At 44.5% G+C, this 273,434-nt stretch overlaps 20 protein-coding genes and 2 pseudogenes across 37 annotated transcripts in view; 13 read left to right on the forward strand and 9 right to left on the reverse strand.

Annotated features, from left to right (window-relative positions):
* Positions 1-739: 739 nt before the first annotated feature.
* Positions 740-8,766, forward strand: LOC147199755 (uncharacterized; annotated as a pseudogene). Its single transcript, XR_015101915.1, has 4 exons — positions 740-806; positions 6,558-6,672; positions 6,746-6,855; positions 8,116-8,766. The product of XR_015101915.1 is annotated as an uncharacterized LOC147199755 (transcript).
* A 4,438-nt stretch (positions 8,767-13,204) lies between these two features.
* On the reverse strand, positions 13,205-18,948 carry hoga1 (4-hydroxy-2-oxoglutarate aldolase 1). Its single transcript, XM_086120781.1, has 7 exons — positions 18,711-18,948; positions 18,027-18,155; positions 17,454-17,581; positions 16,598-16,732; positions 14,394-14,490; positions 13,884-14,017; positions 13,205-13,631 (listed from the first exon to the last, which is right to left on the reverse strand). The coding sequence occupies exons 1-7, from the start codon at positions 18,946-18,948 to the stop codon at positions 13,482-13,484; spliced, it is 1,011 nt and encodes a 336-aa protein (XP_085976907.1). The 3' UTR covers positions 13,205-13,481.
* Positions 18,949-20,949: 2,001 nt separating this feature from the next.
* Positions 20,950-23,848, forward strand: LOC147199757 (beta-1,4-galactosyltransferase 3-like). 2 transcript variants are annotated; one of them, XM_086120782.1, is made up of 6 exons: positions 20,950-21,103; positions 21,181-21,422; positions 21,544-21,734; positions 22,280-22,402; positions 23,357-23,461; positions 23,536-23,848. In XM_086120782.1, exons 1-6 carry the CDS (start codon positions 20,950-20,952, stop codon positions 23,702-23,704), a joined length of 984 nt encoding a protein of 327 aa, XP_085976908.1. In that variant the 3' UTR covers positions 23,705-23,848. The 2 variants fall into 2 exon arrangements, with proteins under 2 accessions (XP_085976908.1, XP_085976909.1); XM_086120783.1 differs by lacking the exon at positions 22,280-22,402.
* Positions 23,849-24,282: 434 nt separating this feature from the next.
* On the forward strand, positions 24,283-33,584 carry LOC147199758 (metal transporter CNNM4-like). Of its 2 annotated transcripts, XM_086120778.1 has the most exons (13): positions 24,283-24,824; positions 26,184-26,445; positions 27,190-27,317; positions 27,441-27,542; positions 28,329-28,662; positions 30,192-30,335; positions 30,723-30,863; positions 31,406-31,575; positions 32,098-32,188; positions 32,294-32,415; positions 32,486-32,744; positions 32,941-33,021; positions 33,156-33,584. In XM_086120778.1, the coding sequence occupies exons 1-13, from the start codon at positions 24,384-24,386 to the stop codon at positions 33,467-33,469; spliced, it is 2,589 nt and encodes an 862-aa protein (XP_085976904.1). In that variant the 5' UTR covers positions 24,283-24,383; the 3' UTR covers positions 33,470-33,584. The 2 variants fall into 2 exon arrangements, with proteins under 2 accessions (XP_085976904.1, XP_085976903.1); XM_086120777.1 differs by having other exon boundaries at positions 27,190-27,542.
* Positions 33,585-34,590: 1,006 nt separating this feature from the next.
* Positions 34,591-43,206, reverse strand: LOC147199759 (aspartate aminotransferase, cytoplasmic-like). The gene is made up of 9 exons (XM_086120779.1): positions 42,997-43,206; positions 40,374-40,555; positions 39,174-39,297; positions 38,965-39,077; positions 38,073-38,177; positions 37,834-37,984; positions 37,236-37,401; positions 36,923-37,065; positions 34,591-36,295 (listed from the first exon to the last, which is right to left on the reverse strand). Exons 1-9 carry the CDS (start codon positions 43,103-43,105, stop codon positions 36,156-36,158), a joined length of 1,233 nt encoding a protein of 410 aa, XP_085976905.1. The 5' UTR covers positions 43,106-43,206; the 3' UTR covers positions 34,591-36,155.
* An 8,870-nt stretch (positions 43,207-52,076) lies between these two features.
* LOC147199760 (homeobox protein Nkx-2.5-like) lies at positions 52,077-54,485 on the forward strand. Its single transcript, XM_086120333.1, has 2 exons — positions 52,077-52,422; positions 53,881-54,485. Exons 1-2 carry the CDS (start codon positions 52,077-52,079, stop codon positions 54,483-54,485), a joined length of 951 nt encoding a protein of 316 aa, XP_085976459.1.
* A 6,207-nt stretch (positions 54,486-60,692) lies between these two features.
* On the reverse strand, positions 60,693-67,475 carry LOC147199761 (mitoferrin-2-like). Its single transcript, XM_086121122.1, has 4 exons — positions 67,048-67,475; positions 63,331-63,559; positions 63,188-63,244; positions 60,693-62,390 (listed from the first exon to the last, which is right to left on the reverse strand). The coding sequence occupies exons 1-4, from the start codon at positions 67,381-67,383 to the stop codon at positions 61,837-61,839; spliced, it is 1,176 nt and encodes a 391-aa protein (XP_085977248.1). The 5' UTR covers positions 67,384-67,475; the 3' UTR covers positions 60,693-61,836.
* A 1,087-nt stretch (positions 67,476-68,562) lies between these two features.
* LOC147199762 (ectonucleoside triphosphate diphosphohydrolase 7-like) lies at positions 68,563-75,784 on the forward strand. Its single transcript, XM_086120901.1, has 14 exons — positions 68,563-68,723; positions 69,359-69,442; positions 69,572-69,733; positions 69,896-70,101; positions 70,546-70,696; positions 70,916-71,019; positions 71,462-71,521; positions 71,597-71,745; positions 72,148-72,314; positions 72,638-72,839; positions 73,029-73,148; positions 73,243-73,328; positions 73,731-73,892; positions 74,133-75,784. The coding sequence occupies exons 2-14, from the start codon at positions 69,435-69,437 to the stop codon at positions 74,347-74,349; spliced, it is 1,794 nt and encodes a 597-aa protein (XP_085977027.1). The 5' UTR covers positions 68,563-68,723; positions 69,359-69,434; the 3' UTR covers positions 74,350-75,784.
* Positions 75,785-76,348: 564 nt separating this feature from the next.
* LOC147199763 (uncharacterized) lies at positions 76,349-95,593 on the reverse strand. The gene is made up of 12 exons (XM_086119990.1): positions 95,446-95,593; positions 95,276-95,333; positions 89,558-89,623; positions 89,008-89,078; positions 88,796-88,912; positions 88,347-88,670; positions 87,717-88,017; positions 85,398-85,595; positions 84,455-84,644; positions 83,305-83,378; positions 81,727-81,855; positions 76,349-80,865 (listed from the first exon to the last, which is right to left on the reverse strand). Exons 4-12 carry the CDS (start codon positions 89,014-89,016, stop codon positions 80,762-80,764), a joined length of 1,446 nt encoding a protein of 481 aa, XP_085976116.1. The 5' UTR covers positions 89,017-89,078; positions 89,558-89,623; positions 95,276-95,333; positions 95,446-95,593; the 3' UTR covers positions 76,349-80,761.
* A 1,335-nt stretch (positions 95,594-96,928) lies between these two features.
* Positions 96,929-103,960, reverse strand: atp6v0e2 (ATPase H+ transporting V0 subunit e2). Its single transcript, XM_086119201.1, has 4 exons — positions 103,723-103,960; positions 102,727-102,774; positions 102,383-102,481; positions 96,929-101,628 (listed from the first exon to the last, which is right to left on the reverse strand). Exons 1-3 carry the CDS (start codon positions 103,824-103,826, stop codon positions 102,388-102,390), a joined length of 246 nt encoding a protein of 81 aa, XP_085975327.1. The 5' UTR covers positions 103,827-103,960; the 3' UTR covers positions 96,929-101,628; positions 102,383-102,387.
* Positions 103,961-104,453: 493 nt separating this feature from the next.
* On the forward strand, positions 104,454-112,109 carry parn (poly(A)-specific ribonuclease (deadenylation nuclease)). 4 transcript variants are annotated; one of them, XM_086119196.1, is made up of 25 exons: positions 104,454-104,595; positions 104,792-104,869; positions 104,934-105,013; positions 105,090-105,157; positions 105,851-105,932; positions 106,023-106,083; positions 106,326-106,494; positions 106,575-106,637; positions 106,750-106,788; positions 106,868-106,910; positions 107,262-107,342; positions 107,442-107,498; positions 107,581-107,658; positions 107,756-107,799; positions 107,877-107,919; positions 108,223-108,298; positions 108,380-108,490; positions 108,567-108,636; positions 108,732-108,787; positions 109,243-109,329; positions 109,414-109,669; positions 110,839-110,960; positions 111,104-111,146; positions 111,224-111,387; positions 111,461-112,109. In XM_086119196.1, exons 1-25 carry the CDS (start codon positions 104,577-104,579, stop codon positions 111,505-111,507), a joined length of 2,037 nt encoding a protein of 678 aa, XP_085975322.1. In that variant the 5' UTR covers positions 104,454-104,576; the 3' UTR covers positions 111,508-112,109. The 4 variants fall into 4 exon arrangements, with proteins under 4 accessions (XP_085975322.1, XP_085975324.1, XP_085975323.1 ...); XM_086119198.1 differs by having other exon boundaries at positions 111,107-111,146; XM_086119197.1 differs by having other exon boundaries at positions 107,265-107,342.
* A 192-nt stretch (positions 112,110-112,301) lies between these two features.
* On the reverse strand, positions 112,302-120,249 carry rexo5 (RNA exonuclease 5). Of its 3 annotated transcripts, none has more exons than XM_086119194.1 (18): positions 120,106-120,249; positions 119,395-119,660; positions 119,059-119,185; positions 118,849-118,975; positions 118,341-118,448; positions 118,175-118,260; positions 117,979-118,094; positions 116,763-116,901; positions 116,466-116,663; positions 115,805-115,878; positions 115,614-115,722; positions 115,016-115,111; positions 114,798-114,935; positions 114,602-114,694; positions 113,980-114,277; positions 112,833-113,002; positions 112,600-112,709; positions 112,302-112,521 (listed from the first exon to the last, which is right to left on the reverse strand). In XM_086119194.1, exons 2-18 carry the CDS (start codon positions 119,640-119,642, stop codon positions 112,446-112,448), a joined length of 2,313 nt encoding a protein of 770 aa, XP_085975320.1. In that variant the 5' UTR covers positions 119,643-119,660; positions 120,106-120,249; the 3' UTR covers positions 112,302-112,445. The 3 variants fall into 3 exon arrangements, with proteins under 3 accessions (XP_085975320.1, XP_085975318.1, XP_085975321.1); XM_086119192.1 differs by having other exon boundaries at positions 120,098-120,246; XM_086119195.1 differs by lacking the exons at positions 119,395-119,660; positions 120,106-120,249 and having other exon boundaries at positions 118,849-118,973.
* Positions 120,250-120,525: 276 nt separating this feature from the next.
* Positions 120,526-125,412, forward strand: eri2 (ERI1 exoribonuclease family member 2). The gene is made up of 9 exons (XM_086119200.1): positions 120,526-120,687; positions 121,129-121,193; positions 121,273-121,353; positions 121,440-121,567; positions 121,785-121,947; positions 122,016-122,116; positions 122,819-122,900; positions 122,979-123,067; positions 124,018-125,412. The coding sequence occupies exons 1-9, from the start codon at positions 120,665-120,667 to the stop codon at positions 124,834-124,836; spliced, it is 1,551 nt and encodes a 516-aa protein (XP_085975326.1). The 5' UTR covers positions 120,526-120,664; the 3' UTR covers positions 124,837-125,412.
* Positions 125,413-125,839: 427 nt separating this feature from the next.
* thumpd1 (THUMP domain containing 1) lies at positions 125,840-133,241 on the forward strand. Of its 4 annotated transcripts, none has more exons than XM_086120761.1 (6): positions 125,840-125,932; positions 126,628-126,884; positions 130,747-130,906; positions 131,254-131,339; positions 131,775-131,937; positions 132,328-133,241. In XM_086120761.1, exons 2-6 carry the CDS (start codon positions 126,654-126,656, stop codon positions 133,020-133,022), a joined length of 1,335 nt encoding a protein of 444 aa, XP_085976887.1. In that variant the 5' UTR covers positions 125,840-125,932; positions 126,628-126,653; the 3' UTR covers positions 133,023-133,241. The 4 variants fall into 4 exon arrangements, with proteins under 4 accessions (XP_085976887.1, XP_085976885.1, XP_085976888.1 ...); XM_086120759.1 differs by lacking the exon at positions 125,840-125,932 and adding an exon at positions 125,977-126,135; XM_086120762.1 differs by lacking the exon at positions 125,840-125,932 and adding an exon at positions 125,985-126,135 and having other exon boundaries at positions 126,628-126,863.
* A 5,073-nt stretch (positions 133,242-138,314) lies between these two features.
* LOC147199769 (uncharacterized) lies at positions 138,315-139,226 on the forward strand (annotated as a pseudogene).
* A 5,305-nt stretch (positions 139,227-144,531) lies between these two features.
* LOC147199770 (axin-1-like) lies at positions 144,532-160,441 on the forward strand. Of its 2 annotated transcripts, none has more exons than XM_086120130.1 (13): positions 144,532-144,900; positions 147,112-147,802; positions 150,001-150,194; positions 152,858-153,004; positions 155,206-155,340; positions 155,417-155,513; positions 155,876-156,013; positions 156,101-156,491; positions 156,697-156,874; positions 156,960-157,130; positions 157,413-157,724; positions 157,811-157,960; positions 158,309-160,441. In XM_086120130.1, exons 2-13 carry the CDS (start codon positions 147,182-147,184, stop codon positions 158,433-158,435), a joined length of 2,661 nt encoding a protein of 886 aa, XP_085976256.1. In that variant the 5' UTR covers positions 144,532-144,900; positions 147,112-147,181; the 3' UTR covers positions 158,436-160,441. The 2 variants fall into 2 exon arrangements, with proteins under 2 accessions (XP_085976256.1, XP_085976255.1); XM_086120129.1 differs by having other exon boundaries at positions 144,541-144,900; positions 156,957-157,130.
* A 1,009-nt stretch (positions 160,442-161,450) lies between these two features.
* Positions 161,451-179,663, forward strand: gtf3c1 (general transcription factor IIIC subunit 1). 2 transcript variants are annotated; one of them, XM_086119746.1, is made up of 38 exons: positions 161,451-161,921; positions 162,339-162,512; positions 162,577-162,753; positions 162,864-163,007; positions 163,570-163,666; positions 163,772-163,895; positions 164,185-164,385; positions 164,461-164,576; positions 165,191-165,243; positions 165,318-165,646; positions 166,297-166,418; positions 166,512-166,618; positions 166,709-166,862; positions 166,987-167,090; positions 167,175-167,302; positions 168,441-168,713; positions 168,803-168,948; positions 169,487-169,584; positions 169,655-169,751; positions 170,455-170,638; positions 170,728-170,824; positions 171,949-172,081; positions 172,177-172,258; positions 172,361-172,422; positions 172,730-172,838; positions 173,118-173,260; positions 173,341-173,483; positions 174,620-174,704; positions 174,781-174,893; positions 174,960-175,019; positions 175,088-175,181; positions 175,270-175,442; positions 175,984-176,313; positions 177,228-177,370; positions 177,443-177,804; positions 178,263-178,699; positions 179,004-179,190; positions 179,262-179,663. In XM_086119746.1, the coding sequence occupies exons 1-38, from the start codon at positions 161,701-161,703 to the stop codon at positions 179,451-179,453; spliced, it is 5,994 nt and encodes a 1,997-aa protein (XP_085975872.1). In that variant the 5' UTR covers positions 161,451-161,700; the 3' UTR covers positions 179,454-179,663. The 2 variants fall into 2 exon arrangements, with proteins under 2 accessions (XP_085975872.1, XP_085975873.1); XM_086119747.1 differs by having other exon boundaries at positions 166,297-166,406.
* Positions 179,664-179,829: 166 nt separating this feature from the next.
* Positions 179,830-183,108, reverse strand: ufl1 (UFM1-specific ligase 1). The gene is made up of 2 exons (XM_086119749.1): positions 182,965-183,108; positions 179,830-182,871 (listed from the first exon to the last, which is right to left on the reverse strand). Exon 2 carries the CDS (start codon positions 182,831-182,833, stop codon positions 180,467-180,469), a length of 2,367 nt encoding a protein of 788 aa, XP_085975875.1. The 5' UTR covers positions 182,834-182,871; positions 182,965-183,108; the 3' UTR covers positions 179,830-180,466.
* Positions 183,109-183,966: 858 nt separating this feature from the next.
* On the forward strand, positions 183,967-202,614 carry LOC147199773 (uncharacterized). 3 transcript variants are annotated; one of them, XM_086119434.1, is made up of 20 exons: positions 183,967-185,071; positions 187,230-187,329; positions 187,429-187,468; positions 189,051-189,092; positions 189,261-189,349; positions 189,481-189,577; positions 189,667-189,809; positions 189,902-190,074; positions 190,812-190,915; positions 190,997-191,382; positions 191,456-191,522; positions 192,096-192,156; positions 192,252-192,309; positions 192,687-193,016; positions 193,331-193,426; positions 193,853-195,494; positions 196,412-197,409; positions 197,492-197,562; positions 197,734-197,818; positions 197,907-202,614. In XM_086119434.1, exons 1-20 carry the CDS (start codon positions 184,906-184,908, stop codon positions 198,748-198,750), a joined length of 5,592 nt encoding a protein of 1,863 aa, XP_085975560.1. In that variant the 5' UTR covers positions 183,967-184,905; the 3' UTR covers positions 198,751-202,614. The 3 variants fall into 3 exon arrangements, with proteins under 3 accessions (XP_085975560.1, XP_085975561.1, XP_085975562.1); XM_086119435.1 differs by having other exon boundaries at positions 197,495-197,562; XM_086119436.1 differs by having other exon boundaries at positions 192,696-193,016.
* Positions 202,615-209,155: 6,541 nt separating this feature from the next.
* On the forward strand, positions 209,156-266,645 carry LOC147199774 (voltage-dependent T-type calcium channel subunit alpha-1H-like). Of its 3 annotated transcripts, XM_086119584.1 has the most exons (35): positions 209,156-209,438; positions 212,784-213,064; positions 225,394-225,487; positions 226,328-226,461; positions 226,761-226,858; positions 227,451-227,610; positions 230,664-230,979; positions 231,657-231,749; positions 233,329-233,872; positions 236,940-237,319; positions 239,801-239,952; positions 240,076-240,261; positions 241,391-241,508; positions 242,448-242,603; positions 243,328-243,415; positions 243,500-243,684; positions 244,309-244,593; positions 244,756-244,856; positions 244,956-245,079; positions 245,851-245,919; positions 247,648-247,832; positions 249,407-249,533; positions 250,851-250,976; positions 251,056-251,145; positions 252,204-252,396; positions 253,983-254,134; positions 254,276-254,385; positions 255,200-255,333; positions 255,512-255,582; positions 257,772-257,850; positions 258,017-258,138; positions 259,000-259,269; positions 259,585-259,738; positions 260,073-260,578; positions 261,348-263,415. In XM_086119584.1, the coding sequence occupies exons 1-35, from the start codon at positions 209,418-209,420 to the stop codon at positions 261,867-261,869; spliced, it is 6,426 nt and encodes a 2,141-aa protein (XP_085975710.1). In that variant the 5' UTR covers positions 209,156-209,417; the 3' UTR covers positions 261,870-263,415. The 3 variants fall into 3 exon arrangements, 2 of the variants coding, with proteins under 2 accessions (XP_085975710.1, XP_085975709.1); XR_015101789.1 differs by lacking the exons at positions 209,156-209,438; positions 212,784-213,064 and adding an exon at positions 266,499-266,645 and having other exon boundaries at positions 225,163-225,487; positions 261,348-261,971; XM_086119583.1 differs by lacking the exons at positions 209,156-209,438; positions 212,784-213,064 and having other exon boundaries at positions 225,163-225,487.
* Positions 264,955-268,341, reverse strand: LOC147199775 (synaptogyrin-3-like). The gene is made up of 4 exons (XM_086119585.1): positions 268,037-268,341; positions 267,032-267,266; positions 266,600-266,745; positions 264,955-265,612 (listed from the first exon to the last, which is right to left on the reverse strand). The coding sequence occupies exons 1-4, from the start codon at positions 268,139-268,141 to the stop codon at positions 265,379-265,381; spliced, it is 720 nt and encodes a 239-aa protein (XP_085975711.1). The 5' UTR covers positions 268,142-268,341; the 3' UTR covers positions 264,955-265,378.
* A 5,010-nt stretch (positions 268,342-273,351) lies between these two features.
* The window catches only part of LOC147199776 (protein disulfide-isomerase), a 6,090-nt gene continuing 6,007 nt past the window's right edge, over positions 273,352-273,434 (reverse strand). Inside the window, exon 11 of the mRNA XM_086121151.1 lies at positions 273,352-273,434. This exon is cut by the window's right edge and continues 1,221 nt beyond it. The gene's annotated coding sequence lies outside the window, so the exon portion shown is untranslated.

The following is a 273,434-nucleotide window of genomic DNA, read 5'->3' on the forward strand; positions in this document are numbered from 1 at the left end:
CGGGCGCCGTTACTGTGGCAACATTCGATGGCGCGGAGACACTCCTCCTCCGACTCCGACTCCTCCTCCTCTTCCTCTGCTTCCACTTTTCAGCTGATCACACATCAGCAACAAACAATGGCACTTAACAAACAATAACGTTTAATGTGTCATTCTAGCTCTGGTAGTGACAATGAAACAAAAAAGGGTGTAAAAAAAAAAGGTGTAAAAAAAAAAGTCTTACATCAGTGCCACTGTAGGGTCAGCACCGTTTCATTTAGCCTGCAACCAATGCAAAAAAACCCCCAAAACAATAAAACAACATTATGGATACAGTCAATGCCAGCAAGATCAACTCTGCTGGCCTAAACATGATCAGAAACATTACCGAAATGTACAACATAAATGCAGTTTGTTCCATTAAATTTATTCTGTTTGATTTGGCTGCACTGCTTCCAGTATGTGAATGTGGCTTTATTTATTTATTTAGTCCAAGCAGAATTCTACATGTTACCGCGTCAATCGAAAAGCTTATTTTTCCTGATGGAACATTGAAAATAGGTATCGTGGTGACACAGGTCACTTCGACTGTTAGCAAAGGGACCTTTTATTTAAGCAATCAGATTTTACGTTTGTCCTTTGAGCACTAGATTGGGCTGTCACAATCGGATATTTTTAGAATCAATGATTCCATCGATTAATCCGATACAAATGTGTGTGTGTGTGTGTGTGTGTGTGCGTGCGTGTGTGTACAGGATCCATGACCCTGACACGAGGTTCCTTCACATACTCGAGCGGCGAGGAATACCACGGGGAATGGCAAGAAGGCAAGGAAGGCGAACGTTGGAATGCGTGGCGCAAACGCATCTGTTGCATGATAGCCCAGCTCAACTTCATCATTGTCTTCATCATCACAGTCACACTACACGCATGATGATGAAGACGCTTCATGCGTGTGTAGGTCATGTCCCCACCCTACCCCCATGTGCTGAAGCAAGCGCTTTGTGGCAAGGAGGCCTGGAGGTCGAGCTGAGAGAGTCATGTCATGTCATGTCATGTCATGTATGGTTACAAGAACATACCAGATCACTCAGTCAGCATGTACTATTCCCCCTCCCGTACCCTCCTGTGACTAATGTTTCTGTTTTAAGTCCTGTCTCATGTGACCATATTTTGACGTTAGCTCCTTTTGAAGAAAGAATAGGAAAAATATTTGTTTCCAATGTCGACCATTCCAGCAGCGATTGGTCGTGGTTTGTCACTCAGTGTGAAAGAACAAGTTTCCTTGAAGAAGACGTGAAGGCAATAAGCGAGGAAGATGCACCATCTGCCGCGTGGCGGGACTCGCCATCGCGCCACCTCAGCCCGAATTTCTCCTTGCAGGTTTTTGTTGTTGTTTAAACGCTTTGGGCCAAGGTTCAACACGCCCGCTAAGGCGGCGAAGGGTGAACATATGCTCGCCGCCGCGTCAGCAAGCAAACAGTGGCGACTGCTCTGGCTTCCCTGTCCTCTTTGTTTTCACTACACAACATTCTGTAGACAATAACAACAAAAACGTTGAAGCAGCTGCTTGGCAACCGTTAAGGTATTAAAGTTGAAGTAGTTTGGGTGGTCAAAAAATAAACCCAAAAAAAGGCTGTCCTACAAAAACAAACCCGTATGTTTCAGAGAAAGATGTAATCTTGAAAGCATAAAAAAGTCTTTTTTTTTTTTAGAATGCAGTTCATAGAATATATGCCTCTACATATTTTTTTAAGGATCTCTTTAGTCAGCGTCTCCATGAAATAAGGAAATCGAGGAGTCTTGCCTCATACCACCAAAACATTTCTCCCTCTTTGCGACTGTCGATATGAGATGATAAAATGAATCCCCTACACACAGGACCATATTTACTTCCGTAAACAGCAGGCCACATGACGTTGACGCCTTGCCTTCACATTAGAAGTTACATTTATATTTGCAACGCAAACGACGACATAAAAAGATTGGATTTTGCAAAAAAAAATAGGAATTGGGCATCACACCCTGCAGGGTGAACATAGCCATCATGGCACAGTCGAGAATTAATACATTTTCAAGAAAAAAATATATTTACAATATATTTTATAACAATAAATACCTAGTTTTGGAATTTAAAAAAGTGAAAATATTTGGAGATTAAAGTCAAATCTTTTTAAGTCCCAGTTCGAGAAGAATGGCCTGATATTATGAGAGAGAAAGAAAAGATTTGTGTATATAGTATTTTCCAGAGATACAGTAGTATTATATTTTTGAGGTGAACTGTAGTTATTTTAATAGAATAAAGTTATAATTAGTCCAAGCTATTGACTTGCGACCCCCCCCCCCCCGAAAAAAAAAATGCGGTGTTGAATAATTCAGCGGGTGATCAGGTTACAGGAAGTAGGTCACCAATCATCCATGACAGCCGGAAGCCTTTTTAAACACCCACTCGCACTTTTAGCATCCGCAATTAGCCAGTGACTGCGACCAAAAGGAGCTGAACTGCGGATTACGTCCCGACTGGACGGATCAAGTCCGAGCACAGGACATTATCCGCGGATAATCTGTCACTCAAACCCACACTCCAGCAATCAAAATAAAACACCATTTTTATGACTGTCACAAATTGTGAAGGACACCAAAATCTGTTCCCAACTGACTTAGTGCCACAAACAAAGAAAAACAAAAACACTTAGAACTGAATCTTGTCTAAAATCCTCAGTGGCATCTAACTTCAGAGGTCCCAGTGTGTATTATAAATTCAGGTTGTTTTCAATATATATATTTTTTGTAATCTGTAAACTGAACCGTGCTTGGATCATGTTCGCGCCCCTCAGAACAAAAACTGTCTCGAATTGTCTTCGGTGCAGAGATGCACCCCACTAATGGTCAGTCATTTATTTCGTCAACTAGTAGGCGTCAGTAAACCAGTCATCTTTATTGGTTAGTCAGTCACTCAATTAGTTAGTCAGCGAGACCGTTAAACCGGTCTCCCACTTAGCGATACGCGAACGTCGTGAATGTCGATTTTGCGTCAGGGTCCGCTCAAGGCCGCCAATGGTCGCAAAGACGCTCGCCGGGCATTTGCACACAGTTTTCCCGATCGCAAAGAAGCTTTGAACACTTGCTCGCGACCGCTAAAACTGTTGCCCAACGTGTTTGTGACCGTTGACGACCGTCAACGGACCCTCCGCCAAGCTTCGCCGCTCAGTGGGAGACGGGAGACAGGCTTTCGTCGGCAAGTGAGCCACCCAGTCCGTCGGTCAGTTGGTTGGCTCAAAGCGAGTCTGTGCCAGTGAGTCGGTCCGGATTTAGCTAGCCAGTCGGTCCGGATTTAGCTAGCCAGTAGATCAGTTGGCTCGTCAGTCAGTCCCTTTCTCGGTGAGTCAGTCTTTCAGTACAGTTTGTTAGTGACTGGGTCCGTTTGTCAGTTTGCTAGACTCGTGTTCGGGAATTCACCAAAACGGAGTCCCAATTGGACAGATCACGCTGAACGGCAAAAATCTTGACTCTTTGTCATTTGGTTGTGAAACCACCCCCAGGGTTGGAGCCCCCACTCCACCCAGGAAGTGCCTCCTGGTTTTTCTTAAAGCCGCCATTAGCCTTGAAATACTTAACTGGTGTAGGGTTTGCATACACACGCTAATATGTGTGATGTATACTGTATACATTCACGTGTTTGAGAAGAGCAAAGCCATCCGGACTTAGTTTGTCCAAATCTCTGGTCCAGATCACCCGCTAAGATTAAAGAGTGAAGCGCACTCTTCTGACAGATGGAGCGTTAATTTACTTCGCCATTAGCAAACTGGCTGGCCGCTATAAAGCCGCTGACAACGCCGACAACCCACCCCCACCTTGCTCCCTCCCGACCCCGTCAGCCACCTTTTCCTATCCGCCCCCTAAACGCCACTAAATCACATTCCTCACTTAGAACTCCTGCAAGGAACCCGAAGCCACTTATCGGCCTCGTTTGCTAACGAGAAGTGCTCGCTGCTCTCATGCACCCGCTGGGAATATTCAAATGTGAAATGAGACCTCGGAATATTCACATGATGGAAGGGAGAAAGAAAAAAAGCGCACATGCGCTGGCTTTCTTCTCAAGTCCTTCATCACACGCCATCCAATCCCGCCTTGATCTGAACACCAAAAAATATATATATATTTTTTTAAAACGCATTTGAACCGTGCCTCCTTTTTCCCGGCAAAGCCGCAAACTCATCTTCTTTGATGCCATCCTCCACCCACGTGCAATCACCGAAACGTGAGATTTTCCCAATTCTGCATTAGTATGCTACTACTGGCTGATTAATAAACCAACTGAATGAGTAACACGATGACCGACTACCTGACTGCCCTGCTAATAAATGAACGAACTAACTAAATGACTGACTGACCAACTTATCAACTTACAGGCTGAGTGATTGACTTCTATTACATGACTAAGGACTCATATTTAAACAGACCAACGAACCCACCAACTGACAAGCTGACCAACTAACTTCCAAGCTTCATGACTAACATGACTTCATTTGAGTGACTGATGAACAAACTAATTGGTTGACCAACCAATAGAGGTAACGCTACTAAGCAACTGACTCACAAACACATAGTTTAGCCCATCTGTCAAGTATACAGTTGCGAGAAAAATTCCCTTGTAGGACTTTGTCAAAGTACGAAACCTTGAAATTGCACAAAATGGCTGACTTCCTGTTCAATTTTGGCCAAGGCGGGACCCGGCCAAATATTAGTGTTGCTAGCATGTTGCTAGCTGTAGCCAGCCAACAGGGGGGGGTCGCCAAATATTCCCAGAATTACCTCTGGGGACATGATTATTTGAAGTTTCAAGAATCCGTCCCTAAAACTGAGCACAAAGTCAGCCATTTTGGTTTGAAGCAGACATTTTGCGGTATATTCCTTCGACAAATGCCGAACGTGGAATTCATCCAAAAAAGGACAAATCGGAAACTGATATCCTGGACAGATTGTAATGTGGTACAGACTCTGGTGCTCAAGTTTGAGGATCATTTTCGAGGTCTCCCTGCAAAAGGGAATGCCCTTTCCAACTGCCATTGTCAGGAATCTTCTCAAAAGCTGTACTGGTTGTCGGCTTTGGAGTTTTTTCTTTGGTGTCACTCAGCCGTGACGCGTTAGCCTAGCTGGCGCGCACGCACGCCAGCCGCGACAAAGTGGTTTTGTCAGCGGCGCACCGCGGGGACGTCATCCGGGACAGCTCGGAGACCGCCATGACAGGAAGTGTCACTCTGGCGGGATTTCACCGCTCAAATCCGACAAACAAATAAAAACAAAACAAAATAATATCATGATACAATTCATCTTTGCTCAGGAAGAAGGTGTCGTCGAGTTTATTCGCGTTTATGAAACGCGCTTCTAAAAATAATCTCCAGTGATGTCAGAACGAAAACACCGTCTTGATCATCCACATCACATCGACTTTCATTTCCATTTGTGCACTTATGATTTTCATTTTTCCTTTCGTGACTTTTTTCTTGTGTTTCTTTTCCGCGTTTACAGTCGAGTAGAGTCTGAATGGATTGTTTAGAACAAAAAAATTGAGCTCCCGAAGCCCCATTTTGCCTCGCAACACGGAATTTGGTACACACATCTATCGTGAGTCGACCCACTCAAAAGTGTCAAGTGGCCATGTTTGAAAAGACACGGGAAGTCGGCCGTTTTGGCTAGAAGTGGACATTTTAAGCACATTTTGGCCACTTTTTCAGGATCCTTTAACGACCACCCCCCAAGAGATTTTTGCGATTGCTACTACAAAATTGAGACCACACACTGTGTACAAGACAGATAAACTATGAAACGTGACTTCTTTTGACTTCTGGACATTGTGGGCAGGGGCTACGTCATCGGTGTGAAAATTTTGCCTTGGTTGGATAATTTAAAACTCAGCCTCCGAAGCCAGTTTGACTCTGTAACATGGAAATTTGGTGGACGTGTACAGTCAATACACCCACGCAAAGTCTCAGGAAGCCATGCCATACCGAAAGTCAGCCATTCTGTTTTGAAGCTCCTTTTTCAGCAGTCCTTAGTTTCAAAGTCCAACTCTTCCTAGAAATTTTGTCTGATTGCTCCCACGTAATTGGACTGATAACGCAAAATTGTGAAACATTTGACTTTTGGACTTGGCATGTGGGCGTGAAAGCAACATTCGATGAGGTGAACAGTTCCGTCTGTTTCAGTGTGGGGTTTTTTTTTTGTTTGTTTGTTTGTTTTTTTGGTTTTAGTTAAAGTCACCTAACTACATGAAATTTAGTATAGTGCACCTTTGGGTCATGAGTGGACCCACAAAAAAAAAATGTCTCAAAAAGCCATGCCTGAAAAGACACTGCAAGTCAACCATTTTGATTGGAAGCGGATCTTTTAAAGTCACTTTGGATGTTTTTCAAGAGGTCATTCAGTTTTGAAAGTTTATCTTGTGGTCGAAATTTTTTTTATTAAATGCGGGTTGTTGTTTTTTCTTTTTAATTCGTCCCCGGAAGCCAGTCAATCATGAGCGGACCCACAAACGTTTGCAGGCGAAAACCATCACAGAGCATTTCTTCTCGCAGGTCTGCGTCACGGCCGCGGCTAGCTGACTTTCAGCAACGGAACGTGCTACACGGCCCAGTTTGAGAACGGGCTCTTCAACGGCTGCGGCGTGCTGGTCTTCGCCGACGGTTCCAAGTCCTCCCGCATGTCGTGAGAACTATTTCGGATATCGGTCATTGAACGTCGAATGTTTTCTGGTGCCGTTCAGGTATGAAGGACAGTTCGTGCAGGGCAAGTTTCAGGGTGCCGGCGTCTTTACGCGATTCGACGGGATGACGTTCGAGGGCGACTTTCGGAGCGGATGTGTGAAAGGTTCCGGTAAGATGAGCCTCTTTCACATTACCCCCGCACGCCCCTAATTGTTTTTAAACGCTGCTTTGTGCAAAGGCTAAATAGAATGGTCGCATCAGAAGCATAATACGAGTCTTTTTTTCACACTGGCCATCAAAATCGCACTTTTCCTAGTCCCGTGTGTAAGGTACCATAATGACGGGGTGACGTCGACTGCTGCTCAAAGCCAAAAAGGAACAAGCAGTCAATAGGTGTGGTTTCCTTCTTTTTTTAGGAGTGGCCAAATGTGGAGTCCGAAATGATGTCTCGGGGTTAAATATTAATGTGGTGTTTGGCTAACATTTAACCGAAACGCTTGCGTCGCTGACTCAAGTCCACTTGTTGTGATGTGGCACGCGTGCACTATGGCTGCCGAACAAAAGCATTAAAAAACTCAATCGACAAAAAATGTTTTAAAAATGGGGCGGGGGGGGGGGGGTGACCAGATCTGATCCAGATTGCAATATAAATGTAATGTGAACGTTTAATTGACATGATCAAATAGTGGTCATTTGGCGTGGAGTTTGCATTTTTTATATGAATTGTTATGAAAAATGACAATCCGAAGCCCCTCTCCAGCTTGTTTTACATGCCCCCCCCCCCCCCAATTCAAATACTCTGTAATCGTTAACAGGCTTCTGGAAAGCTTGCTGATGAGCTCATCACTTCAATTAGGTGCGTTTAAAAGAGGATGGGACCCTTGAGGACTGGACTTGGGCAGCCCCGATTTAGAGTTTTTGTTTGTATGCGAAATTTCGTTCTCCTACATCAGAAGAATTTCGGAATCTGGAGTCAATTGGACCTCAAGGCAAATGATTGAGTCTTGGCTCAGGTATTTGAGTGCCATTGTGGTTTGAGCTCCACGGCTGAAAGCTAAAAAATGAATAAATAAATAAATAAATAGCTTGTTAGATACTGCACGTGCCTTTAGGAGGCGGGCCCTGGTGCTTCTGCGCGCAACTGCCTGCGCACGAGTTGTGGTCGACAGCAGCTCCTGCATGAGTGTGCTCAATGTGTGAAGTGTTTTTGTTTTTTTTTTTAACCCGTCCCATGACCTTTGATCAACGTCTGACAAGTGCATCGACTGCTGCTCTCCTTTCCCTCATTTGAGGGCACCCAATAAACAAGTAGAGCCCACTTAGAAATTGTGTTAGCGCAACCGGTGAATATAGCACAAAGGAACACTGTCCCGGCGTGTTGACCGAAAGTGGCCTCAAAGTGGTTTTAAAATATGCGTGTCCCTCACAGGACTGTTGACGTTTGTGGACGGCGGCGGCGTCCATGAGGGCGTCTTTGAGAGCAGCCAGTTGATGAGACGGGGGAACAGTCAGGTGGCGGTCCAGAGGCCTCAGGCAGCCGCCGCCAAGGCACACTGAACTGTGACGCCAGTTTCTGATGTCACTGACGAGGCCACGCCCCTCCTTCTAGTTACACATCCAAAAGACGACTTTTACATTATGATCCTAGTTGGGTTTTTTTTTTTAATGGGTGCTCTTTTTTATTATTTTTCTGACATTTTATATGTTGCAGTGCTTGTTTTCTTCAAACGTAAAAAAACAAATTTCAATGCTGGTGGGGGGGGGGGGGGTTGTGGAGTCATTAACGGTATCATCTGTCCATGTTTCACTGTATTTGTTTTGAATTCATGTCATATTCAGGACACATTTTGAGCTTGAGCATCAACGAAGGTTCACTTACTTTCTGTGCTTAGTTGTGACGCTAACGAAGCGTGCAATGAGTTGCGGCGAAGTCGACGTGCCCGCCGGGATTGGTGCACATTCGGTCGTTGTGCGTGGGTGGACTGCGCGTGCGCGTGGGGTGTTAAACAGCAAATGGAGTCAATTGTCAGTTCTGATTATCTGTGAGCCTGTTTAATTTGGTATGTACTTTGTATTTGTGTGCGCGCCTGTGTGTGTGTGGGGGGGGGGGGGGGGGGGGGGGTCAATCGCACTGTTTTAATTGGCTCTGGGATCAGAGCCCTGCCGACTGTTACTCTTAAACGCCACTCGTGTCGCTCCACTTGTGCGTATCGGCGTCGCGCGCGCGTTTTGTGCGTTACACAACCGCCACTCGTCGAGGGCCACAAGAACCCTTTCAAAGCCACTTCACGGCATCCAAACAAAAGAGAATCAATGGGAGTGGGACATTCCGGATGTTTCTCTTGGAAGGTGGGGGGGGGGGGGGGGGGGGGGTTCTCTCATCAACACCAAAAGAATGCTGGGCTGAGGCCAAATGGGAGGTTAGCTAAAATTATCTTAATGTTGCTTTAAATATAATTACAAAAGGACTTATTTTTAAAAATTAATAAATTTAAAAAACGATATTTATTTCACATAAAAAATATTTGTTAAACGCTCAGCGGTTCCTTTTCGCTTTTAAACTAATTTGAATCTTTCATGGACCTCACATGTTTCCTGGTATGTATTTTGGAGTTTTAGAAATTTCGATTAAAACCCGTCAACGTATTTGCCAAATGCAAAAATATGTCAGACAGCCTTGAGAGTCCAGAGAGTGCAGTGGCGGGGGGGGGGGGGGGGGGGGGGATTAAATCATTTAAATCACTGCCTTCTACCTCTTTACATACTTTGAGCGTTATTACATGAAAAGGACTCAAATGAATAGAATCGACGACGCTGGCTGCCTCTCTCCCGAATGAGAAATGTGAAGAAGCGATTTTAATTGGAAGACACCCAAAGAAAGATGCTGAAATGAGAAACGCTGTGAAAAATCAAAGGGCGAGGCATCTTAAAAAAAAAAAAACACACACACAAACAAAAAGACTTCCTTAGGGCAAAAGTCAAAAGTCTTTGGGATCAAATATTAACTTTGGTCAAGGTTTGACTCGGAGGAATTTGGAGCTTGACAAAAGTCTGCTCGCAGTGTGGATGGAAGAAGACGGCGCTCCGAGGGACATTCCAGGTGCTCTGACTATCCAACGTGAACTCAGGGCGCCTTCTGCATCAATTGCACTTTTTAATCGGATGTCACAAATTCACAGCACAAAATCGCCTTTGATTCGCCTAAAAACTGAAAATGTGATGATTTTACGATCTAACGTTTGTTTTTATGTCAAAACACAGTGTGGAGAAACGAAAACAAAAATAAAGAAAATGCAAGACGGTTAAATTAAATCTTTGTTAAGAAAGAATTCACAGTTTAAAAACCGTTTTGGTTGTTTGTGTCAGTCAGAAGGTCAGAAAGAAAAAACTGTCAACCCCCCCCCAATATTTTTGCACTGAATGTATTTTTCAATAGTTTTTTTTAAGTTGTACGTTTTGTCGAGAAATGCTTTTTGACATTTTTTGGGGTGTGAAATCTGTCAAAGTGTCAAGAGAAATTTTTGTATTTTAAAGTAACTTTTGGTTGTCATCCGAGCAAAAATTTGACTTCCTTTCCTACTTATCATCTTTTTTTTTTTTTTAAAGAAAAACTGCATTTCTGAGGGGAAAAAAATGTTCTACGATAAGTCTGATCGTCCGCACTCGCCTTGCAAGAATGTTGTTTTGCCCCCCCCCCCCCCCCCCCCCCCCGAGACCTCGTATGTACAACAACAAAATTATTTTGGGTTGTTTTTCCAAAAAAGAAAAAGAAACACTCGACAAAGGTGGAAATAAAGTAGGGGATGAGCTGTGGGAAGAGCTACATAAAAACAAAGCATTTCTATTCTTTTGGGTTACTGTGCGACCTCAAACACACACACACACTCGTGAAGAGCACATGGAGCATTTTGAAGTGGGATCAAACTGCCTGGCAGGTCGAGCGAGTTTTTTTTTATTAGCAGCGCACGGCTGTCAACGAACGCTTCCCCTCCACCCAAGTACTCCCCCCCCCGCCACCCTCGGCCAGTGTCACTTAAATAGCTTTAAGGTGTGTTTGGGTTGGACTTTCACCTCCTCCTCCCGCGTTTCCCCGGCAACCGTCCAGATTTGCCTTTCATTTGTATCATCTCCATCCAGAGTGCGGTGCTTTAGCTTGGCCACAGCGCAGCCTGTTGCCATGGCGAACTGTTTAAATATCAGCCGCACATCGGATTCTTATTCATATTGTGCCCTCAACGGATGTGTGCGTGTGCGGGGATGTGCGTGAACGTGTGTGTCGCTGTTTGCAAGATTCAAAATAACTTTCTTTTTTTTTCCCGTGGAGCAGTTTTGCTAATCATTGACTTCATTTGAGGACAATTTTCCAATTCTGAGGTGCATTTTTTTTTTATCGATTTAAGGGGAAGTAAAGTCCTTTTTTTCCCTTTACAGTAATCGATATTGACATTGCATTTGTGGAATATGAATTAAGCAGCAAAATGAATCCTTTAACTTTTTTTTTTAATCCATTTTACGGGGCAGCCATTTTATTTGCGAATGTCACATGACCAAACCCAACGAACAAGTGTGCGATAATTCAGCCCTGCGGCACTACGATCTCATTTTCAGTTGACGGCAGGTTAGCTTAGCGATGAGCATGGCTTCTCCGTCTTTCGTCGTCATTCGTGAGAACGAGGATTGCTGAGCACCTCTGCGATGTGATACTATGGTAGGTGACGCGAGCGTGTTAATCCACTTGAACGCGCGTGCATCCGGCCCAGCGAAGTGTTTTGGGGACCGTCTCGGCTGATCGAAAAATCGTCCTTTTCCATCTCACTCAGTTTTGCTACTTTGTGTGACTTGACGAGGCACAAAGTGCACGATTTGACTCGCAATGTACAACGCGCAAACGCCTTGTCTGTTTTGTTTCTGCGTGCAGCCGTGTCTCAGTTTTTGTGTTTTGTTTGGTTCTGGATCGTGTTCGAGGGAGTATCTGTGTGTGCATATATGTGTGTGTGTGTGTGTGTGTGTGTGTGCATTTGAGCGAGTCCACAAAAGAGACGCTCCCCGAGTCCCAAATGTCTTTTTCTTCTTTTTTCCTTCTTCATTTTGTTAATCCGTCTCCACGGAGAGGACGTGGCTATTTTTATGCTTCTTCCGTAACAACGAGGGAGCGAGTCAAGAGAGGCGGTGCGGAGGAAGCCGTTTTTGTGTCATCTTCTCGGGGGAGCTTCCCAAAAGATTTTTTTTTTTAACCCGTTTGGAGAGGACGTACTCACGTGCATGCTGATAAAACGCAATAAAAATGAAATGTGAAACCAACACACACACACACACATTACAAGGGACTGCGTGTGGTTTTGTGTGTGTCTAATTGGTCTGCGTCCCACCGTGCACGGCGGGACATTGGAGAGTTTGTGCTTGTCAATGTCAATGTGAGCCTACATTGAAGGGGTGGGTGGGAAAAAAAATTATATACAGTATATATATAGATATATGCAGTAGATCTATATATATACATACATATATATAAAACTGCATATGTCTATTTATGTATGCATGACTTTATAGGAATACCGAGTCACATGTTCAATTTGCACTTAAAACAGCGTCGCTTCCCCCATGGGGCTCCTTTAATTTGCCGCTTTTATTTTAATCTACATCTCACTGTCGCGCGCGCTGCAGGCGTGATGATGGAGGTGCATGTGTAAATACGGTAAGAGGAGGATGGCATGGGAAGGGGAGGGATGGGATGGGGCTAGCACCAGGAGCCTCATTTGCATATCCAACATTTGAAAGAAGCCTCACTTTGATGCTCTCATCTTCCAGCTTTGAGGCGCTTCAAGCCTCTGATAACGCATTTTTTGTATGTAAGTGTGTGTGTGTAATATTTTTTAATGGTCTCCATCTTTTTTTTTGACACAGTAAACCAAATAATTTTCCCAAGTCATTTATGTGACGCTGAAGAAATTCCCTCAACTTGTCATAAAGCATTTTTAATATTTAAAAAGTAATCACAGGCGCCACTATATTAACATGATCAAATATGTCGTTCAAAAATGGTCATCGTAATCGTGAGCGGTATTTATTTGCTTTTTTTTAATCTAGTAAATCCACTTTTCAAGATGGCGAGTACGGACGGAACCTTGACGGTGGTAGTACATTTGTATTTGTTTTTTAAACACGAGATGACGCCACTCTTCCTGTAAATTTAATACAATACTCCCAAAATTATTTCATTTTCTGTTATCAATGGAAAATAAAAGAAATTAACTTAAAAAAAATCCACTTTAAAACGTAACTACACAAAAATTGACACGACGCCATGTTTTAATGTTGTTGCCATTCTTCTCCACCGATTGGCTGAGCGCAGTCACATGGTACACTAGACAGTGTGCCTCTTTTCAAAGTCTTGTTAAATTTCTGCCCCCCCCCAAAAAAAAAAACACTTTGACATGATCGCTTTTTAGACCTTTTTTAAAAGTACGACTGATGAAATATTTTGTGTATAAGATGACACGTAATGAGCCATTGTTCGATCAAGATTAATTTGATGTTTTATTCAATTTTTGTTCATGATGAAAATCAATTCTGTGAACAATTTTTTTTTAACTGCATTCTCCAATTTTGGGTTACTCGTTGACCACGCGTGTCGATTTCACCGAACTTTTGGGGTTATTCATTGAACCCAAAAGGCGTTCACTTCCCTTGTGCCATTGCTAAACCTTTTTTGGGGGGGGGGGGGTTCTTTTTGGGTGAGTTGTGTATAATTACCAACGTGCATATGGAATTTAATAAAGGCACATGCACATACATTCAGAGCCATCCATTGGAGGCGAAGTCTCGTCGGAGTTGCTGCGTCTGTTCCTGGTCGAGCGGCCGAAGAGGCGAGCGACAGACGCCGCCATAGAAGCCGAACCAGTCCATGGCCTGTTTGAGTGCGGGCACGCCCAGCTTGCGGGTCACCTGGCAGCACATGTGCGAGCAAGTCAGAAGGGATCGCCATGTATTTCGTTAGCTTGCGCGCCTCACGGATAAGTCATGAATAGCAAGTCACAGTCAAGTCTTTTCATAAGGTTTAGCCAAAGTTGCAAGTCCTAAACTTGCCGAGGCGAGTCACGTCGTTTGACTCGACTCTCCCATTTCTGCCCAGAAACACACGTGTCAATCAATGATTTTTTTTTTTTGCTGACATGTTAGTATGGAGTGCGTCCTTACGGCAGCGTTGGGTTCGATAAGCCGCTGCTGCAGCTCTCTGGCTTGTTCCCAGCGACCTGACGTACACAAATGCGCCAAGTCACACAGCGGCTTGCCCAGAATGTTCGCCAGCGCGCAGACTCCGCCCACCGCACCTGAAATGCAAACCAATCACAACACCTCAAACTTTGGGCATTTTTCTTTTTCCTGCGCTTGCATCTTACTGAATCAACCTTTTTTTCCCCACACAATCTGAAGAAATCTGACTATTGTGACTTAAAATTTCTAATTAATAATTTTGAAAAATAGGACTTCAAACATAGATTGGGGAGAAGAAAAAACAACAACTCTCTTGCCGTTTTAATGAAATGATATGCAAGTGACTTATACTGTATTCGTAAAACGTGGGATTCACTCAGCTCGTTAGCTCAAAAGGCTAACTGGAGGGATGGTCACTATTGACGGGCATTTCCAAGACTCGCCAGGTACAGTCGGCGCTGCTGGCCGCTAGGTAAGCATTTCACGACTTACCAACACAGTAGGCGGCCATAAGGAAGCCGGCCGAGCCCGCCAGAACCTGGAAGTCCCGGTCTTTGGTTTTGTGGACTATCAGGCCCATCGTGGTGATCTGCGCACGAAACACAGCTTGAGGCAACAAAATGGCCGAAACAGGTGCCAATGCGAGTGGACTGTAACCCTAAAACATGAAGGTTCATTCCCCAAATCACGCCTTGGTCTGAAGCAGTGGTTCTACACCTTTTTAGAGGTACCAAACCCAACCAGTTAATATGCAAATTCACTGAACCCTTCATGAGTGAAAAATAAATAACTAAATATTTTTACAAAGTCAAGGTATTAAGAAAACGCATATATTAAAAACAGAAAAAAGTAAATACAATTTCAAGGAATAAGTATACTTTTTTTTTTTAATTGTACGACGTACTATCACGACAGTCACACGTTGACTCCGAAGCGAACAAAATTTCCCACCAGCAAGCAATGCCATGTGACCATTTGCAGCTAGCGATGGCCAAGGGGTGTCATAGCTAATTGACATGTTGACTCGCGTGTGTCTTACCCTCCATGGCAGAGGCTCCGTCGAACCCCTGAGGTTCGATCGGACCCAGGTAAAGAACCACTGGTCTGGAGTGTGTCACGAGTGTGTTTCTTTGAGGTCCCTAATTTGGTCAGCAGAGGGTGCCACAGGTCAAATAAATGTCTTGACAAACGTCTTCCATTGGCTGCCTGGGATCACATGACCACATTCCCCAGCGGTGGGAATCAACGTCAAAGATAGCTCATGAATCATTAATAAGCTGCCTGTATTTCTTTTAATTGTCTTTAGCCCAATAGAACTGAGGCAATCAAAGGACTCCGCAGGGAATAAGCTCCGCCTCCTCTGTGTGTATTTTTAGGTAGCGATTGTCAGTCGGGCGTCAGCTTTGTCAGCTCCTTAAAGGTGATTTTTTTTTTTTTTAAGGACGTGAAACGCAGTTCAAAGCGCACTCACTCTGCGCACCTACGGGGGATGCACAGGAGAGAAACGCCTGCAATCTCATTTCTAACACGAAGTCTCTGTCTAACTAACTCAGACTGGCTGTCTGACTGAATAAAAGACTACAGTAGTTCACCAACAAACTGATTAAGCAACCATCTCAATACCTAACTGTCTGACTGCGAAATTCACTCAGCAAGTAATTGACTGGCTAAATGACGAGCTGCCATGACTTGGTGAATAGCTAATTGCTAACTGACGGACTGCCTGAAGAACCAACTAACAGACTGACCAACTGACTTCACTAAACTCAACTGACTGTGACTGAATGGCAAACAAACCAACTGATTGACCAATCAACTGTTAACTCCCGAGTAAGGTAACCAACTAACTGACGGGCAACAGACCGGTCGACTAGCTTACCAACTTTCTGAATAAATAACTAACTAATTGATCAACTACCTGAGTGGCTAAACAACTCACTGAATAACTGGCTAACTGACCACCAAATTAACCAGGTGGGTGACAGACTCACTTACAGACTGACTGATGGACTGAAAACCTGCTAACTACCCGATTGACTAACCAATTGACTGGCTGGCTAACTGACAAGCTAACCAAGTGACAAATATGAGAAGCTAGCCTCTCAACAGACTTGAGGCAAAAAGTTAGTTGAGTTGTGAGATTTGTCATCGGACTTTTGGACAGTGGGAAAAATTCTTCCGGCAACCCGTCTGGCGACCTCTCACCTTCTGCTCCGCCAGTTCCCGCCTACGAGCGAGACGGTTGCGGCGGCGGCGTGGGCGTGGGGGCGCGGGGTCGAGCGCCGCCGTCTTCCTCCCAAATCGCAAATCCAGTCAGACGCTTCCCACACAGCCGAGCGCGGATGTGGATTTTTTTTTCGCCCCCCCACAACCGCAGCCTCAAATGCGACGCGACGCGTCGGCTGACCTGCCTCCCTGCCGAGTGCACGGTGCTCGCTCGCCACTCTTTTCACGGTCTCGTTTTTGCTATTTTCAACTTTTTACTTCCGAACACTCAGGGCAACAGCCCACCGACGACGAGAGAGCGGAGTCCTTTGAGACGTTCGGAGAGGAAATGCTCTTTCCTCTTGCCTTGACCCAACGACATTTTTCACAAAAGCGTGAGGAAAACTGGCCTTCTCTCTCCCAGCCTCGTGCTCCCTCCTTCACCCTCACAAATACTCGCTGAGACTGCGTAAAAGAGGGCGCCTCCTCACGTCTCCGCCGCTGTCCTTGAGCCCGACGATGTTCGGATGTTGGGACAGACGCACGACGGCGTCCAGCGGCAGCTCCAGGCCCGTGTTCGCCGGGACGCTGTACAAAATCAGCGGAACCTCGCTGCCGTCTGCCACCTGCGTGGTGACACAAGACGGCGACATTCGTCACATTCATTTCTCCCTTTCTGCTCTCATTGTGAAGTTCGCATAATTCAACATTGCAAATCCATTTACAGTTTTCTTTTTGAATACCATCATAATGGCAGAATACCAAAGTAAGTCAGATACACAATTTTATAGATGCATTGAAGATATCGAACAATATATGATGAAATGTGAAATTTGTTACAAGTAGAAAGAACACGGTGTCCGAATTTCACCAGTATGGTATATTTAACAGTTTTAATAATTAAATGATTGATTAAATTGAGAGTATAATAGGAAATTCATACAGAGAGCACGACCTCCCACTGAACGTTCGGGAAGCCCCCCGCGACCCCTCGCTGCCCATCTTTCAAAGCCGTCTTAAAAGTCATTTTGATTCTCTGACTCGGCATGAGACTCGATTTTTAGTTTGACTGTTTTTGTGTTTTCAATTGCCTTTGTTATTAATTTATTGTTTGTTGTTGTTGTACGACTTATTTTTATCGCTCTACAGCACTTTGTCGACTTCTTTAGTGCTCTCAAAATTGAGTTGAGTCCTTTCACACTTTGTTTTGAAGCGCACTGACTCCAAAGGAAAAAAAAGGGGGAAAAAAGTGTCCCCGTGATGGCTCATTACTGGAAAAACAGCTAAGTGGCATTATTGGAAAAATGAAGGGAGCACAGGATGCGTTTTGTGGTTTCCGTGTTTGACCTTAGTGAAGTGCTGGACCAGGGCGTGAGAGTCCATCTTGCCTTTGTAGAAGCACGGCGTCACCACCAGGACAGCGTCGGCGCCGGCCGCCGCCATCTTAGCCGTGAGATCCAATGTGGCTCTTGTGGCTAAACGACAATCACATCACAACACATTTCAAGTCGACAATCATTTTTACTGTCACTTACGCAAAGTGATGCTATGTTGTGGCATCTTGAGACCAAAGAAAGGGGAGGAGCTTCATTTAGACAGGCCATAGCTTTGTCTAATAGAGGGAGAAATGCTTGGGCGCCATCTTGTGGCATTTACAGGCAATTACAAGGTTTTGGGCTTCAATTCAAGTTCTCAAGGGGAAGTCAAGGCAAAATGTCCATTGCAAGAATGTGTTGAATATGCGCCCACTAAACATGGTCTTCTAATTAATATATCTTTTGTGAAATGAAGCAGATTAATCGACCCGTTTCAATCCATTTCACGGGACTGCCACCATGGCTTTTCAGGACAGTAAAGAAATATTAACACTTTGAATACTTCCACCCGCTGACAAAACACACGCATACACTTTTAACGCACATTCGCAGCCGGAACCGGCGATGAGCAGCTTGTCGGCTGGCATCGAGCGTCGCACCCTCTTCACCACCTCCACGCGCTCCTCCTCCGTCAGGTAAGGGTACTCGCCATTGGAACCCTGCACCACCAGACCTGCGCAAACACAACACACAAGGCCAAACAACCGCAGTGTGATTGACAGGTCCCCAAAATCAGACATTTCATCATCATCAGCGACTGCGTGCATCCTTATGTCCACGTTGAAGAGCATTACAATATGGTAATAGTGGGAAAAAGAGAGACAAACTGAAATGCTTTCTAAAATAATATGAAAAAATGGGCGGGGGCTATAAAAGTGAACAAAACGTACAATTACTTTTTACCAAGGACAAAACGAAACCTTTTAATTCAAGTCAATTTAAGAGCAAATTGTGACCGTTTTCAACCTCTGCTTTTGCCGGAAGTGACGCACGCTCAACTTTTGAATTTAGTTTTTGTATTTATCTAATTGCTGTGTGCCCTGCGATTGGCTGGCAACCGATTCAGGGTGTCCCCCGCCTACTGCCCGAAGACGGCTGGGATAGGCTCCAGCACCCCCCGCGACCCTAGTGAGGATCAAGCGGTTCGGAAAATGGATGGATAATTGCTGTATTTGGTAGCGAACGTGTGAACAATTATTGCGATGATGCTTCATCCACTTGTTCTGACCTTTAAATGGAATCTCAGCGTACTTGCGAAGATTGTGCTCCAACTTGTCGTAGTCGACGTCCTCCCGCTCAGTGAAGGGGGTCGCGATGGGAGGGTAGACGCCGCTCAGGTCGAGCCGAACGCCGGCCGAGCTCAGGGCGCGGGCCCCGTCCGAACCGGAGCTGCGGCCGAGGCCGAGGCGTGTTGCTGCTGTTGTCAGCCAGCGGGACGAGATCAACCGAGCTCCGGACCTCAACATACTGTAACGCCGGCAGTACCGCAGTTGCTACCACTCCACTTGTAACTTGTTCTTCTTGTCGTTAGTGTATTTGGACTGTACGTGGTTCTTGTCAGTTAATGTCTGAGCCGTCTGGTTAAATATTGACGACGGTTCGTGCTTTTTGGCTTGTTCGGTGCCTCAAATGTTGACTTGAGCTTGTTCACTTTTTTTTCTTCACAGGTACTGTGGGCTGCCGACACACATGAGAAGCCCGAGTAATCACATGAGCGCCCCCAAGTGGCGTACGCCACACCCACATGCGTGTTTTCCCAAACGCCCACGCGTGAATGAAAATGATTTGAAAAAATAATTGAAATTTAATCAGTATACAGTAATCGTTGAAGTCGAACGTGAAATGATGAAAGGAATGCAACTCTCAAGTGGACTTTACGTAGCTCCTTAAAAAATGAAATCAATCCACTGCACCGGGTGCTCCCCATGTTGTTTGTCTTGACGTTGCTGCCACCTTGTGGTTAACGTTATACCTCGCAACTTTTGCTTGCAGAAGCTCATCAATCCATCAAGTGGAGTTTAACACGGGGGAAAAAATTAGTATGAGGCACTAATTGCATAACTGGGCGGTGTCGTGGCATTACAACACGTGCACAAACCTTAAAACGCATAGCAAGACTTGAGTGACAGCTAAAAGTCATATGTGTAATACAGAGGTGAAATTGAAATAATAACAACAACAACAAAAAGATATCTACGTTGTGTTAAAGATAAATAAGAACAGAATATATAACACAAGCAAAGACGAGGCGATGTTCACCTCTTAGTCAAACAGTTTAAGGACAATGTTCCTCAATGTGCAATGGTAAGGAATGAAGCGATTTCATCATCTACGGTCCACAATATCATCAAAAGGTTCAGAGAATCTGGAAAAATCATTGCATGTAAGCAGCAAGGCCCAAAACCCAACAGTGAATGCCCGTGACATTCGATCTCACAGGCTGCAAAATACACCCGTGACCTGTTGAACAGCTGAAGGTGTACATCGAGCAAGAATTGGACCAGCAAAGGACAACAAGCCCCGGTTTCCTGTATTTATGACAAGTTGCTTCGGGGTACACAAGACCAATTTAAAAAAAAAAAGGTTTGTCATTGTGATACGAGACGGGTGGCAACTGGCATATTGGCAACCATGGGCGGGAAAAGTGGGAACAACTTTTTTTTTTTTTTTGGCACGGCTGGGCTTCTGTAGTTTGCTTGTTCAAATATGCTTTTCAACCCAGTACCGTAGGAACTTTTGTAGCTTGTTAAGAAGGACATATAGTAAATAAAAAGATAGAGAGAATAATCTTTAAAACGTTAAGGGTGCTAGGACTCCCGATGGTTTACTTCCTGGATAGCTCGCAAAAGTCAACGTCGTCATCGTCATCATCATCAGAACCAGGCTGACGTCGCTCGTCCGCCGGCCTGCGCGTTTCACTCGGTAAAGCAAACACTTGTTTCTTCAGCCCTTGATTCGAAATCATGAAATTATTTGACAGTGTGGAAAATGCACATGAATTGATTAGGAGTCAGTTTGGTGCCTACCTTGTCAGGAAATAGCCAAAAATCATTGATTATTGTTTATCCAAAGTAAAGTGGGTATTTTTTGTAAATCTAAGATTTATGTGCTCATTATTTGATTGAATCGGTCAGCACCGATTTGCAAAAACAAACACAGTGATTCGTAGTTGGGTGTTGCCGGAGAATGTTGATGGGCTGCCAATTTAAATAAGTGCTGGATGAACTTTGACCGTCAAACAGCGACGTGACTTGAGATGAGGATCATGCACGCACTGGTGGTCGACTGGGCCACCATTTCGATACATGAACAAACAGCATATACTGTCGTGTAAAAAGTATTTGTGTGCCGGTGCTTGGCCTATGAGCCGACTTGAATGGCAATGGTGTTGGTCACTCTCTAGGTGCACTTGACCTCGGGCTGCCTCCGTCCTCTGATTTTGCCACCTGTGAAGCATCTTTCTTTTAATGGGGTGTTGCCGGCACCTTTGGAGGTCCCGGCGCCTTTGGAGGTCCCGGTTCTCGCTGGTCTTGCTGGCAGCAGCCTTCGCGCTCTCCTACGCCTTCTTTGTGGCACCTTCTGCGCCACAGGCCGAGTGCCCCGTCGTGTCGCCGCTATTGAGTGAGGAAAACATAAATGTGAGCCGTCGTGGACAGCCCCCCAAATTTCCCTTTCTCTTCCTTTCCACGCATGCGCAGTCGGGCCTCAGCCCGCCAATCTCACCTTCCCGCTTTTGACTCTGGAGGAGATCAGAAAAAAAAGGAGCACGTCGGTTTCAGCGGGCGGATTCTACCGTCCGCCGGACTGCCGAGCTCGGCACCGCACCGCCATCGTGGTGCCGTACCGGAAGCGGCTGACACACCTCGGCGCTCTCCTGGACCACTTGCATCCTTTCCTGCAGAGGCAACAGCTCCACTACAGAATCTACCTGGTCGAGCAGGTGAGAAGGAGTCGCGTCGAATAAAAATCAGAATGCATTTTACAAGTGAATGAAACGTCCGTTGTCACGCAGCAACGCTTCCTCGCAAAACATCCGACGCGGCATTTCTTCCGTCTTTCAGTGGGGCAACGGCACCTTCAACAAAGGCAGACTTTATAACGCCGGCGTGCGGGAAGCTCTCCGAGACGCGACGTGGAGCTGCATCATCTTCCACGACGTCGACCTGTTGCCCGAGGACGACGGCAATACCTACGGCTGCCACCAAGACAAGCCCTCACACCTCTCTGTGGCCATCGACAAGTTTGCATACAGGTAGACGGAGCGCTTGAGATGGGAGGCGCACCGAGCGTTTTTAACGTAGCTTGAGGGTGACGAGTGTCACTCGGCTCAACTTTGGAGACGTGAGTTTCGCGGCTCAGGGCGGCCCATTTTAGTTGACCTTTGAACGGAATTATCCACCACGTCACCCTTATTAGTGGGTCAATCTCAACTAGTTTACCATTCGCTGGTTGAGTGCAAGATTTAAAAAAAAAAAATTTGACTTGGTGACACCCTTGGCAATAAAGGTCAGTGCTATACGTAATTGATTGAAATGTCGCAAATGCACTTTATTTTCCCAATTTCATGGGCTGGAACAGGAGCGCGTGTAGCAGCCTGGCCCACCAGAAATCGCCCGACTGTCCAGATTACCCACTCCTAACATTTGACATCCCGTGTCAATATACAAATGACCTAAAAAGAAAAAAAGAAGTATGTACTTGTTTCAAATGAGAATGCTAAACTGGTGTTTGTGTGTGCACGTTGAATTGCATTGCCCTCACATCTTCTGTTGGCTGTGTCACCCCCGCACCCCTCAGGCTTTACTATCCACAAGCTTTTGGTGGTGTTGTTGCAATGACCCCAGACCAGTTCAGGAAGACGAACGGCTACTCGAACCAGTTTTGGGGCTGGGGCCAAGAGGACGATAATTTGTGGCAAAGGTAAAAAAAATAAAATAAAATGCGTGAAGTTGTCACTTCCGAAGTGATCAACTCCTAATCCTCATCTTTGGCTACGCTCACCTTCTCTTCTGTTTGAACGTCTCGCTCCGGAATGTTTCTTGGGTTTCGTCTTCCTCGAGCTGACGTCACTCGTCTCGAGGAGTTTTTCAGTGTGCGCGTCTCCGTAGGCTCATTGAGGATGCTGAATTTACATCCTCGATGGTGGGTGTGGCTAATGGCGGAATGAAAATTCGCAACAAGAGAATATTCGCAAAAAAAACAACAACTGAAGCCAGTGGCTGAAGGCGGGTCGAATTTATTCACACGGGGTGGGAGTAAATTCTCAATCACTTGTACATAAAATAGATGTTGTTGTTTTTTTTTTGCAGTGCTACTGTCTGTTTTGTAAATTGATGTTTGATTTGAATGCTTTTGATTTTAGGTTGGCTTTTTACACCTGCCCAAGAGACCGACAATGAAAATGAGTTGTATTTAGCTCAGTCAGGCACATTTACACTGTAAATTGATGACTTGCGCATTTCCCTCTTTTTTTTTATGAATTTATGAAAATGAAACGACAACATCCATCCCTTTGTCCAAATAACTATCTTGACAATCTCAATGGAATTGAGGGGTTGTAGTAGTTCGCATACAAGCACTGACCGCCAGCTCAAACGAACTCACCCAAAAAAGCAAACACGGAGGCAGCCGGGTACAAAGTCCATCGTCGTCCAAAACTTCCAACATCAATAGTTCTTCTGGAACTCGGCCCAGCAAAAGTATCCAATACGTTTGAGTAGGAAGGGAGTGTGGGGCGCCATCATCATTGTGCATCTGTAACAGGAGTTGAACATTTTCAAACACGCTTCGATCCCCGCATGGTCGCTTGTGCGAAAACGCCGGACGTGTCTTGACGTTCTGCTTTTTCTCTCGATTGTCTGGCGACCCGAGCAGAGTGATTCTATCCGGCATGCAAGCGGTGCGCCCCCCAGAGGCCATCGCTCGCTACAAAATGATCAAGCACGAGAGAGACGCGGGGAACGAACGGAACCCGCGCAAGTAAGTCGAGCAAGGCTCGCTGTGGTGAAACATACCGATCGGCCATTGACCTCCAACTCACTTGAACTTTTTAGCGTCGACCTCCTGAGAAGAACCAAACTGGACTGGAGCTCCGACGGCTTCAATTCGTTGACTTACAAGCTGCTCTCCAAAGAGTTGGAACCTCTCTACACTCACCTCATGGTCGACGTCGGAAAAAAGGCCCCGCCGTGTCTCCGGGGAAACACCACAACGCCTGCCTAGCCTCAATGTGTCACGCGTGGCCGAAAGTTGACAAGCGCATCTCGTTCATGCTTTCTCATGTTTTCTTTCCTGATTGTGCTGGTCCGAAATGCCTTCTACGGTTCGATTTGAACCTTATTAAAAAACAGTGCTGGGATGAATTAACCTACCGTGTATGTTTTTGGAATGAAACCCGAGAAAACGCACGCGGGCACGGGGAAAGCCCGCAAGCCAACCCGCGGGGATCGAACTCCGCACTTCCGCACTGGACGTGCCCACCGGTCGACGACCGCGCAGCCTATACATGATACATATGCACGTTTATATTAAGTGGTGAGATGATGAGAAAATGGTTAAAACACACACACAAAAACAATTTTAGGGTAATTTCAATCAAAATAATTCTGATTCTCAAATAATCGCGAAAAAAGCAACGATCCCAATTACACTGAAAATGTGCTGGGGGGGGGGGGGTGCTGTACTGAAAAACAACTAAACCAAAATACGAAATCTGGAAGAAAAAAAAAATCGCCAAACGATTGTGATCACGTGATCGCCGCCGCAGTGGCTGTGACGTCATGTTCTATAATTAGAAGCAGTGACGTCACGGTGGGCGCCGTCCTTGCGGAAGCCTCTCAAGCACATGGACCGGACCCCGCGGCACCAGAGCTGACCGAGGAGGGAGTCTCCCCACCTCATCATGGCGAGTCTCCCACTCCGCCTCCTCCTCCTCCACCTCGCCCTGCCCGGGCCGGGGCTCGCCCTGCTCGGCTTCCGTCCGGAAGAGACCGGCCCGGAGCTGTCCGTGCAGGACGGGGTACTGAAAGCCACCGAGGGGACGCGCTTCACGCTGCGGGTATACTTCGCCACCCCCCCGCTGCGCAGGCTCAACAGGACGCGGGCGACCAGCGCGGCCCCGTGGATCGCCTTCATCGAGGAGCCCGGAACCGAGCCGCTCCCGCTCCCGCTCCCGCCCCCGCGCCACCGGGCCCGTCCGCGGAACCTGTGCGCGGACAGGAGCGCGCGCACGTCCGACATCGAAGTGCTGGGCTCGTTCAAGTCGGCCTCCAGCCGCAACTCGGTCCTCGTCGAGCTCCTGGCCAAGGAGCTGCGGCGCGGGGAGAGCATCAAGTTCTACTCGGTGCGTATGCAAGCGGTCGTCGCATCCAGGATGGACTCCGGGATGCAGCGCCCTCCATGTGGGACTAGAATTTTACATCGCCGCTAGTGAAATCAGTGCTTTATGTCAAGTTCTTATCAATTCAACACATTTGTTACTCGTACGACGACGAGAGGGCCTACGGTGGACAACTGCGTCATACTAGTCAACTTTTTTTTTTAATCCACAAGCACTACTATTGGCCCACTGTGCTGCACTAGTAACCCTGCTAAACACAACTGTTCGGTACGTGGCACACGCGACTCGCCTCCTTTTCACGGATGTCGAATAAATACTCAAACAGCTTCCCATAAATCATTCCATACCCGTATACTAGAATGATCTGTCCTCAAAACGAATCGTGAGACAAAACTGTGCATTCGTTTTTTTCAACTACCAGTGCCAATTTTGGCTTCCCGGTATCGACAATTAAACCTTACTGATAAATTATCAAGCCGCATTAGGAACGCTGTTAGAACCAACCAATAGATAAGGGTCACGCACTAGTAGCCTCCTTGTCAAGGACATCGATTGACTGCTCACTTGATTGACTTGATATCTGTGACCCGGCCACAACAGCACCCGGCGCGGCTCATTGAGAACAAGGTGCTTTCACCACACAGACTCTAAAAGTCTCCAATAACACCAGAAAAAGTCGCTAGATTGTCACAAGTCACTTTTTTTGGAAAAAAAAAAAAAGTCGCTCGAGAGGGTCTGAATACTCACCAAAATTGGCAGCGCCGACTTCCTGTCATGACATAAAAAATATATATATATAATTAAAAAGGTTTTTTTTCCTAAACACCTCGCGGTCGACTGGTTGGGCACCTCTGTACTGTATTAGAAGGACTACTTTGGCATACTAGTCGGACAACTGCAAGGTACTAGTGAGGCAGAACTACTAGTGAGCATTTCAGTGCAACAGGTTGAGTCAAGGAGGCTACGAGTGCGTAACACAAGTTGACTAGTTGGGCCTTGTTGTGTTACTAGTGCAGCCCAGTGGATTACTAGTAAGGTTACCATTAGTACCTTTGCTTCATCAAATTTCAGTGAAGACGATGACAGATAATTGTGGACAACGAACGACCTTCCCATCTTCAATGTCAGAATGTTTTTTTTTTCTTCCCCTTTTTAAGTATCTGTGGCTGGTATCGACTCTCCTTCACGAGTACCCAAAACCTTGAAATAAGGCCAATATTAGCCCGATACCTGGCATCAATACTCGCCCATCCCCATTTAATTGCATATTGGTAGGTCAAAAGGAGCACACGAGTATCGTCTTAGGGAGGACAAACTGCGTACCCGTGCCGGACATCCCTGATGCGGAATGAATGTCCACAGGTGTGCGCCTTCGACGGGTCCAAGTGGGAGCACTACCGCACTCGGGACTTCTGGGTGGCGGTTGCCGAGCGTGCCGGGGAGGCGCCCGAGCTGTGGATCCAGATCCTGGTGTCGGTGCTTCTGCTGGCGTTGTCGGCGCTCTTCAGCGGCCTCAACCTGAGCCTCCTCGCGCTGGACCCCGTGGAGCTGCAAGTTCTGCAGAACAGCGGCACCGCCCGGGAGCAGCGCTACGCCCGCAAGATCGAGTCAGTGCGGCGCCACGGTAAGTACGGGAAGTCCTTTCCTCTTCGGCTAGGTTTAAGGTTCCAAATTAGCGTTTGAAAGCAGGAGTACGAGTTGGAAGGTTTCAAATGAGGTTTTCAAGACTCGGGTTGGGTTTCATAACTGCGTTTGAAGTCTTGGGGTAGGGTTTCGGATTTGCATTTGAAGCCTGGAATGGGGTTTCAAATTCGGGTTTGAAGTCTTAGGCAGGGTTTTCAATGAGGGGTTCGAGACTCGGGTGGGGTTTCAAGTCAGGGTTTGAAGCCTTAGGTGGGCTTCAATTTAAGAGTTGAAGTCAGGGCTTCGGTTTCAAATTAGGTTTGGAAGGCTTAGGTGGGGGTATGAAATGAGGGTGTCAAGCCTCGTGGCAAGCCGCGGGTACGTTTTGAAAGTAGGGTTGGTAGTCTTAGGTCGGTTTTGAAATTAGGGTTTGAAATCTTGGGCGGGGTTTCAAATTAGGGTTGAACGGCTTGGGTGGCTTTTCAAACCTCGGCGCGGCTTTTAAATGAAAAATTTGACTTTGAACCGGGAGTCGCGCGCAGGGTGAGGCGAGGGTTCCGAGCAAGCTTCGTTTCGGGTGAGGCTCGTCGCACTCGTGCCGGAGCTCAATTTTCGTTGGTAGGCGATACGGTAGCGGGCGCGCCGCGAGTGGCGGGGGGGGGGCTTCCACGGCTCGGTCGTCGTACCGGCGCGGCGAATGGGCGAGGCGGCGAGGAGTCCACTGAGCTGGGAGCTGTTCCCTCAGGCAACTACGTGCTGTGCACGCTGCTGCTGGGCACGGCGCTGATCAACGCCTCGCTGGCCGTGTGGACGTGCCGCATCCTGGGCATGACGTGGCTGTCGACGGCCGCCTGCGCGCTGGGCATCTTCCTGGTGGGCGAGATCCTGCCGCACTCGGCGGCCTCGCGCCACGGCCTGGCCATGGCGGCGCGCAGCATCTGGCTGACGCGCCTGCTCATGCTGCTCTCCTTCCCCGTGTCCTACCCGCTCAGCAAGCTGCTGGATCTCATCCTGCACCAGGAGATCTCCAACTTCTACACCAGGGAGAAGCTGCTGGAGATGCTGCGCGTCTCCGACCCCTACCACGACCTGCTCAAGGTGAGCCCGCCGCCGCCGCCTTACGAGCATCGACTTGTTCGACCCGAACCCTAATTCCAAGCCCAAAACCTGCTGGGGAAGCCCAACTGGAAACCCTCTCACCCCACCTTCAAACCTCCAAATTTGAAGGCCTAACCCTGGTTTAAAAACACCACCGGTAATTTGGAAGCCTTAACCCAGTCCTGAAACCCAAATTTGAATCATCGTCAAACCTCAACATTTGAAACCCTACCCAAGGCTTTAAATCCTAGTCATCCTTCAAACTTCAAAATGTGAAGCCGGTTTGAAACCCTCACTTGACACCCTTGCCCCTGTCTGGAAACCACAGTTTGAAACCCTAACTTTGAAGCCCAAAGCTTTACATTTGTTAACATAATTACAGCTTCCAACCCTACTTTGAAACCCTAACCTTGGCTTCAAACTCAAATTTGAAATCCCAAACCTGGTTTCAAACCTTAATTCAAAACTTTCATTCTGGCTTCAAACACGAATTTAAAACCCCAACCCTCTGGCTGGGAACTCTGAATTGAAACCCCGACCCCTGTGTAAAGGCCTGACTTTCAACCCCGACCCGAATAAAACGCCCCAACCTGATACGATCATCTCGAAACGATCACGTATTCTCGAGTGGAAGCGGCGCAAAACTCTTGCCGATTGACAGCTCGTGTCTGAAAACATCTCGAGGCAGCGCCGCGCGCCGGGGGCAGCAAAAAAACAAGCGAGCGAAGGAACGAGTGCTGATAAAGCCAAATAAAAAGCCCCTTGCTGTCGTTGACCTCGGCGAAGGAGGAGCTGAACATCATCCAGGGGGCGCTGGAGCTTCGCAGCAAGACGGTGGAGGACGTGCTGACGCCGCTGGGCGACTGCTTCATGCTGGCGGCCGAGGCCCTGCTGGACTTCAACACCATGACGGAGATCCTGCAGAGCGGCTACACGCGGATCCCCGTCTACCGCGAGACCCGCGCCGACATCGTGGACGTGCTCTTCGTCAAGGACCTGGCCTTCGTCGACCCCGACGACTGCACGCCGCTGCAGACCGTCACGGGCTTCTACCGACGACCGCTGCACTGCGTCTTCAGCGACACCACGCTGGACGCCATGCTGGAGGACTTCAAGAAAGGTACGGCGCCGCAGGGGAGCGAAGAGCGGGCAAAGCGGCGGGTCGCAAATGAGTCGGGGGTCGAACCGGGGCGATGGCTTTGAATCGGGATGCCAGGCATCGGGGTTTGAAGTTGGGGGTTGAGTCCAGGATGGGTTCTTCAAATTCGGGTCACGGTTTGAGGCCTGGGTTAAGGTCTCCGGTCGGGGCCTCAAACCGGGGTGAGGTTTTCAAATGAAGGCTTGAGGCCTCGCTCGAGGTTTCAAATTGGGGTTTCAAGCCAGCGTTAAGGTTTCCAGTTGGGGTTTGGATCCAGGATGAGGGTTTCAAGACATGTAGGGTTTTAAATGAGGGGTTTCAAACCTTAGTTACGGTTTGATTCCTAGGTTAGGTCTTCAAATGAGGGGTTTAAAAAAGGGTCGGGGTTTCAAATTAGGGCTCCTAACAAGGGTTAGGGATTGAAAACCAGGATTACTTTTTCAAATTGGGGTTTCAAAGACAGGGTTACGGTTTCAAATTAGGGGTTGAGAGAAGGGTAGGGTTTCAAATTCAGGTTGCAAAACAGGAATAGGATTGCTCTTAGCTGTGTCGTAGAGAAGTAGGAAAAAGAAGACGGCGACAACCTTTTGCAGGCCGCCGCAGTCAACGGACCCCCCTGTTGACTGCGGCGGGGAAGTTGCAGAGGCAGTCAAGAGACGACCGACCAGAGGCCTTGCCGCGGCTCCCGCATTTCTTCTTTGTCAGCGTTTATTTTTGATGTTGCCGATGAAGGCACCTCGAGTAAGAGCGCGAAAGCCTTTTTTGGTTTGGCCTTCGGCTCATGATGACTTACGTCTGAGCTTTTTCCCTCCCATTGATTTGCGCTGACCCAACTAGATGAATGCAAGCGTGCGCGTGCGCGTGGCACTCAATGAGAAATTTGAACAGAATCCAGTGAGTCGCACTGAAAGGATTCACTGTTGCTCTGTGTGTGTGCGTGTGTTGGAATGAGGAACATGTGTGTGTATACACACTCACACACACACCTACCAACTTCACTGACAGAGTCCTCTTCACGCTTTTTGGGGGTGTTCTGTCACAAAGAAGACAAACGCATGCGCGTACACGGCATGCACACACACGCACTCCATTGACTGACAAAAGAGGAGAATTAGTTTTGCATGATTGAGTTTTCCATTCAAACACATCCCCCTCTCACTTACACAGAACCAAGAAGAGAGAGACAAAAGAAAGAAGGGAAAGAGGGAAGAAAGGGAAGGCAGGGGGACAAAAGACAAAAAAAGAAAGAAAGGAAGGAAACGGCAGCTTTTTGTTGTCCAAAAAAAAAAACATTGAGACCGCATGCTTTGCTTTTTGTCAAGTGTGGATGCTGTGCGCTTTGCTCTTTATAGTCCAAAAATGGACTGCACGTGCTTGTTGTTGCCAAACGCATTTCTGTCATCAAATTATTATTATTATTATTTTTTTTTTTGTCATCTAACCAAACTGAGAGTGCCTTGCTTGTTGTTGCCCAGCAAAATGAGCGGCGGGAGCATCTTCTTTTTCGCCAGGCAAATCTCACCTGGCCATCGTTCAGCGCGTGAACAACGAGGGTGAAGGCGACCCGTTTTACGAAGTGATGGGCATCGTCACGCTGGAGGACGTCATCGAGGAGATCATCAAGTCCGAAATTCTGGACGAGACCGACCTCTACAGTAGGACCAGGATGTCATCAACATCATCATCAGCAGCAGCATTATTGTGATAAGAGCAAAATGGGGTTTTTATTATTAATATGACACATTCATTTCCAACGAATGTGCATTTGCTACGTTCCACATTTTGATTTTTTTTTTTCTTTACTTGACATATTAACATAATCGTTCCACGTCTCGAATGACTAAAGCCATTCTGACTTGCTGTTGTTCATCTCATTCAGGCCACGCGTCTTCCAATCACGGGCTACGCCTTTGCCGTTTGATGGTTGTTAGCATACCAACAGTTAGCATGTTAGCATCTGCGGAACACTCATTAGAAAGCTCACGGCAATTTGAAAATTTCAAATCTTTCCAATTGTCGCGCTCTACTCGCTGTGACAACAGCCGACAACCGCAGCAAGCGTCGCGTGTCTCACCACGAGAGGAAGCAGCAAGACTTCTCCATCTTCAAAATGGCAGAGCACGAGATGAAGGTCAAAATTTCCCCGCAGCTCCTGCTGGCCACGCATCGCTTTCTGTCCACAGGTATTGGCCAATCACAGCGCAGCTTTGCGTCTCCTGTCAGAACATATCCACCAATCACACATTTATCATGGATGTCAGCCAGGTGCTAATCTAGGCTCCACTACAGCTACAATTCCAACAAAACCTTGTCTACATACTGTACACTCCTTGAAGCCGAATGCAAGCGATTGAGGCTATGCTATGATCGAGCTGAATACTAAGATGAAGGCAAGAGCAAGCTAGGCTAAACCATGTGCAGCTTCCATTAGCATCCTTCAAACAGTTTTCTCCGTGCGCGCCACTAAAGACAAAGGCTAATCCAAGGGCTAAACTCCAAATGAACGAGCATCGGTGTCATTTTTCTGAATACAATCTCAAGACTGGTGAAAATCAAAAGGCTAAACTAAAGGCGATGTTAAAGGCTAAGAGAAAGGCTGGTGTAAGGCAAATCCTAGCTAGCATTACAATTTTCAAAATGATTTCCACGTGCCCTCCCGTTAATTGGATTCAGCCAGCTAAGGCTAAGCTAATATCTCAGTCGCCGAATGTTTTGTGTCAATCAGAGGTGGATCCTTTCAAGCCGCTTTACATCTCTGAGAAGATCCTGCTGAGGCTCATCAAGCATCCCAGCGTAGTCCAGGACCTCAAGTTTGACGACAGAAATAAGCACGCGCCCACGCACTTCCTGTTCCAGAGAAACAAGCCAGCTGACTACTTCATCCTCGTGCTGCAGGTACAACATCGCCATCATCGTTTTTATTCTGAAATCCATCAGCTCCTGGTTTGGTTCTTGAGGTCTTAAATGCCTGAAATCTGGTCTGCTTCCTGCTCATGGTCCTTCTGGTCTTTAATGCTTCTATTTTGAATTTGTATCACGGGTTTCCCTGTTTCGGCCTGCTTTTATTATCAAATCTTTCCGTGACTGGTTGTGGTTCTTTCAAATCCAGGGCGTCCGTATTCAGATTCTTTTAGTCTGTGATGGTTTTATCTTTAGGTTGTTTCTTGTTTGTGGTTCTTCTGGTCTTGGTGCTTTTATTCTGAAATCTTGTTTCACATGTTTCCTGATTGTGGTACTTGTGGTGCTTTTATTCTGTGATCCTGGATGTTGCCTCCTTGTTGTGGTTCTTTGGAACTTTAATTCTTTTATTTTGAAATCCTGCATCACATCTGCTAGTTCTGGTTCTTCCGGGTTGATGCTTTCATTGTGTGTGTGTGTGTGAGAAAGTCCATTTCATGTTGTTTTCCGGTCCTTCAGGGTCGAGTGGAGGTGGAGTTTGGCAAGGAGTGTCTCAAATTTGAAAATGGAGCCTTCTCATATTTTGGAGTTCCTGCCATCATGCCAGCAGGTGAACATACACAAAAAGATTGAAGTGAAAAAAATGTCTGTGGTCATTTTTTAGTGTGAGAGACACCAAATATTCAAGACCAAAAAGACATAAATTCTTTTTCAGCCCCGATGTCGCCATGTCGCTCCGAGTCAGAGGGCTGGACTCCAGCTCAGCTCAATGGGGGGCCCAACGTCTACATGCCCGATTATTCTGTAAGACAGCTCACACCGCTGCAGATCCTCAAGGTGAACGATAGTACGCCGCCGCCTCACGGTACCTCGCGCTCCAGATTACCCACAATCCTCCTCACCATAGATCACCAGGAGCCACTACAACAACGCGCTCGGCGCCTCCAGGATGGACACGTCACCGCAGACGCCCGACCCCGACGCCCAGATGGCAGAGCCTTCGCCGCTGGCGAACGGGACACCTGGTGCCCCCACCGCAGGCGCCACGTTGATGCCGCCGCCCTGGGAGCTGGGTCGACAACCTCCCGTCAGGAATGGAGGACAACAGCAGAAGTCCGGCGTGGCCCACAGCACCACCGTGCTCAACCGCAGAAACCGCATCGTCAGTGAGTTGGAACGCAGGAAGTTGATCATGCCTCGTGTCATGTGACTTTTAAGGGCCATCTAGTGGCATCTATATGTAATGACAAACTCCTTTTAGGTCCATCAATTATTTGTGGATTTGTGCTATTCCAAAAATATTGCTTGAAGTAAAGAATATCAATGTTCAGAACACTTTGTGTTGTGTTAAAAATTTTGCAGGAAGTAAGTCCGACGGCCAGAAGAGTCCAAGCGATTCTGTTTTCCTGCGGATGGACGAGATCCCGTACACCCGAGATGCCGGTAACTATGGAAACATTCGCATCATGAGCAATTCCTGTAAATGGCATGGACAGCACAGCAAAACTGTGCCAACAAACAAGTCAACACTGACTCGCAACCTCTGTGTGTGTGTGTGGCGTGTGTGTCTGTGTCAGACGTGGCTGATGTCCCCACGGTAACAGACACATCTGCTTTCATCAGCAGCTTGTCGGTCAGCCCTTCCAAGGACACACTGGGAAACAAACTCCGACTTAAACTCAGTGTGCACGCACGCACACGCGCGCACACACGCACACACACACACCCTATTCATTGGCCTTTTCAAATGTCTTTCTTCAATTTTTCATTCACATGCAAACACAAATCCACCCAAGCCACTCGCACAGACACATGCATGCATACTAACTACTCATATAGGCAGAAAAACAGTTCTCTACACGCACACACTACGACTCACCAAGTTATTTAATTACATTTAAGAATCTAATATATGTACTATTTTGATTCCTAACTTTAATACAGCCACTTTATCAAGGTGTCACTTTATTAAGGATAATGATTGTTTTCGCCCCTTTTGTGTGTGTCTTCAGGCCACAAGAAGAGCCAAATCTCACGAGAAGATAAAGCGGATGAGTCGTCAGTAATTTCGACCATAAAACACGATAAAACTGAACAAGAAGACAATTCTGAATAAACTAGCTGAGCAACCGAGACGAACGCACGACCTACCAGCCGATGTTGACGGAAACGATCAAGACGTTTGGGGTTTTTTGAAGTCGCCTCCTCCAGGGGCGCTGCTGCAACAACAAGGCGGATTCTGGCATACGAGAAGAAATCAAATGACCTAATATTTGGGCTATGCTGTATTAAAAAAAAAGGCACGTGTCCTTGTGATGACGTCGTACCAAAGATGTCATCACGCCGCCGGAAGTCAATTTATACTGTGAAAGGGCTCTTGCTTGGAAATGCTGCTTGCTTATATCACACTTTACTTCATTAAACCATATTTTGATACCAAGAGCATTTTATGCTCAAAGTGTATGCGGATGGATGAATAAATGAAATGAAATATTTTTCAATAGGTCGCCTTTGCTTTTGAAAAACAATTACTATGTTCATTATATATTTTTATTTTAAATTCATTCTGAATAGTTGCAATATTTTGAATTTCCATTATTTTTTCAATGAATGTATTTGCGCGCATACAATGATCCCTTCAGTACGTTTACCATCTCATGACATAGCATACAAATTATTTTCAGACTTATCACTCACCTTTTACATGGTGACCCAATCACACACTTGTGTGCATGTGGCAGCTCATTTTGTATCTGAACACGAGAAACATTTTAATTATTGATATTGCAGGCAGGCATCTTACCTGACCAAAGCGGAGGCTCTAACAAGACAAACGGATGTACCGAAGCCTCCCCTTCCCGCTCATGATGACATCATCATGGGCAAATCAATAACGCTAAGATAAAGCGTCTCGAACCGGCAACGGGCACGGTCCTTGAAAGAACACGCTACTTGTACACATAAATCCATCTACACAGCACACTATGATAACTGCACACTGAAGAAAAACAATTCAATTTTTTAAGTCGAGCAATTTATTTGCTTTCTCCATGTAGCACGCAACTGACAGTATATATTAGTTTAGATTTTGTGGTAAAAGGACAAACACTTCAAGCACTTTTCAAAGGCAACATCAAATGCAGAGTACTGTAGACAGCAAATGTGTGGCGCGTACTGTACCTTTAAGAAGGCTCCGAGCCGACAAAATCAATTGTACACATTTGCCGACAATAAAATAATGACCTGTTTCATTGGAGGTGAAAACAGCAGGAGAAGAGCGTTCTTACGTATATTTGTCATTGCATTATTACAGTGTACTTTGAAGTGTGTCTGAAGCAGGAGTGACTTTACAAGACCACACAAAGCTACCTGACCCGTGACAGTAAATGACCTACGATGACGTCCTGTCCACAGTTGACAGCAGCACGTGGTTAACGTATCTTAGCATAGCATATCTTAGCGTGGCGATTCCCAACAGCAAAATGTACTCAATTACAAATAATGTGTCTTTGTTCTTCCGTCCATGCCAGTGACATATTTTTGTGACAGAGAGAAGACTCAAATGTACTTTCATTACAAGCTACAATTCACGTTTGTTTTCATTCAACAGAATAATTGCTTGATTTCTATCAGTAAATTTGACAAGACCAGGAGTCCTACAGGGGTCCATCGAAAGCACCCTGGATTTCACAGCTCCCTCTTCACTTTTTTTTTCCCCCTTCACAATTGGCTGCATATTTTTGGGCTATTTTTTCCCCCCACAAAACTACTTGATGGCATCAAAGCCAAGCTAACAGGAAAGTAGTAAGTCAACAGGGAAGTACGTTGAAATAACAGCACTCTTTGTTTGCGCCAGCATCCTCGTGCTGCAAAAATCTAATAATCTGTAAATCATACATTTTTAAATGTAATCTGTCATGAAAACAGAACCCTTCATGATTACTTTTGAGTGTAAGGTTGTGAGATGATCAAGTGTTTGAGGATCATAATTTGGGGACTATTTACAGCTTCAACTACGATAACGGGGCTCCCTCTAGTGGTATCCAGAATAAATCACTCATTGAGTACAGTTGTATCTACCGTCTAAATTCAAAACATTTGCATTTACTATACCATTAAACTGTTTGCTTTTAAAAATAATATATATATATATATATTTAACTAATGTGCAGAATACATTTTAAATTGAATCATTATTTCACATTTTCTGATAATCAAGCGCCAATTTTCAAACTGTCCATTGTGTGGCAGTGACTGACAAGATGCAATGTATTAAATAATACTTTTTAGAAATACAACCAAAATATTGCGGGGGGTAGGAGGTGACAGTTCCTCTGGTTATTTTGCAATTCGCATCAGGGCTATTACTTTTGATGATGTTTTTGTTTGGTGACGTGCCAGAACATCTTTCGAATGTAAAATGTAAAATGGTCTTTGGCTCAGTACATGTTGGGAGCCATCGGCTTAGCAGGAGAAGTGAGGATGTACAACTCACACTTTCGGTGACATCAAAGATGTGACAATGGAGAGCGGGACGGGACAAAACGTGCAGGGAGAAGCGGAGATGGCGTTCCCTCTCACTGGACCTGGGTGACGGCGTCGTGGATGGACTGCGCCACGTAGTCCAGGTTCTTGGAGGTGAGGCCGCACATGTTGATGCGACCGTTCGCCATCAGGTACACATGCTTCTCTTTGATCATGTACGCCACCTGATTGGCTGCGGCGCCGAAACAAGTCAGAGAGGGAAAGATTAGACACCGAGAGATACTTGCCTTACTTTATGACCGTGGTGGCATCCTGTCGGACATGAGAGGCAGGCTCCAAATAAGGTCCTATGCCACAATGTGTTTTGATCAGGTTTGTGAGAACATTTGAGTTGGAAAGGCCCAGCTATTCAAGTTGGTCAAACAACCCCCCCCCCCAAAAAAGGGGGGGGGGGTATATTGTCGTCTGTGCATTATTAGAAGTGACATTTGGACGACAAAGATAAGGCGTTATTTTGCGCCGGTGCCCTCGCCCCTTTGCAGCCAGTGTCGAGGCAGCGCCGTTCGACATTTTCTGAGACTAGCAGCAGTTGGAATAGCCAAAGCTAACAAGGCTAACCACTATTCTGATTCAAGTACTGCGTACAGCGTAAGCCTATTTCGACTCATGTGCCAGACATTTCTTATTAAACCTTGTTGCGGAAAAGTAGAGTCAACTCAAGGACTAGTTGACTAATTAGTTCAATTCTTCACCCATAGTTAGCTTTGTTTTTTTGTTTTTTTTAAATCCTCTAAAAATTCCCTGACGGCGTTTTAGTGCATGTTGCAGTAACGCAGCATCCGTGCACATGTGCACGTACGGTTGAGGCCGGTGAAGCTGAACATTCCGATCTGCTGGGTGATGTGCTCCCATGTTCCCGGGGTTCCGAGGGACAGCAGCTTCAACTTGAGCTGGTCCCGCATGAGGAGCACACGATCGGCCATCGTCTTCACGTTATCTTGCCTGCAGAGAAAAGCAACACATTAATGGGGGTGGGGGGCAAACGCGTATGTGCCACATAAGAAAGTGCTGTAGTTCCTCAACTGCCCTGTAGGTGTTGGTAGGTAGGCTTGGAGGCTCGTGAAGGCCTTTCTATTTTCTTGGGGGGCCTATTATAAACAATGGAAACGCACCATTCCGCAAAGAGCTGGGGGCAGTTGAGGGTCTTGCTGACGATGCGAGCGCCTTGCGAGGGCGGGTTGGACCAGGTGGTCCTCACAATCTTCTCCATCTGAGACAGGACGCGGCCCAGGTTGTCGCCATCTCGCGCCACCACCGTCAGGTTGCCCACCCGCTCGTCTGAGGAGAGGTAAGGGAGTCGGTTGAGGGGGGTTGAGGCGGGGGTTGTTCTCCGCGTGTTCCAGAGCCGATGGACTCAGGTCACGTCACTTGACTCGATTCAAACCCAAGTCGCCAATTTTAGGACTTGAAACGTGCGTGTGTGAAACTTATTGTTCACCTCGCAGCATAATTGCCTGGGACATTTTTGATTTACTGTTGTAATATCATTTAAAGATAGCAACGAGCTTCCTCGATATATGTAAATCTGGAAGAGCAGGTTCGTTAAAGGTTTTGCTTCATTTGAGATCATTATTACTTTTATTTATTCGTTTGCAATCAAGTCCAATTCTGAAACGACTGTTTGACCTTCCATCTTCCGAACTGACGTACAGCAATACCAAAATAAATTTAGAAAATAAATTTGGAATGAACACCTCGACGTGTACTCACTGTAGAGGCCAAAGTTCTTGGAGAAGGACTGAGCCACAAAGAGTTCAAAGCCCTGAGACACAAAGAAGCGAATGGCCCACGCGTCTTTCTCCAGAGAACCCGAGGCGAAGCCTTGGTAGGCCGAGTCAAAAAAGACAAAAAGATTCCTGTTCTGGAGAGCAAGAAAACAACAGAGGAGAACATCAGGCAAGAGGGAAACAGTCAAGTGGCTTTTTAATGCTCATAAAAGAGAAGGAGACCTTCATGATCTCGGCGATCTGCCTCCATTGGCCCTGATTGGGATCGGTGCCGGTGGGGTTGTGAGCGCACGCGTGGAGCACAAAAATGGAACCTTCTGGAGCTTGCTGTTCAAACACACAATCAATACAGAGCCTTAACTGAGGTTTCTCTTGATACACACGATGACATCAAGTGGAATGCTGACAAGCGTTGCGGCTAAACAATTAAGATGGAAACTCCTCGAACAGTTTAGAAAAGCCCGACCATTGAGATGGTCCTCTCCATCTGTGGGCCGGCTATCGCCCAATTGCAGGGCGCACAAAGACAAACAAGCATCGGCAATCACAGTCACACCCGGGGACAATTGAGAGTGTTCCAATAACCGGCCATGGCTTTTTTTTTGGGGGGGGGGGGGGGGGGCAGCGTACCCGGAGAAAACCCACACAGGCACTGGGAGAACATGCAAACTCCACCAGGGAAGCCCGGTGCTGGAATCGAAGCCGGGACCTCTGCACTGTGAGGCGGACGTGCTGACCAGTCGTCTGGCGGGCCACCCAATTAACATTAACATTCTCTAATTATGAATATGTCAAATACTGCTGCAGTGCTGCCTCCAATTGGGAAAATACCATCAGATTTTTATGGGCGACATATCCTTAAATGATCTTCCGTTCTGGAGGGAGTCTCAAAAGGTATCTTTGAAGGTTCAGAAATGTCACAAAGGCGACATTGAGTACCACACCCTAGCCTCACCCTGGTCGTCACGGTAATTAAAGCCTAAATCAGAATTTGCATGACATAGAAGCTCCTGAAGCAGGGTGCGGCAAGAGGATGTTAGCACCACATTAACACGCCTGCGAATTGCGAAAATGACCGCTGGCTGAGAATGTGCCGTTTTAAAAACAAGGTCACCTCAAGGTCATCCAGCAAGCCTCTGAGGTCCAGACCTCTCTTGGCGGCATCCCAGTAGCGGTACGGACGGATGTCCTTGAACCCAGCGTCGGCAAACACACCGTTGTGGTTCGCTGAGATAAAAAACAACAAAAAAAAACCCAATATACATTTAAAGTCATATGTCATACATGTTTACAGCACATGTGTATGTGTCAGCATCCGCACACCCCAGGTCGGCGCAGACACGTAAACAGGAGTGGCTGTGTTGTTGACGCCATTGTGCCAACGCCGCAAGAACTCGGCCCCGATCCTCAGGGCGCCCGTGCCACCCAGAGACTGGACTCCACCGACCTGAGGCGGAAACAAAAAAAAAAAAAACACCAGTGGTGACTACAACGTACACAAAAAGAATAATACATGTATACTGGCATTCTGATTATAAAATCAAAGTATTAACAATACTAGAAGCCAGCATGCTAACAGATAGCATGCAAACAAATGATGTGTCCATTAGGGGACACCTTGTGCTTCAATCGACAGGCGCAAGCATGCTAAAGCCTCCTAAGTTGGTTGAAGGCTAACGCGCTAAAAGTTGAGATGTCAACAAAGCAAACTCAAAAACAGAAAAAGGCAGATTGACAAAAATTTGCCGCCATACTATGTGTACTACGAGACAAGTGCAATTTTTAATGAGACAAGAAAAACATGAAAGGCCGCATCGCTAAATTAGCGAGATACCAACCCAAGTACAAAAAAGTGCAGCAGCAGACAAATAAGGATTTTATATCTTGCCCTGCGGGCGGGCGCTACTGCAAATGAGAACTGCTAAAATGCTAATTCAGCAACAGTAGATGCGATCGTATCTAGGTGGCAAGATAGCAACCGTGGTAGAAAAAGTGCAAAGGCAGATTGACACGTTTGACACGTTGCACTGAACGAGTCCAAGTTTTAATAACGACTCAATAATTGCTCACATATTAGAAGACAAGAAATAAAAGTGATTGAAAGGATTGATCAGGCTTTTACATTTTGTTCTGTCGTCACTCTCCTCCGATTTGTAAAATGCAAACATGCTAGCAGCTGCTATGACGTCATAAACAACGACGGTAATGTCGGTAGAGAAAACAGCAGGACTTTATAGCTTACCTTTTTTTTCAGCACTCTTTGAAATGCGAACGTATTGAATGTTAACAGTCATTAGGCTAACATGTAGCAAAATAGCAACCACAGTTCAAAAATGTGCAGGCACATTGATCGGGTTTAAACGTCGGATCCCATTTCAAATGAGAATGATTAAAAGCTAAGATGCTAACTGCTGCTACGCTAACATAGACCAAAAGGCAATGTGGGTCGAGAAAGCACAAAGAATGTTGCCTCGCAGCGTTTAGTCAGGGATAACGTGCTTACGGTTAGCCGTACAGACTCACCCTGCCCTCCTTGACGGCAGGGCTGTCTTCTCCCAGGGCAACCTTGGAAGCGGCCGATCGGAATTCTGGCAGCCCGAGGATGGGCAGGTACTCGTGGTTGAGGCTCGTGTCCTCCACGATGAGGCGCTCCACCTTCTTCACCACCGGCAGAACCCACGGCTGAGAGTCATCGGTGCGGTAGGCTGAGGGAGACCGCACCAAAACAGCTTCACTTCCCGTCACGTGACAAAACGGATGCCGACCCGCAACGCTTTGTGTTTGTTCGAGGTCCGACTAGGATTGGCGAGGGGCGGGAAATGGGTTGCAGTTTATTTTTAATGCCCACGGAAATTTAAAAGAGGGACTTTTGGAAGGAGTCCTAATTTGAAACTTGACATCGGAATTAATAGGGAATGTCAGCAAATGAAGCATAAAGTGTATTTTTTTTTGCCCACATGCCGCTGCCGTCCAAAACATCGTGGCAGAAAGTCCTCGTGTCCCCACCGTCAGACAGCAAATGAGTGCGTGAAAGAGTGGATGTGCCGAGGTTGCTGGGAACTAAACTGAGCGTCTTTGACCTCCGAGGAACTTGTGGCGTGTGGACATGAGTCTGTATCGTGTGACAGCACACTGGATTGGGAAAAGAGCAAAGCAAAGAAAGCAGCTGCTCGCCAAAAGCGCTCGCGGTTGAACGTAATCATGGGGAGTGCTTTTTGGCAGCCAGAGGCTACTGTACGAGCCTGGGCATGCATAACCGTCATTCTTGCTAGCTAATTTAAAAAAAAAACACACATGAAAAAGTTGGCTGCAAGGCAAAGGCTTAACATTGCTTCACCCGGCAACAATTAAAGTAAGATGAATTGCTTTGTGAGTATTCTTCTCAAGGTCCTCCAATGTGGCGGTTAACAAACACGAGAATGAGGTTAAAATACAAAGGAGCTGATATCATGTTATGGTTAAATCGCTCCAGATTTGGACTCGCACTCGCTACGACAACCTCGTAAAAATTCGAGCGTGATATCACACATTCGGGCATAAATCAGACGAGAGCAATGACGGAAAGCAAATTTGTGATTTGAAAATTCTATTCGACTCCCGCATGTTCACGATCATGAGATGCACATTAAAGTCTGACATTTTCTCCAGTAAGGATGAAGCGTTGAATAATGCGGGTCGCCCTGTGTAGGCACCGAGTTCCCAAATCGGTGAAAGCTGCTGTGTTACTTCGAAAACAGGTCCAGTAGGTGGCGCAACCCGCATTGTGCAAAACATCCCAAAAGCGGCGACTGCAGTATTTTTTAAGCTGGCGTACGTTTTCCCATGCCACCGTTCAATAATACAATCCGGATTGTATACAGTATGTGTTCGATCCAGAAATAGCACCCGTAACTGACAACGCCTTTTGCGTATTGTTTTGTGGTTTTTGTTATTGTAAAGTGTCCTTGGGTGTCTTGAAAGGCGCTTATAAATAAAATGTATTATTATTATTATTATTATTATTAATGCGGTGCGTAGTATGATCATGAGAATACAGTACATTGCGATGTTGGTTAGAATTTGATTAGCTCTTCAGCCCAAGCAAATAGACTTAGAGCTGAATTAAAAATTGAATTATTGTGAAAACAGACCAATTGCAATGTCCTGCTAGAAGTATTGGAAGTTGGAATTGCTTGGTTAAAGCAGTGAGTCCCAACCTATGTGTCATGACATCATCACTTGTGCCAGGTAGAACTGTACAAGTAAACACACTTATACAAAATGCAAACATTTGCAAGGAGCGTGGAGGAAAAGACGCTCACACTGAACTACCGCTGCAGGTTAACGGCCGGTCAATCACTCACTATGCCACGCCCCCTTTAAAACCAGTTTGTTACTTTACATTCTTTTCTCTTTATTTTTTCATGCTTATATTTTACAGAGCTTTTATTTCAGTCAGAAGATTTGAAATCTTATTTAAGTAAATTGAGTTAGGAGCTTGGTCGCAGAATAAAATACATGAGCTAGAGAAGGTCGGATTGAGCAGAACTGGGACCCTTGTGAGAACTTGCACGTGGATCAGGGTTATAAAGCTTTGAGATTTTTCATCATAGTTAGTCTTTATCTTGTTTTAATTATTTTTAATTAATAAGTTTATGATCGAGTTTTTGTGTACGGCCGTACAATAATAACAAAATAAATAACTTTAAAATGAAACTTGAAAATCCATGTCTGACATTAAGAGACGAAGATGAAAACGATAAACACGTTTGCCGTAATTGTATTAATTGCAATCACGAAATGTCTTTTTTTGGTGGGGGGGGGGGTAGTTATTGAATTCGGTTCGATAACAACACTAACCTTGGAGTGGATGGAAATGATGCGTTTGGGGTATTTCCTCCACCGCACGAAAAGACACAATAAAGATACTCGATGAGCAACATTTCGTAATAGATGTCACGAGTGAAGTTTAAAAAGTTCTAATTTTAACACACACACGTTGAATTCGTTACGTGACTGTATGATTGGCTAAAAATGGGATTATCCCAAGTATTTTCGCCGATGTCAATCTTTTTGCTGTTTTGCCACGTGACCCTTGAATGCAACTCGGCCGGGCTCTCTGAATGGGACGAGCTAGCTTTTTTTTAGCATCGTTAGCTCCGCTTACCTCCGACGCCGAGGTTCACTTTCTGTGGGTGGTTGTCCTCGCGGAAGTCGGCGGACAGCTTGAAGACAGCCACTGGAGGCGCCTGCGGGACGTCGCCGAATACAGACATGATTGCGGAATTGAGACAGAAGGACGGCCGCAAGGGTTCCGGAGGGAGGCAGGCAGAGATAAATCGGGGACCGATTTCACCTTCACGAATAAGGACAGACAGAGGTGCAGCGGACCAGCCAATGAAACGCCTCCTTACACGTGACGTTTTTTTTCCAAACCCAATGGGAAGTCAACCAGGAACTACTCTGTTGATTTGCGTGTATTTCAATTCAAATACATTTTGGATTAAAATGTTGGATTTTCATTGCAAAATACGACATATTCACTATCAAATACAAAAGAGGTAGGTTTAATTAGTTTGTGTCTTTTCTCCTTAACACTAAGCGAGAGTGGCACAAATCAAGGTCGAAGTAACAACATTTTACCACTAGATGTCTCTATAATCATCTAAGACTGAAGATCAAATCACTTTCACGTTGTTCACTCATTACAGTACTATGAACTGAAATCAAATACATCCAGTGTTTTGGATGACATGATTACTTCCTGGGAATTTATACCGTGCCAAAAAGCAATTACAGTTTGATTGTCAGAGGTTGTCAGAGAGAATTAATTAAAAATACTTTTTTTATTATCGTGCTAGTAAAACTGTCTTGCATCACAATGAGTGATGTCTTGAATATGTTTACTCTCCTGGGAAGCAAAAAAAAGCAGCTCTCAGTAAGGCTGCCTTATATGGACTCCCCGTAAAATCTCTTTTTGTTTTCCTCACAAAAATATGATTTTCAATTTGAACTGACTTTTCCCCTTTCGTTTATGGAAAAATGGCTAATAAATGATGAAAAACAATTTTCGTTTTGTTTTTTCCACCCCCACTTTCCTTTGATTTTCTTTGTTTCTCTTGGCACCAAACACGTTTTGAAACGTTTCAAATTATTTTCTCATGAAGATTTGTAAAGGTCAAGGAAGGTGACCTCGACAAAACAGTTGTGTTTTAGAAGCGCACACTTGGGCTCCAAATTTTGATCACCATTAAATAAAGTCTCTTTTGTTGTCATATGTAAAATATTACGAAATTTATAGTAGTATTATGTAGTGGGAATTAAAGATGCTTTCTTGAAAAATTGTTGCTTTGGGGGTCAGAAAAATTGCTGAGGTGGCAACACTGACGATGCTTTTGCCAACTATCTTCTTTCTGTTTGCAGCCATGTTGTTAGGATAAACAATGCATATCATCAACAACCCGCCTTGTATATAATTAACACTTTGAAAATCTAATCATGAATAAAAATTCATATTATTCTTCAAAATCCAATCATCAGTCAGCCTCATGATGAAGTAATGGCATAACACAATAACAGGCGCAAACATTACAAATGTATCAAAAGTCAGTAGATAGTGGGCCGAATGAAACGGTTGGTGGCGTGTTTATGATTTTGAAGTAACGTCTAAACAAATGAAGGAAGGTGTAAATTACTGTGCGTCAAAATAAACATTCAGGTGCGTTTCCTGGCTTGTCAGACGTTCTCAAGTGTTTGATGAATGGCTTACAGCCTGCTGCTCCCAGTGTGCACGTGCGCGCACACACACACACACTTAGTACCGCTGATAAAACCATGAATTTTATTTTGAAAAAGGAGCCCAGAATTTGTCCCTGCAGCCCTTACGATAATGGAGGCTAAAACACTTTTTTGGAGGGGGTGTGGGGGGGGGGCAGATGTAAACACTCTTGACCTGTCACTCTTCTTCTTTGTCCTTTCGCTCTCCACAAACACAAACAAGACATTGTGGTTGTCAGGTCCAGTTTCAAAGATGGAGATGATGGAGTCCATTAGGCCTCGTGGATCACCTAAGAAAAAGCAAAAACTATTTTCTTCACTCTGGACTGTGTTGAGTTGATTAGTGGTCAGCCTATCAGTTAAGTGAAGCTGCGAGGGGGACCACTTATTGGCACCCTACTGTCAGGGTATTAATTAAAGGACATTTTCTAAAGGTGTAAACGGGACCACTTTTTGTCATCTTCTGTTGGGGTTTTGACAAGGCTTGGTAAAGTTGCGGGGGACTTCCCGTTTTCGGAGTAGTGATAAGTGGATGTTCAGTAAAATTGCAAGGTGGACCACTTTTTGGCATTCTAATTTGGGTTTATCGATACCAGGGAATTTTGTAAATGTCAGGGTTCTGTTTGTGACCAACAGGTGGCACCGTAGGGCTGCGCTTGCAGCTGCACACCTGTTGATCATTGTGTCATTAGTTTGCTTGTTTAAAAACCCTCTGAGGCTTAAATTAAGTTCAGGCTTAAATTAAGTTCTCGTAACAGGTAAAACCCGATACTTGGTTGTTGCAATTCTGCAAGACCTGCCCTGACCACTCGGTGTCGGGTCATTGTTGCTGTGTGCACATGTCATGTTTTGTTTTTTTTGTCTTAGGTTTTTTGCTACTTTGATTTCTTGTGATTTTGCTGGACTTTATTTGAGTGAGTTGTTGAGTTAGTTTCTCCAGTGTGTTCATGTTTGCATTTTTGTGAAATACATTTTGCTCCTCCCTGCTTTTTGGGGTCCTCCCAACAACTACCACCACGGTGACCACGCAAAACATGACAGTAAAGTTGCGAGAAGGACCACTTTTTGGCACCCTTTTGTCGGGATGTTGATAAGATTTGGTAAATTTGTACATGGAGTAGGGGGGGGTCCACATTTTGTCCCCCTATCGGTGTATTGATAAGAGGAAATTTGGAAATGTTGCAGGGGGATCACTTTTTGGCATCCTTCTCTGGGTTTATTGATAACGGGGAATTTGATAAAGTTGCGAGAGGGACCGTTTTTTTGGCACTCTTTTGTTCGGATGTGATACATTTGCAGGGGACGTTTAGGTTTTTGGCACGCGGTGGTCTTTTGATAAGAGGAAATTTGATCATGTTGCGAGCTGGATCACTTTTTGGCACCATATCGATGCATTGCGAATAGGGTGTTTGGTATCGTCTCGAGGCTGACTATTTTTTGCCATACTAATCTCGGGGATAAAAGGAGCCTGTCTGCGTATCACAGGTGCAAGGACAGTTTGGAAATTATGTTTCCTCTCAGCATGTTGATGGGAGTACAGGTTGGAAAGTTTGCATGGGGGGGTCGCTTTTAGCAGGCCACTATAAGGATAGCATGGAGCAGATGAAATGTCACTTTGTGGCATATTGTTGGAGACAAGGCATCAATGGTGAGGGGGCGGGGGGGATTCTGTACTTTGTAAGACTGCTCGGCTTCCACTTGTCACCAGTCAGCACACAACATGTCAACACATTGATTTACACAAGTGCATGTGCGTGTAGGCGTGTGTGTGTGTGTGTGTGTGTGTGTGTTTGTGCGTGTGTCTGAGATCTGGATGATCTGTGGCAGGAAGTGATCCGTGTTGCTGTGCACACATCAACAAATATCACCCAAGGCTAGGAGAAGGCAGGGATACATGCTTGGGTTCAAAGTTGGACACTGTGGTCGTGTGTGTGTGTGTGTGTGTGTGTGTTTGGACTTTGACAAAAATGCTCCAACCCTCTGGCAGCACATGACATCACTACAAATGTCTGCATCCACATGCTCTTATGTTAATCTTTTTTGTTAGGAGGAGCAATCGTTGACAACTAAAATTAGGATTGTTTGCATTGAATGATCTATCTATCGATTGATCTATACATAGATCCGCTAACACTGAAAAAAATACATTTAAAAATACAACCAAATAATTTCAAAAATGTTGACCTTCACGGCTGATGCAAAATGCAAAAATAAAATAAAACAAATGTCATCACCCCTAACTGTTTAGAGTGAAAAGAAAACAATACCAAACTAGGCGAGCATTAAAAGCGAGGGCAAAGAAACTCTGAACATGTACTTTCCCATTCTGTAATGGTGGTGGATGTGACTCCCCGGCAGAGGCCACATGTTATTTGTGAAAACTATTCTCAGCAGCAGCTCCTGTGGCAGGAAGTGCACTTGTACGACGCACTACAGTATGTATACACGCCGCGTTGTTGATGATGGATGACTCCCACTTGAGGATGGACGAGCGACCTTTCCTATTCCTAAATCAGCAGCATGTCGTCAAGGAAGTAAACAGCGTCTGCGTGTGGGAAACCATTTGTTTTCATTCGACGCTCACGTAAATAAATTACAAAAGTCCCACGTCTGCGTTTTCAGATGCAGAACGACTGTTCGGCGGGGAATATTTGGAGGGATTCGCAGACAAACTGTCCAGCGATAAACATGAAGCAGACAGAGATCATCAAGAGTCGAGAAACATGCTAACACCGGATGCTAATATCCGATAATGGACAATGCTAGCACAGACTTGCAACACACAATGCTCATATCTGAAGTTATTGCATAATGGTAGCGATATAGATGCATGCTAATACAAGATGCTAAAACGTGGACGCTAGGGAAACAAGCTAATAATGATGCTAATATAGGACAAATAATGAATGCTTAAGTACAATGTGTGATGGGAAATGTATACGGCTTAAAATGCTAATGCACGCTGCAGATTTATGAAGCTGACATGCAATGCTAAGATGCTAATAATGTACATGTGTCACCAAATGGCTGGCTAACACGCACACACACACACACACACACACACACAGAGGACAAGCCTGTGCATGACATGGGTGCCTCGACATTGCACTGTGTGTTTACATGTTCACTCACATGTGGTGACCTGTTGGGCTCCCAGAAAGCAGCATGGTAGTGTGTATGTGTGTGCGTGTGTGTTTACTGACATTTGCCTGGGACCTCGTTGACCTGCGTTGGATTAGCAGCTAATCATAGCGCACAAACAAATAAACACACACACACACACACACACACACACACACACACACACACACACACACACACGTGTACACGACAACCAAATGCTCAAAGATTAGCAAAATCTGAGCTAAACAACACTAGACTTGACTAAACTTAAAAGAATTAGACTATGTTCAAGCGAGCCAAACTACAAATACCTCATTTAAATTCAACTAAAATTTACTAAGATATGAAACCCTGATTAAAAAAAAAGTTACAGTTAGCTAGGTGACTCCGAGGCTACTTAAGATACCGCTAAGCTACTAAGATAAGACAAATTCAAGTAGATAAGATACGCTAGTCAGAAAAAAAAAAACTAGCTAGGCATTGGCAAGCTAAAGTAAGCCAGACTATATCAACCAAGCGTAGCTAATTTAACTTCCCACATTTATTCTAACGTGGACAACAAAATACAACTACAATAAGCCAAAGGAAATTAAGGCAAGCAGCACAAAGCCCTAAAAGCCGCACATATAGTATCATGTATTCACATCATGTGGAAAAATGGATGGTTTAATGTTAAAGACTCTGTCAAGTGATTTCAGCGAGTTGTCTCGAAATATATGGGATAGGCATTAGGGATTGACGTTAGTGCTGAAATAATTTGAAGACTCAATTGTTCAAATACAGCATGAAACTCTTTTTCACCAATTCAATACGCATTTGCGCTTTCCGGCATGAGTCGACCGTCCCCAATACAATACATGTACAAGTACTGGGTGCTGTCATTCCAGACTACCCGGCCACATTCGGGCTACGTTATGCGGACGCACATACGACACAAAACCAGGCCTTCGTAGTGACGAGCCCATTATTTTATGTGGACCCACAGAAGGCACATAACGGGGCCTCGCTATCCTGCGAGCTCATGGTGGTATACTAGCATACACGCACGCAACACAGAAGAGGGCCTCGCTAGTCCGCTAGCTCGCTCCCTCGCCCCCGGACCGGCGTTGTTGCCATCAAAGATGTCACTCATAAACCACTCCCTTTTCTGTCACGTGTGGGCCACGTAATTGTGACACCCCGGGGGAAGTTAGCCGTTACGTAAACGCAGTGGCACATTATTTCACCGACAGCGCACTATACAAACAACTGAACACGGTCGTGTTCCAGCGACGAGTCCAGCAAGGGCTTGTTTTGAGCTTCCGACATCTGGCAGCACGTCATTTCTATTTTCATTTGACAGGGACTCGAAAATCAATCTCATTCTCTCCGTGTCATCACCCATGAACCAGTCGCGGTTTGTATGCGTGTGTTTGAAACTGTGCCCATCTGACAAAACACCTCTGCATGTCAAAGTAGATTATTTGGAACAGAGCGAACAAGTAATGACGCTGGCGTTTCAGCGCTTTTGTTTTAGTTCTCCATGTATCATGGTATCCTGGTGTGACAGTATCACCTGGACGGCCCACCCCTTGCTACTCTAAGTCGCGGCAGCTCATTACAAGATCAATTACAAGCTTTTATTGTAATGTGAGCAGAGCACACACATGCGCAACTTTACACACAGACACACACTTGTCAGACAGATCCACACACACGCACACACAAATAAATGTATTAATAAAGCATTGACCGAGATAAATCTCCGCAACCCCTTGAAATTAAAAGCAAATATCTTATACAAGCATGACAATTCTCTATTTTGTAATTGAATCTGTGTCGCACGCAGAATTTTGACTTATTTGAGAAAAAGCACGGAGGGACATCGTTCCCAGATCTGTCAAGGGAACCTTCTCCCCCTCCGCATCTCGTGCCCTCATTTTATCTTGTTGGGAGGTGGCGAAGGCCAGCGCAATCAGCATTTTCAGCAGCTACACAGAGTACAGAATAGTGCATGGGCAGGAACTTTGCTTATCTGCAAAACAACTCATCAGGATTCAATTATAGGAACAGTTTTCTTATCTTACTTCCATTTAGCGCTGTTATACGTCAAATTCCCATGACAAACCTGAATCAGGTGGAAAAATGCATGTCCCAAACTTATTATTAATTATAATAGCATTGGGTGTGATCTCTTTCTTTATCTTTTTTTTTTTAAACGAGAGATTTTTTAAAATTATATATATTTACATATACACACAATAAATGTTAAATTTTTTTGTGACTCTGCTGTTGTGTGGTTTCTCGGCCGAGATGATTTAAGAATGGAAAAAGCAAAAAAGGGGAAAAAAGACGATGAAAAAGACATCTGGCGCCTTCAAGAATGACAGCAGACAAGAGGTGTCACCTTTCCTATTGTTGACTACACACACACACACACACACACACACACACGAGTGTATTCACAATACAAAAGGACTACATATAAAGTACAAACATAACGTAAATGTGTTCTTCGCCATATCAAATCTGAAACCAACTGAGCCCAAGCGCAAAAACAAACAGAACAAAAGCAATCTAAGAGCAAATGCTCGCCAAGCATTGAACGAAGCACAACCCAATGAAAATAGAACCAATTAGAACCGAAGCCAGAAAACACAGACTTTTCCCTTACCTTCCACACATTTATGTTGTCCGTCGCATACCTGATGGGCGTGTGGACGCGGTCGCTTCAGGGGCTCTGGGTGGTCCGTGTCGCATGAGTGGTTTCTCTGCTCAAGGCGAAAAAATAAATTGGTAAAAATAAGGAAAGAGTTTGAGATTTAGGCCAAAAAAAAAAGTCGCTCGTTTTTTTTTTTTCCCTGCAGGAATTTTAATTGCTTCCTGGAGAGGGACTGTGTGTGTGTGTGTGTGTAGGTGTGTGCGCGTGCGTGTTTCCTTATCATCAGTGTGGTTATTAATACAACAGTGAGATAAAGAAGTCGCAGCACGTTCACATGCAGGATGAAGCGTTGCTGAAATGTTACTTTTGACTCAAGACTAATTGACCCTCGAGTTGTGGGTGAACTTGTACATGGGCACCAAGTAGGCGACTACAAATAAATAAATACGTTAATAAATAGATAAGTAGATAAATAAAACCAGCTCCATATTCAGTATATTGATGTGAAAAAAAAGCTGTTGTGATTGCAATTGGTTTTGATATCCTGCACGTCAACATTTCACAAGTTTACGCAATGACTTTTGTACACTTTTAATAAAGTTTCAAACAAGATATGATCATGTCGGAGAGAAAGACAAGCGGATGCATCTGCGTCTGATGCAACAAATTAGAACAACAAATGCAAAAACAGACAATGAAAAGAACAAGGATAAAGAAGAACCGCACAAAGACCGACCAACCACTAGAAAACGAGAGCTACAAAAAAAAAAAACAAGAAAAAGAACACAAACATGAGGAAGAAAGGATGCAAACACTAAAAACAGCAACGCCGACAAGAAAGACAGAACCACATCTACGACAAGAGCAAGTAGAATAAAGTACAACAATGAGAAGAAAACCAAGAACAAGAGGAACCACCTGCTGCAGGTGTCAAAGTCAAGGCCCGGGGGCCAGATCTGGCCCGCCACATCATTTTTATGCGGCCCGCAAAAGCAAATCAAACATGGCACCTTCCATGATGCTTGCTAAAATATAAACCAAAAATTCTAAAATGTAATAAATAAGAGAGATATGGTCAGCATTTTCTTGTTGCCAAACACCCTCATTAGAGTAACTTAAACGGTATTCTTAACTTCCTTATGTGATGTCAATCATAATGGCCCTCCAAGGGAAACGGGAACTGAAATGTGGCCCGAGACGAAAATGAGTCGGACACCCCTGACCTAAAACAACCAAACAAGAAAGAAGAAAAGGAAAACAGCCGGACAAATCTGTCAACAACTACAAGGAGATGAACAAGAAGAGAAAGCAGAACAACATCAAAAAGAGAAAGAAGAGGAAGAGAAAAACGATGAAAGTGTGGAGGTCAATATTGACAATCACAGAGGAGGACAAACAGGTCGCTTCCCGTCTACACGCACAGATCACATGACCCCCCCCCCCCCATCCCCCTTCGCCACAACCTTCACATTTTCTTTCTGTCCTTCCCAATATCTTCCGGTGGACTTTTTGTGATTGGACCCGCCCATGTCCAACCCCCCTCCCCCCCCAGGCCCGCCCTCCTTCCCACTTCGGGAGTTGGCGGCGTCCCTCAGAACACATCAGGATCGCGGACTGTTCAGGCGAACTGCCGCGCACCCGTGCCCGCCATGGGGTCTTGAGAGCTGGTGGTGGGGGTCGAAGGGGGGAGGTGGCGAGGGGTCGTGATGATGACGATGCTCCAGACCTCCACGCCTTTCTCCGTCAAAGACATCCTGAAAGCGGGACAGGAGTACCCCTCGGTCCACATGGTCCACTACCACAGCCCCCCGCCGTCCTCCTGCATGCTGGCCCGGGACAGCCCCCGGGTTCCCTCGGCCCCGGCGCCGCCCTTCTTGGACCCCGGACGCATGGTGTTCCTCGGAGCCCCGGAGGAGGACGAGGGCGAGGGCCAGGAGGAAAACGGCTCGGTGGACAGCGGACCGACGGCAGACGAGTACTCCGGGACGCACCAGGGGGGCCTGCCGGGGCCCAAACGGGAGGCCCCCATTGGCAAGGATCAGCAGGAGAGCAGTGAGTCTTCTTCTCCTTGCTTGACACATGGGCAGCATTTGACATGTGGGTCAGCGCATTCGTGCGGCCGCATAAATTGTACAATCCGGACTTCCCGCTTACAGATGGTAAAAAAAACAAATGAGCGTTCAGGAATCGTGCTTGACATAAGGGTCACATTTGACACGTGGGCACCGTTCGATGGTGCATTAGACACACGGGCCAGCACATTCGCGTTTGAGAAAAAGTTGAACGGAAAGGTCATCGATGGCCAAGTCCGGCCTCAAAGCGACTGAGCATTCCAGAACCGCACTTGACACAGGGACACATTTTGACACATTGGCCAGGACAATTGTACATGAAACAAAGTCAAACCTACACCTGATGTATACATTTGATTGCTTCTTGCACATATAGATGTTAATACAAAAACAAATAACAATAATAATGGAGGGTTTGACACATGGGCCAGTAAATGTATGCATGGACAATGTCAATTCTTATTTATATATACAACTTAATAATACTCCCCAAAACAATTAAAAGGTTAAAAATAAAGGTTTGCAGGTTTGAGTTGGCTTATTGAACGCATGGGCCACATTTGACCCATGGGCCATATTTGGTTTGCTCTTGATTTCAGTCAAGTGGGATTGTTTAGTCCTGCAAGAGTCTGGTTGGGGGGGGGGGGGGGGGCAACGAACCCAAAGTGAACAAGCATCAAGTTAAAGTGTGCACTTTGCAATGGCATTAAACACCTCATTGTGAACAAAAATACAAGAGGGAAAAAAAGTCAAAATTGATAAGAATCGACATTGAGAAGGTGCTGCGAGTTGTCAACGTATTTAAAATACGGGAAATGTAGAACAGAAACTCAGAAATGATTCGCTTTGGATAACATAAGTAGCCATTTTTCAAAAAGTGTCACTATTTCATTAAAGTTCAATAAGAACGAATACACTGTAAAGTGGCAGTGAGAAGGTTATTATTATAGTCAAGTTGCACATTCCTTACACTATTTTCGTCACGAATCTTTAAAAGGTTGGTGATGAGCTTGTGTGTGTGTTTTTTTTTTATTGTATTTGAACACATTTGTGTTTTATTGCACTTTTCACACTACGTATTTTTCGGTATACATTTTTAAACGAAATCGTTTTTTAAATGTTTTCAAACACAATGTTGTGCTTTTTTTAAATTTATAGTTTTGAACTCACTTTTGTATTTTGATAAACTATTAGACGTATGAAGGATATTCTGACACATTTTTAACCGTGGTGTATTTCATTCAAACATTTTTTTACACGATTATGCTTTTGTTTTTTTAACTTCACGACTGCACGTTTGTGTATATTAGTGGACCTACTTATTTTCACGGCATCGTTTTTTTTTTAAACATATGATTGTGTTATTATTTTTACCATTATTATTATCATTATGATTATTTTGATGATACTAATTCCTGATTGCGCATTCGTCTAAAAGGCAAGCACGGGGAGGCTCCGTCGTCCCGGGCCGACGTCTCCTCGGAGGGCGTCCGGCCGAAGCCGCGCAGCCGCCGCCGGCCCCGCGTGCTCTTCTCGCAGGCTCAGGTGCTGGAGCTGGAGCGTCGCTTCAAGCAACAGCGCTACCTGTCAGCGCCCGAGCGGGAGCACCTGGCTTCGGCCCTCAAGCTCACCTCCAACCAGGTCAAGATCTGGTTCCAGAACCGCCGCTACAAGTGCAAACGGCAGCGACAAGACAGGACCCTGGAGGCGCTCGGGCCGCACCACCAAGCCCCGCCGCCGCCGAGGCGTGTGTCCGTGCCGGTGCTCGTACGAGACGGGAAACCGTGCCTCGGCGGCGGAGGCTCGACTCACAGCTACCCGAGCGCCGCCTCGGCGTACGGATTCGCTGGGGGCTACCCGGCCTACGCGTACGGCGGCCCCGCGTATCACCAGAGCAACTCGGGCTGCGCGTACGGCGGCCTGCCTGGGCCTGGGCCGGGGCCTACCTCGGCAGGCTGCCCCAACGCCTTCGTCAACTTGGGCGGACTGCAGGCACCCTCGGCGCAGCCCCACGACCACCAGGGGGGCATCCGGGCCTGGTAGTGGAGGGGGGACGGGGGGTGGGGGTGCGCTTATTCCTTCATTTACGGGGTGTGTGACGTCATACCTTTGGAGAGGTGGCGAGGGGACTGGTGGTGGATGCAAGTTTTGAAACACTTTTGTTGCTATGGTTGCAGAGACTTTCACGTGCATTCTAATAAATGAGAAAAAAAACTACAAAATTGCATTGGGTCAGTATTTTGTCTTGACTACATCGTGGATGCTCAAGTCCGTCCGCAAGAGCCTGTTTTCGATGTCTCCCCCCTCCAACACACCTGATTGAAATGTTCACGTTCGTTATCAGGCTTCTGCAAAGCTTGATGATGAGCTGATCATTTGAATCGGGTGCGTTGGAGGAGGAAATGTCTAAAACAGGGTGGATAGGGGGCTCTCGAGGACCGGACTTGGAGATCCCAGACAATACAAATGTCGTTTTCGTTATTTTTGTCAATTTTGATTTTTTTTTTTTTGTAGTTTTATTGTTTCCATTTTGTTGCTTGGTAGTTTTAGGAGATTTCTTTTTTGTTTTGTCACATTCTGTCTTCTTTTTTTGTGAATTTGTTGTTAGCTCTGCTCATAAATGGGGTTTTTTTGGCCAATTTGCTCTTTCCCTTTTCTCATCAAACTAAATTTCTTTCTGATCCCATTGTTTTTGTTAATAAATGTGTTGTTTTGTAGATGTGTTACTTTTCTTCAACAGTGAATTTGTAGTTTTACAAAATTTTGTATAAAGCTTTATCGTTTTCATTTCATAGAACATTTGTTGTTTTCTTCTTATTCTAAAAACGAGATAACCCCTCACACTTGGCGCTCGCGGCGGTTTGTCCCGGTACCAGTTTGAGAAAAAAATACAGGAGGGAGCGGACAGCTCCATTTTGGGCCGCTCCATTGAGAAAGTGGCGCCATTTAAAAGCACCCCACAGCTAGAATATGGAGGCGGGGGAGGGAGAGAAAATGCCCCTCAGCGCAAGACAAAGACAAGCTCGCACATTGACGCCCTCGTAATGTTCCCACCGTGGATGTGCACCACGTGCTTTTTGCCTTTTTGTTCCCGCCACTGTGAAGGTCCAAGGTGGTGGTGGGGCGGGTACCGGCGCAGGCACGGGGGCGGGCAGTCCAATGGGGGTCTTGCTCGTGAATGAGGGAGCATTATTGCTACAAATTGTACCATTTATCCCAGTGGAGAGGGAGGGAGGGGGAGTACAAGTGCGGGTTACAAGGGTCGCTTCATTATGTGGCTTTATGTTTTGTGGGATTGTTCTCACAGCTAGCACTTCAATCTATTTAGTTCATTACAAAGGAGAATAAAAGCGACTTTAATTGGGCAAGTGAGGTCATTAACACGAGACCACAAGTTCCATTTATGGAAAGGAAAATTGTTTTTATTTCCTTAATTGTCATGAAGGTATACTTTTTCATACGAATAATATATATGAAAATACGGGTTGTTCTTTCGCACAGAATAGTATTGCTGCTACACCAGGAAAAACAAGTACGTATGTACATATAAAATAAAACGTATAGACTTTAAAAACTTTCACTTCCGGTTCAGGTTGCTGGCAGTGTCCTCTTGTGTCTTAGAAATCAAAGTATACATAAAAATACTGGAACTGAAAATAAGCACTTTCAATAAAACCGTAAAAAAAGGCCAGGTGTTTAATAATATTTTATGTTTAAAAAGAAGACATGCACACGAATCTGAACCGGAAGTGCTTCGATTTGTTTTGCCGAATATGGCGGTTACACTTATCACGTAATAAAGACACATTTGACTTTTTATTGCTCATGTGGCAGCAATTCGCTTTCCTACTTGTATTGTGTCATCGAATATTTGGTTCTGTTGGTGTATTGCTTTACTTTTTTTGTGTTTATTTTCCCTCTAGCGAAATGTGTTGTAGATCCCTTTTTACAGTTTTGTTTGCTTTACGAGTTGGTTCTATTTTGTTTTATTTCTGTGTATTGTCCATTTTCATTGGTTTTCTGTCTTATTTTTCTATTTAGGAGATTTTCCTTTCATTCGAGTCTTTTGTTTTGTTTTTTGTGCTGTTGCTTCTTTATGGCTCTTGGATTTTTGTGTATTTATTTTTTCATAGGAAATTTGTTTTGTGGGGATTTTGTTTGTTTTATTTTTGAGTGCATTCTGCACTTCATTTTTGAGAAAATTTAAAAATATAGGTTTGCTGTTTTTAAATGTCTTTTTGGTGTACTGTTTTTTCGTAGATGTTTTCCTTTCAGTGTTTCGTTTTTTTAGTGTATGGTAGCTTTAGCGAATGCATTTTCATGTTTTTATTTTCTTGATTCATTTAGATTTTTGCAGCACACCTTGTTTTTCCGCAATCGGTGATTTGAGAAGTAAACAAAAGCAAAATGACTAAGATGAAAAGACGACGAAAAAGTAGTGTTGTTGCAGTCGGTGATAATTTGGCAGCAGGTCAATTCATGAGGCTGCTCAGTGCTCATTAGTCACTAACAAGCATGTGCAGCTCAATTATTAACACACTAAGGGCTGATAATTAGTGCATCACTTATTGATTATTTCCCTAAACTGGTAAACCTCCAGACCTTCAGCATTGTTTTTTTTTTTGTCCTTAAAATAACTTGCCACATGTTATTGAATTGGAAATGTGATTGGTTCAAGAAACATCGTCGCTGCGAATTGAATTCGGATCGTGAAGGCTCCTGGTAGATTAGATTGCCATAACAACAACAACTGAAATCTGATTGGACAAAAAAAAAGTCCACAAGAGAAACGCCACAAAAGGACAAAATGAAGAGAATAGACTGCTGGGAGTAATTCAATACAGTCTCTTTGAACAAATATGAAAATTCGGAATCGTAAATGTAGCTCAGTGGCCGGAGTTCTGCTCATCGTCGTCTAACTGCGCTCTCACGTCAGACTTCCTGACAGCGGGCTAAAAAGATTTCAGCGCAGCCCGGAATGTTTGGGGAAACGCTTCTTCTTGTCGTCGGTGGTGGGCGAGCGTCCCGCCCGGCGCCAACAGACGTTCTCGGCCCGTCCGTCAACCTTCTGTAAATATTTGGAGGCCGGCGTCCACATTTAATCGCGTAAGTGGGGCGAAAAGCGTCACGTTTTCTGGGAACGGGCAAACGGCGCTTATCTGAGGGCGAGCGAGCCGCCCACATTCATCCTCTGTGACAGGGCGCGGCAAAACAGACGTAAATTTTCACGCGAGGTTTCTCTGGAAGACGTTTCGAGTCGTTTATCGGACGCAGCTGCAGAGCGCCCCCTCCAAAAGTATTTTTTTATAAAAACAACAGCAGCAGCTGATCGCAAATGAAACTTGCAAAAGTGATGCAAGACGTTCAAAATGTACCCGGCAGATTTGATAAAGTTGCATAAAAATCTAGATGACATTTTTGTTTGTTCGCCAAGGAATATTGTGAAAAATGTTTGTTTGTTCACAGGTTTACACAAAAACTACAAGAGGGACATATTTGCTGGTTTACTTGTAAACTACAAAAGGGATTTTTGTGTTTTTAGGGTTCTGTGACCCCCCCCCCTTTCCCCCCCAAAAAGAAAAAAAAACTACAAAAGTGTTTTCTTCTGCTAGCAGTCTTATTTTTTAGTTAATTGGTTTACATAAAACACTACACAACAATTCTACGTGGAAAACGAAGTACCTTTTTTGCGTTAGTTAGGTTTTGCGAATTGTGGTTTTGGTATAAAAATGGTCATGTAAAAATGCTACAAAAGTCATTTTCATCCTAGCAAGATTGCGTGCAAAAATACAATTCCAAATTTTGTTCGCAGTGTCATGAGGCCGCCACAATTTTGATTTTTCTTTGTGTAAACACGTAGAGGAAAAACTACAAAAGCAAATTTGAGCATTAGCAGGATAACATGAACAACTACAAAAGCTATTTGTGGTTTGTTCGCAGGATTACTCAAAAACTGGACAGGTTTTATTATTTGTCAGGGTGACACAGCAATTACACAACCAACACTCCAACTTTAACTACCTTTACATACCTGATTGTCTTATAGTTCTCAGTTGTTTGCTGTACTGGTCTGCAGCAATCACGTTCAGAGAAAGAGAAGAAAGGGGAAAAAAAGAAAGATGATCCGACATGTTGGACAGGGAGGTCACGCACTTCCTGTACGGGTCAAAACCAGGTGCGTGACATGCCAGACAAACGAGAACATGCGCACACACACCCCCACGAAAGGGTGTACAACTTTTTGACAAATGGCTTTTGCAGTTACTATAGGGCATAGGGGTCAAACTCAGGTCCTGGAGGGCCGCTGTCCTGCATGTTTTCCAAGTTTCCCTGTTGCAACACACCTGATTCAAATGAACATGTTCAATGTCAGGCTTCTGCAGAGCTTGCTGATGATCTGATCATTTGAATCAGGTGTGTTGCAACAGGGAGACTTGGAAAACATGCAGGACAGCGGCCCTCCAGGACCTGAGTTTGACACCTATGCGATAGGCGAACACTTGTACATGTTTCAATCCACGCCCGCAGCCTCCACTTTACAAGTAATGAGTCATGCTAAAGCTAACATTCATCATCGTTCTTCGAGCGACTGCCACACACCCACATTTTAAAGAACTCCCCTGAACTATGGTTGAGTGATTGACAATTTATTAAAATTAGTCAATTTGACAGAACGATTTCTTCTAGAATGAAAAGTTAGCTCAAATTCTTTAAGGAGTTATCATGCTTGGTTTTGAAAATTTCTGATAATTTGTAACATACATTACAAGTCCCGTCAATGTTAAAAAAAAGAAGCAAAACTTGGGGATTACATCTCTTTGGTGCATAGCGTCACCTACTGTGCAAAATAACTTTGTAAACTACATTTTTATCGTCTTGTATTCAATCACATTCAAGCTTCTTGTCCTTGTTTGCCAAATTATGGTGACAGGTGTAATGCATTATGACACCCTCGTTTACCATACCGGTTAAAAATCTGGTAGTACGTTTGTGAAAAGAGTTCATTGTCAACACGCTGCATCCGCGTTTAAACCAATAGACAGACGGATGTTTGCTTCGTGTGATCGTACGAAGCAGCAGAGAATTCTGGGTAAAGTAATTTTAAAAACAATTATTTTCAGGCAGAACCCGTGAAGTGCAAAAACGGTTCCGACAACAACTACAATACAAAAAAACAACTTAACGGTAAAAATCGAGGCACTTCCGGTCATGCATGTGAAACTCTGGCATGTTTAGTGCTACAGCAGCGTCCTCGGCTGATCAAATGTGAGTACTACAACAACATAAACCCAATTTATTCCGCGCATTTTCAACACAAAATTTTAAATCAAACCCGGTGTGGTACCCTAAACATGGTTGGTTGCATCCGCCCAGAAAATAATCAAGACTTTAGATTCTATCATTGAGTCCCCTCCCTTACATTGGGCTCAGCCGTACGATTTTTTTTTGCATGTCAATAAAATTAGAAAAGCACGTGATAGAAAAATCCGTTTCGGTGAGGTAGTTCGGTTCAAAGAGAGAAACTCAAAAACACGTGGTAAAATACTTTACTGAATGCCACCTTAATTTAGTAAAAAATATTTAGATTGTCGATGTATCTTGGAGACGTTCCGGTTAGACTTGGTTTTTCTTTCTGGATTCACGAAGCCTTTGTGAGTGGCCCGTTCGAAAAAGTCCGACGTGAAGAGGATGTAATACTCATTTGCGGAGATGGTAAATGTGATAATTTCGTTTTCAGGGTTTTCACTTTCTGGGCTTGCATTTCAACATCTCTGCTATAAACAGAAAATACATTGAAAGGGTGACAAAGCGGACAAAGTACAGTAATCCCTCGTTTCTCGCGGTGAATGGGGACCGAAATCACCCGCGAAAAACGAAAGTCGGCGAGGTAGTGAACACCCGCGGAATATGTATCTGTACATGTGTATGAGTATAAAAAGTATTTATAAGGCCAAATTAATGGTATACATGCATGTAGAAGTAAATTAACATTACTTAATGCTATGTTATAATGCTATATGCCAATATATTTAAACATGTATAAATTCGGTTAGTGTTTGAATAACAAATTACAGTAAACATATACATTTAATACTGTATATTTTGCTCTATGTGACTCACTGTTATTTTGCTGACTTTAGCCGCCTCTCGCGGACCTTTTGCCTTTTCAATGATTGGAAGAATACGTGATAAACGAACCGCAAAATATCACTGTAGAAGGGGGAAAAAACAGACGTGGACTAGCGTTGGTTTGTTTCAATGCACCGCCAAGAGAAGACCCTGCTTCTGCGAGGAGCTGCCTTTTGCCACTTTATTAACAAGCAAACAAAAATAGATCTGAAGTCGATTTTGTTTTCCTTCCACACAGTAGAGTTATCTCTCGCACACTGTTGTTGTCGTTCTCTTTGGTTTTCAAAGTAGAACAAAATCTTCCCGGAGCGCAGCCCCAGGAAATGGCATGTTAGCTTGATGCTAATACACGTATGTATGTAGGTATGAGTATATTCACACACAAATACATACAAACATAATTTAATACAATATAAAGACTGCTTGTATGGCTTCCATGAGGAGCAGTTTACCGTGTGCATTTGGATTTGAAGCGACTAGCTGAAGGCAAGCCTGACACCTGGAGTCCTATTTGGCGGTTCGCAAGAGATGTCAATAAAACATGAGCTACTTTAATTTAGAAGGTCAAAGTAATAACGTCTCAAGGACACCTGAAAGACGGGTAACGGTAATTTACAAAGCGTTTTTCAGAATGCAGGAGGAAAGTAGTGTCAAAGTCTAGAATCCTTCAAGAATTTTCATGAAAAAAATAAAAAGGATCCCGTAGCCACTTTCATTTAGCAACATGAACTCGGGAGGACATGTCTCACATAACAGAACTGAACAAAAAGTCTCAAGGAGCAATTTCCCAAACTCAACACAAAGCCGACCAATCGGTTAGAAGCGGGCATAATGCATTATGTCTGAATTTGAGGAGTTACGTTTTGATAAACGATGACACGGAAGATTCAATGAAATGCAAAACAGGCGATGGGGAATGCTAATTTGTGAAGGGAGAAATAAAAATCCTGGATGCTTGTGTTTTTAATTAATATTGTTGATGGAATTCAATAGTGATATTAATCAAATAAATTAAAATTCAAGCTAACAGTAGCATGTTTGCTGTCGCTTTTTTTTTTAAATGTAGCAAGACTGAATCTTTAGTAGATTACCATTGGAAAATTTCAGTAAAATCGATTAAGAATAAATTATTTTGCTGACAGCTCGCACTTCACAGCTCGTGAGTGCCACAACATGATTCGTGTTTGTCGCCATCTGCTGGCCAACTCTTTCAACAGAAGGAGGCCCTTTTCATCCAAACATTCTTCTTGCGCTTGCGACCGGCTCACTTGCCGACGTCCCCCCGTAGGCGCCTCTCGTGCTGTCGCTTGGTGATGACGTACTTGAAGAACTCGTAGACGGACCAACTGATGGCAGTGGAGGGCATCTGGTAAATGACGCGGGCCTGCACACCTTTGAAGAAGGCCGCTGCGCCGCCCGCGCGGTAAACCGTCCGAAAGGCCTCGCCCAGCCCGGAGATGTGACGCACAGCTGGCGCGCCGCCCACGTCCGCCTGGAGGACGTGCGCGACCGCCGCCTCCTGCGTGTTGAGCAGCGTCTTGCAGACGTCGAGCGGCGTGGTGGCGGCGGCGGCCAACGCGCCGGCCAGCGCCCCGGACAGCATGTGCGAGGTGGGATGGTAGTGTCTGTGCGGGTTGAGCACCTCCTGCAGGTACTCGTAGGTCATAAAGTGGAGCGCCTGGAAGGGCGCGTTCATGGTCAGCTGCGTGGTGTAGCTGCGGTAGAAGGCCGCCGGACCCTCCTGCCGCAGCGTGGTGCCCACGCAGTCCAGCACGCCGCGGTATGGCGAGCCGAACATCTGGATGCGCTGCTTCACCACTGTCAGACAAACAGGATGGAAACGTGCCCATTAAATCAGCAATTCGAATCGCTTACAATTTGACTATGGTTCAACAAATCGGCGGCCCGGTGTCCAGTGGTTAGTGCGTCGACCTCACAGTGCAGAGGCCGTGAGTTCGATCCCGGCACCGGCCTTCCTGTGTGTGGAATTTGCATGTTCTCCCCGGGCCTGCGTGATTTTTCCTCCGGGTACTCCGGTTTCCTCCCACATTCCAAAAATATGCATGGCAGGCTGATTGAACACTCCAAATTTTCTCGAGGTGTGAGCGTGGATGGTTGTTCGTCTCGATTGGTGAACAACCGGTTCACCGTGTCCCCCGCCTACTGCCCGAAGATGGCTGGGATAGGCTCCAGCACACCCCACCCCCCTTGTGAAGATAAAGCAGATCAGAAAATGGATGGATGGATGGTTCAACAAATATTTTTTTGTTGTTGTTGGACGATTCTGAAATTGGGCAGAAATAAGGGTGTTTTTCCCTTTTTAAATAAAAAAAAAAATATACCTGCATATACAGTATATATATATATATATATAAGTAAGTAAACTTTCCTCATGTCCTTTAATGCTTACAAAAAATATTGTGGGTCTTCCCAATAGAGAGGAATTTTCATGTACAAATACATGCATTGAAAATTTTTTTTTACAACTTCTGCCGACTTTTATTTTAAAAAGACCTCATAGGAGCCGATTAATCGGTCCGCCCCGATAATTTACATCGGTAGGAAAAAGTACATTCACCGGTTCCAATTTCACCGTATGTGTGCGTGTAAATTACCTTCAGCTGGGTTCATTACGGCGTCATGGATGACAGTGGCCACGGAGCCGGCAACCCCTGCACAAAATCACACATTACAATCACACGCACGCTAACACGCACAAAGACGAACAGGGGACACACTCACACACTGCAACACTGACCGTTGGCAAAGTGGCTGTTGGCGCCGGGGTGGATGGCGTTGCTCAGCGTGAACTTGATGCGCTCGTAGGAGGCGAAGTAGAGCGCGTGGGCGGGACCGGCGGCCATCGCCAGCACGTTGATGCCGCGGATCGGTCGCCAGAGGCCCTCCGTGCGCACGATCTGTCGCAGGGCGTCCACCACGTTGCGGTAGCGCGCCTTCGGCTCGGGCCGCAAGCTCTGCATGCGAGTCTAGTGCGGGGGAAAGACAATTTGATCAATTATGAGCGATGCTTTCACAAATGAGACACCACCCGAGGGGAAGAAAAATATTCAACTTGAGAGCAGCTCTGCAGTGACGTCGGAAGGCTGGCGGAGCGATTTCAGAGCGCTAACAGCAACGGGCCAACACGCGGGAAAAACGTGCTTACTTCCTGCTAAGCCGCTACGCTAGCATTTCCAAATATGGGCAAGAACACACCATCGTCCTCAGATGCTGTGCACGCTTTAAAGCACAGGTGTCAAACTCAAGGCCCGGGGGCCAGGCCTGGCCTGCCACATCATTTTATGTGGCCCGCGAAAGCAAATCAAACATGTCCACTTCCGTGATGCTTGCTAAAATCTCTACCAGCATTTAAAATTCTTAATTTAATAAATTAGAGACATAGTGTAAGCATTTTCTTGTGATCAAACCCCTCATTACAGAGAACAATAGTTGAATAAACTGTTATGATTGACTTTTTTTTAATATGGTTTCAGTCATAATGGCCCTCCAAGGGAAACGGTAACTAAAATGTGGCCCACGACAAAAATGCGTTTGACACCCCTATTTAAAGGTTACTACCCAATGCCTCTTGGAGGTAATGGTAAAACTAAGGTAAACGTGCGGCACATGGAGTTTCTATCAAGTATTCTGTGATTAGATAGTGATCATTATTTGAATCGATAACAATGACACCCGACGAGTTGACGAAGGAAAACTGATAATGATTCGGCTTCGTCGACACACGGACGGTTCTCAGCAGTCTGTCAACAGGGAACTTTTGTTCTTCTGTCCAGAAAATTACGCAATGCTCAAACATTTCAATCGGCAGTTGCGGCCACGGATGTAAACGTCCTCGATGTCTCTGTGGAAACTCACACTCTGTGCCTCTGGGGAGGGAAAAGACTGAGACCTAAGGTGGAATGTGTCCAGTCATCCTGAATGTGCTCCATTTTTTTTTCTTCCCCTAAATGGTGATCAACCATCCTGCCAAGTGCAGCGCCACGGTGCTCTCGGAAGGAAAAGAATCAACTTTTATTCATGGCACAATTGGGAAATGAGCCCTCAGTCTGCTCAGAGAACAGTGCGTTATTTAATTGAGTTTCAAAAAGAAAAGAGATCCGCGCCAACGGCAAGCGCTGCAACAAAATTTTCTTCTTTCTACCCACAATCTTGCTGCTGTAGACTGTAAATTTTCCCAGTGTGGGACAAATAAAGGATATCTTCATCTTAAACTCCCTTCCAAGCAATTGACCTCACTGGGCATCTTTTCAGGCAGCACGTGACATACTCAAATGACGGCGGCAGAGAAGACGGCTGAAACTGTCATTTGAGCCATTTCCATTCCGTCTTCGAAACCGCGTTACGTTGGTGACAAATGACATGCACGCATGTTTGTTTGTTTTTGTTTTTCCCCAAGTGAAACTGGTGAAAAGGTTGATCGGCCGTGCCACGTTTATGGGAACAAGATACAAATCACAACACATCTCGCAAGGTAACTTCAGCACCGAGGAAATTTGCAAAGGCATTCTTCAGGTTGGAAAGTCGGGCTGATGACTCAGTGCCCGGGCAAAAAACATTTTAACCACTTCCTTGTTTGACTCTGGACGAAGGATCGCAGCCACCAGTCGCGTTGACGTTCACGGTATCTCATAATTGTTGTGGTATTCTATGAGGTACGAGTCAGCTTTACAGTCTCCAATATGTTTTTATTTCATTTTAATGAGTATCGTTATTAATGAGCTACTCCAAACAGCTCGTGGACAACACACATGCCATTTTCCTTTCCTTTTCAATTGAACCGGCACAGAAGCAACAATCAAATCTGAATCATTTCTCTTTTTTAATGGGCTAATTTTGCCTTTGTGCCAGTTTACAGAGTCTAAAAGCTCTTGGTTAGTCTTTGGTGTGACAAAAGAGCAAGTTCATGTCATCATTCAGATAACTCACTGTATTGTTCTATTTTGTCGTGACCAGCAACCGTCCTGCTCGCGTTGATTAGCCAATTGACGCAGCGATAAATTCAGGGGCTGCTATTTTACCGTGATTAAAGTATTTTGGACGTGAACGGGTGATTATGGCATGATGCGTCGGCTGCCGTGGCTTCCACATCAGCCGGGTCTCAAGTCCAGCTGTGGCCGTTTGGGCAACATCAGTCCAGTAACTTCTTGTTTGCAGATCATATTACCGCAACTTTGTGTAAAAAAAAACAACAACAAACAAACAAAACAACACACACACACACGTGTGTGCGCAACTCCTGAACTTAATTCTGCCCCCAAGCTCATTTTTGTGATTATTTGTACCTCTTTATTATTAGTGGCTGCCTTTAAAGCAGTCCGTGTACTTTTTGTTCTTCTACTTTCTTCCTTTCATAGATTTGCTGCTGTAATCTGGGAATTTCTCCTTTGTGAGAAGAATAAAGGTTTGCTTATTAATATTATGATGATGAATTCTTGCCAGAACATTTATTTTTGTGGGGCCTTCATCATTTTGCCAATTATTTCTGTTTCATAAACTGCGTCGATATTGTTCAACAATTATTCAATAAATACACTAAATAAAATGTCTCGTTTACAACTTCCTAAGAAATTGTCAACATACCGGTAGTAGCTTCGACCGGCAAATTGAGGCTCGGCGGCGAGTTGCAGGTCTCGGCAAAATACGCACTGCAAAAACGAGAACCTGGAAAATTAAAGTTGCTAGCTATGACCTGATAGCTAGCAACTTGACTTTTATGGGTTGATCATCGTAGATTGTAAAAGGTGAATCAAAAGTTTATCTTCTTCCCGAAACTTCAAAAGTTCAAACACACACGCCAAGGTTAGTGGTTACGTAAACTTTTAAGTTACCATATCATACCAACGATCGCAATTTGAAATTGGCAAGACTTCCCTCACGCGTCTTATTCCCACCCCAAACGTATAATTTAAATCAAACTAAAACGGACTAATTTGCAGTTTAAAATGATTCTCATTCCAAAGTACAGCGAACCTCACGGCGGTTTATGTGACGGTAATACTAAGTGCTGCGATGGGGTTAATTTCATATGTGGCTACATTACTAAACAGGAAAATGGGCGAAAAAAAGTACAGAAAAGGAAGGTGAATTTGAAGTGTCCGACAATGGACGCACGCTAGTCCACTTTTGTAACACGACAGTCCAACACGCCACAAGGAGTAATTGTCTGCTTTGTTTATTAAATTTTACACGACAAGGGGAATTTCATTAATCGGCATATTCAAAATCTGAATTTGCACTTGTGACCGCTGGAACATTGTTTCTCCACAGCTAAATGCCGGTAAACTGACATCGCGGACAGCAAGGTTAGTTGCAAGCCTGTTAGCTTGTAGTCAGTCGAGCTCAGGAAACGTCGGGGCTTACCCGCTTTACGCAACACGCATTTCGGTGAAATCTAGTGAAACTTGAACATAAAATGAGCAAGTTGTGGAAACTGTGCGGCTGTGTGGCATAATACCTTCACACAATCGATGGGGTACATAAGGCAGTGCTCCATGATTCCAGCCACGGCTCCGGCCAGCATGTGGGTACCGGTGGTGGCTCCCTGGGGTAGCCCCTCGTAGTCCACGTCTGCCTCGGTCGAGCACTCCGCGGTGGCTCGGTACAACACCGGAGAAAGGTCCTGCTCTCCTGACACCCTCGAGGGTAAACCACCGACGAATCCTCCCTTGGTGCTCAGTAGTCTGCCGCCAAACCATCGAACGCCGGTCCCGGTTGCCGCTCCTGCAACCCGGTTGTCGACACATGGCGTGTCCGGCGGCGTTCGCCGGGACACGAAGCCGCCACCTTCCATTTGGTTGGGGGATTGAAAAAGAAGCCCACCGGTCTTGCTTTCTTGGGACCACGACGCACCGCCGTCGCTGATAGCCAGGTTGTCACTTGGCGGGTCGCTCATCTGAAGTGGAGCTTCCAGGAAACGTTAGCAAACGACTGGGCGAGACGTATGATGACGTCAAATAGTGTGTAGCAAGTGATTGGATGAGAAGACACCCATTCACTTACAGCCCTTTTCATTGGCCAGTGCGCGTTCTTCAACAAAGGCGGTCCGAACAAAATCCCCTCTCCAATGAACTCATCATTACATTTTTATGCCGGTCGTGGAGCAATGCCGATAATTCGACGCCACCTGGCTGTGTTCGTAATCGTATTTTATGACTGCTGGTATAAAACACCTGATAGTGAATGTATGAACTCAGACTTGGGTTGCGATTTGCACTCCCTTAAAACAAAGTACGTGAACATAAAAATAATACATTGAGACATATGAACTCTTTTCGTGCACCTCAATTCATGGCTTTTTGGGGTTTGCTTCAGGTGAAGAACACAATGTAAAGTCAATTTTGAAATTTACGCCCAAACCGGACCGTATTTTTTTTCAATGTATCATACGATTTTTTCATCCAAGTATCCCCTCATCAACGAAAAGCATTTTGGAATGGAAAAAACCCCAATACTTTAAAGTTTAAACACAGTGCTGTGCCAACAGTTTTTTATTGATTAAACTTTGAAACTCGATTTGTAGTGGTATCTATTGGACTGCAGTATTTGGAAATACGTTAAAAGACTGTTACAAATAAATAATGAATTAACTTAAATTTAGATGAAAATTTGTGCACATAAAAATAATTATCAGCAACACAACGCGTCATAGGATCATAGTACGGATATGTTCTCAAGAAGAAATTACTAACTTAATTTTAAACGAGTGGAAACGAAAAATAAAAATATCCTCGATACGACGATTTAAATGACATTTGAAATGTCACGACCCCCCCCCCCCAAGTGCCGTCACGTAGACCCAGGGCTACACGTTCCCCCATTTGAGAGGTAGTGGTCGAGAATATGTACAATCAAAAGTATTACACGTAATTTGACATTCCTCAATGTATTAGCCGTTTTTCCTACGGCACTTGAATGCAGCTCTCAAACTCAACTACGTTTCCTGTGACGTAATTAGTCGTGCCGACCGGAAGTAGAACATTCGGATTCTTGTATAGACGGTGTTCTTTGTCGATCACAACGAGTGTCATACAATTGTTTCAGTCGATTCACTTATTTGTTGGTCACATTTTTCTGTCGGAGGAACAACGAGTGTCGGACTGTTTCGCCACAGCCGAGGAGCGGCTTCATACGGTAGGTTTAAATGACGACATGCAACGCCATATGGGTTACTGAAATGCCAAGTTCCAGTTCTGGACGCGCAGCTCAGCTGGGGCATCTTTTGGCGAGTTGTGTCTTTTTTTTCTGAACAGAAATAGAAAAGCTAGGCCACTAACGCCAACTGGAGAGTTTAATTATTATTATTTTACAGCCTGTCAAACAACCAACAAGCTGTTCGAAAGAGCACGCCCGTTCAGTCATTAATATGTAAATTCATAATACATTACATTGATACACGATCAACTCGAACTTGCCAACTAACCTTGATGACAATGCACTGCAGCTTAACCACTGTAATTGACAAACTAATAAACGACCGATTGGAACTAACCAATTGAATAATCTGCCCGACTACTGCACTTAACCCTCCTCCCGTGACTGACTAATAAAGTCGATACTTGAAACAACTAATAAGTTTGACGATCTATTAAACTAACAACTGTAGCTCACCTCTAACTGCTGTGACTAATTAATTAACTCCTTGAACTCACGAGGCCATTAAAGTATAACACAAACCACGCGATAGGGTCGCACTCGTGTTTGTAACTGTAAGGAAGACTGCAAGGGAACATTTAGACTGTTCTGGTATTGAAACGTTTTCAACACAGGTCAGAGTTGTGGGTGGGAGCCTCAGCGACCATGAGGTGACGACTGTGCGCTTCAACAAGCCGGCGTGGTGGACATATGGCACGGTAACACTTCTCCATCGCTTATCGCCGCGTGTTGGCCCTTACGGCTGCGGTTAAGATCTTTCTTTCCACCAGGATGTCGCACGTCCGGTATTTTTCTCAAAGGTCCATAAGTGTTGCGTGTGTGTCCAGGATCACGTTGTGGTTCCTGCCAGCGTCCTGGTACTGCGGCGTAGCCCCCAGGCAGAAGCTCCTGCTGTTGCTGCTGCTGGCCGCCTCAGTCCTGCTCCTCCTGGGCACCCACCAGAGGCTCCTGTGGGCCACCCGCAGACCACATGGGACTCACTTCAGCAAGTGAGTGGACACGTGTTCATCTGGTTCATGCAAGGCTTGTCCTTGGTGTAAGCAAACAAACACTTGTGAAAAGAAGTGCAGGTGTTTTTATTCGCACGGTTTCTACCGTAGAGGCACAGCGGCGTCAATTTGATGACCAACGCCCGCCCGGGTTGCTTCCAGGTACCTCTCCAGCGCCGAGTCCATGGAAGCCACTGACGTGCGGGACGCGGGCCTCAACTACGGCGTGGTCGTGGACTGCGGTAGTAGCGGCTCTCGCGTTTTCGTGTACTACTGGCCCCCACACAACGGAAACCCTCACACGCTGCTCGACATACGACAGATGAGGGACCTTGACCGGCAGCCTGTCGTCAAGAAGATTAAACCGGGTCAGTATTTTTATTTATTTATTTTAACGCACCGTAGGAAATCATGGAAATATTCTCCAGCAATATCTCGGTTTGTTGCCGAAATTTACTGGTTCCATGTTGAAGTGAGGGGAGGAGCTTCGTTAAAGTTAGGCAAGAGTCACCCAGGCCGTGTCGCAGCTCACCTTATTTTCCGGGTTTGGCGTCGTGATGTTCGCGACGTGAGCCTCGGGGCACTTTGAGGCCAATTTTAGTTGACAGTAGAGGGCGGTGTGAGGCTCCAATGACGGCCTGCTGAGATGGATGTAAACGGATTAATCTGCGGGATTCGTATTCTGCACCTTTTTGAATAGCGTTGGCACAAATAAATATAAATAAATCCCCCTTTCAGGCCCGTCCGTGTATGTATTGACTACACAGACGGACGGTACAGTTCAGACAATGATCAGATGTTTTCACTTTCAGGTATTTCCTCGCTGGCGACGTCTCCGACGAGCGCCAGCGACTACCTGTATCCTCTGCTCGGCTTTGCCGCCGCCCACGTGCCCCAGAACAAACACAAGGAGACTCCGCTCTACATCCTCTGCACGGCGGGCATGAGGCTGCTACCCGAAAGGTATTTTGTTTGGAACTCTCTCACCGTAATCTCCCAATGACTTCAACCGATAAGATCCGATATTATCTCCTGTAGTCAAGCAATCGCTGTAGCTAGCAAGCCCGCAAAGTACCAGCTAGCGTAACTAACCAACATACTACTCTAACTACCGTAACGAACTACTCACGGCAAGTAAGCTATTAATAAAGTATCGTGTATTTTGACTTGGTTTCGGTGCAGCCAGCAAGTGGCCATCTTGGACGACCTGGTGAGCGACGTCCCTCTGGACTTTGACTTTCTGTTTTCCCGCTCTCACGCTGAGGTCATCTCTGGGAAGCAAGAAGGTGATTTTCGAAAAAACAAAAAAAAATTTTGAGTGGGGGCATGGGGGTGGTGGATATATTTTTGCTGGGAACGCATCTCTCATTATTTAACTTATTATAACTTATTGTAGTTGCAGTTTTTTTTTGGGGGGGGGGGGGTTGCAATGCAGTAAAATGCCACAAGATGGCCCGAAGACTTGTCTTACAGAAAAGTAATGCTTCGGTGCCACCTTGTGGAATATGTAAGCAATTATAAACCTTTTGGGGCATCACCCAAGCGCTGTTTTTCTATTAGACAAGGCTTTGGCGCCATCTTGTGGCATTTCAGGGTGTTTCAGAAAGATCACAAAAGCAGCGAACGGTTTGAATTACAAATAGTCGACCTATTCGCATATCTCATCATGGTTTTAACATTTAGCAAATAGGCGGGAGAGTTCAATAGCATTTTTGTGTCCGTCCAAAGGCGTTTACGCGTGGATCGGCATCAACTTCGTTTTGGGCCGCTTCGACCACGCCGACGATGGTGAGGACGCCGCGCAAGCTAACGTACGCCTCGCAAGGCTTCAAGCTAACCTCGGCGTCCTTTTGTGCTGCACAGAGGACAGCACGGTGGAGGTGACCACCGGCTCGCAGCACCAGCGGCCTATCAGCCGCCGCCGCACTGTGGGCATCATGGACATGGGCGGAGCTTCTCTGCAGATCGCCTACGAGGTGCCTGGCGCCATCACCTTCAGCTCTCCGCAAGAGGTCAGAGCGACACCGTCGTCGCTGCTAATTACTGACTAACTTACGATCTGCTGTTACTAAGCTACAAACTAAATACTTTCGCTACGTCGAACTACCTGAACAAACTACCGCCGTGAAGGAATGAAGTAACTACGGTACCTGACCACCAAACGACCGTGCCAAACTATTAATGTGACAAATCTGAACTACTACCTCTGACTAAATAGCAAAATAGAAACATACCAACCAATGACTGCACTCAACTAATTTCACCACTGCACCCTGCTAATGACTTTAACGACTGTAACCAGCTAGCGAACAACTTTAGCGCAAAAAAAAAAACGAGTACTAAATGACACAACTAGGTTAAAACTGCTGAGGAAAATGCGGCGAAGCCGCTTAACGCTGGCTTTGGTGCTTCAGGAGGAGGCGGGCAAGAGCGTCTTGGCCGAGTTCAACCTGGGCTGCGACGTGGAGCACACGCAGCACGTGTACCGCGTCTACGTCACCACCTTCCTGGGCTTTGGCGGCAACATGGCCCGCCAGCGCTACGACCAGCGCATCCTCAACACAACACTGGAGAACAACAGGTGCTCGTGATGTGACGCCGCCAGAGGGCGGGGGTGATATCGGCCTCATAATTCATTCTCGGGTTTTTAAATCACCCCAAAAAAATGGAGTTTGATTTGAGTTCAGAAAAATCTGATTTGGATTTTTTTTTCTCTCCAAACATCTGATGCCAATCTGATGTGGCCAGGGCCTTCAGAATCCGTGAAATCCGAACCGTTAACGTATCATCAGCATTTTCCCGCCCTCCGATCGATTGTCCACCGCAAAACCCGTCGTCCGTCGCGATCCGCACATTTTGCATTAATTTGCCGGTAAGAGCGCCTGCGTGCCGTCGGTGGTCCAGGTTGCTGAATGCTGGGACGGGCCTGAGCGAGGACAAACCCTACCTGGACCCCTGCCTGCCCCTGGCCCTGCCGCACACGGTGGTCCGAGACAACCGCACCGTGCACCTGAGAGGCCAGGGAGACTGGGCCCGCTGCCTGGACGCCGTGCAACCCTTCCTGGGCCTCCACAACGGCACCATGACTGCAGGCGGCATCTACCAGGTACCGCGCATACCGCAATTTTATTTATTTTTTTTCCCCCGGCTGCCGGCTGGATGGAAAATGGGAGACGGCAGTGTGCGGTAGGGTTATGGTACAGTATCAAAATGTCAACACTGAACCAAACGATGTCAAAATATCAGTTTTGGGCAGGATGAAAGTTGTAGTCGGAATTATCGTTTGTGTTTTGAGGCACCCATCAACTTCAGCAACAGCGAGTTCTACGGCTTCTCCGAGTTTTACTACTGCATGGAGGACCTGCTGCGCATCGGCGGAGAGTACGACAGCGACAAATACTCAAAGGCCGCCACGGTAACGACACGCCATCTTATTTTGAAAAAAATGATGAAAAGAAAATGTGTCCTCAAGTACCTGTATATGGATTTTCTTTGTCTTGGCAATGTAGGAATTCTGCGCCACCAAGTGGCCGACATTGAAACAGCGCCTGGACAAGAAGCTCTTCTCCCAGCAGGCCGACATCGACAGACTCAAGTACTTGGTCTTTTCCTTTTCCTTTACCTTGGGAAAGACAACCGAGAAAGGAGGAGCAAAGTAGCAATTTTGGAAGACAATCCTTCCATACATGTCGGAACCCAACACAGAGAAAAGACAAAGCAAAAAGGAGCAGCAAATCGCAGCATCTTTTGGAAGCTGGGGGCGGATTGGCTTAACTCATTCAGTACCAGCCAATTCTGGACCAAGTCTGAAAAGACGTTTAAAAACGTCTTTGGGAGTGAATGAGTTAAAAAAAAAAAATAAATAAAAAAAGCAAAAGTGAATAACCGAGAAAAAAAAGACAAGAGCTCCTGTCATCACTTAGTAAAGCAACCTGTGGACAGTCGCATAAGAAAAGAAAATCAGACCTGTTCTCTGCTTTCTTTTTGTCTCCTTTAGGTATCAGTGCTTCAAGTCAGCGTGGATGTTCCAGGTTCTGCACGCCGGCTTCCACTTCCCCAGCGACTACCGCGGTCTGAGGACGGCGCAGCTGGTCTACGACAAGGAAGTGCAGTGGACGCTGGGAGCCATCTTGTACAAGACGCGATTCCTGCCACTCAGGTACACAAAACGTTTGGAAAGCGCCACCCTGAAGGGCCCTCGGAGAATAAATACAAAAATGGTCGACTTCCCGTGTCTGTCCACCGATGCCTTCTTGAGACTTTTGCGTGGGTCTACTCCTATTCAATAAGTCTGCCAAATTTCTGGTTACTCAAGAGAAACTGGCTCCGGGGGGAAGAATTTTCAAAACATCCCATCAGTCCTGTGACCGGGCTCTCCCCTCTGTCGTGTCATGTTTAGGGACCTCCAGCAGGAGGCGTTGCGCCAGAGCCACCCCAACTGGCTGCGTTCTTCTTTCGTTTACAACCACCACCTGTTCTCGCTGTGCCTGCTGGTGGTGGTGTTGGCCATTTTGCTTTACATCCTACGCCTGAGACGCATCCACCAGCGAGAACAGCGGCAGGCCGACACGCTGGACATGCTCTGGGCCGACGAAGGAGAGGCGCTCATACCCTGACTATTCAGCTCCTCGCTCCGGAATCACCACGTGGGGATTTTCCGTCCCTTATGAATCCCGATCGAGTGATCGCGCGGTGACGTCATCCTTCCTGTCCTACACTTGAATGATTCCCTTGTCAAAACGTTCTCGCTGGGGTGGGCAAACTGTTGACGTGCGGTCCTGCTCGTTGAAAAAAAAAAGCAATGCACACCCTGTAGTTGGTTAAAAAAAAACAAAAATAATTTTGTGAAATTGGATTCTCCCCGGGCCTGCGTGGGTTTTCCCCGGGTGCTCCGGTTTCCTCCCACATTCCAAAAACATGCATGGCAGGCTGATTGGACGCTCTAAATTGTCCCTAGGTGTGAGTGTGGGCGTGAATGGTTGTTTGTCTCTGTGTGCCCTGCGATTGGCTGGCAACTGATTCAGGGTGTCCCCGCCTACTGCCCGAAGACGGCTGGGATAGGCTCCAGCACCCCCCGCGACCCTAGTGAGGATCAAGCGGTTCGGAAAATGGATGGATTAATTACAATTATTCCTTTTCAAATAGACCTCATTGCTTTTGACAATTTTTCAACATTTGTCTTAAACCGTGTAGTTGCAATAAGAATGAAAATAATTTTTCGTACGGCTAGCTAGTTAGCTAGCTATCTCAAAAGTAGTAAAATAGACAACTTTCCACATTTTTCAAAATTAGTTTTTATAAAATAACTGGTTGGTTATAATCAAATTATAATTAACGTGATGGAATGATTTTATTATTGAAAGAATGTACTCGACATACATATTTTAAGGGTTTTCTTTTTAATTGGTTGATTATAACTCCAAATGAAATGGAAAAAGCGATCAAGTATGATCTGATTAGAAACTATTTTACGTCAGCCTCGTAGGTTGGCTGCCCATGTCGTATTTGATCGTTTTGGCAAAACAACAAATTCAACAAACAAGAAAAGTCTGGTTGCCGCGTTCAACCTTTGCGGGTTAGCGTCACGGCTGACCATCTAACATAGACGTCAATTTAAAAGCTGAATTTTCAACAAGGATATTTTAGTTTTTTTTCTTCCCTCATTGGCATTGTGAAATTAAGTTGTAGCCAATTAAACTAGCGGGCTAACGACAACCAATCTGTCTGTCTTTCTCGCTCTCTCCAATGAAGTTGGCCCATGTCCCTTTTACAGAAGTTTTGTTGAGTTTGTCCACCCCCCTTAGTTTGTCGTTTGACAGACAAGCGATAACATCTTGATCAAATGTTTTGATCCAAAGCTGCTGTTGACTCTTAATGGAGGCCTGGACAAGAGTTGTTCTTTTTTGTACATTCCTTTTTTTGCTTGTCCAAAAAAACAACAAAAAAGTAATTTGTCCAATGGATGTGGGCAAGGTGCAATAGTGGGGAAGACACGATTCAAATGTGAATACAAATGATTCCATGCCAATAAAACAAGTTTTTTTTAAATAACCTCTGTGTCCCCTTCAATTGAAATGAAAATGTAATGAGTAAAATACAATATCGTCAGAATGTCATGCTCATATTTCATTTACATTGTTTTTAGTTTGAATAATTTTTTCACAAAAGCACATTTAAAATATGGCAAATTAAAAAACGTGAATATATACAAATAATTTAGGTACCGGTAATCTGTTTACATTCGTTTTTTTCTTTTGAATTAAAACTTTGAAAAATAAGTCATATAACTGAAATGTTTTGTAAAACACTTTGTGACAAATGTATCTTGTGAAAGCGCGATATTAAGATTCATAGGCAAACATGCGCAATTTTCACATTTTTATGATATGCTAATCTTTTCACATTTTTTCTTAATTAAAATGCTGTTTTATCATCATTTACCTTCTACCCTCATTTCATTTTTAGATTTTATTCAAAAACCAAATTATTTTAAAAGGAAGTACATACAATTATACAAGGAGAAATTAGAAATTGTATTTTCCGTACTTCCGTTCTTCTTCAATGCTGGGGACCAAGCAAGCGCGTGGTCAGCAGGCGGCACTCGTGAGTCACACACACAAACCCAAGATTGATTTTATTTTAAAAATATACTTTTAATACAACAGCTGCATATAAATATTAAAATATACATTATACAGGTTTACAAGAAACACACGCACACACACAAAACAGAACAAACCAAAAATAGGCTTCTATTTTTACGGCACTTCTGTATGTTTTTCATCTTAAAGGTTGACTGAGAGTGACAAAAGGAGTTACATGTGTTAAAAGGTCCAAATACTACTGTAAGAGTACTGTAGTAGTGTGATTACTGAGGGAGGAGAGGGGTTTACTGTACATTATTTGACATGACTGTGGTGGAATGTTTGCAATTATTGGCCAATGACATCTTTTCAAGCTGACTGGTTTGTGGTCAGAGACTGTGTTTCAAACAAAATCGTAATAAATAACATTTTAAATAAATCCGATGTGATGACATGAAAGTCGTCAAACTGCTTTGGTCGACTCTTGGTGCTCATCATCTGACTGGCTGACACATGGAAATATTTACAGTTAACGTCAACATTTTTGGTAATTAACAACCAAGTTGGGGTTTTTTTTTTGCCACTCAGTGACACTGAAGAAAATGCCTTCAAAGTTTGAAAATTCTGCGGTTGTCCGATATATTTGGCCTGAAATATTGTCCCATTTTTGAAAGGAAGACAAAAAAGAAAAAAAAATCATTTAATTCTCTTCATTTTCCTTTTGCGACAGCATACAAAAAGTTATGCGACATAAATTGTGTTTTTCTTAACGGCTTTTTATTCAAATTTTACCAATGGAACAAAGAAAAAAATATTGCACGACAAAACGGAAAACTCTTCCCGTGTCTGGTGTCTCTAGATTTTTTTTCTTTACCATTTGCGCACAAACGAGAGAAAACAAGAAGAAAATCGGGCAGGATATTTTTTTTCCCGCACAATAAGAATGTATCAAAACCCAAAAAGAAAAATGGACATTTCTTACCGACAGAATTTCAAAGCTGAATAGTAAACAATTTCATTTGTTTTTGAGCTAGTTTTAAAAATGAATATTTTTCGGTTCTCAAACGGATGTTACATTAAAAACGAATCGGTCACTCGGGATTCCAATGTCACGTAAACGGACGCAAAACATTCACAGGTCGATTCTCTGGCGAGTCAATCAGCAGCCGTTTGTTGCAGGGGATACCTTCTGCAAAATCCAGGATATAGAGAAACCATATTAAAAAAAATTTAAATAATAACAGTGGTGCCTTGACATACAAGCTGAATTTGTTCCATGTCCACCATCATATCTCAAATCAGCTTTCGCCATTGAAATCAATTAAAATACAATTAATGTGTTCCGGACCCCTGAAAAAAATGCTCTCTACGTTATTGTACGGTATAAAAACAGAGTAATAACAGTTGCCACATTATAAGATGTTGGGAAAATACAGTACCACCTGTAAACCTTTTTCAAGATCAGCCTTACAGAAAGTGACGCCTCCAAGGTTCATTTTGGGCATAATTATGGTTTTCATGTTGTGAGATAATACATTCGTTAGTTTGAAAAAACAAACAAAAAAAAACAAGGGTTGTTTACTGTAAACAGAGGGATCAGTACACTCTAAATACATTTTTTTGTCTTATCCATTGCTCTTGCTCGCCATCTTTGTTATGTTTTAAATGCGTTTTATTATTTTAAAAGTAGTCGATAAAGCGAAGAGTAGTGGCCCGGATCTCAAAACGTGAAGACAATTGTATCTCAAGGCACGACTATATTCTAATGTTTTTTTTTAACTCATTAAAACACGCTTCTTAAACACATTGTAAACGTATTTTCTCACACACAAAAAAAATGCTATGCTACGAGGCTACGCTAGGCACTTAGTGGCGGCGCAAACTAACACATTGATGCTCCTCTGCCAGAAACCAGTCAGCGCTTCCCACTTGGCATCTTTTCATACTGCCGAGTTGAAAAAAAGGTGCCAAGTTTTTTTTTTTTTCTTAAGGAGGACACTCCGTCCTCTAGCAAGGTGCGTAGTTGTTTTCAAACCACAGTGCAAAAGGGTTCTTAATTTTTTTATGTCCGACAACATTTAGAGACCTTGGACACGTTCGGTCTACAGCTTCACAGAAGAAAGGCAGACATGGCCAAAACGTAACTCAACAATATGCATAACCCACAAGAAGTTGGGAATATTGGGCTTTGAAAGGACATTTTTGGGGGGGGGGGGACCTAAAATGCTCGAGAACCTTTGCATGTGAATTTGCAACTTTTGAATGCACACGTCCGACCGTTGAATGTTTTGGTATCGCTCTCCAACAAGGAATCGAATGGCAAACGTCACAAATTCCTTCGTTCAAAGACATCCCCGTCTTCGCTTTTCTGTGACTCCTCCAGTTTTGTCCGATAATTTGGGATTGTATTAGAAAATGGAATTTAAATCGTGCTGGTCATCGTGCCGTTCCTGTTTTGACATCATGAGCCTATTACGATGTCTAACAATTGATCAACAGGACAAAGTTTCGCAGAGAGTACCGGAGGAGTCACAGAAAGTCACGCAAGCGGGCGTCCCCGGAAATGTTCACGGGTCAGTCAAATAGCTGTTGTGATTTGTCCCGTCAGCTTCTTGCTGTAGAGCAGCCAAGTTGTGCAACACAATGTAACAGGGAGACCGGAAGAGTCACAGAAAGGAATCGAAGTGCATGTTCTTGGAAATGTCCATGCATCAAAGCCCAATACTATCACAAACCTTTTGTGCATGTGGGTGTGTGCATTATATATATATATATATAAAATAAGAGAAAAAAAATCATTATTTGCTCTCCAAGAGTGTTTGACTTTGTGGTTACAAAGGTAAGCTACATAATTAGGTGGGAGGGCCACACATAGGGGGCTGAAATGCTTTTTTTTTTCCTTTATGAGGGGGCGGGGGGTCAAAATGGGGGTGCATGCTGGTGCTTCAGTCAAAATAAAAGCAAATAAAAGCAAAACACTGGCAGCATGTGTGAGGTTTTGGTGTTTTTTTTTTCTCTTTGGTCGCTTTGGATTAAGTAAGGTGCAGCTTTCTAAACATAGTGGCAGGACAGGAATGGGGGGGGGGGGGGGAGAGGAAGTGGGCGTCTTAAAGCTCAGGGGTGGGGGCGGAGGGATGTGTAGCTGCTGCTTTGACATCAGCACTTGCCACAAAAAAAAAAAAAAAAAAAAAAAGCCAACCCTCTCATATCCTCGAAAACAGAGTTTCTCAAAATGGGGCCGAGGAAATAATTTAGTTGGAAAATGACAAGACAAATGTGGAGAGAAGAAAAGTCAATTTGATTAAAATGATGAAGTATTGTTTTTTTTCCTTTGCCAAAATAAAAGTAGAATTTACTTTGTCAGAGATAAAAGATGGTAAAACGTCTAAAATAGTGTTTGTGATATTTTTGAAGAAACAAGGCTAATATGAATATTGTTCAAGAAAAAAAGGTTGTGAAAGGAATTTTTTTTTCTAGATTAACAAATCGTATTGCTAAATATATCATTATTTCTGTAAGAATTTCACCTTTATCTTTCTTTTTAAAAAATGTGTTACCCTAACATTCAATTTGTTCCCCAAATCAGAATTTTTATCTACACCGTCCCCCAATAATTTGAGTTAAGACATTAAAAATCGTCTTTTTAAATGAAATTGTTTTTGTAATATAATGCCCATTTTTTAATTAAAAAACTTTTTGGTGTGACTTTTTGTATCTTAACATTACTATTTTTCTCAACAACAAAAAATTATATTTGTTATAACAGTACGCCCCCCCCCCCGCGCCAAAAAAATCTGAATTTGAGATTGTTACATTCACATTTTTTTCCTTTAAAAAAAGAATAAAACTAAAACATCAGAATTTTACGATTAGGACAATTTTTCTCCCATCCCAAATCTGAATTTAACAGAATTACATTTTCCATTGCTTGAAAAAGAAATCATAATTTATTGGAACATGGACATTTTTTCCCTAAGCAATTTTATCATAACATTACAAATAATGATACAAAAATGTTGATTTTCCATTTTTCAAACCACAACATTATGACTTTTTTTATTTTTCTACTCCAAAAATAATAATAAAATATTTGAATTTGGTATTGTGGCACTAGGACAGAACATTTATCTCCTGTGGCATTTTTAGGTACACACGGAAGTCGTGTTTAACTCTTTTGAGGATGATGAGAGGGGGGGAGGGGGGTGCTTGGAAACATTCCTCCCCTCGACCCATCAAGTTTGAGAACCCCTATTTTCAGCCCCCCCCCCCGACCCCCACAGACCACTACGGGCATCTACAGAACAGTGCAATATCTAATTATAGGCACAATGGGGTACGAGTACAGCACACGGCGGGGGGGGGGGGGGGGGGGGAGAAAAGGGGGGGGGTACAGTATTTTACAAGAGCAGCATCCACTCAGACAGGGACATCCAAGGGGTCGGGTTTAGAGCACCACCTCTTGGGGAGGCTCCTTGCGCTGACTGGGACCCCCGCTGGCCGCCAGGATTCTCTGCACGAAGTCTTTGGTCCGCCCGGCGACCAGAGGACCTGCGGTTGCCATGGCAACACACCCCGTACATTTACATCCGGCCCGGCCCACTCATGAAGAGGTTTCAAATCTTAAGCTCGCTTATCCGGAGTCATTGTCTGTCTGTTTTGTTTTTGTGGGGGGTCACGTTGTACCGTTTGTTGTAGACGGTCGCTCTCCTGTGAAAAACGTTTATCCAGGGGTGTCCAAAGTCGGTCCTCAAGGGCCGCTGTCCTGCCTGTTTTCCAGCTCTCCCAGGAGCAACGCACCTGATTCAAATCATCAGGATCGTTCTAATGCTGCTTCAGAGCTGGCTGATGAGCTGATCATCTGAATCAGGCGGGACAGTGGCCCTCCAGGCCCGGAGCTGGACATGTCTGGTTTATGCCCATTCTTCTCAATTTTTTTTTTTTTTTTAAACGTGAATGGAATGTAACCAAAGCACACACTGGATTCACGTAAAAAAATAAATAAATAATAATAATGACAAAAATGGAAATACATGCTTATCAGAGGACAGCGACGTTAAGTCGCATTTGCTTCTATTTTTACTTTAAGTCAGGGCGGCATTACAAAAGAGATTTTGTTCTCAATTGTTTTACCTGGATGAATAAAGTTTAAAAAAAAAGAAGAAAGAAAAGAAAAAAAGGAGATAAGTCAAAAAACGAGGGGGGGGGGGGTGAGGAGGTAAAGTTGTATTTTTCCCCATGTCAGAAATCCCACAAAAACTAAGTTAGTTTTTTTTTTTCCCGGGGGAATCTTACATAATGCAGTCATGTTTTGGAGATTACAAAGTGAGAGGCCTCCAATAAAAATCGGATCAAGCAAACGCACACATGCCCGGCCCGAATTCTGACCACGACTTGGCGTGTGTTTCTCACCACTGGATTGAGCGAGGATGTCCTCCAGGCGCCGCGTCATTCCTCGCTCGTCCGTGTCCTCTTCCTCGCCGCTTTCCACCTTCTGCCGGATCAGTTCCTTGATGCGTAGCAGCGCCCCCAGCAGGTTCTCTAAGGTCATGGCAGCCACAACAGCACACAAAGCACGTGAACATGGAGAGAAAACGCCAAATGTGTCCAAGATAATCTTAAAATGACAACAGTATTGTTTCCCCAAGGAAGAAAAGGCCAATTTTACAAAAAATGAAGTTGAATATTTTTTTTAACCTAAAAAGATATACCATAAAAAAGGTATGATGAGAATGAAGTTATTGTTGAGAGAAAACAAAATGTAACAAGTCATATTTTCTGAAGGGAAGGAAATAATCTTAAGAAAATTAAGTGCTTTTACTTTGAGATAAAAAGTTATGACGATTGTTTTTTTTTAACGTTTCCAAAATAAATATAATGGCAATGGTTTTATTTCTTGAAATGAAATGTCATTAAAAAACTATGGAAAAAAGGAATTGTTTGAATAAAAAAAAAGGGGGGGGTGAAATGTTTACTCTGAAACAAAAACAAGCAAAAATTAAAAATAATACATTTAAAAATAACACCTCAGAGAATATTGCTATTTCTTAAGAGGTAAATTCTGACAATGAAGTGGTGTTTCTGCAGAACTTGAAAAAGTCACAATCTTACATAATATTACAGATCAAAACCGATTAAAGCGTTCAAAAATGTGAGTTTATGACTCAGCGGCTAACTATGGCAATAGAAGCCTTGAAAGTGTGTGTATGTGTATGTACAGGTATGTGTGTGTGTGTTTCCCGTAAAGTTTGTCGAACCACTAAATCCTTGGCAAAGCAAACAGGATTGAGCGGAATGTCGTTTGCGGGGTGGGGGGGGGGGGGGGAGCAAAAGCGGTGGTAGGGTCACAAAAATTTTACAAGGATGAGAGGAGGCCATCGCGTTTTTCGGATGCGTGGCAGCGCCGATGACGTCACGCTGCATCGACAAGCCGTTAGCATGCTCATGTGAGGCCTTCCAAAAGTATTGGGACACCCTCAGCGACATCAGACCAACGCCTCCGATAGGAGATGAGCTGGCGGTGTCATTTCGTGCCCATTTTTATGATGATTTATTTCCTGGTCGAAAATACTAAATTACTGGTACTACTTAGGTGCCTCCAAATATGGGCGAGCTGGCAACAAGGAGGGGGCTGTGGTCATTTTTGTGCGGCCAGGCTTTCGGGCCTCAAGTGGAGGTGCCAAATTAGTGTTTGCGTTTCAAGGTAGTGCTTCAAATGAGGTTTTCCGTACTAGCTTAGCGTTTCAAGACAAGCTAAGGGGACCAAAATAGAGTTAGACGTGGTCATGGTCAAGGTTCATTCAGGTTTCAAGCGAGAGTTTGGGGTTTCAAATAGGTGACAATGTCCCACTTTAGTCTGTGTGTAAAAGGAGAAAAAAAAATGCAGGCTGCGTCGGCAGCATCGAGGTGCAAAGAATTTTTATATTTCGTGGACATATGCAGGCATGTGCATCAATATCTATCTCTCTCTCTTTTTTTTTTTTGACTGACCATACTCCTGGTTGAGCCCCCACAATTTAATCTTGTTGGCCTCATGCTGCGCCTTCTTCTTCAGACGGCACGCCCTGCAGCGCACAAGAAGACAGAAACAAGAGAAGGGTTAGGCCAAGGAAGAGAAACACAAAGATGGAGAAAAACACGATTGACAAAAGGCAATTAACGCCTAGACACAATGTTGGGACACAACACACGCAACAGAATAAAACGATTTAGGCGCTGGCGCTCACAAATAAACATCAGGCCAGATATTTAAAAAAAATAAATAAAAAAAGAGGAGAAAAACAAAAGAGAGAGAGAAGGGAGAGAAAAAGGAGAGCCAAAGGCAACAAGAGAAAAGAGTGAAGAGGAGGAAGACCGACAAGAAGGGCGAGATGAGGAAGCCGAAGAGACAGCAAGACAGCAGAGGAGGTTGAAAAGAGTGATTGAGAAGAGGATGAGAGAAGCAGCGGGGAGGTTGAGAAGACAGATGGGAGGTCGACAAGAGCGAGAAAAGGAGGAAGAGCGAAAGAACAAAAGGGAAGAGGGAGACGAGAGAAGAGCGAAGAGGAAGAAAAGAGGGAGGAGAGAGAAAAGAGAGCAGAAGCGCCATTCCCCGGAGGAAGAGGACAGCGTGTTCTTCGGTGGGGATCGGCTTCCTCCCCGCCCCCCGCCCTCGCGGTGATGGCGGTGGCGCTCGTGAGCAAAAGCCACACTGAGCGCTCGCTGGCAAACACTCGAAAAGGGAAGCGGCAAACTTTTCCACACGCTACGGAAAAAGCCTTCTGGACAACACTTTTCTGCTTGTCATGATTACATTGCCCGCCCTCCCCCCTGCAAAGTAAGGCAATGTAAACTGAACTGCCGCCCCCCCCCCCCCCCCCGCGCCTGAACTCCACATGACCTTCCCTCATCCTGTCTGCTTTCCCTCCACTTGTCCCGTGCATCTGAGTCATCGTGACATTGGCAAAAAGGTCCATCGAGAGAACCGCTTGTTTTTTTTGTTGTTGTTTTGTTTTGTTTTGTTTTTTGCTTGTGTGCAGTAAAACTCGCATTCAGGCTTGTTTTCTTTTTGCGTTTTAACGCCGAGGTCGGGGTTTCGATTTAAGGTCGTCGGGTTCCCAATCAGGGTGCGCGGGATTGAGCGCGAGGGCGACGAGCGTACCTGGACGCCAGCTTGTTCTTCTCCTTGCGCGACCTGGCCCTGGCGAGGGCGGGGAGGTCGTTGACGGGCCCCATGCCATCGATGGCGGCGTTCAGCTTCTGCAGCTGCTCGCCGATGTTGTGCAGCTTCTGCGGGTTGGGAGTCAGGTCGCTGGCGTCCGTCTTGCGGGCCTTGCGCCGCCCCTTCTTGCCTGAAAGCAGGAAGCCGCTTCAGAAATATTCCCGAGTCTTGCCGGCAGGGTCAGACATTTGAAGAAAATGAATTGTGCGTTACAAGTAGGCCTGCTTTTTCCCTATGTAAAGTCACAATTGTACTGTGGTGCCTTACGTGAAAATAGTCACGTTGCAAGAATGCTTTTTTCCCCCCCCAGAAAAAGTCATGGAAATGAAAAATAATCAAAGCGCAATTTTTTTCTCCTTTATATTTGTATTTTATATTTGTTCCCCCCGCCCCCACAGTCCTGTCCCCCTACGTTCTTCAACAAACAGGAGCCAAAATACATATATTCGATTTGCGCACTAAAATAAAGACAAATGAGGCGTGACAGTTTCTTTTCAATGAGATGACTTTGACTTGGAGTCTTTTAAGCACTCTCGCCAACATTCAAACAAACAAGTGTGACAATAAGTTCATAAGTCAAATATCGGACGACCACAACGATGCAAACCAATCTGTGGCTTTATCACTTCAACTGTCCATGTAGCAATGACATGTAAACATGTGTGAAGCACGTCTTACGCCCTCAACTTTACTAGACACGAGAAAATAGATTGTATTTGTTGATTATGATTGTTATTTTTTCCCCAGGGCATCAAATTGTGATTTTATTTTTATAATAGGAAAAAAAAACCCCAACTAAAATTACATTTTTGTGAAATGCCTGAAATGATGCTAAGGCTACATTGGTCGTGTCAATGTCTACGCGCGTGTGCCATGCAGCGACCTTGTCGTCGATACAACGTGCTGGGCAGCGTGCTGGAGCTCCACGACAGCGACCAATCGCCGCCTCCTTCTCCTCCTCCTCCTCCTCCTCCACGCGTTTTCTTCTTGGCGGCAGACTCGCGGGAGCGCCGGTACTCCCAGAAGCAGCGGCGCTTGGACGGCCGCTCGCCCGCTGGCCTTGCAAGCTCCGCCTCCGCCTCTGCCGGTCAAAGCGCACGCAAAATAGGTGGTTCAAGCATCCAAGGCATGGTGAGGGTTTCAAATCAGAGTTTCGCGACAGGCGTAGGCCTTCAAAACTATTGACGAGGGTTTCCAACTCGGCATTGGCGGATTGGGGCTTCATATTCGGCTGGGAGATTGAGAAACGGAGGCGATTGGCGAATGCTAAATCGGAACAACAAACCCCAGACAGATTTTTCCGAGGCAGCGGGAAAAACAAGAGCGTGGCTAAAAATGACATCAGCTCTGACTAAAAACTACACACAAAAGACGACTCCTGGCCTCGCATGCAGCAACGCCTTCTAAAACGCCGCTGCGACAACCACATTTGTAACTGGACTCGGGTTACAACCATCTCACACACACACACACACACACACACACACACACACACACACACACACACACACACACACACACACACACACACACACACACACACACACACACACACACACACACACAATTTTTATATAATGCGACGTCTGGCCCAGTCTGCACAGAATGACATTGTCTGAACTCTCCTTGCCCTTTCAGCTACTGTCGTTCAGTTATGAACACACACACACACACACACACACACAAATGTGCACGTGACACATCCACCAAGAAAAGAGGTCGGCTAGAGTGCGCCTGCATACGTAAGATCTCTCAATATATTTTAGGCTCTGTGGTGATGGAAAGGACACGTTAGACAGAGTTTATGATGAATTTATGGAAATGCGCATGCTCGTGTGTAGTGTAGCGTGTTTACATTAGCGTTAGCATTATGACTGCATTTCCTGGTTGGTTCAATAGGGGGAATATTTTGTTGTTTTTTTTTTTTGTTTCTAGATACCGAATGTTGTTTGGATTATCACAGCCGTCCCTGTCTGATATTCGTATCGGACATTAGCGACTCACCAACTGGCATTAAGGTCTCAAATTAGTGTGTGGGTTAAGGTTTCAGGGTAAGGCTGGAGACTATTGTAGGCTGAAGGTTTCAGAGTGAGGTTGAGGGCAAAGGTTCAACTTAACGTTTCAAAGACAACGTCAAATGTTCAGGACGGCGATTAGGGTTTCATCGGCCGGCCGATTTAATCAGCTGATATTTGCTCTAAAAATCTGCAGATGTTTTCCCCTTTTAAATTCAAGGCTCCATGCCGCCCCTCCAATTCAGGACAGCACAAGTAGCGTACATTTTTTCTCTACCCGCATGTGTGACCCGTAAATATGCGAATTTTCTTCAAAACATTCATTTTAATACTGTTGAATATTTTTTGGGGGGTACTGACATACGCAGGCTCCACACTTCAGGCCATTAATGAGTTACGCAGTGAAAACGAGTGGACCCGAATATTTACTTGGCAAGTCGATTTACAGTGCGGGCCCCTAAATTTTCTGCTTGCGTGCCACTAAAATTTCAGGTTAGGTTAGTCACTGTACTTATGGTTTAAAAGAAAAAAACAAAAGCATTCTGAAGCCTTTTTCTTTTCTTTTTTTTGGTACACATTGCAACATATGACAAAGACATGACATTCAAACAAGCACACAACATAAATAAATGATCAGCCGATTAATCAGTCATCAGTGTTTTGTTCTGCCAAATATCGTATTGTGCCTCAAGAAATCCATATTGGTCGGGCCCTTGTTTTAAGCCTTACAAATGAGGCACAGTAGGGCTTCAAACTACATTTAAGTTTTGAAACGTGGGTTTCAAGTCAGGGTTAATGTTTCAAAATCGGATTTCAAGACAAATGTTGGGGTTTGGATTCCGGCTTTGTAGCCTGCGTTCTGGTTTGAAATAAGGTTTTGAAGCCTCGCACGTTCACGGGCAGTCCAGATGTTCTCGACTTATTTTTACAGTGTGTAGCGTATTCCTTTTTTTTTCCCCCTTGGATGTTTTGTCGCGTGTTCCGCTCGATTGAGATGTTGGTGTGAGGTTGGTTTCCTTCTGGGAAGTGACTCTAGCAAAGCGGGATATTGTTGATGTTGTCCGGGAAGTACCGCCGCAGCTTCAGTGTGTGCCCGCGCCCGCGCACTTGGCCGCGTAAGATATACGACGTGGTCTGAGGTCTGGAACGGACATAGCGCGGGACGCTTTTCAAAAAAAAAAACTCACCGCATTCCGTTTCCGATGAGCTAGAGAGGTCGGCTGCAGTCTCCTCCTCGAGCTCCTCATCCTCATCTTCTTCTTCCTCATCCTCGTCCTCCTCGTCCAGCTTCCCCTCCCCGTCCGCCTGTTCCTGCTGTGCCTCCTCCCGCTGCGGCTGTGCCTCCTCCTGCACGCCGTAAGTGACGGCCGGCTCTCCTCCCTGACTGAGGGAGTAGTTGTGCTCCTCGCTGCAGTGCTCCAGGGGTAAACCTGATGCCGGCGTCTCCTGGTGGTCCTCCTTCGGCGTCCCCTGAGGCGGGACTATGGCCTGGTACAAAAATAAAAAGTATGTTTATCTGTTACAAATGCCATATGCGAAGAAAAAAATAAAAAATACAATCAAATAATACAAATAAATAAATCTGACAAATTTGTTCAATGCTAAAGGGATGGAAATCTTTTAAAAAAGATTCACAGAAAAATAAAGGTACAAATTTATCAAGTATGAAAATATTTGTTAGTTACAGCCCTCATGGAGTGTTTAAGTTAGTGTACCAAAGATCATGCGAGTCAAGTCCAGTCCCCGCTAAATTTTAAGCAGGTCAAGTCATAATTTGGGTTAACCCCCCCAAAATTAGCGTCTGACTGTTGTCTCACCTGTGACTGGAGCACCTCGACAGTCTTCTCCTTCCTCACATCGCCGTCTTGTCCTCGTCCCACACCAACTGACTCGTCTTTGGTCGTCCTCTCGGGCGGCTTGTCCTCCTCTCGGCTCCGCCCCCATCGTCCCATGAGCACGGCGTCCTCGGAGGCCACACCCAAACCCAACTTTGTGTACCGAGACATCTCGTCCAGAGCCGACACGTCCCAGCGTTCGGCGTGCAGATCCTCACCCAGGCCTCCGTCGTCCACGAGGTCACTGAGCAGCTCAAAAGGCCGTTTGCGGGGGGATGCCGGTGAACCCAGCATGAGGAGAATGCTCTGGACGGGGAAAGAAAGAAAAAGCGAGGTTACAAAAAAAAAAAACCCCAGGTTTGAAATTAAGGTTATCAACGAAGTTTGGGGTTTCATGTGAAGGTTTGTCGTGTGGGAATTGAGGTCCACACCTGGTCGTACTCTGTCCTGCCCCCTTGAGGTGACATGGCCATTGGGTAGTGGCTGAGTAGAGCCCGGTGACCCCCATATGCCTCGCCAAAAGCAGGCTCCATGCCATTCATACCCGGCTGAGGGGGGGAGGAACCACACAAGCGTGCAGATGACAACCACGTTGAGCAAAGACGGCCAAGCGACGGGCTCAACCTGACACCACTTTCTTTACCTGAGGCATGCCCGAGGCCTTGGAGGGGCGGGGTCAGGTCGTAGTCACAAAATCCCGCCTGGTCGGTTAGACTGCAGAAATGTACGATTATACAGTCAGTCAGTCAAGTACAAGTGTGAAAAAACACAGACGCGCAACATAGCCAAAATAAACTTCTAATGGCCGCTTCAAACCAAATTGGAGCTTTTCCAGAGAATTTTCAGGCATGGCTCCTTGCAATTTTTTTTGTGGAATTTTTTAAATTTATTTTTTCATGATTGACGTGTCCAACCATTTTGCAAAGGGACACTGGCTCGTCACAAGGGATGAAAATTTTTCAAAAGGAGCCTTAAAAAAAACCCAGCCACCTTCCTGTATCTTTTCAGGAATGGCGTCTTCAGACGTTTTTGCTGGCTTATCTCATAACCGAGATGTCTACCAGATTCCACGCCTCTCGGCTTCATGGGCTGAATGTTTGAAAAACAAGAACTCCCGTTATTGTAGCTTTCACTGGTGGATGACAGTACCGGATCATACCGTGTGGCTGAACTGTTGCTAATTATTGTATTACCTCAGAATCACAGTTGAGACGGTCAAGAGGTTGACCGTTCTTCACATGACGCAGCCTTGTAGCTCACTGACAAGAAAAACAAGAAGACAGAAACAGGAAGTTGAAAACGGGTTCAGCGGAAGGCCACAACAACCAAAGTGAACCGCCGATTCTTGGCGGGAGATACATGCAGCTAGCCATCAAGTTATGCCCACAACCCGAAAAAAAAAATGCATCTTCCCAGAAGTGCGTTTTGCGTTATTTGGGCTACAACGTATCTGCCAGTGTGCATGCATAAACGGTGGATGTAGCAAAATAGCGCGTAAACAGGCGCCACCGTCGTCTGTCACAGAACTTGATAACGTGGCTAACGACACTCAAATGCGGCTAGGAGATTTTTCCACCATATTGACTCATCGGTTTTACTGACCCAATGCCAAGACTGTTTTAATAGTTTCGCCTCTCTCGCACATTTAAAGTTATTAAAGACAGTTTTTCAAGTATACTTTGGAGAGGTCGAAAAACCTTTGGGAGTGGGGGTCTGCAGTGCTAAATGTATCTGATTGAACTCTTCCTGACAGTTTTTTAGTTACAAATAGATGTAAAACTTCTTTCCACAGCTTTGGTTTGATTTTCACAGACAGTCCATAAAGATTTGCTTTCAGATTATAAATAACATTGGGTCTCCCGACGGCATACTGTGGATGGGGCTGTCGCTAACGTTCCTTCTTAAGACGACCTCCCGGGCCCCACCCCTTGTGGTCGGACTCCACCAATCAGATTGCGGGAGCGTGCCAAAAAGTGAGATTCCACCGCAGGGGAGGGAAGTGGTGTGATGATGAAACACAGAGTAATACGATTTCACAAAAACACAAAGGCAAACACTCACGGTTGCTCTACCGCTTGCGACCTGTCAACAATCCGGGAAAAAAAGCGGCTCCCGCTTGACCTGGTTGGGAGAACAATGCTACAACGCTCGCTGTCGGCGGACTGAGCTGAGGAATGAGGAAATGAGCCTGGGCAGGGCAGCGGTGATAGGGCCTTGTTGGCACACCTCGTGGAAAAGTCACATTTGGCAAACGGTGGCGGTAGCCAGCCACCAATGCACACAACAAAGAGGGCAACAAATGGTCCAAAGCACGAGTTTGGCAAAGCTAGGCCCTTGACATTCGGCTCGTTCCGTTCTGTAAGCCAGCAGACCTCCAGAATTATGTCCTATTTCATTTGTTGCATTCATAAAGCTCAATCTGATGTTTTATATATATATATATATATATATATATATATATATATGAGTAAACTGAGTTACGAACTAGGTCACAAAATCAAATCAGGATAATGCATTTTTGGGTCTTTAGCAATAGGATACTCTGACCAGCAACACAGTCGACGAGCGGTTTGCCAGGAGAGGCTCTCGCACACTCACAACCCAAGTGAGGACAAGCACAATAGAAAATGAACAAGTGCTTTTGGAGGACCATTTTGTGCTTGGAATTTGTAGAGACCCCCTAAAAAAAAGACCTTGCTGGACAGTTCGGACTTTCGGGAGATCGCGGAACGGCAGGACGATGAGAGATGTTTGAAATGATCCCAAAATCAGCCTTTCTTGAATGGGTTTTAAAAAGAGAGATCTCTGAAATCTCTAACTCGGTGAATACTTGATAGCCTCTCTCCAGAATGAAGAGGTTTAAATTTGGAAACGATAACATTTTGTGTTTGGTTCTTTTCTTTCCATTTCTAAACAACAGCAGAAAATTGGAAGAAAATCCAAGAGGTGATGGGAGGATTCACGGTTGATTTCATTTTCAACGGATTAACCCCAAAACAAGAGTACACAAAATGTCTCCCCCTCCCCGACATCCTGGTAGCATCGTGCGCGGTTAGCGTTCGTTACTCAGTAGGTCACACACAGTGACGTGATTCTATTTTCTCAAAGGTAACAGGCCGGCTGAAATAGAAGGCATGCGGAAAAAGCCGCCGGTGTGTTGTGTGTACATTCACCATGGAGCAAAGGGTCCAAAGGTCTCTGAGCTCATAAACACAATGACAACGGCTTGTCAACAAGGTCTCAATGCAAAGCTAATATACTGCGTTATAAACACCATTGATGCTTATGTAACCATGCACCTTTACAGCCTAGAACAGTGGTGGGCAAACTACGGCCCGCGGGCCGAATCCGGCCCGTTGGTCTTTTTAATCCGGCCCTCCGAAGGTTGGTCCACAATTAAGGTTCGATGTGAAGGATTGCATTCATTTCAATTGGACTTGTAATGACATGCATTTCACCGCCAGGAGGCGCATTGACTTGAGGTTGCAGAACACGGGGGGGGGGGGGGCGGGGCAATCTTTTCGACCACCTAGTACCTGTGTATCGCTCTACTTCTACTGGTCTGATTACAACCCATCTGCAGCGATGCACAGGCTAAAATAGGTCATCAACAACACTTTTGTCATTTAAAAAAAGTATATTAATACCGTACTTTCATGCTTTTGTTCTGTTGATGTTTGATATGGACTGTCAACAAATGCAGTTTTTTTTTAATGTACCCTAGCTCGTGCTGACCTGGCCCTTCTGTCAAATTTTAAAAATCAATGCGGCCCCCGAGCCAAAAAGTTTGCCCACCCCTGGCCTAGAACATGGCATTTACGCAACAATTACACTGGCTGTCTCAAAATTCACGGGCCGCGTCCTCCGAAGGCCACATTTTCGGCCGCCTGACGTTGTTTCCGGCACAGCACGACCGTGCGCCATTTCCAAATTCTAGAAAAGATGATTCGCAGGCTGGGTCCTTCGACGCCTTCAAAGGCTTCTCCTCATGTAGCCGCCGTGGGCCGCATAAAGCGCAGTGAATTTAATCAGGCTTAAATGTAAATTTTGAAACAACGTGGGGTCGAGTCGTGCCGGAAGTGATGTCATGCGGCCTTCGGGAGGACGCAGCCTGTGAATTTGGACTCAACGGACTTCTCAAAAAAACAAAAAACAAAAAACAAACAAACATGGCACCGCGTGTTTCTTTGACACATCCTGTGTTGGGAATTGTTCACTCAGTTCCCACTGCCAAATTACTATAAAGGAATTTTTACATCATGATGTCACCAGTCGCACGAAAAAAAAAAAACTATTTCGGAACACTCACCCGGGCGCTGCCGATTTCGTCATTGATGTCGCACGAGTAAAATGTCAGCGGATATTGAACAAATTCATCAATTATAAGAACGTGGTTTTGTTCTGAGTAGGGCTGCAGCTTTTAAAACCTTGTGAGAGACATAATGGGGTACGACATTCAATCAATTAATCATAAAAAATATATACAGTATAATATAAACATGTGGATACATAAGAGGGAAAAAAAGTGTGACAAAATGGGGCGCGACCTACACACAAATGATCAGAATCGTAAGCCCTCGGTTTCACTTTAAGCCAGGAAAACCCATTGCTTTATGTCCATCCGTTGCTGTTGTCAAATCGACTTAATAACTTGTATATAAATAGTTTTGTGTATCTGGAGTGTGAGAACTGCAGTGTTCTTGATGCACAGATTACGTTAGCTAGTGACGAGTGGCGCATCCTCAATTGTTGACCAGGTGGGGCTGAAATTCACATTCGGGGATCAAAACAGCTCAGTCGCTGGTTGCCGTGGTAACGCAAAGCCGTATTATGTCCCCTCCTTCTCCCATGAGGCTATAACGTTAACGCCAAATGCTAAGTAGACCGACGGCGCTGATGAAGATGGAGCTAAGGATAGTACTGTTAGCCTCCCCGTGCGTCGAAGAGAGCGGCATTTTCAGGCGACAACTCTACGACACGAAAGAACAATCATGAAAACCAAAAGCTAAGCAGAAATGCGGTGTTGTTGGGTGCATGTAAGCTGCAAAACCATAGCCAAATGCAGATGACCTTTTTCCCAAAACGACCAGCTGAAACATTTTGGAATTTAAGCATTTTTTAATTTAAAAGAAGCCCCAAAGTCACACCATCCTGGAATCTTAAATTATTTCGTCCGTCCATTTGCGATGTTCTCCGCCAGCTACCAAAATAGATGCCTATTTTGGGAATTAGTCCCAATCCACCATATAGTGCCCTATATAGGGTCACTTTGTTGTTGTGTTTGAGTGTGAAGGGATGATATTCCTTTGTCACCACAATTCAATTTGCTATGAAAAATGTTTCTAATAACAATGACGTCAAGCGTGTAGTCACAATAACATGATGTTCACATTCGGAACAATGATGTTGCCGATGGTGATCATCTGTGTGATGCCCCTCTCTGATTATTGAAAGTACAAAAAAATAGTAGACAACAGCATAAGTCAGTCATTGCACCACTATGTGGAAAGTTGGTCTTCCAAACATAAATTAATGCACAAATACGATCTGGTTTAAATATGGACTCTTATCAGTGTATTAGACTGCAAGTCCATGTGACCAGACAAAGAATTTAGCAGCAGGGGGGCTCTTAAAAAAGCTCTGTGCTAAGAAAAGGCAGCTTGTTGAGGTGTGGATAGAGGGGAAATTCTCAAAAGAAAGTGAAAGGAGCGACTGCAGTGAACCGATCGGGCTCGAGAGAGGCCTGCGTTGGTCGCGGCGTGGCCGAGAGACGCGCGCGTGAGACGGGGGAAAAAGTGGGAGGGACCGGCGTCTCTGTCTGAAGGACAACCTGCCACATTTAACCCCCAAAATGTGCAAGAGAATATATATTATCTCCCATAAAAATCTAAATGGTAATTTAAATGTCTCTAAGGACACAAATATGCCCTGAGTTACACGCCTTTTCGTGTCCTTGGGCGCATCGGTTCTCCTCGAACAAGTGGCCCTGTTCAACGTCGTCTCTCGGTCGTCAAGTCAGCCACCTCCTCTCTCCCTTTCCCCTACAAAACCCCTCCGCGGGAAACACAAATCAAGCGAAGCTTGCGACGCAGCTAATGGGCAATGACGGCGCCGTGTGTCCGCACAGCTGGAAGCCGGAGGAGCTGACAATCAGGAGCGGTGGACTTGGGAGGACGAGAGCAGCTCGGCCCCGCGAAGGTGGCAGTCGGCCGGCCAGCCGCGGGTCGAGAGTGGCGGCGGGGAACAAACACCCCAACTCCCCAATTCATCTCCCAACACTTTAACTCCGGTTTATAAGACTTAGCCGACGATTAATTGTAATAATATTCCATACGTCTTACCAGGAAGTACTCGCCGTGCTTGGCGGAGCTGGCAGACAATAAACACGGGCCCGCAGCTGGCACTGCCACCGGATGTCCAACAAGAATTGTTAATACGACCCATTTGGAGGCGCCCACTTTCCACGAGTGGCACATTTTTCGGTTGGGGCTTGTGTTAAACATAAAAAACGCAGGTGTAGTATAATACAAAATAAGGACACCTGCCGCCAAGGCCCGGAACACCAACACCAACACGAACACGACCCCGGCTACAATTTAGCCACCAAAATGCCACCCCCTCCCAAGAACTGACCACAACCCGACTAAAACAGCTTCCACCACTTTGTAAAGACAATATAATGTTTCAAAAGGCACAACAAGTACTCGCGGGCAACTTTTAAATAAATAATAAACATCTAACTTTCCTTGCATGATTAGGTGTCTCGTCTACATAGATTTTCTTATATATACCAACTGGAGCATTTAAAAACTATTTAAAATATACAGTGGTTTGATTATTAATCCGCTAAAAGTGAATGTTTGCGTGTTTAAACGGGAGTGGGGGTGTGATGCAAGGCGAAGTGGGCTTACCTCTCCGTGTCCTCGGATGTCCCCTTTCGCTGGAGTGAAGTGAAGGCTCCTCCGGACCCTGGATAAGAAACAAAAATGTCCGCCTTGGTGTGCATCCCTTTGCTTGGTGCTTTTTTGGGAGAAGGACATGCACAATCTATCTCGAGACGGCAGTGGACGAGTAGACCGACCTTAGTGGACACTGCTCGGCCGGGAATTCCCGCTCTGAGCCCGAGGGGGAGGATGGCTAGTTTACGCCGGGCATAGCTGCGCTGTACGGCGGATCCACTGGAAACAGACAGCGGATGTGTGGCTGGTGGACTGCCCCCCTCCTCCTCCTAGTCGTCCTGTCTCCCCGGCCTCCAGTGGAGGGAGAAAAAGTGGGGGCGGGGAAGAGGGAGCGGGTAAACCGCGCACCCCCGTGGCCTTATGAGTTGGTGCCGTCCGGCTCCACGGCAGACGTGACACAGCAGTGAATCGCTCGCACGTAAAGGTAAATCACTCCAGTTTGGACGCTTCACCGATGGGCCGTGTTGATTGGAAGTGGTTAAACTTTAAGGACACTTTCTTTCGCTCGTCGTTGGTTGTTTGTAATACAGGAGGGGGGACAAGCATCTGAAGTTTACCGTCAATGAGGTCAGCGCCCAAACTTCCTTTGAAGAGTTTCACAATAAAATCCCCAACTGTGTGAACACTGCAGCGTTATGACTGCATGCATGCCTGACTGTTTTCCGTTGTGGTTAGGTCACCTGCTTGTCTAAATTCAGATCACGTGACAGCGGAAGTGGCGTGTGTTTACAAACGCAGAGCTGCCAGAGGGGGCGGAGTGAGGAGACAGCATTTAAGGACGTCAAGCAGCAGATGTGAACCCGTTGAACCCGAGGCCTTCCCAAGATACTTGAAGGCGCAACCCCCGTTGGAGGAACCCCAGAGTGGTTTTAAACAGCAGCAAGAACAATCTTTATATTACACTTCCAACGAATATCATGGAATAATAAAACTAGAATGGGCAACCTGAGGAAGAAAAATATGCATTGGTATTCTAGATACTCCCGAGCGATGAATCGAATCATCCATCTATCTAGGCCAGTTCCTATAGATGCATGCATAAATAAAGATTTTTTTTTTGGTAGGGTTGGCGCATGGAGACATCATGGCCTATTTATGAATATTACAGAAGGATACTCTGCATATTGATCCCATTTAAAGCCCGCATGTGCACATGTTTGTGTATTTATTTTCATTCACATGTTCAAATCATATGTGGGTTGAGGCTTTGAAAAAGCACAGTCAGGACAACGACCTATTTTTTTTGGAGGATTTGATTGCAGCTTTGTGGATGTATGTCATCTTTTTCACAAAATAAAGAATTTTGTTTTGTCATTACACAATATTGTGTTCATATGTTTGAGGACAAAAATAATTCATGCCATTTTGGAGTAAAACTATGCTAACAAAATGCGGGAAAAGTGAGGCTCTTTCCTGATGTGCAGTATTTTTGGAGCACCGCCACCTCAAATGTCTGCAACTCCAAAATGTTCAGCGCTGTATTGTTGGCAAAAGTCTGAAAATACAGTATAGCTGGAGAAAGACGACATTTGTAATCTGGTGTCGATCGTATTAACTTCGAATCAATTGTGCAGCCGTGTACATTCAAAACTGTTGAATTCAGCATTCTGAGACACAAGTTATTGTTTTATTCTCTCACTTCTCCACACACATCACAGAAGCATAAATAATACAAGGTCACAATGACAATTAGAGCTCTGACGACGTGGTTGTTGCCACGGCAACTCCTCACACACACACACGGGATTACGAGCGGATATTAAGAGCAGGAAGCATGGAATGTTATCCAAAGCGTTTAGTGGCTGTCAAGCGGAATGCGGAGCGCTACAACCTGGAATGTTTCCATGGTTGGTTCACCAAACCCACCGCAAAAATCTACGATGTGTGTTTCCGCTGCAAGAAGTGACCTTTAATTACACAACTTGCTGAATATTTGACACCATGACCCCTTCACATTCAATGGAAAAAAAATGATGAGAATAAAACGAAAAATAAATACAGGGCCAAGTTCCTGTGTCTTTTTGGTCATGCCTTCTTGTGACTTTTTTGAGGGTCGACTTATGAGAGACATGTCTATCACATTTATTTTGCCAATTCAAACAGAATTATTTAATGGCTTGAGAGTTTTTGGTGGGTCTACTAATTTCAAGGGTCAACACATATTTTGGGGTGAATAAGAAAATGACTTTGTTTTCCCCGAATTGGCGCACTCATTGAGCTATTCCTTTTTAAAAAAAATACAGTGATCCCTCTCTATTTCGCGGTTCGTTTATCGCGGCTTCAGTGCATCGCGGACTTTTTCAAACATATTCATAAAAATAAAAAAAAGGGGGGGGTTTCATATACATGGAGTACAGTACTGTATATGTTGCTCTATTGACTCGCTGTTGTTTTGCAGCTTCTCATGGACCTTAAAAAAACCCAAACTTTTTTTTACCTGTATATGTTTATTGGTCGCTACTTCGCAGATTTTCGTTTATCGTGGGTGGTTTTGGTCCCCATTAACCGCGATAAACTAGGGATTACTGTATTCTGCATGCAAATCAGGTTTCGTGTGAAAAACAAGCAAAAATGCAGAAAATTAGGCAATATTAGTGGTAAACAAATCCAAAAACACGTGATGTCATAGCACAAACACCACTCTGAGTAATGATCAAGTAGCATTCGTAAATTGTCACAGAACATTAACTCTATATCTCTCTCTCTCCCCGAGAAATACCAAGGGCTCAGAGAGGAGCTGGAGAGAGCCTGGAAGGTCAAGGTGACAGTCGTGCCTGTGGTGGTCGGAGCACTCGGGGCAGTGACCCCCAAACTAGATGAGTGGTTGCAACAGATCCCGGGAACAACATCGGACATCTCAGTCCAGAAATGTGCAGTGCTGGGAACAGCAAGGATACTGCGCAGAACCCTCAAGCTTCCTGGCCTCTGATAGAGGACCCGAGCTGAATGAGGGACGGACACCACCCGAGGGGTGAGACGAGGAATTTTTATATATATATATTTATTTTTTAAAAGCCAAATAAAAGAGTCATTTTGGGACTCAGCAGCCTAGAATTACCCATTCGCCATTAAATAACTTTGGCAAAATATGAATATTTTTTTTGTTGGCCAGTGTGATAGATATGTCCACCAAATTTCAGGTTGCTTAGTGAAACTGGCTTCGGAGGCTGATTGTTTTTTTGTTTTTTTTTAATTTGTTAACTTTTTGGAGTTCACTTATTCAGATTTTTGTGTTCCATGGTGATTTGTCGAATTCTGCCGACACGCAATAACAGAAACAAGATTTTAGGAGTTTTGTGCCAGCCATCTGCCGAATAGATGGATGTGAATCACATAAGGACAAATTGGCAAAAGGAACCTATAATGGTTGCTGCCTTGTGTTTTTTTTTTTTTCCAGGCATGGCTTCTTGACACTGTTTTGTGTGATTAATCATGATAAACGTGCCAACCAAATTCATGGTGCAAGTCTGATTTAATTTAAAAAATATATATTGAATAGAAATCATTTTCAAAATTCAAAGTGGCAGACTTTCCTGTGTTTTCTTTTTTAAGTCTCATCATGTCGACAAAGTACCACGTAACACTGGCTGGGGGCTGAATTGGTCATTTTCTACTTTGTGGGAGGGCAGCACCACACAAGTTTGCCTGTCAATGTCCAAATTACCATAAAAATAGCTGAATTCTTGAGTCTTTTGGGACCTGTTGAGACTTGGGGTCTTTTCGATGCAGGCCAGTTCCACAAAGGGGTGGATAGGGTACAACGTAATTTGGTCTTTGTAAAGAGTAGCTGTATTTATATGTTGATTTGGATTCTTTTTGGATTATTTTTTTTTTTTTTTGGGCTGAAGCATTGTGGTTCAAAGGTAAATAAAACAGAGATCGAGGGAGGGGTTGGGGAGGAGTATGTGGTACGTTTGGCGGGAGCAGCAGTTTAGGTTAGATGCTCAAAGCAATTTAAAACCCTTTTGCAGCAGAAGCGCCAACGTCCAACGCCCCTGAGGTGGTACGAGACACTGAGAGCTTGGTTTGCTTTTTCTTTGGCTTTTTAGGCAACAAAAACTGCTTATCGAAGCTAACTACACTGCAACAGATTATTTTCATTTCCATGATTTTCAATAGGAAATTTTCAACTTTTATTGTTTGTCAAAAGGCTTATCTCCCTCAAATCAACAAAGTGTGACATACTGTATATTGTCATCATCAATGGCGAAATTAACAAAAATGTGGACTCAAGCCCGGTCTGTACATTGTTTTACAGTCGTAACAGACTTCCATTGATTTGTTTTTACTAATAACTTACCGATACTTTTACACTCTTATGACAATCATGAGGAATGAGATGCGCGATTACCTTCACAACTCGTTGCCTTGTTACGCTTGTTGGTAAAAATAAATAAATTACTGTATATATATATTTAGTTTTAATGTACCGACTACATTTCCACAAGTCAGTCTTCTCTCTCTCTGTCTGTCTGTCTCTCTCGACACACACACACATATATACAGTATATATATATTTGAGCTGTCAAACGATTAAAATATTTAATCTAATTAAAAATGCAACTGTCATAATTAACTCAAATGAACTAAAAATTAATCGTGATTACTCGTGCATTTTTTATCGTTTCTGAATTTCCTTTTATTTTTTTGTCCTATTTCCATTTTAATGCTCTCATCAACATGGAATCATGAATCAGTTTTCTATGTGCGAAATGCAAATATTTACTGAAATAACAATTTCGATTTTCAATTTTACATGAACATTTTTCACTTGGAGCAGTTATTCACACATAATCTCTCACACAATATGACTGTCCATCAACAACAGTGAAAAAAATATTTTGTCACACAACAGCTGCTTTAACAGCTCTTTTTATGGAATCAAAACAGAGCAATATAACATTATAAAGTGCACATCTAAGGTAAACCAGTACTCAGCCTATAGTGGATTTAAGCCATGGTTGCATACTTCGTTTTTCGCAAGTTTGCTTTGAACACAGCAGTCAGGCTATGTTGATTCTGTTGGTCCTTCTTGCGCGGAGGTCTCTCAACGGTTTTGTGTAGACATCATTTCGGATGACTACACTTGGTTCGATGACAACTCAGCACACCGTCACTGTCAGACGAACACAGAGAAGCTCCACCCGCTTTGTTTATATGGCCACGGAACACTGTAACCCTCCACACAAAATAGTTCCAAACAAGTAACAATCGCATCAGTGGCATTCATCGTACTCAACAGAATGCCTGCTCTTTATTCACCAGAGGCTCATCAACCTCGTCTCTTATTTCTCTCCCGAAACAGTGTCTTCTCTCGCTTGGTGTACCTTAGCCTTCTCCGCTACGTACAATCTCTGTACACAGCTTGTAACGGAGGCTCTCGCTGGCAATCCGTAGTGGAGTCGTGAGATGCAATGCGAATGATTTCAGCTTGAATCGAGCTGTGGACAATGTTGACAGGCTTGCATGCAGTAGCCATACATTTAGCTATGGCTTCAGCAAATTTGTTCTTCGTCGTGTCATCCATTTTCTTCGCTTTGAAATGATCCATAGCCGTCTGTCTTAGACGAGGGGGCGGAGTACTCACGTCAGCTGTGCGCTTGGCCATTAAATGGTATTTCAGACTCGACGTGCTATGATGATAGCTCAGTTTACGACTGCAAAACATACAGGTAACTTTGGTCTTGTCAGTGGAATAATCTGGCAATTTTTTAAAAGTAAACTTTCCATTCATAAACTGTTTAAGTATCCGTTTTCGGTGTCTCGCGCGTGCGTGGACCAGTGCAGCGCGCTTGTTGTTTTGTTTCTGGTTTATTTATAGAGCAACGTAACATCCGCTGTGACGTGGGCTGCGTTAATCCCGCGAGAAAAAATTTAATCCCGTTAAAATTCATTTAAATTAATGCCAATAAAAATGCGCTAAACTGACAGCTCTAATATATATATATATATACATACATATAGTGTCAAAAGATTAGAATCAGTTGAGAAGATCACCATGGCAACAAGGATGAGGGGGAGGAGGAGTCGTTTTGGGGTTTCTCTCCATGCTTGGGGGGTATATAGTAACAGCTACATAACACTGAGGTCATTACGTCCACAGGACAAACATAAGTACACGTGAAAAAAAAATGAACACTGAAAAAGTGGAACTAACACATTACCTATTTAAACGTTCATACCGTAAAACACTCAATTTACATCAACTGTACAGTAGTCTTCATCTTAAGTGTAGTTGTGTGTGTGTGTGTGTGTGTGTGTGTGTGTATACATGTTTGAATCAGGACGGCGATGATAAGGGCCGTCTGAAAAAGAAGGAACACAATACTTCAATTATTTAATGCCTGATGAAGCATATTTACGTCACATTTAATATATGTACACGTATATGCTATATTTAATGCACGTACCTAGACCGTTCCATACTGTAGCATATTAACATTATATTAAATGTATGTACCTCTGATGTACTATATTCTATTTACGTCATATATATAATAACTTTATGTATCATGTTTGCATTCTATTTGTGTCTGTACACCTTCCGTCTAGTGTCATAATCAATATACATTTTATATATACACACACACACACACACACACATAAATATATATATAAATATATATATATATATATATATAATTGACATATTAGTAATAGATTGACATCATAATGAACGTCAAATGTCCCATATTAATGTCAGAATAACTGGTTTTCCTCTTGTGTATCATGTTTACGTCAAAATATCTAATGTACTGATGCACACATCATATTTAATGTGTAATGTACCATAGGTGCGCAATATTAAATGTATGTACCTGATATGTATCATATTTAAGTATCTAACGTCAGACAGAAACGTCACATTTAATGTCTCATGTAACATTTCTGTGTCTAATGTGCAACATATTCACTGTCTGACGTGTCATATTGAAATTCATTTCATTTTGAATGTTGACATATTCCATATGTAACTACATCATATTTAATATTCTAATGTAGCATACTGACATCATATTTCAAGGAGGCTATGGACATTTCTTGTTGTGTCGGTGTCACCTGTTCTACTCCCAGAAATAAGTCAGATACCAAATGGTTTCGTTCTTCAGCTGAGGGCCAAAAAGAGGATTGGTCTGCGCCAGGATGGCTATTAACCAGCTGTAGGAAAACACACAATTATTAAATATATCTATATCAAATGATACAATAAAGCTATCCTCGAACGTGCATCATGGGCCCAAAAATTCAGATTGTATCCCGATGGCGCGAAGAAACTGTAATAATGGTGTTTGGCGCCCTCCAGTGGTGTATTGAGTCAACAGTCGAGACATTGGAAACGCAGTCACCTTCAAAATGTAAATGTAATACTGTACTGCACATATTTTTTATTGCAAAGTACTCACAAGAGGTAGCAGCAGACGGCGGTGAGAATCAAACTGGTGACAATCACCCTGGAAAAGACAGTCACATTAAAATACAGGACATTTTACTCCACAGGAATTATCTGGAACTTAGAACTTTGGAGGGTATCGCATGTTTGTATCACGACAAAAATACATTTGGCACAGAACTAGCAACTTGGCCCCAGAATTAGTGAAACGGACCCCGTCATGAGGGACTTACCCCCATCACTTTGGAATTTGTCAGGAACTAGGGACTTGACTGTGAAGGAGGGACATGATCGGCAAGTCGGGTCTTGACACTAGAACTAGGAACTTTAACTGGGAACTATGGATTGATCCCAGAACAAGGGTCTTGACCTCAGAATTAGGAAATTAACCCCGTCATGAGGGACTTTTTCCAGTGACTGCAAATTTACCCCAAAACCAGACTTTTGCCCTGAAAGTAAAGTAACTTTTGAAGCATTCTTAGATAATAGACTTAGATTTGTTCTTGGTTTTACTGTTTGGTGCTTTCTGTCGTCTTTATTACCGATTTGTCTTACTGTTTTTTGTGCATGTTAAATTGCTCCATGTACAGCACTTTGTATGCAGCGATGGCTGTTTGAAAGTGCTCTATAAATACAGTTGACTTGACATTCTTAGCTGTTTGTACCATGGGAACGCTTAGAAGAATGCATTTCCAGCCGAAAACAAGGAATATTGAGACGACTAACTGTTTTTTTGAGGCACTGCATGCGGTCCAGACCCTTTCTTGTGATTCAATTTTTGGGTCTATGGTTATCATTGCACTTTGCCTCTCGCCATCACTGGTACCTTCCGGTTGTGAGGTCACACGTGATTAGCTTTACACTGGAGCAATTCATCTTGGTTCCATTAAAACGGAAAAAAAGAAGGTCTTATATTAGTGTTGAGCTAAGAGAGGGAGAGAAAGAGAAAATAGAGAGAGAGAACCAATGAGACGTAACGTCGTTAGCGTTAGCTGCTACACCCACCTACCCGCGATTTGGTCCTTTGGGCACCAAAAAGGGAGCCACCACCCCCACCAGCGCCCACAGGGTGGTGAAACAGATCATCGGCAGGGCGAGAGAGTGAGACACCATGACTACTGTCGAAGGGGAAAAAATGTGAATTTTTCAAGAAATATCTGCTCTCCTCAGCGGTCAATCACAGTAGCGTCGATGGCTGCCGCTCCGCTCGCTTGTACCAGTAGTCCCGCCTACTAAAGCAGAGGCGCCGTTTGAGTGGTTACTCGGAAACGTCAATTGTGTTGCGATTTCGGCTTTCAAGTTCCAAAATAGCCCGCCTACTAAGCAGGGTCGGCATATGATTGGTCAACGTGGTTGCCTTTCACTATTGTTGCATAGCAACATCGAGAATTAACCCAGAACTAATTCTTTCTTCAATCCTTGGTATTTCTTATTCTTTTTGTGTTCCTTTTCAAATGAACATTTGTGATTGCAACATCTATTATGACTGCTGTCTTCTGATGTTTCTCCGCCCCCACTATTATCAGGCCGGTTGGGTATCACCGGTTTTTCAGTCTTCTTCCCACTAATAGAATGCAAAAGTCTGCTAGATTTTAATGAAGTGATTGATTCATTAAGTCATACAAGTCTAAATTTACATCATTTTAATCAACCTAACGTACGCTGTACGCTCGAACAAAATTTAAATCTGTGGATCTGTTGAAAATGTTTTGAGTTGTGGATGTGGGAGATCGTTTCAGTGACGCGTTTTGAGAAGTTCCAAATTCCCAGCGTCACCTGAACTCACATTGAAAAGCCAAACGAGGTCGGCTAGCAAACGTTAGCTCTCAGCACCGGCCGAGGGTTCACAGCCATCGCGTCGGGATGGAGGTGACACGCAAATGTAAGTGTAACACGCCGGCCTTTGTATTTTGTCAAATCCACCTCTCACTATTCAAGTTATTGCATAAGCATGCGTATCTTAAAAATGAATAAGCGCGCGACTGCCCCCCTCTGTCCTCGCTAGCGCGTGTGCGAATCGAGCACTCTTGCTCGCTAAGCTAACGCGAAAATTCTCGTTTATCGTTGACAATTTGCAGCTTTTAAAGACTGTTTGATCCTGGTGTACACCGCGATAGAGGAGGCTGACTTTCTTGCCATCGATGGAGAGTTTTCAGGTACGACTAATTGTGTAATTTAAGCTATGTGGTGTGGATGTCAAGCCTTTCGCGTGTTGCCCAGGGATCAGCGATGGACCCAGCGTCAGCGCACTCACCAATGGGCTGGACACGCCGGAGGAACGCTACACCAAGCTTAAAAAGGTGTGCAAGGGTGACGTTTAGACGCCTCTAAATTGCTCCACAGGCTAATCCAATCTCTTCTTTTCCCTTCCCTAAGCATTCCATGGATTTTCTTCTCTTCCAATTCGGGCTCTGCACTTTCAAGTATGACCAGAAAGACGCCAAGTGAGTGTTTTGCCCGTTAGGACCGAATGGGAATAGAAACCTGACTGGATTCTCACCAATTAAATATTTTTTCCCCCTCCGTGGAACCGAACAGTAGCCATGCACTTAAAAACTGAGACACTAAAGTATGGTGTCAAACTCAAGGTCCGGGGACCAGATCCGGCCTGCCACACCATTTTACGTGGCCCCCAAAAGCATATCACGTGTGTCAACTTGCATGATGATTGCTAAAATCTCCACCGAAATGTCAAACTGCCATGCGTTATAAGCAACACTGAGATTTTGGGGGGGGGGGGGGGCAATAATTTTGCTACCCTCTTTATACTCACTTGAACAATAATTGAATGAACTATTATAATTGACTCGTAAACCATTCATTTGTTGTTTCCAAGTCATAATGCAATGAGACAATGAAACATTTTTGTGGTTCCACCTTCATAACGGCCCTCCGAGGGAAGACACAACTCCAAAGTGGCCTGCGACAAAAATGTGTTTGACATCCGTGCCCTAAAGTGACATGGAGAAGAAAAAAAAATATAAAAAATTACATGGTGGGTTTTTTTGTGCTCTTTCTGAAACCTGTTTTAACAGTAATCCTTCATTTTTCCCCCGCGGCACTTTTTTTATTTATTTATTTTTTAAACATTGTCAAACAAGTGTGCAAAGCAGTTAACCTGCCATTCTCTACTGCAGATACGTCACAAAGACTTTTAACTTTTATATATTCCCAAAACCTTTCAACCGGACCTCACCTGACATCAAGTTTATCTGCCAAGTAAATCTCTTTTTCCTTTCAAAAATTTATCATAAGCTTCAAGTGACTACTATAGGTCGAGTTATTTTATTTTATTTTTCATGATTTCAGAGTTCCAGTATTGACTTCCTGGCCAGTCAGGGCTTTGACTTCAACAAGGTTTTCTGTCATGGTGAGTGAAATGGCAACACTTCCAAGCCAGGTCTTTCTGGATAACTGATTCGGCGATTCAGAAAATTTGCCAGATCTGAGCATTACAGCATTCGCTCACACAAGGGTGCCCCTTTGTGGCTCAGATAAAAAAAAATTAATCATGATTTTTGCAATTAATTAAAAACAAAAACAAACGAACTGCGATATTATTTAATATAAGTCTATCGCCCAGTCCTAAATTCGGATGTGAAACATCAACAGGAATCCCCTACCTGAACCACGAGGAGGAGGCCCAGCTGAGGGAGCAGACAGAGGAGAAGCGTAGCCAGCAGGCCAACGGCGTCGGAACACCGTCCTACATCTCGCCGTCCTGCTACAAGGGCCCCGCCCACATGCCCGACGAGCACAAGGACTTCATCAACAGAGTGGTGTACGTCTCGGACAAAAGCAGCAGCCCAGGCGCCCGACTTGTTCGGTATAATGACTTGCTTCTGACGTTGCCCGACGTAGGGAGAAGGTGGAGGCCCTGTTCTCGAGCGCGGAGAAAACAGTCGACCTGGAGCCGTGCACCGGGTAAGCCGACACTTAAACTTGCCCGTTGAGAAGCGATGCGGGCACAAATCCCCCGTGTTTCTATATACATTTGTAGGTCTGATTTTTCATTTAGTTATTTTTTTCATCCTAGGTTCCAGAGGAAGTTGATCTACCAAACTCTCAACTGGAAGTGAGTATGTCCTGTCACTTTACTTTTATTGCTTCATTTGTTCAGAGGGATTCATTTGTCTTTTCCTTTTGACTGACAGGTTTCCAAAAGGGCTCCATGTAGAAACCATGGAAATAGACAAGGTAGCGAAACTCAATGTATGTTTATGTTTGCTTGCTTGTGATTTCTACTGCAGCAAAAGAGTCTGGCCAAAATGGAAGTCTTAAAACTGGCTTTGTCACTTTTGTAAGCAGTGGAACTTTATTTTTATTTTATTTATTTTTTGGTCCTGAAGTGACAAAAACCAAATCGTACAAAACCAAAGTAATATTTCGAAGGGGAAAGAATGTCTATCCAATTAATGCGTTCCATAAACCCAAAAGAAGTACTAGTTTAGCTTCCAGAAAATGCGAGCACCCTGCATGAGTAATGAAATAGTTGCATGAACAGTAAATCCATCCACATTATTTTATTTATGTATTTTTGTCTTCAAGAAGGAGCGCATCATCCAGGTCAGTAAGGTGGATGAGGAGGAGAGGAAGAAGAGAGAGCAGCAGAAATTGGAGAAGGAGCAGGTTGGCAAAAACATGTCCTGAGAAATGACTCTTGCTTTAAATCAATATTATACATATATATTTTGTCTTGTCTTCTCTTATAATACTCAATTCCACCAGATGCAGCTAAATGATGCCGTGGGCTTCTCCCGGGTCATCCACGCCATCTCCAAGTCTGTGAGTCACAATCTTGCATTTCTGGAACTTTGACTAGATGTTTAAAACATGAGTCTGGATCAACCGGAAACGTTTTTGGCAGGGTAAACTGGTGGTGGGCCACAACATGCTGCTGGACGTGATGCACACCATCCACCAGTTCTACTGCCCCCTGCCCGACGTACGCTGCGCTCTTCGGGATGTCGCCGTCGTGTCATTTCTGAACTACTTAACGCACACGCTCTCTCTTGCTTCCCCCCCCCCCCCCCTTTCTCCAGGATCTTCAAGATTTTAAAGAGGTCACCATGTGCGTTTTCCCCAGGTGCGTTTCTTACCCACTTCCTGACGGCAACCGATGCTTTCTGTGTCTGCCTTTGCATGATTTTTGTCTTCTCGCAGGCTTCTGGACACAAAGTTGATGGCGTCCACTCAGCCCTTTAAGGTGCATCTAAGATTATTTCCGTGTCTGTGCGATAGCTGCACATTTTATTTTTGTCACTATCAAAACAAATATATTGAATTCTTAGATGCAAAAAAAAAAAAATCCTTCATTGATGATGCAAAAGTGTTCACATGCGGTTAAGACCAGTGACAACTTTCAAATTAGCTTCCATCTTGAAGCATGACAGACGGCCTAAAAATGCAGGAATTGCCGAGTTTTCCAGTGAGCAGCTCACACAGCACAAATATGCGGGGCATTAGCATATGTGGTATTCTATAAAACTCATCTCCGTGCGCGTTGCAGGACCTGATCAACAACACGTCTCTGGCCGAGCTGGAGAAGCAGCTGAACGAAAGCCCTTTCAAGGCTCCTCAAATCGGTAGGCGCACGCACATGCTTGCACACGCACACAGTGCTTCTTCACGGATCTTTTTTTTTTTTTTTTTTTTTCCGTCCTAAGAGGCAGCTGAAGGCTTTGCGAGCTACAACACAGCCAAGGAGCAGTTGCACGAGGCCGGCTATGACGCCTACATCACCGGACGCTGCTTCATCTCGATGGCCAACTTCCTGGGTAGCGTGACACAACACGGTTCTTCTTAACCAATCGAAGACAACTTTCTCATAAATCACTCCGTTTTTCCCTCCAGGTTCTTTCCTGACGCCACCCAAAGCGTACGTGTCGGCTCACTCCAAACTCATCGAGCCGTTCTACAACAAGTGAGTAATGCCGGTTTCGCCGTGCCTCGCCGTTTTTGTATCCGCCGTTGGGCTGCTCGTCCCTTTGGCGATGTTCACCGTTGGTTTGATTCCAGACTTTTCCTGATGAGGATAATAGACATCCCCTACCTCAATATCGCAGGACCAGACTGTGAGTATTACATCAGCGCTGTTCGCTGTACGACACAACATATTTCAAATAAATATGATTGTAATTTTCTGGGGCGGGGGTGGGGGCATAAAAATGCATGTGTGTGTCTGTAAAGGAACCCCAATCCAAAAAAACTATTTGAATTAACACAATGTTGAGTTTGAGGTACAGTCGAACCTCCTTTCATTGTACCCCGTTTACGTTTTCAGCCCAATAACGTTCACATTTCAAAGGCCCGCTTTCACGTCATTCATTTGCCGATTTTGCCGACAACGAACACCTTTTAGAACGTAAACTTCATAACGACCAGATTTTTCCCCCCACCAAATAGTGAAAAGGCCTTCGTGACAACAAAACTTGGGAAGTTGACCTGCTGCCGCGACCATACTGATGACCAAAATATACAGCGCGGGATTCCCCTCCGTTGCTTATATTGATTGTCTTTGTTGCTCCAGTGCAACCGAAGAGAGACAACGTCCTCTACGTCACCTTCCCCAAAGAATGGAAGACCAGCGACCTCTACCAGCTCTTCAGTGCCTTCGGTAAAGGTCGACGACCACATGATCAGTTCCACGAACAACCCAGTGCGTGTCACTCAAGCTCATTTCCTATTCGTGTCTACTCAGGAAACATTCAGGTCTCGTGGGTGGACGACACGTCCGCCTTTGTGTCCCTCAGTCAAACGGACCAGGTGCAAATAGCCATGAACACCAGCCGCTATGCCGAGAGCTACAAGATCCAGACGTACGCCGAGTACATTCAGGGCAGGCAGCAGGAGAAGGAGAAGCAGCCGCCCACTTCCAAGTCCTGGACGGAAGACGGTTGGGTCCAGCCTCACTACCCGGCCTCTGCCACTTCTAGCGGCGGGTTCGGATACCCCAGGTACGACGCCTCTGCTCGCACGTACTTCCCATCGAGCTTTATGTCAAGCACTCCTTACCTGCTCACAAATAAGATAAGATAAGATATCCTTTATTTGTCCCACACTGGGGAAATTTACAATTATTATTATTAATATTATTATTTACAAATGGCTTTGTAAATAATCGTAGTAAGCATGAAAGCAACGCCACCTTGTACTTGACACCATGGTCCCTCTTTTACTTCATTTGATACTTTCCTACATGTTTGTAAGACTAAAGGAGGCACAGGAAGCACGAACGCAGCGATAATATTCCATCCTCCTGGTTAAGAGAAACTTTTGCATTGGCAACCCTTGGAGTGGTGGCAGTTAAATCACATTCTACTCAATTCAATTGCATTACGTGGAATATTTTACTATGCTAACAAAAGCCTTCGCAGTTATGAGTAGTGAGCAGTATGCCATCAAAAGGCTGAATAGTTGGGAAGATGGGCGAGGCCATTTCAAGATTTGAAAACAAATAAGAGCTCTAAAATGAACAGGGAGCCAGAGTAGGAGTTCTGTGCTCCCTCTTCTGAGTACCAGTCAAGCGGTGAGCAGCATCATTTTGGGCCAACTGGAGACGCTTCATGGAGGATTGGTTGACTCCAAAGCCAAGTGCAGGACAGTCATCCAGCAGAGATGTGACAAAGGCATGAATTAGTGTTTCAGAGTGTTCTTGAGAAAGGCATGGCTTTACCTTCGCCAGCTGCCACAGATGAAAGATGCTGGATTTCCATCATTTTTTGTTTTTGTATGAATTATTTTTGCTCCACGTGCATCACTTTGTATTGAGGAGTGGTTCGTAAGTGCTCGATAAAGACGGTTGAGTTCAAGTGACTTAAGTCAGACTATGCGCTGGTGTCCTCATTTACTAGAGTCAATTAAATTTCATATCCCCCCCCCCCCCCAAAACTCCCCTTATGCTAAACTGACTAAATCATCTGGTTCTGTCATTGTTTTAGTAGTCGTAAGCATTAAAGTAATAATCTACTTGGTACGTGCCATTATATATTCCAGTCCCAATGGAAAAACAAAAACATTGCACTGCACACTTTCCTATATTCTATGGCTATATCATTTTGGTTTGCTAATATCTGTCATATTAGTCGTAAGCATTAAAGCAACATGTCCGTTGTCGTTGTCCCAGAGCTCTGAGGAAGCGCAGCGGCAGTCCCATCCAGGCGGAGCAGGGAAGCGCCGAGGCCGCAGACGGCTGGACTCACTACTCGTACTCGGACGGCACAGGGAGCAAGAAGATGAAAACTGATGGTGTGTGCTTGTGTTTTCCTTCACACCTGCTGCCCACCTGTTGGCATGCTAATCAGCATTTCACAGGATTTGTTCAAGTCGCGCGAGATTTTCTGAAGTCTGACGGGATTTGCTGATTTGAATATTATTCCGATTGATTATAGAAGTTGTGGAGAGCAAAACGTCAGAAGGATGGCTGAAGACCATGTAAGTCCATCGATTCCGTTTTGTCCCCCCATCACCTCGGACGCCACTTTGAAATTCGCCCCTGCCGCTCCCTGCAGGGACACTACCCAATCGTCCCGGTCGAGTCCCGCCCCCGAGGAGGAAGTTGCCGCTGATTTGGCAAAAGAGGCCGAGGGGACGCTCAGCTGGCGGCAGGCCTCTGCCGCAGCGGCCGTGCCGCCCGCACAGAAAAGTCAGAAGAACAAAAAGAAGAAATCGGAAGGTTTGCTCCTGTTCATCATATTTGCGATGGGAACGTTTCTCTTCCTAAATCCCCCGCTTTTCTCCTCATTCAGCTGCTGGAACTTCGTCAGCGTTGTTTGAGGTTCCCGAGGCGTGGTAGCAACAAAGTTGAGAAGCACTCGGGGTTCGGCGCGCCCAGGAGAGCGCCAGCTCGCTTGCAGGTGCGGACCAGCACACAAACCCCCACAAGCCATAAAGACGGTTCTGCTTTTCCACACTTCATCTTGAATTTCAAACAGTTCTTTTATACATGTGACGATACCGGAATGGAGCCGGCGCGGTCGGTCCCAACATTATTATTATTATTTTTTTTTTTTTACTTGTGTGTTAGCTCAGCTGCCGTAAGGTGAACATGTAGTTTACGCCATCAGGGTTCAGCGTAATGTCTATTTAAAAAGCTGTCCGTTTTAAAAAAAAAAGAAACAAATATTATGAAATGGTCTTATTTTATCAAACGTACAGAAACGGTATCGACAACCATAATGTGATAATTTATTGCTGTGCCGATTTGGACCCTACTGGAGGTGCTTCTGTTTGTTGTTTTTGTACAGATTGTTTGTTTTGTAGTTGTATGGCAAACGTGTCAAAATCTATATACATATTTACATTGTTTTGTATGAGGTTCAAAATCCTTCAATATTTCCTTGGAGGGGCGGGGGAGTAGGGAAATGAAAAAAAAAATTAAAGAATTTTCTTACTGTCGCTGCCTACGTCGCTTTGTTTCACACGTTTGTTCTCTTCCGTCATGTTACTTAGGTATTCGTTTCAACCAGGAAGTGCGGTAACACGACTGGGTTGTAGTTTCATTGGAGAAGTTCACCAAAATGTGCGCTGCACCCCCCGCCCCCTCACACACACCCCTTCCCTGCCTCCAATAATGTGTCTTGTGCCATCAAAGGTACTTTCGGATTTATTTTTTCCACTTCTGTACCACAGTTCTATTCTCACGTGTTTTGAAGATGATCACAGTTTCATCCCCATTTTTGAAATGAGTCTGTTGGACACCGGAAGTGGATGTCCACGATACCGGACGTGCTGTCATGTGAGGGCTTGACTTGACTTCTTACGCTTGATCTCCAAAAGGCACAAACCAGGCGATGGCGGATTATGAGCGCTAAGGAGATGAAAAGGGGAGGAAAAAAAGATCAAGAGGGAGCTTTGTGTTTCAAAAAAAAAAAGATTTGAAAGTGACCTGTTGTGAGCGAGCAGCAGCACCACAGACAAGGTGCATTCTGGGAGAGACCTAAAGACTTTCCCCAGTCGTGTGTCCAGGTTCTTCATCATGCGCCGCAGTGCCGCATCCTTCACGAGAGAAAAAAAAAACCCAAACGTTTTGGAGTCGGGTTTGACGATATGGTTGAAACGTCACTAGCAAGCATTCTAGTCTGATACTCTGATAAGTGTAAAGCGAAGTATATCATGAACCTGAGGAGATTTGTGGTGTGTTTGGCCTCCGAAGTGAATTGGCCCTTCGTGCGGGCTCACACCGCAAGTAGCGTCTGCTGGAGTCAGCGCCGCACATGTCACGTACTTTTCCTGCCAAAGTTCCGCGGAGGAGTCGACAGCCGCCCGTTTCCCCTCAGAATGTGCAAAATCTGTGGAAAAGAAGACCAACAAGCTTTGGCTTTTTTTGTGACATCATTGGCATATCTTGGAGTAAAAAAAAAAATTTACACTTGTGTGTTACGTTTTTACACACACACACTATATTTTACAATAACGCATACAAACCCAATTCTAATATAGTTAGGACATAAAAGCAGAACCCAATGATCATGTGAATGTGAATTTCCCCAGTGTGGGACTAATAAAGGATATCTTATCTTATCATGTTCAACCTGTATTTAATTGAATACACTACAATGACAAGATATTTGAACTGATGATGATTATTCACTTAAAAAAGTTTGAATTTTACAGCTGCAACGCGTTCCCCAAAAACTGAGACACGGTCAGGTTTACCACACTGTTTCTTTTGAATATTTAAATATTAGCGTGTACATAAATGTAAAAAAATAGTTGGATAAATATTTTAAAATTTAGATATAAAATGCAGGCCTCAAAAAAATCAGATTTTGAAATATTTTAAAATTGGATAAGAATAAAATATTTTTGGGCATTTGTGTAATTATGACATGATTAAGTTTTATTTTACATGTATTATATTTCTATGTAGTTACACTTGTTAGGTCAGTTCGAAAAAATGAGTTACAATTGCACGTTTTATATTTGAAAAATTCATGAACATAAAACAGTTTTTTTCTATTTTACAAATCCGCAATACAAATAAAACATGTAAATAAGAACAAATCAATGTATTTTTGGGGGGTGTATTTGAATTAAGAACATTGTTTTACAAAATTTTGAAAATTGTATCATATTTTAATTGAAAAAAAGTCTAAAATGATTTCTTAATGTTAAGTTGTATCACTCCATCGTGACCTTTTTTGTGACTGTACCACTTATAGGACAGTGATATCGGTGATAAGAAAATCCCTACATGACAACTTGGCGAAAATGTTACTTCCGAGGGAGAAAAAAATGTTGCTATTGTCGTATTTCCGCCACTCACGTATGTATGCATGACTGGGCTCCATTTCAGGTTGGTCCATCAACGCGACCCTTTCCACGACTCCGAAGCGGCCGAACGTCTTCGTCAGCGTCTCCTCGTTCAGCTCGCACTTTTTGACGGGAAGCGACACGGAAGCGCAGCTGTTCACTGCCGGCTCGCCGTCCGGCGTGTGCCCATTGGCGGTCATGTGACATTTTAGCTTGAGCGCGTAGAGACGGCGCGCGTTGACGGCGTCGCTCATCAAGGCATCCAGAGTCACGTCAAAATCCAGCGTGGACTCTGTCACTGGCCTCTGAACCTGAGACATACACCATACGTACGCTCGCGTTGTTTGGCTTGAAAAGAATGGAAGTGGTCAAAACTGGGGCCTCTGGAAAACATGCAACTGTTCCAGAAACTATTCATGTTGTGCAAAGAAGAATTACAATTTCAAAAAAATTACAAATCATCATGCATAAAAAAATAAAAAACAAGTCACCCTTTGATGCTCACTGAACTGAGGTCGTGCATGGCATCACGCAGGTTCAAATTAGGATTATACTGTACTCCAAAAGCAACACTACAAGCTGTTTTTAACTACAATCTGTATTAACTATGACATCTTGCGAGGTGACAAGCTAACCTTCACAGTGTGTCCCTGCACGGTGGCACCATTTAGCATTTGTAGCGCCAGCGCAGCGGCTTCGAGTAATTTGAACTCCACCACGGCATGAACCTACAGAAAACGGCGAGACAGGACCTTCAATGCAAAACCCGGCAGTGGGGGGTAATATTTCATTTTGGTTTTGCGCTTCTGCCTGCGCGTGGACCAAACGCACCCTGTGTGTGGTTTCCAGCATTTCGACGGCCCTGATTGAGCCGCAGCAGCGGAACATTCGCCTCACCGCTTTCTCGGAGAAGCCGGCAGGGAGCGGTCCAGCAAACACCACGCACATGTCCTGAAGATACCAGCTCTTCTAAAACACCAACAAACACAGACATGGTGGGATAACACACACACACACACACACAAACTTACACGTACACGAGTTTGAACCTTGTGGTCTTGACAAGGGGGGACTCCTGAGAAGCCAGACAAGCTGAGCGCAGAGAAGAAGGGACACTTGCTCCATTTGCGGAAAGAGTCCACGACCTGCACAAGAGTCCACTGATGACACTAAGAGGAGAGCTGAACTGCACTAAAAGTGAGCTTGCCGTCGTAAACGGCTGCCATTTTTGGTTCCCGAGGTATTGTTTTGACAGCCGTTTGTTGATTTGTTTTTGGGATGATGCAAAAATGACAAAACTTGTGTCGGTGGTTAAGGGAAGAGGAAATGGCAGTGAAATTGAGTGCAGATTCATGTTTGGTTACAAGAAATTGACCACAAAAAACGACTTTGCAAACAGATCAACAAACCAACAAATGAATGTCCGACAAAAAGACAGACAAATGAATTAAGAACGTGCTAACTGACCAACTTGCGAACCAAACAACTCACAGGCAAATTAAAACTCATTTACAGACCATCTAACGAACCGGCCAACTTTCAGACAAGTAATTTAAAGACTCATTTCCGAACTAAGAGCAACTTGAAAACAAAAAATAAAAAAATCATCCTTCCATCCATCCAATTGATGGCCCGGAGCCTCCTCACCTGTTTGTCCGAGTTGTGCCAGAGCTGATTGGCTGGATGTAAGGTTAAATCACTGCGTTTCCCCACATAGCCGACGGTCCGGCCCAGATGCTGCAACACATCTGCAAACCTGCACGCCAGACAGGGAGAGAAAGACAAGGTTACCACATCTCTGCGACACAAACAATAGCGTTTGTGCGCGTTCATCCCACCTGCTACTGGGCGTGGGCTCATCTTCTTCTTTTATGGACCAACCCCAAAGGTCCTCGAGGTGATCCTCAACAACCTGACAGAACGATCCAAAACAGACACACACGGCGCAGTTGTTGCACTAACGTAAGTTACGGCGTGGCTGCTAACACACCAACTCAAACCAACGATTATTTGACAGACTAACTGACTAACAAAGCAAATGACAAACAACAATCATGAACAAACTAACCAATTACCCACACAACTACATAGGTTGCTTGCTAAATAACTAACTTGATACCTAACTTGGTTAAAAAAAAAAACACCCAACCCAATTCATTCGATAAATCAGTTATCCTACCCACCATTTCTCTAAATACCCACCCAACAAAGTAACAAACTATCGATCTCGCTAACTAGCTAAGCAACATGTTAGCTAACTCACCAGATAACTAACAAAACTATCAACAGCCAAGTACCACCACCTGCTAGTTGTATGCTAACGAGATTGTAAATAAATTAAACCTACGTAGAGTAACTGACTAAATCTTCTAAATTAGCGAGCTAAGTAACTAACTAACAAACCAAACTACCCGGCTGACGAACAAACTGGCGACCTAAAAAAGTAATCACCCTCACAATCGATAGTGTATTTTTGGGTATTGCTTTGGTTGTCGTTACCTTCAGAGGTGACTTGCTTATTAAGTACTTGGCCAGATCAAGGGCGGCCAAGGCGTCCTCCAAGGGATGGTGTCCTTTCTTATCCTGCGTCTGGATCTGCCGGCCGAGCACCACGTTAGCCAGAACCTTCAGCTTGAATCGCTTCCCGAGCTCCCTAGCGTACAGCAGCGATGTGTCGATAACGTGAGGGTAGATCAGCTGCAAAGATAACAACAAATCCTTAGGATCATATACCACACACTTTTTGTTTTGGAGCGCTTGTCCTTGAGTTGGATTTGTTTGCGTGTGTCCACGTACTCGAAGAGCCTCCAAGTCCTTGTTGATGGAGTGACCCACCAGGACGGCGTCATTCGGCAACAGCGTTAACAGCCTCATTTGGATGTCGCGCAATGTTGTCTTGACCGGATCCAACATGGCCATCGTGATGCCAGAGAAACTGGCAATGGGACACAAATATTGTACATACCGTTTGTCCATGGTAAGTTTATTTTGTAATCCTAATAAGCAAAAACCGCCGTGAACGAGCTACCATTCTACCTTCTTTTTTTTTTATTCAACTAGTTGGTTAACTAAACAATCGATCACCTCATCAACTAGCTAGGTAGGCAACTAACAAATGAGACAAGTTTGTAACCAAATAATTAGCTGACTGACTACTCGGCTAAGTAGCCATGCAGCATGCTAGCTAACGAATTATATATGTAACAGCAGAATATCAAATCATCTAACCAGTAAACAAATTAGCTAAGTAGCTAAATAAATCATGAGATACATCACTATCAAACTAACCAAAATAGCTAACTAATCAACTCACGAAGTGACCAATCAAGTGAGTGGCTAGCTAGCTAGCTAACAAAATAGCTCACTAGCAATAAATTAACCAACCACTTGACGAATCAATTAACCAATTAGCTAAATAAGTAATTAACAAAATAGCTACCCAAACAGGTGAACAGTGAATCAACTAGTCAAATAAGAGATCATCAAGTTAACTGACTCGATGCCAAGCCAATTCACTTTTGTGATTTACCTAACAAACTACCTAAGTAACCAGATTATTAAATAAACAACTGACCGGCTATCTACCAACTACTGTATCTAATTAGCCGAATAACTAAGAGAGAGCTAGCTAACCAAGGAAGAAACTGGATGCTAGTAAACTACTATTAAACTATCAAAATACAAAGCAGAATAAACAGCCAACAAACTGAGCAGACGTAACATACGAAGTCAACTAGTTAACTCGGTAGCGAACTGAATAACTGGCCAAACAACTACTCATTGCTCATTACCATATTAATATAAGACTCACAAAAAAAAAAGCTAGATATCTAGAAACTAACTTGCAAGACAAAATCACCAAACAACTAAATTGTGTAACAGTAACTGAACTTTGTGCAATTCTAATTATGTTTTAAATGTATTTATTTATGCTTGGGTACTTTTTATTGGGTTGAATCTGTTTTTTTAGTCTTTACGTTGAATGACAAATTGGTAGCTTGACCGTGCTTACTTAGTGAGGTAGTCTCGTATTTTGTTGTGAGGTTTAACCAGCTCGTCCATCAGGCATTTCCCGTCGCCATCCACCAGGGAGACTCGGGTCAGCTCGTGGCCCATCTCGGTAAGACACTGTGTCACATGATTGCCATTAAATAACTGATTGGTTTAGCCTCAGAGGGGGAATGAGTTAAACCAGGAAGTCATCTCACCATTTCGCAGTCTAATCCAAAGAGAGGGCTGCTATCCGTGATGTCAGTGCTGTAGAGGGCCAGAAAGTCCTCGAAGCCCGGCAGTCCTGATGCAGACGATGGAGAGTGATCAACAGGAAGTGAAAGGGCAAACACGTGGACGATGAAGGAGGTGGCAACCAATCACCTTTTACGGGGTAATGCCCATGGATTAACTCCTCCTGGGTGAGCACGTAGGCCGTTAGGCCACTCTTTTTCGTACCGTACTTGTGCACCACCGGGTGACGACTCAGCACTGCCACACACAAACGCATGTTGAATGAGTTAGTTGTGTTAAATAGTTGGTTGAATCTTATTGTACTTTGTGGTCGAGGTTTGAAAAGAAAAAAAAAAGGAAATCTTTGCAAATTTGCTGTGAATTATTGAGAGACTTGATTTCATGACTGAAATGAGAGCAAGTTGGTTCATGTGACGAGTGAGCTGATGAGTGAATGAGTTAGGTTGACACGTTAGACCCGTGACTTAGTTTGGGAGAGAGTGACTTGGTTAGTGAGCGACATAATAAATCAATTTAAGAGTCAGTTGGTCGAGTGATTAAGTGAGTTTGTTGAGGAAGAAATTAGTTAGTTGGTGAGTAAAATTTGTGAAAGACACAGTTGGTTCGTGAATGTGTGAGTGAAGTGTTTAATGCTGACCATTGTTTATCTTGATGTTGCGCTTTTGTTCCTTTGACAAAGACGGTTGTGCAAATGAGTCCACTTCACTGCTGAATATTGTAGAAAGGAGGCTGCTGCTGCTATTTGACGACATGAAGCTCAACCTCTAACACAAACAAAACAATACAGTACTGACATCACCAATGTCCATCTGCACATCATGCCGACTTGTTAGCGACTAGTACCTACATTGCTGTACTTGGTCCTCAGGTTCCTGAGAGTCAGGTAATGTTTGTAAAAGTCACTTTGGCTAACACCCTCCACCACCACTACATTGACGCCTTCAATACGTCTTTGTCCATGGAGACGACACCAACTGCGACACACACAGAGAACAACAACGTTGAATCAAAACACATTCCTCATGAATTCACTCACAATTACATTCACTAACTCCCTCACCAACACCTAAATTAATTCCCTCATGCACGATTTTAAGTCTCTCATTAATTCACTCATTCACCAACTCACTCGATCATTCAATCACCAAGTTGCTAACGAATGAATGAATGAATCTCTGGTGACCTTGGCTGTTTGACTCCGTTGCTCTTCCCTAGAGCAGCATAGTGCAGGAGCTCCATCAGCTCCTTGGCCGTGATGGGATGCAGCAGGCGGTCAGGAAGCACAGAGATTCGCGGTTCAACTTCTTCCAGCTCATCGGCGCCAGCAGATTCGCTTTTGACCCTCTTTGCCGCGCTGTGGCCATGATGATGATGATCCGGATCATCTTTCCTTTTCTTTCCGTTGGTAAGCGTTGATAGTGAGGACTCCATTTTACAGCCAAACTCCACCTGCATGGAAAACAAACACAAATGTCATTTACACCTCGATTCGGCCTGAAACGCTGAACTTAGACTTTGCCACATTTCATGATGTAACTGACTGTGTTAATTCATGAATGAGACGGTTGGTAAGTTAGTAAGTGTGAGAGAGAGTAATTTAGTGACTTAAGACTGAGTGCATGACAAAGTTATGATGTGCATTGGTGAGTTGGACAGTGAGTTGTTGGTGGATTGAGGAGTGAATGGGTTATTTCGTTAGTGAGTTAATTAGTTATTGACTGAATAAATGAGTGAGTTACTGAGTAATATTGTGAATTAATACGCAAGTCGATGATTAAGTTTGTGACGCAAGTCGATGATTACAACATGAGTGGGTAAGTATAAGATTTATTCGGCTAACGATCTGCAGGATGTTAAGTCACTAAAATAAAATGTATAATACATACTTAGTTACCGTGTTATGACAATCCGACGCCTTCCAAATTCACACGTTTAACATTTCGATTAAAACACGTTGGAATGGTTGCTTGTCTCCAAATTTCAGGATAAGCAAGGTTGAAAATGGACGGAAAACACGTGGGGGGATGCAAGATTCCTGACACAGGAAGCAGGTAAGATCACGTTTGTTTGAGAACTTTCAAAAGAAAATCAGCTGAAAAACATTGATGAAAATGCGTGTGTTTTAAACTCCTTTTTCAAACGGAATTAAATAATATGTTATTTTAATTATTAATTAACATTTATGAAGGTATTTCACAGGATAAAAATGCTGAAATCCGAACTATAAAGCTTTAATTTGAAGTTCATTGCAGACGCATTATTTATACATCCGCCTTTAACGACTCTGCTATCGATTTCACTGCCATGAGGACCAAACGAGCCGAACAGTCGAATCATGGATGCGACTCGTTTGAAAAAAAAAGCGCAATTCGCTCAATATAGTCTCGCCTAAACCTTAAATATCGCCATAAATGTTGCCTCGAAAGTAACACAGGCAAGTTCAAGTGGCGGAAATGTCGACAAAGAAACTAGCCAAGTGAGTATCGACATAAACTGAGTAATAACCGTTTAGTGTGTTGCTGCTAAGTCAACGAAAGTCAACCCATTGTTATATTTTAAATGGGGACACATTACGTACACTTGGCTTTTTAATGTCTTGTATCCCAATATTCGAATCTCTGGAGTGCTTAATCGCCCACCACATGTGAGATTGAGCAATCAATTAAAATCTTTGTCATTTCCGATTTTGTGAAATTGTGTCTGTGAGAGGGCACTTATTTAATCAGATCTCCTTTTCATACATAGAAATGCAGCTCAAAGTGCTGTGTAATAAAAACATGCAAATAATGATGTTCAGATTAATGTGTCGACATCGAATGAATGGGGTATTTTTGTTGGTTCGTGTCATGCGTCACGCCACGACAGTAATAGACACGTGTATGCTATTTACAGTATATTCTTATAATTGTGTCCACAGAGAATTGGGACTTCTGAGGCAGCGTAGTCAGTCATCCGCTGGGCAAAAAAAGACTCTGCTGTCAAGTTAGTAACGCAATTAAACAAACGTGATCATTTCGAACGTGGCCTTTCATAACATGGTGTATGGAATATTTTGTATCAGATCAATCATTTTCATACCTCATCATCATTGACTATGAGTCCACGTGCTGGCGAGAGAAAAACAACCACACTCAGGAAATAAGTACGTTTCCATTTTCAAAAGGTGCCGTATTGGTGTTTTTGCATCTTTATTGTTCTCATTTATTCATCCATACTTTTCTGACACAGTCGAGTTCCCCGCTGTTCTTCTCAATACGTCCACGGGGGAGATTGAGTCCGAGTTTCACGCCTACGTTCAACCCCAGGAGCGTCCAATACTGTCAGCTTTCTGCACCGAGCTAACTGGGATCACACAGGTGACCTCAAAGATGTAAAAGAACAGACCAAAACAACACGCCACAAAAGAGTAGTATTAGGAGGGGGTGGGTACAGTTTTACGATAATAAATTCAGAATATTTATGAGGGTGGGGATTATAATTGTGCAAGAAGTACAGAATATTTGAAGAATAAAACCATACAGTTACAGTGTGTGTGTGTGTGTCTGTAAATGTGTGCACGTGTGTATCCTACAGACCCAGGTGGAGGCAGGGGTGCCCCTCCGTATTTGTCTGTCTCAGTTCGGCCGCTGGCTGCAGAAGCTCCGCGTCGAGAAGGCCGTGGTCTTTCCCGCTGGGCAACTGAACTCCCCCACTGAGTCACCCGGACAAAAGCTCTGTGCTTTCCTCACGTGGTCAGGTGACGTATTTTGTTTTCAAACGTGTATTTTTCATAAACCTGTATTAATAAATAGAATACGCTCGCAGATTGGGATCTGGGCGTTTGTTTGCACTATGAGTGTAAACGCAAGCAGATCCACAAACTCGACGTGCTCAATAGCTGGATCGACTTGAGGAACACATACAGGGTAAGTTCATTTTGCACTTTTTATGACAAAGGTGTGTTAATATTACACTCATTTGGAACACACACACACACAAAACCTATTATATGACAAAAAAAGTTTTAGAAATTAGAAGTCAAAATATTACAATTGTAAATTTCTAACAATAAAACAAGATTATGAGAAAAAAATTGCTCTTCAGAGATATTTTATGAGAATGAAGTTATCATTTCGTAGCAACAAAAACAATAATGAAATGAGTCAAATATTAAGTTTACAAATACGTAGGTGTCATCTTTCTATAAAAATATATCATGATGTGAGGGGGGAGTGCAATTCCACAAGATTTGTCATAATTTCACTTGAGTAAAACTAGGCAGGGAGAGGAAAAACATGTTTTGTTTTGTTTTTTAATAAAGTTGTCATTTTACCAGAGTAAACCATTGTTTCGATTTTAAAAAATTACACCAGAATAAAGATTTTCAAGAAATCAAAAACCACTATTCAGGAAACATTTTTAAAATGTGTCATCATTCATAATTTTTACAAGAATGAAAAATCTTGTATTTGCAAGAATAAGGTATTCATTTTACTCCAATAAAACCGTGGCAGAAGAGGGGGAAACCATCAACTTCCAAAGTCAATCATTAATCTACTGAAATAAAACTATAATATCTTGAGATTTAAAAAAAATGAGGCTTTAAACATGATTTGTGTCTTTTGTAGATGTTCTACAGCAGGAAACCCAAAGGTCTGAATGGCGCGCTACAAGATTTAGGAATACAGTTTTCTGGCAGAGAACATTCCGGTACGCGAAGTCGCTTCACCTCAACTCAAACTCAACCACTCGTCGTCTGAAATGTACGCACGACTCGCCTGTGATTAGGTTTAGATGATGCCAGGAACACCGCTCGGCTGGCGGCGAGGATGATGAGGGACGGATGCGTGATGAAGATCACAAGAAGCTTGGAGGGGGTGAGTGGACGTCCCACCTCACGCCCTGTTTGCTGAAGCCCCGCCTCCTGCCTGCGATTTCCCCCGTAGCGTGCCTCACAGTTTTTTAATGAATAAAGATGCATGGATTTTTATTTTATTTTATTAATGCTCTGTTGCTTTGAAGGTGATTTTTAGACACTGATGCTGTTCCATCGACATACAGTACATTCATCAAACAATAACATACTGAATATATAAATATTGTACATGGATTCTTAAAATAATTTTAAAAACACAGATATACTTTATTTTTCATATATACCTTATTAAAATGTATTATTGCCAATAGTTTCCATTTGACTTCAATACAACCAAAAAGCAAGACAAATTTTGTAGTTTTCCTAATATATAAAGCCTGGATTTATATTAAATCCATAATGTGACGAGTAAAACTTCACAAGAATAAAGTTATAGTTGTACCAGAATAAAAGTTTTTTTTTTTTTTTTAACTTACAAAAGGAAACACTTATTCAGACAAAACTGTGTTTTAATTCATTGTGCTGCTCTTTTTGATGTGTGCACTTTGGCCACTGGGGTGCAGCACGACATGCGCACACTTTACTCCTTAGTAAGCTGCGGTAACATTTGTCCTTTTCGCAGACGATATAGAATATATGCATTGAATATTTTCATATCGCCTGTCTACATGTGATGCGGGACTGCTTGTGTTCAAGCTTCCATACCCTCTTATATTGATACATGTTTCGTTAGCTCATCAGTGGCGTTTTGTCTTGTATGTTAGCATTAAGCTAACTGACTTTAGTGATTGTGGTTAGTTGAAATGCACAATCTTTGTTTTATGCTTAGTTTGAGAGTACAGTAAACTTCAACTAGAAGTGACAATCAACATCTCAAAGACGCATTTTTGAAGAATTCTTCACTATTTCCAAACTGCTACCAATGTACTAACGGTTCTTCTCTTATGACAGACCCCAGCGGCAGTCAAACCAACGCTGACAAAAAACGGCGAAAAAGTCTGTGATCAGAACAGTGGAACCCATCAGACTGCAAAAAATAAAACAACGTCCACTGGGAATAAGAATCTGGTCCTGAACCTTGAGGACCGAGACTCCGTTCAGAGTCTGGTGTCCCCAAAGACAGTTCTGGACGGTAAGACAACAACACTGTGGGGGATCCGCAAAAACAACAAGGGTTTGGTTCTGTGCTCCACCATTCTTGGTAGCCTCGAACCTCCAACCTTAAATTCTGAAAGTGTCGAGGACTTCTCCGTGGAAGATGACGACCGGTCAACGTATGACGACGTGGTTCTGGAGGCCTCCCAGGAGGGGCTTGTTTCGGATTACGACGCGCAGGATCATGAGGCTCCACTGGTGACAAAATCAAACACACCGTACATATTCAATCCGAAATGCTTCTTCATCCAAGAGAAGAAACCCACCCCTGACTCCGCCATTTCACGTCCCGGTTGCAATGGCGTCTCCAGGGAGCCAAACAGGGGCGTCCTCCCCGCGTTGTCCATCAATGGAAAGATGACTTCGCCGCTTTGCGAATGTGGACGCCGCGCCAAGCATCTGCAGGTGTCCAATGGGGGACCCAACCAAGGGAAGGGGTTCTACTGCTGCGCCGGCCGTCTCTCAGGTTGCGGTAGGGGGGCAGGGCCAAACAAAAACAAGAGGTGCCAGTTTTTCCAGTGGGAGTCAGCCCTAAAGGCGAGGTGGTCTATTTCAACAACTCACGTCAGAGCTACACGGCCGGCTCTAAAGTCCATGCTGAGGAAGAGCTGGTAACAATCAAAAAGACTTATCCATAATATTTTTTTTAAAAAACAAAATCATGTCGTTTTAGGGTTTCAAATTATGCTGTCAAGCCTTTTGTAGGAGGGCTGAACGATTTTGAAAAAGAATGTACCGGTAATTGCGAAATCCTGCGAGGGTCGACTGTACGCAAATGTTTTATAGGTTTGACGTTTGCATAAAGACAAAAAAAAAATACTAAATTTACATTGTGCCACAGTGTTCAGACTCCGATATCACATGACTCCAAGTCCTTTTGTGACAGGGTACATTTCAGTGAAATGTATTGGAAGACTGTCGTAAAAACATGCAGTGGTATGTTTAATTGTCAATATCGACAAACTTCCTCTAAAAAGGAACCGTCTGATGCAAGAAAACGTGGCGTTTCTTCAACTTTACATTTTGATTCACTGGTTGCTTTCAATTGTTGTTTAATGGTTGTCAATATCGTGCATAAATGGTGCTCAGATTAGTTTTACGTTTACTTAAGGATTGTCTGCTTTCGTGGTCAGACTGCAATATCTGAATGCTTTCTGATATAGAAATGTAAATAAATTGTATTTTTCTTGACATTCCCAATCACATTGCATTTACCGCAAGAAAAGATGCGTTTATATGACGACAAGAAGTCCGTTTTTAACAGAAGCTTACACAGCAATGAGTCCCCCTTCCGTGATTTACAGAGATGTTTTCATAGTTAAGACAACAATGTAATGCTTACATTTGGCTTTTTCAATATTTGATTTTCGTTCCTCTTCGCGTGCCGTAGACCTTGTTCGTAAATCCAATAAGGCACCTTAACGTCACAGAATGTCATTTCATGATAACTAATTTGACAAACAAAACAGCTAATAAGTTAAATATTTTCTTTCTGTACTGTTGTGTCTTGAATGACGAGGCACACACACGCGTTTGACGTGTGGTTAATACACCACGTGTACCATAATTTGCAATGTAATTGGCACGTTCGGGTAATTGACATTTTGCTTCGCGAGGTGTTGAGTGTTTTCGTCACTCCTCGCACGCCGTACATGTTCTCCAAATTTAAAGGAGGCTTCTTTCGAGATTTCCCACCTTTGATCTCACAGAGGTAAATCGCAATTGGCGCTGAACTTTTTTTTAACCAATTGAACGTTCAATTGACTTGTTTAGTACTTGTCGCGAAACTCCGGAGTAACTGTTTTTAGGCCCTACTGGCATCCCGTAGATGTCCTCCGTACCTGGTCCTTGGAAAACAATGGGGGCGTCCTTCCGTCACCAAAATACATTTCCTAATATCTAAGACAACAAATCGTAAGTTTAGTAAATTTTACATCAATTGTAATTTATGTAGTGAATTAAATACAGTAGTTGACAATTTGCGTCGAGCATTCCTCACAAAATGTTCGCTCTTCTCGCACTCCTAAAAGCCTTGTTTGAAGCAAAATGAGTCGCCCGTTATAAAATTGCAATTCCTCGCATTTAATACGCTTGGGGAACAAGACACAACTTAAAGATTCGTGTTGTACATAAGACGTGGATTATTTCCTTCGCGGAACCCGAAGATAAGCTTTTCGTCTCTCTTCGTACTCCGTAGAATCCCTCCCAAACGTGACTGTGGCGTCCTTCCGTAACCGAGTCCCATTTTCTATTTTAACGCACGTTTCTAACGCGTTCAGCTTTACTTAAATAAACCCTCGAGGTGTATTGTATTAGTATTACTATTGCGTTGCGTGTCGCTTTTAAACTGCCTCGCAGATTGCACACGGGGCTAAAAAAGAAAGTAAATATCCCATTTATTAATAGCTGTTTCCAGTGACGTCATTGGCAAGATGTCGGCACCGCAGAACGAGTTTCGGAAGCGCGGCAAGAAGCACTTCGGGGGCGCCCAGTATCACGCGAAACGATGGCGGGGCTCCAGGGAGCTGGAGGTGGGCATGCAGGGCATCCTGATCACATGTAACATGAACCAGAGGAAGTGCACGGCGGAGGCCTTCAACCTGCTCAGCGAGTACGCGGACAAGCTCTACGGACCCGAGAAGGTCAGCGAACGCACCGCCCAGGTGCTTGATCTTATTAGGTCTAACCATTGCACATTATTTTTTACACCTACGGTCTAAGAGTTTACATGCTGCTGAGATGTGAAAAAACTGCTTGCCCCCTCAACTTTATAATGAGGTCTAGCCACCCTCAGCAGTAACAGCTGAAATAAAATGTTTTCAATAACTGGCAACGAGTCTTTCACATCTCTGGTTACGTTATGGCCCAGTAATCTCGTGTTTTGAGTCGTTGTCATGCTTGCAAGTGCGTTACAGTTTGATGTTAAGAACTGATGGTCGAACATGCGCCTTCAGGATTTTTCGACAAAAAGCAAAATTTATGGTTCCATCAATCACAGAGAGTGATCCAGGTGGTGAAGTAGAAAAGCAAACACATACATGACTGTAACCATGCTTGACTTGCGCTGTGCTGTGTTACGTTCACCCCAGATCTAACAAGACACACGCCTTCCAAAAATGTTGAACTTTCGTCTCATCAGTCCAAAGAATAGCCTCCCAAAAGTCTTTAGAAACATTTAGTGTTTTTTTTCCCTCAAAGTAAGAGGAGCCTTTATGTTCTGTCAGCAGTGGTTTCTGTCTTAGAACTCTGTCAGGTATGTGCCCCCCTTTTTGTTGAGTTTGTTCATTGAACATAAAACATATATACAGTAATAATTTGACAGAAAATAAGGTAGATAAAAAAAGTAAAAAGAAAGAAATCAATCTTCATTCAACACAGCTATTATGTTCAAGGGAGTAGGAAGAAGTAAAAAACTTATCTAGTCCTACCCCGTTATGTGATTGTATCTAATAAATCATTTTTATATCAATCAGAAAAGAAAAAAGTAAGAAGAAAGAAGTCTCCATTAAGGCTCATACTTTACCCTTAACCGTGATATTTTTACAACTTTTGGTTTGTATCGGGATTATATACTTCCACACCCTGACACTCTTGTGTCAATTTTCTCTTGTATTCATAATGGATATTTATATACCTTTCTCTATTTATCAACTTAGTTCTGATTTATCGTTATATTTAATGTTTTGAATTTATCCTTTTAACTCTGATTGATGTAGGTTGTTTGTACTATTTTTTTGAATTTGTTTTTGAACTCGGCAAGCGATTTACTCATTTTCAGGTCCGTTTCGAGATTATTCCACAGATTAACACCTTTGATAGATACACTTCTTTGCTTGATGTTTGTTCTTGTTTTGAGTTTTTTGAATAAGTTGGTACCTCTTAAATCATAGCTGCTTTCTCGAATTTCGAAAAACATCTGAATGTTTTGACAGAGCAGGTTATTGTGTGCTTTGTACATTAATTGGGCGATTTTAAAGTCAACCAGGTCATAAAATTTCATCGTATTTAATTTGATAAATAGTGGATTTGTGGGTTCCGTATATTTTGATCTATTAGTTGAATCGAATTGCTTTTTTTTGTAGGTTGAGAATAGGGAGTGTGTTTGTTTTGCAGGCATTTCCCCATATTTCCACACAGTAGGTCATATATGGTAATAATAATGAAGTGTATAATCTGTACAAAGATCTCTTATTTAGCACTTCCTTGGTTTTGTAGAGGATCCCTACGGTTTTGGCTATTTTTCTTTTTACGTTATCGATATGTGGCTTCCAACATAGTTTTGAGTCTATTACTAATCCGAGAAACTTGGTTTCATACGCTCTTTCTATCTCAATTGAGTTTACCATAATTTTAGCTTGGTGTTTGATTGGTCTTGTGCCAAAAACAATTAACTTCGATTTTTTCAGGTTAAGTGACAATTTATTTCTGTCGAACCAGTTTTTTAATTTGTTTAATTCGTTTTCTACGGTTGTCAGGAGCTGTTTCAGATTTATTCCAGAACAGTAGAAAGTTGTATCATCAGCAAATAGGACACATTTAAATTGTTTTGAGACCTTGCAGATATCATTTATATATAAGATGAATAGTTTTGGACCAAGCACTGACCCCTGAGGAACTCCGTGAGTGATTTTCAGTTGATTCGTTTTTTTATTGTTGAGTTGCACGTACTGATATCTGTTTTCTAAATAACTTTTTATCCATTTATAAGCTACACCTCTAATGCCATATCTTTCTAGTTTTTTCAATAATATACTGTGATCTATTGTGTCAAAAGCTTTTTTTAGATCTAGGAAAACCCCAACAGTAAATTCTTTGTTGTCTATATTAGTGGCTATTGCTTCCACAAACTCCATAACTGCCATTGAGGTGGTCCGTTTTTCCCTGAAGCCATATTGATTCTCACTTAACAGCGCATGCTTTTGTATAAAGCTATCAAGTCTGCGAGAAAATAGTTTTTCTAATATTTTTGAAAATTGTGGTAGTAGTGATATTGGTCTATAATTTGTAAACCGATGTCTTTCTCCACTTTTATAGATTGGAATAACTTTAGCAATTTTCATTTTTGATGGAAAGATACCAGCTTTGAATGACAGGTTGCATATGTGCGTGAAAGGTCGCACTACATATTCTATAATCTGCTTTATTATTGTCATATCAATATTAAAGCAATCAGTTGACTTTTTGTTTTTATAATATTTGATACTTCTTCTTGTTTTACAGCAGTAAGGAACATCGTGGAGGAGTTTTTTTCTACATATCTATCTATTTCAAACAAGTTTGTTGGATCAGGAATTTGTTTTGCTAGGTTACTGCCGATGTTGACAAAATACTCATTAAATTCAGTTGCTATTTCTGCAGTTTTTTTCCAAAATAGTATTTTTGCCTTTGATAAAATACTCTGGATAATCCATTTTTTTAGGACTATTTCTGATTACTTGGTTAAGTATCTTCCATATTTCTTGCGTGTTACTTTTATTCTGCTCTAATAGTGCATGATAATGATCTCTTTTACTGGTTCTTATAATATTTACTAGTTTATTTTTATAGGTCTTATATATTTTTTCTGCTTCTTCAGTTCTCAATTTTAAAAACAATTTATATAAATTGTTTTTCTTTTTACATGTGTTTTCTACGCCTTTCGTTATCCATGGCTTACTTGGGTCTTTATACTTTTTGGAGACTTTAGTTAATGGAAAATGTTTATCATATAAGGAGATTATGGTAGACTGAAATACTTCAAACGCTGTATTTGGGTCTTCGTTTGAGTAGACCTCGGTCCAGTTTTGTTTTTCTAGGTCTTGCTTAAAGGCGTCGGTGGAGCGTTGGGTTCTTAGTCTTATTTCTGTTATGTGAGTTGTTGACTTAGCTTTTCTATCAAAATAATTATGAAAAACTGCAAAAACAGGTAGGTGGTCACTTATGTCATTAATGAGAAGTCCACTTTCCATTTTATGATCAATCTCATTTATAAATATGTTATCTATTAATGTGGCCGTGTCAACTGTTATTCTGCTAGGTTTCAGGATTACTGGGAAAAAGCTGTTGCTGTACATAGTATTTATGAAGTCGGTTGGTTTTTTTTGTGTCCATTTGGGTTTAATAAGTCAATGTTAAAGTCACCACATATTATTCGTGTTTTCTTATCGTTGTTGTAACTGAGCATATCTGTTAATTTTTTATTGAATGTGTCAATACATGATCCTGGTGTCCTATAGATGCAACTTAAGGCATCAAATATCATCATAAGTTGCATCTATAGGACAGTCATTCCTTAAAAAAAAAAAAAAATCATAATACAAAAACTATGTTTACATGGTTTGCCTTTGTCCGATATTTAAACTTGTTTGATGATATTTATCATTATTAAGAGAGGACACTGTGTAGTAGTTTGGGTTTCACGCCAAAGTTTCAAGCCTCGGTTGGGTTTTCAAACAAGGGTTTATTGAACGTTCCAAACAAGGGTTTCAAGCGTAGCGTTAAAATTGAAATGCTGACGTTGACAAACTGCGACCTTTTTGCTGTCAGTTGGAAGAGGACGCTGGAGGCTGCAGCGAAGAAGATGTCGAGGAGGCTCTGAAGAAAGAGGTGACACAGCTGCGAGCGTATGGCAGCAGTCAGGAGCGACGTTTCCAAGCCCTGGAGAGCGGGGCCAACAACGTCATCTTCATCAGAACTCGCAATCTGGGTAATTGTCTTGGCTGTGTTCGGAATCACTATATCAAACTGTGAAACGGGCTACGTTCAGGCTGCAGGCAAATGCGACCGAAATCAGATTTTTTTTTTTTTTTGCCCAAAAGTGAGCTGTGTCTGATTTTTATGATTTCCTTATGACAGTCTGAATGACTCAATTCCGATTCCACCTGCCCCCGCCAAAACAAAATCTGACCTGGGTCACTTTCATGTGGATTTAGATCGAATACGAATCAGATTTTTTGCAATATGACATCGGTTTGAATGGCCAGGTCGCATGTATCCGACCTATCCGTCATCAAAAGCCCAATATTTTTTGATTTGTTTATTTTTTGAACGCAGAGTCTGACAAGTTGGTTCATCACATCCTGGCCGATCTGCACGCTACCAAGAAGAAGAAGACACGTGTCATCCTTCGCATGCTGCCGGTGAGATGCAAAAAAAACAACTCCAGCAGTTGCTGCGCTATCGTTTCGCAGGTTAACCGTCTGACTCCAATGCACTTACGGTATGTTAGCAGCCTGACTACAAAAAAGTGTTCGGGCTTTGATCATTGGGCCACTCCCAATTTGATGAACGCTCGGGAAACTCGCACCCTCGCCAGTCATGTGGCCCCCCCAGGCACACTCCGAACAGTTCCGTGATATATACAGTATATATATAAAAAATTCCTCGTCTCACCGAGGAATTTATATATATATATATATTTTAGAATGAGTCTTTTGTTTAGACATTGACCTCTTTTCAATGGCATTTTGAGATCATTTGTTTGAGGTAACGTGCGTCATGAATGAAACTGTTCTTATTGTTCATTGCTATGCTAATTTACAGCAAGGTAGCAACCTGTGTTTGTGTGCCACAAGGTAACGGGCACATGCAGGGCCTTCCCGGAGGACATGATGAGGTATCTGTCTACCTTTCTGGAGCCGTGGTTCAAGAAGCCCAACTGCGCCAGTTACCAGATTGCCTTCAAGTCGCGAAACAACAACCACAGCAAGAGAGGCGACGTCATCAAGGCCATTGCCAGTAAGCTCCAACTGGATGTTAACATATCAGCTATTAGCATTTTTGCATCTCGGCTGCATTAAAATCTGTCACGCATACTGTCTATTCCAGTAGGTTCCTGTCTCCAAGTAACCCCTGCTCCGCTTTGCAGTCATGACATGAAATTTACCTCTTTTCTTTCTTTTTTTATTTTTTTTAATCACCAGCGACAGTAAACAATAAGTGTTGTAAAACTTAGTGTTATGCGGGCAACTCATATTTGGGATCCAAATCGGAAGCAGTGACCCACCAGATCCAGCAGCTGGCGCTGTGGCTTGGGAAAAAAACTTAGCTCTTGCATCTCAGGATAATGGAGGGAGACAGTGCCTAACAATTTCTTGCTTTTTTTTCCCCCGTGTGTGTCCCTTAAAGCCCTGGTGGGCAAGCTGAACCCCAGAAACATGGTGAACCTGACCCAGCCGGACCTCACCATCATCTTGGAGGTGATCAAGACCGTGTGCTGTGTCAGCGTGGTCCGCGAGTATACACGCTACAAGAAGTACAACCTGCAGGAAGTGGTCAAAGATGAAGAGCCCAAGAAGGAAGAGAGCAACACCACAGCCGAAAAGGCAGCCGAGGCACCCGCCGGCGAGGCGGAAGTGGCCACGAAGGAGGAAGGCAGTACCGTAACTGAAAAGGCAGCCGAGGAAGCGGCCACGAACGAGGAAGCGGCCATGAAGGAAGAAGGCAACACCGTAACGGAAAAGGCAGCCGACGCACCGGCCGGCAAGGAGGACGCGGCCAAAGCGGAGGAAGGCACCACCGTAACCGAAAAGGCAGCAGAGAGCCCCGCCGATGAGGATCAAGCGGCCAAGAAGGAGGAATGCCGCAACGTAACCGAAAAAGTGGCCGGAGCACCTGCCAGAGAGGAGGAAGCGGCCGAGAAGGGGGCTGGCGAACCAGCAACAGCTGGCGGCGAGGTGGTCAAGAGAGAGGAAGGCGACACCGTAACCGAACCAGCAGCTGCTGTTTGCAGCGAGGAGGCGAAGCAGCCTGGGCAGGAAGACCTGCAGGAAGAATCTGCAATGGAGGACGATGATAATAAGGTGGAAGGGGATGGAGAGTAACTGTGTTTTTGTAGTTGTTGTTGTTGTTGTTCTATTGCCGAGTGGGTTTTTTTTTTTTCAAAACATGGTTTTACAGTTGTTTTTGTCAAGGGAGGTTAGTAAGCCGTTTGTGTTTTTAACCTTCGAATGTTGTTCTGATCTTGACTTTTAGATTTTACATGTGTCACATTCTGTTTTTCTGTGAAGAAACATACAGAATTAAACATGGTTTATACTGTACATGATTGTTTTGACTATAACTGTTGAAGATGCTGATGTATGTCACCGCTTCGCAACCTGTGAAAATTACTCCATAACATGCACACAAAATGCTAATTTGTGGCCACAAAATAGGTGTTTTGTGCGGTTTGATAATATTTTAACACACAATTTGGATGTCTGAGTCAGCAATTGCAGACACCTTCACAAGACATTGTAGGTGAGGTGGTGGTCCAAACAATATATCCACGCCATGTCGCAGCAGGGGTTCTGTAATCCTCATTAAAAATATATACTGTATATATATTACACACCACTCGTATTATTAGTTACTCTACATGATTTTGCGAATCTCGCCTTTGGCAGAAGAGTAGCCATTAACTTCCACCATTGCCGATAACCATCTACCTTTCACTGCCTCATTTTGTGAAGTTTACCACACTGCGTTCTCTCAAGAAACCTCGACTGGAATGTTTCAGGCAGGCTATCGGCTCAACCTTTTTAGCTTTCCCACATTCGCTGTTGTCCAAGATTCCTTGTGGCTCTTAAAATTCGTTGTATAAACCTAAACAATTATTGTTTTTAGTATTATGATCATCATCATCACGACAACTATTGATGAAATGATTGCTGCAGTGCTCCCATTTACCACCAGATAAAGCCAGACTTGTATTTAACTGATCCTACAGACGCTCTTTTTTTTAATGGACTTTATTAACCACACCGACAAATTTCCAGGACCTCGTTGGGCAATATTGAAAAGCTTATACGGTGCAAAATGTATTCTCTTTATACATCAGTATATAAAATGTATGTTTTCAGGAGTTAGTATTATTACTACACATTTTCCCCCCCAAAAAATTCCTCCAATGACTGTCTACGGGAAAAAAGATTAAGTGACATCTTAATGGCGTAAGTTAGCCTCTGTTGAAATCCAATTTTCTGTCACTTGTTTTCCTCGTAGTCTGTCGAATTTGTTTACAACTACTACAGCAGTTTAAAGTAGTTTGGTATGTTTGTAATATAATTAATAACCAAGCAACCATGATGTACAATAATGTTAGCACGTATGCTAACGATAAAGTAAGAATGATAGCGTTAGCAATACCACGTACTTGCATCAATGCGATTTTAAGCTAAAATTGCGATAAATCCTCCTGACTACCAGCAGTTCAAATTTGTCCTCTGTAGAGGACATTTGTGAACCTAAATATCTCCCACCCAGTGCATCCAATCGCATTAACTCATTTTGTGCTCTAAAGAGGACATTCAGTGCTTTCCAAAGATACCAAATTTGTAAGGTGTGGGGCTTTGTTACTTTGACTTTTCAATAGAAGAAAACGGCTTCCCTCAGTGAAAGCACTTTATGGGAAGAGGAAAAGTAATACATTTTATGAAACATATTTTGGCTTGAAATGCTGTTGGCATTTTATTTATAATACTCTTATGAACACGTTAAAGTGTTGTTTGAGTTGTTTTAAGTGTATTTGAGCCTAGTATTTAAGTGTTTAAAAAATGTCCTCTGTAGTGGAATTTCAACAATTTCTTTTGGAGTAGTCCAATTACTTCACATAGATTGGGGAATTTCAAAATAAATGTGATTGGACAACAATTTTCCCCCCTGGTAGTCAGGAGGATAAGAGTGAATTTAAAAGTCTACATGCCCCTGTTGAAATTCCGGGGTTTTTTTAAATTAAAAAATAATGAGATCCCAATAACTCTTTTCAAAACATTTTCCAATCCTAATGTGGCATTTAGCCTTTACAACTTAGTTAAAACATAGATTTTTAGAAGGGGAGTCAAAATAAACAACTCAGATGATGCGGTTGCACAAGCGTCCAACCGCTACCGTTGCTGGAGATGTCGCATTCCGGGTATGTTGACTTCGTTGTATTTCATTGTCCAACCCTCATTCCCCGTTTTAACAGGAGAAAATGTTTATTGAATCGGTGTCAGACCAAATACCGCCGTCTGCCATATAGTTTTTCCCTTCTCAGAGCTCGTTACACTTGGGCTGAACCGTTGCTGACCCGGTGTTCGTTATCTCAGTGTTATTTACCTGCAAAATTTGCCTCACCAGCGTTGTTGTCCCTCAGCGCCTGCAATCAGCGTGACCCCGCGGACAGCTCCGACTTTTTTGATTTGATTAGCCAATTAGACGTGACGGCGAGGATATAGTGAGCATCACGATGGAATTTTAATGATGTGGCTGCACAGTCAGAGCAGACAACAACAAAATTTAATGAGATTTTGAGCTTTCTATATGGAGGAGCATTAGGGCCCCACCAAAATAAAAATGTTGCCAAATATTGATAATATTATCTGTATCGATGATTTCATTTCTTTTTAATTTGGCACATTTAACACTTAATTCATTTAGCCATGCAGTTGTTACCTGTACTTAAGAACTTTGGTCTGTCTAGTAGTCCATCTAATAAAGAAAAGGCTGTGTTTCAATCCAGTTAGCAGTTGAAGAGCATAGTTAAAAATTGCCCTCTGAGGCCACGTCTAATTAACCCTCAGCGGGCACTCTCGAGCCAAACAGGAGGCTGTAGACACATCCACAACGTAGTATGGCGCACTCCGGTTTAAATGTCACACGGCCGTGAAACAACAACATCCATGGGTGTCCCCAGGGGGTCGAGGATTAGCTGCTGTGCCTCCATATTTGACCTTTATGAGCGGCTAAGTAGTGTTCTCCAGGGTCTCGTTTGTCTCACTTTCGCTGAACAATGGCCTCCAAGCAACCCCTCCTCAACCCCCACTCTGCGCTGCAAGGACTGTGCACCATCAATAATTACAATAGTGGAGCGATCACAACGCTTAGCCTTTCTGTCTGTTAGCTTAAGGCAAATGCTAAATAGCATTGTTTTTATTTTTATTTTTTTGCGGGGTGATAACCCTTCTTGATATTGATTGAAAACAAACGGGGCAGTGACGCATGTAGACAGGTACTATACTTGAACAGTAGTCTCAAGCATACAGTATATTCTTTGTCCTCCGCAAAGAACGACTGACATTGGTGCTGTGCAGATGAGCTGAGAGGGTTTTTGTCCTCAGAAAATACGTTTTTTGTCTTGTAACCACATAATGTTCTAATTTTATCCGAACGTTTACTAGCTTAATGCTAACACACATGACAAAAACTCCACAGAGGGGTAACAGATAGCATCGGTATGTCATAAAATGTGACCATCAGTTGTGCATCAACACACGTAGACAGACAAGAGAACAATACTCAAAGGCATTTACTTCTAATAATAATGAATTTTATTCATAATGCACTTTACATCAAAACAATCAGCTCAAAGTGCAGTGTTGAAATTGAACCGAAAAGTGGCCTTTCCATTTATGAGGAAAGATGATTTGAAATACAGCTGTTTTGACTTCAACCAATTAAGCTCACAAGGTGAGGCACCACTGGATTCTGTTGTTTTCCTAAAAATAAATGAATAGACATAGATGAAAAAAAAATCGACAATTATTCTCAAATGACCACTTTCTTTTCATTTCTTGATAAACATTTTCTAAAACAGAAAAAAAACACCTTAACGGATGTAGATTGTGTTCTACTGTACACTTGTTTGCATAAATGAGTGGCAGATCAATGTCATTGTTATTTAAATGAGGCTGCGCGGTGCATCGCAAGTCACCTTGTGTTTGTGTGTTTGTTAGAGTGTGTTTTTTACAGCGTCATGCTCGACAACTTGCAGCGCAACACAAAGAAAACCAAGAAGTGATGATTACGTGCTCGTGTGCCAAACTGGGATTTAGCGGCGAGCTGTTTCGTGCCCTTGTGGCCTACAGGCAGGTGCTGCTTCTTCCCCCCCACACACACAGTGCACATTTTTGTTTATTTCCATCCATTGTTAATTTGGATGATGGGAGCATTCTGGAGTGTGTGTATATAAGAGGCCGAGAGAAGGATGTTGTATTGTACTAATAGAAAAATGCTTATCAAACCTCAGCAGCCCGCTATTAGCGTTTAACCCCCGACGATGCTACAGGTGGGTTGTTGGGATTTAGTTGATGAGGATTACGCGGGAAGTCATTTGTGGCGGAAGAAAAAGCCGAGCGGGAGGGCTATTAATGTGGCCGAATTAGTTTTCCTCATACCTGCAGCCATATGCGATTTGCATGTGAATGACCGTTTATGCGATTGGGAGATGTGAGTAACCATAACTTACATTTCATGACAAAATATATTTTTGCTGTTGTCTGTGGCCTAAATGTCACTGGATGGAGTAAATTCAAAGGTGCAAGAAGGATTTTCGTCCATCCATTTTCCGATCTGCTTTATCCTCACAAGGGTCACGGGGGGGTGCTGGAGCCTATCCCAGCTCTCTTCGGGCAGCAGGCGGGGGACACCAGCCAATCGCAGGGCACACAGGGACAAACAACCATCCGCGCTTACACTCACACCTAGGGACAATTTGGAGTGTTCAATCAGCCTGTCATGCATGTTTTTGGAATGTGGGAGGAAACCGGAGTACCCAGTGAAAACCCACGCAGGCACGGGGAGAACATGCAAACTCCACAAAGGGAGGCTGGAGCCGGGATCGAACCCTGCACCTCTGCACTGTGAGGTTGATGCGCTAACCGGGCCACCCTATGTGTGTGTATGCATGTGTGTGTGTGTGTGTGTGTGTGTGTATATATATATATATATATATATAATTACATTTTCAACAACTTTCTTTGTTGAAAATAATGTTTTATTTTATTCTAGTTGTACTGCAACTTTTTTCCATCTAAATTCTTTTGCAGATTAAATTTTTTCCAAATTAAACCTGATTTTTTTACTTTAAAAAATGACTTTTTTTAAAACAAATCTTTAAAAATAAGTTTGTTTGTTTTTTACCTATCTGAACAATATCAGATGTTTCATATGAAAAATAAAGTCTTTTTGTCATGTATGATTTTGACTTTACTCCTGTTGTATGATGTCTTTTTGTCTTTATTCTAATTTTCTCAGATTCTGCTGAGACACACACATAGAGGGGTCCCTAACAGGATTTGGAGAACGGTACCCACGAGCAGGAGGCGATGTAAGGAGCCATCATCCAGTGACAGCGGTGAGCGTGACACAAGTTCATGGCGCTGGTGCAGGAAGGCTTTAAAAAAAATAAAAATAAAAAACTTCAAGGGTCTCAACAGGGGGCCTTGGGGTACGCCTGTCGAACTGGTGTATGTGGGTCCTGTGGAGGGGGGCGAAGGCGCCTTATCGTCCAAGCTCTCCTTATGCTCCATATTTTCACCCAGGGTCCAGCCCCAGAAGCCCCCTTTGATGCTCTGCGTGATGATGTCATAGCGAGGGAGGGGAGCGAGGCACGATCAAAGCCGAGTAAAGGGGAGGGATGAAGATGCGGAGGAAGAGGAGGCGAGGCACATCCAAGACAACAACGGGACAAAGATGGCGACAGCATCCGCCGGCGGGACGTCCCCCCCTAAACCTTGCCAAGGGTTCAAGCCTCCGTTCGTCCACCTCAGGATGACCGGTGAGACCACGCGGCGGAAGGCCGAGCGTCGACGCCATGGCCGCCATCGGGCTCGCACGGTAAGCCTCTCCACCCTCGCCGATCTCTGCTATGTCCCCGTCTTTTCTTATATTTTTTCCTGTCCATTTTCCATTTTCTTTTCTTTTTTGGCCCTTTCATCGGGGGCTCCTTTTTGGCCACTAATATAGGCCTCTCTTAGCCATCAAAGGCAGCACATCAATTGCCTTGACTCCCAAGTGTATGTGCGAGAGGGTTGAAGGAGAGAGGAAGGGGGGAGACAGAGAGAGGGGAAAAAAAGACAGATGAACGCCATGTTAGCAAAGATCAAGGCTCGCTTTCATGCTTCGTTTTCGTTTGGTCGTCTTCGTTCGGTAGGCGGGTGGCGGCGGCGGCGGCGCATAGGCGGTGTCGCTTTCCCATCCCGTCCTTCCCGACTCGCTCCGAATTCGCTCAGAAAACTACCCTTTTTTTTGTTGTATTTTTTTTAGCATATTTCCTCTACGGATGATGACAATACGTGAAACAATATTTGAATAAGCAGCAGGAGGGCGGCAGGCTAATCCGGTGTGGCTAATCCAGCATTGGCGCAGGCCATACTGGCGGCCCAAGAGTATTCAGCGGCGTCACAATGCACGTCAGCGGGACGCCGTGGCAGATTTACTGACAACTTGCAAACCAACACGGGAGCGGCTGGGAAAGGCCAGCAGATGGATGGACGGACGGATGGAGAGATAAACGGAGGGATCATTGAGCGGCCTCGCTGACGCCTTCTGTATGTCCACTCGTGCTACGGCAACGAATCTGATCATAAAACACGTCCTCCGCCTCCATGATAAGGCACATGATCGAAATGACTTTGGACTGATAATATTTACGAAATTTGATCACGGACAAGAAAATACATCTTTATTCGCATCGGATCCACCCCCTCTTCCCCCAAATTTTTAGTCTCGTGCATTGTATTTCCTTTTTCAGAATACAATAAATGCTCCCCGTCCCCTCCTTTTTTAATATGAAAAATAGTTCCCCCCCCCCAAAAAAAAAATGTGTGTATATACTGTATATATATATTTTTTTTTTTCTGTCGCGCTGTGTTGCTTAAACGAGGTCCGGTCAATTCGACACATATTATGAGAAACGGATGTGACGTCGACTCCATGGCGAGAAGCCGGTAGTAGGCACCTCCGGCTGATTTCAGCTGTGGGCGTGCGAGAGGTCGGCGCCATCGAGCTCCTCTCTCTTGTATTGAAGCGGAGCTACTGTGCAACTTTTCATTTTCACACAGCCAGAGTGGGAAAGACATCACTAAGCAGACTACAAATGCAAAGAAATGGTTGTACTCATCATTAAATGTAGACAAACAAGTACAAATATTCCTAGGATATCAATTTTCTTTTATCTTATTCAAAATAATGTTTTATCCAGTCCTGCTACGTCCTCCCAAAAATTGAAGATAAAACCTGTGTTTCTCTATCTTAACTAAAGCAATCAAAATGTCATTATTTATTTAGTTTATCTTGATTGACGCGGTAAGGCAATTGAGAAGTGATTGTCATTTGCAACGATGACCCGTGAGCGGGCAACAGACATAATATCCCATTTTGGAATTTTTATCTAAAATGGATATGACTTTTTTTTTTAAGAATTTCAAATGAAATCAAATTTCTTTTAGTCACTTTGTACATTTGACCGTTTGGCCGCGGTACATCCAGACAGCGACAAGTTGCGTGGAAAAAGGCACACAGGGAAGAAAAACGGTGTCATCGCCCAATGACCACGGCCATGTCCAGACAGAGGCCCGAGCATCTTGGCCACCACCTCCTCCTGTTTGGCCAAGCACTTGTCTCCAATTCATCTGAAAGAGCCAGAGGTCTGTCGCTCCTCTAAGCGCCATATAATGAAGATTTTACTGCGGGCCACTTCTATCTAAATGGGTCTTTGTACCGCGGGGGACCCCAAAGAGATAAGCCCGTTTTTGACAGGCCCTCCGTACAGATGCCTAAATCTGCAGTGGCAGCTGGAACAAAGGAGCCCACCGCCCCCCTCCTCCTCCGTGCACAAAAAGCGGCCATCGCTTCACTTTCCACTCAATGCCAGACGTCCTGCTCCCTGCTTTTTATCTTCATTGGAAGTGGCAGTCGTGGCCACATGCTTGTCAACTGGTAAACAAGTGAAGAGTTCCAGCCCCTGCTTTGCCTCGCAATGCAGACCTGACACCTCAAGATGGCTTGTCCTGCAATTAGGTTGATAATAGAGCCCTCTTGAATCATTTTTTCTCTCCAGTGGATTCAACATGCCCAAAAACGCACACATATTTACTTGTTTTTATGACTACCCGGAACTCTTTCCATAGCGCCTTCAGGAAAATTTCAAAGGAAAAACAACCCCCCCAAAAACGCAAAGAAATCAGCCCTGACATCAGTTTCACTCATCAAAACAAAATTGGGTGGACGCGTCTGACATATGAGCACACACAGAAAAGGATGTGGGGCATTTCAATTTGAAGAAGCCATTTTGGGAGAAATTGCAGGACTTTTTGTCGTTTGTCAAGCTTTTTTTGGGGGGGGGGGGAATAACTGTCTTTGAAGAAAATTCAATATTTACACGACGAACTCAACTCAACTTTATTTACCACTTTCAAACCGACCGTAGCTTCATGCAAAGTGCTGTACATCAAGTCCAAATTAAAAAGGTAAACAAAAACGTCATTAAAATTCAATCAAGACAGTAAAGACAAACTCCTACTAGGGAATTTGTCCAAACTATCAAAAGATGGGGAAAATTGCCGAGATTTTTTGTTTTCCTACTCCGACTGACGTAGCCAAAGGCTGATGATCAATTCAAGGATTCGCTATGAGTCTCAACTCTGCAAATGTTCCATGGGAAAAATGCACGAGGATCTTCTGCTGTCTCGTTTGGCACATGCACACAACTTTATGAGGTGTGTTCAGGGCGCTGGACTTTTAGACGACTGTAAATATTAATGTTGTGTACTCAAGTTAGAGGTCATAGGTACTGTAGGTGGATGGACAGATGCCAGGTGTATTAAAGCCCCCCCCCCCCCCCCCTCATGTGATGACCTTTCTTCAGCTGAGAGCTCAGACAATTGCACGCACGCACGCACACACACACACACACACACACGGAGGAGGAGGCTCATTATAGATTCATAAGTAGCATCATGCCCTCAACCCTTCCTCACCAAGACATCATAAAGGTCAAGTTCAGCCTCCTCAGTATTCTGTCTTTGTCCCTCTCTCTCTCTCCTCCTCGTCTGCGGGGGCAACTGCCGCAAACAATAACAACACCACTAGAATGCGTACGTGCGTGTGTGTAATTTTGTAGTGAAGCATGCATACGTGTCAGGTCTGCCAATCAAGTGAACCTTCAGCACATATTGTATATTGTATGCTTGGTCGATTCAGGTATGAGGAAAACATAACTAAGACCAAGTCTTTTCAGCACCGGAAAGCACGTTTGGGTCTAAAATATCCCGATAGTCTCGGGATTTTGTTGTGCCCTGCTCAGATCACCATAGGTCAGTTGAAGCAAAACCGGCCCATTTTTGCACTAGGCACTTTGAAAACCCCGATAGTTTGAAGATTTCTTTTAACCTCCCACAGAGCACCTTGTGCCGGATGCAACAAAGCCTGTGCATTTCACATTTGCTTCAGTGAATGCCTTGATAGTCTTGAGATTTCGTTATACGCTACATAGATTCACGATGTCCTGTGCCACGTGCAGAGGAATAATTCCATTCCACGCACCCTATGCCGGATATAACAAAAACAGTCGAGTGATAGTGCCGGTTTCTTATGTGTGCTTTATTTTTGCATCTCTACGCAAAGAGCTGATGCTACCAACCAAAAAGCCACTACAGCTTTTTGTCCATGTGTGTACCTGTTGCTGAGCTGATGTTTTTTCAACACTGTTGCTAACAGCAGCAAGGAAACAGTCTCTCGCACGAACCAAAATGTGGCCTCTCACCGCCCGCTTTGCCCTATTCACGATGACATCGCGAGTCTTTAGCGCCGATTAACTCAGCAGTTCGGGTCGATTTGGACACGTACGTGGCCTGGTCGACGTTGATGCACAACGAGTGAATGTAACCTTGTTTCCCATAGGCTATGTTTGGTCGCCATGAGACAGCAACACCAATCATCGGTACAGGATTGGACCTGTGCAAGTGCGTGGACCCCACCTGACCGAGGAGACATGGTGGTGAGGCATTTGATTCAAAACTATCAGAATGTGTCACACAAAACAAAAATAAAATTGCCATTACACCATTAAGTCAGCTGTCCTCATTTAAGAGTACATGTGTTTGTAGTAATGTCGCTCAGTCGCACTCTCTCTCTCTCTCTCTCTCTCTCTCGCTCGCTTGCTCTACCGACTAAGGCTCGGTCGGTTGGTGCTCCTCCCGGCTGGCTGACTAACTGACGGACTGACAGCCGGCATGAGAAGGCTGAGAGGCGGCGTGCTCGCCCGCTGCCGGCAGGGGAGCAGAAGTGGACGGAAGCCACGGTGAACTGACGGCAGGTTAGAAACTGCAGGTGAGAACCTTTTTTTTTTTGTCTCTATGTAGGACCAACACAGATATAAAAAACAGAATGACAGTATTCATTTCTTGAGTGAGCTGACATGCGCAGATTGTCTCAATGTTGAATTATAACATGTACCGATGACAGGTTGAGGTGAACTGCTCGTTAATCAGCACGTTTTATTGCCTCAATTACGGTAACTCGTTTTTGGAGGGTGTAGTAACCTGTGTTCACCAACAGGAGCACTGTCACGCAGTAGGGGGTATGTTACTGCTTAATTGATGGTCAAAGACAATTATTGCTTTTATTTTTGGAATTACCTTTATTCATCAGTATTTTACTAAGTCTTTTATACTGAATTTTTAACAGACATGTTTCTATACAACCATCTGTAATGATTAAAAGTTTAACCTCCCCCCATAATCCCAAAGTACAATTCAAATTTATCTCCTTTTTTATTTATTAAAACTGAACATTTATATCGAGGCATACGACTACTCACACGCACATTCACGTCGTGACTGAATGGAAGTCTACGCTGCCTGCGCTGCAATCAGGCGAGTCGTCCTCATCACCAAAATAATGACCATTAAAAAAATATTAATCTTCTAACATGTTAGAAAAAAAATCAGCATACCAAAATATCGAAAAAATAATAGAAAACAGCAACATGACAATGTAAAAACTATTATAAATAAGGGTAATTTTAATATTCAGTGTGGCTTTTATTGATGTCGTGTTTTGAAATCAGTGAGAATTATGTTGGAATTTCCAAATCAAGTCTGATTTAACAAAATAAATAAATATCCCCCCAAAATTCAACCCACGAAAAAAGAAAAATATTTAAAAATACAATGTTGATAAATAAAAATAAAAATGTCGAACCTTAAACATGTTAATGTAGACCGCAACCCTCATGATGATAAAGCGTTTCAGATAGTGAAAGACAGTTAATGTAGAAAATATGATTATTAAATTTATAATTTCTTCTTTCTTCTTTCTACCCACAATCTTGCTGCTCTACACTGTAAATTTCCCCAGTGTGGGACAAATAAAGGATATCTTAATCTTAATCTTAATAACATACTTTATTCCTTGTGCCTTGTCCAATCAAACATCATCTTCAAATTTGCAAATAACCATGATTTAGGGAAAGAAATGATTCTAAAAACAAAAAATCAAATTAGATTTTTATTTTTTTATTTTTGGGTGTACAAAATGAAGCAAAGAAATCGAATACATGGTATTAAAACGGCAGTTGAAGTTGCGTACAAGTAGAATTGTGAAGTACATATAACAAATACCGATAAAAGCTCCATTCTGACCGTCGTCGCTCGATGGATGTCAAACCTTGGCGTGCGCGTGAATGCGCAGAAGCACGCGCGTCACTCTCACTCACTCACTCACTCACTCACTCACACACACACACACACTCTCTCTCTCTCTCGCTCGCGGTGTAGCCACTCTGCCACCATGGGGAGTTGAGTTAGGGAGGGGGGGGCAAAGACGTCGGCTTCGTTTCTTTTTCTTTTGCCCCTACATTGACGCCAATGAAGCCTTCCTCATGCCGCCTTGCGGAGTACACACTCGGTGCCAGTATCCCCAATGCGGCACTACACGGAGAACGGTCTCTCAGAGACGGTAAGACTTTTTTGTGTACGTGAAGTAGAAAAACACTGTGTGTGTATGCGTGTGTGTGTGTGTGTGTGTGTGTGTAAGGGGGGTGCTCCTCGGAGCTAATGCTAACTAGCATGCTAAGGTAGCTAACAGGCTAGCTACCTGAGTGGAAAACGTGCCGCTCCGCTTTTTGTTTTGTTTGCATCTGTTGCGAGTTTGAGCACTTTTTGGAAGTTTTATTTCCTCCCTCCATTAAATGACCGACCGTGAAAGAAGTGGCGTCGGGGTTGTTGGAGGAAGAGTGGAGGAGGAGGCTGGTTGGTTTTTGATTCTCGCTTAGGCCGTTTTGTGTAGTTGTGGAGTTTGTTGCCGGAGTCGCCCCCCCCCCCCCTTCCCCCACACACGCACCGCCCCTCTCGCAAGGCCCAAGATGAATGAGATTCTCACTTCAAAGCCTTGGCATAGCACACTGTTGGTGGGCACAGCTTCAAGGCTAGTTAGCCACCTAGCCCCCCCCCCCCTCCGTGCTAAGTAGCACTAGCTTAATAGCAAATTTCGCCTAACTTACGACGCGTTGTTTTTGGTTTACAAATGCTACTACTTACTCCAAAATGTGATTCTTTCCAATTCAATATTCGACCTTAGTCGGGGGGAGTTCATAGAACGCTCTCCGCTAGCAAATATGTTCTGATTGTAGCTAACTCTCACTACTGCAGAGAATGCAGCCGTGCTATTGTTTAGTTAGCAAGGCTACCTTTCCGGCTATTCTTGTATTGGTTGCAGCATTAACACCAATGTTGTGTTTATTTCACAGGCCTATGTCATAAATAAAAGCATTACTTATTAACTATAGATGTACATATATATATATATATATACACACACAGTATATACTGTATATATGCCCTTAAAAATGTAGAAATAAAATAAAACCAAGATAACAGCTTTTCCCAATGTTCTCACTTTCTGATAGTTACACCATATTGTAGGGCCATGACAACAAAATTAAAATCTTTTTCTTCATTTTTTTCCACTGCCGGAGATTCCCACACCAACATTGCCAATGGACGGCTGCCTTATTCGGGCGGACGGGTTCCCTGCATCTCTCCCCAATTAAGTTTAGGGCGACACAAATTTTGGTAAAGTACAAATTGGATGTAACCTTGTTAGCACGTCCCCTAAAATCATCAAAATTGGTCAGGATAGATCGATATAAATGTTGCAACTCACCGTCAACTTATCGCAAACAACAACAAATATCCTCATGAAAAGTGGTGGAAACGAGTCCCTTGTCTCATACGTACATAAGTTTGTGTTTAAAAAGTGGAACGATTCGATTCGGTTGGACTCAGAGGGATTCCGCTTTGAGCCAATATGTGACAGCCCAGTTTGAGAGGGTGTGATGCAATGCCATTTCCATTTTACAGACTGTACGTTTGAATTAACTTGTCGCTGCTGCAAATATGCCATTACCTTTTCCAATAAAAATGATTTTGATAAATGTCTCATTATATTTTAAAGTGGAACACTTTGATTTGTGCAATTCGATGCGGTCGTATCTTTAAAAAAAAAATTCCAGTTTCAAACTGTTTTTTGTTACACACCTAATTTTTATCCGCCGTTCAAAAGGTGTGTATCAATGGAAAGCTTGCCAAACACTAAAACTGACAGGCCATAATAATGATGAACTTATGACCGTGTGGTTTCATTTGGCACTCAAACATGCATAGAAAAATACCAAGAGTCGAGAAATTAACAAACACTCATTGGCCTGTTAGAATACATAGGAAGGAATAAAGACGGCACAGCCAAGAGGCATTTGAGTTGATGAAATTAGCGATGGAAGTGGCGGAAAATATGAGCCATCATGGCAGGTCTGGCCAGCAGCGGTAGTTCCAGAAATTGTGTCTGGGGATTGACCAGTTTTACATAACAGTTGGAAGAAGTATAGCGAAATAAAATGGTCTATAATAAAGATGCGCTTCTGCATTTGAAAAATCCTCTTTCTCACCTGGAAGTTTTTGGTGGGGGGGGTTGTCAACCATAAAGTTGGCGAACGTGTACTCACACTTTTGGGAAAAAAAGTTGATGTTTGTCCCACAACGTAAGAGAATGGTTCATAATGTTATCTGTGAAGGTCCTGCTGTAATAATAGATTTCACAGCACCCCACCGTCCCTCCCCCAAATGATTTCCTTTGTGACAACAACCGCTATTCTCGTCTCCCTTTTTGCAGGGTGACTTGTTTGCTTACAAAATCATCGCTACGGGGGCAAGTGTGACCTCTGCTGCGCGCAACCAGAGACATGAACGTTGTCAGGGACTTACACGGGATCGGCTTCAGAGGCGGCGGCGGGGTGGCGGCCCCGCTCGCCGGCCTGACCCATTTCACAGAAGATGCGCCGCGGCCGCCGGTCCCCGGCGAGGAGGGCTCCGACGTGGAGCCGCCTGCGCAGTCGGCGGCCAGCCGTCCCGGCACGCTTTCGCAAGCTCCCGGGTTCCCGCTCTCCCTCTCCGCCAAGACGGCCGACTCGTCCGGCTATGCGCCCTCCTCGTCGTCATCCGCGACGCCACGCCGGCCCGACCTGGACCTGGGCTATGAACCGGAGGGCTCGGCCTCGCCCACGCCGCCCTACCTGAAGTGGGCCGAGTCGCTCCACTCGCTGCTGGACGACCAGGAGGGCATCCAGTTGTTCCGCAACTTTCTGTGCCAGGAGGGCTGCGCCGACCTGCTGGACTTTTGGTTCGCATGCTCGGGGTTCCGCAAGACCAGCCCGGAGAAGCGGGCCAAGCTGGCCAAGGCCATCTACAGGAAGTACATCGTGGACGGCGGCGGCATCGTCTCCAAGCAGATCAAGCCGGCCACCAAGAGCTTCATACGAGACTGCGTGGGCAGGCCGAATCCCGACCTCGCCATGTTTGAACAGGTTCGTTTTTCCACACCGACGTTGCATCGATGAACCGCTTCGCAGAGTTTCAATTCCTGCCCTTCTTGCAAACGAATCCCTTATCGATTCCAGTCAAGGCGAACGATGCCACCATGCGTGTTATGTCGCAACGCTATTTACAAGTGCGGCTGGCCAGAAACATGGCGCCGAAGGCTGTCTCCAAAGTTTGTTGACGTTTTACAAGAAAGCATGACAACCAGGATAACTTGCGATCCCTACAAACTATATTAGCATTTTGTCTAAGGGAGGAAACTCAATCAATATGCAAAAGCATTTGCACACACGGCCTGCGATAACTTGATGACGGTCACGCTCTGGAGTACTTACCAACACCCAGCAGCAGTGGCAACGTGACCACATCCTCTCCTGTCAGCAATTGATGTAACCATGTCTGTGCCCTTTTCCGTCTCATTGTAGAACCTGTTGCGTTATAAGTGACAGAGTCTGACTGGCTCAGAGCCTGGGAGTACTCGCTCCGGTCTACCGCTAGGTTCTCCTTTCACCGAAAGAGTGAGTTCCCAGATCACAGTTGCACTTGAGTTGATGATATTTGTCACCGGCCGACCTGGTGACATAGTCGCAGTGATAATTTGACAGGTTGAGCCCTGCGAGTCCCAGGGACTCGCTGATCAGAAAAGTATGAGTGCCATTATGCATTTAGAGAGTCCCAAATTTCGAATTCTGAAATGGTCTACTCATTCAATTGCATATGATAATAGCACAAAAAACAACAATATACATTGATAATAGGTTTATTTCTGATAAAAAATGCGGCAAAATTTTAAATAATTCAGGCATGCAAGATTATTATCGCAAAAAATTATCCAACTTTAGCTGCTTCCTCTGGGATATCTCCGCAATAAACTTTCGCAACACTTGTTGGCAACATTTGTTTTAACGTTACACGACTTGGCAATCGTCTGCTTTCCACGTGGTGAAGGCCGCCAATCTCGTCTCGCGAGAGCGGAAATCTCGTCGCGCGAGATTACTTAACGCGAGATCAAAACAACAATGGCGGCAATGATCAAACTGCGATTGTTGCTGGAAAAAACATTGACCGTAGTTTTTTTGGCTTTTTTTTTTTTTTTCGACTGAGAAATTTCCTCGCGTCTCAAAAGCGCACATTATTTGGAACTGTGCGTCTGGCAGGAAAATTATGCGTATAGGACGCGGGACGCAGAGGTAACGAGATGGCTGTAGTCATATCATATATGAGTGTTGAAATATTACTGGACGTTACTATGCAGAATAGTCTGTTATGTTTTATAATTTTCGACAAAACAATTGATATATGTCTCTATCTCCTTTCCTTCCACTTGAGAATTACGTTTCGCCCAAAGCTGTCATGAGCCTCAGCTATGGTCGCCTTAAAGTGGAGAGGAAAAAAAAACAAACCACATTAAACTTTGATGTCAATTAAGGGGCTGCAAAACATCGCAGAAAGATATTTGAGTTTGAAACCCCAGCTGTCGGGTGTCCAAACTGTCATTTGGTGGACGTCTGTCTTACAAAAGCAGCAGCAAGTTACTCCTGCCTCAGGCCACTTTGCATGTGACATATATTAAAAAGCAGGCGCCTCTTCCTGAGCATGTCTGAGCCATGTGAATTTGTCCGGCTACTGTGGAGCAGAAACGCTGTGTTTTGGGTAAAATCTGAAAAGGTAAGAAAAATAAATAAATAATGATAATAATAAGAGAAAAGTCACATTTCTTTCACAGTAAGTTCAGCTTTGCGTGAATATGGCGCAACTTCTCTCCTGAATTTTGGTGCTTGGCTTCAATTCAATGTCTTGTGCTGAACCTTCGCCTTCACCGGTCAGTTCCACTTCAAGCTCATAAGATTTCAAGTCGTGTGCCGTGACGCAAAAGGCGCAAAAATCCCCCGCTTCCATCTTGATTCCAGTGTACTTAAAAGAAAATGGAATTGAATTGACGTTTGGTTTGGCAGCAGCGCGTGTGTTTATTTGTTGTTTTAATCATCTCTTGGCCGACATCTGATTAAGGCATTAAAAATAATGTCGCTGTTGGCCTTTGACTGACGTCAACGACTCTTGAAAGACATTTTACTCTTGCATGAAAGCTGTAAAGCTTCTTGGAGACTGATTTCATTCCTTCCATCTTCCAGCCAATGAACAATATCTCATATTTACACTGAATAGCATCGCTCTTGTGTCGCAGGCCCAGACGGAGATCCAGGCCACGATGGAGGAGAACACCTACCCTCTGTTTCTCAAGTCTGACCTGTACTTGGAGTACACGCGCACCGGCGGCGAGAGCCCCAAGCTGAACCCCAGCGACCAGAGCCCGTCATCGGGGCCCGCCAAGCCCGCGCCGGGCTGCTTGCCCACACTGACAGAAGACGAGGAGTGGAGGCAAGACCGGTGTTGTCCTCCACCTTTTCACATTCGCAAATTCCAGCCAAAATGTTTCCTTGAAACGGGATGTAGGGCAGCAAATTGATTTGGGGATACCAATAGTCGTGTGTCTGGAGTGGCTGTCCGACCATCAAGCATAAAATGACACGAGAAGTAAATCCACTGTCGAGTGAATTCCGAGAGTTGTTTCGAAATATGTTAGCGTTCTTCATGTTTGAAGATACAGTGAAACTCCTCTACAACGAAATCATGTTTGCGGCAAGAATTTTTTCACAACAGGAGGGTTTTCACTGTAGCAAATTTGATCTCAGAAGAAAGCACACACACACACGCACACACACACAAACATATGTGTACACTATTTTTATTCCAATAGTGTGTAAGTATGAGCACACACTTATTTGACACTTCATATTGTCAGTGTAGAAAGAAAAAAAGGAAAGAAATTGCGAAATTTACGATCGGCATTCACTTTCACTTACATTAATTTTTTTGGATAATTTATTTTATTTTGCTTGCTCCGTCTTTCATTTTGATCACTTTTACCCTCTCTTCCAGCATCAGAGCTCTTCTTATCTTAGCTGCTTGACATCCAAGGCCCGTTTTGTAGCCATTTTAGCAAAGCAACGTCCATCCTCGTCTGAATCTAACAATAACAAATACTTCCTGGCATGCAATGAACTTTTAAGCCAGCCATGGGACGCTTCATAGTCCTCGATGGCCATAGTTAGCTCTAAGGCTAAAAACCTTACGCTAACTGGAGCGCTTCTCTCTCATTAGCGCTCCAGTTAGTGTAAGGTTTTTAGCTTTCGAGAGCTAACTATGGCCATCGAGGACTACGAAGCATCCTATGGCTGTTTTTAGCATTCCAGGAAACGTTCGTTTATTTGAATGTCCGTCAAGCCACGGGACGCTTCGTAGTCCTCGAGCGCTAATGAAGCGCTCCAGTTAGCGTGAGGTTTTTAGCCTTCGAGAGCTAACTATGTCCATCGAGGACTACGAAACATTCCGTGGGTGTTTTTAGCATGATAACAAGTGAAGCATTCGAGGAAACGTTAGTTTATTTGAATGTCTGTCAAGCCATAAGCAATTTAGCATTAGCAGCTAATCGGATGCTACGGATCTAGCTTCAGTATCTACACACATAGACAGTGAGGTCCCTCTTGGCCAATCGGAGGCCAGGATGATGCTTGGTAAGCCAATCGCAGAGCAGCTATTGAGGATGTTGAGTCCAGGAAACTCGCAGCTGTGACCGAAATAAACATCATTTACTATGTAAACCAGTGTGGTGGTTGCTGCTGCCGTTTCCGAACAAAGCAGTAGAGGTCACTGTTGGATTAGACTTCATTGTAGTGAATGTCTTCGCGAGGCTGGAGCAGAGAAAATGATTTCGTATAACGCAACAGGGGGGTTTTCGTCATATGGGGGGCAGGAGAATGGGAATTGTGTTAATGCATGAAGATTTTTTCACATAAGGCGGTATTTTCGCCCATGTAGGTTTCATTCTAGAGGAGTTTCACTGTAGTTGCTTATCGCTACCGTGCTGGTCCCCTGCTCTAACGTGTGGTTCGCTGGGATGTCGAAAGTGAGCGGCACATCGTCTGTTGTCGGTGATGTGGGTGGGCTGGATGTGTTGTTGTCCCTCATCACTTTGCCGTAGCCCAAGTGGGGAAACTAGCAATGCTGCGATTGGTTGAGAGAACAGTCGGTAATGGAAGGCAGGTGAAGCAGCAGAATTTTAAGGATTAAAATCTCCAAGAAAGCGTCTTTCTTGAATGTAACACAGAACATGACACTTTTTACAGCAGTGGGAGCGGAATATGGCCAGCTTTTCCTTTGTCATCTGCCGCCACAGTCGTCCTTGCCTGGATGGATAGATGGCGTTTTATGAAACAAAAGCACCGTGGATGAGTTGCTCTTGAACTCTCTCGCGGCCGCTCGATTCCCATGGTCCTCGGCAGAACTGATTGCTTGCAGTTTAAGTGCTTCGTAAGCGTGTCTCTTCGTAGGTGCCGTTTTCGGGGTGTTGTTTTGTACAATGCACATACCCGCACCTACTGGGGGTGTGCCTTTCGCGTCTACTTTCACGTCTACCCACTTCCCACTTTCACAAATGCACGACGTCCTCAATTATGTCCGCCTTTCCTCGATATAAGCAACATGTCAGCACAACATCTGTCTAATCACACAACAGCGTTCACAGATTTGGGAACTCGAGGCGACCCGTCCATTTTGGAGAAAATTTCAGACGTGCCCGTCTCACGGTCATTAAAGTACGGTAACTTTGTTAAATTACACGTTCAACTACTGTGTGCGCAGTTAGCTCGCGAGTTCTGCGAACACCCCGAAAATACATCACCGGATACCACGATTTCTAGAACAGCTCAATGTCCTTATTTAAATTCCCAAGTCTTTTGTATTTGTTGCTATTCAGGCTACTCTAAAATGTTATCGCAACACGAGGTTTAACACAAGCAGTGTGACCCAGCAGGATGAGGGTCGGCGCACTGCATAAGATGGATCTGCCCCGTAAATGAGCCGGTTTCACCACAAGCGAATTAAAACGGGGAGAATTTGTACCTCTCGATTCTTGGGGTGTTCTCACAAAAGCATGCCACAGACGCCTGTTTTTTACGAGTGAATAAAATGTTTGCGTTAAGGTGTGGAGGTGGGCAGAGGGAAGCGGAGCAAGAGGAAGAGGAGTGCGGGGACACGGCGGCGGGAAGGCTGACCCACAGTCTACTCATGCAGACCGTACCACAGAGGATCTCCACCGGCAGGCGGCGGCAAGACACCAGGGAGTACAGGTGGGTCTCGTTGGGACCTCCAGTAATGTGCGGCGCTATCCTCACACTCGTGGTTGCCCCAATTCACAAATTCTTGAAGTTATAAGCTGCTGCTTAGTAATGTATTGATTTATTTTGGGAGGGGGCTTTGTGTCGTGAGTGAGCGTCAAATACGCCGCTGCTTGAGCGTAACGAAAAAGAAAGTGGAGCAATTGGGTCCTGTGATTCCCTTTGAATGGGGTCCAACCCCCACTCCATTTATTGTTGCTCCTCACTTGGCCATCCCTTTTATTTTTCATAGTATGTCAATTAGTGCTGTCAAATGATTTAAATATTTAATCGCGATCAAATTTATAACTACCGTATTTTCACGACCATTCGACGCACCGTATGGTTGGGCGCAGTCTCATTAATGGGTGCTATTTCTGTATTTTACACATAGACAAAACGCACTGTATTATTGGGCGCAATTTTAAAGTGGTAAAACATACGCCAGCTTAAACATACGGCATGCATGCGCGCACGCTAAAAACACGTTAGCTTGTAGCATGCCAAGACATACAGATACAAGCTAAAAACACGTTTTTAAAAAGGCAACGGAAAACTGAGTTCCGTTGTATTTTATTTAGCCATCGTACAATGTACTCACGTTTTTCGATCAATCATCACCCAGAAATCCATCAAAGTCCTCATCCTCTGTATCAGAATTGAACAATTGTGCAAGTACGGGTAAGCCATCAAAAACGCCGTGTTCCCTCTCGTTGTCAGTCACTCTCATTGCCATGTGGCTCCACAGAAATGATGCCGGCTTTGCCAAAAACTCGAACAACAGTGCAAGCAGACACGTTCGTCCAAGCAGCCACAATTCATTCGCAAATTGTGGCGTAACTCGCCCGGCGCTGCCTCTCACTCTTTGTAAAGTTGTGTTTGCCATCGATCATTCATTGTTCCCATGCCGCTCGCAACTTTACTTTGAACGCCCGGTTGATGCCGATGTCCAGCGGTTGGAGTTCTTTAGTCAAGGCTCCGGGAATAACGGCAAGCTCAGAGTTCATTTGCTTGACTTGGTTTTTCACCGCTGCTGTGAGATGGGCACGCATGCCAAAAGCATAACCGATGGCTTGAAGTTTGAACTGAGCTTCGTAGGCGTGTCTCTTTGTAGAATTTATTTTCGGGGGTTCTTAGAAACCAAAACCGAAGTTGTTTTGCAACAATGCACATAGCCACACTCTATACAGGTGTTGGTACCTGCTTGTAGCGTGCCTTTAGCGTCCACTTACACGCCCACCCTTCACTCATTGGTGGACTGCTTCCCCGCATGCCTGTCACTCACGTCTGCCTTTTCGCTCTCTTTCTCTCCATATATGTATATATACACGCCCACCCTTCACTGATTGGCCGACTTCTTTGCCGCATGCCTGTCCACAGTCACTTCCGCCTTTTCTCTATATAAACAGCGTGTCGGCTGTCAGTCAGGTTTTGGAACTCAGCGCATAGACAAGACGCTTCGCATCATAAGGCGTCCTGTCCATTTTGGAGAAAATTTTAGACTTTTAATGGCGCCTTATAGTCGTGAAAATACGGTACATAGTTAATTCAGAATTGTCCGTAATTAATCACAGCTTTTTACCTATTCTAAATTCCTTTGATTTCTTTTTCTTCTATTTTTTTCCTATTTTGATGCGCTCATTAACATGGAATTGTGGATCCGTTTTCTTTGTGCAAAATTCAAATATTTACTGAAACAATAATTTCGATTTTCAATTTTACATTAACATTTTTCACTTCGAGCACATTTTATTATTTTAGAGGAACATAACATCCGCTATGATGTGGTGTCGCATTAATCTCACGATAAAAAAATGTATCGCGTTAAAGTGCTTTTATATTAATGCCGATAATAATGCATTAAACTGACAGCACTAATGTTAATAAATTTTTTTAAAATCATTGATTATGAGTCGATTACTGTTTTGATTAGAAACATGTGAAAGAATCGTTTTTTTATCAATTTTTTTTCCACAGGTCAATGCGTATTTTTGCATTTGTCTTATTTTGGTTCAACACGAAGATATCAGTCAATCGATTAGCAAAACGGTTGTTGAGTAATTTGTTGATTGATGAGTTGGTGATTAATTGATTAATTAATGCACCTATACACTAACATACTTATAATAGTAATAATAATTATAATAACAACAACAGTGTTTGTCTATTGTCAGACCCTGGAGAGAACCGGTGAACCCGTACTACGCCAATGTTGGTTATGCCTGCGCCCCAGCCACGAGTGCAAATGACAGCGAGCAGCAGAGCATGTCGAGCGATGCCGACACGCTGTCTCTGACCGACAGCAGTGTGTAAGTCCACATCGCTTAGTTCCCCTTTGCCGTTGTCACGATTGTTGAATTCCTGGCCTTTCATTTGTGCGTGCAGAGATGGTATTCCTCCTTACCGATATCGGAAGCGGTATCGCAAGGAGATGCATGAAAGTGCCAAAGCTAACGGACGTGTGCCCCTACCTCATATACCTGTGAGTATATTTTCTCGGCCCTGGGTGATTTTCATACATTTGCTTTTTTTATTTAAAAAAAATTGATGAGATAAAAATACAAACATTGCTCCAAATGTTAGAGGGGGAAAAAAAAACGAACCTGAAATATTAATTAGAAAGCAATCAAAATTTCTAAATTTTTAACATACTGTCACCAAAGCAATCCAAAAATATATACAGTATATTGAAATGTGGTTTGGCAACAATGCTACCAAGTCAAGGAAATACAGTATTTAAAAATAATGCAAAAATTAAGAAAAATGTTTAAAAATTAAAAAAAAACAACAACAACAAAATAAAGTGTATCAATCTCTACCTGTGTGTTTGCGCGTGCCACGCAGCGCACGTATCGCATGCCAAAGGACATCCACGTCGAGCCTGAGAGGTTTGCAGCCGAGCTCATCCGGAGGCTGGAGATGGTTCTCCGGGAGCGGGAGGCTGAGGAGCGACTGGAAGAGAGGCTGAAGAGAGTACGACTGGTGAGCCTCAACACTGGTGGCCATTTTACTCGGGGCTCATTGGAATAAACCTCAATACGCGTTGCATTGTCACGTGACTCAAAACAGGAAGAGGAGGGCGACGATGCCGACGTCTCCGTCACCACCTCCATGTCGTCGCACAGCATTTCGCTCCCTCTCCCATCGTCCTTCCCGCCCCTCTATGGCGCCCATTACTCGGAGACCACCGCCAACACGGCGACAGTCGCCTCCTATGGCGGCCTGGTGGCCATGGGGGACTCGCACGACGACGACCCGGAGTCCATCTTGGATGAGCACGTACAGCGGGTCATGAAGACGCCGGGCTGTCAGTCGCCGGGCGCCACCAACGTGGCCTTGGGAGGCGGCGGCCAACAGACGCCGCCCAAATCCTCGCGGTCGCCTGACGGGGGCATCGGGCTACCTCACTACCCGTCGCACAGAGCGGGAGGACACAGTCTGCCTGCTGCTGTTCTCAAAGGTGAGTGTGATACAGGCTAAAACGGAAGTCTCTTTCCCATGCACATGCTTTCGGAGAGATACAATTGCATCCAAATAACTTTTTGTTGTGCTTAACAATCACTTACCTTTTGCAAATCATTTTTAATAGTTGGTTTGCTTTGATTGTCGCTTGACGCACTAAAAAACAGTCCAAACAAGCAACATCTACTCACTCTTTCTGTCAGGAATCCATCACCACAAGCAGCTGTACCACCACCGAGGACGAGAAGGACAGGAAGAGGCGGGCTCCAGGTCGCAGCCCAACTTCCTGTGGAACGGAGAGCCGGCCGGCCAGTATGCTGCCAGGAGTCGAAACTACGCCGATGGCGCCGGAGCCAGCACCCTGGACGGGATGGGCTGCAAGTAAGACCCCCCCCCCCCCCCCCCCGAAACGTCTGCTGATGTGTTTCTGGGTTATTCCAAACGGTTTGCGTTTGTTTTGCAGTAGTAAAGGAAGCACGCTGTCAAGGCGAGGCAAAAAGTCGTCTGAGGCGTCGGGCAAAGGCGACGACGGCGGCCGCGGGATGGATGCGCAGGTGCCGCTGGAGGATCTGGAGAGGAACCAGAAGATCCTCCAGTGGATGATGGAGGGAGACAGGCAAAGGAAAAGCTCCCATGGGTGAGCCCTCCCAATATTATAACCGCAGTTTGACAGTAAACATTCACAAACAGATGGACTCAAATGCTAAAACACCAGTTGCTGAAGATCCAAATAAAAAGGTTTTGTGCCTGATACTAACATCTAAATGAAGACATTTTGCTCTCATAAAGCTTCCTTGTACCGACTCCAGCTGAGAGTACGTGGCTAAGAGTATGTCAAGAATCCGAATGTTCCACTGTGTGTACAAAATGCATGGGAGCGTATAAATTTGCACTAAATGTCATCCGTGTCCCTTTGCAGCGGCAGCACCAGCAGCTCTCGGCGGACGGGGGGCAGCAGCGAGTCGCCGCGGCCCACCTCGGTGGAGCGCCCCGGGGCCGTCCATCCGTGGGTGTCGGCCCAGCTGCGCAACAACCCCTCCTCGCCGTCGACCGCCCTGGCGGCGCACCCTTCCACGCCCTCGGCGGCGCAGGTGCAGCCCTCGCATCCCTTCATCCAGGATCCCGCCATGCCGCCCAACCCGGCCCCCAACCCACTCACCCAGCTGGAGGAGGCCCGGCGGCGGCTGGAGGAGGAGAGGCGGAGGGCGGCGGTGCAGCAGACCAAGCAGAGGTGCGCCTCTCGGTGGCGCTCTCAAGCGTTAATGTGTACATGCTGTGTGATGTCATATGACTCATGTGCGTGGTTTTCATCTGAAGGCACAAGTCTGCGAAGCGGCAAGTGTGCGAGAACATGACGGTGGCCTACTACTTCTGCGGAGAGCCCATCCCGTACCGGACCTCCGTCAAGGGCCGGGTGGTGACTTTGGGCCAGTTCAAGGAGCTGCTCACCAAAAAAGGCCACTACAGGTGAGGTGGAAGGTGAAATTTGCTGTTTTGAGCAACGCGCCAAACTAGCCAGCTAGTGGCTAACACAGCCAAAGAGAGTCGAGTGTCGCGTGATTCGGCAGAAGTCGTGTGCGGCCTCACGTGCAACAATGGTCGCAGTTGCACGAGATTTGTGGTTTGTAAAACAACCCGCTCCACTGCTTGTGAAACTGTCATGAACACAAGTTCTTCCCTTCTACACCGCCAAAAGGTCTTTCTGCTTTTAGTGCTAGCTAACCTCCTCGCCAAGCATCTTTGTTGCTGGCTGAAAATGAAGTATAAATAGGTGCGCTTTCCTGACTAACACGTCTCTCTCTCTCATTCCTCTAGGTTTTACTTCAAGAAGGTGAGCGATGAGTTTGACTGCGGCGTGGTGTTCGAGGAGGTGCGCGACAACGACGCAATCCTGCCCATCTTTGAGGAGAAGATCATCGGCAAGGTGGAGAAGGTCGACTGAAGAAGAGTTAAGAAGGTTGGGGGTGGGTGGGTAACGGAAGGAGAAGCAGCATGTGGAGCTTGAAGGGATCTCTAGCTCCGAGTGAGGATTCGCCACCTTCCTCAAAAGTGGACAAAATAGCGGGGTGATGTCGTCTTCCACTTGTTCGCCAGATCATTATTAACGATGCTGCTACACGACCACGGAAACCCAAGAAAACCTTTCCACCATCCATAAACCTACTATTAGGTGCTCGGCGGGGGCTGGGGGTTCAAAGGGAAGTAAGCGCGCACCTCCTCCGCTCCATTTGCGGGACGCCACGTGGGCGACCGGTCACGATGACGGCAAGTTCTCCACACAATGTGTTTACCAACCAAAGCTACGTTTTGTTTTGTTGTGTTGAAATCGATATCTGAATTGTGTATGTACAAGGTGTGGTACTATTAATGCAGCCTAGTTTGGACATATCCCCCCCGCATAAATGTTGTATTATCGTATACTTTTATTTTTCTTTTTCCTCTGTCTCAATCTAAATCCGTTCTTTCCTGCCACCTCAGCCCTGATTCAGTAGCTTACACAACCGTTTTTTTATGCCCTCTCATCGTGAAAAAGATTAAGTTCGTGGCAAACTTCATCTGATCCAGCCAAAGAACACAATGCATGCGTCCTGTTAATCGCTAGGAGTTAGTAAGATGAACGCCGCAGAGTGTTGTTCAAATCCCCAAAACTGCTTTGATTCAACCATTCACATTTTTTGACTCGCTGCCGACAATGCAAATAGTTGCTGTCCGATAAAACAGCATGTGTTCAATTTTTTTTCACTCACATTTTTGGCCTTTATCTTGTTCTGTACCTTTGTCATGTTCTTAGGACTGTAAGTGGCTTCCGAGTATGTCGGACCAGTCAAAAAATGCATTATGAAAAAGAAAGCTCAATGCTGTAAAATCCTCAGATTTATTTTTTTTTGGGGGGGGGGTGTTGAAAAGAAAAAACAATCACTGATTTATGATTCAATTGGAATAACTAGTGTTTAGCTCATCTTAATTGACTACACTGTATGTCTGAAAACAAAGGGCAACTCTGTTGTTTTATAAAAGCAAGTATGCTCAAATTTTTGGGCCACAGAAATTTGTTGTAATTTTAGATCAAAAACTCGGAAAACATTTATGCTTTCAAAACATTGTACATCTGCTTGAAGTGGATATGCGAAGTGGATATAAGTTTTTGCGGCTCATACCCGTTGGGACAAAAATGTGGATGCTTTTTAGCGGACAGCAACGACATTTGCTTTTTTTACTTTGTCGGATGAAAAGCGCTAGTTTGCAGGGTTTTTTCTGGAAAAACAAAATTTTAAAAATGATTATTATTGGCAGACAAAAAGCAGTTGGACTGGCAATGAAAAGTTGCCTGTCCTGGGGCGTAGGGGGGGGGGGGTAAGAAAGAAGCAAATTTGTCCGTATGTCAACCTGAATTTCGGATGGTGAATGTATCTTTTTTTTTTTTTGGACATCAAATGTATGCAGGTGTGCACGCGTATGCGTGCCAAGGTTTAACATGGAAAAAAAATTGCATCTGAATGTGTGGACCTCTGAAGAAGTCGGTCGGGGAAAACGTCGGGATTCCAATCTGACTTAAACTTATGCCTTTATGAATTTTTAAACATGATTTGTTTATTAAAAAAATAATAATTTCAATAATCAACAAGCATGTTCTGTACTTTGTAACAGCGTTTCCAGTGGATTTTCTTTTCTCATGCGAGCTAACATCTCGTTCTTGTTTGTGAAAAATACAGTGCCTTTTTATTGTATCTTTTTGTTTATAGGGAAGAAGAAAATTGTGATTTTTTTTCACTTTTTTTTCTCCACTTCAGATGTGGTAAACTCACTTTTGGCGATCATAGCCCGTTTGATGTAAATATGTACATTAACATTTCATAAGCGCGCCACAGCAAGATGTCACTGTACCGGTTCCACTTGTACATTTCTTTTCAAAAAAGGTACTTCATAAATAAAGATGTTGGATAAGTAGCAGTCTTGGCAATTTTTCTACACGCGACGTTGAATTATTACTGTATGATAAAATATATCCCTACCATAAGACCAAATCATATTTAAAGCCCTTGATTAAGCCCATGTCTGACTGAGCAGAGAACATAGTGAATTTGGGGTTCCGTCAGACTTCGTAAAAGATTGCAGTTTTTTTCTTGTCGCAATGCATTGTTTCGTGAACAATGGCAAGTGTTTGCAAAACCATAGGAAGCATTTGTAGATGGTCTTATGACGTGTCACCAAAGTTCTTGATTCGCCAATGTTCGACTACTTGACCATTCACGTGCAAGCGCTCGCTACCCAGTTTCTTCATTTTTTTCCTCTTGTAGTTTCAACTGTCCTGAAGCAAAGAGAGATTTTTGTCATGTCGCCTACAACTTCTCTCATCAACATGTTTCATACTCAGTTGTTAAATTTTGCACTAACATTGTCCATCTGATTTTTGAACAGCACTGGATATTTATGCAATTAACCTAAAAACATAAAATGGCTACTTTGTGTCTCGACTGGGCTTGAGAAGGACAACATCTTAATAAAAATGTTGGTATACAGCATTTTTCCCTCCACGTAATTCAACTGTAACACAATAAGATTGTAACATGTTACACAGACGTACAGCACATTTGACAATATTCAAATCAATTCAATAACCATCCCTAATATGAGAAATTGTGGTAATCCGTAATCAACTAATGAATTTACTAACCATTCACAAGACTTCTTTTCGGGGTATTTCCTATACAGTATATATATTTTTGTTTTTCTTATGGTAAACGTCTGTTGAACAAACAGATCAAAAGGGGTGGCCAAAATAATTGTCAATGTAACTTATTTCATAACTCTCGAATGACGGTAAGTGTTTCCGAAAGGAATGGTGTGGACTGTGTGGTTAGTCAACTCCACCGAGATGGCGGTGATGCCCCGTGTGTCGCTCTAAAAATGACCACAGAAGAAGAACCTACCAAAGAAAGACCGGTGCTTGGACGCCATCTTGTGGTGGTATTGTCAGACGCGTTTTAGTGGTTTCAAAGTTGTCATACATGGACGCTCCAGTCGGCACCTAAACTCCACATAAGAGCCCTTCTTTGACTCCATTCCCACCCGAGCGTTGAAGGTTTATTTTTATTTCTCAGTCTTGAAAAGGTATACGAACACATGCTCTTTTTGCTGCGTAAGATACCATGCTAGCTAGCTAACACGACAATTAAGTGCTAGCTTCAGCGTTTTTGTAGTTAGCCATGGACCCGCTAAGCATAGTGGAGGATGAAGTGGCTTTGGAAGGACTGGACGGCATCACTATTCCCACTTTGTGGATACGACTGCGGGATAGGAAGCCCAGGTTCCCACTCAAACTGGACGACAGCACCAAGGAGTTCATCTGGAGGTCGCTGGTGGCCAACAGTGACTTGACGTTCTACCTGCTGCCCGCCGAGAGGGATGATGTGGTACTGTACGACAGGTGGGTTCACTGAGCTGTGCTGTAATAGGCTTTAAAATGCTCATACGAAGTCTGTCAGAAAAAAATGTCACCTGAGGTCGAAAATAACAGCCGCCTCTGCCGTGTCTTCCTGCATATCCGAAAGCATTCTTCTGGGATCTTCCGCAGCTCTGGTCAACTTGATGTCGTCTAAGTCTTGAAAACTGGTCCCGTGATGACCCCATTGAAAAGAGGGAAATGTCAATAGAGATGTTTTTCTCGCCGAGAACTGTCGGATGCTTTGGTAACTCTGGCCAGACGCCCTGTCATGGTGAAATAATTTTCGCTGCCATAACTTTCGCCCCTTCTCAAAACGAATGCTGGTGGATATCTTTGTAAACGTAACGGTTGATTGTCTGCCCTTGTGGCAAGAACTCTCAAAGAATATGTATGTGTCAGGTTTCAGTCTAATGAAGAGAATGACGTTGAAGACAAGGATGTGTACCCGGTGCACATCATCCGTGACAACAAGGACGGCTTGCAGGGCTCGTGTGCCACCTTCTGCCAAAGGAGAGATGTCACGGCGCGCCTCCGCTCTCCGTCGCCCATCGCCCTGGACGAATCTTTAAAAAGGTGCCACCTCGTCATATTGTCAGCCTGTCGACACGAGCGTCACCTCTCGTCTTACACGCTGAAGGTATGGCAGGAAGCTGGTGGCGGTGGCGTCGCAAGGGCGCCGTTTCCTCGCTCTCATCGGCAGCGAGAGCGACCCTGACGCCAAACTGACGGATGACTCCTACTGCATGCTGGAGCGGGTGGGACGGGCACGATGGCAGGGGGAGATGCAGAGTGAACTGCACAAGTCCTCTTTCAAGTAGACAAGCACTAACACATTCTCACAGCCAAATGTGCAGCATGTGATGTGTGTGTCTTTCTGTGTGTGTGTATGTGTGTGTGTGTGTGTGTGCGCGCGCTTGTGGTCAGGGTGGACTCACGTAAGTTGCACTACATCAGGAAGCCTCTGATCCGCCACCGGCTGGTGTGCGCCCAGGCCTGCAGCAGACAGCGCAAGTCGGGACAGGCGCAAACCTCCATCCTCCTCTTGCTCAAACGGTTTCACGTCATCAGGTCCGCTCCCACCACATTTACTCAAATGATGTCTAAAAGCCAAGCGTGGCTTTATTCTTGTTGGTGACCACGTTTCCCCTTGTGAAATTGCAACCTTTTTCTCATGACTTGCGGTCCTGTCAAATTGTAACTATTATTGTTCGAATTAAAAAAAAAAAATCTTGTCAAATTTGAACTCATTTTCATGCGGAATTACAATTTGTACTTGTAATTTGTCTTCTATGATTTCCACATGCATCGATAACATTTCTCGATGATTTTTTTTTCCCTCTCTGAAGTTATGAACTTTTAAATTGAGAACTAGAGTCAATTAGGTTTCCTTCATGAATAGAAACAGAAATTTTTTAAAGTTTGGTGCAATAGTGGTCTACCTCCAAACATCCGTCATATCGATCAATCTTTCATGAAAGATGATGAATTAAAAAAAAAAGAGTTAGCCCACTCTTGTTCTCAGTGGCTCATTTGCAGTCACTTAAAAAAAAAAACTAAATAAAAACTGCAATGTCCACAATAATGTTACAAATAATAGAATTTAAAACAATGTTCTGTTGCAACCTTACAGGAGGTCCAAGTACGATTTGCTGATGGAGGGTGTGTCCAACATCCTCCAGAAGATTCCACGCCAGCTGGCCGCAATGGTCACCATCCGGGAGCACCTGGTTGGCGCCTTTGATTTTTCTTTTTTTCTTTTTTTTTTGGGGCTCAGGGGTGGGTTCCGTTTACTGGTTGCGCTCTTCATCCTAATCAATATTGTTGGATGGTAGAATCTGCCGGAGGGGCTTTGCAAGCGTGTGTTTCGGCACATGCGAGAGGCCAATTTGGTGGAATACTGCAGCGTGCCTCTAGAAGACTTGGATGAGGAGAAAAAACCCGTGCGTACCAGAAAAGGTAAATCATCCTTGTACATTCAGGTTATCCGAAACAGACGCTCCGTTAACGTGAAAAAAATACAGGGTTAAATAAAAAATACTGCACCTTTCTCGATGCAATTTTGAAGACAATATAATTAAGCAATTATGGTGATTTAAGAATACCTTCTAAGTATCGTGGAAAATGAAATAAAATACTGAAAAAAAGGCAAAGATAAAAAACAAAAAACAAAATGGCTTCCCCCCTTCTTTTTTTTTAAATAAACATTTTCAAGTGCAACCATTTTTTCCCCCCTCACCCACTGCAGGCAATAAAGTGCATGTCCGCTGCCTGAAGCTAATCAAGCCATACAGAGGCAAGTTCACCACCGCGGCGGACGAGTGGAAGGATGACGAAGACAATGAGGAGGACGACGATGACGACGACGAGGATAGTGACAGGAGGCGAGCTCTGCCTCCTGTGGGCAGGATCATGGAGCAGGATGTTTTGTCACAGGCATACAAGCTGGGTGCGTTGTTGCCGTTGTATAGTGGTTACATTTTTATTTATATATTTATTTGGGGGGGGGGCTTTCTTGATGCAGTTGCATCGTATGGCACCAAGGGAATCCCTCAGTCGGGCATCGCGTCCAGGATGAACGTCGGCAAGCTGGAGGCTCGCATGCTGTGGAGGAAGTTGGAGAGGGACGGCGTCATCAAGGTAAGACATTTTTAGTCCCGCCATTGATGTACCCCGGTCCAAATATATGCGTTTGAGGGCTCCCCAACCAACCAACTTCACTGAAGGATTGTACAACATCAATGGGTTGTCGTCTTTTTCAGAAAGTCCAACAGACTATTGTCTGTGTTCTTTTTATGAACGTGAAGCTCATGTAAAATAGTTTGTCTTGTTTTTAGAAAAGTTGAGCAGCAACTTTGTTTTATGAACAGTAAGCATCATGCTTATCTGCTTTTCAGGAAAGAGGAACAGGCCCAAGCAAGGGTGTATTTGTCTTCTATACAGGAATGGGAAAACAGCAATTGTATGTCTTTGTTTCAGGAAAGTGCAACATCAATAGTTTGTCTACATCCTGGGAAAGAGCAACGTCAAGAGCCTTTTTAGAAAGGAGCAACACAAAATTCATCTTCCTTTTAGGGATTTGCAATATCAGTGGCTTGTTTTCTTTTTCGGAAAGTGTAACATCAAAAGTTGCTTTTGATTTTCGAGAAATGAACCTTCAAGTGTGTCTTCTTTTTAGGAGACATCAATGGCTTGTCATCTTGTTTGAGCATAAATCAGCGGGGTGCTAACATGACATCTCTTCCGCCTTGCAGGGTTTCATGGTGGACGAAGGCCGTCAGAGAGTTACATATTTCCTCAGCCACCGGTACGGTTGGTGTTTTCAATTCTCCCTGTCAAATGGTAAACCTTGCCGTGACGCTTACTTTTGGCCTGAACCAGGAGCGTGGGTGGGAGTGACGACCTGCAGCTTCTCTCTAAAGAGAAGCAACGCAAAAAGCTTTTCCACTCCTCGGCCTCGCCCGTGTCAACGAGCACGCCCAAGGCCTCCTGTCCTACCCCGGCCGCTGGGAAACAACGACAGAAAACCCCCACGAAGAGCAGAGGAGCGAGTGAAGAGGTGGAAGAGGAAGGCGAGGATGCAAGTTTAGACTCGCCAGATAAAGTTGGGAAGGAATCAACTGGAAAGGCCGTAAAAAAGCCGAAGGCGACCATCGCAGACGTCGCTCCAATTCCAGCGGTACCAGACGCAGAGCCTGTTAGCACCTCAGGTAAACTTTAGCCAGCTGGCCTCCTCTGCGAGGGGGACGGCAAAGGAGAAGCGGCAGTAAAACATGCCAAAATTCCGTGTGGTGAAGATAGTCTCAAGTTGAGATTTAAACATTTCAACTGAGCAAGCCGGTCAAATTTTTGTCAATATTCATTGTAAAGTACTGTAGTCTGAACAGAGAATTCTCAATGACAGGCTGACTTATTTTTTTCAGCTGTGTCACCAAAAGACCAGCCTGTTTTCAGCGTAGTGCTAAAATGAAACATAAGGTGCCATCACGTTAGTCAGACAGAAAGGTGGTTAGCCACATAGTATTTTATGAGTAAGTTAAAGATTGAAAAGCCTGAAAACCACATCTCAGGTGAACTGGGAAGCCAGTGAAGGGGTCACTGTAATGTCCTGTGGCTCCTTTGCTACATCTGGCGCCGGGTGTCTTTAATCTGTGCAGAGTAAAACGAAATCTCAAGATGCTAAAAGCCTTTCTCAATCCGAAACTTGATTTTTGCTTGTAAAAATAATTCTGCTAAGACACAAAAATGGATCACTATGTCATTATTTATTTCCCTTTAATATTGTCACAACTGGCCAGTTACCATTGTGGCTTTTTTTTCTCTCTTTAATGGCAGCCCAACATTGAATTCTTTGTTTCAGAGCGAGCTTCAGTCGAGGAGAAAGAGGAGGAGGAAGGATCTTTGCCTCTTTGCCAGGAGGAGGAAGGGACAGCAGTGGACCCCGTGAAGAACATTGTTGTGGTGAATGAGGTTGGCAACCAGGTGGTTTGTCTCCCCTTTTTTTTTTTTTGGTTGGTTGTCACTTTCAAATCCGTCAGTCAAACGTGGACGTTAAACCAGCAAACTCCTTTCCAGCCCGACACCAGCAACCGCAGGCACCGGGAAACGTACCGCGTGCTCAGGCGGAAAAATCTCATCATCGAGGCCGTGCACAAGCTCAAAGTCATCGATGGCCTTTACCAGTCAGTCTCATGCCCAACGATGGCCTTTTATTTTAGCGAAAAATGCTAATGATGCTCTCCTCCTTTTTTTTTTTCTTTCCTCTGCTGCAGCCTGCAGAAGCTGATCAATGACGAAGAGAAGCTGCAGGGTCTCACCATCAAGTGCTGCAAGAAGACCACAGCGCGCCTCGTCCAGACTCTGTCCAGAGAAGGACTGCTCAAGATTTTTACCACCAACGTCATACAGGACGGCATTACCAGGAAGGTCCGAGAAAATGCGTGCGCACACACACACACACACACACACACACACACACACACACACACACACACACACACACACACACACACACACACAATTCTAATCTAGTTGGTATGTTTTCTTCCAGATGGAGTTGTTCGTTCATCCGTCTGTCCAGCCCAGTGACGAGCTGGTGAGAGCCAGCATCGATCAGGTCCGCTTCAAAATCACCAGCTCCTGCGGTACATCGTGGTGAGCGGCCAAAGAAGTCGGCTTGATTGGATGCAGCGCAGTTTTCCCCCCATTCCAAAGTAATTAATTCTGTCGTCTCTGCAGCCAGCAGGCGGCGAGCAAAGACAGCCCCCTCAAAGTGGATAAGCAAGAGACCAGTAAGAGTTTCAAGAGCTTTGCCGAAATCAAGGAAGAATACGCAGTCGAGGCCGCAAAGTTCAAGCCCACCGTAGGTGAGTAATGATATGTTCAAAAAGACAGAAGAAGGCTGACATTTTAGTAATTTGGGTCATTTTTGTTGGTACTTCACACAATGAAAATCCAGCCCCTTGAGATGGGTTTAATTAGGCGCATGAAATTTATTAGTCATGTCTATCACTGGTTGAGCCACAAAAGAATTGTCAAGACACCATTTTGGTTTGAAGTGGCCATTTTGTTCATGTTGGCCAAAACGAAGATCTTGTACAATTACTATCAAATTTGGATACTAGGAAAAAAAGCATAACCAAAAATTCTGAGGTTGTGGAGTTTTTGTCACTGCATGTTGGCTGTGCATGGGGCACAATTTTGAATATTCGCCCTAAAACACAAACCACTAAAAACTCGACATTGAAAATGTTGCCTCTCCAGACAGACAGCTTCTTCAGTGAGCAAAAAAAAAAAAAGATATATATATATATATATATATATATATATATATATATATATAAAAACATGGCTATTGTGAAGAGACCCTTTAAAAACTCTCAAAAGTGCCCCCCCCCCAAAGAAAACAAAAAAAGCCACAGGAAGTGTGCTAATTTTGGCAAAAGCTGACATTTTTGGCTTAGTAGGATCTTCCAGAATTTTCAAAAGAATTCAGCCCTCTAAGAGAATTTTATTTAGCAACATGAAATTTATTAGGCATCCCACCATGAAGTTTCTAAAAGCCGTGCTGGAAAAACCCCATGGAGGCTGCTATTTTGAATTGTTTTGAAAATTAAGCCCCCCAATGGTAACTTCTCTTAGCAAGATTGAATTGGATTGCTCTGTCTACGTCTATCCTGAGTCAACCCACAAAATAGTCTGAGGAACCCATGCCCGAAAGGACGGAGAAAGGCTGACGCAGTGGCCATTTTGGCTTGGTCGCACCTCTGTCATGAGTAGACCCACGAAAATAAAATCTCAAATAGCAATGCTGCGAACGTCCATTTTGATTTGAAACTGTCTTGTTTGGATGCCCTTCCAAGACCAGCTCAACTTCTCTTTTGTCTCGTTTTTACCAAATTTGAGCCAGACTACACAGACCAGCAACGCTGAATTGCGAAAAACTCGACTTTTTATGTGTTGCTGTTGCATGGCCGCAGAGTTTTTCATATGTGTATCTTCCAGTTCGAGGACTTGGCAAGACTCTTGGTTTCCAGCCCAAGATGCATCGCCTGCGTGTTTTGCACACCTTCCTCTGGTATGTCATCTACGACCACCCAATGGGGCCAAGACCCCCGTGGCAAGCAACCCCTCAGGATGCTCCTGAGGTTGTCCAAGAGCCACCGGAAAGAATCGACGACGACAACCTCACCCTGAAGGATTTGGATGCGGCATTGTCCGGGGAAGAGGATGAAGCCGTGATGGAAATTTCCAGTAACTCAAACTGTGAAATAAAAGGTAAGAACACTCAATATCATTTTTGGACCCTTTTTATTATTATTATTATTATTATTTTTTTTTTTAATCACTATTCTGCCTGTGTTCAGTTTACTGCGAGGAGGATTCATGGAAGAGGTTCGTCCCGCCCGTTCGCAGGCACTGCGATCGAGGCATCGGCTGGGCGATCGTGGGCGACCTACTCTTGTGCCTGCCGCTCTCCTTATTCGTCCAACTCGTACAGATCAACTATCAGGTGAGAGTGGCGTCTTACATTGCCGAGCAACTGCACTTCAAGAGTCTTAAAGATATTAACCGAAAACACAAAAATAGATTTTTATTGGACAAAAAAAAAAAGACAATATTAGCTTTAAAAAAATATACAAATAAAAATCATATACTGTATATCGAGAGGGATTACAAGATATTATGAAAAACTATTTCTATTTGTTTGGAAATATTTGACCAAAAATGACTAAATATACACTAGTATGAGAAGAAACGTATTACTACAATGTTACAATTCATTTTAAAATATCTGATGAAAAACACAAAAATGGCAACAAATATACATTGAAATTTTTATAAGATTAAAATTATTATAAAAATGTATGTATTTAGGTAAACATTATTCACTCATACATAGATATGATATGCAGAAAGAGACAAATAGAGGGTTATTTACAATTTAAGACAAACACATTAGACTAATACTACAGAAGGAGGTGAGGTGGGTGGAGCACAAGGCTGCTCCACTTCCTGTCTCTGATCCATGTTCGGTGTGGTATCCCCAGGTCGACGGCTTGGAGGAGTATTTGAAGGACCCCGTGAAGCAACACCATCTTATTCGTCAGCTGCCCCTGGCAATAAGGAAGCAGCTCTTTTTTCGACGGTCATTTGAACCCTATGCCGCTGTATCCTACTCATTGTCTGCGCGTCTAAACGTCTTCTCGCCTTACCAGGAAATACGTGTACCTCTTCTTCGAGAACCTGCAGCGCTTGGTCTGCATGGGCCTGCTGCAGCTCGGTCTTGTGGAGAAGCTGAAGGAGAAAGACATGGTGGGTGTAGGAAAAGTTTCTTCACAGTTTGGGTTCAGGGATCACATACGGGAGTGACATTTTTCCAAGGACTTAAACCCCTTGACAGGACACACCAGAAGACACAAAAATAACTTGTACCCTAAAATGTCATCAGGCTTAAAAGGTTGCAACAATTGTTAATGATAATACATTAAAAAAAAAAAAAAAAAAAGTAATTTGGGGGAAAAAAAGTTGCAATGTTATTTAGTTTTTTTGTAGTAGTATTTTTTTCCAAGAAAAAAAAATCTTAAATGTATCTTGTCATCTAAAGTCCAATTTTTTTTTAATGTTACACGATTAGTCATAGAGCAACGAAGGAAAATGTTTCCGAAAACTGAGCCGTGACTGGTCGTTATCTGAGCCCCAAGCAACTGTGATGTTATTTTTAGTCCATGGCAATCGGCCGAATGGCCGCCACCTGAGATGGGTTAAAAACAGGTGGATTTTGCTGCATACTTTGGATTCCATTAACAATTTTAATTAGAATAGCATGTTAAGATGAATTGGGCCACATAGAACATTGAAAAGTTAAAAAGAAAAGCCCATTTTCTATTAAAAAACAAGGTTATTCTGAATAATTTTTTGACGTTATTTTCTAAATAAAAAGGCTTTTTTAAAATTTTATTTAAAAGACCAATTTGTTGCGTTGAAAAGTCGTCATTTTTATCGCTGTCGCCCACAGCTGTTTTGTTACCTGAAGCGCCACGCCACCATTGTAGACACCGTCTACGCCGAACCGCACTACTGGCTGGTGGAGGAACCTCCCGACAAACCCTTTGACAGACGCCGCTACACCTTCAGCAGCACAGACGATGTCGACACGTACTGGTTCGACCTCATGTGTGTCTGCCTCAACACGCCTCTGGGTAAGCACATATGCACGCACGCATGAACCTCTCTGATGTTCTTTAAAAGGGGTTTTAAATTTTTTTTTTTTTTTTTTTTTTTTCTGCAGGGGTGATTCGGTCCAAGCGAGGCGCCTCTGAGAATGAGGTGATGCCGTCCTTTGTGAACGATCGAAGCCTATTTGTGGCCATGGCTTCCTTGCTCAAGTAGGTGGGGGGGTGGTTATGCATTTTATTAGTGACAAACATTTTTAAACACCTTCTTTTTCCACCGTAAGCTACGTCTGCAAGTAGCATGTGTCAGAGTTTTGGGTATTAATACGCTACATTTATTCTGTTATAGTTACTCAAATAACTTTTTGGAAAAAAATGCAATTGCAAAGTAGTTTTAATGCAGCATACTTTTTACTTTTGACTGAGTATACATGTTAAGAAGATTTACTTGCTAACCGGTAGTGACGTTTGGCTCCATGTGACCAGTAGAATATTCAGAGGAAATGATTTATTTCCTCAAACACAAACCTCCTCGCCATCCCCGTGACCAAGCTCAAAACCTGGGGGGACAGAGCCTTCTCTGTCGCCGCCCCCACCCTCTGGAACGCTCTACCACAACACATCCGCAACTGTACTGACCTCCAATCCTTCAAATCATCTCTTAAAACTCATCTGTTCCGCAATGCTTTTAATGCCTTTTAATCTCTTTTACCCATTTTGCTTTTTGTTCATCTAAATATACTTTTGTAAATTATGTATGCTTGTTTTAAGTGCACATTTTTATCCTGTGTTTTAAGCTCTTGTAAAGTGTCTTTGAGTGTGATGAAAAGCGCTTTCAAATAAAATGTATTATTATTATTATTATTATTATTATTATTATTAAAATGACAGAAAAGAAAAACATTCAATATGTTAGATTATAAAAACACATGAGAAAATGTGTAACTGGGTTTGACAAAAAAGCCCATAAAACACGCACGTTGAAATAAACGCTCGTTTTTTTGTTTTTTTTATGCAATTAAAAAAAAATCGTAGAAGAATGTAGGTAAAACATTTCAATAACAAACACAAAACTATAAGGCATACAATTTTGTGATGTGACAAAAATAAAAAATATTAGATGGAAAAATATGACATTAAAAAAACCACCAAATAATTCAAATTAATTTTTTTTTTGACAGAATCTGCAAAATACAAAAAAAAATTAAATTTAATTTAAAAAAAAAGATATTAGATGAAATATACACCGACTTGATAATTTGACAAAATACCAAATATGAGAAGAATAATCCCATCTCCAAATTGTGATTGTCTCAAATGTGTGCGCGTACCCACAGGGGCAACAACATCGTGTGTGACGACGGCACCACGCCGGGCGATGGAAAAGGCGCCGGCGGTCTGTCCTCTGAGTTCTTCGCTCATATGAAGCGCAACTGGCTGTGGACTAACCACCTTCTGGCCTGCAAAAGGGTAAAAACGAACGCCTGGGCCAGTTTTGGCTCTTTGCTCATGAGAATTTTGCTGTAAACGTCTGCACGCGTGCTTCCGTTTGCGTTGCTTTGTAGCGGCCCACCGGGCCCAATGATACCAAAGTGCGACTGAAGAGCCTGCTGAGTAAAGAAGCGCTACGGGCTGCGCTGAAAGCCGGTCAGTTTGCTGTTGATCGATGTTTTAATGCTCTCACGTCCTCTTGAGGCGCCCTGTGTGCCTGCTTATCGCCGTTTTTTGTTGTTGTTTTTTTCCCCACAGGGGCTTCGTCACCTCGCTTTTTGACCGCCAAAAAGTCGGTGGTGACGAAAGAAACTGTGGAGGTGAGGAAATTTGTTTGTATTTTTAAATCTCGCTGTGTATGACCGTTGAAATCAAGTTCATCTTCATCTTGACCTTATCTTGAAATAGAACATATAACTGAATATAAATGAAAACAACAGCCAAATACACAAATATTGCAAGAAAAATGTTGGTGCTATCGCTCAATTTGAAAAATCCAGTCGACACTAGTCAACCCCTCAACCCAATTCAGTGTTGTGTCGTTTCAACAGAACTTTGACACAGGAGGAGGACATTTTTCCAGGCTGTGGGAACTGCTCCTTTCCTGACTTGTGTCTTTGTGACCAGGTGGCTGTGGAGCCGTCGTCCAGGAACCAGGAGGTGGTTGGAGGGAAGCAACGGAAGAGGAAGAGACCCAAAAAGGAAGTTGTAAAGGTTCCTCGCAAGAAGAAAAAAGGTTGGACTTACCCCTCCCAAAAAAATATTTGATAAAACACCTCAATGTGAGGCAAAATACTCCAAGAATTACAGTGGCGCTTGACATTTGAATTTAATTTGGCTTGTGATGACTCAAAACAACCATTGCTGCATGCAAGGTGCTCAAGACCGTCACAACAGTAAATTCCGGTAATAAATATGTTGACCACCTCTCCCCATCCCCCAAAAAAGTCCTACAAAAATATAAAACTATTACAAACAAAATACTTGACTTTTGTGTTTGTCGCCCTCCTTGTAGAGCCCAAGAAGCGCACCCCGGCTCACGACGAGGCTGACCACGAAGCCCTGAAAAAGATGACCAGGCGGCGAGTCATCTGGACGGTGCAGGAGGACTCTCTGCTCATGCTGTGCGGTGTGGCCTCGCATCTGCTCAACAGCAAGGTACGCGTTTGGGCCACCTCCGCCGAGTGCGTCCGCTCATTGTGTGTTTGTGTGTGTGTGTGCTCTGCGATGGCTTTCAGTTGCGGAGGACATTCGTGGCCTACTGCGTGGTGCGAGACCTCCTCCAGGCAGAGTTTCAGATCTCTGAGGACAAAACATCGCTGGCAGTGGGGCGGCGCACGCGCTACATCCTCAAGAATCCTCAAACCTTTCTCAACTACAGGTCGGTGCTCCCTCCATCGAGATGAGAATCTGCATCGTCTTCTCTTTCCAGGAAAGCGTCCAAGCATCTGTAGTTGGTCTTCTTTTTAGGAAGTGAGCTACTCCTTTGGTAGACAAGCCAAAGAAAGTTTTGGCATGATGATTCGACGTTGTGAAATGTTGACTAAACAAAAATGGAAGAAAAATACACATCACATTAAGTAAAATATCCAGACAAAAATGTTTGATGAAAAATAGACCAATATCAAGCAAACACAATTTGACAAATATCAAAACATATATACGTAAAAATATGCAAATATTAGAGATTATCAGAAAAAAGAAAAGTATGAAATAATACAAAATACCTGATGAAAATAATTGAATATTAGAAAGAAATCACCCATAGGAAAAATATTCAACAAAAATATAGGGGGATATTACACCAAATAATTAGATGGAGCGGGCGCAAAATTGTGAGACCAATAATATTCAACATAGAAAAAATATAAAAATAATTACAGTATTAAATGACAAGTACAACAAAACAGACACAAATTAAAATACAAGGCTGTCAGAAGAAATACATAAGTAGACAAAAAATACACTAATGAAAGACAAAGTAATAATAATAATAATGGACACTTTACAATAACAAACAATAAAACACAGTACGGGTTGGGCAGCGGCAGCCAAACGCGGCAGCGTTCACTCAACCCGGAAGTCAGAAAGAAACCACAAGGGAGGGATGTGCCGCCCCCCCCCCCCCCCCCCCCTCTCGAACATTGGCTTGCAAGTTGAAATCAACAGAAGCCGCCGGTCAATGAAAGAAGAAGCAGTAACTGGAAGGTCGTGGTCACAAATGGAGTGAGCGGCCGCGACTTCCGAAGATGTATTCTACAAAATACACAAATCTGAGAATAATTACATGGAAATGTAAAATATATAGTGGATCAGAAATTTTCTGTATATAGAAAAATATTATAAGAAATATGCAAATATGAGCCAGAATACAAAAATGCCAATATTCAACATAATACAAAAGTATTGAACCAAAAAATGATAATTTTTGAGGCATATTTTATTTGACTGCTGTGTTTTCAAATAGCACAGCTGGTGTCCAATGTCGTAACCCAACTGTCTTATTTTGTTGGACAGGATCTGCCTAGCTGAAATCTATCAGGACAAAGATCTGCTGAAACAGCTCCAGGACAACAAGCCTGCTGATCCCAATAATGCAGATGTACAAGCCCCACCCCCCTCTCCTTTTCACACTGTTCTGATTTCACACACTATTTCTAAAACGATCTAATCTTTAGGATTGTGCCAGAGCATTCAGTGAGTATGTCAAGCTCCTCCGACAAAAGTTCAGCTCGGCCCTCAACGCCGATGACGTGAAATTGCCCGAAAACAAACATCAAGTCTTCTCGGAGTAAGTGAGGAAGCTGGCAATGATCGACGATGGCAGTAGAGTGTGATGGTCTTTGGTTTTGCACAGGTTAAAAGTGTTCACGATACACACCGACAGGCAGATTCCCTGCAGAGACACCCTGACTCGGTACCATATTTCTTTTTTTTTTTCCTGCGATTGGGAATGAAGCTTTTGATAGTGGTTGTCAATTGCAGCACAGCCGATGTCCATGCCTTAGTGTTGTTCAACCTCATCCAGAGTACGCTGGCCATGACCAACAATCAGATGAAGGAGTCCAGATCCTTTCAGGTTTGATCTTTTTCTCACAAAAAGTATGACTTCATTCTTGCCGGAGTACAATGTCTTCATCACGAAATGCCGACTTTCTCCCTACCAGACGTTCCAGATCTACAGTCAGTACTCGCAGGAGCTTCTGTGCCGGGTGTTCATTGAGTGCCGTAAACGTCATCTAGTCAACCAGCGCCGCGTCTGTCGCACCACGGGGCGCAAGAAGAACCGAGCGCTACCCATCCTGCCCATGTCCTTCCAACTCTCGCAGTCCTACTTTAGGTATGTGTACCTGACAACTCAAACTAAATTGGAAAAAAAATATTTTTGTTGACTAAATAAAAACTAAAATGCTAAAAAAAACACATAACAACAACAACAAACTACATCTTACGCTAAAATGTCAGTCATTTGAGATTTTTTTTTTCTTGCTCTCGACCAACACTCTGTATATTTAAGAAAAACTAATACTAAAACAAATAAAAACCAAACTACTAAACCCAAGTATTTAAAAAAAAAGTCAAAATGCCTTGCTGTAAGAACTAAATAAAACTATCAGAACTGAATTTGACCAACCATAATGTAAAAGCAAAAACTATTAAACCACATGTCTGAACCTTTTCCCAACCCCGCCTCTTATCACAGAGAGAGAAAAGAAATTGCCCACTTTTGATACATCCTCGCAAGCCTAGTAATTTGCAGTTCCCCTTCAACCACCATTTTGTTTTGCTGCCTTTCACATTGCCTCTGTTATACCACTGATACTTCCTCCAATGCTTGGAAGTTTTCTGAGTCCTTTTTTTTCCCTTTTCCTCGCCAACAGGTTATTTTCATGGCGTTTTCCTCACACCCTTTGCACCGACTCATTCCGCTTCCTGAAGACTTTGCTAAACAACGGCAGAGGCGACAACAGGTCTTTTGTCTCATACCACCTGGAGACGGAAAACCGGACAGAAAGCGGCGAGGAAGCAGAAGACAGCCGAACCAGCGATCTGGAACATTCGGGAATGATGCGCTTCCATCTGGACTCTGTCGGAGGAGCATGCATGGTGGCGCTCACACTGATGAGTTTAGGACTCCTGTCTGTACATATGTCCATCCCCAAGAAGATGGTTGTGGTGGACAGCAACCTGGTGGATAGTGACCTCAGAAGGTATGTCCTTCACGGTAACGGGCTAAAATTCACATCACCACATAACATCACCTCAGCACTTATTCTGGCGTTTCGCTACTCTACGTTTCACATTATCTTAGTGGTTAGCATAGCTTCTCCATTTCCTTTTCTCTTCTCTAGCTAGTACAGGATCAGCTACTCCTCGTCCGCCTTAGGTGGTAATGATACTTGCCAGAAGTGTAGCCAATTTCCCGCCATGGATATTACGATTCGTGACTGAGAGAATTGTGTCTGCGATGTAGTTAGCCGCACCATCTAGCCAGAGCAGAGCAAGTAACTTTAGCATCTAGCATTCCTCCCGGAAATTACCAAGTAGCCTGGAAAGCAAGGAGGATGGTGACACGTGCTTGTAGCCATTTTTTACCCCGAGCCAGATATGATGACATCTTCAACAAGCATTATCGGAATTGGTCAGTAGAGTCTTGATCTATACTTATTTGTAGATATATACATTACGTCCGAAAATTTGTGGGTTGACTTCAACCCACGCATTCTGTGTTCACACAGGTCACTAAGACAGGTCAACAGAGTAAAAATTCTGTCTTTGACTGACGGTTTGAAAGAGGCGATACACGCCTCGATGTCACGCCTCTGATTCGACCTCAGAAGCTTAGAACTTTGCAGCGTGACTTCAACTTTTTTATACCACAGAAAAAAGCTGTTAGAAAACCTATGTGAATATCTCAGAGGCAGGTAGTGAGCTTTTTAGCCAGTTAGCTATTTCTAACCACTTTTATTCATATATTGTATGAATGTGAGTGTAGAAGAGTGCAAAGCCTCGGTAGTTAGTTTGGGGCGATGAGCGCTGGGGGCTAGCTATTTGGTTATCTAGCAAGCTAGTTCGCTAATCATTTATTTATTTTACTAATTTATGAATGTAATTGGGGCTCCAGCATGGTGTCATTGGAGGAAGAGGACGATGAGGATGACGTCGCCAGCGATGAGTGCCTGAGCAAAAAAAAGTTGCGAGTCAATGCTCACCAGGCTTCGCACACCAAGTACCTGTTAATGAAAGGCTATTGCATTCCTGGCATTGGTACGTTCACGTTTGATATTCCGCAGTCTCTAAAGAATCTGTGATGGCATGAATGTTGAATGCGGTTTGCAGTTAAACGCCGGAATATGAACACCAGCGACAACATTGTGGTGGAGTCGTGCGTGCTCAGGATGCAGATGAGACAAACCCCGGCATGCGCCCTGTTGAGTGACGACGACGTCTCTCTGGACTTCTCGAAATCCGGCCCGTCCCTGCTGCCATCCGTCCTCACCCGCTCCATCCAGAAAGTTGGGCGCACTCCGGCCCTGTGCTCCAGCTACTCCCTTGAGGACGTGCAGGCGAGCGCCCAGCTGAGGAAGCACCTGGACACAGCAGGCGAAAAGGGGGTAGACCAGGTGGACCTGTTCCGGGAGCTCGCTCATCTCTGTCGGCCGCAATCCGGATGCAGCAGGAGCCTCGAGCAGTACCTGGAGGTAAGTCCCCTTTCACACCGGACCCTGTGAGAATGCCAGTGTTTACTAGCACTGTAAAAGGCACTATTGTACCAGGGAAATAATGTATCAACCCCCTATTTTGCGTCAAAGGAGGACTACATAGCCACTGTCGTGCCTTGGTTGCATCTTGTAGCTGCGAAATTCTGTGGCTTGAACGGGGACCATTTTTAAATGGGGCGTGGCTCCGCAGGACCTTAACGACACCTACTCAGCCAGTCAAGGGGTGACGGACGCTCAGCGGCGCTTTGTCACACTCCACTGTGACCTTTGATTCCGTGTCTCTATCTTTCACACGGAACAGCAGCTTTAATAGGCAGTGTGAAAGGGGAAACTTCAACTTCACGTTTTCTGTTTTTACCATTCATGCGTTCTGTCAAAGCTTGCTTCACCACCTTTCCCCACCATCTCCCATGTGTTTCTGCTCTTGTCCTCTGCAGGATTTACAGGAGGATGGTCAGGTACTCAAGGTTGGCGGCTACGGCGTTCGCTGGGTGCTCATCCAACACGCCGATCCCTGGATCCTCACCGTCAACCCCAGGAATGGGTCCCAGCTGCAGGCCGCCACTGGTGAAGATCCCTCCCAACACAACATTCCCTTCCTGTACAAGAGGCGACGGGTTGAAGGACGGCGGGATGACAAGAACAAAGAGGAGCCTCCGGCAAAGAAAATGGCAAGCGAAGAGAGACTCGAGGAAGAGGAGGACGAGGAGGCAGTACGGACGATCCCACCAAAAGCCGAGGACCCTGCGGTAAAGGTTTCGATGGGACGGGAGTGCGCGGAAATGCAGGATGAGTGCCATCCCGCTGAGGACAAAATGGAGCACGAGGAGGAAGACGGAGGAGCCACCTTGGCACAAGAGACTGACATTCATGAGTAAGTTTCACGCAGAGATTTGCCATCTGAGGTATTAAGTTGACGTGGATTTTTATACAGCGGTGTGGCGTTATCTTCCCTTATGTTTGGTGTCAGTGGCGTCTTTACAAAATGGCAAAAACAAATTTTTTTTTTACCATTATGTTGAGTTTATTAACATAACATTACTGTATTGTTTTACAATCTTCCCTTTGCCGCCGCCTGTTAAGAGCGGGTTATTTGCTTAATTAAAAAAAAAAAAAAAAAAGTTTGCCTTAGCGTGCCGCACGAAAGGGTCTTTTATGTTTCCATGACCGTCCCGCAGGGACAGCGTGAGCTTCGTGGTCCGTCCGTGGCGCCTTGTGGACGGGACTCTCAACCGTCAGGTGTGCAAAGGCATGCTGGAGGCCGTCCTCCACCACATCATGTCCCGTCCGGGCATCCCTCACCGAAAGCTGCTGTCATACTACGAGGGCGTGCTGCAGCCCGTCGTCCTTCTGGAGCTGCTCGAGGTGAAAATATACCCCCCCCCTGCGCACACACCGCCTTCTCTTCCTCATCCCTTTTCTCCTGCTTCATGCAGTCACTTGTAGAACTTGGCTGCGTGGTCAAGAAAACACTGTTCAAAAGACCCAAGCCCACCCTGTTCGGGCCCCCGATGCCGACGACGGAGGAGCAGCAAGAATCTGTTTTTTACGAACCCACCGTCAGCTGCTGCCTCAGACTCGCTCGGGTGCTGCCCAATGAACGCCACTGGAACTACTGTGGAAAGTAACTTTTAAAAATGTATTCTTATTAATCCAAATGGAATAAAGGCTTCAACCTCAAAATATATATAATAACCATGGAGCAGCTTTTTAGCAATGTTCAGTTTTATTCACACAAATCACATTCTCCACGATGCATGTGAAGCTGATGTACAGTAGGTCTGTGATTGAAAAAAAATCTTTTCAACTTAATAAATTACAAACTTGCCTAATTGTTATGAACTAGCATTTTTTTTAACTCATTCACTGCCATGGATGTTTACTTTTGTCCACCCAGAATCCCAACTGCAAACCGCTATCGAGACCAACAGGTGCCGGTTGTGAGTGTCAATTTCTTTTCCATCAAAGGCACGTTCTCTGTCTTGTTTTTTTTTGGGGGGGGGGGGGGGGCTGGGGGTTGAGAGTGACAAAAGCAAAATCGATTTGCACCGGTCAGGTTTGCTTGACATTTTTCTTTTCACAAAAACCTTGGTTGCAAAAGAAGAATCTATGCTTTCTTTTTGGTAGGTTTGGTGCTTTCACTGTCACAATATTCAGTGGGCCTTGAACGAGTATGAGTACCAATACTTCGGGTCGATACCGGCCTTATTTTAAGGTAACGGATACTCTCGGAGGATGCCGATACCAGCCACCAGTACTGAGGGCAAAAGCAAAAAAAATCTGACGCTAGTTGGCACTAATAATGACATTTTGTATATCCAAAGTACAAGCGGTATCGGTCCTCTGTATCGGTGAGTAATGAAAGAATTAACCAAAAAAGGTAGTATTGAACATCCCGAAAGATCAATCAAAATAACTAACTTTCTTTGATTAGCCAGGTTATATAATTGAGAGAAATTTGTGGTTCCGTGGCTGGAAAGTGGACAGTCGGGAGCCCGGAATCGAAACGGCCACTGGACGGCGCGGGTCCACCAACCGAGCCGCCGCACCTGCGAAGTGTTCTTAAACGTCTGTCGACGTGGGAAACTGTGTTTCGAAAAGAGCTGGCAGCGAATACGTTCATCAGAACATGACATCAGTATCATTTGCTGGAAGCGTTGGCCTCACTCATCGACTGCTTCCTCTGGGAAAGCACCAGCTCCTTGACTTGTGGGGTCAAAACGTGACACTGGGCCAGGACACTTGACGCCTCATCGTCCCGCCGCTCGTCGTCCTGCGTCCGTCCTTGACTCTGGCTCATCAGTTGCTTCACCACCAGGCTCTGATACGAGGTCAGCAGCTGATGCTTCTCCGTGGGGATGCGGCCCGTGAGGGTTCCGAGGATGTGAGGGACGCAGCGTCCCGGAGCGTGCAGGATGCAGTGGGTGCTGTCCTGAAACAGCAGCATGCTGGTGAGGTGAAGGACCAGAGCGGGGTCCTCGGTGTCTTTCAGCTGCTCGGTCAGAGTCTGGCGGTGGCGCAAGAAAGCCTGCCGCTCTTTTTTCTTGTCGGCCCTCTTCAGCATGAAGCCGCAGGCCTCGGCGGCCGTCTCGAGGTTTTCCAGAAACTCTTCGATTGTTTTACCGTTCAGAGAGTTGTGCAGCTTGATCAGGGGCGCTTTGGTGTCGTCCGACACTTTGGCCAAAATCTTCAACCGTAGCTCGCTGGTGATCGCGGCGGGGTTCTCCACGGACATCATCAGGTCGGCGGCGAGGAAGTTGACCAGGACGTTGGCGACGTCGGCGCCGACGCTTTTGAGGACGTGCTTGGCGATGACGACCTGGGTTTCGTCGGAGAACCATTTGGTGCCTTTCTCAAACAGCCTGATGTTGTTGTACAGGTTGGTGAGCTCCTCCTGGAGATCCTTGACAGACTTTTTGTTGGCACCTGACACCGGGCAGGTGCTGGACATGATCAAACTCCGCAGGACTTCCTGGTAGGTTTTGCTCAAGGGCCTCACCAGATGTTCCGCAAGCTCGGAAAGGACTTCGTGTGGACAGTCACTCACTCGGTCCTCCAGAACAGCTTCTATTTCTTCCTGCGTCATGAAGGGGGCTTCCTCCTTTTTAGACCGAGGTCTGGTTTCTTCGTCATCATCGTCTTTCTTCCCTTTCTTCTTGGTTTTACGAATTCGGATCTCTCGAGCGTTGCCCCCTCCTCCGGCTTTCACTGTGCCGCTGCCCTCTGCGCCTTTTTTCTTGCGCTCTCCGTCCCTCTTGTCCTTTTTTGACGGTCCGAAGTTTTCCGCAAGCATGTGCGCTTGCTTCAGATCCTCTTCGGTGATCAGCAGGACGGGATTGCTCTTGAACTCCTTCTGAGCTTTCTGTTGTATGGTATCATCGAACAGAGCGAGGCACTCGCTGATCCACTTTTCACTGACGACAACCGTGGCTCCGAGGAGCCTGGCGGCCGAGTGCACGTTCGTATTCCTCATGGCCTGGTTGATCAACGTCGCCATGTCCTCCTCTGATAGGCAGCTTGGCAAAATGGCTTCTATGTCCGTCCATGTGCTGGAGCTGACGGCTTCCTCCACGGATGCCTCGACCTGGTCGACCAATGCCTGGCTCACGCAAGCGTCGCTGAGGAAAATAAGCTTCTGGCACTTGAAACGCTTCTTAATGTGGCTGACGGGCTCGGGGATCCCCAGCCGGGTTAAGGAATCAAACTCGAGATAGCCATTCTGTTGGAGGAAAGAATCCACCCAACTATTCTGCGTTTTGGAGTAAATGTTGGGGATGTAAACAGCATTGTCCTGTCGCCCACCAACAATGGTTCCTTTCAGGCGTCCGGTATTCACCAGCTCCCCCAGAACAGAATACAGGAGATGCTCCTGAAGCCCGAAAGCGCTAATCATTCCGATGACAGGCGTGGGCCAAGTAATTGCGCTGAATAGTCCTCGGATCTTGGCTGTGTGGCGGGCGACAAAGGCTGGAGTAAAGATGACTCCCCGACTGGACCGATCCAGTTCTCCCTGTATCAACTTCCCGAGACGCTTGGCGAGCTCGTCATTTAGAAAATCACCCGGTAGATCGTAGCTCTTACAAAGTTCTGAAATGTTGATCAAACCAGCTTCCTGTAGTCTGTCGTTGACTTCCTCAGCCAAACGGTTCAGGTAGGTGTCATCAATAAGCTGTCCGAGCACCAGCTGGACACTTCTGTCAGACTTTGCAATGTTACTTGCTCTCGATTCAACGTCGCCCCAATTGACGTTGATAATCTGCTGGAGCTCCAAAATATTTACCCGCCCTCCATGACGGTAAAGTTCATCGCGGATTTCTCTGGTGATCTGTGCGGGAGTGACGTACTCCTTTCCATCGATCGTGTGCACCACGTCCACCTTCTTGTCTTGGATCAGTCTCGCAATGATTTCAATGCAGTCCCTCTCTGATAACCTTTGTGCAGTGTCGGCAAACTGTGCCCTCTGGAAATCGGCTGCAAGACGTCGAATTTCTTCCCACTCACTTGCCATGATTACCGTTGAGGTCGTGAAACGTTGGCTTCGGTTCACTAGCGAAGGAGGAAAGGGAGAGAAGCGTTAACGACACGTCAACATGGCGCACAAAGAAGCAATGCGTTCAGATTCAAGGAGAGAGATGTTACCCTGTCACTTTTCGGCTCCTTGTGGTCGCGTGAAAAAGACGGCTGAGAAAGAAAACACACATGGAAATACTAAGCATCTGCTGGTGTCACGAGTGGGTTGAAAAGGAAAAGAAAGAGGCGCTAACGCCAAAGTGTCCGTCAGTCGTCCCCCCTAAATGTGCGTATACAGTATACAGTACGGAGGCGCTGCTAAGCACGTCTCCTTTAAGCGACACATCAAAAGAACTACATTACCCATTCATTGGACGTCCTTTAATTCACCCAATGTCGAGATACAGAAGTTTAAATCAAGTTTTAACTTGGTAGAATTAATGGTTTGTCCAAATCACCTTGTAAATGATTCAACCTGAAGTTATACATTGGAATTTTTTTATCCCAGTCATTTCTCCAAGTCAAAATTGCCGTAATCTCAAGCAAAAAAAAAAAAAAGTCAATTCAAAATGTAACTACGTCTAGTCAGAAAGACGTTGATGAATGTTAATTATTGGTAGTCAAACTGAACATTTTAAAGTTCCAACCACTTGCTGTTATTGGACTTTTAAGCAAGCTTTATTTAAACATTGTGTACATAACAAACGATTAAGAATATAATCCTAGATAAGCAAACATCAGGCTACTTAGATACACAATAAAACATAAATAAATAAAATACATTAAAAAAATTAAGATAAAAAAAAATCAAGAAAAATTTACATTTACAAAAATTGATTTCGGTGAGTTCCACTGATTGATGCTCATTTCTTTTTGATAGGTTTGGTGCTTTCATTTAGTTTTTGGAGAAGTTCATCAATCAAATTATTCCACCAGAGATGGAGCTTTTTACAGAGAGATTTTTTAAAATTTAATAGCGAAGTCTTTTCAGTGACAAAATCAGAATAACATGAGGTGACGGTTACCGATAACTAAATCCCTCCCGAAAAAAACCCAATGTCCGTGACGTCACGGTGATTGTTGGGCCAAACCGGAAGTAAAAGGCGTGTATTATGTCGTCGTTATGTGTTTGTTACTCTTTACACGACCGTTCTTTCCGTTCGACGCCATTTTGATGAAACAGCGACGAGGGGACATGTTGTCGCATCACCCCCGTGGTTTTTGTGTGGAGTCATAATTGTTTTTCTTCTTTTTTATATCTTTTTGTTTCCGCGCCCGGGAGGCGAAGGAGCACAACCCGATGGACCAGAAGAGGAAAAAGACACCGTTTCGGGGGTAGCGGAGCCTTATCGTTAGCCATAGCTTGCTAGCTTGGGCCACTCGTTTTCCGGCTTTGTCTGCGTTTGTTCATAAATTGTTGTCGTCTCGGCGAAGGGCTTTGTTAGCCACTTAAATCCCTTTCGTGGACTCGTTTTGTGGACTGTATTCTGAAGAACTGAAGGCGGGGAGGCTCCCCCCTCGACCCAAATCAAACACTGCCTGGACTGCGGTTAGCAACATTAGCTGCTAACACAAGCGGCCTTCCCTTGCGTTCCTCCTCTGCCTCCATATGACTGCTGGTGGCGGACATGGGCGTTAGAACACCGTTCTGCCGGTAGAAGCGAGCTCGGACTACCTTGGGGGGCCCCCTTGGTTGGATTTTCGGGGCGTTGTTTGTGTGTGTCGCTTTGGTTTTGGACTCGAGAGGACTTGACAAAAAGGCACATGGCGCCGTCGATTGGCGCGCCGGCCTCTCATCTCTTGCGTTGGGATTAAACGAGGACTCTGCGTCATTGATCCGCCCTCCATTTTCCCCCTTTTTCTTTTTTTTGTCCAGTGTCTCTCAAGACCAATTTAACGTATTAAAAAAGTTACCAGGTTTGGCTTCCTGTGATTTGAGTGTTGAACGCTGTTTACCCCCCCCCCGTTTGTTTGGTTATCCAACGCCTGTCTCTACTCCACCCCCACCCCGTCCCTAAACCTCTTTCTCTCCCCCAACCCTTGTTGTTATAAAAGAAAAGTGTGGCAAAAATGTCGTGTGTTCACTACAAGTTCTCTTCCAAACTGGACTACAACACGGTCACGTTCGATGGTCTACACATCACCCTCAGTGAGCTCAAGCGGCAGATCATGTCCAGGGAGCGCCTCAAGGCCACAGACTGTGACCTGCAGATCACCAACGCACAGACGCGAGAAGGTGAGTATCGACTCGCTGTACAAGTTGCACATGCTGTGTTTTATTGAATTGGTTGTGTTTACTACGAATGGAAAGTAACAAGTCTTTGTAATGTATTTAATGAGTAACGAGCCTCCAGACGAATGAATGTCATCTCTGCCAAGGTTGTACTGATAACAAAAATACCAAAATCGCCATCTTACTGATTTGATGTTTTGGTATAGATCCTTGAGACATTATCGTGTGTCCTGTTAGGATTGACAATCCCACTCAAAAATGGTAGGCATATGCTAGACCTGAAATTCACCCCCAAAATGGCTGCCCTGAACACCAATGGCCAAAGTAGGTTCGATTACGGTCATGCATTGATAACTAATGACCTGTACTTTTACATTGGTTTAATTTTAATCAAAACACATTTTCAGAAATCTGATTTCCAACAGTTAATATTATCGGACTTTTGTCATCAAGTCAAGTACAACTTTATTGTCAAATGTGCTGCATATGCATACAGCACGGATGAAATTTCTTCCCTCTCGCAAGAAGAGGAGCCGCTGCGGGTGCCCGCTCCGCCATCAAAAGGAAAATTCACATAAAATGACAAAATAATACAAGACAACACATTAGACACAGACAATAATGCAATCTTAACCACTTTCCTGCATACACTTTGTTGTCTGAAGCAGTTATAGATGAAAGAGGAGCAAGTCAAAGTTTCCTTTTCACCAGTGGATCAAAGACGTCATGCTGAAATGTGTGCACGTCTGCTACACGCTAAGCTTGAAAGCAACAAGATGCTGTAGCATCCATTAACGAAAAAGAGGTTGGCTCTTTTCTCCTGTCCCATGTAAATCCGCTTCAATTCCAAACCGCGACTCCCAGTTCAACATACGCATCGCTGACGCTCCTTTCTTCTCGTCGTTGGCTCCTCAAGCCATGCATCCATCCGGCCGTAGACTGTCCAGCAGCACCGACCTTTCCTCTGAACAAAGCGGGGCTGTGAAAATGCTGCCTACTTCAGGCGCGAGACACAAGCGCCCCGGGGCTGTCCAGCAGCGACAGTCAAATGGCGCTGACATTCCTCTCACTCAAAATCAGTGCTGGTACACGCGTGCCCCCGAGAAGGCGCAACCACCAAGCACAGATTATTCTTCTTTGACGAATGTCGTGGCCAAAAATGCTGAAAACAGTCCCCATCAGGTCCACACGATGGAACAACACCATGTGACAAAACAAGACAAAAACAACAAAAAACGCAAGGCTCTTGAAGAGCACTTGCCGACCACTACCTACTCGGGCGCCATCTTGGGGGTGAGGGGTCATGCTCACTGAATGCACAAAAACTATCTTTATGTTGAGGCAAAATGAGACATTTGCAAACATCTAATTTTGGAAAACATTGGTTAGCTTTTTTGCCTTCTTTCTGACATGTTACAGACCAAACCAGAATATGACGAATAATCACGTTGTGGGTTTTATGCACTGTCAAAATGTCCCATTTTTGAAGAAAGCGGTGTATTAAATATAAAAATGTTGATTTTTATCCCAATTCCGGGTTAGAGATCAGAAAAGATAAACTGAGCCCTGGACACTTGTTGCACATAGACTTAAAATTGGGTAAACGCGCCTATCCTGACAAGAGCAACCAACCATTTCAGGGACCCGCGTTTGAATTTGAACATTTTGGGTTGAAGCAACTAATTTGGGGCAGATTACAGAGCCAGGATTTTTTATTATTATTATTTTTTAATCCTGAATACGCCAGCATCACATTGAGATGAAATTGGCCCTACACTACACTAACAGGACACAAGTCTCTCGGGCCCACGCCGAAAACAAAAAAAGTCACTATACATCTACTTAAAAATAATTGAATATACATATACTGTATATGTATAAACATACACACACTGTATGGAATTACTTGACACAATTAAGTAAAATTTTCGCACCATTTTCAGTGTGAAATTGTTGTGATACATGTCAATTTATATTTTAAGTTATTCCCCCAAAATAACTTTTTTTTTTAAAAACAGTTACAAGCCTAAAATTCAAGAAATTGCCCATCTTGCTGTGAAGCCGCTACGTGCTTTCATAAGTGGTATTCTATTTTTTGTCGCATTTTCATCATTTCATGATTTGCCTTTTTTTTTCTCTTTTTTTTTTTTTAAATATATAGAATACACGGATGATGAAGCCCACATCCCCAAGCATTCGTCCGTGATCGTCCGCAGAACGCCGATTGGAGGTGTCAAACCTGCTGGCAGGACGTTCATTGTGTATGTCCTTTTTTTTTTCCGTCTTCCTTATCCTAATGTGATGGTGATGATGAAGGCTGCGGTTACTTACGGATGCCTCCTCATCTGTTGTCTCCGCAGAGATCGTTCTGACACGTCTGTGGCGGGATCGTCGAGACCCGTATGTAACCAAACCAACCCAAAAAAACCCCAAAACAAAGCAAACACACTCCAAAAGCAACACTCACTGCTCCTCTCACTTCTCTCCCCCCACTTCCCCTCCTGACGACATGCTGTCAATTGCGTCGTGCGTGTTTTCTGTTGACAACTCTTGATGTGATTGGGTGGGCGTCATACATCCGAAGGGCTTTTAATTGTTGTTGACAACAAATCAAGAAGCTATTTTCTAATGTTGGACTGTGTTTGCTAGCTTCCAAGTGCGTATGCACTATCCTTGTGTTTCATTACTGAAATGGCTTCTGTAGCCCGATTTTCATTTGGGCAAATATTTGTGTCACATAATCGTAATAATAATATAATGTCATGATAATGACAATGTCACTGTATTTTCTGTGAAAATAACATGTGGTTTATCAGAAACCAATGACGGGGGTGGAGGAAGCGTGGAAGGGATTGAATGTAATTTATGACTGAGTGAATGAGGGGCAGGGATGATGGGGAATCGCAAGTGATTTCTTTGCTCTTTTGATTTAATATTTTGCAGCTTGGAAAAGTTAACCGTGCCGCACTTTGAGTACACTCTTCATGTCAGTCGCATTTGTCAGCTGTTTGCTCCTGTACAAGATGCCTTGTTTTATGGACTGCACATAACCCACGCTCTCTTTCAAAAGGCTCGCCTCTCTGATTTTCCTCATAGAAAAGACACAGACTAGTGTAGGGAGCTAACACCTAATCTTTCTTTTCCCAGCTGCGTTTTAATATGAGTGCCACGTCATTGCTGGTGTAGTTGTCCTGTAAGCTGCAGAAGCCTGTCAATAAAGGTTTTCAAGTGGGTTCTGCATGTCAGAGCCGCTTTTGCACCACATTCCCTGTGTGTTCCCTCCGCCAATGCCCAGTTTACATCCCAACATGCAGGCTACTTTTTTGGTTGTTGTTTTAAAGTCATGTTAAAATGCCTCCTTTTGCGCATGAAAATTGTCTTTTTTTTTTTAAAAGTAATAGTAGTAGTTGACCTTGGCCTGTATGGTGTTGTGCAGTCTAAATGTGGGCATACACTGCACGTTTTTTATTCCCTCCCCGAAGATTGTCACCACACACTGAAAGGAAAGTCAAAGCTATCGATGGCTTTTAAACTGTTGCTGGCTGTCGAAACAGATCAAGACGATGACATTGACGCCTCGTGTTGGTTCCTTACGCTAATGCTCGAAATGGCGCAATTTGCAGGTCTTCCTCGCAGCAGACACAAATTTGTATTCTATTCTTTGGTTTGTCATGTGACCAATTGGTCCTCGCCAGACCAGAATGAGTTCGGTCTGCGCAGTGTATGCCCCGAAAGCTTTTAACATAAAAAAAATTGTCGGCTTAATGCTGCAAAGTCTTCAGTAAGAGTTCTATCAATTTTTAAACATTTATTTTTTAATGTTCATCTTGGTCCAATTTAATGATTCACACTTGGGAATTTTTTTTTTCTTTCATCGCTTCAGAAATGCGTTTTGAGAATAACAGGGAATGGCCACAATCCAGGGGGAAACTGAAAGAGTCGTGTAACACCTTGAATGTTTTGTATTCTGATTCTCCCGCAGACCGACTCCTCACCGTCTATGTCTCTCGCCCAGCTCACCAAGGTAGCGTTTACCTCGACCGCTTTTTAAAAGTACTGCGCAGGTTTTGATTTTGGACCACTGAAAAACCTGCAGCCCCCTACCCTACCCCCCCCCCCCCCCGACCCTTTGTTTTGATCTTGAATCTTCTTTTTGTTGTTGTTGTTGCCCCCCCTCCCCGCTCCCTTGTAGACCGCTAACCTGGTTGACGCAAATGCATCCGAGGAGGACAAGATTAAAGCCATGATGACTCAGTCCAACCACGAATACGACCCTATTCAGTTAGTGTTCATTCACTTACACAGTTGTTGGAATGTTTTGCCCACTTCACGCGCTCACATTGATGCCGGTACCGTTGTTGGATTAAAAGTGACGCGAGGGATGATGTTTTTTTTTTTTTTCCCCCCTGTAGTTACTCCAAGAAGGCAGTCGGACCACCACCGGCTCACTACCTTTGTTTCCGTTGCGGAAAGACCGGTCACTATATTCGGCAGTGCCCCATGCTCCTGGTAATGATAGGATTGGTTTAGAACCAAGTTTTTTGTTTATGTGTGAGATTATTTGCGGGTAATAATTGTATTGTCTGATCAAATCTCAGGTTCAGGATAAGAGCATGGAGGGTCCGAAGCAGGTCAGAACCAGCAAGGGGATTCCTCAAAGTTTCATGGTGAAAGCTGAACCCGGCACCAAAGGAGCCATGTTGACCAGCACCGGCGAATACGCCATACCGGCCATCGACGCGTACGTTCCAAGTCTTGATCTCGACTCATTTGGTGGATTATTTGGCCCTTGGTGGAGGGGGGGGTGTTAAAAAAATGTGTATTTTAATGCAGGGAGGCATACGCGCAGGGCAAGAAGGAGCGGCCGCCGTTCGTTCCGCACGACCAGTCGTCCTCCGAGGACGATTCCGATCCCATCCCCGACGAGCTGCTGTGTCCCATCTGCAACGATCTGATGACGGACGCCGTGGTCATTCCTTGCTGCGGGAACAGCTACTGTGACGAATGTGAGTGTCGAAGGAGTGAACTAAAAATATCCTTTGGGCGGAACGGAGAATTCTGGCAATGGTCAATTGACTTGAAAACCTGGCAGAGAAAAACATAGCTTGATGCCTCTTATATCATAGTGACCCCCATAAGTAGTTAAGAAAATTAAACATTTAAAGTTTAGCCTCATCTGTCAATCTTGTGTGCGATTCAAATTTTGTAGAAATTAAGGACACACGGAAGTGATCCTAAACACTAAAATGGCTGCTTCGAACCAACATCTTTATTTTCAGTTTTGAGCGCGTGTCACGAGACCTATTGCCTGTGTTCTATGACAAAAGACAAGTCCACTTAATGTTTGCCGCTTGTATGAAACGGGTGTCGGGAGCAAATATCTTGTCTCTCAAAATGAGGGCCTGGCCAATTGAATACCTCGATGATGGTCCTTCAAACCTCGGCCGAAATCGTCAGCCGAATGGCCGATGTCTGCTGATTGTTTTTAGTTATATGTACTCAATGACTGCAGTTGTACACAAGTAACACTGGTCTCATGATTTCCTGTACATGTTCATCATCGGGGGACGCACCAAATAGTCTCAACCCCCCATATGGTTCAGAACAGAGAAAATTGGTTGTTTTTAGGTCAATTTGTCCTTTCAAGACTCTTCATCTAACTTTGGCCTGCAATTTGTTTTCAAGCGGTCCAGTTGGGGCAATAGGATGTGAAAAAGTTGTTTTTCTTTCTTCTTTTTTCCAGGTATCCGGACGACCTTGTTGGATTCTGAGGAGCACGTTTGCTTCACGTGCAAACAGTCGGATGTGTCGCCTGACAACCTCATCGCCAACAAGTTCCTTCGACAGGTAACCTTTGCCCAACGCTTTGTTTGATGCCCCTTTGTGCTTCTACGGGTGGCTTAAATTGTCCCGCTTTTTGCCGCGCAGGCCGTGAACAACTTCAAGAATGAAACGGGCTACACCAAACGCGGGCGCAAACAAATCCAGCCTTCGGCCCCCCCTCCTCCGCGGCCTCACCTCCTGAACAGGCCTCTCCTATCCAGGCAGCAGGACCCTCTGATAGCCAACATCTCCCAGCCGCCGCCTCTGTCTGTTCCTCACGCTCCCGCAACTGCGAGCGTGACAGCCCCTCAGGCTCAGACCCCGCCCGCGGCACCTCCCGCCCCCAACACCCCCACCCCTACGCCTTCGCCGCCTCCTCAAGCTGACGTCACTGAGGAAAGAAAGAAAGAAGCCTCTCCAGTTCCGCTGCCCGTCGTGGACCACGGTTCTCCTCGGGTCTCTGGCGGTCAGGACGAGCCGCCCCCGCCGGGGTAAGTTAGACAGACTCTGCGGCACTGAAAACGTAAACTAAACGTAAATTTATCTCGGCTTTTTATCTGATAGGGAGACTGAGCCGCTGCCGCCCATTGTGAAGCCAGGCCTGCCCAAAAACCCAGAGAGCAGATCACAGGTGAGTCTGTCTGGACCCGCAAGGAAATCTCATTTCCCCAGCGTCATGTTTAGGCTGGTCGATGATGAGAAGTAATCTTTCTCTTTAAAAAAAAAACAAAAAAATCAGTTTATACTCCTCCATCTGTCAAGTGTGTGTGCTTCAAATCTGGCAGCATTTGAAGGGAGGAATCCCATAGTGCTCGAGGAATTGCTTGCAGCAATTTTGTCGATATTGTAAATTGTTATTTTTTATAATTTATTATGTAGTCCTTTATTCTCCCCCACACACCTCCAAAATGTCATTGTACTCGAGTATTTGCTTCATAAAATTTTGCATCATTGATTCAAACTGGCATCTGGCGTAAACAATTTTCCAATGGCCCTTTAAAAATTTTTGTGGTTGTCGTACTCTGGGAACTTGGTTGGGCAGAAGCTTCGTTTGCAGCAACGCAGTTTTCAAACGGGCTCTTAAAAATCGTGAGGGTTCCTAGTACATCGTTTTGAGAGTAAAGGAGTCATTGAAACAGCCCCCGCACCCCTAAATGATGAGGTTGGCTTTTATCTCAAAGTAACCATGTTTGCGTTTCTGTAGGCCTACAATTTGCCCCTCCTTGGCACGGCTCCACCCTCAAGGCTGCCCTCTCACCTTTCAGGTAAGAAATCCACTCGCTGCTTTCAAGTGTTTCTTGTGATTGCCATAGGAAACCCGGTCCGAGCAATGACCGATTGTGTGTTTTGCTGTGTTCAGGCCCACATTCCCGGCCTCAGCAACCTCCCAGGGACAGGGGGGGAAGACACTGGGAAAGGTGAGCACACTCTTAAAGGCACGGGTGTCAAAACCAGGCGATATCATGAAATAGATTGTCTTTGATGAAGTCCTCTGCTAGTATCGTGGTCATTTTAAGTGATTGAGAAGTTCGACAAGGTTTGCCAGTCGAAGAAGTTGACCATCATTAATGGGGTGGCTTCTGACACAAACACACCATTTAAGATTTTCATTCAAGTACATCTGCGAGCTGATGCACGCTCCAAACAATACAGGTGTCCATTTTGATTGAATTGTAAATGTATTTACATTTTTCCTGTCGATTCTTTTGTTTGAATGTGATTTTTGGGGATGGTAAATGTACTGCTCGCAATTTGCATTTGGCACATATGTTTAACTTATGCTGAATCTTCTGAGGTCTTACAGAAGCAGAGGCGAGCCACCCTCCACCCACCTGCAGACGGCCCAACTCCCTCTTCCCACTCCCCCCCTCTACGTGTCGCCCTCCCTGTACCCGCCGCCGCCGCAGCCATACGCCCCCCTGTACGCCGCGGGGCCCGGCCTCCTCCCGCCACCGACGATGGGTTACCAGCCTCAGCCCATGTACGCCCCCGGCCCAGCGGGCGTCAACCCTCCCTGGGGGGCTCCCAGCGGCCAGCCCCCACTCCTCCCCTTGGCCTCCCCCCTCAATCAGCCTCCACTCTCCAAAGAAGATTTCTACAGGCAGCGGCACCATCGACAAGACAAGTGAGTAGTTAGGACGACTACGAGCAATAATCCTAGTTTAACTTTAAAATGATACCCTAATTTAAAATTGTTTCACATTTGAAATACTTGCCCTGTTTTAAATTTTTTATTTGAAAACCCAATCCTTGTTTGAAACCCTCACTCGGAATCCGAACTCTGGCCTGAATCCCTAATTTGAAATCGGGGAAAATGGCACTGAGGACCAATTGATTAGTCCTCGAGCAAGAACGCCTTTGCTGATCACATGACGCCGGAAAGATATCGATGAGCTCATTTTGTTCGATTTTAACAAATGCCACCTTTTGACTTTACAGCATTACGTCCAAGCTTGACGAGTTCACAAAAGACTTCCACAAGGAGCTGATGAAGTACCGAAATGCACCAAAGAGGCAGAGACCTTCGTATTCTAGGTAACTTCATTTGTCAGTGCCTCAATCCTTACGAACCTTCTCGCTGTAATCTTAGAGCGACGTTTCTCAACATTTATAGAGCCATGGTGCTTATTCTACGTGACAAAAATCTTAGGGAACATTACCCAAAAAACGTCACAACACACACACACAGAGTTGTTCTTATCTCAATTTACATTTTGTGTCAAACATCGCCTACACAGGTTGGAAGAACAGAATAACAATACACGTAACAGACACACCTGTCACTGTATGCCGCTGGCATAGATAAATGAGATAAGATCCACCATTTGTTGGAAAGAATTTTCAGATGATTGAAGTGAAAATTTCCCACAGCACATCTTGATATCAAGTGAACGTGTTGGCGGTCCTTGCAAACATTTTAGCTAGAGCTCATTTTGCTTTCTTTCTCTGCTTCTTAACCAGGTCCCGATCATATAGCCGTTCTCCGTTCAGCCGCTCGTACACTCGCTCTCGCTCCAGGTCCAGGTCCAGATCACGGTCTTACTCGTACACCCCAAGCCGTTCCCGCTCACGTTCCCGCTCCCACGGGCGCCCGTATCCCCGCTCACCTTACTCCCGACGCAACGGACGCAGCTACGGACGCTCTCGATCCAGATCCCGTTCCCGCTCGAGGTCGTATAGCTACCGGCGCTCCGGTTCGCCGCCCGCCTTCCGCAACGCCGCTTGGGAGGGGACGGAAGGTGCGCCGCCGTTCCGTTCCAGGTCTCACTCCCGCTCTCCGGGCGGTTTCCGGAACCGCAGCCCCGGCGGACGAAAACCGCCACCGCGGGAATTGCCGCCTTATGACCTGAAGGGTCTTAGCCCCGGCAGTCATGACCAGTGGGAGCGAGATAGCTACCGGCAATGGGAGCGGGAGTACAGGGAATGGTACAACAAATATTACAAAGACTATGAGAACCAACACCAGGCGATGTATCAGAGGGGCCGCAGTAGCAGGGACAGGGAGCGAGAAAGGGACAGGGACAGGGACCGAGAGCGGGACCGAGAGCGAATGTCCCCGCTCCACCGGGAGTACTCCCCCCAAGGCAGAGGAAGAAGAGGTCGAGATGACAAAGTGCCACCGATTCAGAATCCTCCATCGTCCTCGTCGTCGTCAACAAAGACAAATGCCAAGCTCCTGAAGACCAAGAAAGTGAAAAAGAGGAAATCCGGAGAGGACGGGGAGCAGCAATCGCAGCATCCTGTAGACCGGGGCGACGCCACGCCCGTCAGAGACGAACCCATGGATGACATCCTGTCACCAAACAAGACGCCCCCTGTCTCCTCCAAGTCGGCCTCATCCACTGGCAGCTCCAAGGCTCCTGCCTCCAAAAGTGCCACAACACCCTCGAGAACCTCGCTCAAGTCCACGCCCAAGACCGACAAGAATAAGAAGGAGAAGAGTCAGAAAATAAAACCCAAAGCCAAGACGGATGCTTCCAAAGTCAAAAGCGACAAAGTTAAGAAGAAGACTAGTGAACCTGTGGTGACCAAAAAGAAGGAGCCCTCATCTGCAGCACCGGCGGCAACGACGGCGGCGGCGGCGGCTGCTGCCGCTGCGAAGACTTCAAAGACCAGCAAAACCAAGCCCGAAGAGACCCACAACTCAAGTGTGCCTAAAAAGGAAAAGTCTAAAGTTGGTTCTGTAAGACCACCCCTCCTAAAGACACCCCCACTGTTCTCCCAGGGCCTCCCTCTGCCGCATCCGTCCCTCCACGAGAACCTTCGGCCTGGTAACGACAACCGGGGCCGAAGAGACCCCCTGCATGGTGGTGGCCTCATCCCCCTGCCCCACCAAGTGCTCCCCTACCTCCACCGCCCTCCCCCGCGGTTGGGTGAGGAGGGCCGCTCCTTACTCGGGTCTCCGCCCGGAAAACTCCGGAGATTGGACGGACCTGGGATTGGAGTCGAGGTCTTCTCGCACCTGCATGAACCTCATCAGTCGCCGCTCCAGAGATTCTCCCACCCTTCCGACAGACCCGGTCTTCTTCCTGTCCTGGTGGGCCGTGAAATCGTCTGGGCGGACAAAGACCGAGGTGCCATCAGGCCTCTCATGGACTTACCGGTGGGTCTTATCACAAGAACATCCACGAAACGGCGTTCACGCACCATCGGCGTTAGAGTTTGGTTCAGCCGAGCTGCACATATGCTCTTCAGGTGCCAAAATGTAAATTGTAATGTAGACTCTTTAAATTTCGTCCGGGATCCGCACATGTATCTACTTTTTAATGCGAGGGAAACCCCCACACCGAATGGGGAAAAATGTTGCGCGCCCACTGCTCATTTTATTGTGCACTCCACATGACCAATGCAGCATACCTCACCAAATGCGAAGTCTGACATAGCACCAAGATGACGTACGTGAGAGACTCAACCCAACTTTTATTTGGCAAGCACTTGAAAACGACTACAGTTGTATTCAAATTGCTATAAATGAAGTCAGTCAGACTAAAAATAAAGACAGTTAAAATGACCAAAAACAAAATGGTAAACACAATAAAACACAAACAATGCTGAGTCGAAAGCCAAAGAATAAGAAATGTAGGCTGACCCGAGGCAGGCACCTGGCAGGTACATTGAGGTGAAGGAGCCCATGTGGGGGAGACCATTTCAAGATTTAAAACAAGATTTTTACTGTCAAGTCTACAATGTACAGGGAGCCTGTGTGGAAGACAGGCCAGAATGTGAGTTACATCCCCCCCTCCCTTCGAGCTCCAGTTACGAAGTGAACCGCAGAATTTTGGACCAACTGGAGATGCTTGAGGGGAGGACCGGCTAACTCGAAAATAAAATGCATTTGGGTCACTCAGCTGAAATGTTCACCTCAAAGGCTTTAAAGGCATAGAATCATATATCATGCAGCAGGGGATATAGAACCCGCCACAAATTGTGAGTTGCCCCCCCCCCCCCCCACGCCCAAACAAAGCTAAGGTGTCTCATTAAGTCAACCTAACATGGAGCGTCTTTGCTGTCTACATCCAGGTGAAGCCAGTGACCCAGAGAAGCATCCCCCCGAACAGAGACCTCGGAAAAAAAGACAATCCCATCTCGGACCGATCATCTTCGGGCACCGAAAAGACGACCGCAGACCGATCGGGTGCCGCCAACAACCCGGAGGCGGACAAACCTGCCAGCAATTCCGAAGGAATCGACGTAAAGGAGCGCTCATCTTCTGATGGGGCGTCCAACAAAGAAAAGGCTGGGGAGAAGTCATTTGTGTCGGATAAAGACTCGGGAGTGGACAGAGAGCGGGAAAGTAACTGGAGAATGGACAGGGAGCGGGAGAGAGGTTCCGAACGGGGGCGGGAAAAAACCTCGCGCTCGGACAGGGAGCGGGAAAAAGGTACGGCGTCGGACAGAGATCAGGAAAAAGCTTCGGGGTCTGACAGAGATCGGGAAAAAGCTTCGGGGTCTGACAGAGATCGGGAAAAAGCTTCGGGGTCTGACAGAGATCGGGAAAAAGCTTCGGGGTCTGACAGAGATCGGGAACGGGGTTCAGACAGAGACCGAGATCGGGAAAAGGCTTCGGATCGAGACCGAGACAAAACTTCTGAGCGAGATCGGGCTAAAGCTTCTGACAGAGACCGAGAAAAGACTTCAGACCGCGAACGCGCGAAAGTGTCCAGTTCAGACAGAGATCGTGCAAAAGTTTCAGACAGAGAGCGAGAGAAAGCCTCGAGTTCCGATCGGGATCGAGAAAAGGCTTCGGGAGCCGACCGGGAGAGGACTTCTGAGAAAGAGCGCGACAGAACGTCTGGATCGAGCTCCAAGAGGGTCTCGGCGGTGAAAGACGCCGACGTGGGTGAAAAGCTGCAGAAGACGGAGCGCAAAAGCTCCGGAAGCGCCGCCGGCAGATCCGTCTGCTTGGACAAAATGACCATCGCGGAGAAATCGGCCATCGGCAAGAAGCAGGGACACAACCAAGAGAAGCCGAGCGCCGCCTCCAAGGAGGCCGCGGACAAAGCGGCAAAATCTGACCGGTGCATACGACAAAGTCTTGTTTAGTTGGATTTTATTATCTAATTTTTGAACGCCTGTTTGATGCTTGACTTGCCTTCACAGTAGCGTTTCCAAGGAGAGAACCCCGAAGACTGCGTCCACTGTGAAAAAAAACGATGCCCCTCCCAAAGACGGTAAGCAAATTCTGTGGTGTGTCAAAGTACACTTTTTTATTTTATTTTATTTTTAAATACCATCAAAACTATGGACTCTTGAGTCAAAATTTTGGGAATGTTCAACCATGATAGAATGGCTTGAGATTTTTTTTTTTTTTTTGTCCAATGACTCCAATCATTTCTTTGCAGCGAAAGAAGGGGAGACGAAAACGGTGAGAACCAAGCCCAAGATTAGCCGCAAGGTCTTGTCGTGTCAACCTGCCGCCGCCGCCAGGTAAGGGGTCCATGTGCTGAGAGGTGTTTTTTCTTTTTTTAAAGCAGCGACTGAATTTCCGTCCTCGTTCCTCCGCCTCCTTTTCAAGTCGCGCCACTCAAGAGCCCAAGCTGCCCTCTAGGGAGAAGGAAGAAGAGGAGAAGAAGAGAGACACGTCAGCCACTTCGGATCAGGCGACGCCGTCGATCCCCCCAAACGCTGGGGAGCAGCTCCTCATTCAGGCGCCTCCTCGCTCCAAGTGGGAGCGAGAGGATGATGAAGAGGAGGAGGAGGAGGAGATGCAACAGGTGGCGGCAGTGGTCGCGGCTCCGCAAGAGCTTCCCAAAGCGCCGTCACCCGCGCCGCAGAAGAGTGAGGCCGCCCGAGCCGATAAGAAGGTCGCGGTCAAGGAGGACAAGAAAAAGCCGTCGAAGGACGAGAGCAAAGGCGGCAAACCCGCCGCCAAAGTCAAGATCGTCCGAGAGGAGAGGAAGGCGCCTCGAGCGGAAAGGCCATCGAAAGCCGAGGGAAGGGAAACAAAGGAGGAGGACAAGAACGGTAGCGGCGCGGAGCCCAGGCGGCAGCGCCTGTGTTCGGACCTGGCCCGCGAGACGGACGAGGCCGCCTTCGTACCGGACTACAGCGAGGGCGACGACGCCTCCGACAGCAGCCACTCGGGCAGCCAGCGTTCCAACAGCAACCGCAGCGATTCGCCCTCTGCCGCCTCTGGCGGCGGCGGCGGCGGCGACAAGAAGAAGAAAAAGAAACACAAGAAGCACAAGAAACACAAAAAGCACAAGAAGCACAAAGTGACGGACAAGGAGGGCGGCGAGCACAAGCATAAACACAAGAAGAAGAAACACAAGAAGAGCAAAGAGAAGGACTCGGAGGAAACCAATGCTGACGACGAAGAGCCGCGAGGCATCGCCGGAACGGAGACCCCCAAGCCTTGATGCTGCTTGGAATTTAAAAGACGGAGAGTGATGAGTGAGTGAGAGAGAAAAAAAAAGACATCAAACAACGCTGCGATTGAAGTGCCAGGAGTAGCGGAAACCCGGACCTCCAGACTTTGACGCTTCAAAATCAAAAGTACAAAGACGAGAGGAAGTTGAAGCGCCACGAGGCATAAACTGGATCACATCCATCCGAAACTTTTCAACTAAATGATTTATCATGACGACAACGGGCATGTCAAAGTTGAGGAGGAGCCAAAAGCCGCGCCTCCGACCTTGACGCCACTTTGCAAATCCATTCACTCAGGGATGCTTGGAAGCTTCACGTCTCGCCGCCCGTCGTTTCACCGTGTAGAAAACCAGCAAGTCTCGCTTCCTTCCCTCCCTCCGTGCGGAACTTGCTCACTTCCCCTGTGAAGGATCTCGCGCGTGTAAATATTCGTCGCCGCACTTTGATGGCTTCTCCCACGTTTTAGGGCGGTTTTCCTCGCTTCGCCGGGATCTGAATCAACGGCGCGCACTTGTAAATATTCTTTGGCACACTTAGACGACTAAGCCGGCATTTCGGGGCAGTATTCCGCATTGTGACGAAGCGATTGTGGCGTCGTCATTCGGGGACACGTTTTGTTTGCGTTGTGGCCATTTGGCTTGAATGGGAAAACAAATCTGTGGTCCACTTTTTTTTGTGTGTGTGTGTGTGCAATCACGCTACACTGGATGCAAGAAAAGGAAAAAAAAATCCACACACCCGCAGTGCGTTTAGTGGAGTTGAGTGTATTTCCTTGGTAGTTTTTCCTCGGTCTGATTATGAAATGGACAGAAAGTGAAGATTCTCACGGATCATTTGTTCCCCTTTGTTTATTTTTTTAATTAAAAACATTGGACCCTGAAAATCTATTTTTGGTTTTATTTAACATTACCTGTCTCGAGTATGAACCTGACCCAAATTTCACGGCGTCCATCTTAAAACAAATTGTGAGATCAAAATCGGACTTATTTTTCATCTTCTGTTTCCTCTAAAATAGTACGACACATTTAAGCCACATTATTTTTTTTTCCTTTAGTGGCTTCTAGGCTAAAAAGAAAGCTTACGAAAGCCTTTTATTGAACAATGATTTGTGTCAAATATATTGAGGGGAATTAAAAATTCCCTCATTTTCTATTATGCATGAACACTTTCACGATCACTTTTGTTTCCTGGCACGTCAAATGCTTTTGGTTACTTGCCTGCGAAAAACAAAACTAAGAAAAGAAGAAACATGCTCTTCATTTCGACAGTGATCTCATTTCATTTGGATACTCCAAACATGGACGTGAGGTAGAGAATTAAACCAAATATGTCCATTATGTGGATATATACAGTATACAATGTACATTTTAAAGATTTCTTCAAAAACTTGTGTGTGAGAATTGGAAGGTTTGAACGCGGTCATACTTGATCAAATCTCGAACAGTGGATGCAAACTCTGTTGAAAAAGTTTTTTCTCATTGCCCTCAGTGATGTGTTCCTCGAGCCGGTCCTTGGCCTCGAGGACCGGCTCGAGGACCGTCAGTGATGTGTTCCTCGAGCTGGTCCTTGGCCTCGAGGACCGCAGGTCGGTCCTTGGCCTTCCGGTCCTCTGACACAACGAGGGATTTGAGCCTCTAATCCTTCGACCACAGATATAAAGTGGGCCAGAGGACCGCAAAAATCATGAAGAAATCAAACAAAATCATGTTCACCATGTTGATGACTTTATCTGGTGCTTTAAGAGGGGTGGGGCTGCCACTCACAGGTGACAGTCAGTACAACGTGTAAAGAGCGGCATCACTGTTAATTTCAATCACGGTTCCTTCCGTTCGCGATCGGCAGTTTAAATAGCGTGTAAAGCCTTTCTGTAACAGTGGTGTCTTTTATTTAGTTATTTTTGCACAGTCGTCACGTTTGTGTGGTCGCACTACAATGTTTGTTTGAACCAAGTAATTTGCATGACAGCTGAAGTCAATAATGCCAGCACTTCACTTCCGGGTTTGGCCGTTGGGATTTGGAGTCCTTTTGCTCCATTCCAGTTATGTTTGCTGAATGCTTTCTCATGTTTGGAATAATGAATATTGATAATACATAGTTTAAAATCATGGTTGATTTAATTATTTATTATTATTGTGAAGTTGAATGTATTAAATTAATTGATGTAGTTTTAGTGGGAGTGGTAATAATAGTAGTACTCAGAGAATGTTTAGAGATCAGCCATCTCGTTACCTCTGCGTCCCGCGTCCTAGACGCATAATTTTCCCACGGGACGCACAGTTCCAATTAATGTGCGTTTTTGGGACGCAAGGAAATTTCTCAGTCAAAACAAACCAAAAAAAAGCTACAGCAAGCCTGAGGATTTCACGGTAACAATCGTTACCGGTAGCCTGTCGTTTCCGTGGCGTCATTTTCACGTACCGAAAAATAGTTGAACTATAAAAGTCACCGCACACAAGTTGACTGCGTGATCAACGCGATTTCACTGCGCCTGTATGTGTTTGTGATGTGGTGTGGTGTGTGAGTGTGTTTCTTCTAATTTACTTTCGTTTTGTTTTGTTTTCAGTGTTGTGGGGGAGGGGGGCGCAACAGATGACGTTCTGTGCGCATGCGGGTTGCTATTTTAGTCCGCAAACTGAGGAATCGCGCGGATGAAAGTTTGAGATGGCGGCGAAAAAAACCTCACCACGGTCTACTAATTACGATATTTAAGAAATGGGAATGCTTGTCTGATTTTTCGTATGAATCGTCCAAAGGGCGTATCACTAAACTCACCTGTGACGTATGCACAGAACGCGAGAGCGAGATACGACGCGAGGCACGATTACGAGGCAAATTGGTCATTACATTTGTAGGCTAATCGCTGTGAAAAATATTATGAAACGGTATTGTTTATTCTATAATTTACTGGTTGTAGCATGGTAACTTTATCAATAAAACATTCGTCACAAAGTGTAGTAATGCTAATGTTAACTGTTGGTAGAACTAATGATGACGTGTGTTAAATTCTTTCGTCAAATTGATCGTAGATCACACATGCATCGTCTTGGGAAGAGGATGTTAAGCCACATCAATACTTACCTGTATTAATGATTACCAGTCAATTAATCTTTGCAGTGTGAAATTGGAAAAAATAAATGAGTACACCAGTTTTTGATCCATTTATTTTTTGGAATAAACCTGGAGTACACAGCTGCTGATGTAATGTTCATTGTTAATGCATAGTTTTCAAACATTGACCCTTGAAACATACTTTTGAGTTTCGGAATTCTTGATTATCAATATCAGTCAAAATAGAAAAATGGGTTCCCATGATGAATGTTTACGGAACCCAACATTTGTTATCGTGGTTTCCCATTGGGTAATCCGACGGAACCGAAAAACGGTTACCATGAATTTCCGAAATCCTCAGGCCTGCTCCTGAATCATTTAAATTTTTGCAGCATTTGTTTATCATTGTATGTATATGTTGTTGTTTGTGTTATTATCATATGCAATTGAATAAGTAGACCCTTTCAGAATTTGAAATTTGGGACTCTCTCAATGCATAATGGGACTTATACTTTTCTGATCAGCGAGTCCCTGGGACTCGGTGCCGGTAAACTGTAAAATTATCACTTGAGCGCTTTTTCTGCAGTCAGTGATTGACTTCTATGCAAAGTCATTTCTCAACTTGTCTTCCGTGCCATGTGATGCCTGTTGAGTGTTGATTTACTACATATTAAGAAACTACTGCACTAAAACATTAATTCATAAATGTACCGGTATATCATATGATTTTATTTTTTTTCTCAGTATAAATAACACGTACCCTGACTGTTCTACTCTTTGAATAAAAACACTTCATTCAAGCGTTAGGGAGTGCAAAGGGTTATGATGGAGGGGTGTTGCAAATCATGAAGACCTGCCAAGTGGTATGATAGCATTGTTTTATACATGTCCTCGGCTAGTTTCAAAATCAGTCCTTGGTCCTTGGCCTTGGCCTCGGAGGCAAGTCCTTGGTCCTTGGCCTTGGCCTCGGAAAATTTCTCAAGTCCTTGGCCTTGGCCTTGCCTCGGAAGATTTTCCAAGTCCTTGGCCTTGGCCTCGGGTTGCCGGTCCTTGGACACAACACTGATTGCCCTAAAGTATTTTTGCTTAAAAAAAAACAGTACAGTACTTGATTTTTGTCGGAAAGTGCTATAGAAATCCATTAGCATTTCAAACAGACGAAAATACTAAATAAAAAAGACAGAAGCACTTACTTAAAAAAAATCAAGACAGTATCCAACTTTCCAGTTCAAATTCCTTGTTGGCATTTCCAGTTAGACGAGAAATAGAAATCAAAATAGTTAATAACAAATCGACATTTGTTAAATCACGTTTATATCGAAACGACTGCAAATGAGTCATACGGTCCGATATTTCCTGGATAATGGGTCCCACTTTGTCCAATTAAAAAAAAAAAGGAGGGGGCGGGGACCCATGTGCAGTGAACGCTTGCTGGCCACTGTGCGGCGCTGTGAGCCTTGATAACAACGTCATCTCAACGGAGGAGGCACCGAAAGGGCTGAGCAGATGGATTCCCTCCTCAACAGTCGGCTTAGTGTCCACGTTCGCGTCACGTATGTCAGGTCAACGTTAATGGACGCGGCACACGCACACAAGATTAATTTGTGATTTTTAACCCCTGCACAGATAGCATCCATTATTCCAGTCCTTCCGTAACAATGATCAGAACCGCGATTAATGTGTGCGTCCGCGGCCCCAGACATGCACACGTGTGCGTCCATGTGTATTCTTTCCACTGACATCACTTCCTGTCGTCAAGGCTAAAGGTTGCTAAGCAACTTGGCACTCTGTTAGAAAAGATGCTTCGCACTCTATTGTGCCACCCCTTCTTGAGTGTTAGTTTGTCCCCCCCCCCCCCCCCACCCCAACATCCTCCATCCATCTTCTGTAGCTTAGCCTGCGAGGACATTTTTCAAAATGGAGCCCTCAAAGCCAGTTTCGCTTAGCCACATGAAATTTGGGAGACCTGTCTTTCAAAAGCAGACCCACAAAAAATGTGTAAATGAGTCACAAGGAGTTTTCCGTTTAGATTAGAGGTGGCCATTTGGGGTCCTTTGGAGTTTTGAAAAGAATTCTGCCCCCCAAAGCCAGCTGCTCGTATAGACATGTCTAGACCCACAAAGTATTAAAACCTATGCCTGAAAAGACAAAAGAAGTCTTCCGTTTTGGTCGGAAGTGTTCATTTTTTTTCTTTAGTGCAGGGGAAAAAAACAGCGTGAACACACTAAAATGCATTTGTATTCGTTTTCATGAAATTGAATCGGCATCTTGGGAATACGTGTTGCGAATCCTGAAGCATTACGTAATGATAAAGCCATTTTGGCAATAAAGGTAAAAAAAACATTAAGAAATAGTACTTCGGAATATTTTTTCTTAGAAACAATTATTCCAAATTGAAAGATAACAACTTCCAATATATCCAATATTCATATGATACAATTTACTGATTTACTGTCTTTGCCGCTTTTGATCAAATCATATGAAAGTGAAACATACCCACAAAATATTTCCCAAAAAAGGTACCGAGGTTAAGCCATTAAAAACATTATCAAAAAAGGAGCTTTGAAGATAATATCAGTAAATAAACATCAAATTTGATCCTACAAGTTACCATTTAAATAATTCCCCACATTGTCGGGGGGAAGCCCCACGCAAACTGTAATTACATTTTGGTGCTCGCCTGCTGCGATAGCGGAAACTTTACGTTGACACCGACACCCCTCAACGCGTGTTTGCGTGTGTGCACGTGTAGACCATTGACCGCTTCATGTGGCTGAGCAATAACCAGGTCAACTTCAGTGGCGTGGGCGTGCGTGCGCAAAAATGGGACGTGCCCTTGGGTGGTCTCCATGGCAATTCCGCCAACTGATCAACGCGTATTGATTGGCCGACCAGTTCTCAGAGTGACTGTGTGTACGCGTGTGTTTGTGTGCGTATCCATGACAGCGCCGTGGAATGAGACACTTCCCGGTGATGCGATGGTTGCCATGGAAACACACCCATGGGAGGAGACAGAGGGGTGATAATAATGTTTGGCCTAGATACTCATCCTCGACCGATAGCGCAGGGAGTGTGTTTTCCCGTGTGTGTGTGTGTATACGTGCGTGCGTGTAAAACGGCATCTGAACATGGCGTGGTGACAGCGACGCAGTGAAAAATGCATGAAATGAGTTCATGTAAGCAGAATGAAAGAGACTTGCATGAGTTTACGGAACACGCACACACACATACACGCACAAAGCGTGGTAGAGGGAGTCATGACATCATCATCCGGAAGATTCTCGGAAGCGTGTCTTTGATGATTACATAATGTGGATACCCTTCCTCCAAGGCAGAGGCTCCCTGGCAAACTCTGGTTGTGAGTGTACCTGAAGCTCAGATGTTGCTAACCAACCCGTCAGCACCTTGCCAGGGCATTGGGGTGGTGGGGGTGAAATTCTCTTTTTGGAGTAAACGAGTGTAAATTGGATCAGACGTTGAGTGGAAACGCAATCTTAAATGACGATGAGCCAGTCAAAATTCGAGTCGGATGTGCGGTTTCTCCAGAGTTGTATGTGTCCGTATGTAAAGCAAATGGGGGAGGGGGGGGACACGACCGAGATGGCAAACTCACTCACTGCCTCAGATCAAACTTCTACAAATGACAAAGGGTACTCAAAAGTTAAAACATCTCAAAAAAAGGTCAATCCAAAATGTCTACTTGCCACTAGGCCAAGCAACCCGCTAGCTAGCTAAACATATGTGTAAAGACCAACTCAGAGAGTTAATTCATAACAACCAGCGAACTACTTCATGCCTACCCACCTAACGGGCGACCTAACTATGATCCAAACATAACCATGAATACAAATAGACGAACGACTACAAATGTAACCAGCCAATGAGAAAACGAGGATCCAAACATGACCAATCCTACAAATGGACCTACCGGCTGTGTAACTGACTGACTGACATTTATGTCATTAGTATTTAACTTATGTTGTTTGAAACTGTGCTCCAAACCAATAGGGGACCCCCCCCCCCCAAAAAAAATACAATAAATAAAAATGAGCATGCTGAGGATTTATAATGTCATATATTATTAGCTATATCACAATACAGATTCTTGAACCTTTAAATGCTGTGCTTAAGCGTGTGTGTGTTTGCAAGTGTATGCAAACACAGAGCCACATTTTCTTCTCTGCAAATGCAAATGATGATAATCCACCCCCCATGCCCCCCCCCCCAAAAAAAAAGAAAAAACAAACAAAAAACGCAAGGTTGCAGCCTGCCTGCCCATCTGACTAAACACTGAGCGAAACTAGCTATAAATATCCGAGCAGGCAGCCAGTGGACATTTTTCTCGGCATCGAAGCAAATTGTCACCTGATAGCGTTTAGTCGAGGCGTAGCGAACGCTAACGACATGCTAATCCTCCTCCCCGCTGTCAAGCAACACACTCCAAATTCCAAGCAAGAGTGATGGATGCAATTATTTAGACATGGAAAGCTTCATTCCGTAGAGGGCGAGGGGCAGAGGGGTGGAATCTTTGGTTTGGTCTGGGGTCTTTGTGGGATTATGGTCTGTCAATGCAGTCTGGCATCATTTCCCGTCTCATTAGTGCGTCCAGTGACGGCCCAGAGCGTCTCGTCTCCTCTTCTCTTCACCAAGGCTAATGTAACATGATGACACGACGATTTTAACACCGTACAACTACACCAACACCCGAGCATAATGTGATCAAAACTTCACAGAATGAATTCTAACAAACAAAAGTAACAGACACACCTTTAAAAAAAAAAAAGCCCTTCAAACATAAATGAACCGTGTCGCAAACTAACTTTTCACTAACATATGAAACAAGTGACCAAACTACTACTGGCAGTGATTCAAACTTATTTGAATGATCAAAGTAGCAAAGGAATGGATTTAACTAACTAATTAAATCATTAACACGTTGGCGAACACATTAAATGGACAAACTAAGTGATAAGATAGTGATTTAACTAACACACCAAACAGAGTAAGTCATAATGAATGACTAATATTAAATCAACTAACTCATTAGATGAACTAACCAGCCAAATGAAGTAGCTAACTAACAAGCTAACCAACTGGGATTAAACATAACAAAATGGACCACCGGTACCTGACCAAAAAGGTAGCTAAGAATTTAAATAAATGAACTAACAAATAAACTATTGATAAAATGAACTGACAAATAAGTGAACTACCTCATTAATTGCGCTAACCAACAAACGCGCTAGCTAGCTCAGTAACTAAACACCTGGTATTGAACCATAAAACAGACTGATCCACTTAACTGAGGGGTGTGTTCACACATTACCAATAAATACTAGCAGATGCTTAAAAAAAATAAAATAAAAACTGAATTTAGTTGTAATGCGGTAGCAAACAACCCACGAGGCTAACAGCGTGATTAACACGCCAAAAATCCAAACTAGCTAGCCAACGAATAAGTGAACTAACACTAAATGTGTACATAAACAACCTTCTCATATAAACCCAGAATAAAAAGCACTTTGGTAGCCCTGGTGTGTACAGTACGGTTTATTTGTGCGAGGGAGTGGTGCTACTGAAACAGTTGTGCTGTTTGCTTCCCTAAGTGGGATCCAGGGACCACCGGTGGGCTCCTAAGGGAGTCACATGGAGCCTCCAGCAAAATCAACGGTTGCAGCCGTACACTTAATTAAAAACAAAAGCCAAACATTCATAACGACTCTGCAGTACAGTTATTGTGCTGGATGTGGATACGGGCGTCGTTTTGTATGTGTTTTGCAGCCCGGGGGGGGGGGGGGGCTCGCGGATTTATTGTAAATTAAGTTGGATTTATTGTAAATGGACACGGATGTATGGCAAGTTAACAGGGCTTCGTAGTAAATTAACGTGGCTTTAGCCTCATTTAACATAAGTCGCCATGATGTAACTGGAGAAGGATTTATACAGTGTTCGGTTAGCATGGATAGATTTATTTATTTATTTACTTTTTTGGGGGGGGGGGAAGGTAACCCATTTTTTCATGGAAAACACTTTTTGATAGTTTATAGCAGGACCTTCAAGAATTTGGAGGGTTTCATATATATATATTTTTTGTCTGCATTTACCCTTTGTATAGTAGATATCAATTATCCACGACTTTTTGGTACTCTTCGGCCGACCCATCTTCCACAAAGAGGGTGGGCTCACTGTATTGTAATTCAAGACAGATTATTATTGTGAATTCACAAGGATTTATTGTCATTTCAGGTGGAGACATTTGACATGAATGAGGGTTATCGTAAATTACCTTAATTCATGTGATTTTGTCAGAATGTAACAGAGAGCTGGCATAAATTCATGTCGATTTGTTCTGAATTGACCCGGAGTCCTCACAATGTGGATTTATCATAAACTAAACTAAATTGATTGTAAATCAACATCACTTGCTTGTAAATGAACGTAAACCTTTCACATTCCAAACCAAGCCGTTAGGACCGTCTCTGCAGTACTACGCAGCACAGTTATGGCGTCGTGCGGTGTTAAAACGTAATAATTGTATGTGGTTTTTGCAGCTGTCTGTCAAAGGCAAAGCGGGGTCGATGCGGATTGACAAGCGTCACGGCGAACTCGTGACACCTCACACATCTGCGTGGGGTCACCGAGCCTGACAGATGTCCGGACAGGATTTATCATCCTGGAGCCGGTGAATTGTGCTGTGTGCACTTTGCTGCTAAGCTAAATATTAAAAATGATAGCTTGAGGCAGTTATTGTATTCTAACATAAATATGTTGTCATTTAACATAATTTTAGCATATCTTAACATATAAACATATACATACATCTGTATGTAAATATGTATGTAAGGGCTTTTATGATTGAGTCATTGCATGTTAAACGTCATCATGAATGAACATGGATTCATCCTGAGTTAGCATAGCATTTATTTCGCTTCAATTAAGATGGAGCTAGCATCAATTGACATCGATTTAATGTAAATCAACCAATCTTTTGTAAAATAACCAGGATTTATTGTGAACTGACACTGTCGATGAACACCGCACCATTACCATGGATTTAAATTAGATGACTGTTTCCAAGATCAGACGCACGTCCCTTTTCAGCAATCAATGAAAAACGGTTTCATTTCCTTAGCGGAAGTAGACAGAATCACCTTTATTTTGAAGACCACCGTGACGGTGCAAGTGCATCCGGTTCTGCCTTTCTCACCACCAGCTTGACTTCGTCTCACTCCTTCTCGTCCCCCCCCCCCCCCCACACTCTCTCTCTCTCGCTCTCTCTCTCTCTCTCCCTCCCCCCCCGCGCTGGTGAACTCCTCTACCTGACACCACAACGCGTCCGGCGGCTGAGGGGGCGCGCAAGCAGGCGGGGGTCGCTAGGTCCTCTGTAACTTTACTGCACCCCCCGCCTCACTTCCACCCCTCTGTCTTTTCTTTTTTTTTAATGCCAACTTCCTTTGCCCCATTGTGGACTTCCAGACATATTTTTAAAATTTTAAAACCCAATTTGTTTTGTATCTGTTTTGGAGTGAGCGCCCGTGAGGTGGGGGGCTTCATGGAGCACCGCGGCACCCCGAGGAGCTCCGGGCGTGCGGCCGTCCCCCAGTGACCGATGGACGAACGCTGCTCCCCGGTAAGACCGGCCGGCAACTTTTCGGTCTAATTGTTGACTTTTTTTTTCGACTCAGGTTTACCGTTTTCAATATATTCATGCGCTGGAATGTCACTTTTTGTGCTACACGTATATGTAAAAAAAATGTTTCAAGTGGTTGTTTTTAACGCTTTTTAAATAATTGAAGCTTTCATAGTGTTGGATGACGCAAATGGATTAATTGTGAGTCAATTAAAATGGCATTCAGCATCGCCTTCATCCTGTCTTTGCAATAATAATAATAATAATAATAATCTATGTTCGCCCTGTTTACGGTGCTGCTGATGCCACCGGAAATAATCACATATTCGCAGAAAAGGCTTTGTTTGACTGCTTTTGTTTTTTGGTTTGTTTTTTGAGTAAGTCTTACAGTTGAAGGGTGCAGTTGTGGTTTTGCCGTCCTAAACAGTTCACGATTCATTTATCGTTTATTAACGTGATTTTTTTTGTCATATATATTAAACTGGATTTATTGCCGGCATACAAATATGTCTTGTAAATGATGATGGATTTGTAGTTTTACGTGGTTTTATGACAGATTTGGGAACAAGTTATCCTGGCTTTATCGTAACCGAAGCAATACAATGTATTGTAAAGAACATAAATTTAGTGTAAAATTCATCGCAATGTAACATATTTCAGTATTCTGACATAAATGTATCATAAAATAAACTGTTTAAGCGGTTGGATAATGATTTGTCTTAAATTGATACATTTTGCCACACAATTATCGCAAATTGGCTTTATCGTAACCAACGTAGCTTTTTGAAAAGTACCGATAGTTAATCGTAAATTTGATTTGTTGCATAGCGATATGGAGGTAACATAAATTAACATGACTTGATTGTCAATTTAACGTGGATCTATCGTGAATTAACATTGATTCATCGCAAATTCGCACGGATTAATCCGAAATGAACAGATTTCATGTTACATTTACCAAATTTAGTTTTAAATCTATGAAAAATCTTTTTTGTAAATAAATAGATCTATTAATTAATAAATTCATACAGATTTATTTTAACAGCTTTATTGTATTTAACGTGGATTTCTCCTTAAATTATTTGTATTTACCGTGAACTGACTGGATTGTAATTTAAAATGAACCAAATCGTGAATTAATTGGGGAGTCAACATGGATTTATTTGAATCACAGCCATATGATCGAAGTTTTTTAACATGGATTTCTTGGCAACTCATATGGAGCTTTTGTAAATGCACATCGTCAGTCGTGGCTTTCTTGTGACCTTACGTTGTTGGGGGGGGGGGGGGGGTGTGCGTAGATGAACAAGAATTTATTGATATAAAAAAATTCACCTGGATTTGCAGCCATTTGACACAGGTTTATGGTAACAAGGATTTATTGTTATATCAAATGGATTCATTGTCAATTAATATTTTGATGATAAATTCATCGCAGGTTGATCGTAACGTGGATATTTTGTAAGCTAGCTTTCCTTTAAATTGGCCCGGAGATATCGTAAGCGAGCATTAATGTTTCCGAAATTGGTGTCAATTAATCGTTCATTTACGCGGCTTTATTGTAACCTACCATAAAGTTTGACTTAAGGTAACCAATTTCGTTTGTCAACCTGGAATTTGAGTAAATTGACATGGTTTTATTGTCAACCGGATCTATTGCAAATGAATGCATTTTTGACCATCATTTCATGTGGATTGCTTGTGGACAGAATCTTATCGTAAAACAGCATGGCTCGATGGCATCGATCGTTGGGGATTTATCGCAAATTGACATAAGAATAATAAGAATAAGAAAACCTTTATTTGTCTCACAATGGAGAAATCCTCAATGAATTGACCCCCCTCTCCAAAAAAAAAAAAAAAAAATCAGCGGTCATTTATCGGGAGTTAACACAGTTTTATCACAAATCCATGCGAATCTAGCCTACGTTGACATGAACGATCCAAGCACTTCTTACAAATTCCCACAGATGTAATCGCAAATTAAGGTGAAAATTATGTAAACGTGGATTTCGCCGGACATCAATCATGTATTCGCCTCGGTCGCACCGGCTGTTCTCGGTTTCTGCGATGTAGTCGTTGCTTGGGTGCCGCCTGGGTGCCATTGTCAGCACTGTTTTTCCAAGTCATTTGAAAGCATTCCTCTGTATGCTTTTAACTGTGCACCAACATCGCATTCTTGTCCGTGTGTGCGCGCGCGTGCGTGTAATGGCTGACTGATGTCCGCCCAACAGTATGCATCACACCCTACCACCCAAAAAAAAAAGAAAAAAAAAAGGGAAAAAGCCTCAAAGTGAATCGGCTCTGGAATCCTCACTGGCTTCCAGGCTCCTTGCCCGCCGCATCATACTAACACACACACACACACACACACACCCACATGCACACAGCGTGTGTGTGCGTACTTGAGCACATCTCATTATGTCACACAGTCTTTTTATTTTATTTTTTTAAGTGCCAGCTTTCCTGCGCTTGAAGTTAACTTGCTAATACACCTCATGATCGCTATATACATGTTATATACTACACTGTATATATTATTTCTTATCATACATATGTACTCTTTATTGCATATACAGTCTGCACATACTGTCTCTATCCTCCGTATGTTAATATATTCACTGGAGCTAATACGAAGGTGATATTTTGCAGATCTTGCCCGATTGGGAGCTGCACACACCTCTCACCGCAGTGTCGCATTTGTGACGGCACAAACAATCTCGATTAGCTCCTATTAGTTGGCGGAGAGCTAATCGGTGGAATTTTGCTTATCTGGAAATGTAAGCTGTGGAGAGAACAAACAAAACAAAACAAAAAAACCGCGACGTACGAATTTTGCAATCATCGTGCCGATTTCGGCATTCACATCTAACTCAATAGAATTTTGTTTCAGTTTGTTCCACAGTGTGATGGACTGTGATTTAACATGGATTTAGAGTTAATTGACAAGCTTTTATGGTCAACCAACATTTTATTTGTAGTTAACATCACATATTTATCTGGCCTAACAGATTAATAAATAATTAAAATCAAATTAATAGATTACCAAGTACAGTATTATTTCGGTTTGCCTACTAACATTTTGACCATGAATCAAGGTCATGTCGTCCCCCCTCCCCCCCCATCAGTTTCTTCTCCCGCCATGGAGCGCCTGCGAAGCTTCTCTGTCTGTTTAGTTTCCTCTCCCAATCCGGCTGTGTTTACGTTCGACGTAGATTGATGCTTCCTGGCCACAACGCTCCCGTTTCGCCCCCCCCCCCCCTCCAAAAGAAAACAAAAAAAAAAACCAAACCATTGACCGCCCGAGGCCTCACCCACGTACCAATCGTACGTCCGTCTTTCCAGGTGGCCCCGGTCATGACGGACCCCCCGGAGCCGGAGCCGGAGCCTCACGACGGGGGCCCCTCGCCTGAGCGCGGTGGGCGGGACCGGGAGGGCGGGGTCAGGGTGAACGTGTCGGTGGAAGGGGAGGGCCGACGGAGGAGTGACGATGAAGAGGTGGAAGAGGAGGAGGTCAAAGAGGAAGAAGAGGAGTTGCCGTACCCCTCGCTCGCCCCCGTCGTTCTGTTGGCGCTGTCGCAAACCAGCCCGCCCAGGTCGTGGTGCCTACGAGCCGTGTGCCACCCATATCCTTCCGCCTTGTGCGAGGAATTCAGTTGAGCCGCGGAGGAACTCCGTCAGCCCAACTTGGCGAAAAGGATTTTCAACTTTCTCGAGTGGCCGGCGAGTGAACGGATTACAATTTAAAAAGCTTCAAACACGATGGATGACGTTGATGCCCACGTTGACGTCACTATCGTACGTAGTTGGAGGCGTGTGACATCTTACAACCGCATGTTCGTGCGAAGCCGGGCGACGTCATGTCTTGTCTCTTGGGATGTGGAGTGTGTGTGTGTGTTCAGGTATTTCCTCAGATGCGTCAGCCTCGGGGAGGGGGGGGGGGTGGGCGGCGGGGGATGGCTAAGACTCCCTGATTGGACGTTTCCATGGCAATCGGCCTTAATGAATATCCAGGGTTACGTATGCCTGTCAATGTGGAGCTGAACATTTTTTTTGGAGGTCACAAAATGAGAGACTTCATTTGAGTGTGTGTATGTGTGTGTGTGTGTGTGTGTGTGTGTGTGCTCCCACGTGAAATGTGAGTGACATAATTGAGTTGTGTTAAATAAATGAAAGCCGAGAAGTACAGTTTGGAAAAAAAAGAAGAAATTCAGGAAAGTAGTGACTGCGCCGTGATGCATTTTTTAAATTCAGTTTCAAAATAAAAGCATTGAATGTTTACTCGAAGCCCTGATTTGAAACACCTATCTTGGTTTCAAAGTTGAAAATTTTTAAACCATCCTAATTTTTGTGACCTTTATCTTGGCTTGAAAACTTTATTTTTGAAGCCCAACCCTTACTTGAAGCCACACTTTGAAAACATTACCCTGGTTTAAAAGTCTGTTTTCAGCTTTAAACCGTCATACTTGAAACCAGCCTTGGCTTCAAACCTTCATTTGAAACCCTAACCCTGGTTTGAAACCTTACATTGAAACCCTAACGTGTATTTGAAGCATCAACCCCATTTTTGAACCCTAACTCCCTTCTTGTAACCCTACTTTGAAACCGTTACATTAAGGTGCTTCAAAACCTCAAACCATGCTTGAAATTCTAATTTTATTTTTTCAAACTCCTAACCTGAAACCGTATCCCTGACCTGAAACCTGACTCTGAAACCATAATCCTGGCTTCAAACCCCGACCTTGACTTTTAACTGTAATTGAAACGCTACACTCACCCGAAGCCCTACATGGACATTGAACTGTCAATTACAGCTGTTCAAGTACTTTTGGATGATAACGTGAGTTATTCCCCTTGTGACACACACACACACACACACACACACACACACACACGTGGGTAGGGAATCTCCCACGGAGTCTCTCTTCGGAGGAATCACCCGGTTGCCTAGCAACTCTGGCGTGATGGCTTCACTCCTGCTTGCCTGTTTGTGTGCAGCTCAGCCGGCGTACCCACACACACACACACACACACACACACGTATGCACGCACGCGTGTGTGTATGTACGCATAATCAATATGTGCGCGTGTGTGTACGGTATTTTAAACCCGACTGAAACCATTGACTTTATGTCAAACCCGAGTTTGAAACCCTAACTTGCATTTGAAACCTTACCCAGGCTTGAAACCCAACTTTGAAACTAGTCTTTGCTTCAAGCCCTAATTTGAAACCCTACCTTTTGCTTGCAACTCTAATTTGGAACCTCTATTTGGAAACCCGCTAACCTGTTTGTAACCTTAACCCGGGCTTGAAACTCTATTTTTGAACCACAAAGTCCACTTCAAAGCTTAATATGAAACCCAGACTTTGACACGAAACCCTACTTTATAACCGAAAACCGTGCTTCAAATTAAAATGTAACTAATTAAACTAATCTAACTTTGGCTTCGTTTGCTGATCTGAAAACCCCACCCAGCGGTTGACACCCTACTTTGAAACCCGATACTTCACTTCAAACCATTATTTGAAACCCTATTTTAAACCGTGGTTTTCACTTCAGGCCATAATTTGAAACCCCAACAATGGCCTGAAACCACACTTAAAAACCACAAACTTGGTTCCAAACTATCATTTGAAACCCTAACTTTGTCTCTCAAAACTCGATTTGAAACCCTAACCTCCGCTTCAAACACAGCCTCGAAACAATATACGATGCTCCAACTATCATCCATTTTTTTTTCCTGAGGTGCTGTTTCCATGCACTGCTCCACACGTGAAACACGCACACACACGCATACACACGTGCCTGCACACATACGCTAAGTTATTCATCAGGTTATGAAACATTCAGGGTGTTTCCTTTTGTTTATGCGAAAAGCTGATTCTGTCACGGCTTTTTTCTCGTCGTCCTCCCCCCTCGTTTACCTCTCTCTCTCTCTCTCCATCCATCCATCCGTCCGTCCATCCGACTTAATTGGCTCGAGCTGAGCGGCTGCCAGTGGTCTTAATGAAGACCCCTCCGTGCCCACGCGGGGTGTCGCTCAAAGTAGTCTGAAGCAGCCAACCCTAGTGTAACCCCCCCCCCCCCATGAACCTCCCCCCAATTAAGGTGATTGCAGCATGTTGCCGTGGTAACCGCTTGACATGGGTGGTGCCCCCGAATGCAAATTCAAAACCCTAACCCTGGCTTGAAACCATACTTTGATACCTTAACCCAGATTGAAACTCTATTTTGACAACCTAAAATGTGCTTCACACCCTATTTTGATTCCCTAAGCCTGACATGAAAGTCTACATTCAAACCCTAACCTTATTCTTGAAACCCTACTCTGTGTGTGTGTGTGTGTGTGTGTGTCTCCAATACTTTTGTCCAATGTTTGCTTGCTGACTGTCCTTGATTACCCTCACAGGAAACATTTTGTCTGACAAATGGATTCCAGAAATGGCTAAAAGTAGAACAAGAAGCTCACAGGTGTCTTTTTAAACTCATTTTCCCTCTTCCTTTTTTTTCTGATTTAAAAGTAAAACGTCTTTTTATTTTTTTATTTTTATAATGCTATAATCGAATGGTTGTTGCTTGTCCTGAATCATTCCTGCGATACTTGGAAACCCGCTGGGGGGATTTCCCACAATGCAATTCTGTCCTCCTATTAATCTCAATTGTCGTAATGTTTTGTTTCTTTGCCCTTATTTTTGGCCAAATAGGTTGGCCCTTTGTGAGGGCTTCTGCATTTGGAAGAACTCATCAAATGTAACTCACTAAGTTGATCTTGAAGATCATGTCCGGGTGACTGACCAAAATTGTCTCATCAGCTCCACCCGCAGGTTTGGGGGAAGAATGCAATCCCGAGGACAGTTTGACTTACAACATGAAATTTGTCTATCATGAGGAGACTCACAAAAAAGTATCAAGAGGCCATGCTTGAGTAGACAGGACGCCTACCGTTTGAGGCTAATTTTGTCCTTTTGCTCTCATAATCTCTCATCATCGGACATGCAAAAAAGTCAGAAGAAATCACTATCAAAAGACACGTGAAGCCTGAGGTTTTGAAGTGGACATTTCTGCTCAGGAGCACCCTTTAGGCCTATTTTGAAAGTTCACTTCACACTAAGGAGCGTGACATTTGGTACGCATATCAATCACGAGTAGACTCATCCCCAAAAAAGTCTTGAAAAAAGGGACAGGAAGTCTGCCATTTTGTTTTGAAGCGGCCATCTTGGCTCGCTAACCCCATCCAAAATGTTCCAAAGAATTCACTTCCAGAAGCGAGTTCCAGTGACAAACATACAATTTGTGAGGCGTGTCTATCATGAGCAAACCCACCAAAACAGCCCCCCATCCCCCTCAAAAAAACTCACAACAACTCTGCCATTTTGTTTTAAAGTGGCCATTTTGAATTCGCTCCCAGAAGCCCGTTCCCCTTAGCAACATACAATTTCATGAGTGGACCCACCAAAAAAGTGTTGAGATGCACCAAAAGGCATATTGGTTCAAAACAGCCATATCCAGTTTGGCTTCAAAATCAAAGCTTTCCGACGGATGGCCAACCCCAAATGAGGAAACGTGAGCATTTTTGTCATAGCGTGTGAGTCGAGTACTGCTGCCAAATTGGATGAGATGACACAAAAACACAAAGCCAAACTGACGCTAAATCTCGAGGTGACTGCGTCAAAAGGAAGACTCTTCCAATTGTCTCCCAATCCGCACTGTATCCGTGCAAATGGCCGTCCCTCCCTCGATGCTTTCAAGTGAAACGACGGCTTCACATGAAAAGCTCTTCAGCGCGAGGGTTGCAGCGCAAAGATCACAAAGTGATGCGAGCGGGTTTGATTCATCATGTCTGCCTGACCTTTCCCACCTGTGCCGCCACGGTCGGAGGGCTGGGGGAGTTGTGGGGGGACGTGGTGGCAAGTTGCGGATGAGGGAGGAGGACAAGTTTCACAGCGAGCGTCAGGAGGCTTCGGGTCTGCTCGGCGACCGCTTAATTACACGGCGGAGACCTTTCGCGTCTGTTTACTCGGCTCGTCTTCCTGGCCGTCTTGACCCCCGTTAATCCCTCCGTAACGCAGAGATGCCATTTTCTTACCCCCCTTGGGCCGCTTGTATCGCCTGCGAGTTTGCTAGCTCATCCGTTCTTCCCTCGGCTTGTTTGTCCGTTAGCGAGGCTGTATGTTAGCAAGCCAATGATTTCATCTCATTGGCTTGTACGTTTGTTAATTTGTTTGTCAGACGCCAGGTAGTTCGTCCTTTTTTTTTTTTTAGTTGGTTCATTAATTTGTTTGTCAAACAGGTCGTGAGTGAATTCATCCATTGGGTACCATGCACGCATCAAACTCCTATCGTGTAGGTTGATCAAATCGATTTGAAGAACGCTTTGACTTCCATTCATTGTTTCAAGTTGGCGGCGCAGAAAAAGCGCAAAATGTCAAAATCAGTTTTGATTCGGTTACGGGTTTGGTCTGGAACATCCGTCAGAAAGTCGGCGAAAATTGTGAGGATTGTTTACCATAATTGTTTGGAAATGTCTTATTTTGAAAAACAAAAACCAGAAACAATAAGTCTGCTTTCACTGAGGACGATAGAAATCTGAGAATATCTCCTACCTAAGCACCGAGACCGAATTTCCAAAGAAAGTTTAGAAAAATCCTGTCAAAAATAATGATCGATTAATTTGACAATCAATTAGTTGTCAATTTATCAATGAATCTTTGCACTTCTAGTTTGACTGGAATGTAATCCATTTTTTTTTTTGCGCATGTCATGAGTACAGAGCAGCAAAATTTACTCCGCGGTTTTCCCACGAGTAGTTTCGGAGTGAAAAATCGGGCCGATGCTCCACTTCGCAAAGTTGGAAATGAATCAATCGTCTCATCTCGTGTCTCTGATTCGGCAATTTGGTGGTATCACCCTCTCGCCTCACCGCACCTCCCTACCAGTCATACTACAGCACTTCTTCTACCTTTGCCTTTATCGCCATCCCCTTGCCCTCGGGCTCTCTCTCCAGCGCTGTGACGGTTTTAATTATTAAGGAAAGTCACCGTTTATCTGTTGGCTGACACCCGGCTTTGCGATACGGCTCTCTAACCGGCGGCTGCAGTACGGCGAGGTGCGCCGAGTGAGATGTGAGAAGTTGAAGACGGCGGGGGGGAAACTGTATGGTGACAAAAAAAAAAAAAAAACAGAAAATAAAAGAGCTGAATGGCGAGGAAAGGAAATATAATTGGGCCGATCGAGTAAGAAAGAGCGTTGGCATGTGTAAAAATGGCGGTGAGAAAGTGCGAGGAGTAGAAGCGGGAGAGGACGTTCCCTGTTGTGATGTTGAGTGACGGTCCCGCTGAGGAAATGAGTCCCCACCTCATCCATCACTCGCACTTTGACCCTGGCTTCTCTTTTGTAGCTGGGTGTGAATGTGTGTGTGTGTGTGTGTGTGTGTGTGCGCGTACTTATTTAATGTGTTTTATAGTGACATACCAACTGTATACTGTAAGTAAGTGCCCTGTTTCTTCCACTGTTGACTGCATGCAGCAACAGACAGCACTCTCAACTGACGCGTTTTTATTTTTTATTATTATTATTTTTTTTCTTTTTATGTGGCCACCATGTGGGCAAGTCCTTACTTGAGAAAGCTGATGTCTGGATCTGTTCAAGATAACGTCTTGATCATATCCACCAAGGTGTCACCTTGTTTTACCGTTCTGCTGCCCTGCATCGGATGACTTGAGGAAAAAAAAAAAGGCTTGGCAATTTAGCATCGGCCATCTGTCGAAGACAACTGCTTCCAATTTCCTTGTAGGAATTCGCCAAAGTACAAGAGCAGGAATGCACCTCCGACATGGTTGCTCCAAAGCAAAATGGCCGCCTCTTTTGTTCAGTTCAAATTTGTGCAATTTGTGCATGTCTGGGAAAGTTGACAGCAGTTGGTAAAACTGGTTTCCGGAGTTGATTTATTTATTGTTTTTTTTTTTTTTTGGTCATTTACTCATCCTAAAATTGGTGCACCTCTCCGTGAGCCGTCACCTTACCGTGGTGGAGGGGTTTGTGTGTCCCAATGATCCTAGGAGCTAAGTTGTCTGGGGCTTTATGCCCCTGGCAGGGTCACCCATGGCAAACAGGTTCTAGGTGAGGGACCAGACAAAGCACGGCTCCAAGACCCCTTATGATAAAAAAAATTAAAGGATCTCAGTTTCCCTTGCCCGGACGCGGGTCACCGGGGCCCCCCTCTGGAGCCAGGCCTGGAGGTGGGGCTCGTTGGCGAGCGCCTGGTGGCCGGGCCTACACCCATGGGGCCCGGCCGGGCTCAGCCCGAAGAGGCAACGTGGGTCCCCCTTCTCATGGTCTCACCACCCGTGGGAGGGGTCAAAGGGGTCGGGTGCAATGCGAGCTGGGCGGCAGCCAAAGGCGGGGACCCTGGCGGTCCGATCCTCGGCTGCAGAAGCTAGCTCTTGGGACATGGAATGTCACCTCTCTGGCAGGGAAGGAGCCCGAGCTGGTGTGTGAGGTAGAGAAGCTCCGACTGGATATAGTCGGACTTGCCTCCACACACAGCCTGGGTTCTGGTACTAGTTCTCTCGAGAGGGGTTGGACTCTCTTCCACTCTGGAGTTGCTCATGGTGAGAGGCGCAGAGCAGGTGTGGGCATACTCATTGCCCCCCGGCTCAGTGCCTGTACATTGGGGTTCACACCGGTAGACGAGAGGGTTGCTTCCCTCCGCCTTCGGGTGGGGGGACGGGTCCTGACTGTTGTTTGTGCATATGCACCAAACGGCAGCTCAGCATACCCACCCTTTTTGGAGTCCTTGGAGGGTGTGCTGGAGAGTACTCCTGCTGGGGACTCCCTTGTTCTGCTGGGGGACTTCAATGCTCACGTGGGCAATGACAGTGAGACCTGGAGGGGCGTGATTGGGAGGAACGGCCCCCCCGATCAGAACTCGAGTGGTGTTTTGTTATTGGACTTCTGTGCTCGCCACGGATTGTCCATAACGAACACCTTGTTCAAACATAAGGGTGTCCATATGTGCACTTGGCACCAGGACACCCTAGGCCGTAGTTCGATGATCGACCTTGTGGTTGTATCATCGGATTTGCGGCCGCATGTTTTGGACACTCGGGTGAAGAGAGGGGCGGAGCTGTCAACTGATCACCACCTGGTGGTGAGTAGGCTCCGATGGTGGGGGAAGATGCCGGTCCGTCCTGGCAGACCCAAACGTATTGTGAGGGTTTGTTGGGAGCGTCTGGCAGAATCCCCTGTCAGAAGGAGTTTCAACTCCCACCTCCGACAGAGCTTTTCCCATGTTCCGGGGGAGACGGGGGACATTGAGTCCGAGTGGACCATGTTCCGTGCCTCTATTGTTGAGGCGGCCAATCTGAGTTGTGGCCGTAAGGTGGTTGGTGCCTGTCGTGGCGGCAACCCTCGTACTCGCTGGTGGACACCAGCAGTAAGGGATGCCGTCAAGCTGAAGAAGGAGTCCTATCGAGCCTTTATGGCCTGTGGGACCCCAGAGGCAGCTGACGGGTATCGACTGGCCAAGCGGAACGCAGCTTCGGTGGTCGCCGAGGCAAAAACCCGAGCGTGGGAAGAGTTCGGTGAGGCCATGGAAGCCGACTTCCGGACGGCTTCGAGGAAATTCTGGTCCACCATCCGACGTCTCAGGAGGGGGAAGCAGTGCACCACTAACACTGTGTACAGTGGGGATGGGGCACTGCTGACTTCGACTCGGGACGTTGTGAACCGGTGGGCAGAGTACTTCGAAGACCTCCTCAACTCCACCAACACGTCTTCCTTGGGGGAAGCAAAGTCTGAGGACCCTGAGGTGGGCTCTCCTATCTCTGTGGTTGAAGTCACCGATGTGGTTAAAAAGCTCCTCGGTGGCAGGGCCCCAGGGGTGGATGAGATCCGCCCGGAGTTCCTCAAGGCTCTGGATGTTGTGGGGCTGTCCTGGTTGACACGCCTCTGCAACATCGCGTGGTCAACGGGGAGAGTGCCTCTGGATTGGCAGACCGGGGTGGTAGTCCCTCTTTTTAAAAAGGGGGACCGGAGGGTGTGTTCCAACTACAGAGGGATCACACTCCTCAGCCTCCCTGGTAAGGTCTATTCAGGGGTGCTGGAGAGGAGGGTCCGTCAGGAAGTCGAGCCTCAGATTGAGGAGGAGCAGTGTGGTTTTCGTCCCGGCCGTGGAACAGTGGACCAGCTCTACACCCTTAGCAGGGTCCTCGAGGGTATGTGGGAATTCGCCCAACCAGTCTACATGTGTTTTGTGGACTTGGAGAAGGCGTTTGACCGTGTCCCTCGGGGAGTTCTGTGGGGGGTGCTTCGTGGGTATGGGGTACCGAACCCCCTGATACGGGCTATTCGGTCACTATACCACCGATGTCAGAGTTTGGTTCGCATTGCCGGCAGTAAGTCGGAATCGTTTCCAGTGAGGGTAGGACTCCGCCAAGGCTGCCCTTTGTCGCCGATTCTGTTCATAATCTTTATGGACAGAATTTCTAGGCGCAGCCGAAGCGTTGAGGGCGTCCGTTTTGGTGGCCTCAGTATTGCATCCCTGCTTTTTGCAGATGATGTGGTGCTGTTGGCTCCTTCAAACGGGGCTCTCCAACTCTCACTGGAGCGTTTCGCAGCTGAGTGTAAAGCGGTTGGGATGAAAATCAGCACCTCCAAATCTGAAACCATGGTCCTCAGTCGGAAAAGGGTGGAGTGCCCCCTCCGGGTCGGGGGAGAGATCTTGCCCCAAGTGGAGGAGTTTAAGTATCTTGGGGTCTTGTTCACGAGTGATGGCAGGAGGGAGCGAGAGATCGACAGGCGGATCGGTGCAGCGTCTGCTGTGATGCGGACGTTGTATCGGTCTGTCGTGGTGAAGAAGGAGCTGAGCCAAAGGGCGAAGCTCTCAATTTACCGGTCGATCTACGTTCCAACCCTCATCTATGGTCACGAGCTATGGGTCGTGACCGAAAGAACGAGATCCCGGATACAAGCGGCCGAAATGAGTTTTCTCCGCAGGGTGTCCGGGCTCTCCCTTAGAGATAAGGTGAGAAGCTCGGTCATCCGGGAGGGGCTCAGAGTCGAGCCGCTTCTCCTCCACATCGAGAGGAGCCAGATGAGGTGGCTTGGGCATCTGATTCGGATGCCTCCTGAACGCCTCCCTGGTGAGGTGTTCCGGGCATGTCCCACCGGGAGGAGACCCCGAGGAAGACCCAGGACACGCTGGAGTGACTATGTCACCCAGCTGGCCTGGGAACGCCTCGGGATCCCCCGGGGAGAGCTGGAAGAAGTAGCTAGGGAGAGGGAAGTCTGGGCTTCCCTGCTAAAGCTGTTGCCCCCGCGACCCGGCCCCGGATAAGCGGTAGAAGATGGATGGATGGATGGATGGATGGATGAAAATTGGTGCATTTGTTGCTCAGTTTCCGGCATGTGGCCTGACAACTTTTTGGTGGATCCTGTTAAGATGAATATGTCCACCCAATGTCATTTTGACGGGTGACAGAGGTTTCATGGCCTGATTTTGGTCAATCTGCTAGGCCTGAAATTTGTCTGAAATGCCTGCCTCTACCCAAAATGACCAGCTTCCTATTCATTTCTCAGCTTGGGTACCACAGACCTTTTTTTTTGGTGCATCCTTTTATGAGAGACTTGTCTGCCAAATTGTAAACCCGTTGGTGAACCTTTTTTCCTAACTGTCGGAAGGCCGCTACAGAGTGAATGCCCACATTGACATCGGGGCACACGCATTTGAGAAAATTTGGAGTTTTCAGGAATGTGGTGCCCCACCAAAACGGAATCGGAATAAATGCCTTCATTCCGAGAGACCCTTTTTGCTCCGAAGGACATCGCTTCCTTATCGTGGGCGAATGTCTGTTTGTGTGTGTTGACACGCATCCGTTGCGTTGTGGCCCAGACGAAGGCGACGGTGAAACTCACAAGTCAGTTCTCACGGTGAGAGATTGGGGGGGTGTTCCCATGGCAACCTGAGCACAGGATGACACTGGATTACCCTTTCTCTCTCCCTCTGTTCCTCTCTCTCTCTCTCTCCCATTTGTGCCGTCTCTCTAGCTTCGCTCGCTGTGTCTCAAGGGTGATAAAGGATTGTGCTCTCATTAATTTTTTCCGCCCTCTTGAGAGCAAAGTGTCCACAAAGGCGAGCGCGCGCGCGTGTGCGTGTGCGTGCGCGCGCGCGGGCAATCCAGTGTGTTCGGCATGTGTCCTTGCGCGTTCTTGTTTTCCACTCGACACCATTTGGACTCTTTTGGTTGTTCCCCTTTCAGTTGTTGTTTTCCCTCTTGCGTTGATGACAGTTTGGAGTTGAACTCTTGTCTCCGCTCTGACAGACCGACTTCAAATGTCCCTCACACGCTCGCCCCCATCAAACGCCCGCACGCGCTTCATGCCGGCTGCCTTTGGTAGGCGTGAATATTAAAAAGGTGTCAGAATGTCTCGTCACGAGTCGCAAAGACTGTGAAGCGGGCAGGTAGGCATGTCTGTCATGAGTACAACAATTAGATTTTGCTGGAGACGGGCCAACCCCGCCCCTATATCCCGGAAATAGGGTGGGGGCGGGGTTGGCTTTGCTTTACCAGGCATCTAAGATGGACTTTTTCAAAGCTTCAATTGTGAAAAAGTTGATTTTGCTGTCCTCTGGCTTTGATGGACGTGGCTTAACCTTTAGCCGTAGCGTCCTCATTGGCTTGGATATATGGATTGGCGACCAATCAAAAACAGGAAAAAAAATGCTGATGAAGTGAGCAGGGGAAGCTTAATGAATGCAGATGCTCGGGAAGCAGGTCAGAGCGGGTCACGGAAGGCTTTGAGGAGTGTGAATAATAATGTGATGAAGCGTCTTTTGCTAGGAGCCGTCGCCAAAAATGACCTCCGGCCCGCCGCGCGCTGCAGCTTAGCCAAAACAGACGAGTCGGAACGGCGACGGAATCGACACTTGGATGCCGAAATTCAGCAGAGCGCATCGCCTCCGCCGAGGAATTCTGTTTGCCAGCTCAAGCAAAAGAGACTTGGTTGATTGAGGACAGGTTTCAATCAAACTTCCTTTTGTGTGTCTGCGCGCCCCCGCCGCCCCCCCCACCCCCCCCCAAAAATGTTGGACATGAATTTTAGTGGCTAAATTCAGGTTTAGCCAGGCTTAAGATAACTTGCAATAACTATGCTCCTTTATTTTAAAATTTGATTTCATTCATTTTTTTTAGGTGCGTGAATCATAGTACTAGATGTTATTTATCGGAAAATTTAAATCATTTTCATTTGATTCGATTATGATTGACAGGGGAAGTCATAAACATTTTCTTTGCAATATTATGTTGTATGTGGCTTCACGAGTCGAAACTCGGCATTCTGATGCATGTTGCGTTTGTGGAATAGGAGTCAAGCAGCAAAATCCATTCGTGTTTTTTTTTAGCTCTCTCACCGGGCAGCCATTTTGCCACTTCCTACTTGCTAAAAATGCCCTCACGGGTGCTCAGGGCTCAGGGAACAACCAATCATGGCTCACCTCTTTTTGCTGCAGCTGTTCGTTAAATTTACGATGTAATTGATTTTCCGATTGATTTTATTGCTCATGTTTATCGTCCAGAACTTTTCCTCCATCGCAGAAAAGTAGAAAGCGCTTTCAAACGACTACCGCTGCATGCAAAGTGCATGGAGCAAAAATTTGTCAGACAAGATAGTTACAACATAAATTAATGACATAAAAATAGTAGACACTATAAAACTATGGCAAGTGAAAATCAATTTCCTGTTCTATGGTTATCGTCACCGTCCGCCGTTGTTTCCAATCAGGCCCAAAGAGCAAGATGGGCTTCAGTCATCACGATGTTATTGTTTTTTCCTCGTTGCTGTGATCAATATTGCGCCGGTTTGTCTTAATTGTTGTGGTCGACGTTGTTGCCGCTTCCCCCTCTTTGTCATGATCAATACTGTATTGCAATTGTGACCCTTGACCTTTTTGCCACCTGGTTTGAGCGCATCAGCATCTTGGCCATCCTGCTCAACTGCGTGACTCTGGGAATGTTTCAGCCCTGCGATGACACACACTTCCTGTTGCAGGTAACACACATACAAACGCGCACACACACACCAGTTAAAAAAAAAAATTGGTAGGCATGTCGATCATGAGAAGGCTTTCCAAAAAGTCTCAGCAAGTCCGACATTTTTCTTTTGAAGAAATCACTTGAACTTGATTTTCACTCCCCGAAGCCATTTGATCTCTGCAACACACAATTTGTTTGGCATGAGTAGACCCGCAAAAAAAGTCTCAAGAGGCCATGCCCAAAAAGCCAATTTTTTGAGTTCCGAGCAGTCCTTTAAAACTTAACTTATCGGAAAGTTCGGCCCCAAAGGCTTAACAATCTGAAATTTGGTTGGCGTGTCCATCAGTAGACCCAAGAAAAAGTCAAAATTTAGAAGCCACGCACAATTAAGACGCAGGCACTCTGCCATTTTGGTCTGAAGTGGCCATTTTGTTTTCTCCAAATATCCACCCCTAAAAGCCAGTACTCCCATAGTCAATTTGGTCAGTATGTCTATCATGAGTAGATCCACAAAAGGTCTCCAGTAAACATGGCCCAAAAAGCCATTTTGGCATGAAATGTCTATTTTAGGTTTGTTTTGTCATTTTCCATCAGTCCTTCAGAATCCAGCTTACCACACAGAGTTTGTCCAATTCAAACCATGTCGACGAGACAGGCAGGTGATGCAAAATCTTGAATTACATTTTCTTCCAAGTCCGTAGACCAAACACTCGCTTCACCTCGAAATGACAAACTATGTCTCGCTGTGAGACTTTATTATCGATACAATTTTTAGCTTCCTCCTCTTCATCTATTCACACTGATCCTTTGCGTGTGTTTTTGTGTCTTTTTGTTGTTGTTTTGTGCGTGTACGCAGGCACTGGACGACGGCATCTTTGTATTTTTTGCCGGGGAGATGCTGGTCAAGATGGTGGCTCTGGGGATCATCGGCCACAACGGTTACCTCGGAGACACGTGGAACCGACTGGACTTCTTCATTGTCATCGTGGGGTGAGTTTTTGACACTTGCGGACGCGCGCACCGCTGACATTAAATATGAGCCAAAAATGTGTGTGCATGTGTGCGTGCGTAGACACTTGTTTAATGCCAGTAAAATGTCAAGCATGCGTGTGTATGTGTGTGTTAGCGTCTGACAGCTTTGCAGAATGGCAATGGGAAACACGGAGTCCTGGGAGGCCTCCGTGATTCCCCGCTAAAAGCCATTGTGGTATCCCAGAGACAGGACGGCGCCTTCTGTTGCGTTCCCGGTGCACCTGACGGGTCAGCGCTCTCTTCCTCCCCCCCTGCAGGATGTTGGAGTACTCGCTGGACGGACACAACATTAGCCTGTCGGCAATTCGCACCGTGCGCGTCCTACGGCCACTCAGGGCCATCAACAGGGTTCCCAGTGAGTTCTTCAGTTTTTCGTTGCAAGATTCTCTCCCTAATGTAAATTTTCATGTGAAAGCCCTTAAAATAGCCTCACAAAGGACAAAAAACAAAACAAAACATACGAACACATTTTCAAGCTACGCAAAGAGCCTCTTAATCATTTATTAAAAGAGAACTGTATTATTAATGTTCCATGTTCCAATTAGTAGCAGGCGCCTTGTAAAGGCCGAAAATCCGTCACCAACATCGGGACGGCAGGAAACCAGCGACAAAGCAATTAGCCGCTGCAAACACAATGTGAAATTCTTATTTTCATTTGGGGATGATTCCCAAACGTTCCGAGATGGAATTTCGGGGCGGCAATTTGCGGCTAACGTTTTCGCCAGCTAGCGGCCATCCAACCACGCAATTCTCATTTGCTCCGTCATATGTAAGCATATTTGACAAGAAAGATGACCTTGACCTTGACCTTGACCACGTAGCTCACTGGGTCAGCCCCAGCGTCTGAAGGCACGCACACATCCAACGTCACGGATTGTACGGTGGAGAATGTGAGGGAAAAGGGAAAAAAAAAATTTGGTTGACTTCTTGTGCGCGTGTGTTGTCAGGCATGCGCATCCTGGTCACCCTGCTGCTGGACACGCTTCCCATGCTGGGCAACGTGTTGGCGCTGTGCTTCTTCGTCTTCTTCATCTTTGGCATCGTTGGCGTGCAGCTTTGGGCGGGGCTCCTGAGGAACCGCTGCTTCATGGGGGAGGACGTCAAGACGTGAGTTACCGTGGCGACCGCGACCCACCCACTTATTTGGCTCCGTTCGCTCGTTGCCGTCGTCCGCGTCATCAATAAAGTGTTGAAATGTTTCCCCCCGGGGCGCACACCCTGATTAAACGGCGCGCTAATCACCAATCAAAAGTATTGGTCAGCGAAGTGATTGGTAATGTGAATGGGCTTCTTGATTTTTTTAAAAAATGGTTTTAATTTTGACCGACACAGTCGATGACAAATAAGGGTGCGCGAGGAATATTTTTATGTTCATTTAAATTAACTTTTTAATAACATTTATCGCATTTTATTTTAGTTGCAATGGCAGGGGACATTGTTGCTTGCAATTTTGCAAATTTTAAACAAAGAATTCTGTAAATAATTTTCATAATATATTGTACCTTATTCTTGTAACATGTATTTTTTTTAAGTGTCTTTTTTTTCTTGCAATGCTATGCTCTTTTTTTTTAACTCAAGCAAACTGATCAAATGATCGCTTTATTCTTGTAACGTTGCGATTTTAGCTTTGACACATTCCGACTTTTTTCACACAACGACACTTTTGTTTTTGCGAATTATTATTCCCTTTCCCTTAAAAAAAACTCATACCATATTCCAAATGACTTATTTCTATTACAATAAATTCTTGTAATATTCTGACTAATTTTGAAACATGCTGACTCAATTTTCATAATTGCCACGTCATTCTTGTAACTTGACTGCTTTTCTTTTTACAACATGACGCTGTTTTTGCCTTCATTGACCACTTCTGTCTTAACAATATTGCGATTTAATATGCAGTTATTTAAAACATTTTGACATTTGAGATCTAAGCACATTGGGGGACTTTTTACAATTAAATTGCGGCTTGAATTCTTTTCCCCTCCCCCACTTTTGGCTGTTGCGAGTACACTTGCACTGCACATCCAAGTGGGGCAGTGACCCACCAGAGCCATTTTTCATTTGCTTATTTTCGTTTTCTTAGTTTTCACCATTCAGCACAAAAAAGGTTCTTCATGTTCACCAAAAAATAACGTTGCAGATTCAAGTCCGTCTTCATTGGGGCCAAGCAGGGCATTGCCCCACCTGGTTCATTATCTCACTTGGTTAGTCAGTCATCAAGACTACGCGACGCACACAAAATCATTAAAAAAAAAGCATTCACATCATTTTGCGAACTTTTCACCTCGTCATTTCAATGCATCTTCACATGGCTCAAATACTTGCAGGGAGAACGATGACGAAAAACGACAACAGGGACAACGATTGCGCCGGTGTCAAGAGAGCGAACGTCATTTAGCGGACTCAGCGGTCCGCGTTTCACTTCATTGATGACTGCGTTTATTCTCGCGGCACCCGAACGACTTTTCAACGCCTCGCCACCACGAATGATTGATTCCTCATCTTTTCTACATGTTGCTCTGGTCTGCCCCTTTGTCCAGAAACACAAAGCCCACAAAGTCATCTGTCACGGCGGAAGCACTCAGTTATTGCGTGCTCTGCTTTCTTCTTGTTACACCAGTGCGCCATTAATCCCGCTAACAAGTGTTGTGGATGTGGAGTGTGTCTGGCTGTGCGCTTACCATTGTTGTTTCGCTTAAATTGTCTATTTTTAATCCAGCCCGCATGGCAGTGGGGGGGGGGGGGCAGGGGGTGGAACACTGCTGACTGTGAACATCCATCTCGGAATAGCGCGGCGAGAAGAAGCAATTTCATGAATCTTCTACTTTTTTTTTTTAAAGAATATCCTTCCAGCTTCCGTACGTTATTTTGGCACTTTTGTGATATGGCGGGCTTCTTGCAAAGGGGCCAAATGGGGCAGTGCCCCACCAGACCTGTTCCCCCCTCGCCACGCCCCCTGCTGCGGCTAGACCAGAGGCCGGCAAACTACGGCCCGCGGGCCGAATCCGGCCCGTTGGTCTTTTTAATCCGGCCCGCCGAAGGTCGGTCTGCAATTAAGGTTCGATGTGAATGATTGCATTCATTTCAATTGAACTTGTAATGACAGGCATTTCACCGCCAGGTGGCGCATTGACAGTACGTTCATGCTTTTGTTCTGTTGATGTTTGATATGGACTGTCAACAAATGCCGTTTTTTTTTTTTTAATGTACCATAGCTCGTGCTGACCTGGCCCTTCTGTCAAATTTTAAAAGTCAATGCGGCCCCCGAGCCAAAAGGTTTGCCCACCCCTGGGCTAGACAGTCAGATAAGATAAGAAAACCTTTATTGGTCTCGCAATGGAGAAATTCCAGATTCGCAGCAGCAAAGTTAAGAAATTCCTTCAATGACCACACGCCTTGATGTTTCTTGCTATTTATCCAACTTTGAGGAGAGTCAAGAATATGTAAAACTGTAACAGACACACATAAAAACACATACACGTTGTTGCAAAATAAAACGTGGTAAAACAATGTGCCCCACTGGTCTGATACATGCCGAACGCGTGACTATGCTAGTGTTGCTAACAGCTACACTCATCGCTTTATTTTGTTGGCCCATCAGGATTCTTCTACCAGTTGCTGTGTCATTGATGTCGTCTGGTGTTCACAACTCAAATTTGTGCTCTCAAAAAAAAAATTTCCCCCCTCGTATCCCGAAAAATCTCTGGTCACTCGTAAGTCGAGGTACTGCTGTATTTGGTGTTGTTAATTATTTAGTTAATCAAATGAAAAAACAACCAGTTGGGAAATGATTTTCTCAATAAGAACAACTCTGTTTCGAATGCGGTCCACTTGCGGCGGGGCCAACGCGCCATCACATCCGTCATTTCATTCGTTTGCCGACTCGCTCGTTATCAGTGTTACACACCCCAAAATATTTTCTTGGATTTTCACAGCAAAAGCAAGGAACTCATTTTCACTTTTTGGGCGTTACGGTCCGCTAGCGTCGGGGGCCAAATCGGGCAAGACCCCACTAGATCTGCGACTACATTTTGTCTGCTCATATATTTTGCCAGTTTGTTATTGAATCACACACCCAAAACACTTTTGTTTGTTTTTTTAGGATTTCCACATTTCACTTTGTGAGCAATCGAATTTACGATCAATTCGTCTTCCAGGAGGTACAACGTCTCTTTCCTGAGCGTTTACTACCGTCCGGGCGGCACGGAGGACCACCCGTTCATCTGCTCGGCAGAGCGAGACAACGGCATGCTGCGCTGCGCCGACGTGCCCCGCCGGCGCGTGGCCGGGACGTCCTGCTTCCTGGCGGCCGAGGACACCCGTCCCGAGAGGGCGTCGGCGGCGGGAGGAGACGGGACGTCATGTGTCAACTGGTACCAGTACTACAACGAGTGTCGCGCCGGCGAGTTGAACCCGCACAAGGGAGCGATCAACTTTGATAACATTGGATATGCGTGGATTGCCATTTTTCAGGTGATGATGGGATGCGTTCGTGTCTTATTTGGAATATGAGCATATTCGCGGGCTTTAACCCTTTTCGTGCGCCCTGTAACCTGATAACGTGATAAGCGGTCCACTGTAGGAACCGCTGTCCCCGAAAGGGTTAATGTGAGTAAACAAGACATGTTCATTTTCTGGGCATTATAAATTACACATAACTTAAATGTGTGGAAGAAATTAATACTCAGCGTGTTTCTAATTTTTGGTGTATGTAATGTTAGCAAATTGGCTCAAATTGCTTCATTGGGAGCACGAAAATAATTGTTGTCGTCATCTGTTTTGTCGTGTGTCAAATTTTTCAGGCGATTGTCTTTTTTTTGTTTGTTTGTTTATATCGGTAGCTTGAAATGATTGTTAAGAGTAAATATCTTTGTTTTCAATTATAAAAAAAAATCCACGGGTTACTTGAAATACTCAATTTAGTTATTCATTTATTTAGTTGAATTAAAAAAATATATACAGTATGTTTTTTATCTCTACCCGTCTGCCCCTAAAATATTAAACAGCTACGATGGCCTATAGTCACATTTCAATTTCATTTTGTTTCGTAATATTTAATTATCAGGCACGAAATATGTTTCTTTGCCCTTCTTGAACATGGACAATCGATTCTACTACTGACGTGCGTGTGTGTGTGCGCGCTCTGACAGGTAATTACTCTGGAAGGCTGGGTGGACATCATGTATTACGTCATGGATGCCCACTCTTTCTACAACTTCATCTACTTCATCTTCCTCATTATCGTAAGAACACACACAGACACACACACACACACACACACACACACACACACACACACACACACACGCACGCATACACACTATCTGCAGATCTTTGAGACGTGAAGTATCTGACAAGCTTAACGTGTCGCCGGGGTCTACTTTATGCGGCGTAAGCTCATTGCCGCCGCTGCCTGTCACATTAGACAAAGGAAGCTTAGTAATGCGCGACGTGCTTTGATGTCTTATGCCAAGTCTTGAGCTGTTCCGAGCAGACCCGAGCGATGCGCAACAAGGAATGGAAAAAAAAAAGATGTACATGGTACCTCAACTTACGAACGACTCTCCATACGAAATGTTCAAGTTACGAACTGCCTCAACAAGGAAATATTGCCTCTTGTTATGAAGAAAATTGAAAGATACGAAAGGTAAAAATAGCAACTCAGAGTTTCCTGAACGCAACATACTTCTAGCTGCTCTGCCATTGGCTATTACTGAGCATCATCCTGGCATCCCATTGGCTAAGATAGACCTCTACCGAATATGTCAATGCGTCTAGATAGATAAATAGATCGATATGTGTCTATGGAGCGTCGTCGTCATTCGCCCCTCGGGCAATGAGGCGTTCCGATAGTTTGACGTAAATGTGAATCACCCAGAAAAAGATCACCAGTTGTACAGTCGCTCACTATGCTGATGTTTTTGCTTTGGACATTTTCAAAGGATTGTTAAAAGTCGACAAAAGCAAGCGCACTCGGATCAGTTCTTGACAAAACGGCAGGCAAAAACCTCATCTGAGACAGAATATGAACTACTGAGGGCAAAAAACGATGAGGACGCAGTTAAAAGTTAAATGACCATCATTTTTATTTTTTATTCTTTGTTTTTTTTAATATTATACACAACTCTCATTTATTGTGCAATAATCAAAGTCTAACATGTATTTGTTCCATATTTTGATGCATTTTTATGCTTCATAAAACATTTGTGTCTGAATTTTGGGGGCCTTGGAACGGATTAGGGCATTTACATGGAAAACGCGCCTCTACTCACAAAATCTTCTAGTTAAGAAATTTCTTCCAGAACCAATTAATTTCAGAAGTAGAGATATCACTGTATTCAGGATATTTTTTTCCACTTTGGGTCATTAGTGTCGGCTTGCATTTTACTGCTCAGGTGGTGCAATGACCCCCCCCCCCCCCCGCCCCACCCCACAACCACTAAATTCCGTATTTCTAATTTCTCCACCTAATCATAGTATTTTATTGATTCTGCAGTTGGTTAGGAGGATGAAAAAAAATTTTTAATCCCAGTCCAGATCCTTCGAGTGCCAACGGGCCATTTGACACAAGCACGTGTCGAGCGCAATATGTAGCGAGCTGGACTACAGCAACAAACGGGAGACCAGCAGCGCAGTAACTGCAACGGAGATTGGGAAGAGGTTCGGGCCCAGGTCATGTCATGTGCCCGAATCGCTAGAGAGCAGGACTCGGAAACTCAGACTTTGCCGTCGCCGTAGCAAAACACTCAACGGCCACGGGGACAGGCAAACATGCTCGGGCACGACGCAATTGTCTCCCAAGTGTACATTTGTCCCTCTCAGGTGGGCTCCTTTTTCATGATCAACCTGTGCCTGGTGGTCATCGCCACCCAGTTCTCGGAGACCAAGCAGCGCGAGCACGCCCTGATGAAGTCGGAGCAGCGCGCCCGCCAACTCCACCAGTCGGCGTCCACGCTGGCCAGCGACAGCCAGCCGGGCAGCTGCTACGAGGAGATTATCCGCTACCTGGCGCACTTGGGCCGCAAGGCGTGCCGCCGCCTCACCCGGTTGCTGGCCCTGGGCGCCGCCGGCCTGCGCTGCGCCTGCGCCGCACGCCGCCGGGACCGCGGCGTGGCCGAGATGAACGGGCTGGCGCACCGGCATTCCGGTCACGTCGCGGGTGATCTGTCGCACCTTCGTGAGATGTATCATCAGCGACACCCGCCGCCGCCGCCGCCACGAGCTGAATGTCGGCTGAGTAACGGAGGTTTTAATTACCCCGTCATATCACCTCTCCACGCTCACCCGGATGCAAAGGGTCCGCATCACATGAGTGGCGGCGCCGCGGAGGCCGGCAACAGGCTGCCGCAGCTCCTCCTGGAACACGGTGAGATGACTTCGACAATCGGTTGGTCGCAGAGCAACGATTCTTTGTAAAGTTTTCTGGTGAAGGAGGGTTGGTTGGTAGCGGTCTGCTTGCGTTGGGGCCAGATGACCCATGAGACCCCCCCCCCCCCCACGTGAAGGGAGTATTTTGTGACCAAGCAAACTTTTTGTTACAGTCCACTTGCAGTGGGGGCAGTGACCCACCAGATGCCTCCAATGATAACCCTTGGAGTTTTTATTTTTTTTGATCAACATTTCTTTATTCTCTCAATCTCTATCTATATGTATCTATTCCATTCGACACAGCAAATGCACCCAGAGCCAAAACATAAGCTTACTTTATTTTTATTATTTTTTTAATGTTTATTTCATGACATCTTCAAGCAGAATATGCAACTTTAGTGGCTTATGCTACAATGGCCACTAATTAACAGCACTTAAAATCGTCCTGGTGTATCCCAATAAGAAAGTAACCTAAAGTCGTAGCCATGAAAATGTTTGCCTGCGACCTCCATTACTCCGACAATCAATAAAAGATGAGCGTCTCCATTTGGCGTCTCGTCTACGAGATGATATCAAAGGAGTATAAACTGCATTGTCGCCCTTGCTCATTGGTTTAAAGCAAAGTCGTTGGGAAGCAAACGGTGCGCGACAGGATCCGAGGCGGGACATAATCCTATTGGAGGTTTTTATTGTTGCACGCAGTTGTCATACGCAAAGCGGATTTTAGTATCAAATACATAACTGGAGAAGCCACAAAAACTCAGATGAAGTAGAATGTCTTTTCATCTCAATCAATACTTATGACTGTTTGTCCTTTTTGGGACCGTTGTTATCAAAGCGTACAACCACAAAGCGTACAACCGTTTTCAAGCTTCGGTCAACCAAGTCGACTTGTTTTTGTCCAAAATGGATCCCGGAGCTAAATTTTCGTCTTCAGTGTAACTCGCGTGTCAAATAATTTTTTGTTCAAACAGTTTAAGGCAGGGGTGGCCAACCCGCGACTCGCGAGCTGCCGGTTCAATGCGGCTCCCGGGCTTTCACATGACGAGCGTCCAAAACACCTCGGCAGTGGCGTTGCCATTCAAACAAAGGCGCTAAATACACAGAACGCACCACGTCAACCTATCATCAATCCTGTGACTTGATTGACATAGAGCGCAACCAATCAGATGACTGAAACACTGTTCATGCGCAAACAACGCCGCTAAGCGCTAAGCTAGTCAACGAATTACCTCTCTCTCTCTCTCTCTATACATCTACTGTATATGTGTATATATATATATATATATATATATATATAAGTGAACGTATGCGTTTTCATCAACATCAAAGACAGGTTAGCCCTCAATCAACCTTGCATACGTTTTTTTTTTTAAATTTAAGAATCATCAATGACCCATAGCATTTGTGTTTTCAATAAAATCCAACACAACTTTTAGTCTTAGGTCAATTTTGTGTATTAAAATTTTTTTGGGGGGGGGTAGGGAGGGGGCTTTAGATAGTCAAAGTCCTGAGTGAACCATCGTGTGCTTTTGAAGTGGTCAAAGACTATTTATACTGCGGCAAACCTAAGAGTCGATATTTGTTTTCGAAAACATCAGTCAGTGAAACGAGCGAAGACAATTTCTAATCTTCCATGAAGCTCGCATCCCGCACACGTTTCCATAAACATCAAAGACAATTTGGAGTGATCCGTGAACCCGGCGTAAGCGGAGGCATTTCATTGCGATCGACGCCCCCGGGCAGGAAGTTTCCACATCTTGTCGAGCGTACGTACAGTTGCACATGATGGAGTGACTTGATTGGATTGAGCGCGTCGCCGCTCTTCGGGGAAACGCCACCCGGCGGTCACGACGCCAAAGAAGGCGCCAAGAGAAAGCGCTTGTGCTAGATGACTCATTGAAATGTTTTTTGGTCACAGCAGCGTTTTCCTTTTCTTTTTCTCGCCTCGAGCTACGCGCTAATGACTGCGCAGGAATATGCCGTGCACACACGCATGCACACTCACTCGTCGAATAAAAGACACCCCCCCCCCCTACCCCCAAGCCCACCTTGCACAAAGAATACCAACAGCAGCTTCCATGTCCTTGTCTTTTGTTGTTGTTGTTGTGCACGACTTCCAAACAGAGACCGGAAGAAGTGCAAAATATTCACTTTAATCGCAAACGCAAGGTTTCAGTGAAACTGGCAAGATTGGGAATCAGCCTTTCGTAACCGGACTATGATTTAGACGTCAACCCAGCGGATGCGGTTTTGTGACCATCAAATTGGGTTTACAAACTTGATTGAACGTCACATCTGTTTTTCAGAAACGTCAATGGCGACTTTGAGTCCTGGGGTCACCGTAGCGTATGCGGATTTGTATCGATGAGAGTTTTCAACGATTTCTGAACCCAAAAGGACAATTTGGAGTCTTTCGTGAACCGAGTATACATGTTTTGCTTCAATTTTCATCCTTCAATCACCCCGAATTTTTTTTGTACCTACATACTTACTTACTGCTTTTGTAAAAGCCAAAGTTAATTTGGAGTCTTCGACGTGACATGCGCAAGAGCATAAAAATAAAACGTTATAATTTAGAGGATGCATTTTTGGAAACATCAAAGACAATTTGTAGTTTTCGGTACACCCAATGTGTTTTCGTAAAGACAATTTATAGCCTCCAATGACCTGCATGCATTATTCTTATTATTTATGTATTTATTGCCTGCCATTGGCTGGCAACCGATTCAGGGTGTCCCCCGCCTACTGCCCGGAGACGGCTGGGATAGGCTCCAGCACCCCCCGCGACCCTAGTGAGGATCAAGCGGTTCGGAAGATGAATGAATGAAGGATGAATTATGTATTTATTGCCAGAAATATATCAAACCTTACTCCATCGCGGGTCCCTAATTCGCGTGCCACTATTTTGCAGATTTTATTTTGTGCATTGTTTTTGTAAACCTGATCTCTTTCATAATCCCGACGTGCGCATCTTTGCAAACAAAAAACATCAAAGACAAGCGAAAAGGACTTGTTTATGTCAACGTCAAAGGTACGACTGACAATTGTGCTTTTGTGTGCAGGCGGTTGCGCGGCCCACCCGGCGCTACCCTTGCCAGGCGAGGTCCCTGTGGAGTCGTCGCCCTGTCCGTACTGCAGCTACTACAACCGAGTGCGTGACCCCCAAATCCAGGCGGCGGACGGGGATCATCGTCATCAGCAGCAGCAGCAGCGAGGCCCCGTCAGCAGCCCCCCCCCGCCAATGCAGCCCCCTTGCAAGAGCCCCACCCCCCGCCTGGGCGAGAGACACGCCGCCCGGCCCGTGTGGCGGGCGTGCGCTCGATGCTGGGCGGAACACAGGGGCAAACTGGAGCTCATCGTGGGCAGCAGATACTTCAACAGAGGCATCATGATTGCAATTCTGATCAACACGCTGTCCATGGGAATCGAGTATCACGAACAGGTATGAGGCGTGCATGTGATGCCGACGTCTCGGTCGTTTTCGCCCCAAATCTTTGGCGAACACCATTGTTCCAGGATCTCAAGTCATGTTGGATGACAAAAGAGGCTCAAGAAAATGTGAACAAGTGAAGCGGTAATCTTTTGAGGCTAATGCTTTTTGTGTGACTCCGAAATGGGATCTTTTTCTGGAAACATTGGCTTAAAAACAACCATCTTGAACGTTTTTGCACCATGGACTCTGAGTTGTCACAAAAATACAAAAAAAATCTCCACAGCTTCTTCTACATCGTGAGCAATACGTATTCATAACGGATTATGGCCAAAAAACGAAATGTTTCCGGTTTGATGTTGTCCTTTTATAGAATTCAGTTTATTCTAACATAACATAGGCGATCCACTTCCCCGATAGGAACGATCGCATCCATGCGTCGCCGTTCGCACATGAGCAAATGACGTACGCCTCCCTCGGTCACGCCTTCGGTCTCGACGATCTGTGATTGGCTCGATTTATTCACGCCATGGGGACACCCAAAAAATGGACGCGCTAATGAAGTGTGTGCGGGATTCGTTGAAACGCACGCAGCAATCAACACTTGCCGCGCGACTCACACGATCTCTGCGCCGAGTGTGTCTGCCTTGCGCGCGCGCGCGGGCTGTGTGCAGCTCATAAGACCTGAAGTGTTAATTAAAGTGTGACCCTTGGACAAAAGTGAGTGAGAGAGAGAGAGAGAGAGAAGGAGGGAGACGAGCGAGAATGAGACAGTCGAAGTGGAGCCAGCGAAGGCTTCATGATTTGCCGAGGGAAGATTGCCTTTTTGGCCTATTTACTCAACTGTAAGACACATCGCGGAGTTGTCATCTCATCAGAGCCTGCCAAGGAAATACACACCACTCGGACTGTTTTATTAAGTACCGGCGTGAAAAAGGTCAAAGACGATGCAAAACGGCTTCCGTGTTAATCATTTAATGCGAAAGGCCCACGAGGTCTCACCTGAGTTTGTGGAGGTTTTCTTTTCGACACGATATCTTTGGTTAACGGCAGTATTCCGGAGGGCTCTGCATCACTCCACTAAAAGATGATACATACAAATTAATTAAAAAAAAAAAAAAAAAAGAAGATGACTTGCTAGGTATGCAAAAACCAAGGAAAGGGCAAAGGCCAAATCCTCTGGGACCCTCCACATCCTGTTCACCACCTCCTGCACCTCCTTTCATATTTGTGTAAATGTCGCTGGGCAATATTTCCAAGTGCTGAAGGATTTTTCGCATCAATGCACATGCAAAGTGCCCGAAGAGCCGTGGCGCTCTCCGTATCGTTTGCTCAGCCGTCAACGGTCGGTGCTGCAGCACGAATGGCACAATTAGATTCCCTTAAAGACGTCCTCTGTTTCTCATTGCTGTTTGTTGCTGCAATACGAGTGTCGCGCATACTACAGGAGACGGTGGCAGGTCGTTGCCGATTACGATATTCCGCACAATACGATTCAGATAACTGGTTAATCAGTTGATTAATTGAACGACTGGGGCCGATATTTGCCGATGGCTAATTTGCTTTGTCGGTCTGGCCCTCGTCTCCAGTTATAGGGACGGTACCTTTTTGAACAATTCATTTTCGTCAACGCAGCTTTGCTGTTTTGACAGCTTCCATGCCGCACTGTACTCCACTCGTTTCTTCATTTCATCGCACGTGACCTCGCTGTCAGTGTTCCGCTTAGTCCGGAACACAGGCATCTCTGGAGAACATCTGCGCCGCTGCCAGATGTCACACGCGCGCACACGTGCGCTCTAATAAATAAATGTCACCTCCTTCCATGTTGCGTCTCCCGCCTGTAGCACAACTGTTGTTTCCTTCTCGATGGACTCGATACAGTACACACGATATAAGATAAGATAAGAAAACCTTGATTTGTCTCACAGTGGAGAAATTCCTAATTTACAGCAGCAAAATTATGAAAAGGGAGAAAGTAGAAGAAACTTCAGGTTAAAGTTAAGAGTTGAAATGCGAAATTTATTTCTGTTGTACAAATTGAAATTATGCAAATGGCATTCTGTCCAGATAAAATTAATTGAATCTCAGCTCCCAGTTAACTCCCAATTAATTCCTCTGCTTGCGCATACCTTCACGTGCACCAAATTTATGAATTTGAAAAATAATTGCCTTCCACAAATTCTGCCAAGCAACAGCCTTGTAAAACGAATCTGACTTTTGTTGATCTGTGCCTTTAAGCCGTTTCATGATCTAAATTAAAATTGTTTTACCTTTGCACTACAAAGGATTCTTTTAGCACCAAGCGGTTGGCTCAAATTAATTGACAGTCGGTGATTCAAAAAATGTTTTGTAATGAATTGCGGTCATCTGCACAGTCCGGTTCTTGATTCTGCGCTGCGAATTCTGCCTAGCAACAAGCGATCACGTCCAGGAAAGTATTTTGTCGATGTTTTCCCGCGCCTCGCTAGCAGTCTCAAGCTGTCTCGCCCTCAGCCGCAGGAGCTGACGGATGTTTTGGAGATCAGCAACATGGTGTTCACGAGTCTGTTCGGCCTGGAGATGCTGCTGAAAGTCGTGGCGCTCGGCCTCTTCGGCTACATCAAGAACCCCTACAATGGCTTCGACAGCATCATCGTCATCATCAGGTGGGGCGACCTCACAGCGCACTCCCAACGTTTTCGAGCGGATTTTGATGTTCCCTTCGCATTTGAAGATGTGCTCTTGTCTCTTTCCCTCGAATATTTGATGTCCCCCCCCACGTGTGTCAGTGTGTGGGAGATTGTGGGCGAGGCGGACGGAGGTTTGTCCGTGCTGCGTACCTTCCGTCTGCTGCGGGTCCTGAAGCTGGTGCGCTTCCTGCCAGCCCTGAGGAGGCAGCTGGTGGTCCTCATGAAGACCATGGACAATGTGGCCACCTTCTGCATGCTGCTCATGCTCTTTATTTTCATCTTCAGGTAAGAGATTCAACAATCTTTGGAGTTCAACTTTCCTGTCAGGTCATGTAAAAAAAAAAAAAACAACCAAAAAAAAAACCCTGCAGACAAAATGGCTGATGTTGTTTCTGTCATGGCTTCTTGAGACTTTTTTTTTTGGCGTGCTTAATCGACATGCCAATCAAATTTTAAATGCCAAATTTTAGGTTGTTTTGGTAAAACAGAATTTGGGGGCTGATTTAAAAAAATCTGGATGCCACCACAGAGGCAAAGGCCTGCTTCAAGCTAAAATGACAGACTTCCTTCCTGTGTGTTTCCTATCCGCTTCTTGAGTCCTTTTTTTTTTTTTTTTTTTTTTGGTGCCTACTGATGATAGACAAACCTACAAAAGTTCATGTTGCTGAGTTAAACTCTCGGGGTTGAATTTTATTTTGCAGCAAGCCAAATGGTCGTTCAAACCAAAATGGCTGACTTCTTGTGTCTTTTTAGAATGTGGGTTTTGGATACTGTTTTTGTTTTTTGTGGCTCCATTCTTTATAGACATACCTACCAAATGTCATATTGCTAGCTGGGGCCACTTCTAACCATAATGGCTGACGTTCTGTTTTTTTCTGACATGGATACCTGACATTTTTTGTGGTTCTCCTTGTGATAGTTAAGTGCACCAAATTTGAACTTGAACTAAAATTGCTTATGGGGCTTACTTCTTGACAAAAAAAAAATTCTGAGGGATGGGACTGAACCAAAACGAACGGCAGTATTCCTGTCTTGAGATTTTACTGTGGCTCTACAAAATTTTATGATGCAGAATAAAACTGTCTGAATGATTTTGTAGAACGGCACACTAGCCCAAATTACTGATCCAACCCCAAAGGGCCTATTTGAGGTTCAACTGGCTTCAGACTGAATTCTTCTTCCCGATGGTGCTACTGAGATAAAGGGCCGTTGATTCTTTCGAGGAACGGGTTCGTGAGATTTTTTTGTGGGGCCACTCATGATAGACGTATCCACCAAATTCCACATTTCTAAGTAAAACCTCCTTCATTAATTCTAGGTTTTTGATCATCCCTCGTGGAGATCGTGTATGGATACGTGTGATCACGTGACTAAATAATGCACTCCTCCATGTTTTCATTTGTTGTGTGCGCAGTATCCTGGGGATGCATTTGTTTGGATGTAAATTTGGTTTGCGACAAGATAGCGGAGACACGCTCCCCGACAGAAAGAACTTTGACTCGCTGCTCTGGGCCACCGTCACCGTCTTCCAGGTTTGACGCGCGCACACAGACGGACGGAGTTTGTCCTCGCCGCGATTTCATTTGAAATGAAAGAGTAGGACATTTCAACCGAAGCAGCTTGCGGTGTCATTGGCAGCAGCCCAGATACTCATCTTGATTATTTTTAATCCAATCGAGAGCGGGCTTACTCTCAGCAACGTTTCCCCCTCCCCAGACACAGAAATGACCAAACGCAAGCCAGTGTCAGAGCAGCCAGATGATGCCCCCCCCCCCCCACCCAAAAAAAAGCATTAAAAAAAACAAAAGCAAAGGAGTCGCCAAAAGGCACTCGGCAGGAGTGTGTTTAACGGCGACGAGCGTTATTGCCGTTGAACCCGCAGAGACAGATATTAAATTCTGCCTTAATGCGCCTCTTATTACAGCGCGGTGAGAAAGTCGTTTGTTGTTCTCACACCGTTATGTTGTAAGCAGTTTTTGCGCTTCACTTTCTGGCCGGTACGCTCAAATGTCAAAGCAAACACACAATTGTCTTTGATGTTTACAAACACGTGGTACCTTCGAGTTCTTTTAGTCTTGATCTCATTTTTTTCTTCCTTTCACCAAAACATATCATTTCACGAGGGGTGTGTAGACTTTTGTATCCACTGTACATTTTGTACCGGTGAAAGATTTCTTTCACTTTTTACAAGTCTGATGGTCCGAGTCAGAGACAACAACAACAACAAAAAACAGGAGTCGAGACCGCTCTCGAGTGCGACAACCCTGCCAAAAACACACAAGTTCAGTTTGATGAAGACAAAATTATCTTTGGGCTTTGCAAAAACTACGTTAGGCTCGTTTATGATTCAAAATTGTCTTTGATCTTTCCATAAGCACTCATGCTCGGTTGGTGAGAGTCCTCTTCCATCCGTCACGTTAGTTGCGGCTGACCCTGCAAGTGTCACCGTTGACGTTTCTGTTTCCTTTCAGATCCTGACGCAGGAGGACTGGAACGCCGTCCTGTACAACGGCATGGCGTCCACCACGCCGCTGGCCGCCCTCTACTTCGTCGCGCTCATGACCTTTGGCAACTACGTCCTCTTCAACCTGCTAGTGGCCATTTTGGTTGAAGGCTTCCAGGCCGAAGTAAGGGGCCACCTTGCGGCTTCGCCGGCGCCGTCGCGTGCGGCCTCAGCTACTCGATTTTGGCGGCTTTGGCGTTTGTCGTCACGGCGGCGGCTGCGTGGGCGGTCTTAGCGGCGTTGATGTTAGCGGTTTTGGCAGCGACTACGCCACTGTAAAAGCAATCTTGTGCTGTCTGTCTGGCATTGTGGAGGTGGAGTCGATGCTCTTGCCGGCGCCGTTGACAAAAGCATTGGCACTGGTGAGAGCAAAGCTGCCTTGCGCAGAATAATCTCCACAATCCCGCTTGCATGCCTTTGCGTCGCGCTTGCTCCACATCAAACATACACACACACGCACGCACGCACACAGGCGCACCCTACGTACACACACAAAAGTCTCCAGGGCAGGCTTGTGTTTGGTATCGCTCTGTCATTCACAGCTGGTGATCTTTTGTTGTTTAGATTTTGCTGCTTTATCTCCATCATCAGGCAGTACACACCGATAGTCTCCACACACACACACACACACACACACACACACCGGTAGACGCGGCCTTGTTGATGCCCCTCCGCCTCAGCCATCCTCCTCCATCTCTGCAGCGAAAATTCTAATTAAATCGGGCAAAGCTTTATTGCCGTGACGACAGGAGATCCGTGCCAAAAAAAAGTCCCCCCTCGGCTCCCCTGCCGCCTCTGACTCACGGTTTTTGCGTATCTGTTTGTGTTGTCGCGTGTCTGTCCGCCAGGGCGATGCCAGCCGATCGGATTCGGACGACGAGGGCCAGTCTCTGTCTTACGACGAGGAGGAGAAGTTGCGGGAGTTGTACGCCGCGGGTAACTAGCGAGCTTGAGAAGCTAACGTCGCGGTCTTGCCGCGTACTCAAAAACTTTTTCCCGTTCTTCACCCCTGACCGGAAGAGCGGAAGATCCAGGCCATGATCAGCAGCCCCAATGGTCTCCTGAACCCCAGGGCCTCCATGCCGCCACCCCTTTCCCTGCCCGTCATCACTCACACAGCGGCCACGCCCACCGTGATTTATGGCCAATCGCGGCGCACCAGTGCGGCCTCCGCGGTGGACAGCCTCGAGCAACAGAGGTCGCCGGTGAGCCTTAGCGCCGCTAATTTCTGTGGAAAATAAATCAAAATAAAGTCCAAGTCCTCTGCCACTCTGTTTAAGAAAAAACAAACAAAAAAAAAATCTTATAATCAACATATGGTATTAAAAAAAAAAAAAAACTTTGTGTGATGTCATGTTATAGTTTGGATTTTTTAAAAAAATTAAATATGTTATATTTTAATTGTTTTAATTAAATGAAAACAAGTGATATCTTGTACTCGTGTATTGTTGTAATTTAAAAAATGGTGGTATCTGGTAACATGCAACATTTCTAAAAATTGAAAAACTTTTTGAATACTAAAATGACCAAAAATCATTTTTGGCCTTTTTTTTGTGCATTTCGAAATAAAAAGTGACACAGCAACATAAAAATGAAACAAAAATAGTAAAAAAAATAAAATAGTATTATTTACTAAAGATTCTCCCTCCCCCCCCCAAAAAAAATAGAATAGCAAATCCCCTTGTATATTGCAACATTCACCATGTTTTTCATGATTATTTTTAAAAAATAGTGCGATGCCTTGTGACATAATTACGTTTTTTAAAAATTCAATATGAACCCTTCCGTTGCAAACAAACGCAAATGCCGTTTGTGTGGTTTCTCCACAGCCTCCGTGGGACAGCCTCCCGCAGAGCCGTCGCTCCAGCTGGACCAGCCTGGGCCGGGCCCCCAGCCTCCACCGCCGGAGCCAGTCGGGCGAGATGGAGTCGTTGCTCTCCGACGGCGGCAGCAGAGAGGCGTCCTTGGACACGGCCGACTACCTGCAGGTGCCCCCCTTGCGCTCGCCCGACTGCAACGGGACCGCCGCCTTCCCCATGCCCGAGCACGCTTACGACGACGCGCTCCAGACGTCGCTTTACCACGTGCAGGCGGAGGACGAGGACGCGGAGGAGGTTGGCAATCTGAACCCGGGATCCTATTGACCAATAAACCAGATTCAGTCGTTGGAGGTGTAACCGCCATCAAAACCAGAGACAAGTGTCATGTTGAATTGTTTTTTTCTGATGAGAAAATGCAGTCCCTTGATGGAGGATGTCAATGCTGTGCCGTTGCAGACTTTGTACCAGAAGCTGAGGAAACTGCTGGAGCCGTACGAGCCTCAGTGGTGCGTGGAGCACGAGCATTGGTCACTCTACGTCTTTGCTCCGCACAACCGGTAAATCCCCTTGCGGGCGGCGTGTCCAAACACATACGCGCGGTGTTGACAGAATGGCTGTGTGTGTGTGCGTGCGTGCGTGCGTGCGTGCGTGTGTAGCTTCCGGCTGTGGTGCCAGAAAACCATTGGGCACAAGATGTTCGATCACATCATCCTGCTCTTCATCTTCCTGAACTGCATCACCATCGCGCTGGAGAGGCCCGACATTCATCCGCACAGCATGGTAACGCACGCGCACGCATGCTAACATACATAACGTACAGTGTGGCAGCTACCGGATGCTTCATTAGGTACATCATACAGCGTGTGCATCATTTCCTTTGTGTGTGCTTGTTAAACACGAGACGTCTGAAAAAAACAAAACTATGCATTCTAATTTGTGTAAATATAAAAATGGGTTAATTTTTATTCGGATATATTTTTAATGCATTGGGTTGTCTCGGGGCAATGCATTTTATTTTATCGGATTTCTTCCCAAAGAAAATAAGAATGATGATGAGAATAATAAACAATAGCGAATTGTCCCCCGGTGTGATTGTGAGCGCGAATGGTTCTTCCTTGATGTGTGTGTCCTGCGATTGGCGGCCAACCGTTTCGGGGTGTGCCTCCGCCTACCGTCCGGAAAAAGCGAGGAGGGGCTCCGAGCACGCCCGCGACCCACGTGACGATAAGCACTTCCGAAAATGGATGCATGCGTGGATCTTTGAACTTCCACTTTTCATCTACGTTAGCCATCTGGAGTATTTTATCTCCTCCCCCCCCCACACCCTCCAACCCCTTGGGCAACACGTGTAACAGCCAACCCTGATTATCACGATGGCAACGTCCCGCTATCTTTTTGATTATCCTTTCATCTTCCACAGTGGTAATTGTTTTTGTTTTGTTTTTTTACGTTGGAACGTGACAGCAACTTGAAAGCGGTAACGTGTGACAAATGTGTGTGTGTGTGTGTGTGTGTGTGTGTGTGTGTGTGTGTGTGTGTGTGTTTTTACAGGAGCGAGTGTTCCTCAGTGTGTCCAATTACATCTTCACTGTGATCTTTGTCGGCGAAATGATGGTCAAGGTAAGTGTGATCAGCTTCACGCTGGGGCCCGCAACCAATTTGCATCGTCACATTTTTGGAGACACGTATATCACCTCACCTGAACGTCCTGAAAATAGCACGTCACTTATCAGAAAACACACATGACTTATTAAATGTTTTCCTAGTTTTGTGGGGCACTAAGTAGGTACCAATTGGAGTTCATAAATCTTATAATCTTACTAGAAATGGTACCAATTGACTTGTTTAATTTTTTTTTTTAAATTATGAGACAAATTGGACGCTGTTGTTTTAAGTCTCTTCTAATGTGATGAAAAACACGATTTGCGTGTCTTAACCATGTTTTATTTACTGCCTAGCTATCAGATTTGAGGGGCATTTATTACATGACCGTGACTTGTCTGCAAACACGTTTTTCTTGTGTTGTGGGCACCTCCAACATTGTGGGGGGGGGGGGGCATAAATTCCATAACCTTGACAGCCATTGTACTAAAGGCGGAATTGCTTAAGTGAAACTCACCAATCAATAAGAGAATGTGAAGTATGTGTGTGTGTGTGTGTAAACCCGTCTTAATGTTTCTCAAATTTTTAAGTTGACATGATTTATGAAAATGTAGAATCGTATGAGTAAAATGTTTCGGATTTGAGTGCCGCTCATCACATAATCTTACGTGAATTGGGACTATTTGACTTCATTTTTCTTGCAAGACAACCCAAACTATCATTTCATGTTCTTCAAATTTGATTGGAAATACGACTTAACGGGCATCTGTATTCAATGTTTTCTACTGATGGTGCTAGCAATCATAAGCTAGGAATCATATATCAGATAAACTTAACAGAAATCATACTAAAGATCGACTCGTTTAATATTTGTGACTTAAACCGGAAACGAATATGATTTGTCTTGCAACATGTTTATCCGAGTTGTGGGGACCTGATGGTATTCACACAGCCGCAATCAGAGGGAGCATAAATCATGTAGGCTTCTGACAAATGCAATTCATTGAGTTGTTCAAACATATTTCCTAATATAATAATAATACATTTTATTTATAAGCGCCTTTCAAGACACCCAAGGACACTTTACAATAACAAAAAACACAAAACAATACGGGTTGAGCAGCGGCAGCCAAAACGCGCCAGCGTTCACTCAACCCGAAGGTCAGAAAGAAACCACGGGGGAGGGAGAGAGGGAGGAAAAAAAACCACGCTCGAACTACCCTCATTTTGAGGATAATTTGAGTGAGGCAAAAAAAACTCCTGCACAAGCATATGACAGTTACAACAGGTCACAAGACATAAACAATGAAGACGGTGAATCAAGGGAATGTATGAGGGAGGGGGTGATGGTGGGGGACTAGCTAATGTTGCAAAAATGAAATCATATAACATTCATAAAAAAATGTCCAAGAAGTGGACTTCATCACAAGTCACAAATCAGGAAAGGAACTTGATTATGGTGTATGCAGACTTGTCATTGGTGTGGGGTCCGAAATCTGTCACATTTAGGGTTCATAAATCACGTTCCTATTACAAAATCGGAATTCACAAATAAGATGACTAACGTGATTTATGTGTGTAACCAGTTTCTTTTTCCAGTTTTGTGGGGACCTAAATCTGTCATAATTGGGGCTACGTAATCTTGAAATCTCACTAGAAATGTTATTGATCTTTGTTGTAGCTTCTTTAAAGTCTTTGACGTGCGTGTGTATGTTTGTGTGCGTGTGTGCATGTGTGTGCTTGTAGGTGGTAGCCTTGGGCATGTACTTCGGCAAAGGTGTGTATCTGCAGAGTAGCTGGAACATCTTGGATGGGGTCCTGGTGTTGGTGTCCCTGGTGGACATCCTAGTGTCGGTGGCGTCGGCGGGTGGCAATCGAATCCTGGGGATCTTGCGCGTACTGCGGCTGCTGCGCACGCTGCGACCGCTCAGGTGCCAGTCTTCTTGACCTTCTGTCCGACCATTCTCTACTGTCACGGACAGTGCGTGATTCCAATTGAATGCAAAAATATGGTTTATGAACCCACTTTTTGGGGGTCTCATCATGCTGTGAAACGGCATTTTTGCAGGTGTGTATCCTGGTGAACACCAGTTGTATTTTCATGTCTGAAATTTGATGAGGAAGGCGGCCAAATGAACCGCCATTGGGAGCGGGAACGATGCTCATTTGCAAACCCTTTTTAACAATGCGCAGACCATGATGTCAAATTATGACAACCCTTCTGAAGACTCGCCATCAAAAAAGAAACACTAAAAAGTCGCTTCCATGAGGCAAATTAAGGAGATCCATTTATCAACTTTTTAGTCACTGCAATTAGTAACTGGCTCACCTTTAGGTGAGTGGAAGCAAGATTAAAAACTGGAAAACTCATCCAAACTTTTTCTTTTTTTTTCTTTCTTTTTTTTTGCGGGGGGGGGGGGGGTTCAGACACCCCCCACACCTGTCAGGGGCGTGTGAAAGTTGGCAGTTGGACCGAAATGTGAATATACTTAATTGACTATCTATCTGTCTATCTGTCTATCTGTCTCTGTCTGTCTGTCTGTCTGCCTGTCTGTCTGTCTAGTTTTCATGGCGAGTCATCACATTTTTCTGCCATGCATGTCCAAATGCTCAGACAAAAAAAAATGAAATTCTCCTTAGCATTGTTGAGCCATTTGTCTATTATACGGGTTTCAAATTTGTAAGCAATCACACAAAACCTTGAGATTTTTTTTTATTTTTATTTTTTGTGGGTCGACTTACGATTTCCAGGTCCAGCAAAGTGCGAAATGAAACTGGCTTCAAGACAACAAAATTAGAGGGTGCTTATGAGTGAGAGTCTGGAAACATGTTTTGTAGCTCTCCTCCTGATTGACATTTCAAGTTCATGTCATGCTGTTCAGTGAAACAGGAGGCGGAGGTTTTAAAACAAAATGATTGAGTGCGCTAAGAATGTCTGTGCCTTTTTTGGACTTTTTCTTTGTGGGTCTACTTGGGTATTTTTTTTTTTTTTTTTTTTAGCAAATCAGGCTTTCAAAAACATAAAAGGAGGCTTATAATGAGCTAGAAGGGGCTAATTCAAATCAAAATGATACACTTTCTGTGTCTCTCAGGCATGATTTTTGAAGAGTTTTTTTTTTGGTGTGTGTGCCTACTCATAATTGACATGAAGTTTAGTTTAAAAAAAAAGAGCATGCTATTAAGGCAAAATGATTGCTTCAAACTAAAATGGCAGACTTCCTGCATCTTTTTGGACATGGCTTCTTGACACTTTTTTGTAGGTCAAGTCTTGATAGACATGTCTACTAAATTCCATATTGCAAAGTAAAACCGCTTTTTACAGTGGAATTTGGAAAGAACTTCCATCCCAGAGGTGCCAGTGATACCCAGATTTGGTGATATTTAGAGCCTGGGAAACCCCAAAAGCAAATGTTTTTTTTACCATGACGCTTGTCTCACTCGGGCCTTCAGTGAGCACAAAAAAAAAATTGTCAGCCGCAACTAAGCGTCGGTGTTGCCGTTCCAGGGTAATCAGCCGAGCCCCCGGGCTAAAACTGGTGGTGGAGACCCTAATAACATCGCTCAGGCCCATCGGCAACATCGTCCTCATCTGCTGTGCCTTCTTCATCGTCTTTGGCATTTTGGGGGTTCAGGTAAACACCCGCCAACCATCAAGATGCGCATTTCCACGCTGCTGTCCAGTACTGCTTGTTTGAAGACAAACGAGGTTTCGGATGACAAGTGAAATGCGGGCACAATGGGAAACATGCAAATGAGGTGCTGATGAAGCATCATTTTCGAGCGCTGTGTGCTTTCTGCAAGATTTGCTATCGATCCGAGGGAAGGGCTGCTCTCACCGAGACGATAATTGTTTTCGTTTTTGTAATCGCGCAGGGGGTGGGATCTTCTAATTGTTGAATCTGAATGTATCCAAGTTTTTTTAAGAAATGCAATTTTTAATGACCATATCTTCACGCCGGTCAACAATGATGCAATCTGGTCTGACTACGATTCGATGAACTATTCTATGAACGAGTCCCTGGAAGGATGATTCGATTCACTCCAGTTACGACACAAATATGCGAGGCATCGATACGGGCCAATCTTATGATGATCCCGATTTCTTCTGCGACTCAAGGCAATGCAGTTACGATACGGATTGATCGAATCCACTTCAAGGGCCATCCAGTTCAACTCCGGTGCCAACAGGACTCGATTCAAATACAAAATGAATCGGCATTGACTGAAAGTTCCGATTCAGATTCACTCCAGTCGCGATACGAGTCACTGTACGGTACAGTGACTGATTTCAACGAGGAGACCATACGCTGCGATTCTCTTCAAGAGATAACTCGCTCTGATTTGGATCGGATGACCTCCGACTGCAACACAAATCGATGCGATCATTCGAATTTATGATTCTTTTCAGTTACCGCGTGAGTGGAATTGGTCCCGCTCCAGTTGTGATTTGAATCCATCCAATCCACTCGCGATCATGATCACTGCATGAGGACAGGTTTGCAGTCAAAATTCGATACCCTTTCCTCAAATTCAGATTCGATTCGCTCCACGATTCGGCTCACTCGAGCGACGGTCCCGATCGCTACAATTGAGATTCACTCCCGTTGTGACATTATTCACTTCTATTGTGATGAAACAGACTTTTAAAACAAATCGCCGTTGAGAGGGAACGGCACCCCCCACCCCAAATGTTATTTATTTATTTATTTTACACACCCGAGCGCTTTTCATTCATTTAAAAAAACTTCCATTTTAACACGATCATCAAAACTCGACAAGGGGGATGAAAATGATGACAGCGAATTCAATTCACTTTTATAAATCCACCGCTGTACTCCCTTAGAGTGCGGCATGGCTCGGTGGTCTTCTAAAGGGCTGCACGCCAAAACAAAAATGTTGTTCCAGTTACCTTCTCTGTGATCTGTGTGTGTGTGCGTGCGCGCGTACAGTTATTCAAAGGCAAGTTCTTCCACTGTGAGGGCTACAACGTGACCAGCATCACCAACAAGACACAGTGCGTGGACGCAGGACACCGTTGGATGCGCAGGAAGTACAACTTTGACAACCTGGGACAGGTGTGACACACGCGCTTGAGCGCTCGCGCACGCGTGCGCATGCACACACGGCGAAGTAAATGAAATGTCCATCTGGCAGGCGCTGATGTCTCTGTTTGTGCTGTCGTGCAAAGACGGCTGGGTCAGCATCATGTACGACGGCCTGGACGCGGTCGGCGTCGACCAGCAGGTGCCACGCCCGCCGTCAAAGGCCTTCCTGACTTGATTTATTTATTTATTTATTTATTTTGGAGGGATGTGTTTGAGTGAACCCGTTTTAAGCACAAAAGCGGCGGAATTCGCGCAGCCTTAATTTACCAAGTCATGCTCGCTTTCAAATTTGTTATTTTAATTTGGTGATTAGAATGAATTGGAATACAGAATAATCCGTTATTTCATTTTTAAAAAAATGCTTTTTTTTTCAGAAGTATTATTTCTAATTAATTTGAATATAATTAATTCTGCAATTAATTAATCAAACAAAAGATGCATGTCAAGTGAAACTGTTTTTTAAAATATATTGTTTAAAGGGAATTAAATTGTGAAATTTTCTAAAAAGGTAAATGTATAACAAATCAGTCCAGATAAAAGAATATGACACCAATTTTAGGGGCGAAATGGCTAAATTAAATTAAATTAATCCAATAAATAAGTTAATAAAATAAAAATGTTAAATATACAGATAAAGTTGGTTATTTTTGCCAGATATTTTTTTATAGTATTAAAAATTAAAAATGTATTAAAAAATACAATTTTAAAAACTTTTTGAGGAACAAAATGGAATAAATGAATGCAAAACCCTCATTTTAATATGAAATGACTGGACTGATTTGTGCTCATATTTCATTTCATCATAAACAATTTAATAAAATTGACACGTTAAATGTACTTCAATAAAACACTCATTTTTATAATTGTTTAAACATTTCAGTCTGCAATTTCATGAGAAATGCGTTTTGTTTCATGAAAATGTTTGGTAGGCAGGGACATCCTTTGCCCATCCCCGCACTAAATTGTCATTAATTATGACGACGGAAGTCACTGCAATGTGTTCGTTTCGACAGCGTCGTGTGATCTGATAATAAAGAGAAGCCAAAACAAAAACAGAAAAAGGAAAAGCGAGGACATTTCAGGAGAAGAGAGGGAGGTGGGGCAGGGGGGCAACCGCGGCTGATGAATCGATGCGCCATGACGGCTGCGCCACTTTGACCGCTGACTCGGGGCTCCCGCCTGTTTTTCCTTGGGCAGCCCGTTCGCAACAACAACCCGTGGATGCTGCTCTTCTTCATCTCCTTCCTGCTCATTGTCAGCTTCTTCGTGCTCAACATGTTCGTGGGCGTGGTGGTGGAGAACTTCCACAAGTGTCGGCAGCAGCAGGAGGAGGAGGAGGCCCGGCTCCGCGAGGAGAAGCGGCGCAAGCGCCTGGAGAAGCGCCGGCGCAGTGAGTGCGCCCCGGACGCGTACTGGGGCAATCGTATTGGCAGTCTTGGCACCGTCGCAGTCGGAACACGAAAAGTTTGGCCTTAATTGAGTTTTGAAAAAATGTGACTGCGATTCTCCAAATGTGGCACGGGGGTTCCCTCTAGTGGTATGCCAAAGAATCACTGCCTAAGTCCAGTTTAGTTGTATTTAACTTTTATGTTTGACGCAGTTGCATAAATTTAGTTTTAAGAACTGCTTGTTTTTTTAAAACATTTATTTGGAGACAATTTAGTTTTAATTGATATATACTCGTGTTAATGGGGAGGAAATTTTGAGTTAAAATCGCTCCATGTAACGTAAACCTCAGTGGGACGCGGGCTTAAAGTGCACAAAAAAATAATGAAATGAATATAAATCTGCTGAATGATATTTCTTATATTCCCTGCGCACAGTCAGACAATGAGATTGCCATTGCCACCTACTGTAGTGGATGTGCAATGACACTTTATTCTAGTGCAGCAAAAAAACATGTTCCCTGGGGTCATATAGAAGAAAATTTTGATCTCGCAATCTCTACGGAATTGATGTACTCAGGGGTATTTATTCAGGGGTGTATTTATTGAATCTACTAAATTCCCCCACCACACTCGGCCCATGCTGCTTTTCTCTTACAGTCACTCGCAGCTGACAGTTTGGCCCAAAGACACCTTCAAGCGCGTGTGTGTGAAGAGCAAAATTTATGAGGCGGTGCCATTTTTCTGCACACACACAAACGCACTTCATGTCACCTGGTTTCATCAGTGACTTTGCTTCCCATATCATTTTGTGTCCCTCTCCGAAGCATTTTATTAGCCTGCGCGTGCGCTCACGCGTGCCTGGTTATTCTGTTTAGTTCCCGTGAATCATTGGGACATAACTCTTGAGCGCGGATAACTTTGTAGATACGCATTCATCTCCGGGGACACCTCGTCTTCTAAGTGCACATTACTCACCCGCCCAGATTTACGACGCCACAAGCACACCTTTCTCCGTGGGGACACTGACAATTTTAGTACGGCTACATACACTTGGTGTGGACACATTATATCTGCAAGTCCGCACGAGTCTGTTTGAAGATCGAGGTTGATCGGGTATTGGACGAGCTGCAAATCGAGACGTCCCCACAAAGTTGTGCGTCCCCACGGAAATATGTCCTTGGAGAATGTGTTCTTTCAAAAAATAGGTGCCCAAGTTGGGAGCTACCATGCAATTGTGTGTCCCAAAAAAGTCATATGAACCCACACAACTTGATGTCTCAGCAGATTTGTGTGTAGCTGCAAAACTAGTGCCCCCCCCCCCTCCACACACACGCACGCTCGCACTCACGCACGCACGCACACACACACACCTGTTGTGTATGTCCCCACAAGGTAATGTAAACGTACACATCTCTGTCTCCCCAACCCCAAAGTTGCGTGTCCCCAGAGTTATGCGTACCGGTGTCCCCACGGGAATTGTGTGTCCCTACAAATCCAAACGTGTTCCCCAGTGAAGCTCACACACTCATGCGGAGACAAAAGCTTGTTCAAAGCGAAATAAACCTTGTCCGTGTTTGCGTGCGCACAGAGGCCCTGGAGAAGCCGTACTACGCCGACTACTCGCCGCTACGTCTCTCCATCCACAGCGTGTGCACCAGCCACTACCTGGACCTCTTCATCACCATCATCATCTTCACCAACCTGCTCACCATGAGCATGGAGCATTACAACCAGCCCCAGGTAACCACGGCAACAGCCCCTCTTCCATCACCACACATGACATGCTTTCATTGTGTGTGTGTGTGTGTGTGTGTGTGCATGCGCGTGTGCGTGCGCGTGCGCGCGTGTGTGTGTGTGTGTGGATGTGTGTGTGTCAAACAGTACCTGGTGGAGATCCTCAAGTACTGCAACTATGTCTTCACGGTGGTGTTTGTCATCGAGGCCATCCTCAAGCTCATCGCGTTTGGCCTTCGTCGCTTTTTTAAAGAAAGGTAGCAACCTTCTCGCATGCATCCCCCCCCGACCCCACCTCCCCCCCAGTGGTGTAGTGAGGGTTGCCAAGGTCACTTTGCGCCCCTTCAATGACAGCATTTTGCTCAGTCACGACATTGGATGGAATCTTTCAAGTAATATTATGACACCCCCTCCCCCCAAAAAAAGTAACATTTTGTACAGATTTGATGTAAAATATCTATATCTATTTATGATTGCAATTGCATCTATCAAATATTGATTGGAACTGGAAAGGGAGAAAAAAATAACATTATAATCAACAGCGTTATAAACATACAAGGAAAAAAGCAAAACATTAAGATTTTTTTCAATATTACAAAAAAATATTTTAAAATATGACGAATACAACAGAATAATATGATCAAAGAGGTCCTGGCAAATCATGGAAACATCCGTCACTTGAGTTAGTGGGCACCACGGCCATGGGTGCTTTTAAAAAGATTCGGAAGACGACAACAACAATAATGGGTTCAAAGAATCCCTTTTTACAGTGACCTCAAAACCACCAAAATCATGTTGCCCCACAACTGAGACCTGTTCTTAGCCCATATAAACTTGAGTCGACTTTCAGCCACCAAATTGTCGCTTGGCGGCGACGTATAAAAGAAAACGCCGTCAGTGCGCATGTTGCATCGACTGATGCTCTAAAAAAATAACAATTAAAAATAAAATCCTAAAGCTGATATGAAACATAAAAAAACTCAACTAAAATGTTGCATTTTTGAAAAAACATCAAAACGAGTCACAATGATCGAACATGCTGCAAAAGCTAACTGGATTCTTGTTGCCCAGATGGAACCAGTTGGACCTGGCCATCGTGCTGCTGTCCATCATGGGAATCACGCTGGAAGAAATCGACCTGAACGCCTCGTTGCCCATCAATCCCACCATCATACGCATCATGAGGGTGTTGAGGATCACGAGGGGTACGCCTGGTGACACACTCACAAAAAAAAAACAACAACAACACGTGGGGGCCTGTTTTTCCGCTTTTCCACCCATTAGCGTGAGCGTGCAATTTTAGCGCGCCCGCTATTTGGGATCTTAGCAAATCGGGCCCCGAGCGTAGCAACTTCCTGATGTGCGGTGCCTTGCATGTTGCAGTTCTGAAGCTGTTGAAGATGGCCACGGGAATGCGAGCTCTGCTGGACACGGTCATGCAAGCGCTGCCTCAGGTAACCGCATAGCGAAGGGAAAGCGGCCTCTGAAGATGAATTCCAAAATCGATTTTGCTTGCATTCCAAGTAGGGCTGCAACTAAGCAATTATTTTGGTCATCGATTAATCGGTTGATTATTTTGCGTTCAACGGCTGAATCGGATTAAGAATTCATTTCCATTCATTTGGACAGCTTTAAAGGGGAGCCGAACAATTCATCCAGTGTCAGAAAAGAAATCTGGATGCATTTGAGCATCGATTAGTTGTCGATTAATTTTTGCACAGCTAATGAGGAGAATGGAGTCATGTCCTGGACCAGGCATTAAGAGCACAAATCTGTCAATCATCGATGCTTGTTATTAGGGAAGGGTGAGTACTGATACCAACATCGGTATCGGGCCTTATTTGTAGGTATCGGTACTTGCGACATCAGCTGATTTCAGTTTCGTCAACGAAAAGTTGTTCTGTTTTCACAGCATCTTTTTCTCTTTTTTTTCCAAGCAAACTGTCTCCTGTCAAGACAAATTATTACAGTATTTTTTAAAGTAAATGGTTGTGATGTTTTAGTCCTTTCAATATTTTTTATATTTAAAAAAAAAAATCCCCCAAAATATTCATTGTCTCTGAAAACTATCCTTGTGCTTTTTTTCCCTTTACTGGAAGATAAATTCCAGCATTTGGAATTATTTTAAATGAAAGGACATTTTGTTTGACTCAGATTGCAAAGAGGCATGAAAAAAATGAAGATATAAAAAATGGCATTTTTGTCACCTTTTTTAGCAATTAAAAAAAAAACTGTTTAAAAATATCTTCCATCAAGTCATTTTGGAGTGTCGAGAAGAGGCCAAAACGTGTTGAAGAAAGTTCTGTTCCTTTGCATGAGCGTCCTTCTTTCATGATGGATGCGTTCCGGCATCGTGAGTCATTGAGTGCTGGATTTCTTTAATTTTATTTTATTTTTTCGTTTCTTTCACGCTTAAACAAACACGCTCGCTGATGTATGGCAAATGAAGTCATTGTACCTTTGCATAATGGCTCCCGACGCTGCCTATTTGACATCAAATATGGAGGAAGGACGCTCGTAAGAGCGTCGGGAGCCACATCAAAGAGTCGCGTTGATGACGTTTGCCTGCGGAAATCAACAGCATTTGGCTAATTTTCCTTCATGAGAAACAAACACTGCGAGCAAGCAGAAATGTTTTCTCTCGAGTGCTTTTATGAAAAGGAGAAAAAAAAAACCCATCGCAGAGTTTGGTGGGTCCTGAGTTTGGAAAAGAAAAAGCCCCACAAAGCAGACTTTGGTGAGGGCGAAACATTTTATTTCATTTCAAAAGTCATCTTTCAAATATCATGAAATCATTCAAAAAAATTTGATGTTGATGTTTTGAATGGTTCATATTTTTACAATTACATTTTTTTTACATGTGATCTCTTTTTTAAACATGTCATTGTTTGCATTTCTTTCACTTTGTTTTGCATTTTATATTCGGACTTTCTGAGCTCATCTCTTGACCTGTCAGTATGGTAATAATAGTAGTCGTTCCTCACGGATGATAAAGAATACATGCCTTTCAGCATTGTTGCATCGGTTGTCTTGCGTTGTAGTTGTAGACATTATTTTTATACATTTCACTCCTTTTTAAAAAATTTTACAATTTTATTTGGCTTTTGTTACGTTTTTCCCTTAAAGATTTTTGGGAGATTTTTTTTTTTTTTTTTTTTATGTAGATGTGTGTGTGTGTGTGTGTGTATGAGAGACAGAGTCGCTGACCCTCCCCCCCCCCCCCCCCCCTACCCATCCTCCCCTCCCTTGGAGCAAGTGTCATCATCAGACATGATGGACAGCTAACGAAATGAGACACTTTTTTAAAAAATTGCTTAGATACTTACGTTTGCAGGTGATCTTTGAAAGACTCCAAAAACATGCGTTAATGCACGTGACCTGCTAATCAGTATTCGTGCTCCTCCCTTTTTGTTTTCCCAGTCAACGAACTGCGCATCTTTTGGGATTTCAAGTTAATTTAGCGCGCTGGCACGCTCAGTCTGCTTTGTGTACGCCCCTCTCTCGCTCTCTCTCTCATTCTCTCGCTCTCGCTCTCTCTCTGTATACTGTCTCTTTGTGTGTGTGTGTGTATGTGTGTGTGTGTGTGTGTGGCACCGTATCCATGTACTGTATATGTGTGTGTATGTGCCGTATGTCCGTCTAGGTGGGGAATCTGGGTCTGCTCTTCATGTTGCTGTTCTTCATCTATGCAGCTCTGGGAGTTGAGCTCTTTGGAAAACTGGGTTAGTGCGCGTGTGCATGCGTACAGTACGCTTGTGCGTGTTTTTTTTTTGTTGTTTTTTTTGCGTTCCATGCATTAATGATGTCGATTTCAGACCACCACCACCACCTTCTCCCCGTATCGCCATCCGCCCTTGTTCTAAGGCCTCTCTGGCGATTGCCTTTCAGAATGTTCCGAGGAGAACCCGTGCGAGGGCCTCAGCCGTCACGCCACCTTCGACAACTTCGGCATGGCCTTCCTGACGCTCTTCCGCGTGTCCACCGGCGACAACTGGAACGGGATCATGAAGGTGATTGGCTGGGCTTGAACCCGTCTGGGTTTGAAGCAAGATGGAAGATGGCGGCGTGCGCTAAGCGTACTTTACCAGACAGGACACAGTCAGAGCGAGGGGACGGGAGAGGGCGACGAGACAATTGGTTGGCAGGCCTAAGGTCTTTTGCGCCCCCCGTTGAAGGAGAGTGGAAGCACAACGGTATGCACGTTGAGCTTCAACATGACACAATTTGTATGGAAGTAAGAGATCATTTTAGGTGAAAATTGGCCGAAGGCAAAATTATGTTTGGATTTATTTTTACTTTGTGTGAAATGTTTTTTTTGGTGTGTACATTTTTATTGTCATTCTTTTTTTTTTTTTACTTTGTGAACATTTGACAATGTTTTTAGCAAAATTTCTTATGAATTTTTCCAGATCTGTTTTGTCATTTTTATACTTTTTTTTTAATCATTCCCATTTTTTTGTGCTTTTTCCCCCCCATTAACTCATTCACTCCCAAAGACGTTATTAAACGTCATTTCAGACTTTGTCCAGAATCGGCTGGCACTGAATGAGTTAAAGCATTTTAAAAACTTTTTTCCCCCAGAATATTTTACATGCCTCTCCTGTGAGGGTCATGCTAAACTAGGCGGAGGACAGACTAAAATCTGGTAACAGTCGGAGGGCCAAAAGACAAGCCCTCAGCAGCCTTGAGGTCTTTTGTGCCCCCCGTTGGAGGACATTGGAAGCACAATGCGTTGCCTTAAACGTGACACAATTACTGTACCAGTTTAAGAGTTGAAGACGATGACATTGGCAAAAGGTTTTTCAGAATTTGATACATTCATAGGAATATCTTTGTCAAACTTTGCTTGTATTTCTTTATTTTTTATTGAGGACACGCTGCGCGACTGCCGACCGGAGGACCGCCACTGCCTCAGCTACCTGCCGCTGATCTCGCCCGTCTACTTCGTCACCTTTGTGCTGACGGCGCAGTTCGTGCTGGTCAACGTGGTGGTGGCCGTCCTTATGAAGCACCTGGAGGAGAGCAACAAGGAGGCGCAGCTGGAGGAGATGGAGGAGCGGCGGGAGCGCGAGGAGGCCCTTCGCAGCGCCGCGTCGGCGGGCGGGGAAACCGCCGCCCCCAACGGCGACGCACCTCCGCAGGTATGCAGTTGGCGAATCGAGGCCAACTCGGCCTCGATTCGCCGTGTCTTAAAGCGACTGAACGGTTCAGACCTGACAAGTTTAGTTTATTGCATGCGCGGGAAAAATCTAAGATTGTGGAAATGAGTGTCGATCAAACATGTCTTGATGCACCGAATTCAGACCCGACGACTTAGTTGCCTAAACGAGCTGCGGTAGAGATGGAAGGAAACCTACTGAAAGTGTCATTCACAACACACGGATGGCATGAAAGAGATTGTGGATGAAGCCACCGAGTCATGTGACGCCGATTTGCATCCGATGTGAATCGGGCAGGTGCAGGTGGAGGATGAGGAGCGTTGCCGCGGCAACCTGCTGAGCATCGGCCGCATGCTGTCCCTGCCCAGCGACAGCTACAGCCAGCAGCCGCTCAGATGTGCAGCGTACCCGTCGGCTGGCGTCGAAGCCTACTCGGCCTACGGCTACTCGGGTGAGGCTTCCACGTGTTTGGCTTCTTCTTTGGCTTTCTGGGGATGTCCCACAGTGTCTACAAAGACTTGGTCTTTGTTGTTGTTGTGTTTTGTTTTTTCTTTTAATGTAGCCTTAGGGGCACGACCTAATCTGCCTAGCAACACGTCATTACTGAGCGTCTTACTGCCCCTGCCACCTCTCCCTGTCCATGGCCCTCTTTACCAAAGCAACTGATAGTTATTATTATTATTATTATTATTATTTTAACTTTGCCCATGAAGATTCAGACATGACGTATTCCTTATGAAAGTTGCCACGGTTGTATTTTTAATTGTATTTTTTTCCTTGCGCAGGCTCCATGTCGTCACTGGGCTCCAGCGGGGGCGGATCCCTGCTGCAGGTCCCGGGCGCCCTCCCCACCATTAGCCACGCCTCGCTGGGCCACGGGCGCAGCAGCCGCCCCGTGATCCGCCTCAGCAGCTCCCAGAGCATCGACAGGGGCTCGCCTCATCGAGGCCCCCCGCCGGACCGGCGCCAACTGGACTCGGCTCACAGCGTGGATGGGTGTCGGTTCAGCCCCGCCCGGGTAGCCGACCTTCGGCGACTGAGCTCCGCGCAGAGCGTGGACGGATACGGGTTGGGCGGGGAGAGGGCCAAGCTGGTGTCTTGCTGCAGTATGGACAGACATCCCTCGCTTAGGCTGAGTCCCCTGCACGGGGCTTCCAGGGGGCCCTCTCATTGGCTGAGCCCCGAGGAGAGTTTGGATCGCAACAAGCTAAGTCCCTCATACATCCCAGAGAGTTCCGTCCTCAAGAGACCCTCGTCGTTCCGCGCTGCTGGTCGACAGTTGCGCAGACAAGTAAGTGTGTTTTCATTTCATGTTTGGTGTGTTCGACGTTACGCTGTTTTTTTCAAGTCTTGGGGCATTCAGGATTTTGCCCCACAAACGTTGCCTGGCGACAAGTCTTGATTCCCCCCCCCCCCCCATTTTTTCTTTCATATTCAAGGTAATTGATTGGTTCATACCAACAGTGTTTGGAAAAGAAAAAGGGTCGGTGGGTCACAGGGTAATTTGCCCCACTTAAATCTTTATAACAGCTTTTCACAAAGGAACATTTTTAATGGCTTTGTGGCACATGTGACTCATGAACCCTTGCACTCTACTTGGCGACAAGTCTTCAAAATCTTTGTCACATTCTTTTTCCTTAAGATTCAAGCAAACTGATTGGTTCATACCAAATAACTCACAATGAAAAAAATAAAGGACTTTAGGGCACATGCAAATTTGCCCAACGACTTTGCAGAACACCACATCTTTCCCTTTAATTTCCTTTTAACATTTCACCAAGGAAAGACTTTTTAACGGCTTTGGGGCACCCGTAAATTGGCCCCACACAGTCTGTCTATCAACAGGTCTTGAGAATATTTTTTCCTTAACATTCAAGGAAACTGGGGGAAAAAAAGTAAAACTAAAAAGGCCTTTGGAGCACATACAAATTTGCCCCACAAATTGGTCCAACACCTCATCGTCTTCCCCTTGAATTTCCTTTAAACGGTAATTCACGAAGGAACATATGTCTTTGCCCCAAATACTTTGCCTGGCAACGTTTCCGTGTGTGTGCGCGTAGGAAGCCGTGCGTTGTGATTCACTGGATCAAAGCGGCTCGGCTGACAACGTGTCGGACAGCCTCCCTCCCGCGCCCACCGGCACATCTTCCACTTCCACGCCGCCCCGCCAGCGCTCATCCAGCGTTCACACCTTGAAATACACCCAACCGCAAAGGGTCATCTCATGCCGGAGTCGCGGCGATGCGGCCGGATCGCAACCGGGACCCGATCGGGACCTGGCGGGAAAGGACGCAGGGGGGTCGGAGCCCCAGGTGGCGGACGACACTGACGATGAAGTGCGGCGCATCAACGCGCACTCGCACAGACACCTGGCTCCCGATCCCGATGAGGTTCGCGGCCGCCTCAGCCAATCGGCGTCGCCGGTGTCGGGCCGGAACAGGAAGGAGCGTGTGAGCCCGCCCCCGGGGGAGGAGCCGGTTACCATGGCGACGCAGTTGATGGACAGCAGTGTGGAGCTCAGGAGGCGGACGCTGTCGTTCGACGCCACCAATCAGCCCGAGTCAGGCTCTGTGGACGACTGACTTTTTTTTTATTTAATTTTTTATTATTATTATTATTATTTTTATTTTTTTTTTGAAGCATAGCAGGACACGTCCACCTTCCTTGTCCCGGCCAATCACAGGGTACGTATTTTCAGACTGCTCCCTGCAATGCAGTTTTTGTTTTTTAAAAATTTTTTTTGCACCCGAGTTGCACAACTTTCAAGTCGTTTAGCCTTGAGTCGATAGTGACTACACGTCAATTTCCCTTTTGCTTGTTCTATACTCCTGCCTTCATCCCAGCTTCTGTTCCCCTTGCGCCTCAAGCCTAGGTCACAGTACCATCGAAACCAAAGGTGTCAAACTCCGGTTGTTGCATCATATTTGGTGGTGTTCAGGAATTTTGCTCCGTAGCGCAAAATACAAATTCATGTGTAAAAAGAAGTCTGCCATTGTTCTTCGTAAAATAGAATATTAAGAAAACACTCCTTTTAAAAAGTACCTGTCACAAAAAACAAATCATGTTAAATAATCCGTTGATGCGAAATTTCCTGTTGGCTCGAATTTTTCCATAGCATATTTTGCTCAGATTTTTGCTCTAATTCTGGCGGCAGGTGTAAAAAGAGGTTAACTGCAGTTAATAGTAAAACAGGAATCCAACACGACACGCCAATCTTCAAATGTTTTTTTGCGTACTGTTATGCACCTGTCTTGGCAACTTTCTTCAACATTTTTTTTTTGTTGCCTCGCTCGACTAACCCACCACTATTAAGAGCAATTCTAAAATAAAAGCCAAAGAAAAAGTTCATCTATATTTTGCGATGCATTGGCAGATTTTTGCACAGTTTTCAATGAAAATCTTGCTCAAATGCAAAATCAAACTATTTTAAAAGATCATATAATTAATATTACTTTTATGAGTACAATGTTTACATCAACAAATGTTGTGTTGATAGCAAGTGAGCTGACACAAATGTAAAAAAAAAAAAAAGCAATATTTTGGAGATTCTTTATTTATTATTATTATTTTGGGGGCATAGCTTTGACAACGCTTAAGATAACTCATCCTGAAAAATAACCCCAAAGAGAAATCAAAATGTGCCAAGACTGAATGTTTTAATGCTCAGAGAACTTTGTTTTATTTTGCATTTTTCTACAATTATTATTATTTTCCTCCATCATTAATTTTCATCATTTTGGGGCAAGATTTGCCAAGGTCTTACCACAACTTCTATTGTGACAAATGTGTGATAATTCCATCAACATTCCTGCATTCAAATATATTGTTATATTATAAGCTTCAATGTATAACATAAGAAATTTTGAGAGTTATTAAAAAAAAATTTTTATGGGACGAGCATTTTAAAACTCATTCATACATCATGTAGAATCCAATCAATGTATGGAATATGTAGTGTGACCTAGGCTTTAGCGGTCTCTACCTCTACCTGTTTGCCCCCCCCCCCCGCACCCCCAGCCCCTCTTGCACACACACAATAATCACCGAACTATTACCGCTTGATGAGTTTCACTTCCTGTTTTATGGCTTTGTATTCTCAGGGTAGAAGTAGTGTTAGACCCCCCCCCCCCCCCCCCCCCCCCGCTCTCTGAAGTTGGACTTGAATCGCTTTTTGTGCGAGCATCCGCACGCCCGCAAAACACAACAATTTATGCAATATGTATTCTAGGTGTCAGCGTTTGATTTGTTTACTTGAGCCATGCCTGAGATTTAATCAGAAGGCGGCCATTTTGGTTCGAAGTAACCATTTTGGGTGAATTCAATGGTTTGTAAGTACAGCATTTGCCCAAAAGATCTGAATTTATCTGCTTTTTAGGGGCCCGCGGCATGCCTGAAAACGTGTACAATTCTTGCTAACGTACATCCTGGCGAAAACGTTTTCATATTTTCAAGGCCCTCAGCATAACGTCCAAGAATTCACTCAGTAACCCAGACACCAGTTTCACAGATTGACGTGAAATTTGTCAGGCATGTCACACGACACCCCAAATTGTCTCAAGGACCCACAATTGAAAATTAAGGCGGCCATTTTGGTTTGAGGCAGCCACTTTGGGAGAAATCCCTGCTCTTTCTGTGGAATTTGCCAAAACGGAGCTGTATTAACCCCTTTTTTAGAGCGCTTCGAGTCAACATGCCTGAAACTACACCCATTTTTGAAAATATCTGTATCCTAGTTCCCAACGCACCCAAAAATTCAACCATTTATGCCTCCTGGAATCAGTCTGAAGTTTGAAGCAGATTCAGTTGGGTAGCGCTAAATTGCCAAGGTTTGTCACCTACGCCAAGTGATGCAGTGTCAAAATATGCAATAAGCCAATCTGTGGCATCACTTGGAAAGTTTTCTTTGACAAAATCAGTCCTGGACACCAATTTCCAAAAATGACTTTCACCTTCGGCAATCAATGTCGGCCACGCACGGTGTCACAAATTTTCAACAATCTCACTCAGCAGCGCCTCCTGGAAAATTGAAAATGAAAAAACAATCTTCACCTGACACCAGTTTCATGGATTGACGTGAAATTTGGCAGACATGTCTACCATGAACCCCCCACCCCACCACCACCACCACCACCAATGACCAGTGCGTACAATTGAACAGGAAGGCGGCCATTTTGATTCCAAGCAGCCATTTTGAGGCCAATCCGATGCTTTTGTTGCTGATGAACAGGCATGCAGATAAGAAGGGCTTATTCATGGTCAAATAGAGACAATTCTATTTTATTTATACAGCAGCAGTAGCGGAGACGCAAGGAAGATAACAGGTGAATTTTTAACACTTATGAATGTTACAGGAAGTTTGTCGTCATGATGATGATGATGGTTTTCAATGTTGCACATGAAATGGTCTGAGATGCACAAAAAGAGGAGCAGGGCTTTGAACGCAGTCCCTGGAATAAAACGACTTCCTGTCTAACTTTTACTTTCATCCGGTTACATTGCATACGATGAAGCCTACCTTTAATTTCTCCTAAAAACACTGAAACCAAACAAATTGAAAATTTGATCGGAGATGATTAATCACAGAGAATCAGAAATGTGTACTTGCATGCACGTCAGTGAGCCCCTCCGTATAAAGGATTAATGTGAAGTAGACACAGACAGCCCTCCTTTGATGGTGATGCTAGTTTTATTTCCTTTTTTTTTAAGTTCCATTTTTCATCAGACATACACTTGAGCATATTACAATGAAATATTAAATCACATGAATATTTCAAACAGAGCGGAACATTCAGGAAGCTGCTGACTTGCCTTTTTTTTTTCTTTCAATCCCCTGCCGAGATATCCCGCAAATCCCGCCCACCTATTGCTGTCTGTCAATCACGCTGTGAGCCAATGAAATGCTTCCACTGAAATGTCCTTTTCTTAAGGTGTCTTCTACACTAAAAGAACATGCTCATGTGTGCGTGTGTATGTGTGTGTGTGTGAGAGAGAGAGAGAGAGAGAGATAGAGAGCGTGCGTGCGTGCGCAAGCACACAAGAGCAAAGAAAGCAGGTTGCCGTGGCAACAAGATCCTGGCCTTAGTTAACGGCGTTAGAAGGCGGGCGCTACGGGTCTGTGCTGCTGCTGCGTGAGCTTCTGCGGGTCCAGGGTCTCGGTGAAGGACGGGGCTTGGTAGGGCTTGGTGGTGACGATGGTGGCGCCGTTGGCGATGGGGTAGGGCGTGGCCCGGGCGTGGCCGGGGGCGGCGTCCAGGTGCTGCCACGTGAACAGGTTGGCGTGCGAGCCCGACAGGAAACGCCGCAGGGCGCTCAGAGTCAGCACCGTCTGTCAGCGGGCACGGGAAGCCCGTTAGCATGCAGAGAGTTCAACGTACAGTATACGTTAAAAACGTGGGGGAAAAAATTAAGTAAAAAAGTCAAACAGTAACAAATTTGGAACAAAAAGAAAACAAGGCCATCATACAAATACTGTATTAGTGCATTGTTGCCGCCGTCAATTAAAAAAATATTTCATATCACGTAATAATGTCACATAAAGTCCACATTTTCACATTATAACATGATCCATTTCATATTATAATGTGATAAAGTTCACATTTTATCGCCCTAAGTTCTAACACAATAAAATCCACCTTAAAATCTTTTGAAATGTCATGGCTTAAGGTGATATGAACACACGTAACAAATTATGTCACATTAAAAAAAGGAAAAAGTGTCATAAACTAGAAAAAAATTATATATACAGTATATATATTTAAGCATTTAAAATACAAGGAAAAAGGAAAATTAAAATATCATGATGTAACCTATTAATTTAATCTACAATTTTAATATTTAATATTAAACATTTTAATACTATTTAATTTGATGGCATACACACAAATGTACTGATGATATATATTTTTAAAAATACAGTGTATTTATATTTAAAAAAAATGTTTTAACTCTTTGCTATGTTTTTTTTTAGTTAAAACTGTTGTCCAAACAAAAGTTTTCAGAGGGATGAAAAAAAAATCACAATTTTGAGCATATGAGTCACACTGATTGAAATTGGGGCGGTTTTCTCCAATATCACTCATTAAACACTCAAATTATCATGACGACCACAGGTGGCGCTAGGGCGTCTTTCTCGCATGCTGTAACGCATTCACGTGGAAAGAAATTTGCCAAAATTCAGCCAATTTTTCAAAATATTCTTTTATCACTTTAAGATGTTATTTGAAAAGGGGTCACGTCGGGCGACGGATTGGTTCGACTATCTCGGCACGTCACGGTTACAACTGGAATCGTGTTGCGCTTGCTTGCCACCAACCCATGTGATGATGGAGAAGAAGCAGAAGGCGATGGCGGCTCGGGCGGCATCAGCGCCCTGCGACAATGGCAGCTCGTCCGGCGACGTCGCCTGCCACTGGTTGGCCAGGAAGCAGAATCCCACGAACCACAGGAAGCTGGCCATGCCTCGAGGAGGCAAAAGCACAAACGGCAAGGGTTTGGCTCTCAAGATAGGGTTTCGAGATGCGGTTAAGGTAGGTTGTTTTTTTTTTGCCAGGTTTAAGGTTGCAAGTTCGGGTTAAGTTCAGTGTTGAAAAGTTAGGTTTCAAGCCAGGTTTAAAGTTTCATGCGTAGATGTCAAAGTAGTGTTTCAAACAAGATTTTAAGTTTATATTGTTTGGGTTCCAAAGTAGGGTTTCATGTCCATGCCGGGATTCAAATGTTTTTCTTTGTGTTTTTGATTTTTTTTTACCTGAGCAGACGAGGTCAAGCAGCACGGCGCGCCGTCTGTCCGCCAGGCTGCTGAAGGACGGGAAGACGGCGTCCAGGAGGAGGAAGAAGGCGCTGGCCAGGAAGCAGGCCACGCCCACCGTCACACCAAAGTTGCACGCGTCGGCGTTCTTGTTGAACACGCACAGCAGACGCTCGCTGCCGATGTTGACGTAACCCTCGTTGACGATGCAGCTGAATACCACCATGGAGAACACCTGCCGCCATTCATCAAAACAAAACGAAGCGATTCCGGTTCGGCTCACTGGCAGACCCCGATGTGGGGGTTTGCGTGTCTTCTTTTAAATCTTAAATCACGTTAAAGACTTGGACTTGTTTTAATGGGACCGTTGGTGTCCAGTTTTGTACAAGGAACAACTCTTTGTGATGTACCCGAAAGTGTTCACGATTAAACAACTAAGTACAGGTGAATACTGTACTGTTCCATGCGAGAAAATGTACAGAAATGGTCCAATCTTGCAAAGGGACCATGTTTGTACAAGATTCAAATTACTTATAAAAAATATTGCCTACAAGTTAACATGTTTATCACTCTTTTTTTTTTTTTACATTTTAGTTTTGACATAAAATCGAATGCTCTGCATAATACACAGACAAAATGACAACGACAGCTAAAATATCGGTCTAAACTATTTTAAAAGACACATTCAGAATCAATTTTAGGTATAGATTGGATCATTATTCTACGGATTTTCGAAAATGAATAGGGAAACCATGGTTAGGTAAGATGTGCAAATTGCAGCTCTGGACAAAAGAAGCTTTCAGCTAAATACAGAAATAGATCCAAGACAATTGTTCATGATACCAAATTACGCAATGATAGCCTCAACCTGAACGTCTTAACGAAATAATAACATGAGAGAAAAAAATGCTGGTTGATGGGTTGATGCACTTAATGTGAGGAGAGAGACAAAGAAATGGATGTACCCCCTCCCCACACTTTTTTTTTTTTTTTGCTGATGCTCACCCACGATAACAGCCTCATGATGGTCCGCGGATGCGTAAAGAAGGCGACCGGGTCGAAGACGACCTTCCCGGCTTTGGCGGCTCCGTAGGGGGCCGCTGGCTCCATTGTGGCCGGCGGGACGAGCCCCTGGCCCCCACCCGCCTCCAGCCACCCTTTTCGAGCGAACCGACGACCTCCACCGGCTTAGCGCGGCTCCTTTACCCCACCGAGAGAAGCAGACGAGACAGCGACAGAAGCAGCTGTGCGCCGCTGTGCGCAGCCGCCGCAGTAGCCTCCAGCAGCCTCACGATGACGTCACAGCCAGACTGCCGCCAGTTTCGGATTGGCTTGCTTGCGTCCAATCGTCCAAATAATAGGAACGGTCAAACGAGCTGTGACGTCATTTTAGCAAGCGTGACTTTCACTACACTTGTTGCGTCAGCAAGTATGACCAGGATACTAATAATGATGGTAAAATGTTTTTTATTTATGAATTCAAACGTGAAGTTACAGTATTAACATTGTTGTAGTCGCAGAAAAAAACACGTTATAATAATTTTGTAAAACATAAGGTTTTACAATTTATTATTACGTTTTTGTAATAATTAACATCCAAATGTGAAAATCGAAATGGAATACATGTGAAATCATGACTTTTACTATACTTTGATTAGTTTTATCTTATTATCCAGTCAGCAAAATTCTGTCGGTCTGGTCTAAGTTTTAAATTAACTTTATGGTCAAGTATGAAGTATCCGGTTTGTATTGCAGCCAACGTAATCAAAATTAATTTCATTGTATTTCAGTGCAGAAAGGGTTCTTTTAGGCAGCACCTCTGACTGTTCAATCACCTACATTTTCACAAGTGATGTGTCGGTCGCGAATGAGCCGGTACGAAGAGCCGGCTCTTTGAAGTGAACAATGAGCCGTTTTTAGACGAAAAAAACGACCATGTATAGTAAGGCGTTTTTAGCTAAAAAAAAACGAGCATGTACAGTAAGGCGTTTTGAGATAAAAAAAACGACCATGAACAGTAAGGCGTTTTAACTAAAAAAATTAAACGACCATGTATAGTAAGGTGTTTTGAGCCGAACAAAATGACCATGAACAGTAAGCCGTTTTAACTAAAAAGAAAAAAAACAACAACCATGTATAGTAAGGTGTTTTTAGCCAAAAAAAACGACCAGGTATAGTAAGGCGTTTTTAGCCGAAAAAAGTGACCACGTACAGTAAGGCATTTTTGGCCGAAAAAAACGACCATGTATAGTAAGGCGTTTTTAGCCCCAAAATACGACCACGTGTAGTAAGGCGTTTTCAGCCGAAAAAAACGACCATGTATGGTAAGGCGTTTTTAGCCCAAAAAAACAACCATGTATAGTAAGGCGTTTTTAGCCGAAAAAAACGACCATGTATAGTAAGGCGTTTTTAGCCGAAAAGAACGACGATGTATAGCACGGCGTTTTTGGCCCAAAAAAAACGACCATGTATAGTAAGGCATTTTTGGCCGAAAAAAACGACCATGTGTAGTAAGGCGTTTTTAGCCGAAAAAAACGACCATGTATAGTAAGGCGTTTTTAGCCGAAAAAACGACCATGTATTGTAAGGCGTTTTTGGCCGGAAAAAAAACGACCATGTATTGTAAGGCGTTTTAGCCGAAAAAAACGACCATGTATAGCACGGCGTTTTTGGCCCAAAAAAACGACCATGTATAGTAAGGCGTTTTTAGCCGGAAAAAAACGACCATGTATAGTAAGGCGTTTTTGGCCGGAAAAAAAACGACCATGTATTGTAAGGCGTTTTAGGCGAAAAAAACGACCGTGTATAGCACGGCGTTTTTGGCCCAAAAAAACGACCATGTATAGTAAGGCGTTTTTAGCCGGAAAAAAACGACCATGTATAGTAAGGCGATTTTGGCTGAAAAAAAAAAAGACCATGTATAGTAAGGCGTTTTTAGCCCAAAAAAATCGACCATGTATAGTAAGGCGTTTTTAGCCCAAAAATATCGACCATGTATAGTAAGGCGTTTTTAGCCCAAAAAAAACGACCATGTACAGTAAGGAAATTTTAGCCCCAAAAAAACAACCATGTAAAGTAAGGCATTTTTAGCCCAAAAAAACGACCGTGTATAGTAAGGCATTTTTGGCCGAAAAAAACGACCATGTATAGTAAGGCATTTTTAGCCCAAAAAAAATGAGCATGTATAGTAAGGCATTTTTGGCCAAAAAAAAACAAACGACTAGGGATAGTAAGGCGTTGTTGGCCAAAAAAAACCCGACCATGTATAGGAAGGCGTTTTTAGCCGAAAAAAACGACCATGTACGTATAGCACGGCGTTTTTGGCCCAAAAACAAACGACCATGTATAGTAAGGCATTTTTGGCTGAAAAAAACCACCATGTATAGTAAGGCATTTTTAGCCCCAAAAAAACGACCATGTAAAGTAAGGCATTTTTAGCCAAAAAAAACGACCATGTATAGTAAGGCATTTTTGGCCGAAAAAAAACGACTATGTATAGTAAGGAAATTTTGGCGGAAAAAAACGACCATGTATAGTAAGGCATAAAAACGCCTTACTAGCCGAAAAAACGAGTAAGCCGAAAAAAAACAACTGTGTGCAGTAAGGCGTTTTTAGCCGAAAAAAAGGACCATGAATAGTAAGGCGTTTTTAGCCGGAAAAAAACACCCATGTATAGCAGTTGTTTTTTTTTGGCTAAAAACGCCTTACTATACATGATCGTTTTTTTGGGTTAAAACGCCTTACTCTACATGGTCGTTTTTTTCGGGTTAAAAAGCCTTACTATACATGGTAATTTTTTCGTCTAAAAACGGCTTACTATACATGGTCGTTTTTTTTCGTCTAAAAACGCCTTACTCTACATGGTCAGGTTTTTTTCGGCTAAAAACGCCTTACAACACATGGTCGTTTTTTTCGGCTAAAAACGCCTTACAATACATGGTAATTTTTTTTCGGCTAAAAACGGATTACTACACATGGTCGGGGGGGTTTTCGGCGAAAAACGCCTTACTCGATACATGATCTTTTTTTTCGGCTAAAAACGCCTGACTTTACATGGTCGTTTTTTCAGCTAAAAACGCCTTACGATACATGGTTGTTTTTTTCGGCTAAAAACGCCTTACTATACATGGTCGTTTTTTTTCGTCTAAAAACGCCTTACTATACATGGTCGGGTTTTTTTCAGCTAAAAACACCCTACTCTTATGGCCGTTTTTTTTTGGGCTCAAAACACCTGACTTTACATGGTCGTTTTTTTCAGCTAAAAACGCCTTACTATACATGGTCGTTTTTTTCGGCTAAAAACACCTTACTATACGTGGTCGTTTTTTTTCGTCTAAAAACGCCTTACTATACATGGTCGGGGGTTTTTCAGCTAAAAACACCCTACTCTTATGGCCGTTTTTTTTTTTGGCTCAAAACACCTTACTATACATTTTCGGATTTTTCGTCGAAAAACCCCTTACTATACATGGTCATTTTTTTCGTCTAAAAACGCCTTACTCTACATGGTCAGGTTTTTTCCGGCTAAAAACGCCTTACAACACATGGTCGTTTTTTTCGGCTAAAAACGCCTTACTATATACATGGTAATTTTTTTTCGGCTAAAAACGGATTACTACACATGGTCGGGGGGGTTTCGGCGAAAAACGCCTTACTCGATACATGATCTTTTTTTTCGGCTAAAAACACCTGACTTTACATGGTCGTTTTTTTCAGCTAAAAACGTCTTACGATACATGGTTGTTTTTTTCGGCTAAAAACGCCTTACTATACATGGTCATTTTTTTTCGTCTAAAAACGCCTTACTATACATGGTCGGGGTTTTTTCAGCTAAAAACACCCTACTCTTATGGCCGTTTTTTTTTTGGGCTCAAAACACCTGACTTTACATGGTCGTTTTTTTCAGCTAAAAACGCCTTACTATACATGGTCGTTTTTTTCGGCTAAAAACACCTTACTATACGTGGTCGTTTTTTTTTCGTCTAAAAACGCCTTACTATACATGGTCGGGTTTTTTTCAGCTAAAAACACCTTACTATACATTTTCGGGGGTTTTCGTCGAAAAACGCCTTACTATACATGGTCTTTTTTTTCCGGCTAAAAACGCCTTACTAGATACATGATCGTTTTTGTAGGCTAAAAACACCTTACTATACGTCAGGGGTGGGCAAACTAGGGCCCGCGGACCGGATCCGGCCCATTGTTTTTTTTAATCCGGCCCACCGAAGATTGGTGCACAATTAAGGTTTGATTGCATTCATTTCGTTTGGACTTGTAATGACAGGTATTTCAACACCAGGTGGCGCAGTTACTTCAAGTTGCAGAGCACAGGGAGGGAGGGGAAGACCAAGAAAGAGGGAGATGGAATGACCATGGAAGGGAAATTGTTATGTACAGTATCTGATTAAACGAAGCGGGTAACAAAGTACGAAACATTCAGGGGACGCCTGGAGTCGGAAACACTCAAATCTACGAGATTTTGAAAAACAAGGAAGCGATTCTTACTCAGTCTGATTCTGGCAATTTACATGCTCAGAGTGAATTGCTTGTGGCTCGAGTAAATGAACATTTCCTAGAATGGTTTGATTGTTATCATGTTAAAAACTTTCCGCAAACTGGACCGCTAATAAGAGTCGGAGAGCAGTCAAGTGTGTAGAGCTTGAACAACAGGGGGCTCAGTACACATCCTTGAGGAGAACCGGTGCTGAGTGTGATGGTGGAGGAGAATGTTACATTATTACTGGCATACAAAGACATTGTGCTATCTTCTTTATTTTCTATTTCTATTTCTAACTTTTGGCCCGGCCCTCCACAATATTTTCTGCTTCTCATTTGCCCCCCCCCCCCACCCGGGAAAATAATTGCCCACCCCTGCTATACGTGGTCGTTTTTTTTTCATCTAAAAACACGTTACTATATACGTGGTCTGTTTTTTTTCGGCTCAAAACACCCTACTCTTCATGGTCATTTTTTTCAGCTCAAAACACCTTACTATACATGATCCGTTTTTTCGTCTAAAAACGCCTTACTTATACATGGTCTTTTTTTGGTCGAAAAATGCCCTACTATACATGGTCGTTTTTTTTGTCTAAAAACGCCTTACTATACATGGTCGTTTTTTTTTTCCGGCTAAAAACACGTTACTATACATGGTCGGGGGTTTTCCCGGCTAAAAACGCCTTACTATATATATGGTCGGGGTTTTTTTCAGCTAAAAACACCTTACTACACATGGTCGTTTTTTTCGGCTAAAAACGCCTCACTATACATCACTGGTGTCAAACTCATTTTACATGGTGGGCCACATACGGCCTCGGTAGATGTCAAGTGGGCCGGACCATTAAAATGATACCATACTTTGCTATAAACAACCAAAACAACATGTCTTTCCTTTGTTTTGGTA

The sequence above is a fragment of the Hippocampus guttulatus genome, chromosome 9 (genome assembly GCF_054856545.1).
Source record: "Hippocampus guttulatus isolate MCC_2025c chromosome 9, RoL_Hgut_1.0, whole genome shotgun sequence".
Classification (NCBI taxonomy): Eukaryota; Metazoa; Chordata; class Actinopteri; order Syngnathiformes; family Syngnathidae; genus Hippocampus; species Hippocampus guttulatus.

What these genes read in the sequence shown, in the direction of transcription:
- LOC147199773 (XM_086119434.1), top strand. Translation starts at nt 184,906, where the DNA reads ATGTCGTGTGTTCACTACAAGTTCTCTTCCAAACTGGACTACAACACG. An exon ending in CACGAATACGACCCTATTCA is followed by an intron (nt 189,350 to 189,480) that starts GTTAGTGTTCAT and finishes TCCCCCCTGTAG; the next exon opens with TTACTCCAAGAAGGCAGTCG. An exon ending in GCCATACCGGCCATCGACGC is followed by an intron (nt 189,810 to 189,901) that starts GTACGTTCCAAG and finishes ATTTTAATGCAG; the next exon opens with GGAGGCATACGCGCAGGGCA.
- LOC147199760 (XM_086120333.1), top strand. Translation starts at nt 52,077, where the DNA reads ATGATGACGATGCTCCAGACCTCCACGCCTTTCTCCGTCAAAGACATC. An exon ending in CAAGGATCAGCAGGAGAGCA is followed by an intron (nt 52,423 to 53,880) that starts GTGAGTCTTCTT and finishes TTCGTCTAAAAG; the next exon opens with GCAAGCACGGGGAGGCTCCG.
- LOC147199761 (XM_086121122.1), bottom strand. Translation starts at nt 67,383, where the DNA reads ATGGAAGGTGGCGGCTTCGTGTCCCGGCGAACGCCGCCGGACACGCCA. An exon ending in CAACAGCCACTTTGCCAACG is followed by an intron (nt 63,245 to 63,330) that starts GTCAGTGTTGCA and finishes GATTTTGTGCAG; the next exon opens with GGGTTGCCGGCTCCGTGGCC. An exon ending in CGTAATGAACCCAGCTGAAG is followed by an intron (nt 62,391 to 63,187) that starts GTAATTTACACG and finishes TTTGTCTGACAG; the next exon opens with TGGTGAAGCAGCGCATCCAG.
- LOC147199763 (XM_086119990.1), bottom strand. An exon ending in AAGAACAAGCTGGCGTCCAG is followed by an intron (nt 83,379 to 84,454) that starts GTACGCTCGTCG and finishes TGTGCGCTGCAG; the next exon opens with GGCGTGCCGTCTGAAGAAGA. An exon ending in CATCCTCGCTCAATCCAGTG is followed by an intron (nt 80,866 to 81,726) that starts GTGAGAAACACA and finishes TGGCAACCGCAG; the next exon opens with GTCCTCTGGTCGCCGGGCGG.
- eri2 (XM_086119200.1), top strand. Translation starts at nt 120,665, where the DNA reads ATGTCGACAAAGAAACTAGCCAA. An exon ending in AAAAAAGACTCTGCTGTCAA is followed by an intron (nt 121,194 to 121,272) that starts GTTAGTAACGCA and finishes ATTTTGTATCAG; the next exon opens with ATCAATCATTTTCATACCTC. An exon ending in AGCTAACTGGGATCACACAG is followed by an intron (nt 121,568 to 121,784) that starts GTGACCTCAAAG and finishes TGTATCCTACAG; the next exon opens with ACCCAGGTGGAGGCAGGGGT.
- hoga1 (XM_086120781.1), bottom strand. Translation starts at nt 18,948, where the DNA reads ATGTTGAGGTCCGGAGCTCGGTTGATCTCGTCCCGCTGGCTGACAACA. An exon ending in CGCTGAGATTCCATTTAAAG is followed by an intron (nt 18,156 to 18,710) that starts GTCAGAACAAGT and finishes GTGTTTGCGCAG; the next exon opens with GTCTGGTGGTGCAGGGTTCC. An exon ending in CGCCGGTTCCGGCTGCGAAT is followed by an intron (nt 17,582 to 18,026) that starts GTGCGTTAAAAG and finishes ATTGTCGTTTAG; the next exon opens with CCACAAGAGCCACATTGGAT.
- atp6v0e2 (XM_086119201.1), bottom strand. Translation starts at nt 103,826, where the DNA reads ATGGTGTCTCACTCTCTCGCCCTGCCGATGATCTGTTTCACCACCCTG. An exon ending in CCCAAAGGACCAAATCGCGG is followed by an intron (nt 102,775 to 103,722) that starts GTAGGTGGGTGT and finishes TGTCTTTTCCAG; the next exon opens with GGTGATTGTCACCAGTTTGA. An exon ending in GCCGTCTGCTGCTACCTCTT is followed by an intron (nt 102,482 to 102,726) that starts GTGAGTACTTTG and finishes GTTTTCCTACAG; the next exon opens with CTGGTTAATAGCCATCCTGG.
- gtf3c1 (XM_086119746.1), top strand. Translation starts at nt 161,701, where the DNA reads ATGGACCCGCTAAGCATAGTGGAGGATGAAGTGGCTTTGGAAGGACTG. An exon ending in TCACCATCCGGGAGCACCTG is followed by an intron (nt 163,667 to 163,771) that starts GTTGGCGCCTTT and finishes GTTGGATGGTAG; the next exon opens with AATCTGCCGGAGGGGCTTTG. An exon ending in CAAGAGACTGACATTCATGA is followed by an intron (nt 178,700 to 179,003) that starts GTAAGTTTCACG and finishes ACCGTCCCGCAG; the next exon opens with GGACAGCGTGAGCTTCGTGG.
- LOC147199774 (XM_086119584.1), top strand. Translation starts at nt 209,418, where the DNA reads ATGGACGAACGCTGCTCCCCG. An exon ending in ATGGGGGAGGACGTCAAGAC is followed by an intron (nt 227,611 to 230,663) that starts GTGAGTTACCGT and finishes TTCGTCTTCCAG; the next exon opens with GAGGTACAACGTCTCTTTCC. An exon ending in TCATGCAAGCGCTGCCTCAG is followed by an intron (nt 255,583 to 257,771) that starts GTAACCGCATAG and finishes ATGTCCGTCTAG; the next exon opens with GTGGGGAATCTGGGTCTGCT.
- LOC147199762 (XM_086120901.1), top strand. An exon ending in CGTCAAGAAGATTAAACCGG is followed by an intron (nt 70,102 to 70,545) that starts GTCAGTATTTTT and finishes TTTCACTTTCAG; the next exon opens with GTATTTCCTCGCTGGCGACG. An exon ending in AATACTCAAAGGCCGCCACG is followed by an intron (nt 73,149 to 73,242) that starts GTAACGACACGC and finishes TTGGCAATGTAG; the next exon opens with GAATTCTGCGCCACCAAGTG.
- thumpd1 (XM_086120761.1), top strand. Translation starts at nt 126,654, where the DNA reads ATGTCGGCACCGCAGAACGAGTTTCGGAAGCGCGGCAAGAAGCACTTC. An exon ending in CATCAGAACTCGCAATCTGG is followed by an intron (nt 130,907 to 131,253) that starts GTAATTGTCTTG and finishes TTTTGAACGCAG; the next exon opens with AGTCTGACAAGTTGGTTCAT. An exon ending in CGTCATCAAGGCCATTGCCA is followed by an intron (nt 131,938 to 132,327) that starts GTAAGCTCCAAC and finishes TGTCCCTTAAAG; the next exon opens with CCCTGGTGGGCAAGCTGAAC.
- rexo5 (XM_086119194.1), bottom strand. Translation starts at nt 119,642, where the DNA reads ATGGAGTCCTCACTATCAACGCTTACCAACGGAAAGAAAAGGAAAGAT. An exon ending in CAACATCAAGATAAACAATG is followed by an intron (nt 118,449 to 118,848) that starts GTCAGCATTAAA and finishes TGTGTGTGGCAG; the next exon opens with TGCTGAGTCGTCACCCGGTG. An exon ending in GCCCAGTCATGCATACATAC is followed by an intron (nt 113,003 to 113,979) that starts GTGAGTGGCGGA and finishes TCTTTTCCACAG; the next exon opens with ATTTTGCACATTCTGAGGGG.
- parn (XM_086119196.1), top strand. An exon ending in CATCGATGGAGAGTTTTCAG is followed by an intron (nt 104,870 to 104,933) that starts GTACGACTAATT and finishes CGTGTTGCCCAG; the next exon opens with GGATCAGCGATGGACCCAGC. An exon ending in TCTACTGCCCCCTGCCCGAC is followed by an intron (nt 107,659 to 107,755) that starts GTACGCTGCGCT and finishes CCCTTTCTCCAG; the next exon opens with GATCTTCAAGATTTTAAAGA.
- LOC147199758 (XM_086120777.1), top strand. Translation starts at nt 24,384, where the DNA reads ATGGCGAGTCTCCCACTCCGCCTCCTCCTCCTCCACCTCGCCCTGCCC. An exon ending in CCTACCACGACCTGCTCAAG is followed by an intron (nt 27,543 to 28,328) that starts GTGAGCCCGCCG and finishes ACCTCGGCGAAG; the next exon opens with GAGGAGCTGAACATCATCCA. An exon ending in TCCTGCCATCATGCCAGCAG is followed by an intron (nt 32,189 to 32,293) that starts GTGAACATACAC and finishes ATTCTTTTTCAG; the next exon opens with CCCCGATGTCGCCATGTCGC.
- LOC147199757 (XM_086120782.1), top strand. Translation starts at nt 20,950, where the DNA reads ATGGGGTGTTGCCGGCACCTTTGGAGGTCCCGGCGCCTTTGGAGGTCC. An exon ending in CGTCGTGTCGCCGCTATTGA is followed by an intron (nt 21,104 to 21,180) that starts GTGAGGAAAACA and finishes ACGCATGCGCAG; the next exon opens with TCGGGCCTCAGCCCGCCAAT. An exon ending in GAATCTACCTGGTCGAGCAG is followed by an intron (nt 21,423 to 21,543) that starts GTGAGAAGGAGT and finishes TCCGTCTTTCAG; the next exon opens with TGGGGCAACGGCACCTTCAA.
- LOC147199775 (XM_086119585.1), bottom strand. Translation starts at nt 268,141, where the DNA reads ATGGAGCCAGCGGCCCCCTACGGAGCCGCCAAAGCCGGGAAGGTCGTC. An exon ending in GCTTGACCTCGTCTGCTCAG is followed by an intron (nt 266,746 to 267,031) that starts GTAAAAAAAAAT and finishes TGCCTCCTCGAG; the next exon opens with GCATGGCCAGCTTCCTGTGG. An exon ending in TCTTCTCCATCATCACATGG is followed by an intron (nt 265,613 to 266,599) that starts GTTGGTGGCAAG and finishes GCCCGCTGACAG; the next exon opens with ACGGTGCTGACTCTGAGCGC.
- LOC147199770 (XM_086120129.1), top strand. Translation starts at nt 147,182, where the DNA reads ATGAACGTTGTCAGGGACTTACACGGGATCGGCTTCAGAGGCGGCGGC. An exon ending in TGCCCCTACCTCATATACCT is followed by an intron (nt 155,514 to 155,875) that starts GTGAGTATATTT and finishes CGTGCCACGCAG; the next exon opens with CGCACGTATCGCATGCCAAA. An exon ending in GCCTGCTGCTGTTCTCAAAG is followed by an intron (nt 156,492 to 156,696) that starts GTGAGTGTGATA and finishes TCTTTCTGTCAG; the next exon opens with GAATCCATCACCACAAGCAG.
- ufl1 (XM_086119749.1), bottom strand. Translation starts at nt 182,833, where the DNA reads ATGGCAAGTGAGTGGGAAGAAATTCGACGTCTTGCAGCCGATTTCCAG.
- LOC147199759 (XM_086120779.1), bottom strand. Translation starts at nt 43,105, where the DNA reads ATGTCTGTATTCGGCGACGTCCCGCAGGCGCCTCCAGTGGCTGTCTTC. An exon ending in CAAGAACTTTGGCCTCTACA is followed by an intron (nt 37,402 to 37,833) that starts GTGAGTACACGT and finishes ACCTCTCCTCAG; the next exon opens with ACGAGCGGGTGGGCAACCTG. An exon ending in CAGCTTCACCGGCCTCAACC is followed by an intron (nt 36,296 to 36,922) that starts GTACGTGCACAT and finishes TCGGCGCCGCAG; the next exon opens with CCAATCAGGTGGCGTACATG.